General features: G+C 45.3%; 1 protein-coding gene across 1 annotated transcript; it reads right to left on the bottom strand.

Moving 5' to 3' along the window:
* Window positions 1-16444: 16444 nt before the first annotated feature.
* SNTB1 (syntrophin beta 1) lies at window positions 16445-192968 on the bottom strand. Its single transcript, XM_044294710.1, is given in 8 exon segments — window positions 16445-19097; window positions 21257-21447; window positions 26529-26725; window positions 54805-54944; window positions 94646-94853; window positions 118355-118571; window positions 192239-192668; window positions 192670-192968. Coding segments are annotated over 8 exon segments (1551 nt in total). The 5' UTR covers window positions 192745-192968; the 3' UTR covers window positions 16445-19004.
* Between the last annotated feature and the right edge of the window lie 95390 nt (window positions 192969-288358).

A 288358-nucleotide genomic window follows, 5' to 3' on the forward strand; every position in this document is an offset into this window, starting at 1 on the left:
TGGAGAGCCTTACACACGTAGTGGGCCGTCTCGTGGATAGACCGCCTCTCCCGCAGGCTGCCGAAATCCCTGTCGCACCCGCTGGGAATTCCGTTTCTGCCGCCCCCACTGATTCCCTGCCTCCCAGTGAATCTTCCAGGGCCCGGCGTACTCAGAAACGTTCAAGGGTTGAGCGCACATCTTCTCCTCATGTTTCGCTCTCTCCGCCATGCGTGCGAGCTCAGTCAAGCCTATCCTCTCAAAGGGATACGCCTTCTGAGGGAGAACTGGCGGATTCGGATGTGGACATGGACTCAGAGCTCCCGTCAAAATTGTCATCCGCGGTGGGGCATCTTATCACTAGTATCCGCGATACCTTTCAGATACACGATGACCCCCCCCCAGCTCTGAGCAGGCCGGCGTGTCCTTTCTCCGACCCAGACAGGCCTCCAAGGTCTTTCCCATACATGCAGATTTTTCTTCTGTGGTATCCAAGGCTTGGACTCGGCCCAACGTCCGCTTTGTTACACCAAAAAAGCTGGACATTTGTTATCCCTTTCCTGCGGAGTCTGTGACCACCTGGACATCTCCACCCAAGGTTGATCCTCCTGTGGCTCGCCTGTCCAAAAGCACTGCTATTCCTGTACAGGACGGATCTTCCCTCCAGTCCGCTGAGGACCGTCGTACGGAATCCCTCTCCAAGGCAATATTCTCTGCCTCTGGTTCGGCCCTTAGACCGGTTTTTGCCTCCGCCTGGGTTGGCAAAGCGGTCTCTGAATGGGGTTTGCAGCTGGAGCAGGAGTTGGGGTCGGACGTTCCTGTTCAGGACCTCCGTTCCTTAGCCCAGCTAATTATCCAGGCTGGAAAATTTATCTGTGAGGCCTCCCTTGATGCGGGGGCCCTCATTGCCCGTTCCTCTGCCCTGGCGGTTTCTGTCAGGAGGGAACTCTGGCTGAAGGTTTGGGCGGCGGACGCCGCTTCCAAATGCTCCTTGGCCGGCCTACCGTTCACGGGTTCCCGCTTGTTCGGGACCCGCCTGGACGAACTTATATCAGAGGCCACGGGTGGGAAAAGTACTCACCTCCCCCAGTCCAGGCCAAAGGGCGCCCCACGGGGTCGCGCGGGTTCGTCCCGCTTTCGGTCCTTTCGTAAGCCCTCCGGATCTAGTCCCGGGGCCGGTTCTTCTTCCTCTGGCCCAACCCAGGATAGACGCAAGAAGCCGTTTTTTCAACGCAACCTACCTGGCGCAAGACCCAGCCTGCACGGGCTCCCACAGGCCAGCAGCCCTCTGCCTGAAGGTGCGCCCCCACCCGCCCGGGTGGGGGGCCGCCTTCTCCTTTTCAGGAACGTTTGGCGGAACCACATCTCAGACGCATGGGCGCTCGAGATTGTATCTTGCGGGTACAAGATCGAATTTGCGTCCATTCCGCCAGACCGTTTCTTCCGGTCCCGTCCTCCGCGGGACCCCGTACGAGCGGCCTCTTTCTTCGCGGCCGTTCGCTCACTAATGGACAAGGGTGTCATCGCCCCGGTGCCTCCGACGGAAAGGTTCAGGGGGTTCTACTCGAACCTCTTTGTGGTCCCCAAGAAGGAAGGCTCGGTGCGACCGATCTTGGACCTAAAGCGCCTGAACCGCTTCCTCCGCCTGCAGAGATTCCGGATGGAGTCTCTCCGGTCCGCAGTGGCCTCCCTGGAAAAAGGGGATTTCATGGCCTCCATCGACGTTCAGGATGCATACCTCCACGTTCCGGTTGCTCCATGTCATCACCGCTTCCTACGCTTCGCAGTGGGGGACGATCACTTCCAGTTCGTTGCCCTTCCCTTTGGTCTAGCAACGGCTCCTCGGGTGTTCACCAAGGTCCTGGCCCCTGTCTTGGCCCTTCTACGTTCAAGAAGTGTTTTCCAAACACCCCCACAGCGGCACGACAGGAGGATACCCCGCCTCCCCAGGGACAGGAAACAACGTGGAGATCTTTAAATCCTCCCCTTACCTGCTCCAGTTGTTTCCTGTCCCTCTGGGAGCAAGACGTGGAGTTCTCTTCGCTGGTGGGATTTCTTTCGCCCATCAGCGGGATCGCCGGCAGGTCGTTAGGGGAGCAGGATCGCGGGACTGCGGTGCGGTTCTCCCTGTCTCTCAGGCACAAGTCCTCCGGTGGAGGCAGCCCCGGGCAGCGCTTCCTCGCGGATATCGCGAGAAGGAAGCCACAGGATCGCGGGTCACGTGAGCGGGAGCTCACAAGCGTGGGAGTTAGACGTCACTTCCCTGCGCAGATTTCAAAAAAACGGCGGGAATCGGCGGTGTCCTAAGAACAGCCTGCAGCATGTTGGCATCAGGAGAGGACGCAATGCGCAGACCCTCGGATCCTTCCAAGACCGGCAGCCCGGTAAGCTACCCTCCTCTGGAGGGAAATGAGGAATGTATATTACCTGTGATTCACTGTGGGGTTTAGGTTTTCTGACCTTCTGCACTGGATAAGGGACTGTACCTCTCCCTTTCTACAGACTAGGCAGCCCCCCTTTTTCTATTAAACAAATTTTCTGACTTATATCTAATATAGGTCAGGGAAATTCAGAAATCTGAGGCCCAGCGTGTCAAAAAGTGTTCCATTTGCAAAAAGGCCCTACCGTCAGGGTATAAAAAAGCCCTTTGTACCAAGTGTTTGGAAAAGATTGTGGCAGAAGAGTCTCCTTCCTTATTGGATAATATTAGAAATATTATTAAGGATGAAGTAAGCAGCGCTGTGGATCAAAGACTAGCTGCTACGTCCCAGAAGCCTTCTACTTCTATGGCTGAGATGCCTGCGACTTTAGAGGCGGAATATCAGGAAGTGGATCTTGATGAAGGGGAACTTTCAGAGTCTGAACCTCTTTCCTCTGAAGATGAGTCCGGGAAGCCTCTTTGTTCCATTGAGGAGACCGAAGTATTATTAAAGACCATTAGGGCAACTCTAAACCTAGAGGAGTCTAAACAGTCCAAAACTATACAAGATTTAATGTTTAAGGGCTTAGGAGAAAGAAGGAAGAGGGTGTTCCCCCTCCACTCTAATATTACAAAGTTAATTAATAAGGAGTGGACCGATGTGGAAAAGAGACCAAGCGTATCTAGGGTCCTAAAAAGAAAATATCCCTTTGCTGAGGAAGATACGTCCTCTTGGGACAAATGTCCTAAGGTGGATGCCCCCGTAGCAAAGATTACAAAAAAGTCAGCCTTACCCTTTGAGGATTTAGGTCTCTTAAAAGACCCAATGGATAAGAGAAGCGAGGCCCTACTAAAAAAAATCTTGGGAGGCTTCCATGTCCATCCTTAGACCTAGCGTGGCCGCTACATATACAGCCAGGTCCATGTCTATCTGGTAAAACCAGCTGGAGGAGCACCTGGTATCAGGAACCCCTAGAGAGGATATTTTAGCTTCTCTTCCAGTTCTTAAACAGGCGGCAAAATTTTTGGCCGATGCTTCGGTCGACTCTATTAAGTTAGCAGCCAGGTCAGCGGCCCTCTCAAACTCTACCAGAAGGGCAGTATGGCTTAGGTCCTGGTCAGGTGATGCGGCATCCAAAAACAAACTCTGCGGCATCCCCTGCGAAGGTGATGGGGTGTTCGGATCAGTACTGGACGACATCCTGGATAAAGCCACAGACAGGAAGAAGGGGTTTCCTTCGGAACAAAAGAATTTTCGTCAGAGACGGTTTTTTCCCACATCTAGGGGCAGACAGGACCAAAAGAGAAGGGATTTTTTCCCCCCGGTGGCGTTCGGGAAGAGGAAGAGGTCGAGGGTTTTTATTCAACCCCTCTGACTCCTCCCAAAGGTCATCAAAGCAATGACGCCAGATGCAGGGTAGGAGGAAGGCTGAAGTACTTCCTTCCAGCCTGGGAGAATATCTCCAATTCCCCATGGGTTTTGGACGTAGTCTCCTCAGGCCTAAAGTTGGAGTTTTCCACTCTTCCCCAGGAGGTGTTCCACATCACCAAAAAAGCCGGTCCAGTCCAAGCTCTAATACTAGATCAGGTAAAAATCCTTTTACAAAAAGAAGCCATAGCGTCAGTTCCCCTAGCAGAACAGGGAACAGGTTATTATTCCCCCTTATTTTTAGTCAAAAAACCGAACGGCTCATACAGAGCCATTATAAACCTAAAGGGACTGAACCAACATCTACTCTACAAACGGTTCAAGATGGAGAGCATAAAATCCACTATAAGTCTGTTACAGAGAAACACCTTTATGGCAACCCTAGACCTTACCGACGCGTACTACCACATTCCAATCTGCAGAGAGCATCAGAAATTCCTACGATTTTCAGTACAGCGGGGTTCGGTGGTACTCCATTATCAATTCCAGGTCCTCCCCTTCGGCATTACGTCAGCACCAAGAGTCTTCTCCAAAGTGATGGCAGAGGTGATAGCAGATCTTCATCTAAGGGGCATATTAGTGGTGCCGTACTTAGACGACTTCCTTATAGCCGCTGCATCAAAAAGTCTCCTATTAGAACAGATAGAAATAGTGAAGCAGAGCCTAACAGACCTGGGGTGGCTAATAAACATAGAAAAGTCAGACCTCCAGCCCGAAAAAAGGAAGATCTTTTTAGGAATGCTGCTGGATTCAGGCCTCATGAAGACCTTCCTCCCACAGGAAAAAGTCCAGACTATCAAGCAGGAATTTACGCTGTTCCGCAGCAGATCAAGAGTGACAATCAGGTCAATAATGAAAATCTTGGGTCTAATGTCCTCAGCTATCCCAGCAGTAAAGTGGGCTCAGGCTCACTCAAGAACCCTCCAGGCTTTCATGCTCAGGGAATGGGACAAGAGCAAAGCTTCTCTAGAACGGAGAGTAAGAGTCCCTCAATATGTAAAAGACTCCGTAAATTGGTGGTTGATCAACCAAAACCTAAACAGAGGCGTCCCGTGGCAGCAAACAGATGTGATCACTATCACTACAGACGCCAGCAAGAACGGTTGGGGGGCCTTTTCAGACAGGTCCGTAATACAAGGGAGCTGGCAAGAAAATCAGATCCTAGCCTCTTCCAACCTGAAGGAGTTAAGGGCAGTATGGGAGGCCTTGAAGGCCCTTCACTCAGAAGTCCACGGGAAAGAAGTGAGAATACTCTCAGACAACACCACAGCGGTGGCCTATCTGAACAGACAAGGGGGCACAAGAAGCCCATCCTTGGCGAGGGTCTCAAGAGAGATTTTCCAGTGGGCGGAAAGAAACATACTATCAATATCGGCAGTTCACATAAGGGGAGAAGACAATACAGTGGTGGATTTTCTCAGCAGAGATGTCTTGAAAGAAGGGGAATGGTCCTTAAACCCAAGGATATTCCATCGGATAGCACAAACATGGTTCCTTCCAGAAATAGATCTGTTTGCCACGCGTCAAAACAGACAAGTAGAGAAGTTCGGCTCTCTGGCTTATTCAGATCACCCTCTTATAGTGGACTCTCTCTCCCACCCATGGCCAAGAGTAAACCTGTATGCCTTCCCTCCCTTTGCGTTAATCCCCAAGGTGCTGCAAAAGGTACTTCAGGAGAACCACAATCTGATCCTGATTGCTCCTTACTGGCCCAAGAGGTCATGGTTCCCTCTCCTAGTGAGGATGTCAGCAGGAGACGTGTGGCATCTACCAAACATCCCGGATCTCCTTCACCAGGGCCTAGTATGGCATTCCAGGACAACACAACTTCAGTTGACAGCATGGAGACTGAGCGGGAAATATTAAAAGGAAAGGGCCTCTCGGACGCGGTAATTTCCACAATTCTTTTTAGTCGAAAAAAGGTGACTTCGAGGATCTATGACAGGATCTGGCAGTCTTTCAGAAGATTTACAAGGGGGGATACCAGAGGTCCCCTTATAGTCACTAAGGTCCTAGAATTCCTCCAGTCAGGTCTTCAGAAGGGGCTAAGAGTAAGCACTATAAAGGTCCATATATCTGCCTTGAGTGCCTTACTTGATATAAAATTAGCAGACATAGACCTTGTTAAGAGATTTGTGAAAGGAGCTCGGAGAAAACAGCCAATAGTGAGGTCCACTGTCCCTCCTTGGGACTTAAATCTAGTTCTAGCAGCCTTATCAGACAGCCCTTTTGAGCCCTTATCTGAAATATCTCTAAAGATGCTTACCTTTAAAACAGTTTTCTTAATAGCCATCACCTCGGCTAGGAGGGTGGGGGAGATGCAGGCTTTCTCGTGCAGGCCCCCGTACTTGTCCATCAAGGATGATAGGATAGTACTGAGACATTCTCCCTCTTTTTTACCCAAGGTGGTCTCTAAGTTCCACTGTCTTCAGGAAGTGTCCCTCCCTTCCTTTGGATCCCCATCAGGCAGTCAGGAACAAAGACGCTTCCATAACCTGGATGTAAGAAGAGCCGTTCTTACCTACCTAAAGGCTACAGAAGATCTCAGGAAGACGGACAGACTATATTTGTTCAGTTTGCAGGCCCAAATAAGGGAAACGCGGCAAGCAAAGCATCCGTTAGTCGATGGATTAGATCAACAATCTTGGCTTGTTATGACTTAAGGGAGGTTCCTCCCCCGGCAGGCTTAAAAGCCCATTCAACCCGATCTGTAGCAGCCTCTTGGGCTGAATCAGCGGAGGTTCCGTTAGAACAAATTTGCCAGGCAGCCACCTGGTCGTCACCTTCTACTTTCTTTAGACATTATCAGTTAGATGTGTTGAAGAACAGGGAATTATCATTTGCTCGCAGAGTGTTATCTGCTGTTGTCCCCCCCTGATATGGGATTCCTATGTTATTCCTCCTGTCGTGCCGCTGTGGGGGTGTTTGGAAAGATTTCAATTACTTACCGGTAATTGGTTTTTCCTCTAGCCCCCACAGCGGCACGGGGAATTTCCCTCCCAATGATTATTCTAACTTTTATTAAAAAAAAAAAAAAAAAAGATGAAAGAAGGAAAAAGTTGTTTTGTCCTTCTTGGAGAGTATCCTTGTCTAATTCTCAATAATACATAAAGATTAATTTTGTTGCATCCATTCCAGAGTTTTCTCGGTTATTTACTGGAGCAGGTAAGGGGAGGGGAGTATTTAAAGATCTCCACGTTGTTTCCTGTCCCTGGGGAGGCGGGGTATCCTCCTGTCGTGCCGCTGTGGGGGCTAGAGGAAAAACCAATTACCGGTAAGTAATTGAAATCTTTTCTTCTTCCGTACTTGGACGACATCTTGGTCAAGGCACCCTCCTTTTCACAGGCATCCGGCAGTGTGGATCTCACTCTGGAGACCCTGACGCGGTTTGGTTGGATTATCAACCACCCCAAGTCTTCCCTTACCCCCTCCAGACGGCTGATCTTCCTGGGGATGCTCCTGGATACGGAACTGGCAGAGGGCCGCCTTCCGTCGGACAAGCGTCTGGCCCTTCGCGGGTCGGTTCGCAGCCTTCTCCGTCATCACCGACCTTCCCTCAGATCCAGCATGCGGTTGCTGGGGAAGATGGTTGCCTGTTTCGAAGCGGTGCCGTTCGCACAATTCCATTCCCGCACCTTTCAGAGGGCGATTCTGTCGGCCTGGGACAAATCACAGAGGAGTCTGGACAGGGCCTTCCTTCTGCCTCCCCTGGCTCGGGCTTCCCTCAACTGGTGGTTGCATATCCCTCTAAGGGGGAGGTCCTTCCTTCCACTGAACTGGCTGGTGATTACCACCGATGCCAGCTTACGGGGGGGGGGGGGGTTTTCCCTCCCCGATCCGTCCAGGGCGTTTGGTCTCTATCGGAGTCCAGACTTCCGATCAACATTCTGGAGCTGAGGGCGGTTCTTTTGTCCCTCAGACACTGGACCCATCTACTGAGGGGCCACCCTGTTCGGATCCAATCGGACAATGCCACGGCGGTGGCGTACATAAACCATCAGGGAGGCACCCGCAGCGCTGCGGCGATGCAAGAGGTGTCCCTCATTCTCCTCTGGGCGGAGAAGCACGTGCCAGCCTTGTCTGCGATTTACATCCCGGGGGTAGACAACTGGGCGGCAGATTTCCTCAGCCGGTCCACCATCGATCCGGGAGAATGGTCTCTGCACCCAGAGGTGTTCGAGGCCCTTTGTCTTCGCTGGGGTCGCCCCGACGTGGACCTCATGGCCTCCAAATTCAACCGCAAGGTTCCCCTATACCTAGCCAGGGCACGGGACCCGGAGGCATACGGCGCCGACGCGCTTATCCTTCCGTGGCGCCAATTCTCCCTTCTGTACGTCTTTCCTCCTCTTCCCCTCCTGCCACGGGTTCTTCGGAGGATCGCGGCAGAGGGCGTTCCCGCGATTCTGATCGCCCCGGATTGGCCCCGTCGGTCCTGGTACGCCGACCTAATGTTGCTGTTGGCAGACGCTCCGTGGCCACTGCCCTCCAGGGAGGACCTTCTCTCTCAGGGTCCGATCTTCCACGAGCATTTAGGCTCGCTACGTTTGACGGCGTGGCTGTTGAGACCGCCGTCTTAACGCGACGGGGTTTCTCCGCGGACGTAGTCCGCACCATGATCCGTGCTCGTAAACCCGTATCTTCGAGGATCTACTATCAGGTTTGAAGGTCCTATCTGGGGTTCTGTGAGTCCCGGAGCGTCCCACCTCTCCGGTTTTCTCTTCCCACGATCCTGTCCTTCCTCCAGTCGGGCCTGGACCTGGGCCTCAGTTCTCTGAAGGGACAGATTTCGGCGCTGTCTATTCTTCTCCAGCGTCCCCTGGCCCCTCTGGGGCCGATTTTAAGACCTTTTTGCAAGGGGTGGCTCACTCTGTTCCGCCGTACCGCCCTCCGGTTCCTTCCTGGGACCTGAATGTGGTGCTCTCGGCGCTTCAATCTGCCCCCTTCGAGCCCTTGCGGGAGGTCTCCCTTCGCCTTCTGTCCTGCAAGGTCATCTTTCTTGTGGCCATCACGTCTCTCCGGCGGGTGTCGGAGTTAGCGGCTCTTTCTTGCTCCGAACCTTTCCTGATCTTCCACCAGGATAAGGTTGTGCTCCGGCCAGTCCCGGCTTTCCTGCCAAAGGTGTTCTCTGCCTTTCACATCAATGAGGACATCGTCCTTCCGTCGCTCTGTCCCTCTCCTTCCCACTCCAGAGAACGGGAACTGCACCGTCTGGATGTGGTCAGGGCGTTGAGGATTTACTTGGAGGTCACCGGATCCTTCCGGCGCACGGATTCCCTGTTTGTGGTTCCGGAGGGTTCGCGCAAGGGTTTGGCGGTCTCCAAGGTGGCCATTGCCCGTTTCATTAAACTGGCGGTGTCTGAGGCTTATCAAGCCAAGGGCAGGGCTCCGCCTTTCGGCGTCACTGCTCATTCCACCAGAGCAGTCGGGGCTTCCTGGGCGCAGAGGCATCGAGCCTCGGCTGAGCAGTTGTGCAAAGCGGCCACTTGGTCCTCTCTGCACACTTTCACCAGGTTCTATAGAGTGCATACGCACGCGTCAGCGGATGCTGCTTTGGGCCGCCTGGTTTTGCAGGCTGCGGTTTCCTGATGCTCCGGTGGTCCGCCTTGGGTTGTAGTCCCTCCCTTCTTGGACTGCTCTTGAACGTCCCAAGGTCTGTGTCCCCCAAGGGAAATGGGCGAGAAAAGGAGATTTTTGTATAACTTACCAGTTAAATCTCTTTCTCGCTCTTCCTTGGGGGACACAGCACCCACCCTTCTGTGTTTTGGTTCTAGGGTTATGGCTGGCGCCCCGTTGGGTTGTTGGCTGTTGTTTGCATTGTTGGTTGTTATCCTTTCACTACTTGGACACGCAACTGGTAGCCTCTATCTCCAGGCTGAGGGTATAGCTGATGGAGGAGGGGCTTAACAGTTTTACTTAGTGTCACGCCTCCTAGGGAGCTGAGCTATACCCAAGGTCTGTGTCCCCCAAGGAAGAGCGAGAAAGAGATTTAACTGGTAAGTTATACAAAAATCTCCTTTTTTGGACTATAGGACACACCTGACCACAAGACGCCCATCAGGTTTAGACCACAGGAAATTGGAAAATAAATATTTTCTACTCCTTTAAACTTTCCTGATAGGTTAAAGGGGTATATTCTGGTTGGTTAACGTTATCCTCAGATTGGTGGGGGTCCTACTGCTGGGGACCCTTACCGATCAGACAATTGTCGGGAAGGAAGCATTCTTTCCTGACAGTTGCCTGCTCGTCAGAAGATGAGGCGTAGTGATCGCTGAAGCCATCACTCGTCCCCGTACAGAATCATTGTTTCCCATGTTGCAGAATACGCTTTATTTTTTTTTTCTGTGCGGAAAAACCACAGCAGAGTACAGTACCAGCAACGTGTATGAGATGAATACAATTTTAATGCACACTTTGCAGATTGCTTCCTTGCTGAAATTGATTTCCAGATCCGCAGCATGTCATTATGTTTGTTTGTGGTTTTAGCTGCAAATTTCACCCTTCTCCAATGACTGGTGAGATCTGCGGCAAAACCGCATCTAATCCACAACAAAATCTGTAATTAGAAATGCATGGAAACTCGTGCGGATCTTGTGTGATCACCCACATCGTGTGCAGGTGACCTTAGACATGATCTGTTGCCTAAAAATGATGATTTAGGTGTCCACAGACAATCCTATTGCCCAATGAGCAGGCACCAGTACAACGGCAGATTATTGCTGAAGAGCATTCTTACCTAATAATCTGCCCGAACCTCCAGCAGTGTAAAGGGGCCTGGAGTCAGGGCTTTAATGTATTTCACTGCTGCCGGGGGATCTTCAGCCTGCGGGGGAGGTGTTTTTCACAGTCCACTCCATGAGCTGAATGATCGCTCAGCCTCCTCTCCTGCCTGCACTGACCACCCAGACTGGACTTGGTCAGGGCGAGAGTGAAGTGTGCAGGAGCGCAGCTCTCACTGATCCAGCACCTTGACTGTGGACTATAAGACATATAGCCAGCAGTAGTACTTCTGTGGGATAATGCTTGATAGCCTATCCTTCATTTGCTATGCACATCAAGTTCACCTTGAGCACCCATGAATGGTTCTGTCTGACAGAGGCACTCCTTTACTACCTCTGTACCATATGATAACACGTCTGTGTGGTGCATATCCCTGTAAACCTTTTCCTGCGAGACAGGGATTGTGCCTAGGCCTTGTTGTAAAATACACTTTTACTTAGCGTATCTAGTTTTAAAAAAATACACTGCCCCTAACTCGCCACGGCTTGAGGTGCAACAGAATTGTGCTGAAATTTCAGCTCTGTTGCAAAGTTAGAGAAAAGTGCCTGTCCCTGCACCAGATTTACCGGCCAGCCGGAGCCACTGCGATAAATGTGGCCCAGCAATAGACGGTCTAGAGCAGTGATGGCGAATATTTTACAGACTGAGTGCCCAAAGTGTAACCCAAAACCCACATATTTATTGCAAAGTGCCAACACAGCAATTTACTACAGTCCAGTATAGTGTATCTTCCATGTACTTTATAATTTAGCTATAATAGCCTGCCTACATTCAGTGCGCTGCCTGTGCTGTTCATAGTGCGCCCTGCGCTGATGAATGGCGGGAAAAGTCTAAAGCATATTGGCACGCATTAGACTATTTCCAGTGTGCGGGTGCCCACAGAGAGGGCTCTGAGTGCCGCCTCTGGCACCCCTGCCATAGGTTCACCACTACTGGTCTAGAGGATTAGTAAGTCTGCCCCAGAGTTGTGTTGTGTAAGGGGGGGCCGCCTTCATACCTGGCCCATCACAGGGGCCCTGTTATTGCTGGTAGTGTAATCTCAGATATAATAATAGTGGTTTAATTGGAGACCTTAAGTAGTCACTGTACTTTCAATAAACTTTACATAAAGTGAATAGTATAAGCCAAGAATCCCTAACCTGTGGCTCTCCAGATATTGCAAAACTACAACTCCCAGCATGCCCTAATGGCTGATGTAGTTTTGCAACTGCTGGAGGTCCGCAGGTTTGGCATCCCTGGTATAAGCGATTGAAGAAACTTTGTAATATATCTTATCAGGAGTGAGCTCCAATGGGAAAGAGACACATACATGGTTGCAATAAAAGTCTACCGTAGCGGTGAGGGGAGGCATGAGAAGGTACAAGCTGCTAGAACTTGCAGGGCTGGCTAACCTGTGGCTCTCCATCTGTTGTAAAACTACAAATCCCACTATGCCCTGCTGTAGGCAGACTGGACATGCTGGGAGTTGTAGTTTTGCAACAGCTGGAGAGCCGCAGGTTGGCCATCCCTGTGCTAGAGGGAGGAAAAAACATTTTGCTCTAAGATTTGCTACGGAGTGGGCCGGGTGATCAAATTTAATCTGATTCATTTGACCCTTTAGTGGCTGAAGATTTGTTTTTGTTTTTTAAAATCCTGTTTTTGTTTTTTCCTTCCGCTGTGCTGTGTAGTCTCTTCAGTCCCTGCTGCTCTGGCATGGATTGCAGTGACTGAAAAGACCCCTCACAGTTCGAGGGTGCAGAGCTCCGCAATGGAGGGGAGCAGTGGTGGAGGAGTTTTCTCCTCTTCTTCCTCCACTAATATAACAGCCTGGGCATGCTGGGAGTTGTAGTTCTCTCCTCCTATACCTCTTCCCTGTAGTGTCTTCTGAGTCACCTGCCTCCGCTGACATGTTTTGGATCAGGGCTGTGGAGTCGGTAGATTAATGCTCCGACTCCTTAGTTTTTGGTACTTCCGACTCCTCTGTATTTAATATGTGAATGTATTTTATACATTCCTTGAAGGACAGAAAGGCAACATACAAGTCATTACCACAGAACTACTGGCTAGGAAGCTGCTGCCTTCTCCTGTGTGTGCTGATCTTCTGCTGAAGATAGGGCAGGGGGAGGATCCAGGAAGGGGCAGTGGGAGGATCCAGGAAGGGGCAGGGGGAGGATCCAGGAAGGGGCAGGGGGAGGATCCAGGAGAGGGGCAGGGGGAGGATCCAGGAGAGGGGCAGGGGGAGGATCCAGGAGAGGGGCAGGGGGAGGATCCAGGAGAGGGGCAGGGGGAGGATCCAGGAGAGGGGCATTTATTGTAAAACATGATTTCCCTAGTAGAATCCCATAGTCATGTTTAAAGTTTAAGCTAACAATCTGAGTCTACAAGTTTTTATGGCCTTAGCTGAATGACAGCAGTTTTTCAAATGGTTTACAGCTTCAGTCTTGAGCTATTGACCATCCATTCCCGTCACTTATACAAGTCTCTAGTCCTGGAAAAAAACATAGTTACTTAATCAGTTATCAGTGAGAGGCTCGGTTAACCATGGGCAGCGGAACACAACACAATGGAAAGTATAAGTATTGCCGCTCCTTAACTGTGCGTTGCGTGCCATATAGTGAAGCATATGAAAAGCACGCTTCTTCATGGTCACTTAACGTGTTCGTTTTGCGGTAACGCAACGCACTGCATGCATTGGCCTTTATTCTTACAGTAGAGAAGTACTGTATTTTTCGCAAAAGTGGGGGAAAAATAGCAGTGCGTCTTATGGGGCGAATGCTACGACCGTCCGGTGAATAGGCTGAGAGGGAGGAGGGGCTGGGGGCCGGCATCTTTTTCTGTAATGGCAGCGGGGCCCGGTGCAGTCACTGTATTCTACTACACCGGGCCCCGCTCACTGTAGTATACGGTAATCATATCTAACTTGTGGCTATTGTTTAAAGTATTCCAATCATCTTAAATCTAGCGCTGTACTACTTACTACTAACTTCTTGGCAGTCAGGAGGCAGGGTGGGCGCTCGTAGCATAACTCACTACGTCAGGCGCCTGCGCCGCCCACTTTATGAATGAAGCAGGCACCGGGCCCCGCTGCCATTACAGAAACAGATGCCAGCCCCCATTCACTACACAGGGACACTGTTTTATGGGGCGGGGGGGGGGGGGGGGGGTCTGTGGATGACACATAAGATAAGATGCTATATATGTGTCATCCACAGATGCCCCCACAATGATCCCCCATAACAGTGCCATCCACAGATGCCCCCATAATAGTGTCATCCACAGACCACCATTAGTTCAAAACCCACCAAAAGCACACCTTTTGGTTCAAAAATGTTTTTTTCTTATTTTCTGCCTCAAAAACCTAGGTGCGTCTTATAGGGTGAAAAATACGGTAATAAATTATAATTTTTTGTGAATTGGGACATTTAAACTTGCTTTTTTTTTTTTTTTTTTTTTATATTATATATTCCAATTTAAATCTAGTAGGAGTCGGTTCATTTTTTTTGCCGACTCCGACTCCAGGTACCCAAAATTGCCTCAGACTCCACAGCCCTGTTTTGGATATTGATTTGAAGGGCTGTTCAGAGGTGATCAGTCTCCATAATCTGACTGCTGAACTAGGTTTGGATATTATAGGTTTGTAAATTGCTGGTAATCTGAGCTATCATCTTTGCATACTGTACCTTTTTGTATGAGGTCTCGGGATCATTTTTGGGAAGATTTTCTTTTTAATAGTTGAACGGTCTACATTTCAAGGATCCTAGTTTTTTGGCCAGGTTACAAAGAGTATCCCGAAGACCTATCCTGCCCTGCTTTGCACCAACATTCCACTGATTTGAATTGAAATGGTGTAATACTCAGTTTCCCCTGTGATGGCGCTGCAGCACAGTTGATCACTTGCTGCCAACTTTCCCCACAGATCAGAGGTGATCATGGAGAGTCCCAACCTGAGGGCACTTTAGTGTATTGTAAATGGACCTCATAAGGGCGAGTCGCATTGGCGTTATTGAATTCTGTTATAGCTTCATTTATAACAGCGTTATATGGAATATAATGGAATTGGAGGACAGAATGCAAAATGGAAGCCTTTAAGAGGCATTTTGTTTTGCTCCATCCTAATGCATGTCTATGGGGACAAACAACGGTTCCATTATAAATGACTGAGAAAATAGTCCTCTCGACAGGACTAACAGGTAGAGATTGTTGACAGCAGAGAGCCCCTTTAGATACCTCAGGTGCCCAAAATGCTAAAATTCTCCCAGATTTTTCCCCAGTAGGAAAATGTTTTTTTAACATCTGCACATTTTAATAAGCAATTTTTATTTCTCGGTCTGTCGGCAGTAAGTCTATCTGGATTCCTATTCTCCTGTCCTTCTAGAATGGGTCTCCCGTCATCTAGAGGCGTTCCCCCAGCAGCTTTCTTGTTCAGGGCGATACTTAAAGGATCAACATAAATGATTCATCTGGAGATTAGGAGCCACAATGGCCGCGCTCGCAGTCTGTACAATATTCTGCAAATAAGAAGCCACCGGAACATCGGCTCAGTCACGGAGGATCATGCCGAGCTCTGTGCCTCCTATTGTCTTTTCAAGGGATTTTCCATCTTGGGACATATGGAGGTAATAGAAATAGGGGTGGGGTGTGTAATCACCTGAAAATAGCCAGAGACTGTTAGGGCACAGATACCAGTGATCTCAATGGGCATGATGGCAGCCTGTACGCCGCTGTTTCTGTCGATGCCATATACTTGCAATGAAGCAGCAGGATGCAAGCTGGACTTCTAGCTGTCGTCATGCAGCAGAGGGCCCCAGGTGTCCTGAACCGGTGATACAGCCCCAGATGAAATCCTCTGGCTTTAGTACCATTTTAACCTCTCTGCTACCCTAAAACACTAGGAAGCTTGTGTTAACCCCCTCTGTACCCTAGACCACTATGGAGGGTGGCATTGACTACTACACTATCCTTGAAAGTGAAGCTTTCTTTAACATAGTCACTCACCTGCAACACCATGAAAACTGCCATTAACCACTATGCCATTTTATCCTCTGTTACCCTAAAACACCCCCAAAAAAAAGGCATTATCCAGTCTACTACCCAAGACCACCAGGGAACAAATCGGTAAAGGGGTTGTGTCACTTCAGCAAGTGGCATTTATCATGTAGCGAAAGTTAATACAAGGCACTTACTAATGTATTGTGATTGTCCCTATTGCCTCCTTTGCTGGCTGGATTCATTTTTCCATCGCCTTCTACACTGCTCATATCCAAGGGTTACGGCTAGGGATGAGCGAATAGACTTTGGATGAAACGTCACGTGGCCGCTGCAGCGGTGACTTGGCTACTGTGCGTCACGTGACCCAATGACATTAAGCATGGGAGACATGTCACCGCTGCAGCCAGTCATTGACTGCAGCAGCCACATGACCCAAGTGAAACAAGATGTGGTCGCGGGGAAACCTGAGAGTTGCAGCGGCTTTGGTGGTGGTGGTGAAGGAGTCAGAACCCGGTGGCAGGGATCAGGTAAGCCCTTCCACAGGTCCGGTCACACTGGCGGATTTGCCCGAGAGACCCGCAGGGGTGAACAACCCCTTTAAGAGAGTTGCTTTTTCTTTTAATGTGAGAAAAGAACTGTGCTTTCATTCCTAGGACCGGCAAGTGGCCATAAAGACAAGACTTCTTTTTATGTTCTCCATGTTGGCTGCAGCATCTGGACCTCCTGATTATAGAAGCTTTTGTGTAGCGCAGGGAGACCGAGGTTGGGGGAAAAAATCCAAGCTTCTCGTGGCAATAACTGTAATTAAAGTATTTCAGGAGCGTTGTGTGTAAAGTGCAGGAAATGGACGGCCTGGAGAAAACGCACAAATGTTCATTTTTATACTTTTTTTATTTACAATAATTGTCAGCAAAAGTGTTTTATTTATCAATAAATTTACAACCAAGAAATCCAATAAAAGCCTTAGAGCATTAAAATCGACTAGAATAATTCGTTGAATTCATCTTTTATGAAGAAAAGTACCGGCGCGCTGTGTTCTGTGGGCGCAGAGGTCCCTCGGGGCTCCCTCCTTACAGAACACGGCAATTACTGTAAGAAAAGGAATTCTTTTCAGACCACACACGGCTGCTGGATGTTATGTGAGGCCTCCTGCACACCAGCCATACCGACTGCGTCAGGATCTGTACACAAATTCAGGCAGTTCTTTCTGCGATTGCGTTCAGGGTTTCAGTTTTTTCCCGCGCGGGTGCAATCAGTTTTGGATACTTTAACGCGCTTGGAAGAGAAACTGAAGAATAACAATCTGCATCTCCTGGCAACCATCGGTGATGAACGTATTGCATATACGGATGTCTTCCGTTTTTCTCACAAGCCTCATTCATTTCTATGGGGCCAGGGCTGTGTAACAAAACAAAAAAAAACGCAGAATATAGAACGTGCTGCGATTTTTCCTGAAATAAGGTGTGAAAAATTTATTAAATTGTCAGGGTCAGGATTCTATGCATTTGTTTAACGCATCGCACCCGTGTGAGAGAGGCCTAAGGCAAATATGTTGCAACCGACAGTCGGACACTCACCGATCAGATATTGACTACCTATTCTAAAGGTAGGCCATCAATATCTGAATCCTGGAAAACCCCTTTAAAGAGGACCTGCCAGCTCACTTGAAAAATCTTGTATTACCCATTAAATAACAACGTTACAGCATCTTTTCTTAGACATCTGTGTTATTCTGTTCCTCTGTTATTCCTCCCGAAAATGTGTGTATGAAATTAAAATTGAGCATTATTATTCTCCTTGTGGTTGAGCTGTGTCTCTACATAGTCTGTCAGCAATCGTTGGACAGTGTCTTAGGGAAACTCTCCATCAAACAACCAGTTGGCAATGTATTCCTACAGTTCCAGGAGGAATAACAGAGGAATTGCATAACTCACAAATCTAAGAAAAGATGCTTCAGAATTGTTACCTCATGGAGAATAAAACAGGAGAGGTCCTCCGAGTAGGAGATGTCCACCAAGTTCAACCACCTTTCTTGGGCAGCTCCCCCTAAGTTGGGCAGAGGGGGAAGCCACATTTCTTCTAGTATGCAGTAATGTATTGCACCTACTGAGTAGGCGACAATGTAATACGTGGCGGTGCCACGTCCTCCAGAAGACAATACTTAGTGTTAAAAATCCACATTCTGTTCTTCTGGGCAGGTTTTTATTTTATTTTTTGCATGTGAGGGCCCAGTGGGTTTCTTTTCTGTTCAGTATATTATATTGTATGACCCTGTTATGGTGGCACTATGGCTGGCAATGTAATGGTGGCACTGTGACATGAAGAAAAGTTAGTACCGGTAGCCGACATGTCACATGACCATAGAGGAGTTAGCGGTCACGCTCACATGGCAGAGACCCTGATACATCTAGAGAACCAGCAGCAAAGGTGGTGTATGATGACTGAAATCTGTTATGTTCCTCTATTATGCCTATAGGAAATAAAGGGATTTAAATTATCGTAATTTATTGAGCAATTCCCATGGATTGACTATACCGTGTCTAATTGAAGGTCATAGTATTTTCTATAAGAACTCGTTAGTGCTAATGTACTGCAGATATTAATTTTAGTTTCCCAGGCCAGAATCTTAATGGACTTGGTGACAACTTTCATGAGCCAGAACTAGCCTTTGTGCAGTTGTCAGCACCCTGGCTCCCCTTCTCTTGGCCATTTATACAAAGTGCTAGCAGTTGACATCAAAGAGCGGGAAAGCTTCCGCCAGGGTAACGATAATGTGAAACCTTCTCCATCTTGAGGCATCGCAGTAAGGACATGGGTGGTGGATATCTTGAACTTTTACTGCACTTTCTTCCAGAAACAGCGCCACCTCTGGCTATGGGCTGTGTGTGGTATTACAGTATAGCTGAGCTGCAATACAAGGCACAGCCTGGAAACAGGAGCGGCGCTGTTTCTGTAGGAGAGCAGCCATGTTTTTGTCTTGTGGGTCTTCTAGTGTGGTGGCATCACGAGATCCTTCTGATCAGATAGGTCCTTCAGAATAAGGTCTTCCTCTACGTCGCTGTCCTCCCGGTCCAGTAGTTTTTAATTTTTCGCAGGCAGTTTTCTGTAGTCCAACTAAGTAAATCAGAGTATTTATTCCAAAATTCCAGATAGACGCTAATGATTAGGATTATTATAAGGAGCAGTGGCCCTCATCTACACCCAGGACCGTAGAGTTCCTCACCATCCAAGAAATTATTAGAATCTAGATGTATTCTGTGTGTCCGTCTGATTTAGAGGGCCCCAGATCACTCGTATCCTCCTCAGTTTCAGGATTCTCTCAAATCAAGTACCTTTTAAAATCGTGTAGAGTTTCTTCTGATTAGTCTTCCATGAAGCTGTAGTCCACTGGTGAAGGTCTACTTCTGTAGTGAAGTGTTCTCAAAACTGTCCTCAGGCCACTAATCCTAGTCTGGTGATCTTAGCGGAGAGGAAGGAATGAATGATGAAGACGATGGGCTTCGGACAGCACTGAAGATCCAACTGCTGTTGAGAAAAGAGAAATATTGTAAGTCGACCGCTTTATTGTCAGTTCAGGGATGAAGAAGGGGCAGGAAAGGCGGCCACTCCTGTCTCCCCTGCCTCGGAAGCCACATCACAATGAATCCACACAGAGCGCCAGCTGTAGAAGCCGCTGCTAGAGGCCATCGATTAGCCTAAGGAATCAGGTGGCCGTTGTCCTTTCTGGGGACTTTAAAAGGGTTTTCCAGGACTTAACATATTGATGATCTATTCAATATGAGATTCCTGGGGGTCCGACATCCCAGTGGATCGGCATTAAGCATCAGACAGCAGGCGCTAGAATTAAACGTGTTTAAACCTGGAACAGAGCAGCTCGGTATACCGTGTAGTGGCCATTTTTTAGATACTGCACCTCAGCTTCCATTTACTTGAGCATCATCTGCAGTACCTGAGAATGACTGTGTGTGGCGCTGTGGTGTTCCAGTTTTGTACACTGTTTACTTCCGAAACCTAATGGCTGATTCATGGGTGTTCCAGGAGTCGGACCATCGTGACCATCCCATGGATAGGTCATCAATATGTTTGTCCCAAAAAAAAACACTTTAAAGGGTTATTCCCATCGCAGACAATGGGGACATATCGCTAGGATATGTCCCCATTGTTTGATAGGTGCAGGTCCCTCGTTAAAAAGGAGCCTCGAAAGTCACGGAGGGCGCACCGTGCATGCGTGGCCGCCCTCTATTCATTTCAATGGTACCGCCGAAAATAGCCTGGAGCTGGCTCGGTAATTTCTGTCGGCCCCATACAAATGAATGGGAATGCACCGCGCAAGCGCGGGCACAGCTCCCAATTATTTCTCAGCTCAGCAATTTCCGCGGCCCCATAGAAAAGAATGGAGGGGGGCATGCATGCACGCTGCGTGCTCTGTTTACACGATAGAGGTGGGACCCGCACCTATCAGACAATGGGGGCATATCCTAGCGCTATGCCCCCATTGTCTGAGATGGAGATCCCTATGGAAAAGTATTGGGCAAGGCACACTGCAGACATCAGATTATTTTTTTTACATTTTTGATAGGGTTACTTCCAACTTTATTCTCCGTAGAAATCACGGGAGACTCTACTGCTGTCCTTAAAGGGGTTCTCCCTTAAAAAAAACAAAAAACGGCAGCCTTCTGACCTGTTTTGATGGTTTGCTCAGTACTTAGCCCTCCATAGGGTCTCCGCTGCTCTCAGGCTGACTGCGGGCTCTTCAGCTCAGGTCCTGATCGGATGTGTTCCTGAGTCTTCCTGTTCAGCTACATTTACAGTCTAAAAAGGAAGGAATCCGCAACACATCCAGTCGGGACCTGAGCGGAAGAGCTCGCAGCCAGTCTGAGCGCAGCGCAATCAATGGAGGGGTAAGTACTGACCAAACTATCTTCGCACAAGAGATCAGAATGTTGTACGATTAATTTTTTTATTTTTTTTAAAGCCTGGAGCAACAGAAAGAGCGGCTGCCAGTTGACCTCCTCTCCTTGCACTGATCTCTGACAACAAGTGCACATTAGGTGCAGCCTTTACAAAGTGATGGCCTATCCTCAGGATAGTTCGCCATTAACTGATCAGTGGGGGTCCGACACCCCACACTCCTGCTGATCAGCTTTTTCAGTGTAGCTCCATCGCTGGAACTACACAGCACATTAACCTTGTAGTGGAGGGAACTCGTCACTACAGCTCCCATTGACTACAAGGGTGATGGAGCCGACAGGAAGAAACCAATCACAAGCAGGAGTCAGAGAAGACAGGCTGAAGCTGCACCATACAGGACACACTGAGATGTGTTACATAGTGAAACAATGTATAACTTTTGAATATAACTTGCATTAGAATTCCTTTATATTTTTAATGACCTATGCTTGCTCTCAGTGAATGGAAACTTTCTTGTATACATGAAAATGCTGGAAACCTGCTGAGATCCATGTTCATCTCATAAAACTACATATCTTATTGACGAAGGTAGGTTTCCAGCCTCTAGCAATGAATGTTTCCATTCACTTGCAGCAAGAAGAGATCTTGGAAATGTTGATGAATCAAAAAACAAGATATCACTATGGTCACCTATCACCATTTGTGTGGTCTGTGCATGTCCCCGCATCCCACACCAGTTCTGTCTATAATATAACGGTTATTGTCATACTTACTATGTCTCCATCTTTGCCTCCAAATTCTAAAAACAGCATTTTAACTCCGTCATCTGAGGACATTTTTAGTTTTTCATATGGAAATTGTGCTAATATCTTAGTAAAAGTACCATCTGGCGCCTGAGTGGTGATGGAGAATCCGTGCTCGAAATTTATCACCAGCCGACATTCTTGGTTCTTGTAAGTACAAGCTGAAACGGAGAGAAAGCAGTCATTAGGCGTAATACTATATATTCAGTGTAAAACCGCGGCTGATTACTGCTGTCAGCTTAGATCACTCTCCAATGACCACAACTCCATTCATGCGTCTGCCACTTTCTCCGAATTCCAGATTTTCTGGATCAATTGGATGTAAGATGGTTGTCAGAATGTGATGCACACTCTGTAATATAATAATACAATCCTATGCAGTTTAAGTTTAAGGCCCCTTTCACACGAGCGAGTATTCCACGCGAATGCGATGTGTGAGTTGAACGCATTGCACCCGCACTGAATCCTGACCCATTCATTTCTATAGGGCTGTTCACATGAGCGGTGATTTTCACGCATCACTTGTGCGTTGCGTGAAAATCGCAGCAGGCTCTATATTTTCCACGCAACGCAGGCCCCATAGAAGTGAATGGAGCTGCGTGAAAATTGCAAGCATCTGCAAGCAAGTGCGGATGCGGTGCGATTTTCACGCACGGTTGCTAGGAGACGATCGGGATGGAGACCCGATCATTATTATTTTCCCTTATAACATGGTTGTAAGGGAAAATAATAGCATTCTGAATACAGAATGCATAGTACAATAGCGCTGGAGGGGTTAAAAAAAAAAATATATATAAAAATTTAACTCACCTAAAAACACTTGCTTGCGCAGCCGGCATCTCTTCTGTCTTCTTCGCTGTGTGCAGGAAAAGGACCTGTGGTGACATCACTCCGGTCATCACATGATCCATCACCATGGTAAAAGATCATGTGATGGACCATGTGATGACCGGAGTGACGTCACCACAGGTTCTTTTCCTGCACACAGCACAGAAGACAGACAGAAGAGATGCCGGGCTGCGTGAGCAAGTGGATTAAGGTGAGTTAAAATTTTTTTTATTTTTTTTAACCCCTCCAGCGCTATTGTAATATGCATTCTGTATTCAGAATGCTATTATTTTCCCTTATAACCATGTTATAAGGGAAAATAATACAATCTACAGAACACTGATCCCAAGCCCGAACTTCTGTGAAGAAGTTCGGGTTTGGGTACCAAACATGCCGATTTTTCTCACGCGCGTGCAAAACGCATTACAATGTTTTGCACTCGCGCGGAAAACAATCGCGCATGTTCCCGCAACGCCAGTCTGAAAGAGGCCTAACGATACAGAGCACCAAACATAAACTTACATGATCAAATTCTATTTACCTGCAGCCGCCACTAGGGGGAACTTATTACATAATGTGTTACTATTGAAATCAATGTACAGTGAGCAGTAAGCTCCCCCTTGTGGTGGCTACTGGCAGTCATCATTTTGTATTAGCCGTACATGCTGGTTGCCTGGGGCAACACCTAGTCGCAGCATGTATGGGCTTTGCTCTCCTTCTCCTGGTTCCTCCCCTGTCTGGTGCTGTAGGGGTTAACTTCCTGGCTGGGTGTGGCCACTTGGTGTTTATCTTGCCTGTGGTTTCCAGGCTGGAGTCAGTTGTACTCCAGCCTTAGTTGGTGCTGGAGCTTTGCTCCTGCCCTGGGTGTTTTATCTGCCCAGACCTTAAGGGCCACAAAGTGGGACATCGATGTCACCAGATTGTCATCCCTTATGTATCCTCCATGTTCCCTACCTTACCTGTGTTGATGTTTGGTGTGGGTTTATGTTCAGGGTGTGGTGTACATCTTGTTGAAGTTTCATGTCTGGTCTTTTGGTGTTGTTCTCCCAGCATGTATGCAAGGTGTTTCCCTGTGTGTTGTGCCTCCAGTGAGAGGGCTCCTGGGTTCCTCGGAGGAGGAACCACATTGATCACCTGCCTGCGAAGTGGACTCCAGGGTTTCCCGGAGGGGGAACCACTAGTCAGTAGTAGTTGTTGTTTCATCCAGTTGTTGTGGCAGGTAAGTGCTTTTGTTCCAGTGTGTGTTTGCGCTGGGTGCTTACCTGCCAATCTGGTTTATGCTACTGTCTGCTCCTTTCTTGTTGCTAGGCCTGCTGGAGACTCCGGTTCATCCGTGTTGTGGATGAACAGGTCATCTCCGAGCCCTGACATTATTAACAGGGATTAGAGTTAGGCTACTTTCACACCTGTGTTTAGGTGCTGATCCGTCTGGTATCTGCACAGACGGATCCGCACCTATAATGCAAACGCTTAGATCCGTTCAGAACGGATCCGTTTGCATTACCATGAACAAGAAAATAAAATATATATTTTTTTTATTTTTTTTCATGATAGTGCAAACGGATCCGTTTTGACTTTACATTGAAAGTCAATGGGGGACGGATCCGTTTGAAAATTGAGCCATATTGTGTCAACTTCAAACGGATCCGCCCTCATTGACTTACATTGTAAGTCTGGACGGATCCGTTTGCTTCCGCACGGCCAGGCGGACACCCGAACGCTGCAAGCAGCGTTCAGGTGTCCGCCTGCTGAGCGGAGCGGAGGACAAACAGTGCCAGACTGATGCATTCTGAGCGGATCCGCATCCACTTAGAATGCATTAGGGCCGTACGGATCCGTTCGGGGCCGCTTGTGAGAGCCTTCAAACGGAACTCACAAGCGGAGCCCCGAACGCAAGTGTGAAAGTAGCCTTAGCAGGGCCCTAGGTTCCAGGTATGAGCCCTCCCACCATTACGGTTCGCTCATACAGTTAAGAGGTCAGGGCTAGGATTTAGGGATGTGTTAGAAGGTGTCCTGCTCCCTTTATTCTTGTTTCCAGGCCTAGTGGCATATCCCGCTATCCTACATTGTACGGTGTGGAGTTTTCCCCCACTCCCCACAGTGACAATTAATTATCCCACATCAATCTTGAGAATGAAGGGGACACAGCACCACATGTTTGAATAGGGCTGTGCTGCAGCTCCCTGCACGGGGATTGGCCGGGGCATCATTCACAGTTACCTAGAGATTGAGATGTAGGTCTAGAACAGCGCTGTGTTACCTTCATGCTTAAAATGTAACTAACTTTTCAAAAAGTTTTCGATATGTCATAAGTAGTGTTGAGCGAACTTCTGTTTTTAAGTTCGGCGTCTAAAGTTCGGCTTCCGGTTAGCGGAGAATCCCGATATGGATTCCGAATACCGTTGTGGTCCGTGGTAGCGGAATCAATAATGGCCGATTATTGATTCCGCTACCACGGACCACAACGGAATTCGGAATCCATATCGGGATTCTCCGCTAACCGGAAGCCGAACTTTAGACGCCGAACTTAAAAACAGAAGTTCGCTCAACACTAGTCATAAGGACATATCAAAAGTTTAGATTGGTGGGGGTCTGAACGCTGAGGCCCCCACCAATCTCTAGAACACGGGGAGAGAAATACGGACATAGTGTGCCCCCTCTCCTCGCTGCAGAGGATGGAATCGGGACGAGCCTGTAGAATTCTATGTAGCCTGTCTGGTGCAGTGAGTGTGCGATATGCGCAGACTACTCTACCCCAGTTCTAGAGATTGTTTGGGGTCTCAGTAGTCAGATCATCATGTAGGATCATCAGTCAAATGTAGTGATGAGCGAACTTCATGTTTTGAAGTTTGGTTTCGGGTTTTCTGGCGATTCCGTTATCACAGAATATAACTGAATTCTGTGACTGAAAGCACCACGGAAGCCTTTAAGAGGCATTCCGTCATAACAAAAGTCTATGGGCAGCATAATGGATCCATCTGGCTTTCCACTATGGAGGAGTCCAGTCCTGCATAACGGAAACTGTGCGGATCCAAACGAGTGTAGTTTTATGCAAATCGACTTCGGACAAAGCATCCGAAGTTGATTCGCTCATCCCTACTCATCACTAATCATATGGGCTCATGCACACAACCATATTTTTTTGTCCGCATCCGATCCATTTTTTTGCTGATCGGATGAAGACACATTCATTTCAATAGGGGCCGCAAAAAATGCGGACAACAAATCGTGTTGCTGTCAGAATCTGTATGTCCGTTCAGCCTTCCCGCAAAAAGATATAACATGTCCTGTTGTCCATTTTGAGGACAAGAATAGGCTTTGTTTAAACATCGGGTGGGACGCGTGGAATGAGAAAATGCATGACGCACACGGCTGGTATTCATGTTTTGCGACTCTGTGATTTCAGGACCGCAAAACGGATACTGTTGTGTGCATGAGGCCTAAAGCTATGGCATACCCTGGTGATAAATTATTACATTTTAAAGTGGGAATACCCCTTCAACTTTATGTCTGTGCAGGAGATTTGGTGCACTGTATCAGACAAATGGAGCTCTGACCTATATTAAGATTAATTACAAGGGTTCTCCACTTTGGACAATCCCTACTATTTAGAAGTTTCTCCTGACAATCAGCTGATCACATACTGCCTTCCTGCTGGGACCCTCAGCGATCAGCTCTGATCTGGCAGTAAGTGTTCAGTTTCCCTGCAGCGCCGCCACAGGAGAAATTAAGCATTGCACCTTATACATTTGTATCAATGGGTTGTCTGTGCAATACAGGACAGAGAGAGAGACTATAATCACTCTCTACTCTGACCAGGGGATGAGGATCCTGAAGAGAGGACCCCCCCCACCCCACCCCTCTAGTAAATCACAGTTCACTAATAAGGTGTATGAAAATAAATTTTCTAAACTATACAATCCCATTTGTTCAGGGGTGCATGCCGTAACACTCCCCAGATCATGAAAACATGGTTGCTTACTTTCAGACACCTCGCCCTCCTCTTCATGGGTTGCATTTGGAATTGCAGTTCAGCTCCAATGGGTTTTGGATACACATACGGGTTGCATAAATCTAGTCACTACTCCCCTGTCTTAGGGCTCATGCACACAAACGTATTTGATTTCTGCATCTGATACACATTTTGTGCGGGTCAGATGGGGACCCATTCACTTCAATGGGGCTGTCAGCATCCGTATGTCCATTCCGTGGCACTCGCATAAAGATAGACCATGTCCTATTCTTGTCCGTTTTCTGGACAAGAATAAGACAGTTCTATAGAGGCCAAGATGTTCCGTTCCGCAAAATGCGAACACACACAGCTGGTATTTGTGTTTTGCGGACCGCAAAACAAGCTACGGTCTTGTACATGAGGCCTTACTCTGAGGCACTTATGTATAGATCTGGTACTTACGGGTGGTGATCTCCTTAATGAACTCTGCTGCGTTGTGACATCCCTGGACGATCTGTCTTGTCCACAATGAGAGGTCTCTACTGGTTTCCACTCTGAACAAATGAGTTTCAATCCCTTGCCTGGAACCGGTCCTTGTCGCAAAAGAAAATTCTGTTCCTAGTAGTGCAGAACTTTTCCCCGGCCCAGAATGGACTAACCTGCAAGAAACAAGAGCAAATGGATTACCATGGTGAAGTCTGTTCTGCAAAGGTGGAAGGCTTGGGGAAAAAAAAAAATAATAATAATCAGAGAATGGAAATGTGTTCATTCATCGTTGTATCCTGAAGAGCCTGGACCATTATTCAAAATCTGTAGTAGAGCCCCCAGCTTACCATGTGCGGTTTCTTTCTTGTGTATAGAGGAGCCTTTGGGCTCCATCATGCACGGGACCCAAATGTAACTGCTACCTTTGCACCCTCTATAGTGCTTGGGGATACGCCCCCTTCATCACCACAACATGGACACAGCCATATATGGAGTCATCCAGAGTGAAAGCAAGTGACTCCTAGAAGCACTGACTCCATATATGGACACACAGCCATATACGGAGTCATCCAGAGTGAAAGCAAGTGACTCCTAGAAGCACTGACTCTATATATGGACACACAGCCATATATGGAGTCATCCAGAGTGAAAGCAAGTGACTCCTAGAAGCACTGACTCCATATATGGACACACAGCCATATATGGAGTCATCCAGAGTGAAAGCAAGTGACTCCTAGAAGCACTGACTCCATATATGAACACACATCCATATACGGAGTCATCCAGAGTGAAAGCAAGTGACTCCTAGAAGCACTGACTCCATATATGGACACACAACCATATATGGAGTCATCCAGAGTGAAAGCAAGTGACTCCAAGAAGCACTGACTCTATATATGGACACACGGCCATATATGGAGTCATCCAGAGTGAAAGCAAGTGACTCCAAGAAGCACTGACTCTATATATGGACACACAGCCATATATGGAGTCATCCAGAGTGAAATCAAGTGACTCCAAGAAGCACTGACTCTATATATGGACACACAGCCATATATGGAGTCATCCAGAGTGAAAGCAAGTGACTCCTAGAAGCACTGACTCCATATATGGACACACAGCCATATATGGAGTCATCCAGAGTGAAATCAAGTGACTCCAAGAAGCACTGACTCTATATATGGACACACAGCCATATATGGAGTCATCCAGAGTGAAAGCAAGTGACTCCTAGAAGCACTGACTCTATATATGGACACACAGCCATATATGGACTTAAAGTGAAAGCAGGGACTCCTAAGTAGCACAGGGAATTACCGGCACTTCAATAGGCTGGTAAAAATAAAATACCAACTATCACGTCTGATATGGCAGGTAACAGACGTGCGCGCAGAGGGGAGGATAAGGAGGGTACCCTTTCGCTAGGGAAAGGGAGGAGTGGTGACCCCTAACTCGCCTAGCACTGGCACCTGGCTGCCCTGACGTCCCTGCTAACCCGTACGCCGATTTATGTGCATCATCCCTGGCCTACCCTGAAAGAATAGATTAGAAAGTCTGGAAGGAAGGTCTATATCTGACAACAAGGGAAGCAGAAAGGGAGAATATATAGTAGCTGGGAGTGGCTGACAGAGAAGAGCTGAAAAGGAAAAGCTACAGATTCCTAAATGGGACAAAAATGATTGCAAACCAAAGCAGGAAAACCCGGACCAGAATCCATTCCCACCACTAGGTCATTGGAGCGATCCCCTGAAACCGAGCGAGTAGCCACCCGCTGCGACCTTCTGACCCCAGGCACAACAGGGTCAGCGATAGGTCATGACACCCTCGTGACACCAACACAGCTTCCTGCCACAAATACCAGCTGGGCCAATGGGTTACCAGTCAAGTGGCAACCCTAATAGCGCCCCAGGCTTTATTGTTTCTGTGGCATGGAGTGTGGTCAGGTTCTTTTTCTACATGATGGTCTGAAGGGGGGTATGGTTAGGTATGGACACAACCCCTTTAATGTTGTGTTTTTAGCCATCATTCTGTGATTATTAGATGTTTCTGTCCATGCAGATGACTCACATTTCACGCATCGTACCGCTCTGCAGATTATTATAATTAAGCTTGCATCTACTATTGTTTGGCAGGTATTGTGCTCCATGTACGGCTAAAACCTCCACCACCCACAAATGACACGCATTTTCTTCTCTAACAGCCATTACCACGGGAGTGTATCATCTTCACCTGAAGCCTGACATTAAATACACCCAGCGCCGACACAACCTGCAATTATTAATTTGCGCTTGTAATGCAGGATGTTCTTGGCCATGATTAGCCCGAGTCGTGACAGTGTTTGTGGCACGGAGAAAAATAGAAGAGCCCTCGTCAGCTATAGGGTTAATCTCCGTTACATCTACTTCCAACCACTAATTCCTCACAATTCACAAGCAAAGAAAAAAAAAAGAAATGACCGCAAAAGGGAAATATTACAAAAATATACAGACTTGACTTGTTTTACTTAAAAAAAAATTTGCAGAATTTTGCAGCCTTGCAAATTAAGTACAGAGGCATGAAAAAAGGGAATTTCAAAGTATAAAATACCTTTAACCTCTTAAAGACCTGCATGTCTTGGTCATAAATGACCGCACACAGTGGTTCAACCTTTTTATTTGGTTGGTAACCATAATATCTTTTACATTGTTTCTTTTGAAGACAACATATAATGCCACAGTGTTTTCAGACCATTTCTATATTATTTAAATATATAAAGATATAAATACCTTCACATTGGAATAGAGGGATAAAACGGTTCTCCATTTTTTTCGGTTATATACAGTGGCATGCAAAAGTTTAGGCACCCCTGGGTCAAAATTACTGTTACTGTGAACAGTTAAGCAAGTTGAAGTTCAAATGATCTCCAAAAGGCAGAAAGTTAAAGATGAAACACACTTTTCAACATTTTAAGCAATATTATTTTAGTTTTGTACAATTTTAAATTGGAAAAAAAAAGGAAAGGAGTACCTTGCAAAATTTGGGAACCCAAGGAGATTTAAGCATTCAGATAACTTTGACCGAGGTCTCAGACATTAAATAGCCTGGTAGGGATAAGGCTTGCTCACAGTCATCGTTATGATGATCATTTACAGGTGATACAAATTTCAAAGCTTTATAAATACCCAGTCTCAAACTTTTCCCAAAAATCAGCAGCCATGGGTTATTCTAAGCAGCTGCCTAACAGTCTAAAAATGAAAATGGTGGAGGCCTACAAAGCACGAGAAGTAGGCAAAGCATTTTCAGATTGTCATTTCCTCAGTTTGAAATGTAATTAAGAAATGGCAGTTACCAGGAACAATGGAGGTCAAGAGATGGTCTGGAAGACCAAGAAAAATTTCAGAGACAGCTGCTGGTAAGATTGCTAGAATAGCAAACCAGAAACCCAGCTTGACTGCAAAATACCTTCAGGAAGATTTAGCAGACTGGAGTTGTGGTACTATGTTCTACTGTTCATGGACACCTGCATAAATATGGCCATCATGGAAGAGTCATCAGAAGAAAACCTCTCCTGCGTCCTCACCACAAAATTCAGCTTCAGAGGTTTGCAAAAGAACATCTAAACTTTGGGGTTGTGTTGTAGCTAATGGGGCTGGGAATATTTCACGGGTAGGGGAAAGAATGGATTCAATGAAATTCCAGCAAATTCTGGAAGCAAACACAACACCAACTGTAAAAAAGCTGAAGCTGAAAAGAGGATGGCTTCTACAAATAGATAATGAATGATCCTAAACACACCTCAAATCCACAACAGAATACATCAAAAGGTGGAAGCTGAAGGTTTTACCATGGTCCTCACAGTCCTCTGATCTGAACCTCAAAAGAGCAGTGCATACAACACAGCCCAGGAATGTCACAGAACTGGAAGACTTTTGCAAGAAAGAAAGAATGAAAATCCCTCAAACAAAAATTTTTTTGGTCTGGCTTCAAAAAGCATTTTCAAGCTGTGATACTTGCCAAAGGGGGTGTTACTAGGCATTAACCATGCTGGGTGCCCAAAGTTTTGCTTCAGGCCCTGTTCCTTTTTTGTTATTTTGAAAATGTAAAAGATGAAAATAAAATAAGTTTTTTGCTTAAAATACAAAGGAAATGTGTCATCTTAAACTTTATGCCTTTTGGGAATCATTCATCTTCAAGTTACCCATTGTTCACAGTAATCATAATTTTGACCAGGGGTGCCCAAACTGTTGCGTGCCGCTGTAGGGTAAAGTTCTGGTGATTGAATTGGGCTATAGTTTGATTTCATTTGGTGTGTTTTTTTTTTTTTTTTTTTACTAAATTTTGCATACCTATTGCTGCCATATTAAGAGAGGTGATATCAGATTTATTATGGAGTCCATACAAGCCTTAAATACAGGAGACAAAGTGCTCCTGTGGTGACATTAGTGAGATCTGATCTGAGTCTGCTAAAGAGCTCTGTCATGCAGTGGGTCCCCAGCAATCACGCCATCGGTCAAGTGATCGCCATTCACCATTTGCCGATATCAGCTGACGCCTACTGATTCCCATCTGGAATATTTATGGTATGGCACATAAATAGGATATGCCCCAAAAGTCTAATATGTGTGAGTCCCACATCTGGGACCTGCCCCTATCTCAAGAATGGAGAGCAAGTCATGCATGCAAGCTCACCCCTCCATGCACTGTTATGGGACTTCTGAAAATGGCTCGGCTACTTTTGGAAGCACCATTACAGTCGACTGGGCAGTGGGAGTGCATGAGCGGTTTGTTCTCCATTCACTCTATGGGACTTCTGAAAATAGCAAAGCCCACTCACTCAGATATTGTTCCCACAGCTGTGAATGGAGAGGACACTATGCATGTCATCAAACCTAAGATATTCCTGAGAGACCTAGGTCAATAGGCTCCGTCATGCAGCACATCCATCACGCTGCAGTGCTGGAAGTTGTTAGCATTTCATATTAGGAGAAGCATTTTACTTCAATAACTATATACGTGTATTGAGGCCATTGAGATATGCTGTATGAGAATCCCTGAGGTTGGGGGGTTGGATTGGTTCCCATCAAGAGCAAGTGGTATTGGCTCTGCTTAAACTGAGCTGGTTTTGGGTTCCCTGACCTGAAGTGTGGGAACTATGATAGGTCTTGGCCCACGTTATAGGCTTGGCAACAACCTACGCCTTTTCTTGAGACAGAAATATACAGGCATCATCAAGATCTATATATTTGTAACGGCTGAAGATTCTGGCTATGTGTCACACAGTCTCCTCTTCCTGTTTATTAGACACATCGTATCCACTTTCAGGTGTAATCTGGATTCCTCATTCACAGTTTTGACCACACATTGGGAACCAGGACCGAGGAAGTGCAACTGCGTTGTATTCGGTTTCGCTTCAGCGTTTTAAATCTCTTATGATACCAAAAACTCATGATACCAAAACTCTTTATTTTTAGAGCTGAACTCTAGAATATGTAATTACTGCCCAGCATAGTGTACAAATTACAGTAAAAATGAGCAGTCTCTCTGCCCTACCCATTGGTTAAAATTTGATGGCTTATTTCTAGTTTTGATCCTCACAATTTCCAACATTTGCAGATAATTTACATGGACACTATGCTACTGAATGTTACTGTCAACGTGGACCAATGCGCAGTCGCGTACATAGAGAAGTAAGGGCCCCATAGCAAGGATCAGACCAGGCCCCCCACACAGGACAGAAGGGTTTCCACCTAAACCACTTTCAATGACCCTTGGGCCATTTTCCACTGCTTCGTTTGCTAAAAGTTGTTCCTTTAGAGGGTAGAGTCCTGACCAAGTCTTCACCTCCACTAGAAGAGGAGACCATTCCAACTAAGACTGGGCCCCCTCTTGCCCCGGGCCCCATAGCAGTCACATGGTCTGCCGCTATGGTAGTTACGCCCCTGCTAACGCGGTAACATTAAAAGCTATGAAGGCCATTAGTTTGATAAGAATTTAGCTATAATGAGTGTCGGGAGTTCAGAGATGGGGGCTACAGCACCTGACATCAGATGGGACTCTAAAAACAGTCTAGAGTCTAAAACAGAAAGTGACCTGCAGATAGACTGAAACATTATTTTTAGACCAAAAAGAGTAAAATGCAATCGTAAAATCGTTAAATATGGCATAGCCACCAGGTTTCTGCTGTTTTAAGCAGCAGAGACTCAGTGCTAATTTCTGCAAACATTTATCCCCTAAGATGCTGTGGTCAAAAACACGGGAGCATGAGATCAGGGAAGGCGTTCCTTAGTAGTTATAGGCCTGAGCCTGTACAAGGCTTCCAGGCCTATTACTGGTATATTCCAATGCAGTTGGCAGCACTGTATCGGAATATACAGAATTTTCTATTCAGTAATGAATTACATTTTATTATTGAATAGAATTGGCAATCTGAGGACTGCATGTAATGATTTTCTTGGGGGCCTAAAAAAAAGTAAAAAAATGTTTTAACAATATAAAAAATAATGTGTATATATATAAATACGAGTCACCCCCCCATCCCCAAGATTAAAATAAAAATAAACATCATAGGCACTGCGGTATCCAAAAATGCTCGTACTATTAAAATATAAAAATAGTTATCTCATAAGATTAGTGCCGTAACGAAAAAAAACTAAATGGCCAAGTCACCATTTTTTCGTTGTTTCACTTCCCCCAAAAATTTTATAAAAAGTGATTAAAAAGTCATATACATCCCAACATTGTATCAGTAAAAACTACAGATCATCCTGCAAAAAACAAGCCCCCACTAAGCTCCGTAGATGTCAATATAAAAAATTGATGGGGTTCAGAATATGGCAATAAAAAGTTTTTTTCCCCAGTATTAAAACACAAGAAAAACTATACAAATTTGGTATTTTTTCAATTGTACTTATCCTGAGAATGAAGGAAACAGGTCAGTTTTACCACATAGGAAAAGCCTTAAAAAATAAAACCCATAGAATTGTGGTGGAATTGGTTTTTTTTTCCAATTCCACCCCACTTGGAATCTTTTTCCAGCTTTCCACTACATTGTATGCAACAGTAAATGGTGCCATTGGAAAGTACAACAAAAAGAAGCCCTCATACAGTTATGTGAATGGAAAGATAAGAACGTTATGTCTCCAGGAAGGCAGGGAGGAAAAAAGAAAACGGAAAATCACCCAGTCCTCTAAGGGTAAATAATGTTCAGAGACAGAACAATCTTAGGGGAAAAGCATTATATGTGCAGAACAAGAGTGACTTTCCTTGTACATAGAATGAGCACATTTTCAAGGGCACAATTTTAAAACTTAGTAATAGAGTTGAGCGAACACCTGGATGTTCGGGTTCGAGAAGTTCGGCCGAACATCCCGGAAATGTTCGGGTTCGGGATCCGAACCCGATCCGAACTTCGTCCCGAACCCGAACCCCATTGAAGTCAATGGGGACCCGAACTTTTCGGCACTAAAACGGCTGTAAAACAGCCCAGGAAAGGGCTAGAGGGCTGCAAAAGGCAGCAACATGTAGGTAAATCCCCTGCAAACAAATGTGGATAGGGAAATTAATTAAAATAAAAATTAAATAAATAAAAATTAACCAAAATCAATTGGAGAGAGGTTCCATAGCAGAGAATCTGGCTTCCCGTCACCCACCACTGGAACAGTCCATTCTCAGATATTTAGGCCCCGGCACCCAGGCAGAGGAGAGAGGTCCCGTAACAGACAATCTGGCTTCATGTCAGCAGAGAATCAGTCTTCATGTCATAGCAGAGAATCAGGCTTCACGTCACCCACCACTGTAATAGTCCATTTTCATAAATTTAGGCCCAGCACCCAGGCAGAGGAGAGAGGTCCCGTAACAGACAATCTGGCTTCATGTCAGCAGAGAATCAGTCTTCATATCATAGCAGAGAATCTGGCTTCCCGTTACCCACCACTGGAACAGTCCATTCTCAGATATTTAGGCCCCGGCACCCAGGCAGAGGAGAGAGGTCCCGTAACAGACAATCTGGCTTCATGTCAGCAGAGAATCAGTCTTCATATCATAGCAGAGAATCAGGCTTCACGTCACCCACCACTGCAACAGTCCATTGTCATAAATTCAGGCCCAGCACCCAGGCAGAGGAGAGAGGTCCCGTAACAGACAATCTGGCTTCATGTCAGCAGAGAATCAGTCTGCATGTCATAGCAGAGAATGAGGCTTCACGTCACCCACCACTGCAACAGTCCATTTTCATAAATTTAGGCCCAGCACCCAGGCAGAGGAGAGAGGTCCCGTAACAGACAATCTGGCTTCATGTCAGCAGAGAATCAGTCTGCATGTCATAGCAGAGAATGAGGCTTCACGTCACCCACCACTGCAACAGTCCATTTTCATAAATTTAGGCCCAGCACCCAGGCAGAGGAGAGAGGTCCCGTAACAGAGGATCTGGCTTCATGTCACCAGAGAATCAGTCTGCATGTCATAGCAGAGAATCAGGCTTCACGTCACCCACCACTGCAACAGTCCATTTTTCATAAATTTAGGCCCAGCACCCAGGCAGAGGAGAGAGGTCCCGTAACAGAGGATCTGGCTTCATGTCACCAGAGAATCAGTCTGCATGTCATAGCAGAGAATCAGGCTTCACGTCAGCCACCACTGCAACAATCCATTGGCATATATTTAGGCCTAGCACACAGGCAGAGGAGAGAGGTCCCGTAACAGACAATCTGGCTTCATGTCAGCAGAGAATCAGTCTGCATGTCATAGCAGAGAATCAGGCTTCACGTCAGCCACCAATGCAACAGTCCATTGTCAGATATTTAGGCCCAGCACCCAGGCAGAGGAGAGAGGTCCCGTAACAGAGGATCTGGCTTCATGTCAGCAGAGAATCAGTCTGCATGTCATAGCAGAGAATGAGGCTTCACGTCAGCCACCACTGCAACAGTCCATTGGCATATATTTAGGCCTAGCACACAGGCAGAGGAGAGAGGTCCCGTAACAGACAATCTGGCTTCATGTCAGCAGAGAATCAGTCTGCATGTCATAGCAGAGAATGAGGCTTCACGTCACCCACCACTGCAACAGTCCATTGGCATATATTTAGGCCTAGCACACAGGCAGAGCAGAGAGGTCCCGTAACAGACAATCTGGCTTCATGACAGCAGAGAATCAGTCTGCATGTCATAGCAGAGAATGAGGCTTCACGTCACCCACCACTGCAACAGTCCATTGGCATATATTTAGGCCTAGCACACAGGCAGAGCAGAGAGGTCCCGTAACAGACGATCTGGCTTCATGTCAGCAGAGAATCAGTCTGCATGTCATAGCAGAGAATGAGGCTTCACGTCACCCACCACTGCAACAGTCCATTGGCATATATTTAGGCCTAGCACACAGGCAGAGCAGAGAGGTCCCGTAACAGACAATCTGGCTTCATGTCAGCAGAGAATCAGTCTGCATGTCATAGCAGAGAATCAGGCTTCACGTCAGCCACCACTGCAACAGTCCATTGTCATAAATTTAGGCCCAGCACCCAGGCAGAGGAGAGAGGTCCCGTAACAGACAATCTGGCTTCATGTCAGCAGAGAATTAGTCTGCATGTCATAGCAGAGAATCAGGCTTCATGTCAGCCACCACTGCAACAGTCCATTGGCATATATTTAGGCCTAGCACACAGGCAGAGGAGAGGTTCATTCAACTTTGGGTAGCCTCGCAATATAATGGTAAAATGAAAATAAAAATAGGATTGAATGAGGAAGTGCCCTGGAGTCCAATAATATATGGTTATGGGGAGGTAGTTAATGTCTAATCTGGACAAGGGACGGACAGGTCCTGTGGGATCCATGCCTGGTTCATTTTTATGAACGTCAGCTTGTCCACATTGGCTGTAGACAGGCGGCTGCGTTTGTCTGTAATGACGCCCCCTGCCGTGCTGAATACACGTTCAGACAAAACGCTGGCTGCCGGGCAGGCCAGCACCTCCAAGGCATAAAAGGCTAGCTCTGGCCACGTGGACAATTTAGAGACCCAGAAGTTGAATGGGGCCGAACCATCAGTCAGTACGTGGAGGGGTGTGCACACGTACTGTTCCACCATGTTAGTGAAATGTTGCCTCCTGCTAACACGTTGCGTATCAGGTGGTGGTGCAGTTAGCTGTGGCGTGTTGACAAAAGTTTTCCACATCTCTGCCATGCTAACCCTGCCCTCAGAGGAGCTGGCCGTGACACAGCTGCCTTGGCGACCTCTTGCTCCTCCTCTGCCTTGGCCTTGGGCTTCCACTTGTTCCCCTGTGACATTTGGGAATGCTCTCAGTAGCGCGTCTACCAACGTGCGCTTGTACTCGCGCATCTTCCTATCACGCTCCAGTGCAGGAAGTAAGGTGGGCACATTGTCTTTGTAGCGTGGATCCAGCAGGGTGGCAACCCAGTAGTCCGCACAGGTTAAAATGTGGGCAACTCTGCTGTCGTTGCGCAGGCACTGCAGCATGTAGTCGCTCATGTGTGCCAGGCTGCCCAGGGGTAAGGACAAGCTGTCCTCTGTGGGAGGCGTATCGTCATCGTCCTGCCTTTCCCCCCAGCCACGCACCAGTGATGGACCCGAGCTGCGTTGGGTGCCACCCCGCTGTGACCATGCTTCATCCTCATCCTCCTCCACCTCCTCCTCATCCTCGTCCTCCTCGTCCTCCAGTAGTGGGCCCTGGCTGGCCACATTTGTACCTGGCCTCTGCTGTTGCCAAAAACCTCCCTCTGAGTCACTTCGAAGAGACTGGCCTGAAAGTGCTAAAAATGACCCCTCTTCCTCCTCCTCCTCCTCCTCCTGGGCCACCTCCTCTTCCATCATCGCCCTAAGTGTTTTCTCAAGGAGACATAGAAGTGGTATTGTAACGCTGATAACGGTGTCATCGCCACTGGCCATGTTGGTGGAGTACTCGAAACAGCGCAACAGGGCACACAGGTCTCGCATGGAGGCCCAGTCATTGGTGGTGAAGTGGTGCTGTTCTGTAGTGCGACTGACCCGTGCGTGCTGCAGCTGAAACTCCACTATGGCCTGCTGCTGCTCGCACAGTCTGTCCAGCATGTGCAAGGTGGAGTTCCACCTGGTGGGCACGTCGCATATGAGGCGGTGAGCGGGAAGGCCGAAGTTACGCTGTAGCGCAGACAGGCGAGCAGCAGCAGGATGTGAACGCCGGAAGCGCGAACAGACGGCCCGCACTTTATGCAGCAGCTCTGACATGTCGGGGTAGTTGTGAATGAACTTCTGCACCACCAAATTCAGCACATGCGCCAAGCAAGGGATGTGCGTCAAATTGGCTAGTCCCAGACCTGCAACGAGATTTCGCCCATTATCACACACCACCAGGCCGGGCTTGAGGCTCACCGGCAGCAACCACTCGTCGGTCTGTTGTTCAATACCCCGCCACAACTCCTGTGCGGTGTGGGGCCTGTCCCCCAAACATATGAGTTTCAGAATGGCCTGCTGACGTTTACCCCGGGCTCAGTGGCGACTCTAGGAACAATATATAGGGGGGGCACAAAGATACCACAGTCAAAAATGGGGGGGCACAAACAAAATAAGTATATATCAATAAGATTACAAAATACGAGTGAATTGCGATATGCAGGGATACAGTTATAATAAAGCAATTTACTTACAAAAGAAGCTACTCAGTCGTCTGCTGTGCCGTCCTCTGCTTGCATCCACGTATTCTTTCCCCTTCTTTCTGTCTCTCGTCAGTGCACAGGCACACTGTTATGGTGGATCTGTGGAAGACACACTGTTATGGGGGATCTGTGGATGACACATTATGCCTCTCATTAGCCCTCATTATGCCTCTCATATCAGCCCCCATATCAGCCCTTATGCCTCATTAGCTCCCATATCAGCCCTTATGCCTCATTAGCCCCCATATCAGCCCTTATGCCTCATTAGCCCCCATATCAGCCCTTATGCCTCATTAGCCCCCATTATGCCTCTTATTAGCCCCCATATGCCTCCAATTAGCCCCCATATGCCTCCTATTAGCCCCCATATGCCTCCAATTAGCCCCCATATGCCTCCAATTAGCCCCCATATGCCTCCTATTAGCCCCCATATGCCTCCAATTAGCCCCCATATGCCTATTAGCCCCCATATGCCTCCTATTAGCCCCCATATGCCCCATATGCCTCCAATTAGCCCCCATATGCCTCCAATTAGCCCCCATATGCCTCCAATTAGCCCCCATATGCCTCCAATTAGCCCCCATATGCCTCCTATTAGCCCCCATATGCCTCCTATTAGCCCCTATATGCCTCCTATTAGCCCCCATATGCCTCCTATTAGCCCCATATGCCCCCATATGCCTCCAATTAGCCCCGATATGCCTCCAATTAGCCCCCATATGCCACCTATTAGCCCCCATATGCCTCCTATTAGCCCCCATATGCCTCCTATTAGCCCCCATATGCCTCCTATTAGCCCCCATATGCCTCCTATCAGCCCCCATATGCCTCCTATTACCCCATATGCCTCCTATTAGCCCCATATGCCCCCATTTGCCTCCAATTAGCCCCCATATGCCTCCAATTAGCCCCCATATGCCTCCAATTAGCCCCCATATGCCTCCTATTAGCCCCCATATGCCTCCTATTAGCCCCCATATGCCTCCTATCAGCCCCCATATGCCTCCTATTACCCCATATGCCTCCTATTAGCCCCATATGCCCCCATTTGCCTCCAATTAGCCCCCATATGCCTCCAATTAGCCCCCATATGCCTCCTATTAGCCCCCATATGCCTCCTATTAGCCCCCATATGCCCCCATATGCCTCCAATTAGCCCCCATATGCCTCCAATTAGCCCCATATGCCTCCAATTAGCCCCATATGCCCCCATATGCCTCCAATTAGCCCCCATATGCCTCCAATTAGCCCCCATATGCCTCCTATTAGCCCCATAGGCCCCCATATGCCTCCAATTAGCCCCCATATGCCTCCAATTAGCCCCCATATGCCTCCTATCAGCCCCATATGCCTCCTATCAGCCCCATATGCCTCCTATCAGCCCCATATGCCTCCTATTAGCCCCATATGCCTCCTATTAGCCCCAAATATGCCTCCAATTAGCCCCAAATATGCCTCCAATTAGCCCCCATATATGCCTCCAATTAGCCCCCAAATAGCCCCCATATGCCTCCTATTAGCCCCCAAATATGCCTCCAAATGCCCCATATGGCTCCAATTAGCCCTTATATGCCTCCTATTAGCCCCCATAATGCCCCCAGCAGCCACATTTTTTATAAAATAAAAAATAAAAACACTTACCTCTCCTGTTCCTGGACGGACGCCGCCTGCCATTTTCTCCTCAGTCGACTGTGCTCTAAACTGGCGCGCACAGCGTGAGGTCACAGAGCGCCCTCACGCTGTGCGCAGCCCTGCACAGCCGACAGCCGAGGACCAGGAAGTGGTGAGTACAGAGCGTTCACCACTTCCTGGTCCTTCGGTACTAATGAGCGCTTCCATAATGGAAGCGCTCATTAGTATTCACTCTGGGGAATCAGCGGGGGGGCACCCGGGGGGGCAAGGGACAACATAGGGGGGGCAATTGCCCCCCCTCGCCCCCCTCTAGCGACGCCACTACCCGGGCTGTGCTGAAGTTGGTGGTGAAGGTGTGTGGCTGACTGGATGAGCAGGTGGAAGAAGAGGAGGAGGAAGCCGAGAAGGAGGAGGTGGCAACAGGAGGCAAAGAATGTTGCCCTGCGATCCTTGGCGGCGGAAGGACGTGCGCCAAACAGCTCTCCGCCTGGGGCCCAGCTGCCACTACATTTACCCAGTGTGCAGTTAGGGAGATATAGCGTCCCTGGCCGTGCTTACTGGTCCACGTATCTGTGGTTAGGTGGACCTTGCCACAGATGGCGTTGCGCAGTGCACACTTGATTTTATCGGATACTTGGTTGTGCAGGGAAGGCACGGCTCTCTTGGAGAAGTAGTGCCGGCTGGGAACAACATACTGTGGGACAGCAAGCGACATGAGCTGTTTGAAGCTGTCTGTGTCCACCAGCCTAAATGACAGCATTTCATAGGCCAGTAGTTTAGAAATGCTGGCATTCAGGGCCAGGGATCGAGGGTGGCTAGGTGGGAATTTACGCTTTCTATCAAATGTTTGTGAGATGGAGAGCTGAACGCTGGCGTGTGACATGGTTGAGACGCTTGGTGACGGAGGTGGTGGTGGTGGTGTTGGTGGTACATCCCCTGTTTGCTGGGCTGCAGGTGCCAACGTTCCTCCAGAGGCGGAGGAAGAGGCCGAGGCGGCAGCAGCAGAATAGGCCGAGGCGGCAGCAGCAGAAGAGGTAGCAGGGGGAGCCTGAGTGACTTCCTTGGTTTTAAGGTGTTTACTCCACTGCAGTTCATGCTTTGCATGCAGGTGCCTGGTCATGCAGGTTGTGCTCAGGTTCAGAACGTTAATGCCTCGCTTCAGGCTCTGATGGCACAGCGTGCAAACCACTCGGGTCTTGTCGTCAGCACATTGTTTGAAGAAGTGCCATGCCAGGGAACTCCTTGAAGCTGCCTTTGGGGTGCTCGGTCCCAGATGGCGGCGGTCAGTAGCAGGCGGAGTCTCTTGGCGGCGGGTGTTCTGCTTTTGCCCACTGCTCCCTCTTTTGCTACGCTGTTGGCTCGGTCTCACCACTGCCTCTTCCTCCGAACTGTGAAAGTCAGTGGCACGACCTTCATTCCATGTGGGGTCTAGGACCTCATCGTCCCCTGCATCGTCTTCCACCCAGTCTTGATCCCTGACCTCCTGTTCAGTCTGCACACTGCAGAAAGACGCAGCAGTTGGCACCTGTGTTTCGTCATCATCAGAGACATGCTGAGGTGGTATTCCCATGTCCTCATCATCAGGAAACATAAGTGGTTGTGCGTCAGTGCATTCTATGTCTTTCACCGCTGGGGAAGGGCTAGGTGGATGCCCTTGGGAAACCCTGCCAGCGGAGTCTTCAAACAGCATAAGAGACTGCTGCATAACTTGAGGCTGAGACAGTTTCCCTGGTATGCATGGGGGTGATGTGACAGACTGATGGGGTTGGTTTTCAGGCGCCATCTGTGCGCTTTCTGCAGAAGACTGGGTGGGAGATAATGTGAACGTGCTGGATCCACTGTCGGCCACCCAATTGACTAATGCCTGTACCTGCTCAGGCCTTACCATCCTTAGAACGGCATTGGGCCCCACCATATATCGCTGTAAATTCTGGCGGCTACTGGGACCTGAGGTAGTTGGTACACTAGGACGTGTGGATGTGGCAGAACGGCCACGTCCTCTCCCAGCACCAGAGGGTCCACTAACACCACCACGACCATGTCCACGTCCGCGTCCCTTACTAGATGTTTTTCTCATTGTTATGGTTCACCACAACAACAAATATATTATTTGGCCCAATGTATTGTATTCAAATTCAGCGGGATATAAATTTGAGGCCTAGTATTTAGGCGCTGGGTGACCGGTATGGATTTAGTGACAGAATTAGACTTGGAAATGCACAGAAGCGTGTGTGTGAAGTTATTCTGAATGACCCTATGTGCACCTTCAATATGATCTACCCTTTTAGGGATAGATTTCAAATAGCTCTGATATAGCAGAAACGACTAAATTATGAAATTGCTAAATTGGGAATTGTATTTCAACCCAGAACAAAAAATGTGCTTTGACGGACACTAAATAACTTTCCCAGCCACAACAGGACAGCGGTAACGAGAGATTTAGCGGGATATAAATTTGAGGCCTAGTATTTAGGCGCTGGGTGACAGCTATGGGTTTAGTGACAGAATTAGATTTGGAAATGCACAGTAGCGGGTGTGTGAAGTTATTCTGAATGACCCTATGTGCACCTTGAATATTATATACCCTTTTAGGGATAGATTTCAAATAGCTCTGATATAGCAGAAACCACTAAATTATGAAATTGCTAAATTGGGAATTGTATTTCAACCCAGAACAAGAAATGTGCTTGAACGGACACTAAATAACTCGCCCAGCTACAGCACTAGGGACAGATTTAGCGGGATATAAATTTGAGGCCTAGTATTTAGGCGCTGGGTGACAGGTATGGGTTTAGTGCCAGAATTAGACTTGGAAATACACAGTAGCGGGTGTGTGTGAAGTTATTCTGAATGACCCAATGTGCACCTTGAATATTATATACCCTTTTAGGGATAGATTTCAAATAGCTCTGATATAGCAGAAACCACTAAATTATGAAATTGCTAAATTGGGAATTGTACTTCAACCCAGAACAAAAAATGTGCTTTGACGGACACTAAATATCTTTCCAAGCAACAACAGGACAGCGGTAACGAGAGATTTAGCAGGATATAAATTTGAGGCCTAGTATTTAGGCGCTGGGTGACAGGTATGGGTTTAGTGACAGAATTAGACTTGGAAATACACAGTAGCGGGTGTGTGTGAAGTTATTCTGAATGACCCAATGTGCACCTTGAATATTATATACCCTTTTAGGGATAGATTTCAAATAGCTCTGATATAGCAGAAACCACTAAATTATGAAATTGCTAAATTGGGAATTGTACTTCAACCCAGAACAAAAAATGTGCTTTGACGGACACTAAATAACTTTCCCAGCTACAACAGGACAGCGGTAACGAGAGATTTAGCGGGATATAAATTTGAGGCCTAGTATTTAGGCGCTGGGTGACCGGTATGGATTTAGTGACAGAATTAGACTGGGATATGGCCAAAAAATAACCACACTATTGCTGGTTAAATGCACTTAGTGACGGGCGCAGCTTGCCCCTGATGTAGTATATGGCCAAAAAATGAACAGACTATTGCTGGTTAAATGCACTTGGTGTCACAGCTTGACCAACCACACTACTGAGGGTTAAATGCACTTGGTGACAGGCGCAGCTTGCCCCTGATGTAGTATATGGCCAAAAAATAAACAGACTATTGCTGGTTAAATGCACTTGGTGTGACAGCTTCACCCTGATGTAGGCTTTAGCCAGAAAACAACCACACCATTGAGGGTTAAATGCACTTGGTGACAGGCGCAGCTTGCCCCTGATTTTGTATATGGCCAAAAAATGAACAGACTATTGCTGGTTAAATGCACTTGGTGTGACAGCTTCACCCTGATGTAGGCTTTAGCCAAAAAACAACCACACCATTGAGGGTTAAATGCACTTGGTGACAGGCGCAGCTTGCCCCTGATTTTGTATATGGCCAAAAAATGAACAGACTATTGCTGGTTAAATGCACTTGGTGTGACAGCTTCACCCTGATGTAGGCTTTAGCCAAAAAACAACCACACCATTGAGGGTTAAATGCACTTGGTGACAGGCGCAGCTTGCCCCTGATTTTGTATATGGCCAAAAAATGAACAGACTATTGCTGGTTAAATGCACTTGGTGTGACAGCTTCACCCTGATGTAGGCTTTAGCCAAAAAACAACCACACCATTGAGGGTTAAATGCACTTGGTGACAGGCGCAGCTTGCCCCTGATTTTGTATATGGCCAAAAAATGAACAGACTATTGCTGGTTAAATGCACTTGGTGTGACAGCTTCACCCTGATGTAGGCTTTAGCCAAAAAACAACCACACCATTGAGGGTTAAATGCACTTGGTCGCAGCTTGTGCTGGCGCACCACAAGACACAAAATGGCCGCCGATCACCCCAGAAAAATGTGACTGACAAACGGTCTGGGCAGCCTAAAAACAGTGAGCAATTGAGGATCAGCAGCTCAATGATCCACAGCTGCAGATCGATCAGTTAATCAAGTCCTTTGGAGGAGTTAATCTGCCTAATCTCGCCCTACTGTCGCAGCCGCAACCTCTCCCTACGCTAATCAGAGCAGAGTGACGGGCGGCGCTATGTGACTCCAGCTTAAATAGAGGCTGGGTCACATGGTGCTCTGGCCAATCACAGCCATGCCAATAGTAGGCATGGCTGTGATGGCCTCTTGGGGCAAGTAGTATGACGCTTGTTGATTGGCTGCTTTGCAGCCTTTCAAAAAGCGCCAAGAAAGCGTCAGAAAAGCGCCAAGAAAGCGACGAACACCGAACCCGAACCCGGACTTTTACGAAAATGTCCGGGTTCGGGTCCGTGTCACGGACACCCCAAAATTCGGTACGAACCCGAACTATACAGTTCGAGTTCGCTCATCCCTACTTAGTAATAACCTTGAACATAAATGACAGTAAAAACATGTAAAACAGAATAAAGCATACTCTGAACGATGACACATTGTTACATGTTGTCACATTGTCATATTGTTCCTCAATCAAATAAGCACAGTGTTGCACTGGTCCTCCAGAGCGGGGTCTCCAACATGCGGCTCTTCATGCCCTGACAGCCAAAGGTCCAAGATTTGTCGAATTTGATCTTTTCCTGTACAAGTGCCCAGGGCTGATGTTTCCTAGGGCCCCATGAGAAAGGAATCCGTCACCATCAGTGTGGGGGGGGAAAACCACTTCACTCTCCTACACAACCAGGAACTTTACCATCAGCCCTTTCACTATCCTAAACCATTAGGGATGCTAATGTTAACTTTTTTGCTATACCGGGCCACTAGGGCTTTAAAGGGGTCATGCAAAAAGCGCAGCAATTCCGTGCGGCCGCCACTTCCGTGATCATGTCCGTACTTTGGGCACGTGACCTCAGCCTGGGGTTAAAAACTGCAGTGCACTTTGGCAGGTTGTAATCGCCCAATGTATGGCACGATCCCAGAAGTAGTGGTTGCATGGGATCATGGCACATCTCGGATAACCCCTTTAAAGAGAACCTATCACCACTAAATGCAAAGCAACTGGAAAGTAGTGTGTTATAGATCAGGAGGAGCTGAGCAGATTGATGTAAACTTTTATGGGAAAGGATTCAGTAAAACCTGTATTTTCTACGTTTATATCTTAGCTTTTTTCCACCTCCTGTGAAGAGCTATCGGTACAGGAAGGAGGAGTTCTCAGTGACTGACTCTGTATGCACACTGATACACGCAGTGCTATCAATCACTGATTACCTGTCCCTCCTGTACCGATAGCTGTTCACAGGAGGTGGAAAAAAGCTAAGAAATTATTGTACAAAACACAGGTTTTACTGAATCCTTTCCCAAAAAGCTCCTCGTGCTCTATAACATGACACCTGCTTATGACATTGCCTTTTGTGGTGAGAGGACCTCTTTATCTATCAACCTCTTCACCACCCTAGACCCCCAGGGATGTTACAATAAAACCCTTCAAACCAAAAAGGAAGTCTCCATTAAGTCCTTCTCTGCCCTAGACAGCTAAGGATGTTATAATAAATCTCTTCAAAACCTATATAGCCATACCTATACTAAAAGCAGCTAGGTATTAAGTACTGTATGGCGCTATAATTTAGGAATTGAATTGCAGTATTATGTGGCAGCATTATGTGACCTCTTTATAGTAGTATGCGGATACTGCATATTATTTCGGGACTAATGGAGGTCTTATGTTTATCATGACACTATGAAGACCGCACGGCAGTATTTATTATTTGGGCACAGAATGGCATAGGGGGGTGGGCCTCTGTGGAAGTCACTGTTAAGGGGGCGGGGTGCTGTGGATGGTCACTGTTAAAGGGGAGGGGTGCTGTGGGGCATCAATGTTAAGGGGGTGGGCACTGTAGAGGTCTCTATTAAGGGGCCGCACCGCTGTGGAGGTCAATGTTAAGGGGGTGGAGCACTGAAGATGCCACTGTTAAGGGGAACACTGTGGATATCTTTTAATCAACCCGTGCGAAGCCGGGTCATTCTGCTAGTATAATATATAAATGTTACTGAAAGAGTTGAATGAAAGCTTCAGCTCTGCTATATCTGTAGAACAGAATTGGTCAGTACATCGTGCATGGTAAAAACCAATACGCACGTGCACATAGTGCTAATTAAAGGCGAAACAAGCCATGGCACCGCAGCATTCTATAAACATGCGGTATATGATCCGTATATCTACTAGTACCACATCTAACATAAAAATATGAGGTGCTTAGCAAATATATTCTGATCGAACAGTGTCTGTGTCCATGCAGAACAGCAAGGTGACCTCCATATGGATAGGTACCTATCTCCATGCCATTCATGGGCATCTAAAATTCAAGGAGATTGGAACCCACTGTGACTGCTACAATTGTTACCTCTCCATGTCCCGCTCTCCTTGAATCTAGATGCCTATGAACTGCATAGATATAGGTTTACAGTTAGGTTCCTATCCATATTGAGGTCACTTTGCTGTCTCTGAATAGGCAAAATATATTTGCTAAGCACCTCATGTTTTTGTACCATATTATACTAGTGGGATCATATACTGTACATTTATAGAATGCTGCTGTGCCAGGCCTTGTATCTGCTATATCTGTACATCCTTCTGCTTGGCTGGCACGGAGATTGTTGTCTTACATATTAATATATCATCAGCCCGGGAATGACAGATGTGTCACTACTGTGAGTGCAGCTCCTGACCTCACAGGTCTTCTCACGTTGTGCAAATTAATGTACAAAGGACCATGAAATGTGTTAAGTGTCTGGTTCACCTCTGCAGAAAGCAGATCCAGGAACTATTTCCAGCTCTGCCATTATGGAGGTGTTAGGGCCTGTTCACATCTCGTTTTTGCCGTATGTCAAGTGTATACGTTTAGACATATATGCAACTTTGTGGTTATCTATCCCTTTTTCCCTTACGCCCATGACAGCACCCTTAAAGAGACCGCCTTCATCCAGGACAGGAAACAGGAACTTTCGTGGAGAGTTCTTAAGGAGGGGCTCTGCTCCTGTACCACCAGTTCCTGTTTCCTGTCCTATGGATAGGACGTCTATGTGGAGAGCTAGGATCAGGCTGCAGGAGCCCCTGAGGTGCAACATTTATAGCGGTTACCTGGTGCGGCATAAGACTCCACTAGGAGCCGCCTGCTAAGTCTGGGGCCAATCCTTCTGGGTCCTGGATGTGTTTTGTCGGGCTGGTGTTCCTGGGCAGTCCCAGCATTACCGTGAGGTGATGCTGTCACGCTGGATCCTCCTGGCGGTGTTCAGGAGGTCCGGGGCCTTTTCTATGCCTTTCTCCTGGCCTGGAGCAATTTACAGAGGGCAGGGGATAGGCTTAGAGTTTTCTCGGCCTGCTCTGCGTGCGAACCGGAAGTTGTGGGACGCAACTTCTGGTATTTGGAACACATATGAAGGAGCTACAGTGAAGGAGCGATCCGGAAGTAAGGGCCCCTGCTGCAAGGGCCGCATGGGAACGCCGGCAGGGACCCAACCTAGGGTATTTAAACCCTTCAGAGCGCGGTCAGAAGAATCCCAGCCAGCCTGCAAGCATCTGTGGATCCACTTATAGAACATTCTCTATCCCTGTCTGGTACCATGGAGGAAGAGGGTAGTCAGCGCGCTGATGTCCAGGAGGGCCATTACGCCAGACCAGTATTCCTGGTGGGGTAAGGGGGTCAATCCCCACCTTTTTTTTCTTCCTTCAGCGTCTAATAGGGGCTTATTCTCTTATTTTATTTTAGAATATCAAAGAGGGCCCTAGGAAAGCTACCACTAAATCTAAAGGAAGAGAGTGTGCTGTATGCAAGAAAAAAACTCTCTCCTTCCTGGTCTAAGTTGTTATGTCAGCATTGTGTGAACAAGGTGGTAGAGGAGGAATCCCCATCACTACTTCAGAATATCAAAGATATTGTCAAATCTGAAGTCTCAGATTCAATAAAATGTTTAAAAAGTGCCTCCCTTCCTCAGCCTCGGGCAAGCAGGGTTACTCTAATATAGTATCCGATTCAGAGTCTTCAGACGAGAATGAAGAAAAGAGAAATCCTAGAAGATTCAAACTCTTCCTCAGATGAAGAAACCACTGGTAGACCTATATTTTCCCGAGGATATGGATTCTCTGCTCAAGGCTATTAGAGCCACTATGAAGGTGGATGAATGTAGGGAACAAAAATCTATTCAAGATATAATGTTTGGTGACCCGGGGCATAAAAGATCAAGAGTCTTTCCGTTAAAAGAAAATATAAAATATTGAATTCAGAAAGAGTGGAAAAACCTGACAAGAAGTTTTTTATCCCTAGAAATATTTAAAAAAAATATCCTTTTGATGAGGACTGCTGCTGGGAAAGGCCTTCTAAATTGGACGCCCCAATCGCCAAGATTTCTAAAAGGTCTGCTTTGCCTTTTGAGGACCTTGGTGCCTTGAAAGATCCGATGGACAGACGGGCAGAGTTCACCTTAAAAAAGTATGGGAGGCCTCTATACAGGCATTTAAACCAAATATTGCCACTACCTCTACTGCCAGGTTGTTAAAGTTATGGCTACAAGAGTTAGAATGACATATCCAGAATAAAACCTCCAGAGACCAGTTGCTGGGGGTGTTTCCTACCATCTTTAAAGCGGTGGACATCATTTCGGATGCTTCTGCGGATGCATTAAGATTAAATGCCAGGTCAGCAGCTCTATTTATTTCTGCTAGCAGGGCTTTTTGGCTTAAGGGGTGGTCTGGTCAACCGGGTTAAAAAAAAAATACGCTTTTCTCTATTCCGTGCCAGGGAGATTTTCTTTTTGGGTCGGTTTTGGACGACCTTTTAGAAAAGGCCTCTGAAAACAAAAAAGGCTTTCCTGTTTCCAGACCCCCTAAAAGACAACAGAGGTAGAAGGGATATGGGATTCCTCTTTAATACGCAGTCTACTTCAGGGCCCAAGGCTGGTCAACAATGACAGTTACTGTCCCGTAAGGGGAAGACTTTCTCTCTTTTCTCGGGCTTGGGAAAAAATCTTGGCAAGCCCTTGGATTATTGGTATTATAAAAGATGGGGTTTCGTCTAGAGCTTATATCTCCCCCACCGGAAAGATAAAAAATTACAAATCTGGCTCCAAATTCTGTAAGAGACTTAGCACTAAGACGAGAAGTTTTTTGCCTTTTAAAGAAGAAGGTTCTTGTTCCTGTTCCATACTCAGAGAAGGGGAGGGGTTTTTATTTGTCCCTTTTTCTCGTACCCAAGCTAGACGGATCATTCAGAATTGACAGTCTGCAATAAAACATCTCTTCAAAGACTATGTCATGTCTACCATAGACATAAAGGATGCCTATTATCACATGCCAATTCATGCAGATTTTCAAAAATATCTCAGAGTGGCGGTGTCTATGGAAGGACGGGTTCGTCATTTACAATACAGAGCACTTTCGTTTGGAATATCTCAGGCCCCCAGGCTCTTTACGAAACTGATGGCAGAGGTTATGGCCCACATAAGGGAAAGAGACATTCTGGTTATTCCTTATTTGGAGGATCTTCTAGTGGTGGCAGAATCCGAAGACCTTCTAACCTCTCGTCTTCTAGAACTAATAGAAATTCTAGCAAGGCTAGGGTGGTGATAAACTGGGAAAAGTCAAACCTGACCCCTTCCCAAAAGTGTGTGTTTCTAGGACTGATTCTGTATTCTGTGAAGCTACGTTGCATCCTCCCTCAGCGCAAGATACCCCAAATAAGAGAAGACGTGCAGTCCCTGGTAGCCTCAAAAAATCGAACTATCAGGCAAGGGATGGCAGTATTAGGCAGAATGACCTCCACGATACCTGCTGTCAGTTGGACCCTGTTTCACTCCAGGACGTTTCAGTGGCAGATTCTGAAAGAGTGGCAGGGATCATTGTCTCCGTCGATGCCCCACTTCCTCTCACCCCTCAGGTGATACAATCCTTAACCTGGTGGCTGGAAACTTCAAATCTGACTCAGGGCCTCTCTTGGGATCTACAGGAGCAAATAACCATCACCACAGATGCCAGTCCGACTGAGTGAGGGGTCTATTGTCAGTGGGGGGGTTCGGCAGGGGGTGTGGAGTTCAACAGAGAGTCAGGATTCCCAGAATATGAGGGAGTTGAGAGCAGTTCTGTTGGCCTTTAAGAGAATTCCTACCCAAAATATGAGGAAAAGGAGTAAAAAATCTTCTCAGCACCACTGTGGTATCCTACCTAAACAGGCAAGGAGGGACAATGTCAGAAATCTTATGTCCTTAGCCGGAGACATTTTTTCTCTAATCATTCCTTATGTTCCTTTTATCAAGGCAGTACACTTAAAGGGAACAGAAGACAAGGTGGCGGATTATCTAAGCAGAAACCATTTGGATCAGGAGAATTGTGTTTAAACCAAGAAGTCTTCAGTCAGATAGTTCAGCTGTGGGGCCAACCTCAAGTAGACCTTTTTGCAACCATAAAGAATAAAAAATGCAACCTATTCTTTTCTCTAAATCCTAAAGATTTTCCGTCAGGGATAGACGCCTTCTCCCTTCCATGGCCGGATCAGCTTCTGTATGCCTTTCCTCCTCTAAGACTTCTTCCGAGGGTATTACAGAAGCTGAGGCAGGAACAGACAAGGCTTATTCTAAATGTCCCTTTCTGGCCAAGGAGAACGTGGTTCACTTGGTTGAGGAAGCTATCTCTTGCAGATCCCTGGATTCTTCCGGACAGGCAGGATCTGTCGTTTCAGGGTCCTGTCTTCCATCCAGAAGTGAGAAACCTTCATCTAACAGTCTGGTATTTGAAGGGGAAATCCTAGAGCGCAGAGGTCTATCTAAGGAAGTTATATTTTTCAGGGATCCGAGAAAAGTTTAAACTCCCTCTCAAAGCCTGCTCTTCTTGCTCCTCCTCCCCCCAGCCACCATCCTCCTCTGACTCCTCTTCAGACTCCTGCTGACTTGTCTCAGATGGAGTAGCCCCCCCTGGGAATTCATTGAGCATTGCGATTTCCTCATCTTCCAGCTCCTGCTCCTCAACGGCTTTATCAATGACACAACACAATGCACGCTCCAGAAAGAAGGTGTAAGGTATGATGTCACTGATGGTGCCCTGGCTGCGACTAACCAGTTTTGTGATCTCATCAACTGGCCGCAGAAGTCTGCATGCGTCGCGCATGAGCAACCACTAGTGCGGTGAAAAGAAACCAAGCTCCCAAGAACTTGTCCTGCTGCAGAGTTCGTACAGGTAGTGGTTAAGAGCATGTTGCTGCTTGAGCAGCCTATCAAGCATATACAAGGTGGAGTTCCAGTGCGTCGGGCTGTCACAAATCAGACGTCTGATGGGCAAGTGGTGTCGCCGCTGAACGTCAGCAAGGCGAGCCATGGCCGTGTAAGATCTTCTAAAATGACCAATGACCTGCCGCAAGACGTCCTGAACCCCGGGGTATTTGGCAACGAATCACTGCACGACTAAGTTCAGGACGTGTGCCATGCAGTGCAGGACCGGTGTGGCTCTTGGCTTCCAGGCACAACAGCCGCAGCACAGCATGGCAAAGTCTCACCTGATACGTTGAATAGGTTCTGGGGAGCTTGGGAGGCGGTAGCAGTGGAAAAGGAGGAGTCAGCCAAGAAGGAGACAGAGGATGGAGTAGGAGGAGGAGAAGAAAAGGCAGGACTGCATGCAATCCTTGGTGATAACACCAAATCCACACGGGAGCCACAGGTTACATGCTTGACGGTCATCAGAAGGTTCACCCAGTGGGCAGTAAAAGTTATGTATCTTCCCTGCCCATGTTTGCTAGACCACATGTCTGTGGTCAGATGTATGTTGGTACCGACACTGTGTGCCAGAGATATATTCATTTGCCGAACGTGGCCATATAGCTTCGGGATGCCGTTCTGGGAGAAATATTTCCTTACGGGGACCTTCCATTGCGGTGTGCCAATGGGCACTCATTTTCTAAAGGCCTCCAAGTCCACCAGTTTATATGGCTAGAAGTTCTGATCAGCCAGCCGTTGGGCAAGAGAGTTATCCAGCGTCATCAACTTTTTACGCTCAAACATTTGGGCCACGGAAGACTGCCTTCTGCCAGATGAACGCGACAACGGCACGGTGGAAGGTGGAGTGGAAGACAAATGGGAGGAGAGAGGAGAAGGAGAAGAGGCAAGACGTGGAGCATCGGGAGTGTGGCTTTGTGGGTTCTGACGGCGTTGCGCCCACTGGGCTCGGTGATGGGAGGCCAGGTGCCTTCTTAAGGCGGTCGTCACTAGGTGAGTGTTGGGCCTACTGCGACTTATGCGTTGACAGCACAGGCTGCAGATGGTATCACTATTGTCAGCAGCTGACAAGTTAAAAAAAAAAAAAACCACACTTGCGGAGCCATGTGCTGGAGTTCTGGGAGCTCCAGAAGTGACCATGCATGGTGGATGGCTCGCTCCAGATACATTTGCAGTCTGCTTTTTGCCTACTGTGCCCTGCAAGCTCTGCCTCCTTCCCCTCCTTCTCACTCTCTGCTGCTCCGTCTCTCCCTCTGAACTCCCCTCCTCTCCCTCTCTCGTGGAAATCACGGATCTGCCTACTCCAAGATCTCAAATGTCAGTGGTGGTGAAGGTGGCGATGATAACGTGTCGATGGACGTCATGTTATCATCGCCACCTTCACCACCACTGACATTTGAGATCTTGGAGTAGGCAGCAACAGTGGGGACCTCCCTCCTTGGGCTGATCTGGGTACTGTCGTCAGACAGCTGGGTGGCGGCCGTTGGTACCTCCTCTTCCTCATCAGATGTCAACAATGGCTGCGCATCGGTAAGGTCCGGGAATGGATGGAAAAAATATTCCTCTGACTCGAGTGGAGGGGCTATGTAGGTGGTGGTGGTGTATTTGGGGGTGCACACAGCAGAGAGTGAGGAGGGTGCAGATACAAAATATTAGGAGGGTGCAGAAGCGGAAGGCTGAGTGAGCCACTTAACCAACTCTGGTGCACCCTTGAAGTAAACACACGCGCCTTCTCCAACTTCCCACTTAGGCCCTGGCCTAGTGCACCTGCCCGAACCCTACCACCCCTGCGGAACAGCCTGCCTCTTCCTCTCCCTAGAGAAGATCAGAATTTGTGGAAGCAGGTATATCACAGGCCTCAATCAATATTTAGTGGAAGTAGGTATATCAAACCCCTTAATCAGTATTTTGTGGAAGCAGGTATAACGCACCCCTCAATCTATATTTGGTGGAAACAGGTATATCGAACCCCTTAATCGGTATTTTGTGGAAGCAGGTATATCGCACCCCTCAATCAATATTTTGTAGAAACAGGTATATCGAACCCCTTAATCAGTATTTTGTGGAAGCAGGTATAGCGCACCCCTCATTCAACATTTGGTGGAAACAGGTATATCGAACCCCTTAATCTGTATTTTGTGGAAGCAGGTATATCGCAGGCCTCAATCAATATTTGGTAGAAACAGGTATATCGAGCCCCTTAATTAGTATTTCGTGGATGCAGGTATATCGCACCCCTCAATCAGTATTTGGTGGAAACAGGTATATCGAGCCCCTTAATCAGTATTTTGTGGAAGCAGGTGTATCGCACCCATCAATATTTTGTAGAAACAGGTATATCGAGCCCCTTAATCAGTATTTTGTGGAAGCAGGTATATCGCACCCATCAATCAATATTTTGTAGAAACAGGTATATCGAACCCCTTAATCTGTATTTTGTGGAAGCAGGTATATCACACTCCTCAAATTTTTTTTTTGCCACAACAGTTATATTACACCACCCTGTTTATTTGGGGCAACAGGCATATCGCAGCCCTTAATCAGTATTTTGTGGAAGAAGGTATATCACACTCCTCAATCAGTTTTTTTGGGGGCAACAGGTATATCACACCCGTTGCAATTAGTTGTTCCAATAGCGTTTGTCCCTATATGCACTATAATATACTTTCTATGTTAGAAAGTATATTATAAGTATATCAAACCCCTCAGTATATTACACCTATCGATAGCACACCTATACCAGTCCTTAAAAGGACTTTTGTGGCCCTATTAGCTAGCGTTTGGTGTCCGTATTAGCCTGTCTCTGCTCCACAAAGCAACCTCTCCCTACACTGGCAAAACACAGAATGTAAAATGGCTGTCAGATCGGGTTCTTTTATAGGGTGGGGGTATGTCCATGTGCTGAAACATCTCAATTGGCTGTCCTGTCCCACCTGATGTATGTGTCATGGGTCAAAGTTCGGCACAATGCAAAAGAATATTGCGCCGGCGGATATCGCCATATGTTCGCATGCTCGGCGAATCGCGAATGCGCAATATTCACCACAAAACGACCGCCGGGCGAACCACAAGGGCATCTCTACTTATTCTGCACCGATCCTGAGTTACATCCTGTATTATACTCCAGAGCTGCACTCACTATTCTGCTGGTGGAGTCACTTTGTACATACATTACATTACTTCATCGTAATGTAAAGAGGGTTTGCGAATGAACAAGCTCTTCCTCTAATGCTACCAGATGTAATAAAGTGTAATGCCTTGTCTTGCTGGATTGTGACCCTTTTTAGACAACCCCTGTGGTACCTGGTTGCGATGAGGGGGTAGCTGTGCAGAGGGCTGTACCAGGCTTCCTTCATTCGGGGCATGCTGTCATACATTAGGAGATCTTTTTCTGTGATGACAATTAAGACTGGCTTCCAGTGTTTCTCGTTTTCACCTGGTACCTGAAGGAGACAGAAAATAATAATCAGAAGAAGCTGTGGCTGAAACTGTTCTGGTCAATTGGCGTCTTTGCAGCAGCTCATCCTACTGCTCCTGGGGAAGCCGCAGTTTTCCGTATTGCCTTCACAGGGTTACTGGGTGAAACGCCTTAGACGCACCTCTGTTTCTCACTGAAAGTACTGCAGTGCAGGGCAACTTATTCTTCAGGCAATTCTCCACGAGAGCAATAAGTATCGCTGAACTAATGAGGGACAAGAACCCCAAAACAGATGCCTACAGATGGTATCTCTGGTTTTGTTGGTAGGATCTATGTTGCATACTTTTTCCCATGGAGCATTACCTGAAAAATTATACCCTGCTTATATCCAGCGGTTATGACCACCCTGCAATCCAGTATCGGTGGCCGTGATAGCACACCATAGGAAAAAGCACTGGTCTATGCACACACCTGCAGCCCCAGCCACCAGAGAGACCGGCTCTCTCCTATAGTGTGCAAGCACGACCACCACTGCTGGGTTACATGGTGGTGGTAACCCCTGTACATGGGCAGTGTATAATATGATGGAAAAATGAATCCAGCCATCAAAGGAGACAATATGGAGAATCACAATACATCAGTAAGTGCCTTTCTCTACATAATAAATAAAACTTGCCGAAGTGAGACAACCCCTTTAAGATCTCATCTGTAACCCTTTACGGATCTAATGAAGGGGCAAGAGATTGGTGGCGGTCTCAGGACCAGGATCCCCATCGATCATTACTTCTGACATCTCAGTATGACATCAGCGTTTTAAAATGATAGGAACCCTTTCATGCTTGTCTCCTTTTTCTTCGTAATGTCCATAATTCCCATCTTTCCCGTTCCTACACCATGTCCTCCAGGTTATTATTCTGAAGCAACCCGGTTTTATCAGCAAACGCCCCTTCCTTCCCTCTGCCTCAGATAAATTTTACATGAATGTTCTCTTTTGTATGGAAATCACGGATCTGAAAATTTCCGTAATTATGGATCATTTTATATCTGTGTTTTTTTTAGCATCTTGGAATGCAAGAATCAAACAATGTGTATTAGGCCACACAGCACTCGTATCCATTGACTTTAATGTCTGTATTCACACATCAGTGGTTTTGCCCTCACACACATTACAGTCTATGAGTCTGTGAAAACCATGGACACAACGTGGACGTCATCTGTGTTTTCAAGGACCATGGTAGGAGATGCTCCGGAAACTAATTTTCACTCTAGCAGTGTATGTGGAATACACATAACACACAGAGGGCACAAAACGGACACATGGACCAAACACAGATCCTTTACGGACATCTTCATGGATGTCAACGGACATGTGAATGAGACCTTATGGTGAAATTACTGTGATTTTGAATGAAGTGGTTTTTAAAGGGGTTTTGTAATCAGAAATGTTGCGATAAAACTGTCCCATCTTCCTTGGTCCCATCCTTGAGAAAATTGATGTTTTATAACATGCCCCTAGGAGCAACGAGAGCTGTAGCACCTTGTTGCTCCCACTGCTCTTCATGGACGCGCCCCACCACTGACAGGGGTCAGGCAGTGAAGACGTACTCATACCTGGCCCTGAAGTCTCTTTGTAGCTCCTTCAGCGCACACTCTGTACAGGAGTGGAGACACCTAGGAAGTTGGGACCAAGACAATAATGCTCAACTGTCAAGTGCACATGTCTCAGCTGAGACTGTTTTATCGGGACATATCTGATGACTGAACCCAATTCCTATGTAAGACCGCATGCGCACAGGTACGTTAGCCTATGGTGTCTCCATGCGGCACTGTATTCTCCTTCAGAGACAATGCTGTAGATCTAGGGAAGAATATCTCCAAGGTAGGAAAAGATCTCTATATGCCTTTGTATAAAATCGGCCCTATAGGATCCTAGGGGCATTACATTACTGATCCCGACAACACAAATCTACAATACATTGCTGCACATGCGCCTAATAAAAAGTGAGCATAGCAATAAGCACCAGCCTCTCTGGTGACTGGGACCATGCTTTCACACATAGGAGGGCGCTTTTTCCTATAGTTTGCAAGCACAGCCACCACTGATGGATTGCAGGGTGGTCGTAATCATGGATACGAACAGTGTATAATGTGATGGGGAAATAATTCCAGCCAGCATAGGAAACAATATGGACAATCACAATACATTAGTAAGTGCCTGAAGTGAGAGAACCACTTTAAGCCCCATTCTTATCAGTAAGATAAGAACTGAGCTATAATGAGTGTTTAGGAGGTCAGAGAGCAGAGATAAGGAGTCCGTCAGCTCCTGGTCTGACGGAAAAAGTCAGAAAATCCAAAGGGTGCTGCTAGAGCATCTCAGCTATGTACTGAAAAAAGGACTCCATATTTTAAATAAAGACCAATTTTAAAAATAATTTTTAGCTCAAAATGAATACAATGCAATAATAGTAAAAAAAAATTGCCCACAAGGGTGTACATAGCCTTTAAAGTGATCAGAAATATTCCCAAAGTCAAGTTACTCTGACCTGCCCTGGTGTCACAGACAGATCGATGGGACCTGACGATGGGACAAGGCGGCTGGCACAGAGCTCCCTGCGCAGACGCTGCTCCCAGGCACATCCTGATTGCTGTCTGTAACACAGAACAAGATCTTCAGTTTCACTGGTAATTTCCAGGACGGGTACACCCTGTGACTAAATCACCCCGAGAAACTGCCAAATTCTCCCACACAAGATGAAAGTGACTGGGGCTGTGTACAACCACAACCAGAACATGTGACACGTCTGTACCGTACTGCGGTGCTTCATGTACCCAGGACGTATAGAGCTGCTCAAACCCAGGATTTCTAAAAGAGCGGAAGATTCCATCTATATGAGAAATGTATACGTGTCTGTACACGGGCGTGCAGCTATAGGGCAGGGATGGCCAACCTGCGGCTCTCCAGCTGTTGTAAAAACTACAATTCCCACCATGCCCTACTGTAGGCTGATAGCTGTAGGCAGTCTGGGCATGCTGGGAGTTGTAGTTTTGGAACACCTGGAGAGCCGCAGGTTGGCCATCCCTGCTATAGGGGATGCAGAGGGAGCAGTCACACCTGGACCCTGGTTCCTGACAGGGGCCCAAGACTCCACTGCCAAATAAGAGGACATCAGTATAATGAGTGGTATGTGGGGGGCCCTGGTCTTATGCCAATGGGAACCCTTTTAACAAAAATGGATTTTGACACATAGCACCCCTTCAGCTCCTGACCATCTGACTTGCTGTCATCACACAGGTGAAAAGCAGGGGGAGAAATCTTCTAATTATTAAAGGGGTTGTCCCATGTGGGACATTAATGTCATATCATTAGGATATGCCATTAATGTCAGATAGGTCCAGGTCCCACCTCTGGGATCCGCTCCTATCTCCAGAATGGGGCCCCAAAGTGAACAGAGAGAGGCCCCGTATACACAGCTATTCTCCGCTCACCGGGAATTCCGAAAATAGCTGAGCGCCAGCTTGATTATTTCCCATTGGAGAGGTGGTTGCGCTTGCGCAGTGTGCTTTCCATTCACTGCCATGGGACTTCTGAAAAAAGCTAGACACGCTCACTCAGCTATTTTGGGAGCTCTCATAGATATGGACTGAGAGCACGCGGTGCGCTCTCCTTCACTTTGGGGGCCCCGTTCTGGAGATAGGAGTGGGTCTCACAGGTGGACCCTGCACCTATCTGACACTGATGGTATATCCTTGTGTCCCACCCAGATGAGCCAACTCCTTTAAGGGTTCCTTTACAAACAGTTTTGATCCTGGCTACAAAAAAGTGCCCGATCAGTGTTTTTTACTGCAGTTTTTGAGGTGTTTTAGTACTTGGTGTTTTCTGTATGCCTAGGTTTCTGTTTTTTTTTGTTTTTTTTTCTAGAACTGTATGGCCCTTCCTGTGTATTGTCACTTCCTCTGTAGAGCTGTAGTCACAAAAAAAACACACACACAAAAAAAGCCATGCAAAAAACACCATAAAAACACCAAGACATGGCATAGTTAAAAAAGGAGGGGAAAAAATGGAGGTCTAGGTACGAAAAATGCCATGTCTAGGGTATGCTGTGATTTGGAAAAAAAACACCACTGATCCAAAAAATGCATCTTAGGGGTGAAAAAAACGCTGAAAAAATGTTTGTCCTTTGTTTAATATTTCCCATAGACGTCCATGAAAATGTGGAACTTGCCTTTTTATCTATGAAAAAAAAAAACGCCAAACAAAACACCAGCTTAAACGGCTCAGGGGCAGTTTCACAATGACAACCTTTTACATCATCGGGGGGAGTTTCTTTCCCTGCACAAGAGCAGCGTATGATGTCACAAAGGCCACTTCAAGACATGCATGTAACACACATGCCCCAAGCCCAATCCTGATCTAAGAAGCAGAACCATGACAGAACGCAGCACAATCGCACCTCTTAGCGCCTTTTCACACAGTGCCAATGCCCCGGCAATTATCAGGAACAAACCAAGCATCCCCGATAATTACCTAATCATTGAGTGAAAGTGAGAGCTGCATTTGCAGTGATCATCTCCTCCTCTGTTTGGGGGCAAATGATTCCTACTTCGATCATTCATCCCCTTAGAGACTCATTATTTACACAGGGCCGGCAAAAGGAGTGTTTGCTTGATTTGCTTTCCAAGGGGCAATTACTGGGAACCAGCATCCTTATGAACACTCATCCTGATAGCTGCCCTTATCCTTGGCCCCTGTAAGAGGGCCTTTTTTTTTTTGGACAGGCCTTCCATATGCATTAAGTAAGAGAAGTGATAACCAGAACTTAAAACTCCTGGTCCCCAATGCAAAACAGTTTGTGGCAGCCTGCACTCTGTGAACGGAGGCAGCAGAGGGACTGTCGTGGGGGTCATTGTTTATGCCATTAAGATCCCTGTCTTATATACACACTAGAGTCAGTACATGGAGTCTGGGAGGCCCATGATGCCCTTGTCGGATTCAAAACTCTTGCTATCCATCTAATGCAAAATCTTGGCCTTTACATTAGGGCTCATGCACACGGCCGTAGCCGCTTTTACGGTCCGCAAATTGCGGGTTTTCAAAACACGGATACTGGCCGCATGCCTTCCGCATTTTGAGGAATGGAACGTCCGGCCCATAATAGAACAGTCCTATCCTTGGACAAGAATAGGACATGTTCTATATTTTTGCGGATGCCACAGAACGGACATATCTAACACCCCAGAGTGATGTTACCACTCCTGCACCCTGCTACTGTCTTTATTGCGCTAAAAAACCCCGTCATGTTATGTATTTCTACCCAGGTCCTATACACTGTGCATTCCTAATCTGTTTGCAACTGTTATGTTCATGTAATTTGCCTGGTTCACCAGCAGGTGGAAGCAAACAAGGAAGAGCCATAGTTACATAGAGTGGAACCTTCTTTTCCATTATAACCCACCCTCTGTGGTATGGTGGGTGTGTCCCACTTGCTGCAGGAAGGGTGGAGTTCTAGTTAGAGTTGGTTCCAGCTTACCCTTCGCTAAGGGAGATTGTGCGGGGCCACGTCCCTGCTGGACGTGCCCAAGCCAGCTAGAGCACCTTTAGCTCTGCTGGATATGGAGGCCACAGCTTAAAGCCTCAGAAGCCAGGAAGTACAGTTCCCTTGTACTACTTAAGAGACAGACTACCAAGAGAGAAGTTGCAGCATCCAGAGGAAGCTAAGTTATACAGCTACCCTGTTAGTACAGCAGAGCCAGAGAGCAACAGATGTAGTAGTGATGAGTTTGCCTGGCAGAGTTTAAATGCTAAAGCCTGCTGGAACCAAGACAAAGTCTGTAACCCATTTGGAGAAACGTTTATTTTATGCCAAGTAAAGTTGTTATTGAACTTCATCACAAGGTCTGGACCCAATTTATTCTTCAACCCCCTTATTTTCTGCTTCGGAAGACAACGCCTGGGGTCCAATGTATCCAGGTAGGAGCACTGTGACACATACAAAACAGTAAGGGACATTGTAGAGTACCCGGCCATTCCAACACCTGGGTACCACCACCAACACCATTTGTCCCGTTGTTGCTTCACTGCAACTGGCGTCACAAATATTTCTTAAAGGGACCCTTTGCCCCTGTTGGACGTCGCACATACGGATGCTGACAGCACCTGGTGTGCTGTCTGCATCTTTTGCAGCCCCATTGAAGCTAATGGGTCCACACCTGACCCACAAAAAAATGCAGATCGGATGCAGACATAAAATACGTTTGTGTGCATGAGCCCATAATCAGCTGAATCCCCTTCGGTTTTCCACATTCCTTATCTGCTTATTTATATCCTTTGCAGTTCAAACCGAGTTGTCAGGAACTGTAGTTTTTTTTGCCACCAAGCCTTCGGCGCTGCCACTTAAAGTACACCAGTGTCCCTGCTATAATCGCCAGGCAGGTACTAATTATATTTGTTGTATTACACAAGCCAGTGAGTGTAATTGCATGCTTCGGGATGAAAATGAATCAGGCAGGGAAATCACATTCACATTAGCAGCACAAAGAACCCGCGGAATGAAGGGAAGGCAGGCGTGGGGTGTTTTTTTTTTTAGTTAACGGAGAATTTTTCATAAAGCGTTTTTTTTTATTAGCATTTGTGCTGATTATATATTATTCGCAGGTCCTGAGACTGGAGTTGAACCGGCGACTGAAAATGCGTGCTGAGAGGGTTCTTACGCCAACCAGTCAACCCCCCACCTGGACAACCTATCGGTGAGGTTGGAAGCCGAGACATTTCAGGTTCCTGGTTCATTGTCCAATCTGTTTATACCTGAACTCAAGTCCTGCTTTTTAACCCTCAGCAGTGGCGCACATAGAGAGGTAAGGGTCCCATAGCAAGGATCAAACCAGGTCCTCAACACAGGACAGAAGGGTTTCCGCCTAAACCCTTTTCAATGACTTTCATTTGCTAAGAGTTGTTCCTTTAGAGGGTAGTGTCCTGACCAAGGTTTCACCTCCAGTAGAAGAGGAGATAATCCCAACTAAGACTGGCTCTTGCCCTGGGCCCTATAGCAGTCGCATGGTCTGCCGCTATGGTAGTTACGCTCCTGACTCTCGGTATATCAACCTTGGCAGTGAACATGTGCCGGTTAAGTAACTGGTAACTGATGCATGCACACTGCTCGTCATCACTATGCCTCTGCCCACAGTGGGCAGTGTACTGCGATGCCCGGCCCAGAGGCGCCGGATTTTGGCTGCAGGAAAGAATGAGGTCACAAGGATACAGGGCTGGCCAGAGGATACAGAGGGGAGGAGTTAGGCACGAGTAATGGCGGGGGGCCTGGGCACCTGCAGCAAACGTGCCGCCCCTGGGCACTTGCGAACGCTAATTTGCATATCTTTAAAACTTCGTTTTTGGTGCTTTGGAGACGCTTACAAACGAAACAGGGTCATGTACGGTATTTGTGTCCCACAGAGCTATATAATAAGTTTTAAACGTGTCAGGTAGGTGACAGACTCCCTTTATTTCTGTCAAAAAGCAAGTAAAGATATTTTTTGCAAAAATTCTTATTTATTTTTATTTTTTTTCATATCCTGAATTAATGGGGGAAGGGGGAGTGACAACTACTCGTAATACATTTCTTTCTTTGAAAAGTGGTTGTCATTTTGACATAGAAATTAATGGATTTATGGTTAAAAAAAAAATTCAACTATCCTATTCCGCTCTGAGTTTAGAATTGAGGGGTGAGGGGTGTCCCACGTTCAGCTACAAAGAGCATCTCTTTCTCTGGAGGACCTAGTCCATTCATGGATGCACTACAAAGACAATTTTGACAATAATGTTGCAATGAGAATTGTGTAATACTTTTTCCCACCTGTGGGGGCACTGCAGGAAAACTAGACTCTAGCTGCCAAGCTCCTTTTATTATCAGTGAGGCACTGTTCACTAGTCACAGAGTAACAACAGCCTTCACATCCTGTTCCTAATGCAAATATCCGCACAAAGAGTACCCATGCATGGCACGGAGCCCACACAACGTGTAGGCGGCTCATGTTTTCCTCTATGACGAATGTGACACAGTGAAGGGTATGGTCTGGGCGGAAAAGTTTTTTCCTCCCATCGTGTGCTGCTGGGCTGATTTGCAGCCAGATGAGGTCAAACACCGGACTGGATTCTAAGTGCCGATCCTGGTTTTGACAACACCTAACTGTCCTTAAAAGACAGCTGGGCTCAGCAGTAAGTTGTCTCTGTTTTGGGATCTGAGGCATGGCGCCCTGCTAGAGGGCTGAGAGCCGCATGCGGGGAGACAAGCTCCCTAAAGCCTGTTGTGGACCTCTGAAAAAACCTGCTAACAAGGTGATTGTTTTGTTCTTTGGACTTTCCTTTGTGTGAACGGACACCAAGACTGAAACATTTTGCTTTGTTTTTGCCTTGTGTGTGAATAAACACTGAAGTTTAGTTTTACAAACTGTTTTTTTGCCTCTGTTCTGCGTCCGCTTACCCTGCCTACCAGAGCGAATCCTCACACGTCATAAACTGTTTGGTGACCTCCAAGGTGTCGGGCTGACTCGTTCTGGAGAACGGCTGCCTACTCTACGTGTAGGTGACTGGTTCTCCGTCATAAGAGAATGGCTGTACTTTCATGAACTGAAAATAAGCTCCCGCCAAACCGAAAGTTCATCCACACTGCTTTATGAGTCACTTTCCCGTAGCATTGTGGGAAATCCCTGTCACCCATCATCTACCACAACAAAAATGATGGTGACCACATTTTTCCAAGCAGAGCGGTAGAAGATGTGGAATAAACAGTGAGCAGCAGCTAATGGCTACAAGTATCATCTAGTCTCCACTATTTATATCACCGTTCAAAAGAATAAAAAATCCTGGCCCCCGTCCAAGTCCTCCAAATATTAGAAATCCCCTAGAAACTAGACCCTGAGGATGGCAGGAGCTCAGTGAACGCATCTCAGCTATCATAACACAACTACTCCTCCAGATACCATGTGTCGTGTTGTCCGGAGCGGAGGACAGGTGTTTCCTTTAGATGACTGACAAAGCCTGATCATCGAGTCGACTCTCAGGAAGTGACTACAAACCAAAACAATTTCAACTCATCTCGTTTCTAAAATCGGCAACTGAAAACCTTTTGGTCCATTAAATTTTTACATTTTGAAATAATGAATAACCCTTGATATCAATGATCACCTAAGGCCACACTTTCTGTCACACCACTAATGCAGTTTACTTAACCTTCTACAGACCCTGCCAATTGTGGCCTTGGGGACCTGAAAAATTTACAATTTTTTTATTATTATTTTTTATTTGATCAATTTTTAGTTTACAGTCCTTATTTTTTTACTATTATATGCTGGTGTAAAGCTATAGGACTATACTTTGTTATTAGAAAAGGTAATCTATTCAGACAGCCCTGGGGTCCTGTATCAGAACCAGCGCTGTCTGCCCATATATGGTATGAGCGGCTCATGACATCACAAGGATGTCCTTAATGTCATCTACCTTGTAACCATGAAATCCAACTGTCCCTCTCTTTTTTACAGGATTGTCCTAGACCTGAAAGGTTTGCTGCAGAAAGAGGATTTTTAGAGCCTTTGTGGTTAGCGCATGACAGGCCTTAAGAATGTCTCATGAAGTTGGGTGGTATAGTTAAACAGCTTTGATCAGAGAAACCTTAAAGTTGTTTTCAGACATTTTTGAACTGATGACCTATCTGGAGGCTAAGTCATCAGTATCTGATCAGTGGGGGTTCTATACCCAGGACACCCTTCAATCAGCTGTTTGAGAAGGCACCAGCACTCGCAGTAGAGCCTTGGCTTTCTCACAGATTTCCCTAGGCCATGTGACATCACGTTCATCGGTCACATGGCCTAGACGCAAATTGACAGCGCTGTGCTTGTTAAGAGAAGAGCACAGCGGTGTCTTCTCAAACAGTTGATCGGTAGGGATCCCGGGTGTCCGTCCCCTACCAATCAGATACTAATGACCTATCCAGAGGATAGGTCATCAGTTCAAAAATCTGGGAAAACCCTTTTAAAGGCATTGTACAATTTAGGAAGAAACCAGACAACCCTCGGGATCTGCCATGACTAAGGATGCGGTACACGTCGGAAATGCTTAGGAGATTTTTTGTTGGTAGTAATCTTTTTTGACAAGTTCTCAATCTTTTTGAATTCTCATTGCCCATTGAAGCAGAACGGGGTCCATGCTTCCACATCTATCAAGGCTAAATACGCACCAGTGAGCTGACTTGTCTGCTATAAACACTCGGGATCTGCCTGCAATAAGTAACTGGTAGGTACCTGACAGATCCCGCAAGCCTGTCTGGTTTTCTTGGCCAGACTCTATTTACCAGGCTGCAGCAGTAACGTTACATCGCCAACACATGACCACCATAACCAATCACTAGCCTCAATGACGAGGCCAGCGATTGGCTACAGTGTTCAAATGTTGTTGATATGATGTAAATAGAGCCCGGCCGGGACTGCCATGGCCATGGCTACAGGACCTGGCGTGATGATGTTTTCACTGCCTGGCCCCATCAAAGTGGAGAGGGCGTGGCAGTTGCAGACAGAGCAGAGCCTCTAGGGGTAATGGCAACACCCCCGTTGCTCCTAGAGAATCATTTGCATATAATAAAACATAATTTTTCTCAGCAATCCGGGCACATATGAACATGGTACCAAAACAGATGCCTTCAGCTGCCAAGCGCACATGTAACAGGTCAGCCAGTATCATAGGTACAAATCTGCTGACAGATGCCCTTTAAGATATGTTTCGGGGGGTTCGGGGGTAAAGCTGCTATACAGTAAACTGCAACTCCATACTAACACAGGTTTGTTTTAATTCTCCTACTCAGGCACTGTCAGAAGTGTCAAGTTTTCAAGATGTTTAGAGATAAGGCTTTCTTTGGGCTTTCCTGGACAGATTGTATGGAGCTTAAATACAGTTGTGTTCAAAATAATAGCAGTGTGTTTAAAAAAGTGAATAAAGCTCAAAATCCTTCTAATAGCTTTTATTTCCATCCACACAAATGCATTGGGAACACTACATATTCTATTCCAAATCAAAACATGAAGAAAAATATATCAAATTTGTGTTGTTCCTCTAAAAAAGAAAATGAAGAAAAGTGACTATTAGACTGTTCAAAAAAATAGCAGTGTTTGTATTCTTCTTTACAAACTCAAACATTCACTATATAAACTGAAAAATATTTGAAGATTTTGCTTTCCTTTGAATCACTTAACTAATATTTAGTTGTATAACCGCTGTTTCTGAGAACTTCTGTACATCTGTGCTGCTCGGAGTCACCACCTTCTGGCCCGTGTGAGCAGGTATTCCAGCCCAGGATGATTGGACTACATTCCACAGTTCTTCTCTATTTCTTGGTTTTGCCTCAGAAACTGCATTTTTTATGTCACCTCACAAGTTTTCTATTGGATTAAGATCCGGGGATTGGGCTGGCCACTCCATAACGTCAATCTTGTTGGTCTGGAACCAAGATGTTGGCCGTTTACTGGTGTGTTTAGGGTCGTTGTCTTGTTGGAACACCCATTTCAGGGGCATTTCCTCTTCAGTATAAGGCAGCATGACCTCTTCAAGTATTCTGAAGTATTCAGACTGATCCATGGTCCCTGGTCTGCGATAAATAGGCCCAACACCGTAGTATGAGAAACATCCCCCTATCATGATGCTTGCGCCACCACACTTCACTGTCTTCACAGTGCACTGGGGCTTGTATTCAGTGTTTGGGGGTCGTCTGACAAACTGTCTCCGGCCACTAGACCCAAAAAGAACAATCTTACTTTCATCAGTCCACAAAATTTTACGCCATTTCTCTTTAGGCCAGTCAGAACATGTCTTTTTTCAACCCTGGGACTTTGCGGGGGCTTCTTGCAGATAACTTGGCTTCACATAGGCGTCTTCTAATTGTAACAGTACTCACAGGTAACTTTACACCTTCTTTGATCTTCCTGGAGCTGATTGTTGGCTGAGTCCTTGCCATTTTGGCTATTCTTCTTCCCATTCGAATGGTAGTTTTCGCTTTCTTCCACGTCGTTCAGGTTTTGGTTGCCATTTTAAAGCATTTGCGATCATTTTAGCTGAGCAGCCTATAATTTTCCGCACTTCTTCACATGTTTTCCCTTCTCCAATCAACTTTTTAATCAAGGTACGCTGTTCTTCTGAACAATGTCTGGAACGACCCAGTTTCCTCAGAATTTCAGAGAGAAATGCACTGTAACCAGCATGTACAACATTTGCTGCCTTCGTTCCTTAAATAATTTTTTTCAAAGAATGAATGACCTCACTTATTGAAGTCCACACTGCTATTATTTTGAACATGCCCCTTTCAATAAGTGATTGAATTACAGAGAATCAGCAGCATGCATGTCATGACTGTTGGGTTTCTATTACTCTACTACACCTGCTAGTAAATTATTTGCCATGTAGAAAAAAAAAATTCTTCCAAAAATAGTGATTGATCAGGTTAGTGATTTCTGACTGCTATTATTTTGAACACAACTGTATCTGCAAATGGGATTGAAATTTTGGGAGGTACGTATGCTTTTACATGAACAACATTCCCTAAATACTTATTTTAATATGATATTTAGGACCACATTCAAGCTTTTCACAGTTTTTCACCAGGAGAAATATGTTCCACCCTCATGGCTGGTGGGGATGAGAAGTGACAATTGCTATGAGATAAAATCACGGTCACTAAAGTCACTATTTTAGAATAAATTATCTTACCGGTCACCTGGCTACAAAATATAAAAAAAAAATTAAGGGAGATATTATTTTTGGGCAGCACCTTGTTGTTAGAAGGGTTCCCCGGTGACAAGCTGATGGCAGGGTGTCTTGTGGCTGGGATCAGTTTCAGTCTTTAGAGGAAAACCTAGCAGCAAGTCAATCAACTGTCATCATTTCCCTGCAGCACCCCCACTGGGGAAATAAAGCATTACACAGTCCCAACTGAAATCAATCAGCTGATCTGTGTAACACATGGGTGTGATGGGTCCTCCAGAGCAGACCTTGGTGTTTCAATATTTTGGAAGTGATGTTGGGGGGCCTTCATTTTACTTAGTATCAATTGCAGTCAGAGCAACAGGGGAAGTGAGAAAAATAGATGCCTCCATTTTCCTTATTAATATTTCACATTTGAAACTGTAGCAACCCACTTAGAGAATAGTCTAACAAGCGTTATATCTCAGCAGTCATGCTGGAGCTCCCCATCTTTGGCTTTACTGTCCCTATTCATTAGCCCAATCCCTGCTGCTAAATGAAAGATCTGCACATGTAGCGCTGTACGAGACGTCCTCCCGCCACATCAGAGACCCAGGGAACAGCACATATTCATTTTACTTATTCTTCTGCAGAGATTCTTTCATTTCCTTCAATTTACTTTTACAAACAAACACGTTTTATCACCACCACAATGTCCAAATATAGAAAAACTGAAATAGTCACTTTTTCTTCGGCTAACCGCGGCCCTGTTCAAAATAACACACACTTTCTAGCATCCCACTCGCAGGGAGAATTCACGCGCCACATTTCTGTGGTCACTTTGTCTTATTGTTTAAGAATGAGATCTGTACAGCTGGCAGATGCTTTATATTGCGGGAATGCCCTGTGACTCTGGTTACAAGAAGATGTAGCAGAGCTGAGTTTCTCATTAAAATGTTTGGGGGCTGCAACTGCTGTTTGCCGTGATGACATAGTTAGTAGAACAGACCCCAGAGGTAGGTGAGTTCATACACAGGAATACCTAGAGTCCTATCAAGCCCTAAAGGACCCTGGTACTAATAGCAGGGACAAGACTACCTGTTCCATTTAAAAAGAAGGACGAACAGGAGTCTCCTACAGGCCTAATTCAAACAATAGGGAAAAGCAACACACAGGACCCAAACAAAGTACAAAAGAGAAAGGAAAAAGTCTTAACTTCAATGAGGCAAAGGAAGCACCAGGAACTCCGCCGAGATCCACACACCAGCAAACCACAAAATAAGCTGAAGCTGTAAACCGCACTGCAAGGTGGGAGAAGCAGCTATACATAAGGAAGGTTAAATGACCACAAACGCAACACCTGGAGGCAAGGGGTGTTGCCATACCAAGAAACAACACAGACACCAATTGATCCATAGATCCACAAAGAAAACCTGTCAGATCAAACCACGTGTTGCCAGTCTCACCGATCTCCTGTCACGGGAACATCAGAGACAGTTTCAGCTGCACAGCTAGATGCATTTCACTTACAAGCAGGGGTGTCTTCCTTCTGTTGAATGTGCCAGTACTGTATGCAGTGACCGGAGTTCCCTTACTTCCCACTATGTTTGTTTGTTTCTAAGGATCTTGTCTGACAACAGGCAGTGGACTGCATGTTAGGCGAAAGTGAGACCCCTAGTAGCCATGACTTTTCATCTTTTTTTTAAGTGGATGCAGGTATATTTTTTAAATTAAATGATTTAAAAATGTTCTATTTACACCATTCTCTATTACATGAAATGATATTGTATAAAAGTACAGTGTTTCTTTAGAGTAAAAGTATCTATAGGAATAGTGCGAAATTTATCATGTCATTTGCATCATTTTGACAAGTTTTGCACAATTTGCCCCATTCTTGCCATCATGTAAAATGATGCATTTCATAATTATTGATAAATCTCAATTTGTAGAGGAAGACCTATCGACCGCATCCCTTAGATGATCGTCATCCTTAGTTGTTGTTGTTTTTTTTTTTTTTTCTCTCCCTCTCTGGAATAGGGTGGATTGGGTTGGGTAATATATTTTGATATTATTGTTTTGTTTGTGAATCTGATATTTTGTATGTTAATAATGAATAATAAAAATGCTAAAAAATAAAAAAGATGCATTTTATAATTATTGCTAAATCTCCAATTTGTAGAGGAAGACCTTCATATCATCGACCGCATCCCTTACATGATTGTCATTCTTTCAGGAACAGACACACACAAAAGACCAGAGGATATGGAGTTTGCTGTGTTGGGCAGTGCTGCCCCTTTTGTAGCGTCTCTGTCTGGCGGACGGTGAAGAGACTGGATCGCAGTGGGTGGCTGAAAGCACTCCGAGGGTGGTGGGGGGAATAGGTGAAGAAAACAAAAGATTTTCATTTCACAATGTCAGCTTTAATCGACATCAAGCTGGAAAGTGTACATCATCATCTGGAGGAAATGTCTCATCCTCTGGTGTCCTATTTACTTGCAGTGAAGTAATCTGGCCTTCCAACGATGGAATTAAAGGGAACCTGTCACCATGAAAGTGCAGAGCATATAAAGCAGGAGGAGCTGAGCAGATTGATGTGCCAGGTCCAACACCTATCTGCTTTTGAAAGGGACCACAGCACTTGGAAGAGCGTTGTGGCCTCTTCCTCGGCATGTGTCGTCATCTCCATTGGTTACATGGCCCTTGTGTGAATGGGGCTGAGCTGCAATACCAAGCACGGCCCCTTTACAATCTACGTTGCTGAGCTTTGTATACTATTTAGAGGCAGCCGCATTCATCCAAAAGCTCTGGCCAGTTCAAACAGCTGGTCAGCGGTCCTTCTCTCACCGAGCTTATATTTGTGACCTATCCTCAGGATAGGTTATCAATGTTTAATTCCCAAAAACCTCTTTAATATTCTTCTAGCACAGCTTAATACATAACTCTCCAAATTGCAGCAACACAGTTATAAAAGACAGCTGCTCCAAGTGATAACACAAACTGGAGCAGCATAAGCAGGGTAGGGTTCTCTCTTAGACCCCATAGAGTAGGCATGGCCAACCTGCGGCTCTCCAGCTGTTGTAAAACTACAACTCCCATCATGCCCTGCTGTAGGCTGATAGCTGTAGGTAGTTTGGGCATGCTGGGAGTTGTAGTTTTGCAACAGCTGGAGAGCCTCAGGTTGGCCATCCCTGCCATAGAGCTTTCAGACTTCAGTGAAGAGATAAGGATATTTTGGAGTATATCAGGTTTGGCTTTGGATCACCATAGAGGTGGCCTTCTCAAACACTTCTGGTACATCTTAGAAAAATGCCACAGACCGTGTGACTACCAGTAATAAAAGACAATTGCTCCAACTGTGATGACCCAGGTTTCCAAATTGGGCCAGCACAGACAAGGAGGTCGTTTTCTCCTCTAAACTCTACAGGACTTTGAGACTTCAGAGACAATGGTATTTTGAAGTAGATTAAGTCTTGCTTGGGATCCTCATGGAGGTATGCTGATCTTCTCAAACATAAAAGGATCTTTAAGACATTTACTGCCACATATGGTAGGGGTCCTTTGGCACGAGTAGGTTTCTACTTCTTAGTGACAGACGATTGCGAGTATAGGCCCAAATGATCGTTATAATGACAGTTTGTCTCCATACAACTTTGATGTCTTGGCAGCACGTCTATTTACACAGGTCAATGTCTTCCCTACAAACACTGTCTTTTGGTGCTGCATGAAACAAATTGGTTGGGTGTCAGCCAAACACAATGCCATCAATTTTATGGAAGTATCAGCAGCTTGTAATTTTTAGTCTCATGATGAGTGTTAAGTGAATTGAACTGTCCAGAGTGGACTTTGATCTGAATTTCAGAGAAAATTAGATTTACCGCAAAGCCAAACTTCCTTGTGCTTCTTGGAAACAAATCGATTTTCCCTGAAATGGGGTAAAAAAATTAAATAAAATCATACTCACCTCATCCGTTTGAGCGCGCAGAGCCCGCCACCTCCATCTTGATTGAAGATCCCGCATGAAATTTCATGTGCGGTGACGTATGACGTCACCATGCTGGCCGACTTGATGACATCATCATGCCCCGCGTGAGATTTTGCTCTTCAATCGAGATGGCAGCGGCGGGCTCTTCGCGATCAAATGGATGAGGTAAGTATGATTTTATCTTTTGTTTTATTATAGACCTTAATATTAATTTCCGATGCCGTGATCAGCGATGAACGTGGCATCTAAAGGGTTTAATGACGGGGAGCAGCGCAATCGCTAATCCCTGTCATTGCAGCCACTACTTACAAAGAAATGCGCTTCATGACAAAGTACCGTAAATCACAATGCAAATATTTTTGTAAAATTCGGAGAAGCAGCCAAATCAAATTTTCAAGAACTTTGCTCATCTGTACTCATGATAATGATGGAGGGTTTCATCAAAGTCAATCACTGTCTTTTGGTGCCACATATAAACATGTTGGTTGGGTGACAGCCATGGACAACATGGTGTCAACAATTTTGTAGGAGTATCAGCAGCTTATCATTTTTAGGGTCTCTTCCATGATGATGTTTGGAGAGTTTCATCATAGTCTATAAATTTTATATGTATGGCGACTTAAGAACTTTAACTTAGTCAGCCAACTAGGTGGCATACGGAAGGAGAAGCCATAGGTGGAGCTCATCATGACTGAGTATAAGTAGGCACTTTCTCACTATGGCTTATGTGATCAACCAAGTATACTTTTGGATAAAGTGCTGGGTACTGACAGAATATATGTAGCTGGACTGACTCTAAGACCTTCTGGCTTCTCATCTCATGACTGGATGAGGTTCATGTATTTGCCCGATCTAAATCAATTTTTGAGCTGGATATCTTGAGAAGTTTGAGAGTACAGACATCCTGTAGAGAATGTGACAAAATGAAGACGTGACGTACACCCCGAGTGCTTTTCACAATACGCTCTAACTAATTCTATGACAAAACATTTAAATGACCTCAGAAGGGAACGCAGAGAGTACGTAAATAGAATGAGGAGCTCCTTCATGGTTAACTCCTTGGGTTCTGAGCTACGATTTTTTTTCACATTTTTTCAATGTTTGGTGAATGATGCACGTTGGCCGGCATGGGGTTAATTCTGTGTGGCAGATGAGGTGTTTTGTAAGCATGGGTCAGCATCTTGGCTGCAGATCTGTCATCCATCAGGGAAATAATAAGGCATCTAGCACTGGGCCTCATTAAGAAGCGGAAAAGAGTTAAACCCCTTTGAAAGTCTCGGCTATTAATTTTTTCAGGCCGTTATTAAGCTACTCAGACAATGGGGAGTTACTGCCCGAGCACAGAGTTACGAGGCCGTAATTACCTTTCCAGGGTTTTTCTTTCACTCATTAACGCTCCATAATGATGGTAAGACTTCCTGAGCGGAATTAATGCACTGAGGATGGAGGAGAATACAGAAGTGCTCCCACCCACCTGTCAATCCACAGCCATATCCTCCACAGCTGAGTCGCCTCTTACAGGGCTAGATACTCTCTACAAAGCAGTCCTCCAAAACAACATCACCATACTCTCTACAAGGCAGTCCTCCAGAACAACATCACCATACTCTCTACAAGGCAGTCCTCCAGAACAACATCACCATACTCTCTGTAAGAGGTCCTCCAGAGCAATATCACCATACTCTCTGTAAGGGGTCCTCCAGAATGACATCACCAGACTCCATGTAAGGGGTCCTTCAGAATGACATCACCAGACTCTCTGTAAGGGGTCCTCCAGAATGACATCACCAGACTCTTTGTAAGGGGTCCTCCAGAATGACATCACCAGACTCTCTGTAAGGAGTCCTTCAGAAGGACATCACCAGACTCTCTGTAAGGGGTCCTCCAGAATGACATCACCAGACTCTCTGTAAGAGGTCCTCCAGAGCAATATCACCAGACTCTCTGTAAGGGGTCCTCCAGAACAACATCACCATACTCTCTGTAAGAGGTCCTCCAGAGCAATATCACCATACTCTCTGTAAGGGGTCCTCCAGAATGACATCACCAGACTCTCTGTAAGGGGTCCTTCAGAATGACATCACCAGACTCTCTGTAAGGGGTCCTCCAGAATGACATCACCAGACTCTTTGTAAGGGGTCCTCCAGAATGACATCACCAGACTCTCTGTAAGGAGTCCTTCAGAAGGACATCACCAGACTCTCTGTAAGGGGTCCTCCAGAATGACATCACCAGACTCTCTGTAAGGGGTCCTCCAGAATGACATCACCAGACTTTCTGTAAGGGGTCCTCCAGAGCAACATCACCATACTCTCTGTAAGGGGTCCTCCAGAATGACATCACCAGACTCTCTGTAAGGGGTCCTTCAGAATGACATCACCAGACTCTCTGTAAGGGGTCCTCCAGAATGACATCACCAGACTCTCTGTAAGGGGTCCTCCAGAATGACATCACCAGACTCTCTGTAAGGGGTCCTTCAGAATGACATCACCAGACTCTCTGTAAGGGGTCCTACAGAATGACATAACCAGACTCTCTGTAAGGGGTCCTTCAGAATGACATCACCAGACTCTCTGTAAGGGGTCCTCCAGAATGACATCACCAGACTCTCTGTAAGGGGTCCTTCAGAAAAACATCACCAGAATCTCTCTAAAATGATAGACAGTAAATAGCCTCTCTTAAAGGGGTCCTGTAGAATGACATAAATAGACTTTCTTTAAAAAGTTCTCTAAAATGATATAAAAAGATTCACTTGAAGGGGTCTCCTAGAATAATATAAATAAGCTCATTGAAAGGGGTGCTCTAGAATGATATAAAAAGACTCACTTAAAGGGACCCTCTAGAAAGATATAAACATACTCTCTGAAAAGGGTCCCCTAAAATGACATAAAATGCTCACTTAAAGGGGTCCTCTAGAGTGATATGACTAGACTAACTTAAAGGGATCCTCTGGAATGATGTAGACTCGTCCTCTAGAGTGATAGAATTTCTTAAAACAGACCTCTAGAATATGAAAATACTCACTTAAAAGAGTCCTCTAGAAGAAAGGGATCCTCTGGACTTATAAATAATCTCACTATAAGGGGTCTTCTGGAATGATATAGACTTTCTTAAAGCAGTCTTCTAGAATGATATGAAAAGACTCTTTAAAAGGGGTCCTCTAAAATAATATCAAAAGACCCTCTTAACTGGATAATATAGAATGTTATAAATAACTCCACTTAAAGGAGTACTCTAGAATGATACAGGCGTTCTTATAGGAGAATGATATAGATTTTCTTAAAGCAATCCTCTAGAATGATATGAAGACTCTTCTAAAGGGGTCCTCTAGAATTGTGTAAATATAGACAAAATGTCTGAGCACCTCTACAACTATAGTATAGACAAGGGATCAGCAACCTCTGGCACTCCAGCTGTTCTAAGACTACAACTCCCAGAATCCTCCTTTCACTTCTATGGGAGTTAAAAAAAACATCCAAGCAAGTATGCATGCTGGGAGTTGTAGTTTCACAGCAGCTGGAGTGCCGAAGATTGCTGACCACTGGTATAAACTGTGTTGAAGTATAACCATACTCCCTAACTAAAAATAAACCCCCCTTAACTAAAAATAAATGCAGTTAAGGGGGGTTTCTTGGATTTAAAGGGATTGGCCACTTTTACATAAATTTATAAAAAGGCTATAGATAGTAATCTTTCATACATACAGGTATACCTGATTATAGTACTGTACCCCAGCTGTGAAGGTGAAGGCTCCCAGTATCAGTGACATAAACCCAGCAAACTGGAATTGTCCATATCCCTAGGATGTAAACGACTTGGCAAAATGACCACTTCCTTGGGCTGTTCCTTGATTCCTCCTCCACAGTACAGGCACATAATGGAAACTGGGCGCATCTGGCACATTCGCCGATACAGGCAGCAGAATCCCCTGTATCAGCACATGCGCTGGACGCAACAAGTTACTGCGCCATGGTGGAGGAAGCAAGGAACAGCCAAAGGAAAGGTTATGCAAACAAGTAATGTGACCACCGCGATCTTGCAACCTATGGGGGGCCAAAAAGTTCAATCTTGGCTTCATCAGACCAGAGAATCTTGTTTCTCACAGTCTGCGAGTCCTTTTTTTGCAAACTCTAGACGGCTTTCATGTGCCTTTTACTGAGGAGAGGCTTCTTTTTGGCCACTCTGCTATAAAGCCCAGATTGTTAGTATGCTGTAGTGATGGTTGACCTTCTGGAAGTTTTACCTATCTGCACACAGGATCATTGAAGCTCAGCCAGAGTGACCATTGGGTTCTTGGTCACCTCTCTTATGAAAGCTCTTCTCCCTTTGATGACTTAGTTTCATGGGGCAACCAGCCCTAGGAAGAATTCTCGTCGTTCTAGACTTCTTTCATTTAAGAATTATGGAGGCCACTGCATCCTTGGGAACTGTCAGTGCAGCAGACATTTTTTGTACCCTTTTCCAGATCTGTGCCTCCACACAATCCTGTGTCTGAGCTCTACAGGCAGTTCTTTCCTCCTCATGGCTTGGTTTTTGCTCTGATAGGCATGGTCAGCTGTGAGACCTTATATAGACAGGGGTGTGTCTTTCGAAATCAGGTCCAATCAACTAAATTTACCACAGGTGGACTCCAATCAAGGTGTAGAAACAGCTCAAAGATGATCCAGAGGAATGGGAGGCCCCCAGAGCTAAATTTCAAGTGTCATAGCCAAGGATCTGAATAGTTATGTTCAAGCGAAATACACATTTTTCCTTTTTAATAAATTTGTAAAAATGTCAAAAATTTGGTATTAAACTTTGCTGTGATAGGATATTGAGTGCAGATTGATGGGGGGAAACACGTTGTTGTTTTGTTTATTTTTTGTTTTTTAGCACAAGGTCGAAAGATAACAAAATGTGAAAAAAGTGAAAGGATCTGAAGACTTTCCGAATGCACTGTACTTGCTGTTTGGATCATGTGTGAAGGGGGTCGTCGATGACAGATTTCAGCAGTTTAAAAGCCCAGTACCGTTTATTTTCCATCCAAGTTATACGGTCACTTAAATTAATCCATGGCACCAAAATAGAACTTAAACAACTAAACAGAAGTCCTTGCCTGTGTGGGAGCTAACTAAACAGTGGGTTTTCTCTCACCTATGCTCTCAGCAGAAGGGCCCATTCAGACAGCCATATGTGTTTTGCGGTCCACAAATTGCGGGTCCGCAAAACATGGATACCGTCCCGTGTGCGTTCCGCATTTTGCAAAACGCACATGGCCAGTCTTATGATAGAAATGCCTATTCTTGTCCACAATTGCGGACAAGAATAGGACATGCTCTATCTTTTTTGCTGGGCCGCGGAACGGAAGTACAGTGCTGTCCGCATCTTTTTATCCACCTATTGAAATAAAACTGCAGTATGGACCCATAAATATGGTCGTGTGAATGGGCGATAACAAGAAGATTTAGGCTTTATACAGGAAACAGGTCATGAAGCTACAGGCTTCTGATATTGAATTATTTATTCCCCCAGTAGTAACACCTGAATTTGCCTCAGGCTTGGGGAAACTGTTCTACTGGAGTTGGGGGGGGAATGGCACATCCCACTACCAACACCTATGTACTTGCTATTCCATAAAAATCCAGGCCCATAAACACTTAAAAGAAAGGTGCCTCAGCATAGCACACTTTGCTTAAACCACCCCGCTTTCCTGAATTCTTTAACTTCACCAGTCGGAGCATTTTGAGTGAAATATACTCCCCCTTCAGTACTTTACCAGCCACCATGCTACAATGTATGCTCATGGTGATCCCCCAGACTGCAAGTCAATGGTGGATAAGTAACCTGCAGTGGAGCCAGGCATTAAATTCACAGTAATAGAAAGAGTTCTATAAGGACATGACTTCAATAGAGAAATGCAACCTTCCCCGAAGGATCCATCAGAACTGCGATTGTGTAATGTATATTTAGGAACCAAAGTGGATCAGTGACACTGTAGAGCGCTAGAGGAGCAGAGCTGTTTGTGTCACCCCATGTATTTTTTCAAACCGAGTTTTCCAGGGAGGGCAATTATACATCCTGACAATATGCTGACGGCGGTAACGAGATTGTATATCCTAATGAGCATATTATGCAAATGCCTGAGGGAACTGGGCTCATCATCCTGATATTGCCCTATAATTATGGTTTATTTGAGAGGTTCATTTTCAATTTGTAGAAGTTCTCTATTGAGAAACCAGGATTATTCTACAGTTAGCAATATCAAATACAGGTCTGATCACACCCTTTTAACTAGTATCATGTGTAGAAAATTTACCTCCAATGTGTGAAAGTATTAATTGGAAGGGAGGCTGCATTATTTTGGTGGTGGAATCGTTTTTGGATGCCATTTTGAAATTCAGTTTATTTGAGACCCTCTGCCCTCGCTTGGCTAATTAGAGCAGTGGAGCAGGCAGGAAATTGTCAGGGCTGGGCTAAAAGTCTGGCCCATCAATCTAGCAGTGGGTGGGCACTTCTTCACCTGTGGTGGGGCTGGCATATTAGATTCATTCCCTCATCTTTAGTCAGGGCTGGACTGTCCTACCAGAGTACCAGAGCCGGTTGGGCAAGCTCTGGCCGAAAATAGAGCCCCTAAGGTCAAGCAGAAGATAATTTGGAGCTGAGCGGACCTTGGAAACAACAGGCCGTCAATATCCTATTAAACCTTACTGGTGAAAAGTCCTGAATGTGCAAAGATAACAAAAATTACTTAAAAGTGAACGTGCATACGTCTTGTATACAGAGACTAGCCATTAAGCCTGTTACAATAACGGGTGCTAGAACAGTAGTGCATAAACATTAGTAGGAACAGCCTATATTAAATGGCAAGGGAACTTGACCGCACTGACTGGTGGCTGTGGCTGGTGGCCGAGACTGGAGGCTGTGGCTGAGACTGCTGGCACTGGCTGGTGGCTGTGGCTGAGACTGCTGGCACTGACTGGTGGCTGTGGGTGAGACTGCTGTCTGGTGGCTGTGGCTGAGACTGCTGGCTGCGGCTGAGACTGCTGGCCTTGATCGCTTGGTATTAGAGTTGTTGCGATACCAAATTTTTGATTCGGTTTCGATACCATGAAAAAGTATTGCGATACTCAATACCATTCAATACCACGCGAAAAAAAGTAAACCAAAAAAGCCATGGCGATATGTAATATGTTTATTATTTATACATTTTATATGTGAAATTGGGAAAAGGGGGTGATTTATACTTCATATTTTTTTTTTACACTTTTTATTTAATAACTATTTCCCCCCTTGGGGGCTAGAACCTGGGATTTTTTTCATCCCTTGTCCTATTCACCCTGATAGAGATCTATCAGGGTGAATAAGACCTCACACTGTCCCTGTGCTCTGTGCACACAGCATCAGGGATGTTACCATGGCAGCCAGGGCTTCAGTAGCGTCCTGACTGCCATGGTAACCGATCGGAGTCCCAGGATTACACTGCTGGGGCTCCGATCAGAAGCTGCCACTGCACCACCAACGAGGGATTTTAATACTGGGGGTTTTGAGAGGGGCCGGCACACTCTGCCACCAATAATTTTAATGGGATGGGGGGTTGAGGGGGGGGCACACTGCACCACCAATGATAATTACCCCTTAATAGAGGAGGCGGGTACTGGCAGATCAGCGGCAGTTAACCCCTCAGGTGCCGCACCTGAGGGGTTAACTGCCGCTGATCGCAGCTCCCTGTCAGGGGCAGGGTGCCAGCAATGCAATTCTGCTGCCGGCACCCGCCTCCTGTATTATGTGTTAAAGACTGACTGACTACCTTTCCTGGGTCCAGACTAAGTATTAGGCTACACAGAGCGGCGCCCAGCGATGTCCCAGCACTTACTATTAGTCCTGGGTGCCGCTCCGTTCGCCCGCTGTGCCCAATTACTGTCTCCTATCTTGCTCCACATGCTGATTACTATCGGAGCGATGGGGAGGAGACATCAGCTTCACTAGTGGGGGTTCCTTCTCCCTGGCTGTAGCGCTGTCCAATCGCAGTGCAGGGAGAAGGAACACCCACTAGTGAAGCTAATGTCTCCTCCCATCGCTCCGATAGTAATCAGCATGTGGAGAAAGAGAGGAGATGCAGGAGTAATTGGGCACAGGCGCACAGAAGGCGAACGGAGCGGCGCCCAGGAATAATGGTGAGTGCTGAGACATCGCTGGGCGCCGCTCTGTGTGGGAATAGTCCTATCATTGGTGGCGCAGTGCGCCCGCCCCTCCTCCGCCCCTCTCTTCTCATTGGTGGCAGCGGCGACAGCAGCAGCACAGGGGGAGGGAGAGACTGCTTCCTTCTCCCCTGTGCTGCTGAGAGAACATGAGCGCGCTGACAGCAGCACGCTCATGTTCAGAGATACTAGACTGCGCAGCAGCGCAGCCCAGTATAAAAAAACCCGGAAATCCCGGTATCGTATCGATACCGGGACAAAAGTATCGATTGGGTATCGAAATTTCGATACCCGCAACAACCCTTCTTTTTGTGATGTAAGATGATAAAAAATTGCTTTTTTGGCACATATTTTTTTTATTTTTATGGCGTTCACAAGACGGGATGGATCACATACTATTTTTATAGAGCAGGTTGTTATGGACACAGCGATGCTTAATACGTGCATTTTTTTATGTTAGTTTACACAATAAAAGCATTTTTGAAAAAAAAATCATGTTTTTGTGTTTCCATTTTCTGAAAGCCATATTTTTTTATTTTCTGGGCGATTGTCTTAGCTAAGTTCTTATTTCTTGCAGGATGAGATGACGGTTTGATTGGTACCATTATGGGGCACATATGACTTTTTGATTGCTTGGTATTACACATTTTGTGATGTAAGATGATAAAAAATGGCTTTTTTGGCACATATTATTATATTTTTTTATGGTGTTCACCAGATGGGTTGGATCACATACTATTTTTATAGAGCACGTCGTTACGGACATGACGATACCTAATATGTGCAGGTTTTTGAACTTTATTTTATTCAATAAAAACATGTTTGAAAAAATATATAGTTTTTGTGTCTCCATTTTCTGAAAGCCATATTTTTTATTTTATTTCTTGGACGATTGGCTTATGTAGGGGCTCATTTTTTGTGGGATGAGGTCATGGTTAATTTGGTGCTAATTTTGGATACATATGACTTTTTAAATAATTTTTTATACTATTATTTGGGAAGTGTGGTGGCCGAAATTACAATTCCATCATAGTTTTTCATTTTTTTTTATGGTGTTCACCATGCAGTAAAAGTAACATGATCCTTTTATAGATCAGGTCCTTACGGACACGGCAATACCAAACATGTTTAGTGTTTTTTATTATGGATATAGGAAGGTTGTTTTTTATTATAAATTTTTTTTAAACTAATTTAACTTTTTTAAATATTTTTTGGACCCAGACCAACTTGGTTCTTGAAGATCCAGTGGGTCTGATGGCTTACAATACACTGCAGTACACTGCAGTGTATTGAACTCACACTAAGCCTGATCAGGCTCCTGCCTTTAGCAAGAACCTGGTCGGGCTAGATATACGACAGAAAGCCGGATGCCTGTGAAGGCGTCTGGTTGCCATGGTAACCATCGGGATGCTGCCACAGCGCAGAGGCCTGATGGGGGAGGGATCTCCCTCCCTCAGTTTACCCTTTCCCTTTGGGGAAATTGAGTACAACTCTAGTCTTTATTAATTCCAGGCTCTCGTCTTGGATCGGTATTTATTCTAGGGTGTGGTCTGTGGTCTCTATTTGTTTAGGAGCTCTGGTCTGGGGTCTGTATTTGTTTAGGAGCTCTGGTCTGGGGTCTGTATTAATTTAGGAGATCTAGTCTGTATTACTTTACAAGGTCTGGTTTGGGGTCTCTATTAGTTTAGGAGATCTGGTCTGGGGTCTCTATTTGTTTAGGAGGTCTCATCTGGGTTCTGTATTTATTCTGGGGTCTGGGCTGTGATCTCTATTTGTTTAGGAGATCTGGTCTGTGGTCTGTATTAGGATAGGGGGTCTGGTCTGGGGTCTGTGTTAGTTTAAGGGGTCTGGTCTGTGGTCTTAATTTAAGAGATCTGGTCTGGGTTCTGTATTTATTCTGCGGTCTGGGCTGTGGTCTCTCTTTGTTTAGGAGATCTGGCATGTATTAGGTTAGGGGGTCTGATTTGTGGTCTCTTTTTGTTTAAGAGATCTGGTCTGGGGTCTGTATTAGTTTAGGTGCTGTGGTCTGGGGTCTATATTAGTTGATGAGATCTGGTCTGGGGTCTGTATTAGTTTAGGAGGTCTGATCTAGGGTCTGTGTTGGTTTAGGAGATCTGGTCTGGGGTCTCTATTATTTAGGGGGTCTAGTTTGGGGTCTGTATTCATTTTAGGATATGATGCAGTGAGTCATATCCACTATCAGTGATTTAAATGCCTAAGGTTGGGGATGCCCTATATATATGTGGAAAATGTTTGTGTGGCCACTTTATACAGAGTTCCTTTGAGTCTCCCTGATGTCACATATCAAAAGTTAGCAAGTATGGTTTTGATAAATCTCCCTCAGGTGTGTCGAGAACCCAACCATATAACTGATAGTGGTGGCTGAACATGGTTCTATGGACATTCTGTATACTTTGGAGGCTGATATAAAGTGAATGAACATAAATACTGTGGCTCCCCCGTAGCAAACAGCTGATCAGACCAGTGGAGGGCATGACATAGTGACGCCAGCCACCAACTGAGAAGTAATGTGACAAGCCATCAAGACATGTCCCACAGCCTTAACATTGTGCACGCAGTACCCCAGAATAGGGAACTCGCAATTTTCTTTTGTTGTATAATGTTATGATGTACATTATTTTACACAGTCAAGTCAGGTTATTCTGAGCACCAGCTAATCTCCAGAGTAATACCCATGTGCAGCACGGACAGCAGCTAGACAGGCTGGGATTGACTCAATAAGGTCCTGGTAGGTTGTCACAGGTATCTGGAGCCATGCTGACTGCAGTGCATCCCACCGCTGGTGGAGGGGGCACAGGCACATCCATAGAGTAAACACAACCATCAAGGTGGTCCCACACCAGCTTGTGATCTCCAGTAATGATTGCAGGGTGTTTTTCTCTGATGTTTCTTGTCTGACACGTCAATGTCCATCACTTTCATATACAGGATATAGTAGTTATATTTTTGTACATAGGAGCAGTATTATAGTAGTTATATTCTTGTACATAGGAGCAGTATTATAGTAGTTATATTCTTGTACATAGGAGGCAGTATTATAGTAGTTATATTCTTGTACATAGGAGCAGTATTATAGTAGTTATATTCTTGTACATAGGAGCAGTATTATAGAAGTTATATTCTTGCACATAGGGGCAGTATTACAGTATTTATATTCTTGTAAATAGGAGCAGTATTATAGTAGTTATATTTTTGTACATAGGAGACAGTATTATAGTAGTTATATTCTTGTACATAGGAGCAGTATTATAGTAGTTATATTCTTGTACATAGGAGTAGTATTATAGTAGTTATATTCTTGTACATAGGGGCAGTATTATAGTAGTTATATTCTTGTACATAGGAGGCAGTATTATAGTAATTATATTCTTCTACATAGGAGCAGTATTATAGTAGTTATATTCTTCTACATAGGAGCAGTATTATAGTAGTTATATTTTTGTACATAGGAGGCAGTATTATAGTAGTTATATTCTTGTACATAGGAGGTAGTATTATAGTACTTATATTCCTGTGCATAGGAGCAGTATTATAGTAGTTACATTCTTGTACATAGGAGCAGTATTATAGTAGTTATATTCTTGTAAATAGGAGCAGTATTATAGTAGTTATATTTTTGCACATAGGAGGCAGTATTATAGTAGTTATATTCTTGTACATAGGAGCAGTATTATAGTAGTTGTATTCTTGTACATAGGAGCAGTATTAGTTATATTCTTGTACATAGGAGCAGTATTATAGTAGTTATATTCTTGTACATACGGGCAGTATTACAGTATTTATATTCTTGTACATAGGAGCAGTATTATAGCAGTTATATTCTTGTACATAGGAGCAGTATTACAGTATTTATATTCTTGTACATAGGAGCAGTATTATAGTAGTTATATTCTTGTACATAGGAGCAGTATTATAGAAGTTATATTCTTGCACATAGGGGCAGTATTACAGTATTTATATTCTTGTAAATAGGAGCAGTATTATAGTAGTTATATTTTTGTACATAGGAGACAGTATTATAGTAGTTATATTCTTGTACATAGGAGCAGTATTATAGTAGTTATATTCTTGTACATAGGAGTAGTATTATAGTAGTTATATTCTTGTACATAGGGGCAGTATTATAGTAGTTATATTCTTGTACATAGGAGGCAGTATTATAGTAATTATATTCTTCTACATAGGAGCAGTATTATAGTAGTTATATTCTTCTACATAGGAGCAGTATTATAGTAGTTATATTTTTGTACATAGGAGGCAGTATTATAGTAGTTATATTCTTGTACATAGGAGGTAGTATTATAGTACTTATATTCCTGTGCATAGGAGCAGTATTATAGTAGTTACATTCTTGTACATAGGAGCAGTATTATAGTAGTTATATTCTTGTAAATAGGAGCAGTATTATAGTAGTTATATTTTTGCACATAGGAGGCAGTATTATAGTAGTTATATTCTTGTACATAGGAGCAGTATTATAGTAGTTGTATTCTTGTACATAGGAGCAGTATTAGTTATATTCTTGTACATAGGAGCAGTATTATAGTAGTTATATTCTTGTACATACGGGCAGTATTACAGTATTTATATTCTTGTACATAGGAGCAGTATTATAGCAGTTATATTCTTGTACATAGGAGCAGTATTATAGTATTTATATTCTTGTACATAGGAGCAGTATTATAGCAGTTATATTCTTGTACATAGGAGGCAGTATTATAGTAGTTATATTCTTGTAGATAGGAGCAGTATTATAGTAGTTATATTCTTGTACATAGGAGACAGTATTATAGTAGTTATATTCTTGTACATAGGAGCAGTATTATAGTAGTTATATTCTTGTACATAGGAGCAGTATTATAGTAGTTATATTCTTGTACATAGGAGCAGTATTATAGTAGTTATATGTATGTACATAGGAGGCAGTATTATAGTAATTATATGTATGTACATAGGAGGCAGTATTATAGTAGTTATATTCTTGTACATAGGAGCAGTATTATAGTAGTTATATTCTTGTACATAGGAGCAGTATTATAGTAGTTATATTCTTGTACATAGGAGCAGTATTATAGTAGTTATATGTATGTACATGGGAGGCAGTATTATAGTAGTTATATTCTTGTACATAAGAGCAGTATTATAGTAGTTATATTCTTGTACATAGGAGCAGTATTATAGTAGTTATATGTATGTACATAGGAGGCAGTATTATAGTAGTTATTTTCTTGTACATATGAGCAGTATTATAGTAGTTATATTCTTGTACATAAGGGGCAGTATTATTGTAGTTATATTCTTGTATATAGGAGCAGTATTATAGTAGTTATATTCCTGTACATAGGAGGCAGTATTATAGTAGTTATATTCTTGTACATAGGAGCAGTATTATAGTAGTTATTTTCTTGTACATAGGAGCAGTATTATAGTAGTTATTTTCTTGTACATATGAGCAGTATTATAGTAGTTATATTCTTGTACATAAGGGGCAGTATTATTGTAGTAGACCATAGCTAACCATGACTGGATAAACCTGGTACTCTGTGGTAGGAGAATTTCTGTAAAGCGTTGTTTATGTAACCACGGCACACAGAGGTACGTATAACAACTTTTTTGTCTTTCATTATTTATCCATCCATCCAACAACTGTCTGGACCTTGTTCACGGCCTAGAGATCAGGAAAGTTGTGTACATTGTGCTGGTTGGTGGTGTGATCTGCGCATGCCTGAGACACAGGGGCCAACGCTCTGGAGAGGAGTCTGCACTGCCTCTGTGTAAGATTGTAGAAACCACGTGCTTGCAATAAGAATGCTTTTACGTCTGTAATGTGCTTGCGTTTCATTCAAGTAGAGTCTCCATAGTATAGTCAGAACCGCGCTGCTCCAATTTATAGAAAGACTACAATCACTGATTCGTGGAAAATTATTTTTTCATAGGCGTAGTCAATCACTGGTTATACCGATTGCGGTATCCACTGCAATCTGTGCTCTATTCCCAAGAAGTCATATAAACATAGGCACGTAGTATTTAAAATCAATAGTTCATCAAATGCCAAACCCGGGTTGGGCGTGTGATGAACTGTTGAATCTTAATACTACGTGCCTATGTTTATACGATTTCTTGGGAATAGAGCAGAGATTGCAGTGGATCCCGCAATCGGTATAACCAGTGATTGACTACGCCTATGAAAAAATATTCTCCACGAATCAGTGATTGTACTGTCTTTGAACTATATGTGAACGGAACCCACATCACTTGGAACCTCCAGCGCTCACAGTACGTTTACAATCTGGACATTTTTCTTTTTGTTTTTATTTGTTTGGGTTTTTTAAATATTTTTTTTTTTTTTCATTTTATTATTTATAGAGTCACCATAACATGCCTTACGTTTTTGTGAACCGGACCTATGTGCAATAATAAGGTACCCTATAGGTATCTTGCAGCTTTATCTGTGCGGACATTATATGCACTTTGTGTCCCTTTAATTAGTTCCTGGATACTTTTGTCATTCTGGTTTACCTTCCTGTATACAGAATATGATACGTGCTCTGGCTCTGTCACTTGCCAGGGATATACATGTGATATATCCAGACAATATTTTCTTCACCGGTAAATCCTTCCTGTTGTTCAGGAAGTTCAGGGGAGTCAGATAATAGTTAGCATGATGAGGTAAGGGGCTCGCACTCGTCATCCTGTTATTCTGTTGATCCGATGAAAAACACAAACAAACTAAAAAAATATAAAGATCAAAGCAGTAATTGGGTTCTCACCTTGTGTCCCACAGTTCCTCAATGCCTATCTCCATACTATAAACCTAATGAAATATGTCACCCAGGGTGTCTGGGAAAGCTCGCTGACATACTGGCCGCTCTCCTTTCCCGGACTTGCATCATTTCAGTGCTATGCTTACACGTAAAGCTACAGCTAGAGGTCTACTGTACTTGAGTCATTAGCTAGGTCCATTGTTATTTGAGTGATTTTGTACATATATTAGATCATTTATCCTGTACTGATCCTTAGTTACGTGTGGAGTTGCCACCTTTCCTGAGAAAGAATACCAGCCCAAGTTCGCATGGATAAAAGGCGGCGTGGTTTGGGGTGTGGCAGGGCTTAATAGGAGGTACAGAGAATTCCCATTGTATACTATTGTAGCCAGAGTCGGACTGGGGTTCCTTGGGCCCACCAGAGGAAATTATTCTCAGGGCCCAACCCTTATATCATCAACAAAGTCTAATAGGTTTTGTTTCAAAGAAATAGACCCTAGTAGTAAGTGATTGGTTCCAAAGGCAGCTCCAAATAGGATATTTTTTCTCCTGGGGCCCATCATGGTATCAGAGCCTGCGCACACTGAAGGATCCTCTGTTGGGCCAAGTACGAAGCTGACTGCAGCCTATGGGATCAAAAATCGAACAATCACGTGTTTAAGTCCCCTAGGGAGACTAAAAATTAATTTAAAAAGTTTTGCAGCAGTTTTCTGTCCGGTATGGGGACGCAACCAAATGGAATGGAATGCATTTTGGAGCATTCAGTTCCGTTCAGTACAGTTTTGTCCCCATTGACAATGAATGGTGACAAAAACAGAACGTCCTCTGAAAAAGTTAAAATTAAGGCTCTTTTAAGGTGCCAAAGAAAAGATGAGAACGAAGAAATGAAAATGTATCTGATCTGTATCTTATGCTATGGAAAGAACAGCATTTAGGGTACTTTCACACTTGCGTTTTTCTTTTCCGGCATAGAGTTCCGTCACAGGGGCTCTATACCGGAAAATAACTGATCAGGCATATCCCCATGCATTCTGAATGGAGAGCAATCCGTTCAGGATGCATCAGGATGTCTTCAGTTCAGTCGTTTTGACTGATCAGGCAAAAGAGAAAACCGTAGCATGCTATGGTTTTCTCTCCGGCGAAAAAAACTGAAGACATGCCTGAACGCCGGATCCGGCATTTTTTCCCATTTGAATGTATTAGCGCCGGATCCGGCATTCAGAATACCGGAATGCCGGATCCGGCGTTCCGGTATGCGCAAGCGCAGATCGGTAAAAATGAGAAAAATGTACAAGACGGATCCGTCCTTGCAATGCATTTGTGAGACGGATCCGCATCCGGATCCGTCTCACAAATGCTTTCAGTCAGCGGCAGATCGGCGGATCCGGCGGCCAGTTCCGACGACGGAACTGCCCGCCGGATCACATTGCCGCAAGTGTGAAAGTAGCCTAACCCGCCCCTCCCCCAACTATTTACCTACAGGACAAGAGCATAAAAAAATTGAGCCAAAAATATTTGCTAAACACATGGGCTAAAATCTACCCAAAGCCTGGAAATTCTTAATAAAGCGAAACAAAAAACATAATTATACATCAGTCATTTTACCAATGAGATGGGTTTGTGTAATAAACAAATGATGAAGATATCACCCATAGTTAACATTTTTTTTATTTTCCATTAAATATGATAAAATAATAATAATAATATTTAATATTAAAGGGAGTCTGTCACCTAATCTGAGCCTTTTAGACTACTCAGATCAGGTTATAGACTCCTGTGCCCTCATTACAATGGTACCTTTATTTGTTCTGTCCCTCGCCGAGATCTTCAAAAAAATACTTGTTAAACTTATGCTAATGAGGTTCGGCAAGTGCCTAGGAGCGGCATTACTGCAGCAAGTGCCCAGGCCCCTCGGTGATGTGCCCAGAAAACCACACCTCTTTCACCCCTCTGGCCCGCCCTTGTTTCCTATTATTACCTCCTCCTCCTCCACAACCAGGATCTCGTGCATGCGCAGTCCAACTACCTGTTCCTAATGGGCACAGCAGTGCGCAGGTGGCGGACAATGTAGAGCGGCACAGGTGCGAGATCTTGGATGGAGAGGAGGAGGTAATCATAGGAAACAAGGGCGGCCCAGAGGGGCGAAAGAGGTGTGGTTTTCTGGGCACATCGCCGAGGGGAGGGAGGGAGGTCCAATGGGGGAGGGAGGTCCCTCCCTCTGTTAACCCCTCAAGCATCGGGCCTCTGCCACAGCACTGCAGCAACCCGATGGGAGAGAGAGGGAGCTCCCTCCATCTCTTAATGCCTTCCATACAGCGGTCCCTATGGACTGCAGCATGGCAGGGGTTAAACGGAGTGTGAGCTGTATATTATAGCTGACACTCTGCTAACGCTCCGGCCATCCTGAAACAGATCGGGGCGGGAGGGGAGGGAACCGGAAGGGGGATCAGTGGGGGGGGGGGGGTGGATATTATATATATATATATATACACACACACATTTTAGAAGGTTCTGATCCCCACAGTCACGGACTGTGGGGATCAGAACCTTTCAGCCGGCATTAGGATCCTGTGACTGACTAGTCTGTACAGACTAGCCAATCAGAGTGATCGCCCGGTGGCAGACTGGACATGCGCTGCTCTTAGGCAGATTAGCAAAAGCAGCGCATGTGCAGTTACAATAAAGGCATGGACGAACTGGCTGCACGGCAGAGCGTGGCTCAGAGCGCGTGGCTTACTATAAAAAGATTACCAGACAGATTTATTCACAAATAAAGTATATTTGGAAACTCATTTTTACCCTGCCTCCAATAATGTTGTGTAAAGTACTTATATAGTGGCCAACCCCTTTAACTCAAAGCATTATTGATGTTTGCAACAAAATGACCGTTTCTGGCTGCAGATCATCCTGTGTAAACAGGGATCGGTTACCAAACAACAGTGAATCTGTATGGGGACAAGTGGCCGCAGTAGAGACTGCTTCTCCTCATACAGAGGTGATTGCGGCATGTAAAGGCGACTCTCATCTCCTCTGACGAGCAGGCAGTTATCAGGGAAGAAATGTTTGTTCCCAATAATTGTTTGCAAGGTTGGTCTGTGGAAAGAGGCCTTAAAGGGCCTTGCGCGGTGTGCTTCCCATTTATTTCTACTGCATTTCCGAAACAGTCAAGCATGCCGCTGGGGCTATTTTCAGTGCTCCCATAGAAATGAATGGAGGGCAGCTGCGCATACGCAGTCCACTCTCCTTCACTCTGCAGGCTTCCGTTCTGGAGATAGGTGTGGGACCCAGCGATATGCCACCAATCTATGAGATGGGCCAGCTGCCTCGGCTATTTTTGGAACTCCCATTGAGGTGAATGGAGATTAGCTGCGCATGTGCAGCAGTTTTCCTATCACTTCAGGTGCCCCGTTCTGGAGATATGAGTGGGTCTCAGATGTGGGACTTACAGCTATCTGACGTTTGTAGCATATGCTAGTGATATGCCATATATGTTGACAGCTTAGAGATCATAAAAATGCCTATTAATTACTTCAATGGCCTCAAGCAGGCAAAATACTTGCCTTATCTCCACTTTCAGCTGTACCCTAACTTAAAGGGGTTGTCTCATCTGAGACATTGGGGGCATATCGTTAGGATATGTCCCCATTGTCCAGCGGTGGGAACCCGCACCTATCTCCTAAACGGAGCCCTGCAAAGTGGTGGCTGGAGAACTCTGGGTCCGGCCACCACCAAGCACTCTCCCCATAGAAGTGAATGGGAGTGCACAGCGCATGACCGGCCACCGCTCCCATTCACTTCTATAGGCCCAACGGAAATAGCCAAGCCAGCGCTCAGGTGTTTTCAGTGGCCCCATAGAAAATGAAAGGAGGACACCTGTGCATGCGCAGTGCGCCCTCCACCACTTTCAGGGCAAGTCCCAGCGGTGGAACCCGCACCTATCAGACAATGGGGGCATGTTCTAGTGATGTGACAACCCCTTTAAGGGGCAAGGCTATAGGTTGCCTGGTCTCCCTGCAGACAGTGTTAGTGGGAGCTTTCTGCCCAGCTTCCCACAGATATAGCACTATAGGCCCCACCACTTTTTAAAACCTTCATTTTCACTAGCGGTAGTATAAGGCTAAAGTGTGACACCTTCAGTGACAGATGTCTTGATATTTTTTTCTACTTTTTACTTTTTTGGTTGCAATATACTACTGAATATTATGGTATGGGGTAGCATTTCTATTCATAACCCTTTAATCTAATGGTGAAAAAAAAAATGATAAAAAACCTATTCACAGCTCGGATTTATGAAAATGTTAAAGGGGTTCTCTGGGAGTTGAATATTGATGACCTATCCATCAGATCAGATCGTCAGGGATGCGATTCCTGGCTCCACCATCAATCAGCTATTTGAGGATGCCGCAGTGCTCCTGTGATTGCCGCAACCTCCTTACAGCTTACGGAGCACAGCACCGTACATTGTATAGTGGCTGTGCTTGGTATTGCAGCTCAGCCCTCGTCGATCTGATATTGATGACCAATCCTGAGGATCCTATGTTCAGGAACCTCGTCTCACAGTTGCTCTGCAGGATTTGAATGGACATTGCGTAATGCCTCATTTCACCTGTGATGGCGCTGCAGGAAAACTGAACACTTTCTGCCAGGTTTCCCACAAATCACAGCTGATCGCTGGAGGTCGCAGCAGGGGGACACTTTGTGATCACCTTCCTCTTCATCTAGCTTCTAACAAGCTGATGTGAATGAAGTGGAACATTTGAGGTTGTTGTAACCTTAAGTGTGAAACCAGAATTTCAAATAAAACTCAGAATTTTATTTCCCTGATTATACAAGCTTCTGGTGCTCTTCAAACACTGAACACAAATAGACCGGCTGCTTTTGACCTTTTATCGAATAGATACATAATAGTCACCTTTCTGTAGGTGCAAACTGGGAGTTTGCTGTGAGTCGGACCTTGCGCTCCTGTAATTTGCCCACTGGCTCCTGGTATTGCCCATACGGCACAGGTAAGTTTAGCGTTAGGTCCCGAGCTACATGAGAAACCTTGGCGCTGTGCTCGGGCTCCGATATGTCCTCCACAGTAGGATATATTGGCTAAACTCTCAATTTTAAAGGGGTTATCCCATCTTAGACAATGGGGGCATATCGCTAGGATATGCCCCCATTGTCTGATAGGTGCGGGTCCCGCCGCTGGGACCCGCACCTACAAGGAGAACGGAGCGGAGAAAGTGGAGGAGGGCGCACTGCGCATGCGCAGCCGCCCTCCATTCATTTCTATGGAGCCGCCGAAAATAGCCGAGCGCTGGCTCAGCTATTTCCGTCGGCCCCATAGAAAGGAATGGGAGCGGTGGCCGCGCATGCGCGGTGCGCTCCCATTCACTTCAATGGGAGAGGCGGGGAGCTGCGCCTGGTGGTGGACGGACCCTGGGAAACCCGGTGTCCTCCAGCCACAACTCTCCCCGGCTCCGTTCTCGTTGTAGGTGCGGGTCCCAGCGGTGGGACCTGCACCTATCAGACAATGGGGGGCATATCCTAGCGATATGCCCCCATTGTCTAAGATGGGATAACCCCTTTAACATCAGGATGAGGGTCTAGTCCAGTGATCAAACTGCAGCTCTCCAGCTGTTGCAGAACTACAACTCCCAGCATGCAAAGTCTGCCTACAGCTTTCATCCTACAGCAGGGCATGGTGGGAGTTGTAGTCTTGCAACAGCTGGAGAGCCGCAGTTTGCCTATCACTGGTCTAGTCAGACCGCAGAGTGCACCTGTCTTTGTAAATGTTATTGTTATTGTCTTTCTGTAGGTGGCAGAAAAATGAAGACGCCTAAATTATATAGAATGGTTTAAATGCAAATGCCGAGACAATCGAAAAACAAATGTGGTTTGTACTGTTCAAAAAGTCATAATATCTTTGTTTTCATTTTTTTCATTTTTGGAAATATTTTTGACCGGAGACTACTTCTCAGCAAACATAGCTACCAACATTCCTGTTCATTGTGGGACTGTTTCATGAACCACCCTACAAAAAGGGCGTGGCCTCTAAAAATTAGCATAACAAGATAATTTTTCTGTGGTGAGGACATTTTCGGAAATGGAATTCATATGCTTGAAGGTACAGTATGTAGTATATAGGACAAATCTAAAAATGTGTTTTTTGTAGTAAATGACTTAAAGGGATAAAGATACATTTGATTGAATAACTCACTGGCTATACTAAATTTTTAATTACATGCAATTACAAAAGTATTCACATCCAGGTGCTGGTTTGGAAAATGTAGAATATCTTTGATGGGAGACCCCCTTTAAACCCCTCTGTTTGGCAAGGAGAGACAAGCTGCTGTATAGCACATCCGACTCCCCACAAGAAGCTGGTAGACTATCTGAAACAACTGAGAGTGTAGACAGAGCTACACAAAAACTCACCCTATGAGTTGTGTCAATTTCTCATCTATACAAGAAATTCACAAAAATGGTTGTCACAGTCCCACCCCCCAGGTGTCTCTTATTCCATAACCACTCCATACGCTTTCTTTCTTTCATTTATTTATTTTTTGTTCATCAGCACTGTGCACATGGGCGCTGTTCAAAGCCGAATGAGGCTACTTTCACACTTGCGCTGTTAATTCCGGTATTGAGATCTGGCAGAGGACCTCAATCCCCATTTTGATTTTGCACATCAGTAGGCATCCGTTCCGTTAGGATGCGCTTGCATGAAATCAAAACAGAAAAAACTGATCCGTCACTGAATACACTGAAAGTCAATGGGTGACAGATCAGTTTTTTTAGGCTCCTAAAAAAAACTGATTTGTCCCCATTGACTTACATTTGTTTTCAGTTCCGGATCAGTTTTTTTTCCATTTTTATGACCACACACAAAACCGCAGCTTGCACCGGTTTTGTGTCCGGTTACAAAACGGAATGCTGACGGAACGTAAACGTTTATTTTTCTGGTATTGAAATCCTCTGCTGGATCGCAATACCGAAAAACAACAACGCAAGTGTGAAAGTAGCCTAATTCGGATTGTCCAGGATCGGAAAAAGAAGTCTCTTCTGTTTTTTTCCCCAGACACAGCTCCTTCCTTATGCATAGACTATGTCTGCTATTGGCAGTTCAGGCCTAATCACTTGGGTCAGCTGCAATACGAGGCAGGACCTGTGGACATGGTTGGCGCTATTTTCTGGGGGAAAAAAAGCAGGCCCTTGAAACTTCTCCCCAGGACAGAACAATTTTAGACCAGACTGTCTTATGACCTAGGAAAGCTGAATTTCTGCAGGTGTGACCCAACAAGGAGCCATATACTTCCCCATATGCCTGCACCGAAAAATCATGGGTAACAAAAATCTCCACACAATAACTCTCCATATATATCTATAGAACAAAAATGTCCTCTTCATGGCCTCACGTTTGGCCCCGACGATCCATGATGCAATCTGACAGACTATATTCAAGCCTTCCTAGACCTTTCATTTGGCCAAGGAGATCTCCATAACCATTGTCTACGCCACTAAACCCCATGTTCAATGTGAATCTTAAAGGGAGTGTCTAGGATTAGAAAGACATGGCTGCTTTCCTACAAAGAAAACAATGCCACCCCTGCACACAGGTAGCGTGTGGTACTGCAGCTCAACTCCCCTGAAGTCTGTAGACACAACGCATGGACAGGTGTGGCTCGGTTTGTCGAAGAAGGCATGTTCTTCTAATCCTAAACAGCCCCAGTGGAGGAGAATAGTTTCATACAGTGGCCTCAAGGGTGTAAATCCTAACTACAGTATAATAGACCCAGGCGTCCCGAGATGGTAAATCGGTCAAAGCCCTGTGGTACGAAATGTGAACAGCTTCCACCCAGCACATGAAAGTCCCCAATACAACGGAAGATAGTGGTTAAGAGACCACAAAATCTGATATTTTCTTTGTCTTCAAGGTCCTAACGCACAGTTATAAGCCTATCTTCATCTGGTACGTGGTGAAGGTCGGTCACTAACAGCGAGGACCGCTCAGTTCACGGCCAGTCCTGGAGTAATAGTCGCTGCCATCGATACCTTGTGACACACAATAGAAGTATTTACCTTTTCCGCCAACCAGCCCATATGTCGTATTTCTTGGCTCCCAGAGATCCCGTTTTTGCCCAGCTGATCTTTAACTTCTGTAATTGCCTTGGCCACCAGCTCCATCACTGCTCTGTGGATCGCATTGAACCAGGTCTGCACCGTCGCTGGATCTTTGCTTCGTAACACTACTGTATGCTTGGCATCAGGTGAATGCAGCTCCAGATGTCTGCAAAACAAGAACACCATGAACGTATAGGACAGAGAAAAAAGTTCTACACAATGTAATTCCTTCAGCTCTTTTCTTATGTTCTCTTCTGGAAGGGACCTAAAACAAGACTGTGCGGCATGGAGAGGCAGTATACTGTATAGCACTGTACGTCCTACGACCGCTACTGTACGTGATCCTATTTCTTAGGCCTCATGCACATGACCGTGTGCATTCTGCGGTCCACAAACTGCAAAGTACGCCTATTGACCATGTGCATGCTGCATTTTCCTTCTAGAACTGCTATTCTAAGATGTGTTCTCTAACTTGTTGAATGGCTGCGACGCGTAACATCTGTGTGCTTTCCACATTTTTTGCAGACCCATAGAAATGAATAGGTCCATGTGCGATCCGCAAAAAATATTGTGATCAGACGCGGACTCAAACAATGGTCGTGTGCATGAGGCCTTTGCTGAATCAACAGAGGCATGAGCAGTGGATTAAAGGGGTTGTCTCTAGAGACGAGTGAGGTTTCCTCATGCTTCTGGGTAGTGAATCGATTTAACCTGAAATACTGTAACAAATCCCATCTTGCTTGAGGATCTCGCACAAAATCCCGTGCGCGTGCCTGTCGTGAGCAAATGTATTAGGTAAGTATGATTTTTTTGAAATTTTTTAATTTGACACTGTTAGGGCGGGTTCACATCAGCGTTATGGATTCCGTTATGGCTTTCCGTTATAACATGGTTATAACAGAAAATAACGGGATCCTTAAGACGGAAACCTTTAAGAGGCATTCCATTTTGATCCTTCATAATACAAGTCTATTACAGCAGAACGGATCCGTCCTGGTTTCCATTATGCAGGAGTCCAGTACTGCATAACGGTAAACCAGGACAGATCCGTTATGCTGCTCATAGACTTGTATTATGACGGAGTGCAAAACGGAAGCCTTTAAGAGGTATTCCGTTTTGCTTTCCGTCATAATAGAAGTCTATGGGAATGATAACGATCAGTCTGGTTTCCGTTATGCAAAACGGAAAAAAAAAGTCCTGTCGACAGGACTTTGTTTTCCGTCTTGCATAACGGGAACCAAACGGATCCGTTATCATTCCCATAGACTTCTATTATGACGGATCAAAACGGAATGCCTCTCAAAGGTTTCCGTTTTGACTTCCGTCTTATGAATTACGTGATTTTCCGTTATAACGGAAAGCCATAACGGAATACATAACACTGATGTGAACCCACCCTTATTTATATCAGATGACCCGAGGGGTACAATGCCGGGAAGCAACGCAATCGCAGCTCCCTGTCATTGTACCCACTACTTACAAAAAAGTAATTCGTCACAAACCAATTTTTTTTTAGTAAAATTCGGCGAAGCAGCGAATCGGGACTTTTGAATAATTTCACAAAGAAACGCAGTGATTGTGCCCCAAGCAATCCTCTCTCCTCCCCCATTGTTGAACCGTTCAGATGCCGCATTCATCGCTGATCGCGCCATCTGAGATGACCATTGTGACTGTCAGGGGTTAAACTGTAAAATTTTTATTTTTTTTTAAATACTCACCTTATCTGTTTGATTGCGCAGAGTCCCTCGCGGCCATCTCGATAGAAGATCAAGTACGAAATCTTGTGCGGTGCGTGATGACGTCATCATGCTGGCCGGCGTGGTGACATCATACCTCACCGCGCAGGAGATTTCACGTGGGATCTTCAATCAAGATGGCCACTGAGGACTCTTCGTGTGCAAATGGATGACATGTGTTTACATTTTTTTTTTTTACCACCATTTTTGTGAAAATTGATTCGCTACCATGAAGCACAAGGAAATTCGGCTTCGTGGCAAATCAAATTTTCCCTGAAATTCGGATTGGTCTACTTCATCAACTTCGATTCGCTCAACACTAGTTGTCTCACTTCAGCAAATGGCATTTATCATGTAGAGAAAGTTAATACAAGGCACTTCCTAATGTATTGTGATTGTCCATATTGCTTCCTTGCCTGTCTGGTATCATTTTTCCATCACATTATACACTATTTGTTTCCATGGTTACGACCACCCTGCAATCCATCAGTGGTGGTCGTGCTTGTACATTATAGGAAAAAGCTTCGGCGTCTCTGATGGCAGGGACCATGGTAGCGTACATAGGCTGGTTCTTTTTCTTATAGTGTGCAAGCACGTCCACCACTGCTGGATTACCGGGTGTTTGTAACCATGGAAACGAGCAGTGCATAATGTGATGGAAAAATGAATCCAGCCAGAAAAGGAAGCAATATGGATAATAATAATACATTAGTAAGTGCCTTGAATTAACTTTCTCTACATGATAAATGCCATGTGCTGAAGTGAGACGACCCCTTTAAGGCTTCAAACTGAGAAGCCCCCAACCACAAGAAGAAAAAAGATGACAAATATCCTATAATAGTGTGCTGGTCTAATGGACAAGCGTCTAATTCCCAGCATGCACTTCCGAACACCAATCAAAAAGCCTGAGTCTTCTTGAGTCAATATAGCGGTTTAAACTCCTTATCTAGCTGACCATACCCGTACAAACCTGCTCAGATTTCAAATGCCCTATCTCTTTGTTCTTGGGGACATAATCCACTGTGGCTTCCTCCCCATTCCCGACACATACATGTTCATGTATAAATGTGTATGGAGGGGTCAGGAGACATAGCTGTCATTCTAAAGAAAGTATATCTAATGTGTACGGCCAGCCTTGGATTCACGTGCATCCTGGTCTTAGCCAAGCTGTGTTCTCAATAAAGGAGAGCAAAATCATTCCCTGCCAGAAGTCTTTGATGATAGCCTATACTTGTAAGACTTCTTGAGGTCTATACATTTTTCTTTATTCTGGGTCTGAATTGGTTTAGGCTCTGATTTGGGATCTGAATTGAGTTGTGTTGCTATAAAGCGGGGATCAGCAACCTCCGTCACTCCAGCTGTTCTGAAACTACAACTCCCAGAATGCTCCATTCACTTCTACGAGAGTTGCAAGAGCAAATGAGCCTGTGTGTATGCTGGGAGTTGTAGTTTCACAGCAGCTGGCGTGCTGGAGGTTGCTGACCCCTGCGATAGAGGCTGGGGAGAGGTTCAGAAAGTGAGGGGCCAGAGATGTTTGCGGCAAACTCTACAGTCATCAGGAGAAGTCGCCATGGCAGTTCGGGCTGGATGGAAAAGAAAAGGAAAGAGAGTGTCTACAATCAGATACATATGGGATAGACAGAAGAGATAGATAAATCGAGATAGATAGAGAGATACCGTATAAGAAAGATAGATTGATATGAGACAGATAGATAGATCGAGCAAAGCTCTATTTTAATTTAAAATGAAAAAATAAAAAATAAATATCCAATCAATTATACAGTAAGTCCTTGATTTGACCTACATTACAGCACCCAGTTACCACCCAGCTGCCAAGTGGTCACATACATTCATATACTCATTCAGAAAGATATTCTAATTTGCACAGTAAACAGTCTGGAAGGTTTTTTCCTGGAGATATGGCAAGGGGTGAGTGATTTCTTCACAAATGAAGCCTATATCATCAGGTCCCTCTCAATAAGCGGCCCACACCATTAGCTCCTCGCTCGGTGCCCTCTGAATTCCACTGATAAGGTTTTCTTAGGAGACCTATTACGGCAGCTCAGGCTTCTATTCCTGGAGCTCATCAGGAAGACTCGATTCCTCTGCAAGTGCTTGTTCTGTATGAATATCCGAGCTCATCTGGGGCTGGCGGTCGGGGCGGACAGAGGCGTGCAGCCCGGCCTTCTTGGCGTGACTTTAGGAAAACATTATAAAATTGTCTCCATCCATTGCTAGAAAGTTACAATGTATCAGTATTTCTGTTCGTCATCATTGCCTGAGTTATTTCTGGTGTATTTGAGGACAATCACTTGGCAACAAGGAAACACAAGCTCATGTCTTATTCCCGCTCACTCGCTCCGACACATCAGGCGGTAATAGAGTTCAGATGTTTCCCGGAGGGGGAAAGCCAGTCTTACATGGCAAACTGGTAACCGCAAAGAGATGATTGAGAAGCTTGATCATTGAGATGGAGCGCCGGAGGTTGCTGATCCCTGTTGTGGGGAAAGGTTTGTCCAGAGACATTCAGAGTCCAGAGTCAGTGGCATAAAAAGGGTCAGGAGGTGGTGGAATATCTACCACTAGGGGGCACCAACATGCCACTTTACCTTCACTGGGGTATTTACCAATTGGTGGATGAAGGAAAACTATAGGCGTCCTATACATGTTAGTCTATTACATAGTTTGTAGGGATAAAAAAAAAAAAAGCCCTCCATCCATACAATACGGCCTGTTATCCTGCATGTTGACATTTTAACTATCTCCAAGCTATGTGGCTAAGATAGGAAGTCCGATGGAGTATATAAGTTAGGTATCTATGGAAGCCAGATTGATTCCCTTGATGAAGAACAGCACACTGTTCGAAACGCATTGGAAATTTGGCACTCACGACCATCCCTAGCTCTAATAGTGACGTCACTAGTTGCTCCACGTGAGCGTGAGCTTTTGAACTATACGGAGCGGCGCTACCGGCCGGGGCGCGCTCCATGCTATAGAGACCTGACCGATATCCCCTGAATTAAAACCCACAGAGAAGGATAATGAGAATATTAGCCACGGATACAGTATCAACAGCAAGGTAATCTTGGATTTGGATTGACATGTGTTAGTGGCTGCCTGTAGTGGGCGAATCAGTGTATTTATCGGAGAGGAGGTGCGCGGTATCCCATATACTATATACTCCAGAAATACATCCAGGCCCCTTTTGACGTCTTTTAGTGAACTCCCCATCACCACCTCCTCAGGCAGAGAGCTCCATAGTCTCACTGCTCTTACCGTAAAGAATCCTCTTCTATGTTTGTGTACAAACCTTCTTTCCTCCAGACGCAGAGGATGTCCCCTCGTCACAGTCACCGTCCTGGGGATAAATAGATGAAGGGAGAGATCTCTGTACTGACCCCTGATATATTTATACGTAGTAGTTACATCTCCCCTCAGTCGTCTTTTTTCTAAAGTAAATAACCCTAATTTTGATAATGTTTCTAGGACCTGTAGTTCCCTCATTCCAGTTATTGTCAGACAAACCTGCGGGAGCTATCAACAATCTGATGTGTATTGAGAGCTCGAACCAAATTTTTGCAACCAATCCTTTTGTCCTTTTGTTCTCTGGCAGCCCATTGAGTGCGCCCTTTCTCTGGAGGTATGTCCTTTCTGCTCCGCCTTTTCCTTATTATTGCTCAGGGGGTGTCCTTTCTCAGGGAGCATGTCCTTTCAGCTTCAGCTTTCTCCGTGTAACTGTCACAGCTTCTACTAGTAGATATGGCTGGTTAAAGGATGGAACTGAGCATGTGTGACCACCTCAGCAAGGTGGACAGAGAGATGTGGAAAAAAGAACAAACACCAGGTGGCACTGTACAGATACAGTTTATTAAATGACTTGGCGACTGTAAGAAATTTTAATTTACATGCAATTACATAAGCTCAGATGCAGCTGGTTTGAAAAATGTAGAATATTCTTAATTGGACAACTCCTTTAAGGGACAACATCAACCACCAATAGATTGAGGACAACTGATGGTTCAACTAAAGCTGAACAAACACATTAGATTTAGTCAGTGGTGCCTGATGGACTCTGACTTACAATGGGAAAGACTAGACACGGGGACTGGTCATGTTGGATTTCATAAGCACACACAGGTAGGCCCCATACAATTGTATGGGTTCCGAAAAATACAGTAGCTCTGCAGAAGTTGCAGGTTGTCAGGAGCCGGGTCTGTACATGAGAACTTCTGCAGGCTTCAGAGCTGAAATCTCGAAGACAGCACCAATTTTACGCCAACAATTTACATTATGAGTAAGTCCTTTTTACTCCTAATGAGTTAGGAAAACTGCATGTCCCTCTGCTTTATAGGAATTAAGCTAAGTTTTCAGGGGTATGGCTTTCGACAAACTTGTTGACTGTCTCCAATAACAGCCTAGGATCATTGGTGGGCATTGTTACCTAGCGGGCATGAGATGATGGGTTCCAGCTAGAGATGAACGGATCGATTCTTAAGAATCATTTCATCTCATCAAGGAGAGTTGTAAACCTGCGAGGGGATGTTCCCCAAAGCTGAAGACGCCCCCAGCTGCCACTTGACTGACAGCGTTGCAAATCTCGGGCAGCCCTGACAATCTTTCGCCTGTGCGGGCACAGAGGATTTGCTTCCTACCACTGCAGCAGCGACCGTGCGTGCGCGAGTACATTTATTGGTAGAGATGCATGAACATTTGCTGCTCCGCAAGCGGAAGCAGAGCCTTAGGGGCTTGTGCCGCTACTCAGAGCAGTGGTGCAGGTGCAAGAATATCAGGACCGGCTGAGATGTCTGGTCCTGTCAATCAAAAGTGTCTTCAGCTTTAAGGACATCGAGTGCAGAACTCTGATGAGATGAATCCATTCGCTCATCTTACTTCGAACCATCTACATGTAGTTTGTAAGTTCTTGACCCGTTTTCGTGGGTTAACTGACTTCCTATAAAATTGACCCAAACAGTCTGAGATACGGAATTTATTGGCTTCTTGTAAGTACCGGGAAATAAATTCTTGCGAGGCCTGCTGTGCATGATCGGTCTACTTTTCCTACACCTCTCAGTGTAATTATTGCCAGCGTCGGGATGATTACAATAAACATTTCGCGGTGATATTTTGAGCCACGATGAGTTGCCATTAGCCTTTTACAGTTCATACATCACTTAGACTCACGGCTAAACATTACTAAAGATGGAAACCTGCTGCAGCCCCAGGACAGGCGGACATTCCCCGTGTTGTACCACTCTATAAACAGACTTTAAAGTTCAAATGAGAGAGCCCTTAAGAAAATATTCACTTTATATCAGCCATTAAGATTTCACGAGATTAATGCACTTAGTGTGAGTAAGCATAGTGGGTAAACAGTGGGGGCCTCCTGGAGATGCCGCTTATTAAGCTCTGGAGGTTTCGGATTTATCGTCAGGACTTTATTACAAGGTCACACTCATTTATCAACTTTTTTTTATTATCCTTGCAACTTTTTATGTTGTCTACAATGGATCACTGTATTCTATGACCTATCAGAGGATCACAGGTTCTAGTCCGCTACTGGGACTTAAAAAAGTTTTAGAAAGTGTCAAAATACAGTGAGGAACAGAAGTATTTGAACACCCTGCGATCTTGCAAGTTCTCCCACTTAGAAGTCAAGGAGGGGTCTGAAATTCACATTGTAGGTGCATTCCCGCTCTGAGAGACAGAATAAAATAAATAAATCAGGAAATCACATTTTTAAAGAATGTATTTGTCTTGCACTGCTTAACAGAAGTATTTGAACACCTGAGAAAATCAGTGTTAATATTTGGTACAGAAGCCTTTGTTTGCAGTTACAGAGGTCAAACGTTTCCTGTAGTTCTTGACCAGGTTTGCACACACTGCAGCAGGGATGTTGGCCCACTCCTCCACACAGATCTCCTCTAGATCTGTCAGGTTTCGGGGCTGTCGCTGAGCAACACGGAATGTTTAGCTCCAGGGGCGTAGCTATAGGGGGTGCAGAGGTAGCAGTCGCTACCGGGCCCAGGAGCTTGAGGGGGCCCAAAGACCCTTGTGCCACATAAGAAGACACCAGTATTATAGAAAGTGCATGCTGGTCAAGTTACACCTCTGGCTGGAGGAAAGGGGTTAGGTCAAGAATTTGGCATGGGGGGATGCCATTTCAATTTTTGACTCAGGCAGCACAAAGGGTATGTACTTCCTTGCCCCTGGCTACAAAGCACTTAGGGAAGGGGGGCCCAAGCTGAACTCTTGCACAAGGGCCCATGAGCATTTAGCTACGCCCCTGTTTAGCTCCCTTCAAAGATGTTCTATTGGATTTAGGTCTGGAGACTGGCTAGGCCACTCCAGAACCTTGATATGCTTCTTATGGAGCCGCTCCTTGGATATCCTGGCTGTGTGCTTCGGGTCGTTGTCATGTTGGAAGACCCAGCCACGACCCATCTTCAATGCTCTGACTGATAGAAGGAGGTTGTTGCTCAAAGTCTCACAATAAATGGCCCCATTCATCCTCCCCTTAATACAGTGCAGTCGTCCTGTCCCCTTTGCAGAAAAGCACCCCCAAGGCATGATGTTATCACCCCCATGCTTCACAGTAGGGATGGTGTTCTTGGGGATGCAACTCATCCTTCTTTTTCCTCCAAACATGACGAGTCCGAGGGAGACTGACAGTCGTCTTTAGCCTCTTCCATTTTCTAACAATTGCTCCAACAGTTGATCTATTTTCACCAAGCTGCTTGGCAATTGCCCCGTAGCCCTTTCCAGCCTTGTGCAGGTCCACAATTTTGTCTCTGGTGTCTTTTGACAGCTCTTTGGTCTTGCCCATGGTTGAGGTTGGCGTCTGACGGACTGTGGGGTGGACAGGTGTCTTTAAAGAGCTCAGACAGGTGCTGCTGAGTTAGAATAATGAGTGGAGTAGAGGTGGACTTTTTAAGGCACAGTAACAGGTCTTTGAGAGACAGAATTCTTGCTGTTTCCCAGGTGTTCAAATACTTACGTTCAGCAGTGCACAACAAATAAATTCTTTAAAAATCATACAATGTGATTTCCTGAATTCTTATTTATTTATTCTGCCTCTCAGAGTGGGATTCACCTACAATGTGACTGTCAGACCCCTCCGTGATTTCTAAGTGGGAGAACTTGCAAAATCGCAGTGTGTTCCAATACTTCTGTACCTCACTGTATATAAAATCAAATGAAAAAAAAACTAAAATCTTTATTTTTCCTTTAAAACTCCTTTTTTTTAAATAAAAAATAAATAGACATAATTTGTACTTCCTCATCCGTGATGACCTGTACAATACAACAATCACATTATTAATTCTGTACATGCTAAAAAAACATAAAAAAGTGATCAAAAAGTCATATGTACCCTAAAATGGCACCAATGTCTACTACAACTCCAATAATCAAGACCTCACACAACTCCATTGACTGAAAAATAAAAAGTATTCTGGGTCTTTGAATCCAGAGACACAAAAATAATATAAAAAAGGTGAAAAACATAGAAATTTGGTATCTTCGTAGTCGTACTGACCCGCGGAGTAAAGTTATGATGTCACTTCTACTGCATAGTGAACACTAGTGTTGAGCGGAGTTATCACAAATTCTATTCGGCTGCTTTGCCGAATTGCTTTGTATGTAGCGGGCACAATGACGGGGAGCGGCAATTGAGCTGCCCCCGTCACTGAATCGCTCAGATGCCATGTACATCGCTGATCGCGGCATCTGAGATTAACATTGAGGGCTTTCAGGGGGTTAATCCGGTACAAAACAAAACATACATTTGATCGCATAGACGTCCACTGTGACCATCTTGATTGAAGACACTGCGCGAAATGTCGCGCGGTGATGTGATGACATCATCACCCCAGCTCTCGTGGTGACATCATACATCACCGAAAGCGAGATTTTATATCGATCAAGATGTCTGTGACGGCCTCTTTGTGAGCAAATGGATGAGGTGAGTATGTATTTTTTTTCTTCCCGTCATTTCAGGGAAAATTGATTTGTTGCAATGAGGCGCGAGGAAATTCGGTTTCACAGTGAATAGAATTTTTCCTGAAATTCGAATTAAAGTCAATTCGTTTGACTTTGATTTGCTCATCACTAGTGAACACCATAAAAACAAAACCCTAAAAAAGTTGCTGTTTTTTTTTCACACCGCCGCCTCCCAAAAATGTATAAAAGTTCTGCAATACATTAGATAACCCCCAAAAAGAAGGCAGGATCCTGCACAAAAACAAGCCCTCGTATTTCTACGTTGGTGGGAAAATAACAATGTTATCATACATCATTTTTATTATGGCAGATAAGAAGACTCCTCGGTACTACAAAGTGGAAAATAATACATTCATTTTTCCATTATGAAAGAAAAAAAAGACATAGAAAAATACATATTTTCCAGGGCGGAAATTTTGAGCAGATGTTTTATGCTCTCACTAGGAAAATGTCCCTGATGGGTTTACTGTATATACAATGCTGAACATGACTTCAGGGACTACATGAACATTATATAGAATTTCCGATCCAATCCTCCCCCAAAAATATGCAAAAATACAAACGAAAAATAATTTATAAAATGTCGAATTACTACTGACATTGCAGTATACTACATACCAGTTGCGTATGGACTATTCTCCATACATTCACTATATATAATTGACTTATCATTTGTCACCCATCAATAAGCTGCTTGTGGCAGACATGGATGCTGGAAAAAACACGGTGGACAGAGCCGGGTGCCAAAAGTTCTTTCCACTGTGTAATGTCCAAGCTGGGTTAATACAGCTCAGCTCCCATTCACCTGAATAAATGTAACCCAGCATGGGCAATGCACAGTGGATGTAGCTTTCTGCTTCTGGTTCTGACCACTGTGCTTTTTCCTGCGCTGGAGGCTACCATGAACAGCTAATTGATGGGGGTGCTGGATATCGGACTCCCACCAATCGGAGATTGATTACCAAGCGCATAGGTCATCAATATCTAAAGCCCAGACAATCCCTTTTAATTATGTCATTAAAGAGGACCTTTCATCGGTCCAAACATTGTGAACTAAGTATCATGACATATACAGCGGCGCCCAGGGATCTCACTGCACTTACTATTATCCCTGGGCGCCGCTCCGTTCTCCTGTTATGTCCACCGGTATGTTTGGGGACTTGGTTATAGTAGGCGGAGACTTAGGGGACTTGGTTATAGTAGGAGGAGACTGCCCTTGTTCTGCTGGGCGTCTCCTCTCCCAGGCTGTAGCGCTGGCCAATCGCAGCGCAGAGCTCACAGTCTGGGAGGTTTTTTCTCCCAGGCTGTGAGCTCTGCGATGCGATTGGCCAGCGCTACAGCCTAGGAGAAGGAGATGCCCAGCAGAACAAGGGCAGTCTCCTCCTACTATAACCAAGTCCCCGAACATATCGGAGGACATAACGGGAGAAAGGAGCGGCGCCCAGGGATAATAGTAAGTGCAATGAGATCCCTGGGCGCTGATGTACATGTCATGATACTTAGTTCACAATGTTTGGACCGATGAAAGGTCCTCTTTAAATAAGTTTGGAATTGCAGGCCGAAAATTCACCGCGTATTAAAGTACCAGCAAAGTGAATGCAAGTGCACAAAATCTCACCCACGCTCGGGAAAAATCTGCACTGGAAACGGATTTGAAGATTTGAAATCTGCAGCATGTCAAATCATGGTGCGGCGTTCCACTGTCGATTTCATCCCTTGCAATGCATAGGGTAAAATCCACAGCAAATTCCCTGAAAAAATGTAGATGTTGCACCGGCTTCATTGCAATTTTGCCATGGAATTAAATTAGAATTTGTATTGTGGAAAATTCACCCTATGTTGTCGTACCGATATGTTGTTTTACCTGCAGAAATTGTGTGGACAATTTAGCACACTGAAAATTTAGGCGCAAAATCTGCATCAAAATTCCATTGAATTTTCCATGCTAGTTTTTTATGCAGTTTTTTATGCACATTTTTGTGTTGTTTTTCAGTTCTCCCATTAACTTCAGTGACAATTTTCAAGAAAAACATGCCAAACTCCTATGTGAACAGGGCCTAATCTTCAGTTTGAAGGTAGTAGACTGCATAGTGTGTACTGAACTGTGCGAACAGACCTTTAGGCTGGGTTCACACAGCTCTCTATGATACAGTTTGTTCAGGTCATAAAACCCATGATCGGTATGGTTTTATGATCATAAATAATAATTTTCCAGCTCACAATTTTGCGAAAAAATTTATGAGACACAAGGAATTAATTTTGTCACCAGCCATGTGAATCTCATTTTATTTTTGTATATACAATACAGCCTGGTTGACAGGTGACGGCAGTGAGGAGAGGCGTTATTCAGTAGAAACAGATTTATAGTAAATAAAGGCCACAGACCAATGACACATGCAATGGAATGACAGAGCGTCAGCAAAGGGAGGAAAAAACATACATGACTGAGATGAGAGTCATAAAGATGACAGTGCTGTAATGTTACCGCTAGCGCGAGAGGACTGGAAATAGCATGTTTACCAAGCTATGTGTATGAACCTATTTATTCTTGTATACCCCTTATGTGTGGTGGGGTTGCTACCAACAGACTTCACTGAGGACAGCAGGTTAAAAAGTCCAAAATAACCTAAATTTTTCCTCCAACACAAGTGAAACCGTATCCGCATCAAAATTAAACACAAAGCAGCAAAATAAAGTCCTTGCCCATCTGGGCGCTAACTAAGCAAGGATTTCCTCATCTATGCTCAGTATCGGCATTGGATAACAGGATATCAGGCTCACACAGTCAGCCGGTCATCCAGCTTCCCATGCTCTCCGATACAGAAGGAGCATTTCTGCTTGTATTTATTCCCCCAGTACTGAACCCAGTAGCTATACCTCGGATTACCTTAGACCAGGTGAAAAAGTGTTACTGGAGTAAGGTGGAATGGCAGGTCCCCCTGCCAACCTACCGACCATTCTGGAAAAATTCAGCCCAAACATAACATTGAGCAGGAGCAGGTCCTACCTCTGGGGCTTGATTCTATCAAAAGAACAGGACCCCGCCACAAATGTAAATCGAGCAGCTGATGCGGGACTTTCTCTGCTAGGGGACTTCTAAAAATTGTTGAGAACTGTCTCGCTGGTAAGTCCCACAACAGTGAATGTAGAGGACACTGCGCATGTTTGACTCGCTCTCCATTATGGCACGGCCCTGTTCTTGAGATAGCTGAAGGTCCCAGAGATATTCTATCGGTATGCCATAAATGTCCAGATGGAACAACCCCTTTAAGATTTTTTGGACTGTAATAACCAGGCTGTTTTTAGCAATTTTATGCTTTTACTGATATGGCTGGTTTCACACACTGGCCCAGATTTACTAATCCTAAAGATGGCGTGAGCTTAGACCGGGTGTCTACACCGGCACCAGATTCATAACAGGGGCTCAGGCTAGATGATAGATCTGGTGCAGGGGTGCACGAATAGATACTTTTCTCTGACTCTATACTATTGGATGACTTTGAGAATTTGGACACCAGAATTGTGGAAATTCTGATGGCACATCTTAGAACTTGTCCATTTCCCATAAAGCAACACTCCCTTTCCGTTAAGCCATACCCCTTCTCAAGCATGTCCAAAAAAGTGTAGATATGCTAATTTGTGCCACTTTTTTGACAGAGTACAAATCTGGCCCAGTATTTTTGGGAAAAAAATGGCACTGCAGTTTTTGATAAAATTTTGTGAGCCAAATCCAGAAGTAGATCCAGCAGGAAGTAGTAAGTCATTCCTTTATCTTTTTCTTTCTTCTTGAATCTAATTCTGCCTTTGGCTCCAAAAACTGTATAAAAAGCTGCAGAATTTTTCCAAAAATACTTAGCACACAAATTCTCCCTGGCATTTTCTTACCTCTAAAAAAATTAAAAATAAACACTATAGAAACCGCTTCGTTTTTTTCCAATACTACAGCATTGATAAGTATGTAATAGTTGAGTGAACCTGCAGTTTTTGGTTTGCTTTTTATGATTCCTGACTCACTCCAGAAAACAGATGTCGGGGGAATGAAGGATCGGATATGTTAGATTACAACATACCCGATATTTTTGGTACCAAGGGGAATAAGTCCACGGCAAAAGGAGTCTGGCAGGGACTTATTTCCCTCTCCCCAATGGAAAAAAACATGGCTGATCGGCCTAGAGGTCTCCCCAGGCTCATACACTACAGCCGGTTAGTCAGTCCCATGCTACTAGGCCACAAGGGCTGCAAAAATTCTGCTTTTTCCAATACATAAAGCTTCCTGCACATGAGCATATTACAACTCTGAGCTGCATGAAGCCGTAATGCACGGCCTATAGACTTCTATGGGTCCCTATGGTACCTCCATAGATCTAAAATTTCATATGTATTTACTCGGCAACTTGGCTGAAACTGAACATTTTCTTTTCCAGCTTCAACATGATATCCTCATTATTTGCTTTTATATGGTTTATTTAATGGATTTAATATCATCAAACCCGGCAGACACTTAGTGGCCCCATATGATTATCTCATGTTTATTTGCTGAGGCCTAGACAGCAGCGGTTTCACATCCTTCCCTAGGAAGCCACTAGATCTTGTCTCGTCACTGATGGCGGGATTTCAATTACTACCCACTCTGTAACATGTCTGAAGCTCTACTGCAGTACAAATTGACCCGCTGCCACTGCAAAAGGAATTATTATTTAAGCAAGTGGTTTTAAACAGCTTAATTTGGGCTGAGCGCTGGCTCAGCTACTTCCGTGTCGCCTATAGAAGTGAATAGGAGCGGTGGCCGGTCATGCGCGGTACGCTCCCATTCACTTGTATAGGGAGAGCGCTTGGTGGTGGCCGGACCGGAGTCCTCTAGCCACCACTTTGGAGTTTGGACCACTCCGTTCTCTCATAGAAATTAATGGAGGGCAGCTGAGCATGTGCAGTGCGCTCTCCACCACTTTCCGAGCTCCATTTAGGAGATAGGTGCGAGTCCCAGCGGCGGGACCTGCACCTATCAGACAATGGGGCATATCCTAGCGCCCCCATTGTCTCAGATGAGACAACCCCTTTAAGGACGTGTTTCGACATTGGTTTCTTTAGGGGCCCTGAAGAAGCCAATGGCAAAACGAGTTGGCTTCCAGCCGGTCTGCGGTAGGTATTATACTCGTTTACTATGTGACTCTGCTTTACTTGGTATTACTTTTGTTCCCTATGTGACTTGGTTTCAGTGATTTAGTCGTTCACTTGGGTATGAATTTCTTATCTTACATCTTATTTTTTATTAATTTTAATTACATTTTTAGATATTACTTGCCCAATTGTAGACCGTGAGATATCTCATTTTTTTTCCATGTCTTCAATAAAATTTGTATGTTATATTATGTTATGTTATATTATATTTAGTTGGTACATTATTTATAGGAGTTTACATGTCAGGAGAGCGTCACATGTCCTCTTTAAAGGGGTTGTCTCATTCAACCTCTTTCATATTGGACCCAGCACAAATAGCTGATTTTGCCAGCGGAAGACATAACCAGCCAGATACTGCAGTATTTCATTGCAGTCGTAGTATTATTTGGCTCATGACATGGAATACATGGGCCACAGTGTAAGCCACTCTTACAGAGCGGCCCTCTAGTCAGACTAGAGGGGTTCTCGAGAACTTCAAGTTAGGTCAACAATAGCAGACTGGCAGGGTCTGACTCCCGGCACTAGCTTCGGGACAATAGCAGGCACTGGAAGTATGCAGCGCCATCCACTTTGTAGTGGCCACAGCTGGTTACTGCAGTGTTGCTCCTGCTCAAGTAAACAGTGGAGTAACTAGCCGTGAAAACTACAAAGTGGATGGAGCTGTATACTTCCAGTGCTAGCACAGCGAGCCTTGGAGGCACTGGTGAAGAGGATGGGAGTGGCAGTGGCCCTGATAAAGTGTTGTGTCACGGTGTACTCTTTAAGGCCGTTTGTCCTTGGTGATCTGTGTAGTAGAAATTAAGCAGAATTAAATGTAACATATTTTTTTTACTAAGTGCAACAAAGAACTTCCAATACATTCGATAGCAGCAGTTTCCCATGTGCAGTTCTGTGGCACCAGTAAGGATATGGAGGCAGAATAAATGGCTGCAGTTTAGCACTATGTAGTACTGGCCTAGTGGTAGTCTGGTGATGGGTGTCTTAGCCGTAGTCCCTCACCACACAGCAGAGTCTATAGATGCTAAATGTAGCAGTTTACCCTGAGGTCTAGCTTCTCAAGGTTTCACTTGAGGCAGAAGAATGATTGATCTCTCTGGAGAATCCTTTCCAGGAGCAGGAGCCCTGACTTGTGCCTCCTCTCTACATTACGTCCTCACAGGAACTCCCCCTTCGGGCAGGAAGCAGGACCAGCCCACTCCTACCAAGAGAGGAGGAACAGGGTGGTTAGCCCTATTCCTGGTTAACCCTTGCCTTCCATTTCTTAAATGGTAGATATGGCCACATAATACAATACAAAATACATGATATAATATAAAACAATACAAAACTATATACAAAGTTGTAGTACCCACAGGTCTAGGGTACTACACTGGGTTCTGCAAGCAGCTGATTGGTAGACAGATGGTACTTGATCTGATATTGATGATCTATCCTAAAGATATACATAATTAAATATATAATAAATATATAAATTATTAATAATAAGTCCCTCCGACCCTTTTAGGCAGAGCACCCCTTCGATGACCTCAATATCCTCTTATAGAGCATATAGGGTTGTCAGGATGGTGGTGGTGGTTACTAGATACATTTTGGATTATGAAACAAAATCAAGTTTAATTCTGTAACAAGTGTATAAAACATTTCTCTCCAAACCACTGCGTAAATTACAACTAATTTCACTTTGGCACCAGAGGGGTTAAGCCGATCGAAAAGTTTAATTCTGCGCGCCCTACAGCCATCGCAGCTATTTACGGCAGCCTGGATTTCCTTAAATGATCTCCAAGTACACAAGGCTTGTTCTGTTGACTGACAGAAAGGTCAGCGCTCTTTGTGTACCACATCTGGACCGCAGCTGCCTCTCAGGAGATGCTCATCGATCTCACAGCTGCCTGTAACAAGCTCCCCGCTGCCAAAAATAGGAAGACGGCTATGTACAAGCTAACGGCCGCTTCCTGTACTCAGTGAAGGAACAGAATCACTGTTTGTACGTTTTTGCTTCACATAGTTTGGTTTGTCTGTGTCATTGCTAAGTGGAGTATATCTGCGGAGCATTACTGTAGGCCCTTCATTATATTTTATTTGCTTTTTATATAGAGCAAATAGTGCCCACCCCCTTCCTCTCCTTGATGGACAGGTGAGATGACTATGCAGGAACTTGGCACTGGCAATCAGGAAGGAGAGGGAGAGCCTGACAAAGGAAGTAGGAGGAGCAGGGGTGCACCGAGTGGCTTGGGCCCGCCCTCAGTGCACTTTACTTTTAATCCATATGCAGTTGAGCATTTCTTCTTCTCCAGATTGAAGCAACGGATTGCAAAGTGAAAGTTATTGTGGCGAAACCAACCTCGCCACTGGGTTTTGGAGGGGCCTGGCTACTAGCCTCTTGCCCCAGGATTATGGCCCATACTATCTTTGAAGGAGAAGACAGACCGGCCGCACAGCTTAAATCTGTGGAACTGTTTTGGGCAGGAAAGCCATGCTTGCGGCCGGTCAAATGTGACTTCCATGGAATTCGGGAACCCCTGCTCGGATCTGAGTGATTTTGGGATATGTTGTTCACCCAGATCAGAGCTATCCATGGATGTATACATTGTGGGGATATGTGGGGTTTTGGGGTGTTTTCTGTGTTTTGGGGAAAAATGTGTGTTTTCTTTCTGTGAGTGATTAAGTTGTGTATAAATCAATGCTTGTGTGTTCAAAAAAAGAGAGTTCCTGTTTTACCCTTTACCAAGTTCAGGCTGGTGTTTGGGTAACTGATCGACACTGGGGGATTGCTATACGCTGAAGATTTGCTATACTTCCCTGGCATAACTACTAGCTCTTGTAAGAGCTGTTCCTGGCTCCTGTGGTGGTTTTGGTGTAGAGCGGAGTGCTTGGAGTCCTCGGGAAGCACTGGGAGCATCCATCAACGGAGGTACCCGGTCGGGGTGCTAGGAGATCAGTTACAGTTATCATTACATTTTGCTGATCTAGCCCTAAAAGGCATTGTGTCTGGTTTATCTGGGACACACTACCTTTAAGTACCATATTTTCCGTGCCATAAGATACATTTTCCCAAGCAACTAATAGTGTACGCCTCCATTATGCATGTGCTCACTAGTACACTGTAGGACAGGGGAGCGGTGAATACAACATTCCTTAAGCTGGCTGTTACTCACTGATCCCTTTGCTTCTTCCGCCAGCGCCTGTACTGTGACCTGACATCGCACAATGTCAAGTCACAGTGCAGCGAGGCAACGACAGAAGACCAGGGAGCGGTGAGTGCAGGAAGGGTGCGCTGGATCTAGGAGTGGCGGTTCCATCTTGAGAGGTAAGTTCATTTATTTATTTTATGTCTGATCTGAGGTCTGAAGGGGTCTATACTGAGGTCTGATGAGGAATGGCTGTCTGATCTGGGTATGATCTCTGATGGGGCTCTGATCTGAGGTCTGATGAGCCATGGGGGTCTGATCTGAAGTGTCATGAGGAATGAGAGTCTGATTTAGGGGATCTGATATATTTTTTTTTTTTCCTCCTCTAAAAACTAGGTGCATCTTTTGATTTGTTGCATCTTATGGTGCGGGAATTATAGTAATATCCAAATAAACCTGTATTTTTCATGAAGGAGCCTCTACCCGGCTTTATTGACCTCATTTTCTCAAATACTTGGAAAGGACTTAAAGGGAACATGTCACCAAATTACCTATTGATTAAATCAAGCTTTTATTTTAAACATTTTTAAATGAATTTTTGGTGATTGAAAAAAAAAATAAATCCACGTCCCAATCTATTTTAAAAAAAATATTAAACTCCTGTAATTTTGGAACTGGCCACTAGACCTAAAAGTCAAGACTTCCTGTTCTTAGACAGTAGTCACATGGCCCATAGACACAATGGACAGGAAGGGACCTCATTGACATCTATGGGAGAGGTTTTTTTAGGCATGCTCTGTGACTTGTGCAAAGGTCAAGAAGGGAGCAGATAAGCTGTGATATCACCTATTGTGAATGGTGGGTCCTTTGTTATTTATACAGAGGTGTTACCTGTCATTGTAATCCTGCCTGTGATGATAACGAGACGGCTACTGCAAAGTGATCTGTACAGAACAGCATATTATTAAGCCTAGTGGCCAGTGTGAAAACTGCACAATTCTAGTTTTTAGTTTTTTTTTTATATAGATAGTTAAATTGAAAATTAAAACAAAGATCAACAAAAATAACAAAGTTATGTGCAACATAAAAACATGATTAACCCCTTCACTACCAGCACCGCAGCACCGTACACGGGGGTCAGAATATGACCCCCAAGTTATGGAGGTCAGAATATGGTGATGTTAAAAACAATGTTTTTTTGATCAAAGTTTACATTTATTTTTACACTATTTAGACATACAAAACCTACACATATGGGGTATCATTGTAATTGTACTGACCCAGAGAATGAAGGGCAGTTTTGCCGTAAACAAAATGCCGTTGGAACAAAACCAGTAAAACGGTGGAGGAATTAAGTTTTTTTCCAATTCAAACCCATTTGGAATTTTCTTACCGCTTCCCACTACATTTTATGCCACAATTAATGATCGCATTAGAAAGTACAACCTGTCCCACAAAAAATAAGCCCTCATACAGCTATGTGACCAGAAATATCAAAAAGTTATGTACTAAGGAAAATAGGGAAGAAAAATGAAAACACAAAAACTAAAAAAAACCTCAGGTATCCTAAGGGTTAATTAATAACAAGAAGGTTATTTTCTAATGACACATTCCCTTTAATTAAAAACAACATCTTCTTAATGACAGAAAATGACAAATTTCTCATGTAGGTCCCAAACGTAAATTGATATTTTCCTTGATGTTCTGGGCAGATTAACTTTCTTGGTATGATTAGTGTTCCTTCTCGTTACTTGGATTAAAACTAAACTTGTGAAAGAATGCTAAGTAAATCTGAATGGCCTCCGTGGGGCCAGAGACTATTTTATAATTTTTTTTTTAAATGGCCACGTGGAGAGAATCGAATATTTTAGCAATGTTAATATAACTCATGCTGCTTCCTCTCCGGGGCCTCTGGTATTATGAAGTAGGTCAAAGTAATTACTAATGAACAATGTTTACCTCTGCTTTATTATAAAAGTGTCATATGCCAAGGACTGAAGGCAAGAACAGTCCCTGAAAGGTAAAGTAATGGGTAGCATGGCACGGGAGCTACTTCTGTGTGCCAGGAGGGATTGGAAGGTCCTTGCCCTGCTTAGGAATTTTTAATATTAGATGTTGCCAAAAAGATTTATGGGAATAATCTTACTTATAAGATGGTCTGAGCGGTTGGAAGCCTTCATGGCCTGCTGCCAGGAAATTGCATTGAGATGTAGTGGTGGATGTCTTGATGTCCCACATTTAGATTCTGAATAGTTGAACGGCTTATATGGGGTCATTCACCCCAAACGTCATTGTTGTGTTGACTCGCTAGTGTGGAGGAAACCAGCCCCAAGTTTTCCAAAAGGTGCTATGCTGAGACTAGGAACCCAGCTGGCCACGGCATGTCTCAGCTCTCCCGTATCACAGCTCAGGGGGCATGTGTCTCAGCTCTCCGTATCACAGCTCAGGGGGCGTGTCTCAGCTCTCCCTATCACAGCTCAGGCGTGTGTCTCAGCTCTCCCTATCACAGCTCAGGGGGCGTGTCTCAGCTCTCCCCATCACAGCTCAGGGGCGTGTCTCAGCTCTCCCCATCACAGCTCAGGGGGTGTGTCTCAGCTCTCCCTATCACAGCTCAGGGGGCGTGTCTCAGCTCTCCCTATCACAGCTCAGGGGGCGTGTCTCAGCTCTCCCTATCACAGCTCAGGGGGCGTGTCTCAGCTCTCCCTATCACAGCTCATGGGGGCGTGTCTCAGCTCTCCCTATCACAGCTCAGGGTGCGTGTCTCAGCTCTCCCTATCACAGCTCAGGGGGCGTGTCTCAGCTCTCCCTATCACAGCTCAGGAAGGCGTGTCTCAGCTCTCCCTATCACAGCTCAGGGGGCGTGTCCTCAGCTCTCCCTATCACAGCTCCGGAGGCGTGTCTCAGCTCTCCCTATCACAGCTCAGGGGGCGTGTCTCAGCTCTCCCTATCACAGCTCAGGGGGCGTGTCTCAGCTCTCCCTATCACAGCTCAGGGGGCGTGTCTCAGTTCTCCCCATCACAGCTCAGGGGGCGTGTCTCAGCTCTCCCTATCACAGCTCAGGGGGCGTGTCTCAGCTCTCCCTATCACAGCTCAGGGGGCGTGTCTCAGCCTCTCCCCATCACAGCTCAGGGGGCGTGTCTCAGCTCTCCCTATCACAGATCAGGGGGCATGTCTCAGCTCTCCCTATCACAGCTCAGGAGGCGTGTCTCAGCTCTCCCTATCACAGCTCAGGGGGCGTGTCTCAGCTCTCCCTATCACAGCTCAGGGGGCGTGTCTCAGTTCTTCCTATCACAGCTCAGGAGGCAGTTGAAGAATGAAACTGAGCATGTGCGGCCATCTCAGTGAGCAGGAAAAAGAAATAAGAGAAAAAACAAACAGCAGGTGGCGCTATACAGATACATTTTATTGAAAAACTCATTGGGTATTAAACATTTCTGCAGCAGAAAAGACACTCCCCTTGAGCTGTCGGCTTGATATAAATCTAGCAGAGCAATGAATGGGGAGATGTCTGGACCCATGTGAGGTACAGGGCTGGTTCTAGCTTTGTTAGAAATACATTTTTATATATTATATGATGTCTGATTTTCATTTTTTTACATTAGTCATGGGATAAACCCTTTAAGCCATCCAGTCCTACAAGCCATTATGAAATAGGTTGTCTTTTGTTGTCTTTGGGTGTGGCATTATATTTGTGGGTGGGATTTATAAAGAAACAAATTCCACTTCAAGTCCTCCTAAAGATGATTCATTAGGCTGCAAAGCTGGTACGACTTACCAAAAAGAAGCCAGATGAGCATGTAAACAGGCCCACAAAAAAGGTTCCCCAAACAGAGAAACCCTTTAACCTCTTCAGCCGATGAACTGTGTGTCTGTGTAACCGTAATGTCTCATCTCATAATGATTTATTATACATGCTTTCTTTTTAGTCATTAACACAATCATATTTGGCCTTTGGACTCATTGCCGGCCCCTCTTGTCTACAGTGATGTACTGTGTACATTCGATATATTCCTTTGCTGTCCTCATTATCATACAGAAGCATCAAACCTCTGCTGTGCATTGCCTTTTATCATACACAACATATATTTCCTGGATAATAGTGCCCTATACTGACCCTCAGTGTAATATTCATATGCATATAGCCTTCCCAAGCCTCATGACCACATTGCTTTTATTTATTAAAATTAATATTTCCTGTAACACATGATGATGATAGCTCTAAATGTGTACTTAATGTAGCAGAGCCAGAATTGTTATGCCTAAACTGCATATTTTGGGAATTTTTTCCTTCTCTCTCTCTCTCTGTAAATATACATTTTCTTTCTCCATGCATGCTCAGTGGGCAGGCTTAAACTGGTATGATGTCAGATCCATGCAGTGTGCTCTGAACCAATCAAATGAATTTCCCTGCTGCTTCCTCTCCCCTCTCACAGCATGAAGTCTCAGAGATGCAAAGCTGCAGCTTCATTTCCCTTTTCTACTATTAACTGTTGGTTTCCCGTGTCCATCGCTGCTCTGTTTCTCCTTGCAGGCACGGGCACCTCACTGCTCACCCAAACGGTCCCTCTAATTGCGTGGTGGACTGGTTCCACTAGCCTTCCTTCACCTGGTGGTGGTGGTCCTAGCTTCTGGTGTCTTCAGCTTTGGCCTGCATTCCCTCGGGAAGGTCTCCAGGGGGAAGGTGCCTGAGCTTTAGGTTCCTAGTCCTGTATTTAGCCAGTGATGGTGTATTTATTCCATTTGTCTGTCCCTGTATTGAATCTCTGCCTGTTTATCGACCCTGTTATTCTGTTTGCCCTAACCTCGGATATGTCTCTTCAATACACACAATCTCTGCCTGCCCTGACCTCAGCTTGTTTCCTGACTACGAGTGATGGTTGATTCTTTGGTGCTTAGCACCAGTGTCTCTAACCCCGGCGGGTCAGTAGCCAACTATACCAGGACTATTCCAGGAGGCAGTGGCTTGGTTGGTTCCCTACAGCGAAGTCCAAATCACTGTATAGGGGTTAAAGGATGAATACTAGGGCAACACCCTTAGGTTTAGCCCAAAGCCAAACAGGTTAGTTAGCACAGTGGGTAACTGAGGAGGTTTAAAAACATATACAGAGAACCTACAGGCAGGAAAAGGGAAAATGCAAGCTGCTAGGAATAGGATGCCCGCAGTCCCATGTAAACTCCTGGAAATGGAGTGGAAATAAACTTTTGCAGAGCACTTGCTTATAACAAAAGTCTCTGCCTTCAATGAGGCTTCACTTCCATACCAGGCACAGTGACATATATGGATGCATAGCCACACACCCATACATGTGACTGGTAAGGAAGAGGTCTTCAAACCATAGACATGTAAATATCTGATACATGGGGACCCTTCCATTCCTCCAGGCTACTTAATTAAATCCCATAGAGGTAAATGAGCTTGTTCCTCAAATAAGTGGGGTCTTCACCTACCTTGTGGATAAGCCATAAATATCTATGATTGGAAAGACCCTTTAAGAGTGAAAACCAGACAAATAACCATAGCAGTTGTCACATCCTTTTCCCCACCCTTACTGGCAGTTCTTACGAAGTGCATTACTAAGCACCTACTCCAACCTGAGGCCTAATGGGAGTGATCTGCTCCTATTTACCTGCTCTCTGGATCAGGAATGGTCAGGTTCCTTGTCACAAAGCACATCTTGAGTGGAATGGTTTTCCTGTCTCCATAACTGGGCAGGGAAATAGGTGATGGCGGACACTTTGATGAATTACCCAGCCGTGGGGATTCAGGAGGAGGAGTCTCCCATCCAATTTCTGATACTGGAGATCCTTTCTTCACGTAAGGAGTGGCCTCTCGCATGTACTTTACTGCAAAACACATAAAAGACTACAATTACTATACATCCCCCAACAAGTACTGTATATACAGTAGATGCAGCACCCATACAAACTACTATCCCTATTATACAAGCTGCTTCTGGCTTAGTCTGGAAAGGCCTTGTCTTTTTTTTTCCTGTGGTGATTGACTTCAAAGGAGTCTTTTCATCTTCTGTATATTATGTATTCTCCATGTAATAAGTAAGAGTCTAGTAATATGATCAAAAGGAACGAGGAATTAGTGACTATGGTGGTGAGACGCAAAATAAATCAGACACTGCTATTCTGAGAGAGGTTTGCAATGTCAAGTCATTGTCAGTCACACTATTAAGGAATATTTATAGTATCTATCTATCTAAAAATAAAAATTCCATGGCACTTCCAAAAATAAGTAGTGTGTTTATTACACCAGACGGTACCTTTTTCAAATAGATATCCATCCATTATCTATTTAATATCTAGCTAGATAGATAGAGCAGGGACACGTACAAAGTCACCCAGCCAACTACCAAGCGATATTTGTCAGCAGCAGCTCCTCACCCAGCACAATGTCCTCAATAAAAGCCAAGCAGGCTTCATGCCAAACCACGGCACCATGGACCACATCTACACCACAATACAAAGCATTGAAAGACCTTCGACTCAGTGTGGCACCTGGGCTGTTCCTGAAACTTCTGGAGAGCCAAGTAGGGCGAAAAAACATATGATGTCATCAGAAGTTCCTCCACTGATAGCAAATGCAGGGAGGGTAAATGGGAGAACGACTTACAGTATTTCCAGTAGATCTGAACACAGGGCTGCAGCCTCAGTCCAACCCTCTTCAAAATCTACATCAATGAGCTGGTGGTGGCTCTAGAGTCCTCCTCGGCACCAGGTCTCACTCTCCATGACACTGAAGTGAAATGGCCTTCTGCTGCTATCTCCAGCAGAGACAACCTGGAAATCCTGGAGAAATTCAGCACCATGTGGACTCAGCCCATCATTTCAAAGATGAAATGAAAAGCAGGCATCCTAAAGCAATTCACCCAAACACAGCCCAAGCAAGTGACCAACCTGTCCAGCCTGACAAAAGGTGCAATCTAGAAGATACACAAGGGCAAAGTGGAATATTTTAGCGTCTGGAGGAAAGACATAAGAACATTACAGAAGCTGAAAATATATGAGAGCCTACAGATGGTGTACAAACTGGTCCCATATCTGGACAAACTACCCAACCCCAGAGACCAACAGATCCTGAGCCGGTACAGCCTGAGCGCCCACAGTCTGCTCATCGAATGTGGGTGGCACCGACACAGCTAGATAAATAGACAGATACATAGATAAATATGAGATAGCTAAATAGATAAATATGAGATAGATAGATAGATAATGGATGGATAGACAGCTAGATAGGTAATGGATGGATAGATATAGAATGGATAGACAGATAGAGAGATAAATCCAAAAAACGAGGCAGAACTCCAACTTCAGGTGAAAAGGTGATGACCCAATTTATTTCCCAGGCAACGTTTTGGCCCGCTTAATGAGGCCTATGTCAAGCAAAGCAAAGGCCTCATTGAGAGGGCCGAAACATTGCCTGGGAAATAAATTGGGTCATCACCTTTTCACCTGAAGTTGGAGTTCTGCCTCGTTTTGGGGATTTATTATACAGTGGAAAAGACGCCTGCTTTCCCTAAGGATTTGCACCCTATTCATGCTGTCTAACTGTGCCGCTGCTTTATCTGTGTTTGTAGATAGATAGACATAGAATAGATAGATAGATAGATATAGAATGGATGGATAGATAGATAATGGATAAATAGATATCTACATCATTTCTGTACTGTGATACCTTTTTATATATTAACTGCTCGCTCATCTATCTATCTGTATCTCGCCCCGTTCTTCTGTCTCCGTGTGTTAGTATGAAGGTCTAACCAGCCGTGCACTTTCTCAGGAAGCGGCAATTATCAAATTTATTCTTTGCACAAATTATTCATTTCTAATCATGTAAAATCCTCATTTACGGCCAACATCGCTGAACTCAAACAAAGGATATATTTTATCTTTCATCATAGACAAGAGAGACTTGCCAAAAGCTGAGTGCAGAAATATCTCCTGTTCCACAGAACATCCATTGTCCAGTGTGTGGATGACATTTCTGCCGGGACCTGAGAACATGATGCCTACCAAGTGTCCCTCTTTTTGACCCAAGTCCCTCTGCCTCTTTTTGCTCCTTAAATGTCCCTCTTTTTAACCTTAGAAATAAATATACATTAATAAAGTTATGTTAAAGTTATTTAGGCTACTTTCACACTAGCGTTTTAGTTTTCCGGTATTGAGATCCGTCATAGGGGCTCAATACCGGAAAAAAACGCTTCCGTTTTGTCCCCGTTCATTGTCAATGGGGACAAAATGTAACTGAACAGAACGGAATTCCCCAAAATGCATTGAGTTCCGTTTAGTTGCGTTCCCATTCCGGAGAGAAAACCGCAACATGTTGTAGTTTGCTTTCCGTCCTGGGATTCTCTGCCACAATAGAAAACGGATCTGTCCTCCATTGACATTCAATAAAGTTCATGACGGATCCGTCTTGGCAATGTTAAAGATAATACAACTGGATCTGTTCATAACCGATGCAGATTGCTGTATTATCAGTAACGGAAGCGTTTTTGCTGAACCCTGTCGGATCCGGTAAAAATGCTGGTGTGAAAGTCGTCTAAACTGCTCCAGAAACTGTCTGGTTCCCACCTGCATATCCCACCTTGACATATGTTTTCATTATTTGGTACAATTTGGATTATTTAGATTATTTTTGTGCTAATATTTAAAAGAGTGTTCCAGGGCAAGAAAAAAAAAAAACTGTCCCAGAGGCTCCACATGCTGTGAAACAGAACTTATACCCACCTTACAGATCCCCCGCTCCAGTTCCAATGGTACAAAGGCCCAGAAACGTTTTTTTTTTCCGTTCAGGGTCTTTTTTTTGCTTTCCGTATACGGAACCATTCATTTCAATGGATCTGCATAAAAACGGAAGGTACTCCGTATGCCTTCCATTTCCGTATTTCCATTCAAAGATAGAACATGTCCTATTATTGTCCGCATAACGGACAAGAATAGGACTGTTCTATTAGGGGACAGATGTTCCGTTCCGCAAAAAACTGAATTCACACGGATGTCATCCATATTTCTTGCTGATCTATTTTATTGCGGACAGCAAAATACTGAAAAAGACATACGGTCGTGTGCAAGAGGCCTTAGACAGTTAATGGGCCTTTCACATGAGGGGCTCATCATATTGCTTATTAATTAATCAGCCAATGAGTGGCAGCATCGATAATACTATATTCACAGATACCATAAATGGTTTAAAAATGACCACTAAATGGGACATTCCAGGGATATGCATCAGATATAAGTCTCTTATCGTTGGGGGTCAGTGAGGGTCAGTAAGGCTACTTTCACATCTGCACTTTGTATTCCAGTTTCGAGATCTGTCAGAGGATCTCAAAACCAGAGCAAAACGCTTCTGTTTTGTCCCCATGCATTGTCAATGAGGTCAAAACAGATCAGATTCAGGATGTCTTCCGTCCGGTTTGCTCCGTTTTGTGTCCGGTCTGCGAAGCGAAACAAACTGGATCTAAAAACAAATGTGAACATTGTAAGTCAATGAATGCAGAAAGAAGTTGGTCCAGCCTTGCTTCGTGGGGGTCCAAAAAAGCACTTTATTGAAAAGTAATATATACTAAAAACATCCAGATATAGGTTGCAAGCGTCTACGCGTTTCGGGCAGAAAACAGTTTAGCCCTTACTCATGAGTAAGGGCTAAACTGTTTTCTGCCCTAAATGCGTAGACGCATGCAACCTATATCTGCATGTTTTTAGTATATATTACTATTCAATAAAGTGCTTTTTTGGACCCCCACGAAGCAAGGCTGGACCAACTTCTTTCTGCATTCATTCCTATTTCTCCCAAACCGGGTGAGGGAGCGGTTCCGTGCCTCCATAGCTGGAGTTCCAGGCAGGTGAGAGCTGCTTATATACCACGTTTTTTTCTGAATGAATTGTAAGTCAATGCTACCGGATCTGTTTTCTTATCCATTATCCATTGACTTACATTATTTTTGGTGCCAGATTTGGTTTGTTCAGTTTCAATTTAATACAACCGCATCCAAATGGAACGGATACATCATGATGTATTAAATTGAATGGAAGTGTTATGCTCCGGTTTTGAGATCCTATACCAGATCTCAAAACCGGAATACAAAGGGCAGATGTGAAAGTAGACTAACTGACCCCCACTGACCACTAATATCTATTGTATCTATCTACCTATCTAGTATCTACAGTGGCATGCAAAAGTTTGGGCACCCCTGATCAAAATTACTGTTAATAGAAACAGTTAAGCAAGTTGAAGATAAAATGATCTCCAAAAGGCAAAAAGTTAAAGATGAATCACACTTTTCAAAATTTTAAGCAACATCAGTGTATTATTTTAGTTTTGTACAATTTTAGATTGAAAAAAGGAAAGGAGTACCTTGCAAAAGTTTGGGAACCCAAGGAGATTTGAGCGCCCAGATAACTTTGACCAAGGTCTCAGACCTTAAATAGCCGGTTAGGGTAAAGACTTGTTCACAATCATCGTTAGGAAAGGCCAGGTGATGCAAATTTAAAGCTTTATAACTACCCAGACTCAACCTTGTCCCAAAAACAGAAGAAATGGGTTCTTCTAAGCAGCTTCCTAACATTCTGAAAATGAAAATGGTTGAGGTCCACAAGACAGGAGAAGGCTATAAGAAGATAGGAAAGCATTTTCAGGTTGCCATTTCCTCAGTTCAAAATCTAATTAAGAAATGGAGGTTAAGAGAAGGTCTGGGAGACCAGGAAAAAAAGGCCTGGAAGACCAAGAAAAAATTCTGCTTGTTGGATTGCTAGAAAGGCAAATCAGAACCTCCGCTTGACTGCAAAAGACCTTCAGGAAGAACATCTAAACAAGCCTAATTCATTTTGGAAACAAGTCCTGTGGACCAATGAGGTCAAAACAGTACTATTTGGCCACAAAGAGCAAAGGTAGGAAAAAAAAATACCTCACCAACCATTAAGCATGGATCAGTCATGCTTTGGGGTTGTGTGGCAGCCAGTGGCATGGGGAACATATGACGAGTAGAGGGAAGAATGGATTCAATGAAATTCCAGCAAACATAACACCAACTGTAAAAAGCTGAAGCTGAAAAGAGGATGGCTTCTACAAATAGATACTGATCCTAAACAAACCTCAAAATCCACAAAAGATCAAAAGATGCAAGCTGAAGGTTTTACCATGACCCTCACAGTCCTCTGATCTGAACATCAATCTGTGGATAGACCTCAAAAGAGCAGTGCATACAACACAGTGCAGGAATCTCACAAAACTGGAAGACTTTTGCAAGGAAAAATGGGTGGAAATCCCTCAGACAAGCATTGGAAGGCTCTTGTCTGGCTACAAAAGGGGGTGCTACTAGGTACTAACCATGCAGGGTGCCTAAAGTTTTGCTTCAGGTCCTTTTCCTTTTTTGTTATTTTGAAAATGTAAAAGATAAAACATTTAAAAATATATTTTTGCTTAAAATACAAAGGGAATGTGTCCTCTTTAACTTTATGCCTTTTGGAGATCATTTCATCTTCAACTTGCTTAACGGTTCACAGGAACAATAATTTTATCCAGGGGTGTACAAACTTTTGCATGCCAATGTATAGAGTAAATGACAATAAAGCTAGAACCAGCCCTGTACCCCACATGGATCCAGAGATCTCCCCAATCATTGCTCTGCTGGATTTAGTTCAAGCTGGCAGTTCAGGGTGTGTGTTTGTGTGTGTGTTTTCTTTCTTAGGGGGTGTGTCCTTTCTGCTGCAGCTCTTTCCCTATCACAGTTCAGGAGCCGTGTCCTTTCAGCTGTTACTTTCTCCCTGCAACTTTCACAGTGGATTCTAACAGTGGATATAGCTGGTTGCAGTTGGAGGATGGAACTGAGCATGTGCGACCACCTTGGCAATGTTACTGAGGGGGACGGAGAAATAAGGAAAATAACAATCAGTAGGTGGCACTATACTGGTGGCTATGCTAAATTCTTAAATTTACATGCAATTACAAGGTGTTTGAAAAAACTGAATGTTTTTGTGGGTCAACTCATTTAAGTTTTTATCAGTTTCTTCCATGTGTAAAATTTGGCGAGGCCAAGAAATGTGTGCGATCATTTCATCTTCAGCTTGCTTAACTGTTCACAGCAAGGGCTCATTCAGAAAGCCTACAAAAAGGCTTCCAAGTGTTTTCCGTGTCTTCGCACCGCAGACGATAGGACATGGCCGGTGCCTGTGTATTGTGGACCCTAACAATTATCTATCTATCTATCTTCTATCAATCGTCTCATATCTATCTATTATCTATCGATCTCATATCTATCTATCTATCTATCTATCTATCTATCTATCTCTCTATCTAACTTCTATCTATCTATCTATCTAATATGTATCTATCCATCTCATATCTATCTATCTATCTATCTATCTCTCTCATATCTATCTATCTCATATCTATCTATCTATCTATCTATCTATCTATCTATCTAACTCTCTATCTATATTCTTTCTATCTATCTATCTATCGGTCTCATATCTATCTACCATCTATCTCATATCTTATCAATCAGTAGCATATTAGCAGTTGCCCCCTTCCTCATTGCTGTGGCACCCGTTGGCACACTCTGCATATCTCTTGCAATGTAGACAAATCTAGGGAGTTTTCAAGGGGGTGAATACTTTTACAAAGCACTCTAGATATGTGATAAAAAAAATCATATATCTATTTTCCTACCTACAGAGTTAATAAAGGTATTAGATTCTTCAAGTATTGTATCTCACATTCCATTTTTCGTTGAATTCCTCGTTCTCTAAGTTTAGGTCTATCGTTTTGCTTTTGAACTGTTCCTTGTAGACTATTTTTATATTCCCGCTGTCAAAGGAATAGGAAAGGAGGCCATTCGGCTTCTCACACGTTAGGGCAGGCTGTGATGATCTAAGCCGTGCTCCATCTCATGAACCGTATCACCGGAGCAGCGAAAGGCGGTTCTCGCGGCAGACAGTCAGCGTTGCAGGCAGTCAGAGCAGACGTATTACAGGTAGGTCTGTGCCTCACTCCGCTCCTCATTAAAAGCTACAGTAAGTGAGGCCCAGATTTACTAATCCTGTAGATGGCGGAAGCCTAGACCGGCACCGGATTTATCACAGGGCCTCCGGCTGGTGCAGGGACAGGCACTTTTGGTTGACTGACTTTGAGACAGATTTTTACACCGAAATTGTGGCTCAATTTTGTCGCAAAATGGGGAATCCTAGACTCTGCCCACTTTCCGACAAGGCTCCACCCCTCTCTGTGAGACCCCACCCCCCGTGTTCAGCATGTAAGACCGTATACTGAATGATTTTTGGAGCAGACACATTTTTGGGGCAGAACATATTTTCTTTCCGTGTCCGCTCCCTTTTTTCTTCAGACCGTATACGGAACCATTCATTTCAATTTGCAGAGCTGTTTTTTTGCGGACTGCAAAATACATACAGTAGTGTGCATGCCCCCTGAGGGCCCTCACGGCACTTCTGACACATAGAAACGAGACAAGCTAATTAGCGGGCCTCATTACATATTGTGTCCCGGGGCCCAGGAGTATCACGTTTCACCTCTGTAGGCCATATTACCTGTGTCCCAGCTTTTCCAAAAATTTGGTAATGTTCCTTTAAGGCCTCCTGCACACGAACGTGTGAGCCCAGTTGCCGTATTACGGACCGCATTTGCGGATCCGCAATTCACGGGTGCCTTTCCGTGGGCATTCCACATCACGGATGCGGACCCATTTACTTCAATGGGTCCGCAAATCTGGAGATGCAGAATGTTGCGGAACGGAAGCACGGAACGGAACCCTACGGAAGCACTACGGAGTGCTTCTGTGGGGTTTCATCCCGTACTTCCGTTCCGCAAAAAGATAGAACATGTCCTATTTTATTGCAGAACGGCCGGATCGCAGACCCATTAAAGTGAATGGGTCCGCGATCCACTGCGGCTGCCCCACGGACTGTGCTTGTGCATTGCGGCTCGCATTTTGCAGCACGACCACGGGGCGCACACGTTCGTGTGCAAGAGGTCTAAAGGGAATCTTTCACCTGGTTTAGGGGCCACTAAATCACCACCATGCTGTTATACGGCACGGGTACAGGATTCCAAACCAATCTGTCCCTGCAAGGAACAGCAAATGAAACTTAAATATACCTGGAGAAGAGTCCCGGACTCTTCTCCAGTGGCAATGGTTGCATGCACACTGCGCTGATAAAAATGATACACCTGACTTCACTGAGCATGTGCCTGATGTGCAGTGCATGCGCAGTGAAGCACGGTGTACCAGCCTCAGCTTAGTCGGTGTAGAGCGCATGTGACCCATGCTGCTGGGGAAGAGTCCCGGACTCTTCTCCTGGTAAGTTCAAGTTTAACTTACTGTGTTTTGCAGGTACGGATGGGTTTGCCGTGGGCAGGTTTGGGACCCTATACCCCTGCTGTGTAACGACATGCTGGTCACTTTTTGGGTGACAGGTTCCCTCTAAATGGAATTCGCGACAGTCTTGCTTTTCAGCTTTTTACAGCACTTTGCTTTCCCCACTTCTGCAAAAAATGAGACTTTAGCATTCTCCAGCCTCATAAGTAAACTTTGTGTGATTGCGTGGATCTCAACAGCGGGTCACGGAGACACAATCTATGGCACCACTTGGCTGGCACTGAATGTATCTCGGCACAATGGACTCATTCTTCTAGAAGGCAGACAATTAGAAATGGAGGAGAGTTGGCACAACATTACAAAGTCTCCAGAAGAATAAACAAAGCCTCTCAATGTATTACCCCAGGGCATCATGTTAAATGACAGGCTCCTCTGTGAACCTCCGCTATCTGCCACAGTCCTGTCACCATCACTGTGTACTACCGTACGATGCAATCTACCAACTTCATTCCACAGGTAGCTAACATGTAGCTCGCCAGTGGCCGAGGTACCACAGATCCCAGCATACCCAGCCAAAGCCTAGTAAGAAGCAGAGTAGAACACGTCTTGGGTCTGCTGCACCTCAGGACAGTGAAAAGTTCCAAGTGAAAGTTCCCAAATGAGGAGGACATGGAATGACAGCACAATTTATAGAATCAAGGTTCATGGGGTTGGCAGCCTTATGAGAGAAAAGAAAAAGGTTAAAAATTCTCTGCTACACAAAATAAGAGCAAATCTACTGAGGATTCAATATATCAACTTTATTCATTATATACATAGGAGGCAGATTTATAGCAGTTATATTCCTGTACATAGGAGGCAGTGATATAGTAGTTATATTCCTGTACATAGTAGCAGTATTATAGTAGTTATATTCTTGTACATAGGAGCAGTATTATAGTAGTTATAGTCTTGTACATAGGAGCAGTATTATAGTAGTTATATTCCTGTACATAGGAGCAGTATTATAGTAGCTCTATTCCTGTACATAGTAGCAGTATTATAGTAGTTATATTCTTGTACATAGGAGCAGTATTATAGTAGTTATATTCTAGTACATAGGAGCAGTATTATAGTAGTTATAGTCTTGTACATAGGAGCAGTATTATAGTAGTTATATTCTTGTACATAGGAGCAGTAATATAGTAGTTATATTATTGTACATAGGAGCAGTATTATAGTAGTTATATTCTTGTATATAGGAGCCGTATTATAGTAGTTATATTCTTATACATAGGAGGCAGTATTATAGTAGTTATATTCTTGTACATAGGAGCAGTATTATAGTAGTTATATTCTTGTACATAGGAGCAGTATTATAGTAGTTATATTCTTCTACATAGGAGCAGTATTATAGTAGTTATATTCTTGTATATAGGAGCCATATTATAGTAGTTATATTCTTGTACATAGGAGCAGTATTATAGTAGTTATATTCTTGTACATAGGAGGCAGTATTATAGTAGTTATATTCTTGTACACAGGAGGCAGTATTATAGTAGTTATATTCTTGTACATAGGAGGCAGTATTATAGTAGTTATATTCTTGTACATAGGAGCAGTATTATAGTAGTTATATTCTTGTACATAGGAGGCAGTATTATAGTAGTTATATTCTTGTATATAGGAGCCGTATTATAGTAGTTATATTCTTATACATAGGAGCAGTATTATAGTAGTTATATTCTTGTACATAGGAGCAGTATTATAGTAGTTATATTCTTGTACATAGGAGCAGTATTATAGTAGTTATATTCTTGTATATAGGAGCCGTATTATAGTAGTTATATTCTTATACATAGGAGGCAGTATTATAGTAGTTATATTCTTGTACATAGGAGCAGTATTATAGTAGTTATAGTCTTGTACATAAGAGCAGTATTATAGTAGTTATATTCTTGTACATAGGAGCAGTATTATAGTAGTTATATTCTTGTACATAGGAGGCAGTATTATAGTAGTTATATTCTTGTACATAGGAGGCAGTATTATAGTAGTTATATTCTTGTACATAGGAGCAGTATTATAGTAGTTATATTCTTGTACATAGGAGCAGTATTATAGTAGTTATATTCTTGTACATAGGAGGCAGTATTATAGTAGTTATATTCTTGTACATAGGAGGCAGTATTATAGTAGTTATATTCTTGTACATAGGAGCAGTATTATAGTAGTTATATTCTTGTACATAGGAGCAGTATTATAGTAGTTATATTCTTGTACATAGGGGCAGTATTATAGTAGTTATATTCTTGTACATAGGAGCCAGTATTATAATAGTTATATTCTTGTACATAGGAGCCAGTATTATAGTAGTTATATTCTTGTACATAGGAGGCAGTATTATAGTAGTTATATTCTTGTACATAGGAGCAGTATTATAGTAGTTATATTCTTGTACATAGGAGCAGTATTATAGTAGTTATATTCTTGTACATAGGAGGCAGTATTATAGTAGTTATATTCTTGTACATAGGAGGCAGTATTATAGTAGTTATATTCTTCTACATAGGAGCAGTATTATAGTAGTTATTTTCTTGTACATAGAAGGCAGTATTATAGTAGTTATATTCTTGTACATAAGAGCAGTATTATAGTAGTTATATTCTTGTACATAAGAGCAGTATTATAGTAGTTATATTCTTGTACATAGGAGCAGTATTATAGTAGTCATATTCTTCTACATAGGAGCAGTATTATAGTAGTTATATTCTTGTATATAGGAGCAGTATTATAGTAGTTATATTCTTCTACATACGAGGCAGTATTATTTAGCAGTTATTTTCTTGCATATAGGAGATAGTATAATGGTAGGTATAATCTTTTACACAGAAGGCAGTATAGTGGCAGCTATAGTCTTATACTATGTCAAATACATATCTTTTTATTCTGCTTTTCTACCAGAGTTTAATGTTTTGTATCTTGCAGCCCTATGATGGTAGTGTGCTGAAATCCTGTGTTTTCTGCACTGTAAACCACAGGTGCTGCAACCGCTTTGTGGAGAGTTTTATAAATGTTTATTCCCATACAAATAAATATGCCCTGAGGAGTTTTAGTGGTAAATTTAATCAAAATGATCAGCGGGGCTGGAGCTGGAGGAATCAGTGTGGAGCACCGTACCTCGCTGTTCGCAGACTCACTAATAACATGGACGGTGTCATTTACAGTGCAGCAGCTGCGCTCTGTGCTCCATCCAGATACCCTGACTGGCAAAAATTATCTGTAGGAGATTTCCACTATAATATCTGGAGACATAAAAAGTACAAAACTACATTCTGCAGAGCATGTCACATGATATGGACAGATGTAGCAGAGCTGACTATATCATTTGGTTGGATTTACACCTGACTGTGGTTAAGAGTCCATGCGCATTATACTACCGCCTCATACTCCCTCCCAGATATCAGATCTCTAGTAAGGCAGCTGGTAAGACCATACACTACCCACGTTATGAATATCTGTGGCATGAGCGAGTGGATATATCTCCATAATACACTGTCGATCCAGTGGTGCCAAGTGGAAGCACAAGCGCTGCCTACAGTGCCAGAGTGGTTGTCGCTGTACAGGATCAGTGCCAAAGACTCTGCCATATGCACCTACGTCATTATATTAATTCACTGTTGTTGTGTAATAAAGAAAGCACATTCACCTCTGCTACATCTGCATTTAAAATATAAATGAGCTCTACTTCTTCTATCACTTTCTGCTATTTTCTTTCTTTGTCAGCCAGTTACTCTTGGCTCCTGACCTCTTCATTTATGGCAGTGATAGTGATGTCATTTAGTCACAGACTCAGGCCTCGTTCACATTTCCGTTTTTCACTAACGTGTGCTGTCCGCATTTTCTGCTGACAGCACGCGTACCCATTTATTTCAATGTGTCTGTTCACATTTCAGTATTTTTTTACTGACCGTAAGTAAATAAAAAAATCACGGGGACGTGCACTACTTTGATCCGTGATGTGGACCAAGCACGCCCACAGAAATCTAAGGGTCTGTAAAAATCACTGACACAACACGGATGGCATCCATGTTGTGTCTGTGATGCATCCGTTTTTCACTGAAGAATAATAGGAGATTCTTTGGAAATTAATTTTCAGCTGAGCAACGTCCGTCAATTACGGATGACACACGGATGGTAAAAACGGACACACGGACCAACCACGGATCCTTCACGGACAGCTTTACTGATGAAACACGTACACATTTTTTCATGGACGTGACACTGATACGTAAATGTGAGCGAGGCCTCACCCATAGTGTTGAGCGAACCCGAACTGTAAAGTTCAGGTCTGTACCGAACTTACCTGGACCCGAACCTGAACTTTGCCGGAAAAGTTCGGGTTCGAGTTCGGTGTTCGGCCATTTAATAAAGCTTTTGAAAGACTGCAGGGCAGCCAATCAACAAGCTTTTAAGCTGTGGGCACTTAGAAGCCATCACAGCCATGCTTACTAATGGCATGGCTGTGATTGGCCAGCGCATCATGTGACACAGCCTCTGAGTAGTGCAGGAACAGGAAGCTGAAGCGAGGGAGAGTGTTAGGCTGGGTTCACACCTGAGCGTTGCGCAAACGCGCGTTTTACGCGCGTTTTTGTCGCGCATTTTTATGCACGTTTTTTGTAATAGTAAACGCGCGTTTGACGCGCGTTTGTGTGATTGACTACAGTGTCCTATGGCCACAAACGCGCGTCAAAACGCCCCAAAGTCGCTCATGTACTTTTTTGAGCGTCGGGCGTTTTACAGCGCGTTCGTACGCGCTGTAAAACGCCCAGGTGAGAACCATTCCCATAGGGAAGCATTGGTTTCTCCTTGTTGAGCGTTTTACAGCGCGTAGGAACGCGCTGTAAAACGCTCAGGTGTGAACCCAGCCTTAGGGTCCATTCACACGTCCGCAAAATGGGTCCGCATCCGTTCCCAAATTTTGCGGAACGAGTGCAGACCCATTCATTTTCAATGGGGCCGGAATGCGCTGTCCGCATCCGCATTTGCGTATCCGCATCCGCATTTGCGTATCCGCACTTCTGCATCCGTGCTTCCATTTCCGCCAAAAAATAGAACATGTCCTATTCTTGTCCGCAATTGCGGACAAGATTAGGCTTTTTCTATTATAGTGCCGGCAATGTGCGGTCCGTAAATTGCGGAATGTACATTGCCAGTGTCCGTGTTTTTTGCGGATCCGCAGAACACTTACGGACTTTTGAATGGAACCTTAGGAATCTGGCTATTTGTTTTGTGGGTGACCTATAATAATTTTTTGTGGGTGCAATGCACCATCTTTGTACTCCTGACACAAAAATATAATAGTTAATCCATCTGTTAGTTTGATGGGTGACATATGTCCATTTGTGGTTTGCGATACACGTGCACTTTATATGTCACAGGGAAATTAATATAATTAATCTGACTGTTAGTTCGGAAGGTGACATATACCCATTTTTGGTGTGAGATACACCTGACACTGCATATGTGACAGGGACATTAATATAGTTAATCCGTCTGTTAGCTCGGTGGGTGACCGTCTCCTTTATAGTGGACTTCCGGCGGCACTCGTGGACTAGCGTTAGTATGGATTTGGCAGGCTGTTCCCCTGCCAGACCCTGCTAACAGTAATGTGGAAGTATCCTAAGGCCATCCTGCACACGTGGGCCGCAATGCACAAACACAGACCGTGGGGCAGCCACAGCGGATCACGGACCTATTCACTTTAATGGGTCCGCGATCCGCCCGTTCCGCAAAAAGATAGGACATGTTCTATCTTTTTGCAGAATGGAAGTTCTGTTCCGTGCTTCCGTTCCGCACTATTCCGCATCTCTGGATTTGCAGACCCATTGAAGTGAATGGGTCCGCATCCATGATGCAGAATACCCACGGAACGGCGCCCGTGTATTGCGGATCCGCAATACGGCAACGGGCAGCACACGTTCGTGTGCTGGAGGCCTAACAGAGGATATAGAAGGTGCAGTTGGAGGATGGAACTGAGCACGTGCGACCACTTTGGCAATGTTACAGAGAAAATAAAGAAAAGAACAATCAACGGGTGGCGCAGTACTGGTGGCTATACTAAATTCTTAAATTTACGTGCAATTTCAGTGTATTCATATCCAGGTGCTGGTTTGGAAAACAGAATATTTTTGTGGGTCAACTTATTTAAGTTTTTATCAGTGTCTTGGCTAGGGCTACACAGCAACTTTGGTAGCACGGCCAAAAAATGTGCGCGATTTGTGTTGCGGTGTAAGTAGCAATCACGTGTGACTCACTTTGAACTATGTTTTGGAAAAGTCACTTTAGGTTTGTATTGAATTTTTCACCACTGCCATGTCGCAGTTGTATCACATCACGTATGGCATGCCATCCCCGTCGCAATCCGCACTTCCAATGTCGCAGTGCCGCCTTATGACCTTGGTGTCGCACAACCTCCAGCGGCCACGTAGCCTCAGCCTGTACTGGCACACAGCTTACCAGACCCGTCAATGACATTTAGAAGTGACACACACTAATGGAAAGAACAATCGAGCAAATCCTCGACGGCTTTTCATTCGTGACTGTATCGCGGAGACGATAAAGCAACGAGACCATCTTTAATCTCCAGCAGAGAAGCGACGGGACTTGTCCAAAACAAGGAGATATTTTCATAAATTCCTGCAGTAAAACCCTGCTGACAGACGCAAAACGCTGAGGCTGCGCTCAGGACGACTGCTGAGGCCGCGCTCGAGCCGAGTGTGTTCACAGGAAGAAAAAAAGAGAACGCCCTCCCTGCTGCCGTTGTATCAGGGGCGGACTGGGCCGGGGGGCAGGGGGGCAAGCCTCCCTGGCTTGCTGTCCCGGCCGGCCGGGCCGGAATAAACTGCCACTTTAAGCCAGGGAGACGGGGAGCAGGGGAGGCGTGTTGCCGGCAGCCTATCAGACAGGCCGTCGGACCGGCGCAGGCGGCGCGATGACGTCATCGGCGCGATGACGTCATCGCGCCACCTGCGCCGGTCCTGCGGCCTGACTGAGCCGCTGCGCTGCCGTAAAGTGATTACATCTGTGCTGGCTGGAGGCGGGACCGGAGTATTCCAGAGAAGCAGGGAGGTAAGTATAAGTCTGACTGACATTTTATTTATTTTTTCTTTATTTCTGTCCCTATCTGGCTACTGGGCTGGCACTTTATGTGGGGGGTGGGGGGCAGGGGGGCACAATCTGGCTACTCCTGGCACATTATAGGGGGCCCCCTATCTGGCTACTCCTGGCACATTATAGGGGGGCCCCCTATCTGGCTACTCCTGGCACATTATAGGGGGGCCCCTATCTGGCTACTCCTGGCACATTAGTGGGGGGGGCCCTATCTGGCTACTGGCACATTAGTGGGGGCCTATGGCTACTGGCAGATTATAGGGGGGCCTATGGCTACTGGCACATTTATGGGGGGGGGGCTATGGCTACTGGCACATTATGGGGGACCTATGGCTACTGGCACATTATGGGGGACCTATGGCTACTGGCACATTATGGGGGGCCTATGGCTACTGGCACATTATAGGGGGGCCCTATGTGGCTACTGGCACATTATAGGGGGGCCCTATGTGGCTACTGGCACATTATAGGGGGGCTATAGCTACTGGCACATTATAGGGGGGGCCCTATCTGGCTACTGGCACATTATAGTGGGGGGCCTATGGCTACTGGCACATTATATGGGGGGGCTATGGCTACTGGCACATTATAGGGGGGGCTATGGCTACTGGCACATTATAGGGGGGGCTATGGCTACTGGCACATTATAGGGGGGCCTATTGGCTACTGGCAGATTATAGGGGGGCCTATGGCTACTGGCACATTATAGGGGGCACTATGGGGACATTAGCTCAACTGGGGACATTACAAGGGGGTATTTTTTGCACTGTCTATTATAAGGAGAATTATTACTACTGGGGGGGGGGGCATTATGGTGGGCTTTATTACTCCCCCATGGTATGACCCCCTAGTAGCAGCACCATCCTCTCCCTGCTCTGCCGGCCAAAGTGTGGAAGTGGCGTCCGAGATCCCCAAGGGTCAAGCCAAGTAATTGTAAGTTTTCATATGAAATATGTTTATGTTATACACATATAGCATATACCGTGCCCCACAATATACGTTTTCTTCTGCAAAAGTCATCAAGTGTCATGGGGGGGACACAGAGCAGCGCCCAGCGGGGAGGAGAGAATACACGGATGCAACACTGTATCAGCCAGAAAATGACACTTTCGGCATTATACCAAAAATGCCATTTTCGGCTGATTCGTTTCGGCGGCCGATATATCGGAGCATCCCTGGTTTATTTTGTTTTCCTGTGTTGTAATTTACATGGCTGACGAAAGTGGCAAGGGGGGGGGGGGTCAGGAGGAGGCGGGGGAAATGAGAAAGCAGGAGGGGGGCTCAGTGGGCCTCTGGGTGTTACTTGCCCCCTGGGCCAAAAGTTGCCAGTCAGCCCCTGCGTTGTATCGCCAAGTATTTAACGTTGCCACTTGGTAAATAATGTCTTCTTCTTCGTCCTGACGTTTCCCCACTTGTGGAAATATTTATTTATAAGACTGATAGTGAAGAGAGAACAAAAAGGACACAAAGCAGAATAAACTTATTGTGCAGCAAACCATAGTAAACAGGCAAAAAGATCTTCTACCTGTTTTCTGGCAGGTTTACGCAATTTACCGATCCCTCACCGATCCCCTTCCGATGCTTCCCGGGTCCTCTGCCGAATCTCTTCTCAGTGATTGGCTGATTGGACATTTCTTGTGTGTACAGCGGAACTGTACAGCAGCAGAGCAAGGAAGCTGACAACTAGTGTTGGGGAAATATAAGTCCACTGAGATGGACTTTGATCCGAATTTCACGGAAAATTCAGCGAATTTTCTTGTGCTTCGTGGTGGCAATTTTCCTTGAATGGCGGTAAAAAAAATAATAAAAAAAATCACAATTACCTCATCCATTTGATTGAGACGAGCCTGCTGCCACCATCTTGATTAAAGATCTCGCACGAAATCCCATGCATGGTGACATATGACATCATCACGGGCCACGTGAGATTTCGCACTTGATCTTCAATCAAGATGGCGGCCGGCTGATCGTCACGATCAAATGGATGAGGTAAGTATGATTTAATTTAGTTTGGTTTATTTTACACTGTGTTATTACTGTCAGATGCTGTGAGCATGTATGAACGCGGCATCTGAGGGGGTACAATGACGGGGAGCGACGCAATCGCCGCTCCCTGTCATTGTACCCACTACTTAAGTAATCACAAAAGAATTTTTTTTGTAAAATTTTACAATACTTTGCTCATCACTACTGACAACCCCTTTAAATAGAACTAAGGCCTCATGCACACAGCCGTTGCCCGTGGCCCGCAAACAGCAGGTCCGAAATATGCAGGCACTGGCCACGTGCTCACCGCATCACGGATTTGGACCCATTCACTACGGAGTGCTTTCGTGGGGTTCCTCTCCGTGCCTCCGCACCGCAAAAAAATAGAACATCCTTTATCCCCTAATTTTTGCTAATCTACCAAATTTATATGAGGAAGCCGTAGAGGACAGATATAAGGAATGTGACTGCAGGATCAGACTACACAGGGGTTGTTTGTAGTCTGTAACCATGGAGACACACAATTCTATATAGCAGTTGTAGACACAAAACAGTATACCATTCCTAATGTTTAAAAAAATAATAATCATATGCAGTGATGCAAAAAACTATTGCTTGCAAAGGTGGTTCTGTTGCTTAGCAGAAAGGGGCATGGATTAGCATAAAGAGGGGTGACTAAAAATGAGCCACATTGTGCCTAAATTTTTGCGGATTTATTATTCCATTTGTGCAAGACAACCAGCGACAAAATGTTCTTTTTCATTACTTTGCTCACGCCATGCTTGCAAAAAAATTTGGCGACTTTTATCATTTTTACGTCACTCTCGCCATATTGAAAGGTGGACATGGTGAGCAATGTTAATTAAGTATATGGTGCAGTCTGCAACTTCTTAAAAAGTTGCAAAGAAGGTGCACTCTTACTCCAGTATGGGGGGTTGCTTACAAAAACTACAGTAACATCTGTAGACAAAAAGGTTTTGTTTAAAGACACAACTCACTGTTTGAAATTTTGGCGCAAATGGCAATAAGATTAGAAATCTGCCAGAAGGACCTTAATTGCAGACTGCTGGCCATTGAGTCATACATTTCTAGTAGGAATAATAAAGGCACAACACAGAGTCATAAGAATAAATGCTGCCGAATTGCGATTACATGGGGTGCAGTTACATTCAGTTCCATTAGTTGCCCCCCTTCCAGAATCTGCCTTCCTGCTCAGTGGAATTAAAGGTTTTATACCACTGAAAACAGTGACATAACACGGGGTGCTGTCCGCATCTTTTGCGGCCCCATTGAAATAAATGGGTCCGCACCCGTTCCTCTAATTGCGGAACGGATGCGGACCCATTATGCAGACGTGTGAATGGACCCTTAAAGGGGTTCTGCAGTTTGTTTAAACTGGTGATCTATCCTCTAGAGTCTACATAGATCATCAGCATCTGATCGACGGGGGTCCAACACCCGGGACCCCCGCTGATCATCGGTTTGAGAAGGCAGCGGGGCTCCAGGAGCGCCCTGGCCTTCTCACTGTTCACTGCAGGCCCAGTGACGTCAGGACTAGTATCAACTGGCCTGGGCGCGGCTGAGCTCCATTCAAGTGAACCGAGCTTAGCCGCGCCCAGGCCAGTTGATACTAGTCTTGACGTCACTGGGCCTGCGGTAAACATCGAGAAGCCTTCTCAAACAGCTGATCGGTGGGGGTCCCGGGTGTCGGAACCCCTGCCGATCCGATGCTGAGGATCTATCCAGAGGATAGATCATCAGTTTAAACAAACTGCAGAACCCCTTTAAGTGACTGGATCTGAGCTGTAATACCCAGCACAGACACTAGCCAATGGGCGGCGCTGTGCTTGGTAAGCTGCAAGGAGGCCACAACACTCACTTGACTGCCGTGGCCTCTTCAGACTGCCGATTGGTGCCGGTGACAGGAGTCAGATCTCCACCAATCAGATATTGATGACCTATCCTGAGGGAAGACCATCAATATTCTGCTCCTGGAAAACCCCTTTAAATGTACATTATTATATATACAATCCACTGTGTCGCTATTCATAAGCCGTCGCCTACAGTTGACAAAAACTCTTTATTGTACATTTTTTACATTCTATTACAGGGCCACGGTGACATATATATTGCAGTGGCGGATGACCTTTCACCTGGAAGTGATTCCTGACGGAGCCCAGTGATAAATGACATGACGGAGAGGAATGTGTGGCCTGCAGACCTTTAGCCCAGAGTCACGTGGGCTCCTGGGTGTAATGAAATGTAATTCCTTCCTAAACCTGTTCAGTCACAACTAGGTCAATGGCTTCACAGTATATTCCTCTTTTATCTGAGACAAGAAAAGACACAAGGCTTCCTGGGGCCTTCACTGAATATTCTGTATCGTCAGCATCTGGATTATCCTTTATAATCACTCAGGGCACAATGCTATTGCTCGGGGAGCGCTATAACTCAGTTTTGGCCACCATTTTAGGGATTTATTAAACTGTCTAAAAGAAAAACTGCCTTTGTTGCTAGTAGCAACCTGCAACCAATCACAGCGCAGATTTCATTTTTGCAGTGCAGCTTTTCACTGGTGGAGTCCCTGTGTACATACATTACATTACATTACTTATCCTGTACTGATCCTGGGTTACATCTTGTATTATACTCCAGAGCTGCACTCACTATTCTGCTGGTGCAGTCACTGTGTATAAACATTACATTACTTATCCTGTACTGATCCTGGGTTACATCTTGTATTATACTCCAGAGCTGCACTCACTATTCTGCTGGTGGAGTCACTGTGTACATACATTACATTACTTATCCTGTACTGATCCTGGGTTACATCTTGTATTATACTCCAGAGCTGCACTCACTATTCTGCTGGGGGAGTCCCTGTGTACATACAATACTTATAATGTACTGATCCTGAGTTACATCTTGTATTATACTCCAGAGCTGCACTCACTATTCTGCTGGTGCAGTCAATGTGTATATACATTACTTATCCTGTACTGATCCTGGGTTACATCTTGTATTATACTCCAGAGCTGCACTCACTATTCTGCTGGGGGAGTCACTGTGTACATACATTACTTATCCTGTACTGATCCTGAGTTACATCATGTATTATACTCCAGAGCTGCACTCACTATTCTGCTGGTGGAGTCACTGTGTACATACATTACATTACTTATCCTGAACTGATCCTGAGTTACATCATGTATTATACTCCAGAGCTGCACTCACTATTCTGCTGGTGCAGTCACTGTGCACATACAATACATTACTTATCCTGTACTGATCAGGGGCGTAACTAGAAGTGACTGGGCCCCACAGCAAATATTTGTAAGGGCCCCCCTCAGCGCGCTTCGCACCTCCCTCCTCCTGTGTAAACCCCACTCCTTTGGCACAGTGTAGCGGTATACTGTATACTGTGTGGCACAGTGTAGAGGTATACTGTATATTGTGTGGCACAGTGTAGAGGTATACTGTATATTGTGGGGCACAGTGTAGAGGTATACTGTACATTGTGTGGCACAGTGTAGAGGTATACTGTATGATTTGGGGCACAGTGTAGAGGTATACTGTATATTGTGTGGCACAGTGTAGAGGTATACTGTATATTGTGTGGCACAGTGTAGCGGTATACTGTATATTGTGTGGCACAGTATAGAGGTATACTGTATATTGTGTGGCACAGTGTAGCGGTATACTGTATATTGTGTGGCACAGTGTAGAGGTATATTGTGAGGCACAGTGTAGCGGTATACTGTATATTGTGTGGCACAGTGTAGCGGTATATTGTGAGGCACAGTGTAGAGGTATACTGTATATTGTGGGGCACAGTGTAGCGGTATACTGTATATTGTGGGGCACAGTGTAGAGGTATACTGTATATTGTGTGGCACAGTAGCAGTATACTGTATATTGTGAGGCACAGTGTAGAGGTATACTGTATATTGTGGGGCACAGTGTAGCAGTATACTGTACATTGTGGGGCACAGTATAGAGGTATACTGTACATTGTGGGGCACAGTATAGAGGTATACTGTACATTGTGGGGCACAGTATAGAGGTATACTGTACATTGTGGGGCACAGTGTAGCGGTATACTGTATATTGTGGGGCACAGTGTAGGCTATATGTGCATAACATAAACATACTCCACATGAACACTTACAGTTACTTGGCTTGGCCCTTGGGGATCTCGGACGCCACTTCCACACTTTGGCCGGGGGCTCGGCGGAGCTGATGTTGTGTTTTATCCTAATGAGAAAGATTTTATAATAAGGATTTGGAGAAGGGGCAGAGGGATAGCAGAGCAGAGAGAGGCTGGTGCTGCTACTAGGGGGTCATACCATGGGGCAGTAATAAAACCCACCATAATGCCCCCCCCCCCCCAGTAGTAATAATTCTCCTTATAATGTCACAGTGCAAAAATACCCCCTTGTAATGCCCCCAGTTGAGCTAATGTCCCCATAGTGCCTCCATAATGTGCCAGTATAAAATACCCCTATATAGTGGCCCCAGTAAATTCCCCCATAGTGCTCCTCTCCCCCTTCCTGCTAGTGCCCCCCAAAATGTACCAGTATAAAATGCCCCATATATATAGTGCCCCAGTAGATGCCCCTCAGTGTCCGGCCTCTGATAGGCTGCCGGCCTAGTGTCCCCCATAATGCCCCCCAATAATGTGCCAGAAAGTGCCCCCCATCATGTGCCAGTATCAAGTGCCTCTCCCCCCCCCCACATGTCCCAGTATCATAGTGCCATCTCCCCCTATGTGCCAGTATCAAGTGCCTCTCTCCTTCCCACCCCCCATGTGCCAGTATCAAGTGCCTCTCTCTTCCCCCCATGTGCCAGTATCATAGTGCCATCTCCCCCGCAAAAAAGTGCCAGTATTAAGTGCCTCTCCCCCCCCATGTGCCAGTATCATAGTGCCAACTCCCCCACATGCCAGTATCAAGTGCCTCTCTCCTCCCCCCCATGTCCCAGTATCATAGTGCCATCTCCCCCCCCCCCACTAAAAAGTGCCAATATCAAGTGCCTCTCTCCCACCCTCTCCCCATGTGCCAGTATCAGGTGCCTCCCCCCCCCCATGTGCCAGTATCAAGTGCCAACCCCCCCTCTCCCCTCCAGGTGCCAGTATCAGGTGCCCCCCCCTATGTCCCAGTATCATAGTGCCATCTCCACCCCCCCGCCCACCACAAAAAAAGTGCCAGTATCAAGTGCCTCTCTCCCACCCTCTCCCCATGTGCCAGTATCAGGTGCCTCCCCCCCCCCCATGTGCCAGTATCAAGTGCCAACCCCCCCTCTCCCCTCCAGGTGCCAGTATCAGGTGCCCCCCCCTATGTCCCAGTATCATAGTGCCATCTCCACCCCCCCGCCCACCACAAAAAAAGTGCCAGTATCAAGTGCCTCTCTCCCTCCCCCCCCCCCATGCCAGTATCAGGTGCCAACCCCACTCCCCCCCATGTGCCAGTATCAGGTGCCTCTCCCCCCCATGTGCCAGTATCAGGTGCCAACCCCCCTCCCCCCCAGGTGCCAGTATCAGGTGCCAACCCCCTCCCCCCATGTGCCAGTATCAGGTGCCTCCCGCTCCCCAGTAACAGTAACAGTCGGGTATTAAAAAAATAATAATAAACACTTCTACTTACCTCCATGTCAGCGATGCGATGCAGCCTCTTCCTGTGTCCCGCCCTGTATGTCCTTATATGGACTCAGTGCTTGTATTTCAGAAAAGAGTCTGCTGGGATTCGAACCCACGACCTTCTGCTTCAGAGGCAGAGCAGCTAACCACTAGACCATACCAGCTGCCTTGATGCTGGCTGAAAAAATATGAGACTTCTACTGTTATAGCTGGCTAAGTGTACTTCTATACACATGGCAGCTGCTCATATATAGAGATGTAGCAGAGCTGAATGTGCTGAGACAGCTGTCATATACAGATATATCTCTATATGACAGCTGTTCCAGCACACTCAGCTCTGCTATATCTCTATATATGATAGCTGCCCAAGCAAACCCAGCTCTGCTACATCTATGCATATGACAGCTGCCCAAACACACCCAGCACTGCTATATCTCAATATGACAGCTGTCCCAGCACACTCAGCTCTGCTATATCTCTATATATGACAGCTGCCCCAGCAAACCCAGCTCTGCTACATCTATACACATGACAGCTGCCCAAACACACCCAGCACTGCTATATCTCTATATGACAGCTGCCCCAGCACACTCAGCTCTGCTATATCTCTATATATGATAGCTGCTCCAGCACAACCAGCCCTGCTACATCTATATATCTCTAAGTATTGCTATACAGTAGATAGATATATAGAGATATAGCAGAGCTGAGTGTGCTGGGGCAGCTGTCATGTGTATAGATGTAGCAGAGCTGGCTGTGTTTCGGCAGCTGTCATGTGTATAGATGTAGTAGAGCTGGGTTTGCTGGGGCAGTTGTCATATATAGAGATATAGTAGAGCTGAGTGTGCTGGTGCAGCTGTCATGTGTATAGATGTAGCAGAGCTGGGTGTGTTTAGGCATCTGTCATGTGTATAGATGTAGTAGAGCTGGGTTTGCTTGGGCAGCTGTCATATATAGAGATATAGCAGAGCTGAGTGTGCTGGGACAGCTGTCATATAGAGATATAGCAGTGCCTGGTGTGTTGGGGGCAGCTGTCATGTGTATAGATGTAGCAGAGCTGGCTGTGTTTCGGCAGCTGTCATGTGTATAGATGTAGTAGAGCTGGGTTTCCTGGGGCAGCTGTCATATATAGAGATATAGCAGAGCTGAGTGTGCAGGGACAGCTGTCATATACAGATATAGCAGTGCTAGGTGTGTTTGGGCAGCTGTCATGTGTATAGATGTATTTTTATTTTTTTTCCAGTTAGTTGTAATGCAGCCTTTATGGCTGTGAGGGTAAATGCTTTGCCACTGATTCACTGATAGATTGGAGGTTGTGGGTTCGAATCCCAGACCAGGAGACTTTAGCAGACAGTAAGATTAGATCACACTAGCGGCTGCTGTGAAGGGGCCCTGAACACGATATTTAACTAACTTGAAAATAAACTGTCACACACGCTGCTGGGGCCCCGAAGCAGCTGCTTCCCCGGTAGTTACGCCACTGGTACTGATCCTGAGTTACATCCTGTATTATACTCCAGAGCTGCACTCACTATTCTGCTGGTGCAGTCACTGTGTACATACATTACATTACTGATCCTGAATTGCATCCTGTATTATACTCCAGAGCAGCACTCACTATTCTGCTGGTGGAGTCACTGTGTACATACATTACTTATCCTGTACTGATCCTGAATTGCATCCTGTATTATACTCCAGAGCTGCACTCACCATTCTCTGCTTCGTCATTGGAAACTTTAACGAAGAAGAAAAGCTTTTACCACATCGGATTGCTGTATGGTGCCTGCTATAATGGTACAGTTTCATGCAGCTGAAAACTGCGCCAGTGTGCGGGCATTAAAGGGGTATTCTGGCTGGTTATCCCTGAAAAGAATGGAGCAGCTGGTCGCACATGGTAATTCCAGTAATAGCCGAGTACAGCGCTCACCTATCTCTGGAACTCCCATAAATATTACTAGCGCGTATGTCCAGTCTTTTCAGGGGGGCTGCAGAGGGTGTGGGGCCCCCGTTCTCATGATCGGTGGGGGTTCCTAGCGTTTTAGGCATTGTTACAATAGATCCGCAAAAAAAAACAGATGGCATACGTCATCCGTTTTTTTTTTGTGGACCTCAAAACACACGGTCGTGTGGATGTAGCCTTAAAGTGAGGGAGCTGCAGCTGAAAGGACACGCCCCCGAGCTGTCAGGCTGAAGAGAATCTAGCAGAGCATTTGGAGCAATGAATGGGGGAACTCTGGACCCATGTGAGGTGCAGGGCTGGTTCTAGCTTTGTTAGAAAGAGGTTACCATGTACTATATGATGTCTGATTTTCATTTTTTATATCAGTTTTGGCATAACCCATGGGGGGCTGATTTTGGGGAGAATGCAGCCCTCCATGCAGCGCCTGAGAGATTTCCCCGCTCTTCAGGGAGTCCGGGAGGGTTCTCCTTTTTTCTGGGAGCCTCCGAAACATTCCTGGCAAATATGACTATAGCGCAGCAGTCGTAATCAATATCAGCTCTGCTACATCTGCTAAGAAACTAACATTTTTGAAGATGTCATTGAGGTCAATTCTAAAATGTCAAAAATTTCACTGTACAATTTTTTTTGTGTAGTTTCCCCAGTTTATTTCTGTGCACACACACCCCCGCCATCAGGTCGACACACAACAAAGCCAAGGTCGCGCTGTCGGTTACCTGCGCATAGAAGGCAGTGCTATTAATGTAGTAATACATCATGCAACAAGGGACACTCGAGGCCACACCAATCACATGACCAGGCCAAAAATAAAAAATAAACTATTCCTTAAAGAGGACCTGCCACCTCTCCTGTAACGGAATATCAATTCTAGAGCATATAGTATTATGACTGTGTGTCGTGCCATTCCTCTATTGTTCCTACTAGAACTTTACAAATACATAGGCATATAGTCTGGTAGGGCTGATGACGCAGACAAAAACCATACCTTTATTTCTCATGTAGTAGGTCCAGTGTGGCAGAAAAAGCAACTTTTAAAAATATGCAAATGAGGAATTTGAGCACTCGGAGGCGGGCTTATGCCTTCCGAGCACTGCTTCTGCGACGCCCCCGTTCCTTGCTAATGCCGGCCTTCTGCACCTAATCACGCCTCCATTTCCTTTGATTGACAACGCTAGACCTACCGGTCTAGCACTGTGATCCCGCGCCTGTGCACTCGCTTCCATGACGGTGCGTGCGCACTGGACATATACACACAACCTGGGAAGGAAGGAAAAGATCCAGTGTGAATGCGCCGGCATGGAAGCAACTGCGCAGGTGCAGGATCTCAGCGCTAGACCGGCAGTTCTAGCGCTGTCAATCAAAAGACATAAGGGGCGTGATTAGGTGCAGAAGGCCGGCATTAGCAAGGAAAGGGGGATTCGCAGAAGCAGTGCTCGGAAGGCATAAGCCCGCCTCCGAGTGCTCGAATTCCTAATTTGCATATTTTTTAAAGTTGCTTTTTCTGCCACACTGGACCTACAACATGAGAAATAAAGGTATGGTTTTTGTCTGCGTCATCAGCCCTACCAGGCTATATGCCTAGTAGGGTAGGCTTGATCCGGGTGTCAGAACCTCTTTGACCAGCTCAGTGAGATGGACAAAACAAAATAAGGAAAAAACAAACAGCAGGTGGCGCTATACGGATACATTTCATTGAATAACTCTGAGGTTATACTACATTTTTAGTTACGTGCAATTACAGAAGTATTCAGATCCAGGTGCTGGTTTGAAAAATGTAAAATATGTGTAACACCCCAGAGTTATGTTACAAAACTCTTTTACCCTGCTACAATCTGTTAAGAGCATTTACATTGTCATCTAATGTGATTTTACATAACAGCCTCACAAATGTGCATTGAAAGCCTTGTTACATGTATATTGCTGTAATTTCCATGTTCACCAGAAGGTGGCAGCAATGTGTTAGCAGGGACTTAGATTCAGTTTAGTGTTTCTCGGCTGGAATAGTACATTCCAGTTTAGCTCCCCCTCTGTGAGCAGAGTGGATTAGTCCATATCCTGCCTCATGGGGAGGGAAGGAAGTTAGTAGGTAGTGTGTCAGCCACCCCTGCTAGGGGAAGGCTGTGTAGGAGCTCCCAGATATAGGGATCCAAAGCCAGGATTTTGTCTCGGCTGAGACATTGATCATCATCCCCAGCCTGAGCCTTGCAGCCTCAGCTGGAAGAAGCAAGCAGACCACTCCAGAACTCCAGGAAGAACCATACCCTGTGAGGATAGCTGTGAGTACCGTCCAGAGACCCAGGAGAAGCTAAATTCCTCCTCAGCTAGTCAGTCCCAAGCCAGCAGAAGATAGTCAGTGCAGAAGCCAAATTCCTGCCACATTATAGAGCTACAAAGCAGACCTCCTTTTCCTGCAAGCTCCAGGTACATGATAGAGCAGAAGATATATTCCTGCCACACATTGCCAATACCTGCTGGGACCAAAGACTAATGCTGTACCTTTCTTGGATAAAAACTACTACCAGTAAAGACAAGTTTGAACTTTACCCAAGGTCTGGATCTCAATTACTGCTGTAAATTCCTCTATTACTCCTACTAGCACTACACTCATTTTATTGCAAGTGAGCCAGAATCCAGGAGTCCAGCCGTACCCAGGTAGGAGACACCGTTGACACAATTACTACTACCACACAGAGACATTACACCACTCTGGCATTCCTAACCTGGTACGTGAGTTACAACACCTTAAAGGGCCCTGCGACACTACCCTGCGCACGCTGCAATTGGCGTCACGAACAAAACTATAGACTATTATACCCATATCCTGACCCACTGCATAATTTGGCGTCCGTGAAACCGTACCACGGTCCGGCTCATTTCATATGCTTTGTGACACAACCCCTTTAATGGGGTTATCTCATGATTATGGTAAAAAATTAAAGTCCGACATCATATAATACATGACAGGCTCTCGGAGGGACAAGTGGGTCCCTTCTATGTGGCCGGACCTGTAAAGGGAATCTTACTGACCTGCTACCTGGCAAAGGCTCCTTCTCCTCCCGAACTGCAATGCTCTGTTGCGCTCCCTCGCTGAAAACATCTGATTTGACGCTGCCTGCAACCAACCGGTGCCTGCTGTGGTTCCTCTTGCATCATGTGACCATTTGTCATGACGTAAGGGAAGCCAGTCACCACCGCGGCCAATGATTGGCTGCAGGCAGCAGTCAAACCGGATGTTTTCAGCAAGGGAGCGCAATGGAGCATTGCAGTCCGGGAGGAGAAGGAGCGGGGAGCCAGCCCCGGGAAGCAGGTAAGTAGGCTTTCCTTAAGGCCTCCTGCACACTACAGTATGGCTTTACCAGTGTTTTGTGGTCCGTTTTTCACAGATCCGTTGTTCGATTTTTTGTTTCCGTTCCGTTTTTCCGTATGGCATATACCGTATACAGTAATTACATAGAAAAAATTGGGCTGGGCGTAAAATTTCCAGTAGATAGTTCCGCAAAAACGGAAGACATACGGATGCATTTCCGTATGTGTTCTTTTTTTGTTGTGGACCCATTGATTTTAATGGTGCCACGGAACGTGATTTGCGGGCAATAATAGGACGACATGTTCTATCGTTCAATGGAACAGAAAAAAGGAAATACGGAAATGGAATGCATACGGAGTACATTCGTTTTTTTGCGGAACCATTGAATTGAATGGTTCCGTATACGGAACGCAAAAAACTGCCTGTAAACGAAAAAAAAAAAAAAAAAAAACAGTCGTGTGAAAAAGGCCTTACAGGTCTGCCCAAGTAGGGTAACTGCATAGGGGCACTATTTGGCACACATTTGCCGCTACATAATAGCTGCTTATAATAAGGTGCTGTATGGTACGGTTATTTGCATACTTAGTGGGGGGGGGGGGGGGGTTATTAAAACCGCAATTTCATCTGCCAGTCTTAAAGGGGTCATCCAGGGGTTATCCGGGGGTTTAACAAGGGTCGGGCCCCCGCCGATCAGATATTGATGACCTATCCTGACATTAGGTCATCAATAGTAATGACTGGATAACCCCTGTATGACGGTCTTAATAAACCCGCCCCACTGAGTATGAGTATAACCGTACCATACAGCACCTTATTATAAGCCGCTATTATTATGGCGCTTCTTCTTGCAGTTCATGGACCTAAAAAAGCAAATCTACGGCAGCTATGATCCGGCACAGATTTGCGCCACTTTCTGACAAAGTGCCGCAAAGGGCCCACCGAGGCGTGGTACTTGGAAGGCACTCATCTTGAGTGACAAGGACAAGAGTGGAGGAGGGAGGAGATCCCAGTTTTGCTCAGGTTTAGGCTTCATGCACACGACCGTATACGTATTTCCGGTTCGCAAACCGCAGATCCCCAATATACAGATACCGGCCATGTGCAGTCCTCATTTTTCGGCTAGAAATGCGTATTCCTGTCTCCAAAACAGACAAGGATAAGACATTTTCTATATTCTGAGGAACCGCCACATGGGACCCATAGAAATGCAGACCCATGGAAATGAATGGGGCCAAATGCATATCGGGCTTGGGCCCAAACTACGGTCATGTGCACGAGGCCTTAGGAAAACATGTATACTTTCTTTCCAAAATGGCGCCATACCCGAGCATGGGTTCACTGTGATACAGCAGCTCAGTCTCATTCGCTTCAAAGGTGCAAAGCTGCAATACCACACAAAACCTGTGAACAGGTGTGGCGCTATTTGTGGAAGAAAGCAGCCATGTTCTACTAATCCTGGACACCCCAGGCATGTTGGATGAGAAGGAAACTGAGAAACGGAGAAACCAGAACGGAGCCCCATAAGATACCGGTGACAACGCACACCTCGTGATTTGGAATGAACGGACAATTTCCATTTTTGGTTCACTTTAAGATTCCCCGTGACATATTACAAGCTCGGCGTAGTTTTTCAGCTTAGGATGGTCCGTCTAGCCATCACTGGGCGGCTCTGACAAATGAACGCGTCTCATAACACCCAAATATTCCACGCTAACAATGATTCAATGTGTAATTATGTCGCAGATTAAAACAAAGTGCCTGAGCGTTTCCATTAATATTCGTGTTCTACCGCAGCAGAAAACGAGATTCATCATTTAATCTAAGGATGTACGGAAAAAAAGAACCACTGCATGGGAAGTACTTTCTATACCCAGAAGAACGCGTCTTCATAGACAATCATAGCGATCCTGTAGAATGAATGCAGCGCTGTCATAGTGCGGCACTCCAGAAAGTCCTCTTATACGCACTCATACAGACTCCCTCCCTGCATGGAGGACTTTTTTTCCCTTCTAAAAAAAACTGATCTCTGACGGGAATTGCTCAAACGGATGACAACTGATGCAACAGGATCCGTTTTTTTTTTTTACAGGACGGATCAGAAAAACGGAAAGCTAAACGGTGACGTGAACTCAGCCTAAGCGGCGGGCAACATCAGCATAAGACAGCACGCTTTATGGCAACCTATACACTGTAAGTGGTCCACCCACAGAATACAGATTGCCACCAGGGGTGGGATTTGGCAGGTCCTCTCAGGTTCCATCAAAGGAACCCAGTCCCTCAGGATAGACACAGTACTGGTGTTTGGAAGAAATGGGTGTGCAGGGAATCGCATAGGTTGGGTGCCCTCTGACTCCTGGAACGGGTTCAGGAATGGAGTAAGGTAGAGGACAGGACTGGGGGTAGTGGCAATGATGGGGGTAGTTGTACCTACGTTTACAGTCCTCACTATGGCGCTCACTGGGCTGTGCAGTAATAGGAAGGGTACACCTTTTCTTCCCTTCGGGGCACACCTTGATTTTGGGGCTCCTGCGTGGTGGCAGCTGGGGTGCCCTTGGTGGAGGTGAGTTTTGGTAGGTGCATGGCAGGGCTCTCTTACATTTAACAGTGTTTATTATATGCTTTTATATTTTGGATTGTGTGACTATGGAATAAACCGTTGCCTAGCAGTCTGCACTATCCACCGTACTACAGGGTGGGCCATTTATATGGATACACCGCAATAAAATGGGAATGGTTGGTGATATTAACTTCCTGTTTGTGGCACATTAGTATATGTGAGGGGGCAAACTTTTCAAGATGGGTGGTGACCATGGTGGCCATTTTAAAGTCGGCCATTTTGAATCCAACTTTTGTTTTTTCAATAGGAAGAGGGTCATGTGACACATCAAAATTATTGGGAATTTCACAAGAAAAACAATGGTGTGCTTGGTTTTAACGCAACTTTAGTCTTTCATGAGTTATTTACAAGTTTCTGACCACTTATAAAATGTCTACAAAGTGCTGCCCATTGTGTTGGATTGTCAATGCAACCCTCTTCTCCCACTCTTCACACACTGATAGCAACACCGCAGGAGAAATGCTAGCACAGGCTTCCAGTATCCGTAGTTTCAGGTGCTGCACATCTCGTATCTTCACAGCATATGCTACTGGATGCTGGAAGCCCGTGCTAGCACTTCTCCTGCGGTGTTGCTATCAGTGTGTGAAGAGTGGGAGAAGAGGGTTGCATTGACAATACAACACAATGGACAGCACATTGAACACATTTTATAAGTGGTCAGAAACTTGTAAATAACTCATGAAAGAATAAAGTTACGTTAAAACCAAGCACACCATTGTTTTTCTTGTGAAATTCCCAATAAGTTTGATGTGTCACATGACCCTCTTCCTATTGAAAAAACAAAAGTTAGATTCAAAATGGCCAACTTCAAAATGGCCGCCATGGTCACCACCCATCTTGAAAAGTTTCCCCCCTCACATATACTAATATGCCACAAACAGGAAGTTAATATCACCAACCATTCCCATTTTATTAAGGTGCATCCATATAAATGGCCCACCCTGTATATTCTATCTAGTGATCCTTGTCCCTGGAGCGCTTTGGTGCCGCGCAGCCTAAATCTCTCAAGGGAGCAGTCCTTTCCATCTGGGCTCAGCTGGAAGTCGTGCCTTTTCTCAAGAGTGAAGTGCTGTGATTACGGCGAAAGACATCTGCGCTGACGGCTCTTTTTGGATTAAAATTACAAGGAGACACAGGACTGCAAAGGAGATCATTCTATTCTATATTCCTTTGGGTGGTGGGAAGTCCCTGAGGTCTCTGCTCTGTTTTGTGAATGAAACGTTTTTGACCTGGTGATACATGCGTTTTCCTCTCTCACCATTTGTTACTGTGCAATACGGTCGCGGTGCAGGTGTTGGTGCACACAATGATGAGGCCGGTGTGCAATCGGATAGATATGCACTTTTAAACGTAAACAGTCTTTTCAGGTGGTTTAGACAATTTTCCCAAGGGCTGTTAGTATGGAGGGGTAGGCAATATACCAGTCGCATCTGAGCCTCTCTTGAATCAGCTTGTGCAATCTCTCCAGTCGGCCTAAGCTGTGCGCTTTCTCTATCTTTATATTCACTATATCCTCAGCGGGGTGTAGTCTCTCCAAATAGATATTCAGTCAGTACTTTAACATAGTAAGGGACCTGAGGCTTATAGTCCCAAACACAATGCAGTGAAGTCCAAAGCAAGCATAGATGTGTTACCTTTACTGACTTGTACGTTTCAGCACTCTCTCTGTATGGCTGGCAAACTTTTTGTTATATCAGCGGTTCTTTCTCTCAGGGCTGGCACATATACTGTTTCTTTGCTGTTTCAGGGCTTACAGCTCAGCTCCTTCCTGCTCAATTTCTTACAGTCTACACACAACTAACTAGCTTCTCCACTAGAGGAATGGATGGAGCCAGTTTACACCTGGCAACTGTTACTAAGAGGCTGGGCTGGTCACTTAACTCCCTACTCCCCACATACAACCCTTGAGATACAAAATGCAATTTGACATTGCATTAACTCCTTAATAACACTGCATTGGCACTTTAAACTGTTAAATTAGTCATGGGTGAGATCCACTCGTTCTCTACCTTTTCATTGTTCCTGGTTGGTTGTCTCAAATTAGTTCCTCACCCCCATTATTGCTGTCATGGTACAGATTATATAGATTGTTCACTCCCTTAGATGTTCTTCATCTTCGAGAAGTTCTCCACCCTTCTGACCCCTTTTCTAGCAGTTCGGTGCCTTTCTCTGATGCACATTTCCTCAGTTTAAGGTTGGAGTTTTAGGTGTCTTCGAGTTTTCAATGCTAAAGTCAAAGATGGTGGTCACTATAACTGAAAAGTGGAAGGTGTACTTGCTCAATGGGATTGTAGTCGCCAGCATTTTTGTCTTGTCCCACTCTACTGCATCAATGTAGAGGCACATTATCCCCCTACTTGTATGTCTTATCATGGTCAGCACTGTGGTAGACTACAATGGAGTCATGGTCAGCACTGTGGTAGGCTTCAGTGCAGCAATGGTCAGCACAGTGGTAGACTTCAGAAAAGTCATGGTAAGCACTGTGGTATACCTCAGTGGAGTCATGGTCAGCACTGTGGTAGACTTCAGTGGAGCCATGGCAGCACGGCGGTAGACTTTAGTGGAGAAATGGTGAGCACGGTGGTAGAATTCAATGCAGCCAAGGTCATCACTGTTGTAGACTTCAGTGGAGCCATGGTCATCACTGTGGTAGACTTCAGTGGAGCAATGGTCAGCACTGTGGCAGACTTCTGTGCAGCATAGGTCAGCACTGTGGTAGACTTCAGTGGAGCCACTGGTCAGCACTGTGGTAGACTTCAGTGGCAGCAATGGTCAGCACTGTGGTAGACTTCAGTGCAGCAATGGTCAGCACTGTGGTAGACTTCAGGTGCAGCAATGGTCAGCACTGTGGTAGACTTCAGGTGCAGAAATGGTCAGCACTGTGGTAGACTTCTGTGCAGCATTGGTCAGCACTGTGGTAGACTTCAGTGGAGCCACGGTCAGCACTGTGGTAGACTTAAGGTGCAGCAATGGTCAGCACTGTGGTAGACTTCAGTGCAGCAATGGTCAGCACTGTGGTAGACTTCAGGTGGAGCAATGGTCAGCACTGTGGTAGAATTCAGTGGAGCCATGGTCATCACTGTGGTAGAATTCAGTGGAGCCATGGTCATCACTGTGGTAGACTTCAGTGGAGCAACGGTCAGCACTGTGCAGAGTTAAGTTGGACAAAGGCTCTCCTCTTTTTTTTTTTTTTACTGGCTTCCCACTCCCTGAATAAACATTTGAGTGATAGGGTTATGCCTAATGATGCAGCATCCTGGCACCTTATACTTTTACAATACGTGAAGAGAGATCTGCCAGTTCTTCAGGGAATCAAAGAGGTCTCCTTTTTTTTGGAAGCCTCCCAGATGCAATTCAAGTAATTTATTGGTAAAGCAAAAACATTTATTCCTCAGTAGTTATGAAGTACTTAGACCGCATTGATACCACTGTCCATGTTATACTCCCCCCCCCCCCCGCTCCCCACCCCCAGATGATGGCAACAACCTGTGGTAAGCAGGAAAGAGCAAAATCAGCTGTCAGATTGTTTGGCATGCCATCTCTGCAATATAGTCATACCATGTATGGTCAATGCATCCGTAAAATAGCATTGTATTAGGTGTATGAGTTGTATTGACTCTAGATGATATGACGGTATTAGTCAGACATTCCATAGGGGTATTATTTGAGTGTTGCATGAAGAGGATAAGGAACTGTATTTGCACTACCCCTGGGGGGGGGGCTACAGCATGGCTAATTTGCAACATGTCCGTGTTCTTTTTCTGTGTGATGTTTGAATTTCAAGAGCTGAAACGGAACACCGTTTAGTTATGTTGCCCTGCTCAGTAGGAGGAGATGGCCCTTGTCCTCTGGGTCAGGAACTTGAAAGCAGTCTAGGTGAGAGGAAGCATCTGCACGTGCCTGCGCAGAGGTAAGATCTGATCTAAGGAACCTTCATCCTTGCACCCCAACAACTACTACAATCCTCAGAGAAAGAAGTACAGAATACACAGAATGTTGAGGGCCAATTTAAAGCACTAGTGGGGCAAAGGACAGAAAGGACGGCTGATTGGTGGGGGTCCTGGGAGTCAGGCGCCTGCCGATCTGATATTGATAACTGTCACATGCCGGGGGTCAAAGAACCGGTTTACAGGTAAAAAAGGACATGGGAACAGACGTACGAAAAGGCGCACTACAAGGAACAGCAGGTGTGGACCCACTGCGCCACTGACTGGCAATACTCTGGAGGGGCGTAACTAAGCAATACCTGGTATTCACAAGAGCCTCAGATGGTGAGGATAGGCTTGGGCCGAAGGTAGTTGCCAGGGGCTACTCCAGAGCATAAACAGAGTCAGTGGGAGCTGGTCCAGACGGACCAGGAGATACCGGCAGGAAGCATAACATACAAGACAGGAACTAGACATGACACAACGCAAGGTAAAAAGCATGGTTAAGCCATAGCAAGGTACAGGACGTGGATGAGGCATGGAACAAAACAAGAACAAGGCATAGCAAAATACAGGACATGGATGAGGTATGGCATGAAACAAGACATGGACAAGACATAGAGACAGAAAATAGGCATTCCCCCTCCGGGGAACACAGGAACCCTCTTCCAAAGGCAGGACAGAAACAAGGCAAGGCATAGTACAAGACATGGACAAGGCACGGCATAGATCAAAACATGACATAAACACTATACAGGACATGGAACCGGAGCACAGACACTTAAAGGGGTATATTCTAATCTTAATGATCACTGTTAAATCTGTTAATGATTTAACAGTGATCATTTTTCTAAATATATTTAATTAACTAATTCCCACCCCTTAGAAGAAAATAAACATATACTTACCTGACTGTGTTCTTCCGTCTCCCCTGGTTATGGCCACCGCTCTTCTCAGGAATCGCGGTGGCCGCGCTTGCGCAGACGACTTCTTCTCTTCTCCCGGCCGTCCGCGCGCAGTCCTGAAAGCGCAAGCCGAGGCCGCGCATGCGCTATGGTAATTTCTTTCTGGCCAGTACAGTATAATTGCCAGGAAGAAGTCACCAGGGCGCATGCGCGGTCTCGGCGTGCGCGTTCAGTCCAGCGCGCGGCCCGGCCGGGATAAGACTTCAATCAAGATGGAGCCCACCCCCTGCCAAGTGCCGAAACCAGGAAGTGGACAGCGCGCCAGGAGCAGGTAAGTATGAAACGGCGTGTTGATAATACCCCTTTAATGCAAAACCAGGCGACACGACGTAGAAGGATAAATGGCAAACCCCCAGGAACAGAAGCGACCTAGCAGCAAAGCATGGACAAGGCATGGCACGGTACAGGACCGGACCAGGGCATGGCATTGTACAGGACAGCCTGAATGAACAGTACTGACCACACTGCATACAGACTGACCAAGACTCACCCCCAGAACCACAGCTGACAGGACTATATTGCAGACGAGTGTTCCTCCCTCAGTGAGTCCGCAAAGCAGTTCCCGGCCTGACCTCCCAGCGCTGCCGGGGGAGGGGGGGTCACATAGCATTATATTGATTTATGATGCTATGTAACCCTTACAGTTCTGGAATGTATTGGATAACACTGGCATAATGCTGTCAGTGTTAGGCCGAATGAACGGTCCGTGGTAACCCGGCCTGGCATCCAGCTGAGAGCAGGAGCGCACGGCGTCATTGGTTGCTATGACGCCATGCGCTTCATGCCGCCGCTGTACTACAGTAATACACTTGTATAGATCATAAGCATTCGGTCTTATCCAATACATTTCAGAACTGTAAGTGTTACATAGCATCATAAATCAATGTAATGCTATGTGAATCCCGTCAGTGCTGGGAGGTCCGGCCGGGTGCTGCGATGCGGACTCGCTGCGGGAGGAACGCTGGTCTGCAAGTGGCCTAACAAGGCACCTGGAATATCACACCCAGGCACAACAGACAGGGGGAGTTAACCCCATCAGAACCGGCAGGATACTGAACCGGGTGTTGCCCCTGGCAACCGGCACCACAGACAAGCAGAAGCATCATGGGGAAACAACCCTCCAGTTACACCGCAGAGACGGAGAGAGTAACCATACACAGGCGTTTCACAACAGACCCCGCAGCCAGCACGCAGCCCCTAGCAACTGGCCTACACAGGAATTTCGGCCTGCAGCCAGTCCGCTAGGGCGCATGCAGCCAGTACGCAAGGGCGCATGCAGCCAGTACGCAAGGGCGCATGCAGCCAGTACGCAAGGGTGCATGCAGCCAGTACGCAAGGGCGCATGCAGCCAGTACGCAAGGGCGCATGCAGCCAGTACGCAAGGGCGCCGTGAACCGCACTGTAACAATAACCTATCCTGAGGCATAGGTCATCAATATAAATAAAGCAGACAACTTTAAAGGGACAGTTCCCTGAAAATTAATTGATATATTTTGTATAATGAAAACTCACAATACATTTCCCAATATACTTTCTATAGCAGTTCCTCCTTATTTCTCCTGCGAACCTTCAGTTGTTACTAGTTGAATTAGCCCGACTGCCTCCCAAAATCTACAGGAATCTGTAGCTGCTGCTACCTGTGGACCTAAGGGGATGAGATAATTGCTCTGTAAAAAAAAAGCAGTAAACAACTATAAATAAATAAAAAAGTTCTGATATTTCTGCAAATACTGAATAAAAAACATAAAATTCCACCTCTCCCAGCATGTCTGGTATCATGATAATCAATAGGAGCTGCCATACTAATGACTTACAATGAAGCAGAGCCCCTAGTGGCCATATTAGAAGTAGACAGGGTAGACATATACCTGGGATAAAGATGAACCGGATGATATTTTATGCTGTATTTTATGATCAAGACAAGACATCACTCTAGCCCGAGAGATAGACATAACACTCATTATTTGTAGAATAAACGATCACGCCTTTAGGAAAGTTCTCCAGAGTCATAACTGATTGGTAATGTACATCCATACAGCGCATGATGGGAATTATTTCTGTGCAAGCAAAAGCAATGGGGAGCAAAGTAAGTAAAACACGTGCATAAAGTAAGAGTAGTCGGAGTAAAAACCGGGGTCAGGAAAAAGAAGGTTCAGTGTGAAAGGTGAAAAGAAACAGACGTAAAAAAGTAGACGTTTATGCAATCCTCTGGTAGGGCACCATAAAACCGGTGATGGATTCTTTTTGGCCAAGATCAAGTGTGTAGTGTCGACAGAGGAAGATAAAAGTGTAGTGGCAGAAGAAGAAAATAATATGTGATGTTGTAAAGAGACAGATGAGAAGGAGAGGAAAAGAAACACAGGATGAGAAGAAGTAACAACAGGGAAGAAGATGAAAAAGGCACCAAAAAAGTTACAAGAAGAAAAAACTCTGGAGAACATAACAAATATATGAAGGAAATGCAAGATGGGAAAAAAGAAGAAAAGGGTGTGTAGAAGTAGTGAAGTGAATGGAGCAAGAGGAAAAAATAAATAAAAATAGGCGCCGGCCTCTACATAACTTTGGCGCATCCAGCGCCAGTTCTAAATGTAAGACAGCTCCCTTCGGCGTATGTAATGATGAATGAGATGGGCCCGTCCCCTTTCCCGCCCAAGTCACACCCACTTTTTTAGACCTGGCGTAAGTAGGGAAAAGTCGTAGAGTGCGGCGCAACTAACGGCAATCTGCGTCTAAAATAGACCTAATATAGGCGCATTTCAGGTTAATAAATGACCCCCATAGTGTTTGATGACTATGTGAGAAGTATTCTAATACGGTATGTCTGCTACAAATTTTAGGGAATTAGAAAAAATTGTCTGCTTTCTGCCCCCAAAACAGTGCCACTCTTGTCTATGGACGCTGTCTGGTATTGGCGCTGCATTGATTTCAAGGAGAACTGTAATGCTTCATTACTCCTATAGTGGCGCTGCAGGGAAAGTGAACACTCACAGGTAGATCCCACCAGCTTAGCACCTTGTGACCGGCCTATTGTTAGGAGACCCTTTAAGGTCAAAGGGATTTTTAGGTCAACGTCTCTTGTGTCTTGTTTAGCTGAGCTCCCACATTGCATGGGAAAATAGTTTATTTTTTCCTAAATCAGATTACTGTCCAGACCCTGTAGAATGCAAATCCTCAAAGCGCAGATACTGAGCGAACAGGCAATGAAGTGAGATTTCTGCTCTGAAGCCAGCAAAATTGTTAATGTAGCTCAAGATTATAATCTAGACCAGAGGTGGGCAAACTTTTTGACTCGTGAACCACAATGGGTTAATATATTGGACCTGGGGGCCTGACCAAGAGTAGATGGATGGGGCGTCTGTGTGAATTAATATAAATACAATTTTGTAACATTAAAGGTTTAGTTTAATTCAAGGTAGAAAAGCATAAAAAGAGTTATCGTACAAAACATTTATGCAATGTATTTCTTTCATAACATAGTATGTATAACTCACCTTCAATTTTAGTGGGAACAGTGTTGTTGGTCTCCCTTTTTTGCTAAGGCATCAAAGTCTGGAGTTAGCTTTGTTGTTGCAATTCGTAGAATAGATACTGTGCCAGTATATAGGGCCCCCATAGTGCTTCCCCTCTTCTCCATAGTGCCCCCCCATATTGTGCCAGTATATAGGGCCCCCATAGTGCCTACCCTCTACTCCATAGTGCCCCCCATATTGTGCCAGTATATAGGGCCCCCATAGTGCCTCCCCTCTACTCCATAGTGCCCCCCCATATTGTGCCAGTATATAGGGCCCCAATAGTGCTTCCCCTCTTATCCATAGTGCCCCCATATTGTGCCAGTATATAGCCCCCCCATAGTGCTTCCCCTCTTCTCCATAGTGCCCCCCATATTGTACCAGTATATAGGGCCCCCATAGTGCTTCCCCTCTTCTCCATACTGCCCCCCCAATTTGTGCCAGTATATAGGGCCCCCATAGTGCTTCCCCTCTTACCCATAGTGCCCCCCATATTGTGCCAGTATATAGGGCCCCCATAGTGCTTCCCCTCTTCTCCATAGTGCCCCCCCAATTTGTGCCAGTATATAGTGCCCCCAATAGTCTTCCCCTCTTCTCCATAGAGCCCCCCATATTGTGCCAGTATATAGGGCCCCCATAGTGCTTCCCCTCTTATCCATAGTGCCCCCCATATTGTGCCAGTATATAGGCCCCCAATAGTCTTCCCCTCTTCTCCATAGTGGCTCCCATAGTGCTTCCCCCCTTCTCCATAGTGCCCCCGTTATTTTGGCAGTATATAGGGCCCCCATAGTGTTTCCCCTCTTCTCCATAGTGCCCCTCCACATTGTGCCAGTATATAGGGCCCCCATCCCCCTTCTTGCCACAGTATACTATAAATAATAAAAACAATAAACACATATACTTACCTTATGCTGCTGTCCGTGATGCGATTCAGGCCTCTTCCGGCCTGTGTCCCGCTCTGTACTGCTCAGGCAGCGCAATGACGTCATCGCGCCGCCTGCACCGGCCTCTGATAGGCTACAGGCCTAGTGCCTGTAGCCTATCAGAGGAACTGGCAAGGGAGACACCTCTCCCCTGCTCCTCCGCACCATTCATTTGTATCGCTGTCCTGAGGACGGCGATACAGATGAATATGGAGATGAGCGCTTCCACAATGGAAGCGCTCATCTCCACTCCTGCTGCCTCCTGACACCTCAGCGGACCAGATAAAAAGGTCCGCCGGGCCGCATATATGGCCTGCGGGCCGTAGTTTGCCCATCACTGATCTAGACTGTAACAGGAGCTGTGCAATGTCAGTAATATACTATATAGAAAGTTTTACTCTAGTGTTTTAGTTCCAGCAGGTTGTCCTGGCAGATTATAGATGTTACTGCAATGCCTGCCGGCCCCATTGACTATAATGGGTTCTACGGGGGAGAACCAGCCACTATGCGGCAAATATGCCGGGATTCAGCCAGACAAAAAACGCTGCACGTAGTTGGACAACCATACCTGTTGTGGAGCTTATTTTGTCAGGAGTAGTGAGAATATGAAGCTTTATTTTGCCAGGTTCTGCTCCTGCGAGTGCCCTAGGCAGGGCGCTCTGTATTGAGCTACTTTACGGCCCCTCCCCTCTGCTCTGAGTGACAGCTGTAGCGTCCAACCAGGATACCACTACAGCTGTCACTCAGACCAGAAGGGAGGGCTCAATGCAGAGCGCACTTAGAAGTGAATTCATGCCCTGGGCACTTGCAGGAGCAGAACCTGGCAGAATAGTTCAGCAGTTTAGCACGGTCAAAATACAAGCAGACTCTCTTACAAACAGATGCATAGGTAATAAAGTAAGAGATATAATATGCATTTTCAGTCAACACAAAAGGTGGGCATAAAAATCAATCGTAGAATGATACAAAATCATTTTCATTTTTTTGGTGACTAAATATTGGGAAGAAACATCTACCTGAGTGAACACTGAGTTGAATGCACTGGTGGTTATGTAGAGGTCAGGAGGATCTGACACATACGCTGAGTAATCACAAGATCCTGCAATCAGTCACCAGTATAAACAGTATAAACACAAAAGTATAATAAAATATGTTTGCCAAATGCTATAAAAAAACTGGTTTGACTTGCTAAAAGGTTAGCTGGATTTTTAAGCTCAAAGTGAAAGGGGTTGTGTGGTACCTTTTAGGGCTCATGCACGCAACTGTGGTTTTGGTCCGCATTCGCATGTCTGTTCTGCGGCCCTGCAGAAAAAATAGAACATGTCCAATTCTTGTCCATTTTGCGGACAAGAACAGGCAGTTCTAACAGAGGGCAGGACATGCTGATCTGTAAAATGCAGAACGTACATGGCTGTGTTTTGCGGATCTGCAATTTGGGGTCCACAAAAATGGTTACGTCTGTGTGCATGAGCCCTGTACTGTTGACCTATCCTCATGATAGGAATCTGATTGGTGGGGGGGCTGACATCTAGGACCCTTGCCAATCAGTTGTTTGAGAAAGCACCAGCACTCTCAGTAGCGCCGCAGCCTTCTTGCAGATTATCCTAGGCTATGGCCATTGAAGTGAATGGGGCTGAGCTGCAATACCAAGCACAGCCACTATACAATGTACGGCGCTGTGCATGGTGAGCTGCGAGAAAACGGCTGCAGTGCTGCTGCAAGTACCAGTGCCTTCTGAAACAGCTGATTGGCAGGGGTTCCAGGTGTCGGACCCCACCAATCAGATGCTGATGACCTATCCTGATGATAAGTCATCAGTATAAAGGTCTCGGAAAACCCCTTTAAAGAAGAGGTGAAGTTGGTAATGACAACTTGTTCTAATTTTACATCCGTCCATCTATATAAACAGCCGGAAATTTCTTTATTCACTTCTGCCATTTACACGTAGAATCAGTATAATATCCATGTCACACATAAGAGAAGCCGACAACCAATCCCGGACGAACCCCCAAAATCTACCTCTACTTATTCCCCTTTACTTGAATGGCAATGGTGTAGTTTAACATTTTGTCTGTGATGCTGAACCCCGGAACCAGTATTTGTATGCCATAATAAAGCAGGATCAATCTGATTTTGCACTATTAGGCCCCTTGCAGACGAGCGTGTCCAGATAGGGTCCGGATGCATTGCGGCAAACCCGCGCGAGTAGGTACCCAATTGCAGTCAGTTTTGAATGCGATTGCGTTCCGTTGTTCAGTTTTTATTGCGCGGGTGCAATGCGTTTTGCACGCGCGTGATAAAAAACTGAATGTGGTACCCAGACCCGAACTTCTTCACAGAAGTTCAGGTTTGGGTTAGGTGTTGTGTAGATTGTATTATTTCCCCTTATAACATGGTTATAAGGGGAAATAATAGCATTCCTAATACAGAATGCATAGTACAATAGGGCTAGGAGGGGTTCAAAAAAAATTATAATAATTAAACTCACCTTAATCCACTTGTTTGCGCAGCCCGGCTTCTCTTCTGTCTTCTTCTTTGAGGAATAGGACCTTTGATGACATCACTGCGCCCATCACATGATCTTTTACTATGGTGATGGATCATGTGACGGACCATGTGATGATCTCAGTGATGTCGCCACAGGTCCTTTTCCTGTGCACAGCAAAGAAGAAGACAGAAGAGATGCCGGCTGCGCGATCAAGTGGATTAAGGTGAGTTAAATTATTATTATTTTTTTTAACCCCTTAGGACTTATTGTACTATGCCTTCTGTCTTCAGAATGCTATTATTTACCTTATAACCATGTTATAAGGGAAAATAATAATGATCGGGTCCCCATCCCGATCGTCTCCTAGCAACAGTGCGTGAAAATCGCACCGCATCCGCACTTGCTTGCGGATGCTATGCGAATTTCACGCGGCCCCATTCACTTCTATGGGAAAAACGCACAATATAGAGCATGCTGCGATTTTCACGCAACGCACAAGTGATGCGTGAAAATCACCGCTCGTGTGCACAGCCCCATAGAAATGAATGGGTTCGAATTCAGTGCGGGTGCAATGCGTTCACCTCACGCATTGCACCCAAATGGAAATCTCGCTCGTGTGAAAGGGGCCTTACGAGTACACATTTCCCTATGGAGCCACTCACGGACTTGTGGGGAGAGAAAGTTTGCAGAGGTGAAATGTGCCGGGGGTTACAGGATCCTAAAAGGAACAGGAAAACATACTGAAGTCACAAGTTCTCTGTTCCAATATTTACCTTTCCTCCGAGGGTTGTTCTCTCGCGCTCACGGGTTCATGTCAAGCACTTCTTAGGAGTGTCTTGCTCCTGACTTGGTAGCTCATAATGTCAATGCTGATTCCCGGAGAAATCAATATACGACTTGTCCAACAGCTTGTTTTCACTTGCATTTCAAAGAACATTCTGCAGAATTTCCTAAGTAAATTGGTTACAATGAATGAAGTCTAATCACTAAAAGGGACATTCCATAATTTTGAAGGGCATCTGTCAGCAGATTTGCACCTATGAAACTGGCTGACCTGTTGCATGGCAGCTGAAGACATTTCTGTTGGTCTCATGTTTATATGTGCCGGTGTAACGTTACATTTCCCTACCTCGTGAGATTTCCCTACCCTCGTCACTTACGGTCGCAACGGACATGACGTGAGGAGGTGTGCCGCACCGTGCAGGCGCACAACGACGGGGTAGGGAAATTTCACAGCAGAGTGCGTATGCGCCGGGAGCCTCGCCAGCGGTTAGGGTAGGGAAAAATTACGGGCCAGTGCGCAGGAGCGGTGATCGGATGGATGTTCTCAGCTGATCACCGGCCGACACTAACCAGCGGTTAGGTTAGGGAAAAAGCACTGGCCCATAATTTTTCCCTTCCCTAACCGCTGGTGAGGCTCCGGCGCATGCGCAGTGTCGGCCTGTGTCCAGCTGAGAACATACATCTGATCACCGCACCTGCACACTGGCCCGTAATTTTTCCCTATCCTAACCGCCAGCGAGGCTCCTGGCGCATGCGCACTCTGCTGTGAAATTTCCCTACCCCGTCGTTGTGCGCCTGCGCGGCGCGGCCCACCTCCTCACGTCATGTCCGGCTGCGACCGAAAGTGATGAGGGTAGGGAAATCTCACGAGGTAGGGAAATGTAACGGAACACCGGCATTGCTGGAGAAAAATTATGTTTTAATTCGCAAATAAGCCTCTAGAGACCCTGCTCTCTGCAACTGCCATCTCCTCTAGCCATGTCCATCAAAGTGCCGAGGACTGCAGCAGTTGCAGAGAGCAGAGCCTCTGGGTGTAACGACAACGCCCCCATTGCTCCTAGAGTCCTCATTTGCATATAATAAAACATTATTTCTCAGCAATGCCGACACCTATGAACATGGGACCAACACAGATGTCTTCAGCTGCCAAGTGCACATGTAACAGGTCAACCAGTGTCATTGGTACAAAACTGCTGACAGATGCCCTTTAATATTGATGGTCTGTCTACAGGATAGGCCAACAGTATCTAATTGATGGAAGTCTGACACCCCTCACCCCCGTCAGTCAGTTGTTTCGGCTCTAAAACTGTATTGCTCCGTCCATTGTCCAAGCTGTGTCGTTTCGATGCCAGATCTACTCCTGGGCTAGTTTCATACCTGCGGTGTAAATTCTGTCGAGCTCTTCCAGCAGAGAACGCAGAGGATTGGCCGGACACGGTTTGCTGCATGCTGCGGTTTGTGTCGGGCGATTCAGTCTGACGGATTTCACAACAGAGGTGTGAAACTAGCCTTAGGGTACTTTCACATTGCAGTACTTTTAGTCCGGCTGCCTCTCGCCGTGCGCTGCCGTGCTGCCGCCGGAACTCCACCCCCCGCCCCCATTATAGTCAATGGGGCCGGAGCGGCAGTCCGGGGGCACACGTGAACTAGTGGCAGGACGGATCCGACAGGCTGTTCACCCGCCGGAACAGCCTACCGGACTTCCCTGCCGCTAGTGTGAAACTATCCATAAATAGCTGATCGGCATGGGTGCAGGCTGTCGGACCCCTGTCATTCCGATATATAGATGGTCTATCCTGAGGATGGGCGACCAACAGTAAAATCCTGGACAACCAATTTCCATCAACAGCCTCCCGTCTGCCCTACTGTCTTTGAATGGCGCTTGACCACCACTCTATTCTAAAGCCTCTTTAGCCACAGTCATGCAGCGACGAGGAACAAAAATCTTGGGGCCCCCATATCTGGAGTTTTTTGAGGGTCCCGATGGTGGGGCGGCGGGGCCCCTGGCAATGTTACATTTATGGGCTATCCTGAGAATAGAGAATGTTACTTGTCTCATCGCCGACAACCCCTTTAGACCTCCATTTGATGTATACGCTGGGGCGAAGCTACAGACATATACGTTAAACCAATGCCACTGATGGATTCCGTACTGTCCCATTGTAAAAAAACTAAACAAAAAACAAATCAATCTTTTTTTATTGCCTGCCATTGAATGGAACAGCGTAATCTATGTAATCTATGACTGCATTCCGCTCTTTTGACCTCCGTCAGGACTATGTAATCCTATAGACACGTGTAGCGTGCATGTTGGGAGCTTATACGTCGTACATGCTAGATACACAGCACAAGCGTCATGTGAAGATAGACTTTAAGAGCCGCCGCAGTGATCAGCTCAATGCCATGTGTCTGCCCTGTAACTATATTTTACATCAATGTTGTTTTTGCAACTTTTTTTAATGATGTACAGCCAGGGACCTCTCGTAAGGACCATAAATCCAGCTGTAAACTTACCATATATCTCATTTTTCTAGTAATTTAAGGGGTTATCTGACTATTTCTAACTGATGACATAGAAACATAGAATGTGTCGGCAGATAAGAACCATTTGGCCCATCTAGTCTGCCCCAATATACTGAATACTATGGATAGCCCCTGGCCCTATCTTATATGAAGATGGCCTTATGCCTATCCCATGCATGCCTTAAACTCCTTCACTGTATTTGCAGCTACCACTTCTGCAGGAAGGCTATTCCATGCATCCACTACTCTCTCAGTAAAGTAATACTTCCTGATATTACTTTTAAACATTTGACTCACGTGTAGGTATATATGGCATAGCAATGCAAATAGCACAAAAAGCGGGTACAAAACAGAATGAATGCAAATAGCACAAAAAGCGGGTACAAAACAGAATGTCCTTGGCATTTGATAGACCAGAAAGTCTGGAGCAGCTCCTGAGCAGCTCCGTCTGTCCGTGTAATGGTTCGTTCAGATCACACAGGACAGATTCTGTCTTGCCTGCGGGTGAACGACTCCATTTCTACATTCTTATCATACCTGTCCGCCAACACGTGCGGAGACAGTCAGGCCTTCCATGACGCTCTGAATCGACAATTTCAACATTCGGTCAAATTTATAAAATGTGTCATTTTGCCGATGAGTTTCTGTTAGCAAAAATTGCTCCAATTTGCTTCCTCCACAAAAGCTTGTACGGCCCGGACTGACCTGTGCAAGGCAAGCAGTTTTCTTGGCATCTGAAGTCACCATCATGGCGGAAACCCAACAGACTCCATTGTGACTAAAAAGGGTCTGTCTGGAGCGGTTAGGATCCGCTGTTTGACCTCGGTTCAGACCATACATATTAGACAGCTCCTTCTGCTGCCAACTATTCTTCCTGACCACCCCATAGACATGCACACTCGGCTTGGCCGGGCATTCATGCCGTCAGGCAAACATCTGCCACTGGAGGAGAGCAAGCAGGCCCCATCAGATGGCGGGTGGGCCCTTATGAAATAGGCAGTTTCAGCAGACATTTATTCATCTGATGAGTATGGCCAGATTAAGCCCGTTTTCTGTTGCGAATCGATTAAATGGGTTTTCAGATTGTTTTATACTGATGACTAGTGTTGAGCGAAGCGCGCTTCGGGTCATAAATCTGAAGTCGCTTCATTCACAACTTAATTTGAATGCTGTACAGAGACCCGTCTTAAAAATGAGATCCGAAGTCGGCTTTAGTACCGGCTTCTACCTGGGTATCGAGGCCAACTTCGGGTTCCTAGTTTCAAAATGGTTTTCAAGTGGAATAATCGAAGTCTAAGGTTCTCCAACGAAGTCTTGCGAGACTTCGGACATAACGAATTTCACCTCGGTGAAGCTCATACATTGAATGCTGGTCTCCGTACAGCTTTCAACCGAAATTTTGAACGAAGAGATTTCGGATCTATGATCTGAAGCGCGCATCGCTCAACACTACTGATGACCTATCCTCGGCATTGGTCATCAGTCCCGACACCCCTGCGGCACGCCGATACCTCCTGGTAGCTTGCTAAGCACAGTGCCGTCCGTTGTATAGTGGCTGTATTTGGTATTACAACTCAGCCCCCTTGAATGGGACCCAGCTGCGCCTAGGCCACGTGACCGATGAATGCGACGTCAATGGCGTAGAGGAGGCTGAGGAGGCCTAGGATATGCCATAAATGTCTTAACGCTTGAGAATGCGGCCTCGTCTCAAGACTGAGGTGGTGCCTCTCTCCATTCGCTTCAAAAAATAACTGAGCGCTGTGCACGGCTATTTTCAGCGAATGGAGAGACCCACCTATACATGGTCTCCTCTCTAATTACAGCAGCCATGAAATGGGCCCCCTTCACAGGTGGGCCCCGCACCTATCAGAGTTTTATGGCTTATCCTGTGAATATGCCATAACGATCGAGATAGGACAACCCCTTTCATAAGACTGTAAGCTTTAATTCTGTACAGGAGTATACTGGGAGTAGTAGTTTCAGGGCAGTGGCAGTTACAGGTCCTTGGGGTATATGATAGCCTCCTGCAGTGCGGAATGATCGGTATGTGTCCTAGAGCTGATCTCAGGGAACAATAGGCGGTTTGTTCGGGGGGGGGGGGGGGGGGGGTCTCTGCCGGGATGGTGAACACACCTGATGCCTTGTACAACCTTTCGCAACGATATCTGTGATTCTCAAATAATTAACATCCTGGCCAAAAGTACCCGGGATGTCTCATTATTCTGGGTCAACGACAACTGTCCTGGCATAGAGACACAAGACAAGCGCTCTTGAGATCAAACTGGGAATCAAAGCCTCTGTTAATGGTTTACCGCCGGAGACAGATTTACAGGCTGATGCGCTGATCCATATCACTTACAGGTTATACCGGACGCAATATATAATTGTATTCAGAATTAAAGGAAAGTGTGCCCGTTCCATGTAATTAATATTTTTATGCTTTTTTTTTCTTTTAAATGTTTTTTTATTTCCATTTTAGCAGTTTATATAAAGGTGGAATATGTGGCTACAGGTAGTAGGATGGTCATATAATAATAATAATATTTGGTTAGTCAAGGACTCCCATTGTATGAGAACCTGTCAAATTGCTATTCCGAATACCGAAGAACTCTCTCAGAGGGTTGAGATCACTTAAAGGGAATATCCAAAGTCTAAAACATGCCGCTCCTGATTCACGCACAGCCGCCACTGCATCTCCGGGTGAGAGCAGCCAATAGCAGGCCGAGAGCCTCTCTAGCATCGTGGGTAACGCTAGGGGAGATGCAGCAGCAGCCATGCAAGGATCAGGAGCGACGTGGGTGCTGGGGAGCAGGTAAGTATTATCTATATGATGGGCCCGGGCATTGGAGGGCATGTTTAGACTTTGGATAACCCCTTTAAGTGATCTCAACCCTCTGAGAGAGTTCTTCGGTATTTGGAATAGAAATTTGACAGGTTCTCATACAATGGGAGTCCTTGACTAAGCAATTATTATAATTATAACATGTTGAAGAAGCATAATTACACACAGATTTGCTTAAGTCCGTGTACACGTCAGTCTCCAGTCCTACCACATTATCGTCCTTCACTGAGGACTTTTTGGTGTGACATCATGGGGAGGTGTTCCAGTCTAGGCAGGTTTTATAAGCTGTGGAGATTTGTGCTTGGTGGAATCTCCTCCACCCACCACCCAGATAGCCACCAAAAATCAGTTTGAGCAGGGCTGAAGTGAAGATGGGAGGCTAGGGGATGAAGCTGTAGAGGGGCAGACGGTGTAACTGGGCCCTGGAGCCTGAGAGAGCCAAATATGCTCCGTTGGCCCACAAGGAAATCAGTGCTATTAGGGCTCATGCACATGACCGTTGTTTGGGTCCGCATCCAAGCCTCAACTCTGTGTGCTGTTCCCATCCGTTGCTCCGTTCTGTGGCCCTGCAAAAAAAAAAAAAAAAAAAAAAAAAAAACATGTCCTATTCTTGTCCATTTTGCGGACAAGAATAGGCATTTCTATCATGGGCCGCCCGTTCAGTTCTGCAGCTTGTGGACTGCAGAACACAGCGCCTTAAAGGGGTTTTCTGAGACTTATATACTGATGAGCTATCCTCTGGATAGGTCATCAGTACCTGATCGGTGGGGGTTCGACACCCGGGACCTCCACCGATCTAGTTTTTGAGAAGGCACCGATGCACCTGTGAGCGCTGCAACCTTCTCTCAACTCACCTAGTACAGTTTTGTACATTGTACATTGGCTGTGCTTTGTATTGCAGCTCAGCCCCATACACTTTTAAGGGGTTGTCTCACTTCAGCAAATAGCATTTATCACGTAGAGAAAGTTAATACAAGCCACTTACTAATGTATTGTGATTGTCCATATTGCCTCCTTTGCAGGCTGCATTTACAGTACAGACCAAAAGTTTGGACACACCTTCTCATTCAAAGAGTTTTCTTTATTTTCATGACTATGAAAATTGTAGATTCACACTGAAGGCATCAAAACTATGAATTAACACATGTGTGGAATTATATACATAACAAAAAAGTGTGAAACAACTGAAAATATGTCATATTCTAGGTTCTTCAAAGTAGCCACCTTTTGCTTTGATTACTGCTTTGCACACTCTTGGCATTCTCTTGATGAGCTTCAAGAGGTAGTCACCTGAAATGGTTTTCACTTCACAGGTGTGCCCTGTCAGGTTTAATAAGTGGGATTTCTTGCCTTATAAATGGGGTTGGGACCATCAGTTGCATTGAGGAGAAGTCTGGTGGATACACAGCTGATAGTCCTACTGAATATAGACTGTTAGAATTTGTATTATGGCAAGAAAAAAGCAGTTAAGTAATGAAAAACGAGTGGCCATCATTACTTTAAGAAATGAAGGTTAGTCAGTCAGCCGAAAAATTGGGAAAACTTTGAAAGTAAGGGCTATTTGACCATGAAGGAGAGTGATGGGCTGCTGCGCCAGATGACCTGGCCTCCACAGTCACCGGACCTGAACCCAATCGAGATGGTTTGGGGTGAGCCGGACCGCAGAGTAAAGGCAAAAGGGCCAACAAGTGCTAAGCATCTCTGGGAACTGCTTCAAGACTGTTGGAAGACCATTTCAGGTGACTACCTCTTGAAGCTCATCAAGAGAATGCCAAGAGTGTGCAAAGCAGTAATCAAAGCAAAAGGTGGCTACTTTGAAGAACCTAGAATATGACATATTTTCAGTTGTTTCACACTTGTTTATTATGTATATAATTCCACATGTGTTAATTCATAGTTTTGATGCCTTCATAGTCATGAAAATAAAGAAAACTCTTTGAATGAGAAGGCGTGTCCAAACTTTTGGTCTGTACTGTATTTTTCCATCACATTTGCAATGGGCGCCTCCCCCCAAAGCCCCTCTATATCGCGTCCCAGATTTAGTAGGAATGCCGAGTGGTGTAGTGTGGCCTAAATGTCTCTTTAAGTGTTTCACAGTGCTCCTACCTGGATACCGCTGGACCCCAGGCATTAAATAGGGGAAATAATTGAGGGATTTGAAAGAACAACTTAAGTCCAGACCTTGAGATGAAGTTCAATGGCAGCTTTACTTGAATAAACATTTTTCCAAACAGTTTTCAGGCTTTGTCTTGGTTCTAGCAGGCTTTAGCATGAACTGGCAGGCAAACTCAACTCTGCTTTATCTCTTTCTTTCTGCTGTGCTGACAAGATAGCTTAGTAACTTTGATTTCTTATTTATGCTGCACCTTTCTCCTTAGTCAGACTTTGGTTCTGCCAGAGGACTATGCTCTTGGCTTCTGAGGCTTCAAATTTCTGCCTCCATGGCAAGCAGAGCTTAGGGTTCTTTGGCTGGCATGGGCATGTCCAGCAGAGACGTGCCCCTGCACACCCTTCCCCTTGCTGGGGGTAGATTAGACTAACTCTAACTGCTCTCTACCCTTCCTTCAGGAAGAAGGGCAAGTCCACTTCTCTCCAAAGGGGGTTTAGAATGTAATGGAAAGTTCCATTCTATCCAAGTACAGCTCTGCCGTGTTTGCTTCCACCTGCTGGTGAACCAGGCATATTACATGAACATAACAGTTGCAAACAGATTAGGAATACACAGTGTATAGGACCTGGACAACAATACATAAGATGACGTTGTGTTAGCCCATTAAAGACAGTAGCAGGGTGCAGGAGTTGTAACACCACTCTGGGGTGTTACATATTATACACTGCTCATATCCATGGGTTACGTCCACCCTGCAATCCAGCAGTGGTGGTCGTGCTTGCACACTATAGGAAAAAGCTCTGGCCTCTCTGGTGGCCGGGACTGTGGCACCGCACATCGGCTAGTGCTTTTTCCTATAGTGTGCAAGCACGACCACCTCAGCCGGATTGCAGTGCGGACGTAACCCCTGGATATGAGCAGTGTATAATGTGATGGAAAAATGAATCCAGCCAGCAGAGGAGGCAATATGGACAATTACAATACATTAGTAAGTTCCTTGTATTAACTTTCTCTACGTGATAAATGCCATGTGCTGAAGTGACACAACCCCTTTAATGGGGCTGAGCTGCGTCTAGGCCATATGACTGATGAACGTGTCGTCACTCGCGTAAACTGTGAGATGGCCGCGGTGCTACTGTGAGCGTGCATAACCGAAGTGTAACGTCATAGATGTGAGATGAAGCGAGTCTCGCGTTATTTGCAGCAAGATATTCCAAGCTTCAGCGGAGCCCATACATTTTAGCGCACTACGGACGAGATATTGTAAACAAAGTTTTCAAACGAATTGGGTTCAGACAGAGCAAGCCGAACTCAATTCGCTCAATACCTCATCAGCTGAGGATTGAGACATTGCACCTACAACTGGATGTACTGTACGGCTGGTTTCACACTAGCATTCAGAGATCCGGCAGAACACTGCCTGAACTATAATGGAGTCTGGCGGAGGTCCGGACGCAACCCGCCAAATATGCAGAGAATCGGCCGGAATAAAACCGTTGCGCTGTATTCAGGCAAAATATGGCCTTGCCAGATCCAGAGATTTCCTGAACGCTAGTGTGAAACTAGCCTAACTCATCCTTTGCACTCAGTAAAGAAAAACGTCTGATGTTCTTCTACGTCTGCCTGATACCTTCACATCACCTTGTCACTGCACTGAAACCCCAGCGAGCGACCTCCTGAAGGAGAACACCGTGACTAAACATCTTATCAGGGCCACTACCACTCCCATCCTCTGCACCGGCTCCTCAGGCTGCAAATCTATTTGGATCTGACACCCTGAAGTCCTCCCATCCATCAGCAGAAATCAATGGAGGCCAACAAATAATGACCAAACGTGTCCCAGGCGGGGACCTATCTGCTCACTGATAGGCATGTGTCAGACGTATGGCTGAAATGTGATGTGAACAGGTCTTTATGTTATGTAAGAAGAATGCAGAGAGCCCGGGGAGGAATCTGACTTCGAAAGAGGAATTCCAGCTGAGAACGTGCTACGGGCAAAAATGGGTGATGGACAGGTGCGTGTGAACGTAAGGTGAACCCAGGAGCAGGTCCATGAAAGAAGCTCACATGGGCGATACCACCGTCCGTTCGTTCACCTGTAACAGGCGTTGATATCCAGTGGTGTTATCTTTATTGGGTGCGCAGATCAAGGGCAATCCTCTTCGCTCCTGTAAACTGCAGGATTACATTAAGATTACAAATCTCAGCAACCCTGGCTGAAAAAGAGGATGGGCATAAAGGGGTCCACTTTGTAAATGTTCCTGTATGGGACATGGGGTGAGATTTGTTTGGGGACCGCTGTCTTCAATACTACATAATCTGATAGCACTAGACCCAGGGGTGCACCTAGCCTTTCTGCTGCCTGAGGCGAAAACTGAAATGCCGATTTTTTTAACCTAACCCCTTCCCTTCAGCCCATGGCCGTTCGGCTAACCCTCTCTTGCCCCTACCTGGTGCTGCCTGAGGCGATCGCCTCACCTGGCCTCATTGGTGGTGCACCCCTGAGTAGACCACTTGATACGGGTTTTTAACGTCAAATATGTCAATTTTGTCACACACACAAAAAAAAAAATGTCTTCCATAATTTTGGGTGTTGATAGACACTTGATAACTGTGGCAACATTGGGCAACGCAGGACATGGGCGAAGAGGCAAACACTGATACAACTGGTGTCAAAAGAGGCAGCGGACAAAACACCTGTGCCGTGCCCCCTGGTGCCAGCTACTAGCAATGCCATAGTCACAATATAAAATTTCACAACACAATAAAGAAGACAAAAAAAAACATTAAAAAAGTAACATAAACTACATATAGCTCGCAATCTGCAGATACGGTGAAGATTTGTGTGTAAAAAATCCGCAGGAAATCTGCACCAAAACTGCACAAAAAATGCATATAAATCCGCACTATTTATTGTGGTTTTAGTGTCATTTTTTGTGTTTTTTATGCAGATTTTAGGGCAGATTATTTGTTTAACAACCTCATGGAAGTCTATGGGAAAATCCACTCTTCATAAGGTGCGGAATCACACAAACAATTGACATGCTGCAGATTTTAAAATCCACGCGGCAGGTTAATGTCTACACAGAAGAAAAAAGCAAAGTGGACATGAGATTTGTCAAATCTCATGCACTTTGCTGGTACCGGGTTACACTGCGTTTTTTGCACGTAAGCTGCACCGTGTCCAGGTAGCCTTAGGGTGTATGCAGAAAATCTGCATGAAATCCACACCAAAACGCAGAAAAATCTGCACCATTTATCAATGTCTTAGGTGTGTTTTTTGGGGTGTTTTTATGTAGTTTTTGATGCGAATGTTAACAACCCCATTGAAGTCCATGGGGAAAACCTCTATACAGATTTTTAAAAAACTTCAGCTGCAGATTTTAAAATCTGCACAACAGGTCAATTTCTGCACTTAAGAAAGAAAGCAAAGTGTACATGAGATTTGTCTAATCGCGTACACTTTGCTGGTACAGTACTACGCTGCGGTTTTTCTGCATGAAAATACGAATGGAAAAAATGCACGTAATCCGCCAAACCCTTATCAACCAATTAGATGTAGTCATTGGTTTCTAGACCATTAAACATTGCCCTCCTCTGCAAAATTGAAAACATTTTAAAAATAATCTAGATTAAAAATCTCCTACAGTTTGGGTATACAGCCCCTATGCAGAACCATGTATCTCTGTGGACGACAAACACGGCATGATATAACTGCAGAACCAGACTAAAGGTACAGTACCGCAATGCAACAGAGTGTGTTACAGTAGTTACATCCTAAAAAATAGTCATACATTAGCTAAGCCACCAAAATATGCACCTGATATTCTGGTTATACCCTGCATGCAAACACCAGCAGACATCGACAAGGTACAGATTTTTTGCGGATCCGTCATGGATCTGCAAAAATGCTTCTGTTACAATAACACAACCGCATGAATCCGTCATGAACCAATACGGTTGTATTATGTCTTCTATAGCCATGACGGATCCGTCTTGAACGCTATTGAAAGTCAATGGGGGATTGTGTTAGAGAAAACGGATCCGTCCCCATTGACTTACATTGTGCGTCAGGACGGATCCGTTTGGTTCCGCATCCCAGGATGGATAGAAAAACGCTGCAGGCAACATTTTGGTGTCCGCCTCCAGAGCGGAATGGAGACTGGAGGCAAACTGATGCATTCTGAGCGGATCCTTATTCATTCCAAATGCATTAGGGCAAAACTGATCCGTTTTGGACCGCTTCTGAGAGCCCTGAACGGATCTCACAAACGCTAGTGTGAAAGTAGCCTTATTGTCATTTCAGTCATACCAAGTATACATTTCATTTCATGCAACGACAAATACACATAAAAAACTAAAAAAACATTTTACTTGTTATACAATACAGAGAGCACATAATACACAATGTAGAGAACACGCTCTACCGACTGCTATACAGCGCACACATAATCTAATAGTCAGTATACAATACACAGCATGTACTAGTATACAATGTAGAGCAGGTTCTATAGATCAGTATACAATACAGAGAGCATATAATACAAAATGCAGAGAACATGCTCTACCGACCACTATATAATGCACATGGCCCTTTGCCGTTTTTGTGGTCCGCAAAACTTGGATAACGGCAGTATGCATTCAGAATTTTGCAGAACGGAAGCACCAGCCTCTAATAGAACAGTCCTATCCCTGTCTATTATGCAGACAATAATAGGACATGTTCTATGTTTTGGTGGAGCGGCCATGTGGACATAAGGACACGGAATGCACTCTGAGTCATTTATTTTATTATTATTTTTGCAGTCCCATTGCATTGAAAGGTTCTGCATACGGGCCGCAAAAAAAATGGACATGGACACGTGTGCATGTGCCCTAAGTCAGTATACAGTCATGTGAAAAAATTAGGACACCCTTTGAAAGCATGTGGTTTTTTGTAACATTTTTAATAAAAGGTTATTTCATCTCCGTTTCAACAATACAGAGAGATTAAAGTAATCCGACTAAACAAAGAAAACTGAAGAAAAGTCTTTTCAAGATCTTCTGTAAATGTCATTCTACAAAAATGCCTATTCTAACTGAGGAAAAAGATAGGACACCCTTGCCCCTAATAGCGAGTGTTACCTCCTTTGGCTGAAATAACTGCAGTGAGACGGTTCTTGTAGCCATCTACCAGTCTTCGACATCGGTCTGAGGAAATTTTACCCCACTCCTCAATGCAGAACTTTTTCAGCTGTGAGATGTTTGAGGGGTTTCTTGCACGTACAGCCCTTTTCAAGTCACCCCACAGCATCTCAATGGGATTCAAATCTGGACTTTGACTTGGCCATTCCAGGACTCTCCATTTCTTCTTTTTCAGCCAATCTTTGGTTGATTTACTAGTATGTTTTGGGTCATTGTCATGTTGCATGGTCCAGTTCCGCTTCAGCTTTAATTTTCTAACTGATGGTCTCACATGTTCTTCAAGCACCTTCTGATACACAGTAGAATTCATCGTGGATTCTATGATGGTGAGCTGACCAGGTCCTGCTGCAGCAAAGCAGCCCCAAACCATGACACTTCCACCTCCATGCTTCACAGTTGGTATGAGGTTCTTTTCTTGGAATGCTGTGTTTGGTTTACGCCAAACATGTCCTCTGCTGTTGTGTCCAAATAATTCAATTTTGGACTCATCTGTCCAAAGAACATTATTCCAGAAGTCCTGGTCTTTGTCAACTTTATCTCTGGCAAATGTCAGTCTGGCCTCGATGTTTCTCTTGGAAAGCAAAGGTTTCCTCCTTGCACACCTCCCATGCAAGTTAAACTTGTACAGTCTCTTTCTGATTGTAGAGGCATGTACTTCTACATCAACAGTAGCCAGAGCCTGCTGTAGTTCTTGAGATGACACTTTAGGGTTTTTGGAGACCTCTTTTAGCATCTTGCGGTCTGCTCTTGGGGTGAACTTGCTGGGGCGACCAGTCCTGGGCATGTTGGCAGTTGTTTTGAAAGCCCTCCACTTGTAGACTATCTTCCGGACAGTGGAATGGCTGATTTCAAAATCTTTTGAGATCTTTTTAAATCCCTTCCCAGACTCATAGGCTGCTACAATCTTTTTTCTGAAGTCCTCTGACAGCTCTTTTGCTCTCACCATGGTGCTCACTCTCACTTCAACAGTCAGGAGCACACCAAACTAAATGTCTGAGGTTTAAATAGGGCAAGCCTCATTCAACATGCAGAGTAACGATCTACTAATTATGTGCACCTGGTGTGATATACCTGTGTGAGATCTGAGCCAATTTAAGAGGGAATACATGTGAGGGTGTCCTATCTTTTTCCTCAGTTAGAATAGGCATTTTTGTAGAATGACATTTACAGAAGATCTTGAAAAGACTTTTCTTCAGTTTTCTTTGTTTAGTCGGATTACTTTAATCTCTCTGTATTGTTGAAACGGAGATGAAATAACCTTTTATTAAAAATGTTACAAAAAACCACATGCTTTCAAAGGGTGTCCTAATTTTTTCACATGACTGTATACCGTAATACAGTTCTGCTATTATACAATTCAGAGCATGTGCTAGTCACTAGTATACAATTCTGAGCTTGTGCTAGTCACTAGTATAGAATTCAGAGCATGTGCCAGTGACTAGTATACAATTCTGAGCATGTGCTAGTGACTGGTATACAATTCAGAGCATGTGCCAGTGACTAGTATACAATTCAGAGCATGTGCTAGTGACTAGTATACAATTCAGAGCATGTGCTAGTGACTAGTATACAATTCAGAGCATGTGCTAGTGACTAGTATACAATTCAGAGCATGTGCCAGTGACTAGTATACAATTCAGAGCATGTGCTATTGACTAGCATACAATTCAGAGCATGTGCCAGTGACTAGTATACAATTCTGAGCATGTGCCAGTCACTAGTATACAATTCAGAGCATGTGCCAGTCACTAGTATACAATTCAGAGCATGTGCCAGTGACTAGTATACAATTCTGAGCATGTGCCAGTGACTAGTATACAATTCTGAGCATGTGCCAGTGACTAGTAAACAATTAAGAGCATGTGCTAGTGACTAGTATACAATTCAGAGCATGTGCTAGTCACTAGTATACAATTCAGAGCATGTGCCAGTGACTAGTATACAATTCTGAGCATGTGCTAGTGACTGGTATACAATTCAGAGCATGTGCCAGTGACTAGTATACAATTCAGAGCATGTGCTAGTGACTGGTATACAATTCAGAGCATGTGCTAGTCACTAGTATACAATTCAGAGCATGTGCCAGTCACTAGTATACAATTCAGAGCATGTGCTAGTCACTAGTATACAATTCAGAGCATGTGCCAGTGACTAGTATACAATTCAGAGCATGTGCTAGTGACTAGTATACAATTCAGAGCATGTGCTAGTCACTAGTATACAATTCAGAGCATGTGCCAGTGACTAGTATACAATTCAGAGCATGTGCTAGTCACTGGTATACAATTCAGAGCATGTGCCAGTGACTAGTATACAATTCAGAGCATGTGCCAGTGACTAGTATACAATTCAGAGCATGTGCCAGTGACTAGTATACAATTCAGAGCATGTGCCAGTGACTAGTATACAATTCTGAGCATGTGCTAGTGACTGGTATACAATTCAGAGCATGTGCCAGTGACTAGTATACAATTCAGAGCATGTGCTAGTGACTAGTATACAATTCAGAGCATGTGCTAGTGACTAGTATACAATTCAGAGCATGTGCCAGTGACTAGTATACAATTCAGAGCATGTGCTATTGACTAGCATACAATTCAGAGCATGTGCCAGTGACTAGTATACAATTCTGAGCATGTGCCAGTCACTAGTATACAATTCAGAGCATGTGCCAGTGACTAGTATACAATTCAGAGCATGTGCCAGTGACTAGTATACAATTCTGAGCATGTGCCAGTGACTAGTATACAATTCTGAGCATGTGCCAGTGACTAGTAAACAATTAAGAGCATGTGCTAGTGACTAGTATACAATTCAGAGCATGTGCTAGTCACTAGTATACAATTCAGAGCATGTGCCAGTGACTAGTATACAATTCTGAGCATGTGCTAGTGACTGGTATACAATTCAGAGCATGTGCCAGTGACTAGTATACAATTCAGAGCATGTGCTAGTGACTGGTATACAATTCAGAGCATGTGCTAGTCACTAGTATACAATTCAGAGCATGTGCCAGTCACTAGTATACAATTCAGAGCATGTGCTAGTCACTAGTATACAATTCAGAGCATGTGCCAGTGACTAGTATACAATTCAGAGCATGTGCTAGTGACTAGTATACAATTCAGAGCATGTGCTAGTCACTAGTATACAATTCAGAGCATGTGCCAGTGACTAGTATACAATTCAGAGCATGTGCTAGTCACTGGTATACAATTCAGAGCATGTGCCAGTGACTAGTATACAATTCAGAGCATGTGCCAGTGACTAGTATACAATTCAGAGCATGTGCCAGTGACTAGTATACAATTCAGAGCATGTGCCAGTGACTAGTATACAATTCAGAGCATGTGCTAGTGACTAGTATACAATTCAGAGCATGTGTTAGTGACTAGTATACAATTCAGAGCATGTGCCAGTGACTAGTATACAATTCAGAGCATGTGCTAGTCACTAGTATACAATTCAGAGCATGTGCTAGTCACTGGTATACAATTCAGAGCATGTGCCAGTGACTAGTATACAATTCAGAGCATGTGCCAGTGACTAGTATACAATTCTGAGCATGTGCCAGTGACTAGTATACAATTCAGAGCATGTGCTAGTGACTAGTATACAATTCTGAGCATGTGCCAGTGACTAGTATACAATTCAGAGCATGTGCCAGTGACTAGTATACAATTCTGAGCATGTGCCAGTGACTAGTATACAATTCAGAGCATGTGCTAGTGACTAGTATACAATTCTGAGCATGTGCCAGTGACTAGTATACAATTCAGAGCATGTGCTAGTGACTAGTATACAATTCGGAGCATGTGCTACTGACTAGTATACAATTCAGAGCATGTGCCAGTGACTAGTATACAATTCAGAGCATGTGCTAGTGACTAGTATACAATTCAGAGCATGTGCCAGTGACTGGTATACAATTCAGAGCATGTGCCAGTGACTAGTATACAATTCAGAGCATGTGCCAGTGACTAGTATACAATTCAGAGCATGTGCCAGTGACTGGTATACAATTCAGAGCATGTGCCAGTGACTGGTATACAATTCAGAGCATGTGCCAGTGACTAGTATACAATTCAGAGCATGTGCCAGTGACTAGTATACCTTTCAGAGCATGTGCCAGTGACTAGTATACAATTCAGAGCATGTGCTAGTGACTAGTATACAATTCAGAGCATGTGCCAGTGACTAGTATACAATTCAGAGCATGTGCTATTGACTAGTATACAATTCTGAGCATGTGCCAGTGACTAGTATACAATTCTGAGCATGTGCCAGTGACTAGTAAACAATTAAGAGCATGTGCTAGTGACTAGTATACAATTCAGAGCATGTGCTAGTCACTAGTATACAATTCAGAGCATGTTCCAGTGACTAGTATACAATTCTGAGCATGTGCTAGTGACTAGTATACAATTCAGAGCATGTGCCAGTGACTAGTATACAATTCAGAGCATGTGCTAGTCACTAGTATACAATTCAGAGCATGTGCCAGTCACTAGTATACAATTCAGAGCATGTGCTAGTCACTAGTATACAATTCAGAGCATGTGCCAGTGACTAGTATACAATTCAGAGCATGTGCTAGTGACTAGTATACAATTCAGAGCATGTGCTAGTCACTAGTATACAATTCAGAGCATGTGCCAGTGACTAGTATACAATTCAGAGCATGTGCTAGTCACTAGTATACAATTCAGAGCATGTGCCAGTGACTAGTATACAATTCAGAGCATGTGCCAGTGACTAGTATACAATTCAGAGCATGTGCCAGTGACTAGTATACAATTCAGAGCATGTGCCAGTGACTAGTATACAATTCAGAGCATGTGCCAGTGACTGGTATACAATTCAGAGCATGTGCCAGTGACTAGTATACAATTCAGAGCATGTGCCAGTGACTAGTATACAATTCAGAGCATGTGCCAGTGACTAGTATACAATTCAGAGCATGTGCTAGTGACTAGTATACAATTCAGAGCATGTGTTAGTGACTAGTATACAATTCAGAGCATGTGCCAGTGACTAGTATACAATTCAGAGCATGTGCTAGTCACTAGTATACAATTCAGAGCATGTGCTAGTCACTGGTATACAATTCAGAGCATGTGCCAGTGACTAGTATACAATTCAGAGCATGTGCCAGTGACTAGTATACAATTCTGAGCATGTGCCAGTGACTAGTATACAATTCAGAGCATGTGCTAGTGACTAGTATACAATTCTGAGCATGTGCCAGTGACTAGTATACAATTCAGAGCATGTGCTAGTGACTAGTATACAATTCTGAGCATGTGCCAGTGACTAGTATACAATTCAGAGCATGTGCCAGTGACTAGTATACAATTCAGAGCATGTGCTAGTGACTAGTATACAATTCAGAGCATGTGCCAGTGACTGGTATACAATTCAGAGCATGTGCCAGTGACTAGTATACAATTCAGAGCATGTGGCAGTGACTAGTATACAATTCAGAGCATGTGCTAGTGACTGGTATACAATTCAGAGCATGTGCTAGTGACTGGTATACAATTCAGAGCATGTGCCAGTGACTAGTATACAATTCAGAGCATGTGCTAGTGACTAGTATACAATTCAGAGCATGTGCCAGTGACTGGTATACAATTCAGAGCATGTGCCAGTGACTAGTATACAATTCAGAGCATGTGCCAGTGACTAGTATACAATTCAGAGCATGTGCCAGTGACTAGTATACAATTCAGAGCATGTGCCAGTGACTAGTATACAATTCAGAGCATGCGCTAGTGACTAGTATACAATTCAGAGCATGTGCCAGTGACTAGTATACAATTCTGAGCATGTGCCAGTGACTAGTATACAATTCAGAGCATGTGCTAGTGACTAGTATACAATTCTGAGCATGTGCCAGTGACTAGTATACAATTCAGAGCATGTGCTAGTGCATGCGCAGAGCAAGCGCACAAAGCTTCACTGCCAAGCACAGGGACGATGCAGAACAGTGAACCTGTCAGTCAAGGCCATGTGGGAAGGGGGGTGTTAGGGGTGATGGGCTGTTTACTCAAAAGAGTAGGAGCACCTGCCCAGCTTGGGGCCGCCCTCAGGGCACTTGCATAATCAAAGTTGTTCCTGCAATGATGAGTCAATCAGAGGCTACAAAGCAACGTTTGCATGTGTTTAAAGGGGTTGTCCCATCTCAGACATGAATGGCATGTCTCTAGGATAAGGATATGCCATCAATGTCAGATAGAGGCAAGTCCCACATCAGGGGCCCGCTAATATATCCAGGTGGCCCTGAAGTGAAGAAAGAGTCTCTGTGCATACACAGTCGCCCTCTGTTCACCACTATGGGAGTCCAGAGAACAACCAAGCTTTGGCTTGGCTACTTCCGGCAGTCGGTGGCGGTGAGTGGAGAGGTGGCCCCACTTGCGCAGTGTGTTCTCCATTCACATCTATGAGACTTCCCTTGGCTATTTTTCAGAAGTCCCATAGCTGTGACTGGAAAGAAAGCCGCCCATGAGAGCTGTACGTCTTTCGCTTCCGGACCTGCACTGATCTGACATGGATGTCAAGTCCTAGTGATATGCCATCAATGTCCCCGAAGGGAACGCTTCTTTAAGTCCCCTATCCAGCAATGGTATTCATTTAGTGGCCATGAAATCCTTCACTGACGTAAGTTGTAGCACCAGGGCCTATTGCAAAACATGTACGAGGGCCCCTACCTACCATGTGCCATTGTGTCTGCTTATGCTGCAGAGGGTCCCTCCGTACATGAGGACCCAGGTGCAACTGCTTCCTCTGCACCCCCTATAGCTGCGCTCCTGTATCCGACTGATGGGGTTCCCGGTACATAATCCGGCGTCCAACCATAACCAGATCCTGAATCCATCACACTAACTGAACAGTGCAAATCCATGATGCAGAGCAGAGCTGTTATCCTGACGGGGGGCTCCCCGCTGACGCCATGATGCTCCGCTGAACCCCCACACTGGCAGCACAATGCAGAATCCATGAGGTACAGAGCGCGGACTGCCTGGCAGGCGATGACATGATATAAAAAGACAGTGTGACTGCATACAATGTGCCGCTTCACAATGCGGAGGCACAAGCAGATGCTCGGCATACCATTCCTTTCATTACTGACCAGCGCCGCAGATTAAACTGCATTGTGCAGGCACAGACACGCCACCGGCTTCGGATCTGCGCGGCGCACACTGTCCTCGCTGCGCTGAAAACGGACTCTAATTAGCGATGATCTCATGCATAAAACAGCAATTTATGCAGTGTCTTGCTCCGCATCCCAGGACGGAAAGCAAACCGCAGCATTCTGCTCTCCGGTATGAGAACGGAGCGGAATGCATTTTGGAGCCCTCCGTTCTGTTCAGTTACGTTTTTTTCCTATGACGGATCTCAATACCGGAAAATATTAGCGCTAGTGTGAAAGTAGCCTGACACGGCGTCCTGATGCAAATGAATGAACGAACCCTGCAATAATAGCCGGAGGTAGCAGGGCTGGAGTAAGTTTACCTGCGGACCCACAGTATGTAACACATCGGACAGAGGGGTCAGCCAACAGACAAATTCAGCTCTACTATACTACATTAGCTCAGGTCTGTTACATCTGGAAAAATGTGACACTTATAATATTCTAATGAATACTTTTATTAAAAGGCATCTGTCAGCAGTTTTGTCCCTATGACAGTGGCTGACCTGTTACATGTGCACTTGGCAGCTGAAGACATCTGTGTTAGTCCCATGTGCATATATATCCGCATTGCTGAGAAATATAAAATTTGAATATATGCAAATGAGCCTCCAGGAGCAACGAGGGCGTTACCGTTACACCTAGAGGCTCTGCTCTCTCTGTAACTGCCGCGCCCTCTGCACTTTGATTGACACGGCCAGGCAGCGTAAACGTCATCAGGCCTGGTCCTGTCAATGAAAGTGCAGAGGTGCGCAGCAGTTGCAGAGAGAGCAAAGTCTTTAAGTGTAACAGCAACACCCCCGTTGCTCCTGGAGGCTCATTTGCATATATTACAACATAATTTTTCTCAGCAATGCAGACACATATGAACATGGGACCAACACAGATGCCTTCAGCTGCCAAGTGCACATGTAACAGGTCAGCCAGTGTCATAGGGACAAAACTGCTGACAGATGCCCTTTAAGGACTGCAATGTCTCATGAAACTAAGGCTACATGCACACGACCGTATGTGTTTTGTGGTCTGCAAATTGCGGATCCGCAAAAAAAAAAACCTGATAATCCCTATGCCAACCCTTTTTTTTTGCGGATCCATTGTAACAATGCCTAAAACGGACAAGAATAGGACATGTTCTATTTTTTTTTGCGGGGCTACGGAACGGACATACTGATGCGGACAACACATTGAAATGAATGGGTCCGCATCCTATCCGCAAAAAAACCTGAACGGACACGGAATGTAGCCAAATTCAATATCACAACATGACATTAAAGGCCTCGACAGACTGCATTCACAAGACAACCACTGGGTGGCCACATAGAGGCATATATGGGATAGACATCTCGTGACAAAGTATCTAGGGATGAGCGAATCGACTTCGGATGAAACATCTAAAGTCGATTTGCATAAAACCTCGTTCCGATACTGTACGGAGCAGAAGCTCTGTACTGAACTAGAATGTATTGGCTCCAATGAGCTGAAGTTATTGCTTTGCGAGACTTCGGGTAATAACTTCATAAATTGATTTCTATTGTAAAAAAAACAAGGGGCGTTATCAAGGGGCGTGTCCTTTCTGCTGAGGCTGGTGGCAGTTGAAGGATGGAACTGAGCGTGTGCGTCCATTTCTGAGATGGACAGAGAAATTAGAAAAAGAGTAAACAGCAGGTGGCGCTATACAGATAGATTTCATTGAATAGCTCACTGGCTATGCTAAATTTTTAATCACATGCAATTACAAAAGTATTCAGATCCAGGGGCTGGTTTGAAAACGGTAGAATATTTTTGGTGGTAAAACTCCTTTAAGGGTCTATTACACCGTACATATTAATGATTAGAGAAATAAAATAGCACAGAAATCAGCAAGAAGTAAAGCAATGCTTTTAGTAATTTTTACGACTTTAATGCAGATGCAGAAAACCTATTAAAGTTCATAAATAATTGAGCAGAAAATCATAAAGTTCTACGAAAGGAGAATGGCCCCCCCCCTCCCCCGCACAGGTGATAATTGTCCCGATGTTCACGTAAGAATCTCGTGCTCGGCAGAAAAGGAAATTGTCTGGGAATTGATGAAATTCCTCAGTGACTTCTGGGCAGAGGAAAAGGTCTTCATATCACAGTGAATTTAAGACCCTGCGGTATTTTTTGCAAAGTAGCCGAAATGATTGCAAGAGGGACAATAACGAAGGTTCAGCAGAAGATCACGGTTTCTTCCAAGCCATTGCGAACATGCTTAAAGGGGTTGTACATGGTTAGAAAAACATGACTACTTTAATTCAAAAATAGCGCCACACCGGCCTACAGGTTGTGTGGGGACTGCAGCTCGGCTCTATCCACTTCAGTGGAGACACTAGCCATGGACGGGCGTGGTGCTGCCACTGACGAAAAGAAGCCAAGTTCTTCTCTTCCCGTTCAGCCTCTTTAAGATGGGGGTTTAGCAATAAAAACTCAGAACGTGATTGTTTATAACTTAAAGGGATAGGACGCAGAATGTATATTCACCGAGTAGTCCTGAATGATTTTCCTGGCCACGAATCCAACCTCCTGTACACATGCACACTCAGCTCAGCCGAGCATGCATGTGTTCTCAGTGCGGACTTGGGAGTAAACCACTGCCAGAGGTGTCTGTACCTCCCTTAGAGCTCATGCACACGAACATACTAAAAATAGAAATGACGTGTGCATTCCGTATTCGTATGTCTGCAAGTCCGTTCTGCCGAAAAATTTCCTATTATTGTCCATTTTGCAGACAACGGCAGGTATTGTTACAATGGATCCGCAAAAAAAAATGTAACACAGACGTCACACGGATATCATCCATATTTTTTGTGGATCCATGTTTCGCGGACCGCAAAATAGATACGGTCATGTGTATAAGCCCTCGTACAAATTTTCATGCCATTTTTTTCAAGTCGGCGGAAAAAGTGTTCATGTTTCATCCATGATGATATCCGTGAAGGATCCGTGTTTGGTCCATGTGTCAGTTTATTCCCTCCGAGTGTCATCTGTAATCCACGGACGCTGCTCAGCTTAAAATTCATTTCCAGAGCATCTCTTATCAGTCTTCAGTGAAAAACGGATACAACATGGATGTCCTCCGTGTTGTGTCCGTGATCTTCACGGACTCACAGACTTCTATGGGCGCGTTTGGTCCACATCACGGACCGCAGTTGTGCAGGTCTCCGTGATTTTATTACTGGTCAGTAAAAAATACTGATGATGTGAACAAACGGAATGTGTGCTGTCCGCAGAAAATGAAAAACGGAAATGTGGCCGAGACCCTAAGAGCAAAAGGATCGGGCATGTTGAAATCCAGTACACTTCCACTGGAGGAGAGCTGGGACGCCCCCCTACACAGTAGGTGGACAGCTGGTCCTATCAAAATGTTTGGGTTTTTACAACATTCTTCCAATGTGTATGGCGACCATTAGACCCAGTCGGGCCAGTACTTGCAGCTGCTTTACAGAGGGAAAAATCTGCCCACAGTATGCTCTTTAGGCATCTTGCACACAAACTCAGGGCCACAATTTGTGGTCCCCAATGCAAGGGCAACATCCGTGCAGCAGCTGGGACGGATCGACTTGAATTGGTCCGTGATCCATCCGCACCGCAAAACAAAAAGAACGGAGGCACGGACAGAAACACCACGGAAGCACTTCCGATCTGTGATTCCGTTCTGCATCTCCGTGATTGCAAATGGGTTTGCATCCGTGAAGCGGAGTGCACACGGGCCGGTGCCCCTGTATTGCGGACCCGCCGTATGCGCGCCACAATACGGCCACGGGCGCACAACGTTCGTGTGCAAGAGGCCTAATGCTCACATTACACAAAGGAATTGTTATTCAAGCAATTTCTTCTCACCAACATGACTAACACTCACACATGTGTTTGCATCTCACACCAGATCTGGTATCAGTCCTAGTCTGGCATCACCTCCAATATGAAGACTCATGTCTGGTGTCAAGCAACACCCAGAATCACATCGATCGAATTAGACAGGATAGTATTCTGGTGGAGTCCTACATAGTGGCAGGGGCGTACAAAGATCATATAGGGCCCCATAGCAAAACCTAGTATGGGCTCCCCCTGCCCAACCCAGCTTCTGAGTACATGTGTCAATCACTCCCAAGCAACGCAGAATAAATGCGCAATGCCCCAGATGTCGGATGAATTTATGTTTTTCTCTTATTAGACGGAAAATTTTAATTAAAAAAATTGTAATCAGAAAGTCACGCCTGGCCTCACCCACTTTATCCAATTACTATGTCACTAAAGTGGTACCACCAATCAGCAAAAATATATTGATAAATCTCCTGCTTCCCATCTATTACAAAGCTGTCTGCCTGCAGCCACCACTAGGAGGAGCTCAATGCATAGGAATTTATACAGTCACTGAAATCATACACTGAGTTTCCCCCAGTGGTGTCTCCATGAAAATGCTGTGTTTTTACAGTACATGGGGGACAGAAAGGGGTTCCGCGCTGGACCCCATAGCACTGGTGTGGTCAGCCTCCTTTGAAGGTACGCCATTAGTGGCAAATACCACAATATCTGCTGCCAAGATTTCTTACTTTGCAGATCTTTATATTTGGTAAATAAAGAATTGAATGAAAGGCTGCTGGGACAAATAGTGATAAGAATGATAAAAGAGAAAGTTTCCAAAAGTGTTTGGTTGAGGCGTAGCTAGCAGTGGCCCACTTGCATGGATAGACCCACCAAGGGAAGACTCCGGTGACTGCAACTTACAACACTAGGTTCCCCGCCCTGCCACTTTTCATCTTGTAGGCTGGAAGCCACTTTAGGCTTCCAGCTTACAGAACGTCAAGACCACACAGAAGACGTCAGCGCCTCGGCAGTGCAATGATCTCACTGCATTGTGCCACCAGGACCCTAACTATGCAGCAGGAAGATGTCTCGATGCACTGACTGGGGGATCAGGGTGAGTACTGTATGTTTTATATTTTTTTCCTGAGACACAAAGGTGGCACTTATAGTAGTGGGTGGCAACTAGGGAGCAGCATCACTTTTTGAAGTGGCCACATGGGGCATTATTTTTTATTAAAGGGGTTTTCCAGGATCCTGACATTGATATCTTCATAATACGTCATATCTGAACGGGGAGGATCTGACACCCCCGTGCTCCTGTGCTCCTACTGATCAGCTGTTCGCTGCATCTTGTGGCGGTGGAACTAGCTCTTTAAATGGAACAGGAAGCACAGCTCCGTTCAAAGTGTAGTGGCCATACTGGGGTACTGCATCTCAGCTACCAGTGAAGTAAAAGGAGCTGAGATGCAGTAACCCAGCACGGCCACTACACTTAGAATGGAGCTGTGCTTCCTGTTCCATTTAAAGGGCTAGTTCGAGAGCAAGAGGCTGCAGGGAACAGCTGATTAGCAGCGTCAGACCCTCACAGACCCACACGGATATTAATGAACTATCCTGAGGATAGGTCGTCGATATAAGGAGCCTGGAAAGCGCCTTTAAGGGGCCATTATCACTTTTCAAGGGGGCAGTCAGGGTATTATCTCTTTTAAGGGAGGCAGTCATGGGGCATTATTTCTTTTTAGGGGGGTACCCTGGGGACATTATTACTTTTTTAGAGGGCACTCAAGGAACTATTACCTTGAAAGGCAAATTATTACAGTCTATGGGACAAAAGGGAACGCTATTACTTTCTGGGGGTACACCAGAGCCAGTGTCACTTTCTAGGGGGTATCAGCAAGATGGGAGGATGTGGGTTGAGAAAAAGTAGGGAGAAAGTGAGGAGACAAAAATTTCTCTGTTGCAAACTCTGCAACACAAGTCATGGATGGAAGAAGTTGTCATGGTGGTCAGGGCCAGATGGAAAAGACAGAAAAAGGGAATAAATCCAATGAAAGAACATGTAAGTCTTTGGATTTTTACTGTACTGCACTCACTTATGAGGCCTGCAGAGCACCTGTGAATCAGGGATATCTACCACCGTATGGTCACTGTGCCAGCAATGTCTGGTTGTACGTTATAAGACATCAGCTATGGTGTCATGTTTGGCCAGATTTCAGCTCCTTGGTTGTGAAACTACAAGAGTCAGCTATTGAGAAACTCCACACACAACATACTCATGATGACATGGAAGGGTTAGTTGCATCATACAAATGTCTCCTGTATTGATTTTACTATAGATGTTGCTTTGTAGATGAGAAATAATAGGTTAATAATTTATTTTAATATTGTAGCTATTTATTTTATCTCCTCTGGGGACGGCCATATTGAAGGCATACTCCCTTACTGTATTTGCCTAGACAGAGCAGCAGAGTGTGGGTGCTTTATGGCAGTGAAGGGAGAAATGTGATCAATTAATACATAATGGCACATAATATTACATAATGGAGTGCAGCCTCTCCCCAAGAAACCAAAACGTGATGGGGGAGCCTAACCCGTGTGCATGTGTACGGTGTTACTATGCTGTCTTTTATCTAGGCCTTGATCAGTACAACAGACGTTTGGTTAAATTCCTCATCCTCTGCTGACTCTGTCCCAGTCTGTACGGCAAAGCAGAGAAATGAGCTGCAGGAAGCAGTGACAACCTACTGTGAGTGCTCAAGTGGCCAGTATGAAAACTGCGTCTGTTTTATATGGGAAGGCACGTAAACATATGGGGAAAAAAACAAGTATTAAAAAAAAATATTTATAATAAAACAGTGATTTAAATATGTAATATTCTCATGATACATTCTTTTTAAAATGTTCACCGAGAGATTAGTCACCACAAGAGCTTGAGCCTGGAACATTCTGTCAGTGTGGGAAAGTAGATGTCAAGGAGAGAACAGCCACCGACTGCTACAGTGTAGAAACTATCCTGCAACAAGGTGAACGGGGATCGGGGGGATCACAATGTGCGGGTAAGCAACACAGTGTTCAAGCGAAGCCCCAGAGTTACTTTGCCTCCTACTACATGTGAGTAATCTGGCTGGCAGAACATGCTACAAGAATGCTACAACGGCTGGGAATCAACAAGCTGCGGCCTGCCCCACACTACATCAACTCTGCTCAATCCATGGAAAACATTCATCTAAAAATGCCAAGACTAAAATAAGAACAGTCAAAGAAAGAGACATTTTCTGAGAAGGTCATGGTCATATTTTCTACACGGAATAGACGGCCTCTGATCCCATTCTTCTGAATAAATCAAAAAGCAGCCTAAATAGCAATTCTCTAACATACGGGAACCTAGGCAACAAGCAAAGAAGGCCTCCTGCTTTCCTCGTAATTTCAGCACACCGCCATACAGTGCTAAGATAATACTGCCATATACAGCCCACAGACTACCATCATACAGTGCCCATATGCCATATCCCAATGACACCACTTTAAAAAGTTCACATGATACCGCCATATATAATTCCCACATAATACTACAATTCAGTTCCCAAATAATGCCGCTATATGCCGCTAAATAATAATAGTTTCTTTTTGAGGTTCTCATCCTTAAGCCTCCTAAGAGATGGGGTCCTGGGGCACTGCTTGGTTGGCAATCCCCTAAAAGTGGTTAGAATATTAGCCATATGACACTGACAAACTGAAATAGGTGCTCCTGCTTTTACTCTGCCTGCCGGCCCGGACCTGCCTTACCACTATCTGCTTCCCGGGGAATCTGGACACTGGGTCTGCTCTGTCCCTCCACGAAGTCTGCGGGCGCGAGCTTCCACCGGCTCTTAAAGGACCAGCGTGTACCCTAATCTTCACCTGCCAGTGGCTGGCAACCCTGGGGTACATTAAGTGGGAGGGTGCCTGAGCAATAGATTCCTATTGTATTAGTATTCTGCTAGGATGTCTGCTAGTGGACAAGCTTTCTGTCCATTTACTATGGTCCGTATTGACCCTTTGCTGCCTGTCTTGACCTTGGACCAGTTCCTGTATTGCATGTACTCTGCCTGCCCTGACCCTGGCCTGTCCCTGACTATGATTTTGCCTGACCCCTCGATGCCCTGCACCTGTGTTTCTGACTAGTGGTTCCCCTGCACCGAAGTCCAGATCCCTTTATAGGGGTTAAAGGGTGAAAACACAGTGGTTCCACACCCACTGCCGTAACTTTAAAAACTCTACGCACTTCTCAACATTTATATTCCAAATCGGTGTTTAGCTCGGGAACACCCCAAAACATCCTAGAAATGGTCACATGCACCACATATAGGCCTCATGCACACGACCGTTGTTTGGGTCCGCATCCGAGCCGCAGTTTTTGCAGCTCGGATGCGGATCCATTCACTTCAATGGGGCCGCAAAAGATGCGGACAGCACTCCGTGTGCTGTCCGCATCCTTTGCTCCGTTCCGTGGCCCCGCAAAAAAAAAATATAATCTGTCCTATTCTTGTCCGTTTTGCGGACAAGAATAGGCAGTTATATCAATGTCTGTCCGTGCCGTTCCGCAAAACGCACAACGGTCGTGTACACGAGGCCTAAGCAACAGATTTTACTAGTGGAGGATTGAAAATGTTTTGGCTGGGCCAAGTCTGTTCTTGACACGGGTGGAGGTCCCGCTTCCATTTAATTTGTGATAGGAGGGGAGCCCACTGCCCCAGAATAAGGCGATACTGACTAAAGGGCTGAGAACATCCCTGGACTCTGCATCAGGCCGACAATCCACTGCACACTCTGCGCCCCATGCGTACCTGAGGGGCATCTTAATGAGGAGAGGACAGCGGCACTTCAACTCCCTGTCAGCAAAGGGACAGATAACCGAGCTGTGAGGACCCCAGCAAACAGCTCCTCCAAGCTCAGCTTCCTGGACATAAAGGTGGAGGATACTTTATTAAGTGCAGTCACAGCTGAATTTTTACACTTTGACATAAGAGCAGGTAAACTGCTTGCACGCCCCTCATCCAATACAAAGTAGCAGCTGCTGCAGAACATCTTTGAAAGCATGATCCCTAGACAGCTGACCATACAGCAAACTGTCAGAATCCATATTCCCTATTGTTATACAGTATACAACATGGAGCGATACAAGTTCAACCAATGCCCGATAAATGTGCCGCAGCTGCTGCAGAACATCTCTGAGTAGGGAAGCGGCATACAACTCTCAGTTTTGAAATCTAAAGTAGTTTCTACGAAGTAACAATGTAAGTCATCCAAGACCTACTGCATGTAGCAGCTGCTGCTGCAGAACATCTTAGAATGGAATAAGTGTCCATTACCATCCAGCTCTGTTATCGTCAGTGTACACAACTTGTCATCACGTAAGCTTGTGCAACTACGAAAACCGAGATCTATCATTCCTGTGAAGCAGCTGCTGCGGAACATCTTTGAATGGAAGTGTCAATTACCGTCCAGTATGGTTACACTGCCATCGTTTGCAGAAATTAATGTAATTAAGTGTCCTTATGTAAACTCAGAAAAGTGCATGCTCTCGTCATGAAGCCAGTAACATCTATCAGCTCTGAGACGCAGCTGCTGCGGAACATCTTTGAAGGCAGGAAGCGTCTATTACTAACAGCATGGGTAAAGCAATCACAGGCTGCCATCGTGTAAGCACATGTTCCAGGTCTTAACATTCAATCTGATGAATCATATCTGTAAAACAGCTGCTGCAGAACATCTTTGAAAGGAGAACCAACAGAATTCAGCATGAACGTGGCCTAGGCGGCCAGGAATGGTGACATAGACAGACATACGGCATATCACCTAGCTGCACATAGGCTAGCAAAACGGTCAGTGCTCTGAAGCAGCTGCTGCAGAACTTCTTCGAGAGCAGAATTGACAGAATCCAGCATGGCTATAGTCTATGCAGCCAGTAATGGTGACTTATCTACACGCATGACCTAGTTGCACATAGGCTAGCAAAACGGTCAGTGCTCTGAAGCAGCTGCTGCAGAACATCTTAGAAAGCAGAACACATAGAATCCAGCATGAACGCAACCTGCGCGGCCAGTAATGGTGACTTATCTACACACATGACCTAGCTGCACATATGTTAGAGAAAAAAAAAGATCAGCTGCTGCAGAACATCTTTGAATGCAAAGTTGTCAGGGTAAGTTTACAGTGCCCATACCACCTGTCAGTGCCCACCTCCAGCATGCAACACTCACCCTCCAGAATCACCTCCCTGCCAGCCTTCTTCAGAGCCTGCACAGCCTCATCATGTGTGGCATCCCTCAAGTCCACCTCATTGACAGATAAGATGGCATCTCCAACATAAAGGGACTGTGTCTGGTCCGCTGCCAGCCCCTTAAAGATCTTACTGATGAGGATGGGCATCTTGTTCTCCTTGCCCCCCTTGATACTGATGCCCAGCCCCCCCAACTCCTGCTTCACCACCTTGACTGCCCTCTTCTTGTTGGCAATGGCCTCTGGCACTTGTTCTGGCAGTTCTGTGAGTGCAGTCCTGACCCCCTTGGGGCTGCCAGGCTCCTGGTCTTGGGGACTTCTGTAGGAACCATTGGTGATGCCATTGGAGCTGATGTCCTCACTGCTGAGCACCAGGGACTCCTCATATAAGTTCACCCCAACTTTGTGCCAGCCGCTCCCTGACCAGGACTTCCAGCCAGCCGCTCCTCTGCACCCTGGTGCCCGCTGCTGCCGCCGCTACAGCCATGCTGGGTGCATTGTCCACCTCCAGGACTTTACTCCGAGTTCACACACTGGGAAATAGTTTTAGTGCCAACTAATGGCTTTCTGTCTCCTGATCCCCAGTGGGGTGGAGCAAAAGAGCTGGGAAACCCGAGGAGAGCTGAGCAAACAAAGCAGAACAAATAATGCACCGAATCATCTGCTCGGTGCAGTGGGCAGGAGAGGTGGGTGCCAAGCCTTGCACAAGGCGGACAGCCCGGGCAGCGCAGGGTTAATGGGGGGACGCGCGTCCTGATGCAACACTGTATCCATTGAAAAAACACAGCTTGGAAAGAGAGGCGGCCGAGAGCGGGGAGCAGCGACACCTAGCGCACCCTCTGAGTACTGCAGCTCTGCTAATTACTGCTAAACTTTTGTTTGTAAATATTTTTTCTTGTTACTTGATACAATGTATCCAGGGAAGTTATACACAAACAGTATAAGCAACAAGAGGTACACACTATTACAGTGACCTATGGTGAACTGTGAGCCTGCTATCTATCTGTCAGATCTATCTATCTATCTATCTATCTATCTATCTATCTATCTATCTATCTATCTATCTATCTATCTATCTATCTATCCACCTATCTATGTATGTGTCTATCCACCTATCTAAAACTTTATCTATTGATCTATCTAATCTAACAATATCTATCTATCTAAGGCCCCTTGCACACATTTTTTCCCCGTTTCCGTTCCGTTTTTTGCGTTCCATATACGGAACTATTCCTTTCAATGGATCCGCAAAAAAAACAAAAAAAAAAAACGGAAGGTACTTCGTATGCCTTCCGTTTCCGTATTTCCATATTTCCTATTATTGTCCGCATAACGGACAAGGATAGGAGTGTTCTATCAGGGGCCATTCTGTTCCACAAAAAACAGAATGCACGCGGACGTCATCCGTATTTTTTGCAGATCCGTTTTTTGCACACCGCAAAATACTGAAAAAGACATACGGCCGTGTGCAAGAGGCCTAAGATAAAGCAATTTCGCAGCACTCCTACAGATGTAGTTCAAAAGTAGTGTTCTTTAATCACCGAAGCAACGTTTCAGTCCTCTTTGGCTACATGCACACGACCGTGCAGTTTTTTTGCGGTCCGCAAACCGCGGATCCGCAAAAAACGGAAGCCGCCCGTGTGCCTTCTGCAATTTGCGGAACGGAACGGGCGGGCCATTGTAGACATGTCTATTCTTGTCTGCAAAACGGACAAGAAAAGAACATGCTATTTTTTTTTTGCGGGGCCACAGAACGGTGCAATGGATGTGGACAGCACTTGGAGTGCCGTCGGCATCTTTTGCGGCCCCATTGAAGTGAATGGGTCCGCATCCGAGCCGCAAAAACGGCGGCTCGGATGCGGACCAAAACAACGGTCGTGTGCATGAGGCCTTACTGGGACTTTTCTCAAGCAGTGAGCCCCAGTAAGGGCTTGTTCACACAACAGTATGTATTTTGTGGTACGCAAAAAACGGATCTGCTAAAAATATGGAACGACACAGAAAGAAAATACGTTCGTGTGCATGAGCCCTAAGAGAACTGAAATGTCGCTTTGGTGATTAAAGAACTCTACATTTGGGCTACATCTCTGGGAGCGATGTGGAATTGCTTTATCTTATTTATATTCAGCTTCTTGTGGAGTAAAAAATAGTTCTTTATTGGCTCATCATATAAAATCCACCAAAATCACAGGAAAAAGGTGTAGAAACTTGTTTCGGGCTACAGAATCCAGCCCTTCATCAAGACATAACACACATAATAAAACCATTCCTTTTTATGTAGCACAAGGTCCAACCCTTCTAATCAGCAAAGTGTCCGCACCTGGAGCCTGGATTGGGAACCATTGAGCGGTCCAGGGGAGGAGATCCAGTATCACAGGTGATGCATACATACACATAATGAACATATCTTATGCCACTTTCACACCGGCGTTAGGTGCGGATCCGTCTGCCATCTGCACAGACGGATCCTGCACCTATAAATGCAAACAATGGCATCCGTTCCCAGAGCGGATCCGTCCGCATTCTATGTAAAAAAGTTTAAGTCCAATTGTTAGTCAGACGGATCTGTCCCGACCCCACACTAAAAGTCAACAGGGGACGGATCCGCCCGCAATTGCACCACATTGTGTCAACGTCAAACGGATCCGTCCCCACCGACCCACACTGCGAGTCAGGACGGACACTTTGCTGATTAGAGGGGGTCGGACCTTGTGCTACATAAAAAGGAATGGTTTTATTATGTGTGTTATGTCTTGATGAAGGGCTGGATTCTGTAGCCCGAAACATGTTACTACACCTTTTTCCTGTGATTTTGGTGGATTTTATATGATGAGCCAATAAAGAACTATTTTTTACTCCACAAGAAGCTGGATTCTCTCTTTCTGTTGGATATTCTATTGGGCCCAGTTCTGACCTTTTTTCCGTGCTTCGTGGATTAAAGTCAGAGGTGAGAACTGCAACCATTTCTATCATTGTTTGCTGGATCACGTCCGTAGCCGCTGGCACAACAAGTGAGTCATTTTTGGACTGATGTGCTGCTTTCATTACACTTCGGATATCAATCTATCTATCTATCTATCTATCTATCTATCTATCTATCTATCTATCTATCACATCTATATCTATCTATCTATCACATCTATATCTATCTATCTATTATTATTATCTCATATCGATCTAATATATATATCTATTCATTATTATTATTATTATTATTATATATCTATTTATTATTATTATTATTAATTATTATTAAAGTGCCATTCATTCCATAGCGCTGTACATATGATAAGCGGTGCACATACATAATACAGACAATTGCACTAATCATGAACAGAACGAGTTACAGACGGGTACAGAAGGAGAGAGGGCCCTGCCCGCGAGGACTTACAGTCCATCCATCCATTTTACTGTATGTATATATATCCTGTATATGCAGTATCTATGCCTGCATATCTTCTACATGTAATTTTTTAATATAGGTCCCCCTATGTGGGTTATTTGGCCCCAGGGACGTAGCTATAGGGGGAGCAGCTGCTTTGGGGCCCAAACGCAGCCTGGATGAGAACTAAAAGATTTTATTGTCAGAGCCCCCTCAACAGCATTATACTATGATGAGATATATATATATATATATGGGCCTGTTCAAAAATTTGCTGTGGGGCCCATACATTTCTAGTTTTACACCACTGTTGGGCCCCCTCATACAGCAGGGTCCAGGTATGACTGCTACCCCTGCCCCCACCTATAGCTACACCCTCGTATCTGTATTACCCTGCTTTCACACCTGAGCGTTTCTCAAACGCGCGTTTTACGCGCGTTTTTGTCGTGCGTTTTTTGTAATAGTAAACGCGCGTTTGACGCGCGTTTGTGTGATTGACTGCAGTGTCCTATGGCCACAAACGTGCGTCAAAACGCCCCAAAGAAGCTCAAGTACTTGATTATGCGTCGGGCGTTTTACAGCGCGATCGTACGCGCTGTAAAACGCCCAGGTGAGAACCATTCCCATAGGGAAGCATTGGTTTTCATGTGTTGAGCGTTTTACAGCGCGTTTGAACGCGCTGTAAAACGCTCAGGTGTGAACTTAGGGTTAGTGTTGATCGCGAATATCGTCACTTCGAGAATTCCCAAAGATGTAGAATATAGTGCTATATATTCGTAATAGCGAATATTCTAGATTTTTTTTTCATCAGTAACCTCCCTTCTTGCTTGTCGGCCAATGAGAAGGCTGCAATGTCTTTGTCTGAGCTTAGCAACATCCCTAGCAACCAATAGGAAAGCTGCCTACCCCTTACTATATAAGAACCTCCCCAGCAGCCATTTCTGCAGTTCTGAGAGAGAGAGCAGTGACATTGCTGTGCTCTGTGCTTTCATCTGCATCCTATTCCTTATCCAATTACATTAGTTAGCTCATATATGTAAGGCATCCTGCACGCAAACGTAATATACGGACGCCGTTACGTGTGCATTCCACATCACGGACACGGACCCATTCACTTTAATGGGTCCGCAAATCCAGAGATATGAATGGTGCGGAACGGAAGCACGGAACGGAACCCTACGGAAGCACTACGGAGTGCTTTCGTGGGGTTTCGTCCCGTACTTCCGTTCCGCAAAAAGATAGAACATGTCCTATCTTTTTGCAGAACGGCCGGATCGCGGACCCAATAAAGCGCTGCGGCTGCCCCACGGTCGGTGTTCGTGCATTGTGGCCTGCATTTTGCGGGCCGCAGCACGGCCACGGGGCGCACGCGTTCGTGTGCAGGAGGCCTAATACAGATAGTTAGTGGGAGATAGTCAGTGTAGGTTATATGCTGATATAGTGTAGCTGATAGGTTCCAGTGCAGGGTGTTAGGTGGTGTGATAGGGATTAGTGTTTCTCTGCTGTCCATACATACATGCTACAGACATAGTGCTGTGATGTCACAACAATACTTAGTGCACCAATCAGTAATATCTACTCAGACCTGATAAAATGTATTGCGCAAAAAATATGCGCATCATTAGTGCCGATTTGTGCAATTGCGAAAATAATGACCGGAGATCACGAATTCTAGAATTCGCTAATTTATTGCGAATATTATGTGACAAATGTGTAACATATCGCAAAACGAATATTGCCTATGCCGCTCATCACTAATCCGTATGTGTGTTATGTATGTGGATATAATGTACACATACTGTATATATGAGTTTCTGTGTACAGTATGTGTGTATAATCACAGCGGAGGGCAGGACAGAAGCCGAGAAAATATAGCTTCGGGGCCGGGTGGCTACTCGTTAGGTCTCTGGACATAGTAGACTATCATTAAGTCTCCTGTGATGTTTAGTAATGAGGGAACTTGTGTCTATTTCCTTGTTCTTTTGCTGTGAATGAAACATTTACAACCCTTCATCAATACTTGAAAAAGGTCAAAACCCTCTTCATGTCAGCGAGCGGCGGGTCGTAATGACTAACCGCTGCACTTTGATTTGTGCCACTTGGCCAGATGTTTGCTAGACGCGGTGAATAAAGCTGGTTGATGGGTCATTCATTTATTTACTCCTTGAACTTCTGTGTAATATATTGATATTAGTAGATTGATGACCCCAGAGAAGTGCGCTGCCCATGGAGTTTAAGGGGTTAACCAATGATTGATGGCAAAAAAAAAATGAAAATCATACATCATAGGCCTCTTTCACATGAGCGTGACGGATTAGGTCCGGATGCGTTCAGTGAAACTCGCACCATTTTGCAAGCAAGTTCAGTCAGTTTTGTCGGCCATTGCGTTCAGTTGTTCCGTTTTTTCCGCGCGGGTGCAATGCGTTTTGATGCGTTTTTCACGTGCGGGATAACAAAACATGAAGGTTTACAAACAACATCTCTTACCAACCATCAGTGAAAAACGCATCGCATCCGCACTTGCTTGCGGATGCAATGCGTTTTTTCACTAAAGCCCCATTCACTTCTATGGAGCCAGGGCTGCGTGAAAAAGGCCGAATATAGAACATGCTGCGATTTTAACGCAACGCAGAACTGATGCGTGAAAAAAACCGCTCCTGTACACAGACCCATTGAAATGAACGGGTCAGGATTCGGTGCGGGTGCTGTGTGTTCACGTCACGCATTGCACCCGCGCGGAAAAACTTGCTTGTGTGAAAGGGGCCATATAGCACATGACAATCTCTTTCTAACAAAGCTAGAACCAGCCCTGCACCTCACATGGATCCAGAGATCTCCACATTCATTGCTCCATTTTTATGCTAGATTTATCTTAGGCTGGCAGTTCGGGGAGTGTGTTTGTGAGGGGCAATCACCCCGAAACAGCTGTCTGCAGATGAGATGCTGGCTTATTTATTATCTGGGACATGTCTCTAAGGCATGTTTAAAGGGTCAAACATTGACTTATAGGATAGCTGCCGTTACATCTGGTGGCATCAGAGGCAGAACTTGCTAAGAGCTCATTTGCATCCCTTTCCCCAGAAATCCAGAGGAGCATGTATGTCCTATAAGTCTCCTCACGCCGATTAGGCGTTCTCCCAAAGGAGAGAAAGTACCCCCTAAACGGAACTCTTTTAAACCCTGGTGAGAAGGGGGTTACATTTCTTGTTTCCAGAACTTGGTATGGGGTAGCCATTGCATTTGGAGGTGCATAACTTATTTAGAAAAAATGTCAACAAGACCCCAATGGACTTCTGGATATTACAAGACCTCTGGACCACCAGGGATCAGTCTACTGAATTTATTACTGACCCCTATGTACGAAATGAATAAAACACTGACCACCAGCCATCTCTGTTAAACAGCAGAAGTGTAAAAGCACATCCCATTTTTAAGGGCCATTCACAGTCTAAAGATTCTGTATGTGGCCTGTACATAATGCAAAGCTAAAATGCAATGCACACAATGACCACTGCATTATTCCTCCTGGAAATGTCTGAAACCAGTGACAACTAAGTGGTGCCATTCCCCTTGTGAATGCTGAGTGTTCTACAAAGTTTGGCCCCTTCCAATCAATGAACCCAGTATCCAATTGTGTACAGGCCTATCCTTTTGATAAAGGAAATAGTAACAACCACTGGGCAATGTTTTCATAAAATCATGGAGGAATAATTAAGGAAAATATACTGTAGAATGTTTATTTTATAGGTGAATAAGAGTATTTATCATGACCAGTATATCACATGAACTACCACACAGGAAAGCCGACAGATCCTCTATACTACACCACACAGGAGAGCTGACAGATCCTCTATACTACACCACACAGGAGAGCTGACAGATCCTCTATACTACACCACACAGGAGAGCTGACAGATCCTCTATACTACACCACACAGGAGAGCTGACAGATCCTCTATACTACACCACACAGGAGAGCCGACAGATCCTCTATACTACACCACACAGGAGAGCTGACAGATCCTCTATACTACACCACACAGGAGAGCTGACAGATCCTCTATACTACACCACACAGGAGAGCCGACAGATCCTCTATACTACACCACACAGGAGAGCCGACAGATCCTCTATACTACACCACACAGGAGAGCTGACAGATCCTCTATACTACACCGCACAGGAGAGCCGACAGATCCTCTATTCTACACCACACAGGAGAGCTGACAGATCCTCTATACTGCACCACACAGGAGAGCTGACAGATCCTCTATACTACACCACACAGGAGAGCTGACAGATCCTCTATACTACACCGCACAGGAGAGCTGACAGATCCTCTATACTACACCACACAGGAGAGCTGACAGATCCTCCGTACTAAACCTCACAGGAGAGATGACAGATCCTCTATACTACACCTCACAGGAGAGCTAACAGATCCTCTATAATACACCACACAGGAGAGCCAGCAGATCCTCTATACTACACCACACAGGAGAGCTGACAGATCCTCTATACTACACCACACAGGAGAGCTGACATCCTCTATACTACACCACACAGAAGAGCTGACAGATCCTCTATACTACACCACACAGGAGAGCTGACAGATCCTCTATACTACATCACACTGGAGAGATGACAGATCCTCTATACTACACCACACAGGAGAGCTGACAGATCCTCTATACTACACCACACAGGAGAGCCAGACAGATCCTCTATACTACACCACACAGGAGAGCTGACAGATCCTCTATACTACACCACACAGGAGAGCTGACAGATCCTCTATACTACACCACACAGGAGAGCCGACAGATCCTCTATACTACACCACACAGGAGAGCCGACAGATCCTCTATACTACACCACACAGGAGAGCTGACAGATCCTCTATACTACACCACACAGGAGAGCTGACAGATCCTCTATACTACACCACACAGGAGAGCTGACAGATCCTCTATACTACACCACACAGGAGAGCCGACAGATCCTCTATACTACACCACACAGGAGAGCTGACAGATCCTCTATACTACACCACACAGGAGAGCTGACAGATCCTCTATACTACACCACACAGGAGAGCTGACAGATCCTCTATACTACACCACACAGGAGAGCTGACAGATCCTCTATACTACACCACACAGGAGAGCTGACAGATCCTCTATACTACACCACACAGGAGAGCTGACAGATCCTCTATACTACACCACACAGGAGAGCTGACAGATCCTCTATACTACACCACACAGGAGAGCTGACGACCTACTACACCACAGGAGAGCTGACAGATCCTCTATACTACACCGCACAGGAGAGCTGACAGATCCTCTATACTACACCACACAGGAGAGCCGACAGATCCTCTATACTACACCACACAGGAGAGCTGACAGATCCTCTATACTACACCACACAGGAGAGCTGACAGATCCTCTATACTACACCACACAGGAGAGCTGACAGATCCTCTATACTACACCGCACAGGAGAGCTGACAGATCCTCTATACTACACCAGCACAGGAGAGCCGACAGATCCTCTATACTACACCACACAGGAGAGCCGACAGATCCTCTATACTACACCACACAGGAGAGCTGACAGATCCTCTATACTACACCACACAGGAGAGCCGACAGATCCTCTATACTACACACACAGGAGAGCTGACAGATCCTCTATACTACACCACACAGGAGAGCTGACAGATCCTCTATACTACACCACACAGGAGAGCCGACAGATCCTCTATACTACACCACACAGGAGAGCTGACAGATCCTCTATACTACACCACACAGGAGAGCTGACAGATCCTCTATACTACACCACACAGGAGAGCTGACAGATCCTCTATACTACACCACACAGGAGAGCTGACAGATCCTCTATACTACACCACACAGGAGAGCTGACAGATCCTCTATACTACACCACACAGGAGAGCTGACAGATCCTCTATACTACACCACACAGGAGAGCTGACAGATCCTCTATACTACACCGCACAGGAGAGCCTGACAGATCCTCTATACTACACCACACAGGAGAGCTGACAGATCCTCTATACTACACCACACAGGAGAGCCGACAGATCCTCTATACTACACCACACAGGAGAGCTGACAGATCCTCTATACTACACCACACAGGAGAGCCGACAGATCCTCTATACTACACCACACAGGAGAGCTGACAGATCCTCTATACTACACCACACAGGAGAGCTGACAGATCCTCTATACTACACCACACAGGAGAGCTGACAGATCCTCTATACTACACCACACAGGAGAGCTGACAGATCCTCTATACTACACCACACAGGAGAGCTGACAGATCCTCTATACTACACCACACAGGAGAGCTGACAGATCCTCTATACTACACCACACAGGAGAGCTGACAGATCCTCTATACTACACCACACAGGAGAGCCGACAGATCCTCTATACTACACCACACAGGAGAGCTGACAGATCCTCTATACTACACCACACAGGAGAGCTGACAGATCCTCTATACTACACCACACAGGAGAGCCTGACAGATCCTCTATACTACACCACACAGGAGAGCTGACAGATCCTCTATACTACACCACACAGGAGAGCCGACAGATCCTCTATACTACACCACACAGGAGAGCTGACAGATCCTCTATACTACACCACACAGGAGAGCTGACAGATCCTCTATACTACACCACACAGGAGAGCTGACAGATCCTCTATACTACACCACACAGGAGAGCCGACAGATCCTCTATACTACACCACACAGGAGAGCTGACAGATCCTCTATACTACACCACACAGGAGAGCTGACAGATCCTCTATACTACACCACACAGGAGAGCCGACAGATCCTCTATACTACACCACACACGAGAGCCGACAGATCCTCTATTCTAAGAGGCCCAATAGATAATATATACTACACCACAGATTTGACCTAGCCAGCAGGTCCTGTTTAATATATGAATTTTAGAGGATTTGCCTGGAAACCCTTACATTTACTGTGCATTTAAAATGGCTTTAAATGTGTATTTGTGATGGATAATTCCCAGGAAATATTTCACTGACACAGGACATCTTTTAGGACTCTGAGTCTATTTCTTGTGTTCTGATAGCTTTACAGCCTGACTCCCTTGGTGTAGTAACCACAAGATGACTCTTGTAGAAGCCTCAGTCATCTCCACTCACCAGTGTGGAATGACAAATAATTCTGAAATAAAGTCAACATTTATTTTATGTGCCTCTTTCCATCTGGAATTTCCTCTCTCTGCAGCGTTACATTTTATTTGGTTTCTTTGGGAATTTGTATTTTCGTATCTAAGTATTTTTTGTATTAAAGGGAAACTGTCAGCTTTAAAACATCCCATAAAAACTAGAGTAAGGAGTGTATAGTTTAAGTGATGCTAAGTTCAGTTATGTAATTTTTATCTTCATACTTTCAGTCCTGCTCTGTGCTCCCATAAAATAGCAAAATACATGTTCGATGAGCCCCTGCCAGTACAATCTAATGTTCCTTCTCCCATATTGCTCCATGGCCTTATTGCAGAGAAAACAGCTTTTGTGAATTAGTGTCTGGTTGTAACAAGGCGTTGCTGTTGCACCTCTTTGCACCACTTACTCTCTGCATGCCAGACCCCCACCTCTTTAACTGATAAGGTGCGTAGACTTATTCACGCCTGGGCCTGAAGTCTCTTGGCAGGTCAATCGTCACTGTGTTCAGCACAGTACAGGGGTTGAGGTTTATCAGGCGTCTGGCGAGCTTCAACCCTGTACTGCGCGTGCGCCAAACACAGTTTCGATTGTGCTGCGGTAACACTTCAGGGCCAGACCTGAATACGTCTGCACACTTTTTCTTGCAGTGTGAAAGCATGGATTGGTCACCGCTGCTGGGTTTCAGCGTGGTCGTAACGTCAGAAACGTGTAGAGTATAATGTGATGGAAAAAATTTCAAGCCAGGAAAAGAGGCAATATGGAGAACCAATGCGATTTGCTGAAGTGAGACAACCCCTTTAAGTTTCTTTAAGATCAGTTTAAGCTTACAATAGAAGTGTAACATCTTGTAGCATCTCGTGGGAGTAATTTTGAGATAAAAAGTATTTTTACAGGAAAAAAGAAAACAAATCCAAATTATTTTTGAATAATTTCCATCATGCCTCGGGAAGGAGCATTTTCTCTCTTTCTTATTTATAAAATTTCTTGCAAATTTATGCAGAGTTTTAACACGGCAGATACCTTTGCTTTTCCCTGCATTGTGATGCTTGGTGGGCATGTAATTGGTATGGAGATAAGAACAATCAGCAGATGATCTTTGCCTTTCTTTTCCTGCTGGACCTTTTCAGTCCCTTTTCCTGCTCAAAACCGTCTCCAGCTGTAGCCCCACCAGGCTGCCTGCCATGTGACCAATGGTCATGATGGACTACCATGACCCACTGTTGGTAAACATATGCACAGTGTATATCTTTCCACATGACAAAACCCCATAAAAGTTAAGGGCTGCCCCAGGAGCGTAGCTAAAAGCTCATGGGCCCTGGTGCAAGAGTTTAGCTTGGGCCCCCGTCCCTCAGTGCTTGTTGGCAAGGGGCAGGGGAGCACATGGCCTTCCTGCTGCCTGAGGCAAACATTGAAAGGGCACCCCCTAATGCCAAATTCTTAACCTAACCCCTTCCCTCCAGCCAGAGGTGTAAATTGACCAGTATGCACTTTCTATAATGCCAGTGTCTTATGTGGCACAAGGGTCTTTGGGCCCCTACAGGCTCCTGGGCCCGGTAGCGACTACTACCTCTGCACCCCCTATAGCTATGCCCCTGGGCTGCCCCCTGACACAAAAAAACAGCTGTCCCTTTTGCAAGGTGGGTGCAAGACCTGCATGGGTTGGGCATGGTGTTTAGAGCAGGGAGGGGCTTGTTTTTCACCATTTGGGTAATGGGACAGTGCAGCAGTGCATACGGCTAGGCTGACCCTGTACAACCCGATGTTAGAGCAGCTTCAGCTAAGTGGAGCTAGGTCTAACTGAATAAGGGGAAGAGTAGCTACACAGGTTTTCCTGAGATAGACTGCTCTCGTGGTTGAATAGTTTGTTGCCTGTAGAAACCTGCTACAACCACATTTGCTCCGCTCTGCGCCACTCAGTTGGTTTGAGAATTGTTCTTGCAGTTGTGTTGAATTTTGCTCAAAGTCCTCTTAAAGAAAGTAAAGTTTTCTTTCAGTAGAGAGCTCCTGTATATCTTCCATCTTTACGGTACCTTTACCTAAAGAATCTGACCCTTATGCCTTCACCAATATCTTTGTTCCTTCCAAAAAGCTAATTAGAATTTAGTCCTCTTTATATACCCTTTCACTGTAACCCCATCTCACTACTTTAAACTGACCATACACACTAGATAAAAGTTGGCGAACCTAACAGAATTGACCTGAGCCATATTATATGTTCATGGCGAAATATGAAATTGTTGGCCAAATTGCAATTGGCCAGACTGCTATGTCTTGTGTACGACCTGTTTATATATCTGACCAACAGTGCCTCAAGCCTTGATCTTAGCCCTACTCTTCCCAACACATTTTAGATAGGCTAAAGCTGGAAACTCCCCAACCACCTGTCTCCAGCCTTTGTAACCTCTAAGGGACACAGGGCGTACAGGTACGCCCTGATGTCCGAGTCCTTAAGTGTATTTCGGATCACCGTCGCGCGGCGGGCGGTGATCAGAACAGAGTGCCTGCTGAAATCATTCAGCAGGCACCCTGTGACAATGCCGAAGGGGGTCCTGTGGCCCCCCGTATCGGCGATCGCTGCAAACTGCAGGTCAATTCACCCTTACTTGGGCATCGGGGCTGCCTTCCGGTGAAGAGCCTGTGAGATCCAGCCCTCTGGATCTTACAGGCAGGAAGCTGTATGAGTAATACACACTGTATTACTCATACAGCCAATGCATTCCAATACAGAAGTATTGGAATGCATTTTATTGGAATGCATTGTAAAGGGGATCAGACCCCCAACAGTTTAAGTGGGACAAAAAATAAAGTGAAAAAAAAGTTGGAAAAATAAAGTTTCCCCCCCAAAAAGTAAAAGTTTCAAGTAAAAAAACAAACAAACGTAATTTTCCCTAAATAAAGTAAAAAAAAAAAAATAGGGAAAAAATAGGGAAAAAAAGAAAAGTAGACATATTAGGTATAGCTGCGTCCGTATCGACCAGCTCTATAAACATATCACATGACCTAACCCCTCAGATGAATACCGCAAAAAAAAAAAACTGTACTAAAGAAACCATTTTTTTGTCACTTAAAGTACAACAGCAAGCGATCAAAAAGGTGTATGCCCGCCAAAATAGTATTAATCTAACAGTCACCTCATCCTGCAAAAAATGAGCCCCTACCGAAAAAATAAAAAAACTATGGCTCAGAATATGGAGACACTAAAACATAATTTTTTTTTGTCTTAAAAAAGCTGTTAAACATAAGTAATTTAAAAAAAAGTATACATATTAGGTATCACTGCATCCGTAAGAACCTGCTCTATAAAAATATCACATGACCTAACCCCTCAGGTGAATACCTAAATTAAGTAAAAACTGTGTAAAAAAAGCAATTTTTGGTCACCTTACATCACAAAAAGTGTAATAGTAAGCTATCAAAAAGTAATACGCACCCCAAAATAGTCATCTCATCCCGCAAAAATCATATCATACCCAAGATAATCGCCCAAAAACTGAAAAAACTATGGCTCTCAAACTATAGAGACACTAAAACATGATTTTTTTTGTTTCAAAAATGAAATCATTGTGTAAAACTATGGAGACACTAAAGAATCATTTTTATTTTAAAAATGCTTTGTTATATAAAACTGAAACAAGCAACCCAAAAAAGTAGTCATATTTAGTATTGTCGCGTCCGTGACAACCTGCTCTATAAAAATACCACATGATCTAACCTGTCAGATGAATGTTGTAAATAACAAAAAATAAAACAGCTATTTATTGTTACCTTGCCTCATAAAAAGTGTAATATAGAGCAACCAAAAATCTGAGAGGGGCGAAAATCCTGCTGTTCGGGGACTATTCTGTGGAAGTTTCTAAGAGGCGCAAAGCTTTTTCCCCGATCTGTACCCAATTGCACAACAAGAATATCAGGTTTGCCTTGATTTATCCGGCTTCATTGCGAATTTACCGCACAGATGGCTCCTCCATGTTATATCACTCCCCTGATGAGGCGTCCAGATCCCTGGATAGAAATGCGTCACCTCCTCGGGAACTGCAGTGATCGCCGGGACGCAATGATAGAGGCGAGGGATCTAGGACACTAGCAGATGACCCGCCGTTGCAGGGATCGCAGGAACGTTCATATGCAGGCCGTGCCGGTTCCAGCCAACAGCGTGAGATAAGATGAGTTGGCGCCTAGGTCCGGCATTGCATTATATTGTACAAGTCCAGGATAGAACGTGGACTGAAAAGCGTTAACACCGGTATATTTGTTTGGGGGGTCGGCCTTCTATATGAGAGAAGCCGGGGGCGATTTTGCTCTTGAGGGGTTGTTCGCAACTCATTTAATCCCTTAGGCCCGGTTTCTGTGATGTGGAGGGTGGATGCACCATGCCAATGTATTGGGCTATTATATCAGGAAGAAGATTTAATCATCTGATGTCTTGCCTGTAGCCATATGACTGTATTTCACTGCATAGAGTCATGAGAAAATTGGGATGCAGTGTGATTGATAACATTCTATGCAATGTAATTGTTGTTGTGACCTGCCTGGTTTGATAGCTTGCTGGAATTAAGGTATGGTTGGGTCAGAAGATGGAAGTACGTGTATAGTCACAAGGTGGTTTGGGGAGTGGAGCGTTCATGCTAATTTAATGCTTTGGTCGCTCGCTTACACATGGGGAAAAAAGTGAAGGCTCGCAACAATGAAAAATTGCCTTTTGGGTCATATCTAGGGCCTAGAGCTCTTAAGTTTATTACCTGTTATGTTGTTTTTCGTTATTGCTTTCAGGGGGGTTTTTGGGTGCAGTTGTTTGCTCTTGGAAAATGGATGTCTACCTCTCCCTGCTTCTGTACGCAAGCTAACGTTCGGTGGAGACCTCCATGAGAATAGTCTCCTGGAACGTTAAGGGGCTGCGCTCCCCTCAAAAGCGCAATAAGATATTAAGGCACTTGAAAAACCTCCGAGCAGATATAGCCCTCTTGCAGGAGTCTCATCTGGTAGAGGAGGACTATGACAGAATGAAGAAGACATGGGTGGGAACTGTGCTGGGTTCTGCAGCGGTCAACCGCAAAGCGGGGGTCTTAATATTATTACACAAAAATCTGTCCTCAGTTGTTTTGGATCGGTCGTGTGATGATGAGGGGAGATGGTGCATGGCAAGAATCTCGGTGGGAGTGGACGAACTTACGATTTACAATGTTTATGCTCCTAATGGAGATAACAGGCCTTTCTTATCTGATTTGGCGGGAATCATTATCAATGACGCGTCTGCCACTAAGGTAGTGGGGGGGGACCTAAATGCTGTACACTCCTTGAAGGAAGATAGGAAATCCCCAAAGATAGCTAGGGAAAAGCTGTCCTTAATGGAGGGAGCTTTGGTTAACTTTCTGGAGGATACGGCGTTGATTGACTCCTGGCGGCTTTTAAATCCTGACAGCAGGGAATTTACTTTCTACTCTAGTCCTCACGATTCGTGGTCGAGAATCGACTACCTTCTCACCTCAGGTAATCTTTCTAATAGAATTACAGGAACCAAGATCCATGACCTAATCATATCTGACCATGCCCCCATCTCTATAAATATAGCAGAACAGCAGCCTAGAGGTTCAGACATTTTATGGAGATTCCCGTCATTTTTATACCATGATGAGAATTTTCAGGATCTACTTAGGGGTTGGTATTGGGAATATAAGGGAGATAATAGTTCCTATCAGGATTCGCCGTCCATCTACTGGGACGCGGCCAAGGCAGTGTTAAGAGGGCGTATCATGGCATATACACAGGGACTCAAAAAGAAAGTAGCTCAGGAATTGATAAAGTATAGTAAATTGCTCCGATCAGCATACACTGAACATATGTCCAATCCTTCTGATCAGAATAGAGCGAAATGGAAAACAGCTAGGGAAAATTACGAGTTGTGGTATGAAAGAAAAGCAAAAACTGACATGTCAATCTTCACGGCCAAGTTTTTTAGAGAGGGGAACAAGTCAGGTAGATTGTTAGCGTCACTAGTGAAAAATGCTAAGCGACAACACCACATAACGACTATCGCTGACCCTAGGGGCGAGATACATCAAAAACCGGAGAAAATAATCTCTGTGTTACGTGACTTTTATGCCAAGCTATATGAAGACCCGGGACCGATTGACCCAATGTCCGAGTTTTTTCTGAAGTGCACCAATCTCCCTTCGCCATCGCAGACCCAGCTAGAGGCTTTAAATTCCCCTATTACTGAGTCAGAAGTTACGAGGGCTATTAAATACTCGAAATTACATAAGGCGCCAGGTCCTGATGGGTACTCAGTAGAATTCTACAAGATGATGGCAAGAGAAATAGTAGAACCTCTCACAAAAGTTTTCAACGGTTTCCTCACAGGCTCATCTCTGTCTTCCTCTGATAATGTAGCATATATCAAATTAATTCCCAAGCCCGGAAGGGATGTTTTGCTTCCATCGTCGTTCCGTCCCATCTCACTTATCAATGTCGATCTAAAACTAGCCGCCAAAATAATGGCTGACAGACTTTCGCTTATAATGCCTGACTTGGTATCCCCGTCGCAATCGGGATTTATTAGAAACAGAGCAGCGGTTTCCAATATTCGCAAAGTCCTCACAGTGCTAGACGCAGTTAGAGGGAAATCTGATAAATCAACTATGCCTTCATTAGTTGCATTTGATGCAGAAAAGGCATTTGATAATGTGAGATGGGATTGGTTAGGCAAAGTGATGGACAGAATGCAGATTCTTGGTCCATTCAGAACCTTTATTTCGGCGTTATATAGCGACCCTAAGGCTAGAATCTCGACTCCTGGATTTTTGTCATCAACTTTTGATTTGGCTAGAGGAACACGTCAGGGATGTCCCCTCTCGCCTTTGTTGTTTAATATTGCCCTGGAGCCCCTGATCAGACTATTAGAGGAAGGAGAGATCTTTCAAGGTATAAAAGTAGGGAAGTGTGAAGTGCGTACATCGCTATTTGCGGATGACTTACTCATTTTCCTTGCTGACCCGTTGATGGACCTTGAAAAGGTGCTACAATTGTTATCCTCATTTGGACCGGTGTCTGGCTTTAAAATAAACTTGGACAAGTGTGTATTACTCACATTGAGACCTCCCTCAGCAGATTTTAGGCTACCAGAGTCATGTAGCCAGATAGTAGTAGCTAATACATATATTAAATACTTGGGTATTAAAATAGGGAGAACCCCTGAATCACTTTACGCTTTAAACTACATACCATTGTTTAAAGCAGATAAAAAACGATTTAGAAAGGTGGAAGCACTTGCCACTGTCTATAACGGGCAGAAGCCACCTAATTAAGATGGTATGTTTCCCTAAACTCTTGTACCCCATGCAAACATTGCCGTTACTTTTGAAGCATTCTGATATCAAGGGTGTACAATCCATGTTTACATCCTTTATATGGGCGGGAAAGAAGTCTAGAGTGTCCCTACCTAAGTTGATGTTGCCTAGACACCAAGGGGGCTTGAACATCCCAAATATAAGATTGTATAATCTAGCTTGTTTGTTCAGACACTGCCTAGATTGGATGCACAGATCTCACCATTACTCAAACACCTCTCTAGAACAGCAACTGGCTGGTGATTGGCCATTGTCTAATCTGTTACACACGAGGAGACGGATACTTCCGCCCCCTCTAAGGCACTCACTGATATTTAAAGACACCATGGTAACATGGAAAGAGGTACGTAAGATAGCTAAGAAATCATTCCTGGCTTCTAGATACCTGGAATTATGGACCCATCCAGAGTTCCCCTTAGGGGCTCAAAATAAAATGTTCAAAACTTGGAATTCCAAAGGAATACACAGACTTTTGGATGTTCTTCATGTGTCTGAGAAAAGATACCTGACATTTCCAGAGCTGTGTGACAGATTTGGCCTTGAAAAATCCCAGTTCTTGGCGTACCAACAACTTATGTACTTCTGCAAACAGAGATTACTGGATGTCTCTAGTGAATGTACAAGTCAGTCCCTAGCATTTTCACTAACGCACGGGGAAAGTAGACACTCTATTTCCCACATATATAGCAATATCAGAGAGTCTGCCGATAAAAAAGTAGTTGCTGGTCTCTTTAAGAAATGGGAGAGGAAACTTAAAAAATCCTTGCCAGTGGAAGAGGTGCTGACAAGATGGATGAGAGTTTGTAAGGCAGTGCCCTGTGAAAAATGGAGAGAATCACACTTTTGCCTTATACACTCAGCGATCTATGCATTCAATATTGTGAGAAAAGGTCCTAAGTCAGATTACCTGACTAAATGCCCGAAATGCGACACAGACCGAGCAGATCTGCTACATTGTGTGTGGGAGTGTTCATGTGTTCACATTTTCTGGAGAGAGGTGACTGATTGGATTAAGAAAACGTGGGGGGGAAACTTTGTCTTATAATCCTGAGACACTCCTTTTCCATATATTCGATGACACCTCTAAACCTAGGTTGATAGTGGAGGTTGCCCTTCTGACATCTCTCCGAGGCCTCTTGCACAACTGGCTGAAACCAAGTGTCCCTCAAGTTGGTGAACTGATTTCCCAGATGTCCCATTTTATGTATATCGACAAATTGGATACGGAACACCAAAAAGAGAAAAAGACGGGGGGTTTCTTTCGTAAATGGCAAACCTTTATTGAAAAACACCTCTCACGGGGGGATGTCGGAGAGCTAATGGCATCCTTTAAATATACGGAGTGGTATTCAAAGGCGGTATTGAATGGGAGCATAGGGAGATTATATATAAGACACTAGGGAAGGTATAACTCAACATCATATTTTGTGTATTATGTTGTAATGACAGTACAGCAAGAAAAGGAGGTCGAAGGATCAGACATCCTTGAGCATGGGGTGGGAGGGCTAGGGAGGGAGGGGGGGTGTTAAAGGTTATATTTTTACTTATGATTTTCTTTTTCTATGCAAGACAAGTATCTTACTGATTATACTACTGTGCTGTTTTCACAGTATGACTGATATCTATCATTGTAAACAGTATTTTGCTTTATCCAATGATCTGTGACATGCAATGAAGATGCTATGTAAGACATTTTATTTTGAATAAAATAAAGAAAAAATTTGTTTAAAAAAAAAAAAAACAGTCCAGCAAAATTTGCCTTCCAAAAACCGTATAGCATTCCTTTCCTTCTGCGCCCTGCCGTGTGCCCGCACAGCAGTTTACGACCACAAATTAGGGAGTTTCTGTAAACTACAGAATCAGGGCCATAAATATTAAATTTGGTTTGGCTGTTAACCCTTGCTTTGTAACTGGAAAAATTTATTAAAATGGAAAATCTGCCAAAAAAGTGAAATTCTGAACTTTCATCTCTATTTTCCATTAATTCTTGTGGAGCACCTAAAGGGTTAACAAAGTTTGTAAAATCAGTTTTTTATACCTTGAGGGGTGTAGTTTCTAAAATGGGTTCACTTTTTTGGAGTTTCTACTCTAGGGGTGCATCAGGGGGGGTTCAAATGGGACATGGTGTGAAACAACCAGTCCAGCAAAATCTGCCTTCCAAAAACCGTATGGCGTTCCTTTCCTTCTGCGCCCTGCCGTGTGCCCTTACAGCGGTCTACAACCACATATGGGGTGTTTCTGTAAACTACAGAATCAGGGCCATATTGAGGGAAAACTGCAGGGGACACAGCGGGGCGTAGGAGCGATATTTTAAAAAACAAACAGGCAGAGTGGCAGCATCAGCAAGTAAAGGTATTTATCTAGAATAAAAAAAAACATGAAAGGTCCTCTTTAAGTCAACCAGCACCAACACCCTTTTTTACTCCTTGTGAAGACCATGTTTTTTCTCTTCATCACAATGAAAACCTGAAGACCCTGGATCCCAATGCACGATCTATAGGTGCCCCCATCTTCCCTCAGTTCCTATCAAGCATCCTGGTGAACAAACAACTGATATCTTTGTACCAAGTATAGCTATTGCATGCTCCTTTAATATAAAGCTTCACAAAACTGGAATTTTTCTTTAAGATAAAATGAAGCTTCTTGTAAGGACATATAATGTACGGTATTTGGAAAGTCTTCAGACTATTTCACTTCTTCCACATTTTGCTTTGTTTTGTTAAGTTTTCTTCCATCATTCTGCACTCAGTACCCCATAATGAGTAAGTGAAAACAGAATTTTAGAAATGTTTGCAAATTTATTAAAAAAGGGAAAACTAAAATTTTGCATGGGCATAAGTATTCAGAGCCTTTGCTATGGCCATTAAAATTTAGCTTTGGGGCCTCCCATTTCTCTTGATCATCTTTGAGATGGTTCTACACCTTGATCGGAGTCCATCTGTCGTAAATTCAGTTGATCGGACATGATTTGGAAAGACATCCCCCAGTCTATATAAGGTCTCACCGCTGACAATACATAAATTCTGGAGTCCAAAAAAATGAAAAATCTGCAGAGCACTCTGGTCTCAATAATTGTTTTATAAGGGAAATTTGGAACAACCAGTAGAGTTGAGCGGACACCTGGATGTTCGGTTTCAACGGGTTCGGCCGAACTTCACAAAAAAGTTTGAGTTCGGGACCCGAACCCGAACCCCATTGAAGTCAATGGGGACCTGAACTTTTGAGCACTAAAATGGATGTAAGGCCTCATGCACACGACCATTGTTTTATTCCGTGTCCGTTGTTCCGTTTTTCGTGATTTTCTGCGGACCCATTGACTTTCAATGGGTCCGTTGAAAACTCGGCTAATGCACCGTTTGTCATCCGCGTCCGTGGTTCCAGTCCGTCAAGAAAATATAACCTGTCCTATTATTTTCGCGGAACACGGTTTGCGGCCCCATTCAAGTCAATGGGAGCACAAAAAAACGTGGAGGCACACAAGATTGTCATCCGCGTCCGTGCGTCCGCGTCCGTTTTTTTCCTATAATTTGCATGGCAAACCTAACTTAGACTTTTTTTTACTTTCCTTTATGTCTGGTGGTCCTCCAAAAATAAAGGAAGACCCACAGAAACAAAAACGGAAATGGATCACGGAACAACGGAACCCCATTTTGCGGAATGGAACACAACAACGGTCGTGTGCATGAGGCCTAAAAATGTAATGGAAAGGGCTAGAGGGCTGCAAATGTCTCAAAATGTGTTTAAGAGCATGGCAAGTGCTCTGCAAACAAATGTCGATAGGGAAATGACTTTAAATAACATAAAATACGTAAAAATAAAAAGTAATAATCTTGATCTAGGAGGACCAGTTCCATATGGAGTAGGAGGTTGAGGAGGCAGTGGATGTGGCGGTGTAGGTGGAAGTGGCGGTGGAGGAGGTAGCCTACACTGCTTTTTGGTTTAAAATGTATTTTTATTTTTTTAAATTAGGGTACACCCCAAAACATTGGAAAATATAACCCTCCAGTCGTGCTAAACGCACGTTTAGACAATACACTGGCTGCAGGGCAGGCCAGCACCTCCAAGGCGTAAAGGGCAAGCTCAGGCCATGTGCCCTTGGAGACCCAGAAGTTGCAGGGGCTGACCCCTGTCAGTCAGTTCGTGTAGGCGTGTGCATACTTACTGCCCCACCATGTCGCACGTCCCCATGATGTTCACGATCCAATTTGATATCTGCTCTATAAACTTTCGATGTTCTTTTATGCGCCTACCATGGTGATCACAGGTGGCGGGGAATCAGGGTTCCAGGCCGGAGAGGGAGCGTGAGAAAAAGAGACCAAATTTAAGGGAGATAAATTTATCAAAAATTTTGGGAATCGAGCAGAAATGTGGGAAAAGCTATTGAGGCGCAAATGTGGGACAAATTACAGAAGCACAAAAATATCGTGGCAAATATGGAGGAACTGTTCAAACCCCGAACACTGTAGCGTGTTTTACATTGGGGGAGCAGTCCCACCGCATGTGGACCGCAGCAGACGACTATCCCCAGCAAAAAATGCATACAATGGAGGATGTCGGTGCGGTCCACATGCACCACTAAGGCATCCCATACACAACAAGGCATTGTGCGGATGAAAATACAATCATATATCACAAAAACATTGCACCAAACAGATATACCACTGACTATACTGGCTAGTCATACAAGTAGATATTAAAAGCTGAGACTTTTGCCAATATATTCCTGTCAGGAAGATATCGGAGCCCACATGCACCACGTCACGGTCCTCAGCATGGCAAGGGGTCCTACCACTAAGCTACCTTTGGTGTGAACACGGTCTGAAGGTGATGTAATCCAGCTCACAGCCAAGCTTCCACACAACCGCCTAGCAGGACAACTAGTGCAATGTGAACAAAGCCAGACTGTAAGCCACACCCATATCAGACCATGTGATGGAGGCTACCAGGTGCAAAAGTGCTTAAGTGCCAAGTAAAGGCACATACACTGCATATCAAACAAAAAAACACAAAAATATCGTGGCAAATCTGGAGGAACTGTTCAAACCCCGAACACAGCAAAAGTCTCAGCTTTTAATATCTACTTGTATGACTAGCCAGTATAGTCAGTGGTATATCCGTTTGGTGCAATGTTTTTGTGATATATTATTGTATTTTCATCCGCACAATGCCTTGTTGTGTATGGGATGCCTTAGTGGTGCATGTGGACCGCACCGACATCCTCCATTGTATGCATTTTTTGCTGGGGATAGTCGTCTGCTGCGGTCCACATGCGGTGGGACTGCTCCCCCAATGTAAAACACGCTACAGTGTTCGGGGTTTGAACAGTTCCTCCATATTTGCCACGATATTTTTGTGTTTTTGTTTGATATGCAGTGTATGTGCCTTTACTTGGCACTTAAGCACTTTTTGCACCTGGTAGCCTCCATCACATGATCTGATATGGGTGTGGCTAACAGTCTTGCTTTGTTCACATTGCATTAGTTGTCCTGCTATGCGGTTGTGTGGAAGCTTGGCTCTGAGCTGGATTACAAATTACAGAAGCCCAAATGTTGGCCAAAAGAGTATAGCGGAAATGTGGGACAAATTATTGAAGTGCAAATGTGGTACAACTTGTTTAAATTGAATCACCTATGCAGAGCAGGGGTTTATTCACGTCTAAAATTGTATAATGTCAACCCAAGAATGTAACAGAAAAATTACAGAAATGTATTAACCTGTCTATGACAGAAAACAATTGTTTATTGTCACTCGAAAATTTTAAATAAAAATTATTGAAATTTATTAAGCTGTCAACTAGGTATAGCAGTGGTACATCACACCTAAAAATTGCTGAATTTCACCATAAAATATAACTGCCAATTTTTTTATTTATTTTTTACCGGTCTACTAAGTATAGCAGTGGTACTTCACACCCAAAAATTGGTGAATTTCCGCCGAAAATGTAAATGACAATTTTTTTTTTTTTACCTGTCTACTAGGTATAGCAATGGTACTATACACCCAAAAATTTGTGAATTTCACCCGAAAATGTAAATTACAATTTATTATCTTTTTTTAACTGGCCTACTAGGTATAGTAGTGGTACATCACACCCAAAAATTGGTGAATTTGACCCAAAAATGTAAATGCCAATTTTTTTTTTAACCTGTCTACTAGGTATAGCAGTGGTAATATACACCCAAAAATTTGTGAATTTAACCCGAAAATTTAACTGACAAATTAGTTAAATGATATAAAAATGATATAAAATACGTACAAATAAATAAATAAAAATTGATTTATGAGATGGAGTTCCATATGGAGTAGGAGTTTGAAGAGGCGGTGGACGTAGCGGTGTAGGTGGAAGTGGCGGTGGAGGAGGACGAGGTAGCCAACACAGGTTTTTGGTTTTAATTTTATTTTTTTAAATTAGGGTACACTCTAAAAGAGTGTGAAATATCCAAATTATAAGAATGAGCAATTGCGCTGCAGTATAACAATGGCTGGTTAGTGCCGGTATACATGTCTATTCTGCACAAGGTACGGACAAGTCTTGAGGGATCCATGCCTGGTTCATTTTAATGAACCTGAGCTTGTCCACATTGGCTGTGGACAGACGGCTGTGCTTGTCTGTGATAACCCCCTCCAGTCATGCTAAACACACGTTCAGATAATACACTGGCTGCAGGGCAGGCCAGCACCTCCAAGGTGTAAAGGGCAAGCTCAGGCCATGTGCCCAATTTGGAGACCCAGAAGTTGAAGGGGGCAGACCCGTCATCCAGTACATGTAGGCATGTGCACACATACTGCTCCACCATGTTAGTGAAATGCTGCCTCCTGCTAAGACGTTCCATATCAGCTGGTGGTGCTGGTTGTTGTGGCGTGCTGACAAAGCTTTTCCACATTTCGGCCATGCTAACCCTGCCTTCTGAGGTGCTGGCGGTGCCCCAGCTGCGTTGGCGACCTCTTTCTTGTCCTCTGCCTTTGCCTTGTGCTTCCACTGTGCCCCCGCTGTCAGGTGGGAATGCCACCAGCATTGCGTCTACCAGTGTGTGCTTGTACTCAAGCATCTTACGATCACGCTCCAGTGAGAGAATTAAGGACGGTATGTTGTCCTTGTAACGGGGATCCAGCAGTGTGGCCACCCAGTAATCAGCACAAGTTAGAATGTGGGCAACTCTGCGGTCGTTGCGGAGACACTGCAGCATGTAATTGCTCATGTGTGCCAGGCTGCCCAGAGGCAACGAAAAGCTGTCCTCTGTGGGAGGTGTATCGTCTGTGTCCTCTGTATCCCCCCATCCACGCACCAGGGATGGCCATGAGCTGGTCTGTGTGTAGTGTACAGGAGCGAGATGCCCGTCACTACTGAAGGGTCACTTGGGTATTGTCGTTCCCCCTGTATTTAAGGGGAAGTTGGTATAGAAAATCTATAATGTCATGCTATGTATTTCCTGTTACTGTGAAACGTGCATTGCAGGCCGGCTAGGGTGTAGTTCCAGCTCTGAGTCACTAGAGGGAGCTAGAGAACCCTAGGTTATATAAGGCCCAGTCAGGAAGTAATAGCAGGCTGAGGAGACAGACAGTGGGAAGCAGAGGTCAGAAATGATCCTGTGTCTGAGAGAAGGCCAGGCTATGGGCCTGTGAGAGCATAGCAGGCCTGAAGCCTGCCGGCTAGGAGAGGGTAGTAAAGGCCCTGTAACCGGGTTCCGGATCCAAGGAAAAGGTTCCCCTCCTGAGTCACCATCCGTTCAGCTGAAGCAGCATAAGTGAGCCACAAGCCAAGACACAGATTACCACAGAGGCCGATCAGATAAAGCGAGAGGTACTCAAGATAACAGAGGAGGTACGAGATAAGGACAGCTTCAAGGGTACGCCAGATAAAGGGCATTAGACCTTGGAGAAATTCACATATAGCGGGACCAGACAGGAATAGTGTGCAAGCCGCCTGTACTGCATCTCCTGTAACCAACACTCTGTATAATTCATCGCTAAGACCGGCCTTTCTGTAATGTCAAGAACCATCTGTATTCTTCTACAACCAACCGTCTTTTATGGAACTGTGCACTACCAGTGTCCATGTATTATTATCGCTGATATTCAGTAAAGTTCCAGTTTTTGTTGGCTATCCCGTGCTTGCTTCATTTGTCCACCATACTTTACACGGCGTGTCACCGTTTAATTGACACTGGCGTCACGAACTCTTTAACTACCTGCCTGTTCCGGTGTTTGCCCCAATTAAAGACGACAGTGGATCCCAGGTTAGTGGTCAATCTGCACTACAATGCCCAGCATACACTACTGACCCCCTGGGACACTGCATCGCTCTTTTTGGCGTCACGAACAGGATACGCATACTTCTACAGTGCAGAGAAGTGTGAACTGTGTGCTTTAATTACTCCACCACCGTATTACAAAGACTGTAACCTTTATTTCTGAAATCTGTGGATTACAATTGCGCCTGGGAGGAATCAAAGACGCTATACTGTGTTGCGCTACCCCCAGAGAGAAAATCGCATTTGTGGACTGTGTTTTACTGGACTTTTCATTATCCTGCTTGCTGTCAGTGAATTGCAACATCAGGAAACCTAAAATGGCCGCCGGCGCCATGAGGCTTTTTACTGCGCCATCAGGATGTGCAGAGGCGCGAAAACTTGGCGCCGAAACCTTCCAAGAAGAAGGAGGAGACGATTGCCCTGGAGCGCCACCCACCTTGAGGAGGGACGACGCGGCTGACTACTTTGAAGAATTACGCCTGGGAGGCGGGGCTCAGATGGAGACAGACCGGCCCAGTGTGTGGGAGGAGTCAGAGTCGTCTCTGCACCCAGTGAGACGAGAGGAGGAGAAGGAGCGACAGGACAGCTGCCGGAGAGCAGAGGAATGGGCTGAGGCCCGGCGCCAAACCGCAGTTGCCATTGTTACCCCAGCGGCCGGACCCCCTGGACCTCCGGTAGATCCGACCACCTGCACTAAAGCGGAACTAGAGGCCCTGCGCAAGCGGGTGTACTGGGTGGCGGACCTTGGCTGCGCTGGAGGAGAGCAGTGGTTTCCATTCCCGAGGACGGAGGCCGAGATGGAGGCCGTGAGAGACAAACCCCCCCCTCTAAAAATTGTCAGGGGAGACGGGTTTCAAATGTGGCCGTCCTTGCCGGAACAACTACTGCAGTTGCCATATGTCGACTCGTCGTCGGAAGAGGAACATGATACCCGGCTGTGAGTACTTTTGCCCTCTTGTTCCTTTCCTTAAAGGCCGTTTGTCCCTCCATTTGGCAGAGCTGGTGAAGCTCGCTGCCAGTTACCCACGGCCGGTGGCCTCCTAGTTGAATGATGTGCCACTGTGTATCAATGCTTCCAGCTGCCTCTGTTTTGTTTGGGACATCCGGTTTGCTGCTGAATTCCCGGTTGTGCCTTGAAGTTTTGCACAAATTTAACCCCTTTTCACCCCCATTTCAGGTTGAAAAGACATTTTTATGTCAGCACTATTTTAAAGGGTAAGCAGGACTTGCCAGGATAACATGGCCCTGGTATTGTCAGAGTCCTGTATTGTCATTTTATATATGTGCTGCTGACAGTATTTAATAACCGGTTTTCTATTCAAGTATATGTGCCCAGAGATGGACTTCCTATGTGCAAGCCTCTGAGATGTTAATTTATTATGGACTTATTTATTGTCATGGACTGTCCTGGTTCTTTCAACATCCGCTGTGCCAGGTCAGCGCCCCCGTTCCACTCACTATCCTGTGAAGAAAGAGAACGACGCCCCTTGTCACCGCACTTCGCCATTTCCAATTGGGTCTGATTAGAGTGTAAATGACATATCTGTATGCATGCATGTGTCTTCCTCTATTGCAGGTCATGATTCCAGTTGGACGGGCCCTGATGGAGTACGAGGTCGTACTCAGCTTAAAGCAGCGGGGTATGTAGTGTACAGGAGCGAGATGCCCGTCACTACTGAAGGGTCACTTGGGTATTGTCGTTCCCCCTGTATTTAAGGGGAAGTTGGTATAGAAAATCTATAATGTCATGCTATGTATTTCCTGTTACTGTGAAACGTGCATTGCAGGCCGGCTAGGGTGTAGTTCCAGCTCTGAGTCACTAGAGGGAGCTAGAGAACCCTAGGTTATATAAGGCCCAGTCAGGAAGTAATAGCAGGCTGAGGAGACAGACAGTGGGAAGCAGAGGTCAGAAATGATCCTGTGTCTGAGAGAAGGCCAGGCTATGGGCCTGTGAGAGCATAGCAGGCCTGAAGCCTGCCGGCTAGGAGAGGGTAGTAAAGGCCCTGTAACCGGGTTCCGGATCCAAGGAAAAGGTTCCCCTCCTGAGTCACCATCCGTTCAGCTGAAGCAGCATAAGTGAGCCACAAGCCAAGACACAGATTACCACAGAGGCCGATCAGATAAAGCGAGAGGTACTCAAGATAACAGAGGAGGTACGAGATAAGGACAGCTTCAAGGGTACGCCAGATAAAGGGCATTAGACCTTGGAGAAATTCACATATAGCGGGACCAGACAGGAATAGTGTGCAAGCCGCCTGTACTGCATCTCCTGTAACCAACACTCTGTATAATTCATCGCTAAGACCGGCCTTTCTGTAATGTCAAGAACCATCTGTATTCTTCTACAACCAACCGTCTTTTATGGAACTGTGCACTACCAGTGTCCATGTATTATTATCGCTGATATTCAGTAAAGTTCCAGTTTTTGTTGGCTATCCCGTGCTTGCTTCATTTGTCCACCATACTTTACACGGCGTGTCACCGTTTAATTGACACTGGCGTCACGAACTCTTTAACTACCTGCCTGTTCCGGTGTTTGCCCCAATTGAAGACGACAGTGGATCCCAGGTTAGTGGTCAATCTGCACTACAATGCCCAGCATACACTACTGACCCCCTGGGACACTGCATGTGTGCCACCCTGCTGTGAACATGGTTCTTCCTCCTCTTCCTCATCCTCCAGAACTGTGCCCTGGCTGGACAATTGTGTACCTTGGGTTTGTGGCTTCAGGAACCCACCCTCGGAGCCACTTGTGAATGACTGGCCGGAAACATTACGAAATGATCCCTGTTCCTCCTCCTGTGCCACATCCTCTTCCATCATCGCCAACAGCGTTTTTTCAAGGAGACATAGAAGTGGGATAGTAACGCTGCGAACAACGTTATTGGCACTGGCCATGTTGGTGGAGTACTCGAAACAGCGCAACAGGGCACACAGGTTTCGCATGGAGGCCCAGTCATTGGTGCTGAAGTGGTGCTGTTCCGCCGAGCGACTCACCCGTGCGTGCTGCAGCTGAAACTCCACTGCTGCTCGCACAGTCTGGCCAGCATGTGCAAGGTGGAGTTCCACCTTGTGGGCACGTCGCATATGAGGCGGTGAGCGGGAAGGCCGAAGTTACGCTGCAGTGCTGACAGGCGAGCAGCAGCAGGATGAGAACGCCGAAAGCGCGCACAGACGGCCCACACTTTATGCAGCAGCTCTGACATATCGGGGTAATTTTTAAGTAATCTCCGCACCACCAAATTCAGCACATGCGCTAGGCAAGGGATGTGCGTCACACCGGCTAGTCCTAGAGCTGCTACGAGATTTCGCCCATTATCACACACCACCAGGCCGGGCTTGAGGCTCACTGGCACAAACCACTCATAGGTCTGTTGTTCAAGGCCCGTCCACAGCTCCTGCACGGCGTGGGGTTTGTCCCCCAAACAGATACGTTTTAAAACTGCCTACTGTCGTTTACCCCTGGCTGTGCTGAAGTTGGTGGTGAAGGTGTTACGCTGACCGGATGAGGAGCTGGTAGAGGATGAGGAAGCAGAGTAGGAGAAGGAAGCAACAGGTGGTGGTATGAAATGCGCCAAACTGCTATCCGCCTCAGGCCCAGCCGCCACTGCATTTACCCAGTGTGCTGTTATGGAGATATAACGTCCCTGACCATGCTTACTGGTCCACGTATCCGTAGTGAGGTGCACCTTGCCACAGATGACGTTGCGCAGTGTCCTCTACTTGGTTGTGCAGGGAAGGGATGGCTCTCCAACAGACGGAATGACAGCATTTTAAAGGCCAGTAATTTAGAAATGCTGGAATTCAGGGCTAGGGATCGTGGGTGGGTAGGGGGATACTTCCTCTTCCTCTCCAGCGTTTGGGAGATAGAGAGCTTTGGGACATTGTGGAGATACTTGGTGACCCAGGTGTTGGTGTTGCTGGCAGATCCTCTGTTTGCGGGGTGCCAGGTGGCACTGTCACTCCAGAGGTGGATGAAGAGGCCGAGACTGCAGCAGAAGAGGAAGCAGGAGGAGCCAGAGACCTTTCTTGGTTTTTGAGGTGTCTACTCCACTGCAGCTCGTGCTTTGCACTTAGATGCCTGGTCATGCAGGTTGTGCTCAGGTTGAGAACGTTTATGCCTCGCTTCAGGCTCTGATTGCACAGCGTGCAAACTACTCGTGTCTTGTCGTCAGCACATTGTCTAAAGAACTGCCACTCCAGGGAACTCCTTGGAGCCGCTCCGCTTTTGCACCCTGCTCCCTCTTCTGCTGTGCTGGTGGCTCTGTGCGACCACTGCCTCTTCCTCCGAACTACATAGGTCACTCGCATGACCTTGATTTCATGTGGGGTCAAGGACCTCATCGTCCTCCACATCATCTTCCACCCAGTCTTCACCCCTGCCTTCCTTGTCGGTCTGCACACTTTCGAAAGCCCCAGCAGTTGGCACCTGTGTTTCGTCATCATCCGAGACGTGCTGTGATGGTCCTCCCTTGTACTCATCTGGAAAGATAAGTGGTTGGGCATCGGTGCGCTCAATCTCTTCCACTTCTGGGGCAGGGCTAGGTGGATGGCCCTGGAAAACCCTGCTAGCAGAGTCATCAAAAAGCAGAAGAGGCTGCTGCATGACTTGGGGCTCAGAATGCATGGCGGACTTGCAAGGGGGTGAGGTGAAAGACTGATGGACATCGGCTGCAGGTGCCAACTGTGGTCTTTCAGCAGGAGACTGGGTGGGAGACAATGTGAAGGAACTGGATCCACTGTCAGCAACCCAATCTACTATCGCCTGTACTTGTTCAGGCCTCACCATTCATAGAGCCGCATTAGGCCCGACCAAATACTGCTGCAGGTTCTGTCGCCTACTCGCACCTAAGGAAGGGTTTTCACTTGTGCGTATAGCTGGCACAGATTGACCACGTCCTCTCCCTGCAACAGGCGTTCCACCAGCAGCACCATGACCTGGTCCACGTCCCTTATTTAACGCTCTCCTCATCTTTCTAGAATTTAGGATCTTGCCCTAAATGGGTGTTTAATTAATAGTAGAATAGAACGACAGTATGTAAAGGGTGTATCTCACACGGCCTGACCCACAGTAGGCCTGAATTAAAGATTTCTTTGCTCAAAATGGCTGTATTTCAAATACCTGAATCAAACCCCTGTATGTAAAGGGTGTATCTCACATGGCCTGACTCACAGTAGGCCCCAATTAAAGATTTTTCGCACAGAATGGCTGTATTTCAAATACCTGAATCAAACCTCTGTATTTAAAGGGTGTATCTCACACGGCCTGACCCACAGTAGGCCTCAAATAAACATTTGTTTGCCCAAAATGGCTGTATTTCAAATACCTGAATCAAACCCCTGTATTTAAAGGGTGTATTTCACACGGCCTAACCCACAGTAGGCCTGAATTAAAGATTTCTTTGCCCAAAATGGCTGTATTTCAAATACCCGAATCAAACCCCTGTATTTAAAGGGTGTATTTCACACGGCCTAACCCACAATAGGCCTCAATTAAAGATTTCTTTGCCCAAAATGGCTGTATTTCAAATACCTGAATCAAACCCCTGTATTTAAAGGGTGTATCTCACACGGCCTGACCCACAGTAGTCCTAAATTAAGAATTTCTTTGACCAAAATGGGTGTATTTCAAATACCTGAATCAAACCCCTGTATGTAAAGGGTGTATCTCACATGGCCTGACCCACAATAGGCCTGAATTAAAGATTTCTTTGCCCAAAATGGCTGTATTTCAAATAATTGAATCAAACCCCTGTATTTAAAGGGTGTATCTCACACGGCCTGACCCACATTAGGCATCAATTAAAGATTTATTTGCCCAAAATGGCTGTATTTTAAATACCTGAATCAAACCCCTGTATTTAAAGGGTGTATCTCACACAGCCTGACTCACAGTAGGCCTGAATTAAAGATTTCTTTGCCCAAAATGGCTGTATTTCAAATACCTGAATCAAACCCCTGTATGTAAAGGGTGTATCTCACACAGCCTGACCCACAGTAGGCCTCAATTAAAGATTTATTTGCCCAAAATGGCTGATTTCAAATACCTGAATCAAAACCCAGTAGGTAAAGGGTGTATCTCACATGGCCTGACCCACAGTAGGCCTCATTTAAACATTTGTTTGCCCAAAATAGCTGTATTTTAAAATACTTAAATCAAACCCCTGTATGTAAAGGGTGTATCTCACACGGCCTGACCCACAGTAGGCCTCAATTAAAGATTTCTCTGCCCAAAATGGCTGTATTTCACATACCTGAATGAAACCCCTGTATTTAAAGAGTGTATCTGTCACGGCTAAGGATGGGGGAAACCCTCAGCCGTGCGATGCCAGAAGATGGTTGGTAGCTGCTAGGCCAGGACCACAGGATCAGGGAGCAGGTCACCTCCTATTGCGTCCCTAATGCTGACCCTGACTCCTATCCATATGAGCCAACCCGGATGGTAGGAGGGCTCATACTCCGGAACCTAGGGTCCCTACTAGCCCTAAGGAAATCCCTGGACTTAGGAGCAGGGTAAGACAACCTGTTCCTCCAAGACACGGACGATCAGGAGTCTCACTGGCCAAGCTGCAGGGAAGGGGGAACATATACAGACATATGCATATGGCAGGTGAACTACACCAGTTCCAAACCTACCTGCCACAGCCTCGCTGACTAGAACCCATGCAACAGTACTGCTGTCCACACAAACACTAAGGACACAGCACACCACAAAACACACAGGTAACCAGGACATCCATAGCTGCAAAAACATAGAAAGGATAACAACATCAACTTAACATCATGCATAAACTTTTTTATGACCACAAGGGTGGCCCCCACTGGACAGATGGTAAATGAACCAGGAGGATGACTCCAGCATAAACATGGCAGGAGTACTCCTCAGACTTCTGGCTTCCAGCAGGAGCTAAATAGCCCAAGCAGCCACACCCCCACACACACACCAGGAAAGGAGTTAACCCTTTCATCACCAGAGAAGGTAAGTGTCACTTAAAGGAGAAGTGTACACAGAACAAACTCCCTAACACCAAACATAGAAAGGGAACACTAAAACTCACACGTTGCCAGAGGCAACCCCATGCCGTGACAGCGAGCCGCCTAGCCAGCAGCTCCAGCTGCTACACTGCCAACAACCATATGTTGCCAACGGCAACCACACGTGAGGCAACAAACCCAGAGCCCTCACCTGTGGTTGACAACATAGAACAAACCACTGACAACTGCATGCGGGTCAAGGAGTCACGACCATAACCATGGTCGTGACAGTATCTCACACGGCCTGACCCACAGTAGGCCTGAATTAAAGATTTGTGCACCAAATGGCGGTATTTCAAATATCTGAATATAACCAAAATGTATAAAGGGTGTATTTCACAATGATATATGCAGCAAAGACTGCCAAATAAACTTTTTTTGCCCAAATGGGTGTTTGTTTAATAACTCAATATGGCAGCAGTATATAACCCAGGAATTTCAAACGTCAAGATGCTGAAAGGCCTGAAATATTGTGTATTTTGCCCCAAAAAGGGTGTTTTATTAAATAAAGAATATAAGCCCTGTATATACATAGTGTACTGTGACCCACAGTAGGCCTGAATTAAAGATTTTTTCAGCAAATGGCGGTATTTCAAATATCTGAATATAACCCAAATGTATAAAGGGTGTATCTCACAATGACATCTGCATCAAAGGCTGCCAACAAATTATTTTTTTGCCGAAACGGGCGTTTGTTTAATAACTGAATTTGACAGCAGTATATGAGCCTGTAATTTCACACGTGGTGATGCTGCAAGGCCTGAAAATTGTGTTTTTTTGGCAAAAAAGTGTTTTTAAAACCCCAGAAAATGATGGCTGTATTTCTAGCTTAAATTGCACACTGACTAATCCAAATGTTGTATATTGCCAAAAAAGTGTTTTTTTTGGTAACAGAATATGAAAGCTGTATATATTAAACTTGAATTTAACACTTGCAGATCAGGAAAATTGTGTTTTTTTGCAAAAAAGTGTGTTTTTAAAACCCCAGAAAATGATGGCTGTATTTCTAGCTTAAATTGCACACTGATTAAGCCTGCATATGCATCAGATGTTGTAAATTGCCCAAAAAAATTGGATTTTCAATGTCCCAAAAGCTCAGATGCAGTGCTGGTGCACTGAGCTTGCATAAAATGGCCACCGCCGCCGCCCACCTAACTGACTTATTAAAGTAATTTTTTTTTCGGTCACTGGGCTCAGGGCAGGATAAAAAAATTGTGCCCTGCACCCACAAAACACAATGTATGTAGATCGCTGAGTTAGATTCAGATTTTGAGCAAAGATTCTCTCCTATTCTCTCCCTGAAATCACCAGCAGCATCCTCTCCCTACACTAGTGACAGCAGAGTGACATGCAGCGCTACGTGACTCCAGCTTATATAGAGGCTGGGTCACATGCTACACTGGCCAATCACAGCCATGCCATTAGTAGGCATGGCTGTGATGGCTTCTAAGGTCAGACAGTAAACCGCTTGTTGATTGGCTGCTCTGCAGCCTTTCAAAAAGCGCCAAGAAAGCGCCGAACACCAAACCCGAACCCTGAACTTTTACTGAAATGTTCGGGTCCGGGGTCCAAAAATCCTAAAGTTCGCTCAACCTTAACAACCGGGACTCTTCCTAGAGCTCGCCACCCCACTAAACTAAGTAATTGGGGGGAAAGGGCCTTGGTAAGAAAGGTGACCAAGAACCCAATAGTGACTCTGACTGAGTTTGAAAGATCCTGTGTGCCAGTGGGAGAAACTTCCAGAAGGTCATCAATCACTGTAGCAATCCACCAATCTGGGCTTTATGGCATCAAGAGGAGTCTCTGGTCTGAAAACAAGAACTAGCTTTTTAGTCTAAATTTTTAGCCTCATGTCTGGAGGAAACCAGGCACTGCCCAATACCATCACTACAGTAATGCATGGTGGTGGCAGCATCATGCTGTAGTGGTGTTTTTCAGGGGCTGGTACAGGGACACTGGTAAGAGTTGAAGGAAAGATAAAAAAAAGCAGTTCTGAGATATTTTATTGAAAACCCGATCCAGAGTGCTAAGGACCTCAGACTGGGTGTAAGGTGCTGCAAACCTTTCAACAAGACAATGACCTCAACACAACACAGGAGCAGCTTAGAAACAACTCTGTGAATGTTCTTGAGTGGTCCAGCCAGAGCCCTGACTTGAACCCAATCAAACATCTCTGGAGAGACCTGAAAATGGCTGTCCACCGACTGTAGAAGCTCTACAGAGAAAACTAGCAGGATATCCCCAAATTCAGGGGTGTAAATCTTGTGCCATCATACCCAGGAAGACTAAAGGCTGGAAACACTACCAAAGGTGCTTCAACTAAGTCCAAAGTAAAGGGTGTGAATATTTATCGTATATCAACCCAAGATTTTAGTTTTTCTCTTTCAATAGATTAGCAAAGATTTTGAACATTCTGTTTTCATTTTCTTACTATGGTTTATTAGGTGCAGAATAATGGGGAAAAACTGGACTTTTTTTTCTTTAATTTGGAAAAAATGAAATGATCTGAATATTTTCTGAATGCGCTGCATTTGTTTTACCTTTAAATAAAACATGGCAAAACACTTGGGGCTTTGTTTTTTGTAGATGGAATGTGGATTTCAGATCCATTCTTATAAATGTAAACCCTGATGTCCTAGAGCCTCCTGTAATTACATTCTTGGCATAACTATCTCCATAGTGATATCTGTTATTATCCACAGGAAGTGACATCAAACAAAGGGACAGTGGACTGCAGGCACCCAAATAACATTTTTTACATATCAATCACGATGGCAGCAGACCCAAACTCATACTCAAGACAAAGCTCATTTATAAGACAAACAGACAGGGTTATAGCTGCTGATTTTGAAGTAATCTTGTAGTAATTGTTGGGTTTACCCCAACTGAAAACAACTGTGCCCCCCATAATGCCATCTACAGTGGTCGTTCTTCTACCTGTAAATCCTTATTTATATGTACAATCTCTCTACAAGCATATTGGAATTTAATTCAAATTAGAGTAACTCTACCTATAGCAATATTATACTAGTTATATGCTTGTACATAGCAGTATCATAGCAGTTGTACATAGGAGGCAGTATTATAGTAGTTATATTGTTTTACATAGGAGCAGTATTATAGTAGTTATAGTCTTGTACATAGAGGCAGTATTATAGTAGTTATATGCTTGTACATAGGAGCAGTATTATAGTAGTTAAATTCTTGTACATAGGAGGCAGTATTATAGTAGTTATATCCTTGTACATGGGGGCAGTATTATAGTAGTTATATTCTTGTACATAGGAGCAGTATTATAGTACTTATATTCTTGTACATAGGAGCAGTATTATAGTAGTTATATTCTTGTACATAGGATGCAGTATTATAGTAGTTATATTCTTGTACATAGGAGAAGTATTATAGTAGTTATAGTCTTGTACATACAAGCAGTATTATAGTAGTTATATTAATTTACATAGGAACAGTATTATAGTAGTTGTATTCTTGTACATAGGAGGCAGTATTATAGTAGGTATGTATATTCTTGTACATAGGGGGCAGTATTACAGTAGTTATATTCTTATACAAAGGAAGCAGTATTATAGTAGTTATATTATTGTACACAGGGGCAGTATTATAGAAGTTATATTTTTGTACATAGAAGGCAGTATTATAGTAGTTATATTCTTGTACATAGGAGGCAATTTTTATTTGTATAAAACAAACATAAATACAGAAATACTTTTTCATCATAATAAATCAAAGATCATTCACTATATATCATACATGTTCATAAGAAAGTAAAATGTATATTAACTGTAACTTAAAAGTACATTTTAACTGAAGCAGAAAAATAAAAAATAAATAAAAAAAAGTAAAATAAAACAAGAAAATAAACACAGTCACATCATACAATTGAACCATCAGTCTAGATGGACGTTCCTCCATAGTTTAATATTTTCCCCTTTTTTCCTGACCTTTAATGACCGGAGTTCTCACATGATGAGGGTTATAGCTGTGGTATGATGGAATGGCTCGCTATGAATGGACACTCGGGTTCTGGTTTGCCAGTGGTAATCTTGATGATGGTGATTATCAGATACATGGTCCCCCGGTCGATGTTATTCACATGAGATGTGACCCCATAAAGGATTTCTGGGTATTTTAAGGACTGTAATGATGGGATTTTTAGCTTGGCGGCTATGTCATGCCAGATTTTTTGTCTGCAGCAACCAGGCCACAGGGGACAGTGAGTGTTACGGTGGTGTGCCGAATGGGCGTAGTAGTTGGACTCACCGTTAGCAGAGCCTCCCTGGGCCGGCGTGCAGTGAAGGGAAGACAGCACTAAACCCACTGGGGCACTCTCTATTGCAGGGAACACCAGCCAGATGGAAGTTGAGGTGCCCTTGATGGTAATGGGTGTAAGGTGCTTTTGCGACTGGGCCCCTGTGTTCGTGACGCCAGCACCGTTAGGTGCGAATGTTGAAAGTAGTAGAAAGTATGAGGAGTCAGTTGTAATAAACAGTTGAACGTTTACTGAATGAATTGTCTTCAGGTAGTCAGTACAGATACAGTTCATTTGCATGGCATGAGTGGTGATTCAGAAATAGATTTGGAAGTATTTCTTTTATCAGGTTTAGGCAATTCTCAGTTTGGGAGTTCTCTAGTACTTTAGCTTTACAGGCGAAGAATAATTAGATTTACTTTAAGTCCACTTTCTATAGCACTCAGGTACTAAATATACTGTTTTCTACTTATCTTGAGCTATCCAATAAGGGTGTTTCTCCCTCGTGGCAGGCAAACTCTCTGCAACATTTTTTGCAGGATGCTCTCCTGAAGTATTCAGGGTCACTATATCTAGTGAAATAGGATAATTATGGCCTTTAATCATCCAGTCATGTCCAGGAACTTGGAAAGTTACTGTTGGTCACTTGTGTTTGTGAAGTCCATATGCCAGACGCAGCTCTAAACTTCTCTAGGCTTGCTTTATATTTAGACGTAGACTTACTGTCCAGTGCTAAGCTGCTGTAACTACTCTTAGTTTATCCTCTCCAGGATTGATCAGGTCCCGGAGGAAAGATATTGCAGCTACATAGTGGATAAAGCCTGTTTTTCTCCTCCATTAACTTCCTTCTTCTCTCTCTGACTCTCACACACTGACTAACTACTTATTTTCTGTTCTGTCTAAGTAATGACAGCACCACCTAGGGGTGAATAGATGTAATGACAATGCCAGCCTGATAAATAGGAAATACCATACATTGTAAATACATTAACTACCGTATTTTTCGCTTTATAAGACGCACCTGATTATAAGACGCACCTAGGTTTTTGAGGAGGAAAATAAGAAAAAAATTATTTTGAACCAAAAGGTGTGCTTTTGGTGGATTTTGAACTAATGGTCTGGGGATGACACTGTTATGGGGCTCTGTGGATGACGCACTGTTATGGGGGATCTGTGGATGATGCACTGTTATGGGGGGATCTATGGATGATGCACTGTTATGGGGGATGTGTGCTGTGAAACATAGGGCCATGAGGGGGGCCAGCATAAGATGCTATATGTGTGGGTGACACATGGCCCTATGTTTCACAGCATTACAGTACTTTATTCTTTGTATGTAAAATAGAATCAATCGCTCTTCTTTTGATAAACTAGCTGACACTGATATATCGCCGGCCGCTATGCTGCACAGCGCGGCCGGCGATACATCAGTCACAGTGCGGGGAGGGAGGAGGGGCTGGAGGCAAGTCACAGCGGGGCCCGGTGCAGTCACTGTATTACACCGGGCCCCGCGCACAGAAGTCTCTTTGTATGTAAAATCTTTCATTATTCCTGAATCCATCGCTCTCCTATTGATAAACTAGCCTAATCGCCTGCATCAGTACTCACTATGAATGTAGCGTGCGGTCCCTCCGGCGCATGACTTCATCCTGCTCCTGCTTCATTAATGAAGTGGGAGGAGCGTGACGTCAGTGACACACGCCGGCCGGACCGCACGCTGTATTCATAGTGAGTACTGATGCAGGCGATTAGGCTAGTAAAGTTTATCAAAAGGAGAGCGATTTATGGTATAAAGGAATAATGAAAGACTTTACATACAAAGAGACTTCTGTGCACGGGGCCCGGTGTAATACAGTGACTGCACCGGGCCCTGCTGTGACTTGCCTCCAGCCCCTCCTCACTCCCCGCACTGTGACTGATGTATCGCTGGCCACACTGTGCAGCATAGCGGCCGGCGATATATCAGTGTCAGCCCTGTAAAAAAAGTCAACCATCGTTTTATAAGACGCACTGTCATTTCCCCCCCTGTTTTGGGGGGGAAAAAGTGCGTCTTATAAAGCGAAAAATACGGTAAATAGGCAGATGTTTAAAGTGTCCCTTTTACCCAGATATGTTGGACGCTGCACGTCCACCCCAGCACTCTGAGATAAAATGAAGCATAGTCTCCTCCTGCTGACAACCTAAGGGACACATGTGATCTGACACACTGAGAAATTTTAGATTCCCCCTGACAAACAGTTTTCCCTGCAATGAGAGCCAGGTGATATCACAGAACTTGCAGCCTTGGTCCATTGAGAAACCTCAGACTTTCCTGTAAGGTTGTGGTTGGACAGTCTGTAAGTGCTAGTTATAAACAGTAGAAAGTCCTACATACTCTGGAGTATAGATCTTTCATGGTTTTACTCTCAATGAAAGACTTGTCTATGCCCCATCTCTTCAGACATCTTATGCCATAGTCCAGATACTGGGGGAGGTAGCCACGAGATTGCCGCCTCGCATCGAAGATTCTGTAAAAGGCAATATCCAATCCCTGATACTATTCACCCACAGGGGACTGTTGTTTGAGTCCAGGTCAACAAAATTAACTTTAAGAAACATGGAGTCAAATAAATCCCTTGGATTTAATATATCCAGCCCACCCTAATGGGGTCAACCTGCTCCCCATAACAGCCGGAAGAACAGGCTAAAGAGCCTAGCCGACAAAGATTCTGGCAAAGGAAAGACGACAGATATGTACAAGAAGACAGGGACCAAGTAAGTCTTCAACCTAGTAACCCTTTCTCTATAGGTCAGCCTCCAGTTCTTCCATCGCTGAACCTTTACATTTCCTGCATCCAACTTTTCCCCCCAATTTAGTTTGGCATTATATTTCCTACCAAAATTAACCCCAAGAATTTTAATATGGGCGGAGTCCTTCGCAAACTGTGGCAGATCAAAATTAGGGTCAATATCCAATGTCCAGAAAGCTTGACTCTTCTCAAGGTTGACCAGAGACCCTGAGGCCTCAGAGTAACTTCTGATGGCAGCATATAACATCTCCCCCTCACAAGGTTCAGATCCCCACCGCCACATCATCAGCGTAGGCAACAACATCCAGGGGCAAGCAATGGGGGACCGGCACCCCCTGAAAATCACACCGCTGCAGTGATCTCAGGAACGGGTCTAGGGCAAACACATACAGCAGTGGACTCAACAGGCAACCCTGTCTCACCCCTGCTTCAACCCTGAACATGTCACCCTGTCAACCATTGACCAAAGGAAAGCTCTTCTGCCTATCTATACAAAGTTTTCAGCCAATCTACAAATTGTCCCCGAATACTGTACTTTGATAAAGTGGCCCATAGATACTCGCACTTGACTTTATCTGCATATAAAGCTATTGTAATGTTCTTCCGTGCCAACCATTTTCTCCAGTCTCAGGAGAAACTCATGAAACCTCTAGCAGCTTGAAACATGTAGCCAAAGTGACCCATGCCTGTATTGACTGCATTGCCGATTTTTCGCATTCAATAAAATAATCTCGAATTTGCGAAATTTGCAAATATATGATGAATATTCTACAAAATATTAGTGAAATATCACAAATTTGAATATAGCCCCTGATGCCCATCAGTAATCGAGATGACTGCTCCAGAGATGTTCCAGCCTTTAACTGTGCCGAACTGACAGCCTGCCAACAGTGTCCGGGACAAACAAACTAACCTAGAGAACAGGATTTTTGCCAGAATCTTCCTGTCGACATTCAAGAGGGCACTCGGCCTCCAGTTCTTGATGTCACTAGGCTCTTTCCCTTTAGACAGCAGAATTAACGAGGACACCCTCGTGGACGGAGGCATCAGGTAATTTTCTAGACAATTTCTGTACACATCCACAAGGATTGGAGCTAACAGGTCTCTGAACTTCTTATAAAATTCTGCAGTAATACCGTCTGGACCTGGTGCCTTCTTCAGATGTCATTTATCAATCACCTCTTTTATCTCCTCCACCGTTATTTCTGCTGTTAAAGGAGAAAAGTCCAAATCTATAGTATCAGGCCCTGGAGTTGCCTCCAAGAATTGGGTCATTTTTTCCTTATCCAAAACCTTCCTCTGAAACAAGCCAGTATAGTACGATCTCACCACCCCCAGGATACCCTCCCGAGATTCTTGTAAAACACCCTGGGAATCAGTGAGATCTGCGATCAGTTTTTTAGCCACGTGCTCCCGGCAATTCTCAAAGGGATCAGGAGCCTCTAAGGACCCATAATCCCCTTCAGCTACCAGGGAGGCGTAACTGCTGTACTGATACTTCCTTTTCTCAGATTTCATCCGGTCAATCTTTTGTTGGTCATCCCCACCCACCGAATAGAGTAACTCCAATTCTTTGCGCAGTCTTAGATACTGGCTATACTTTCTCTTCCCCTTCTTAATTGACAGTCTCTGTAAGAGGGACCGGATCTCCTCCTTGACATCCTCCCACCAGTCAGCCATGTTATCATATAAATCCACTCTGTCAAGTTGGTTCTGAAAGAAAGAATGAATGTATTCCTGGACAGAGCTATCATCTAAATGACTCTTGATCTTGATCTTGATGCTTAGTGGCACCCAAACAAAAGTACAAGGCCAAATGATCAGAATAAAGGACTGTGTTTTCCCTTCTATCACTAATGGCTTTAGTAGGAATCACCAGAGCCAGATCTATCCTACTACTGCATCCTGCACAGGTGTAAGTGAATTTTGGACTCCTACCACCCTGTACAAAAACATCAGACAGGCCGGCCTGCAGAATAATATTATTTAGGACCTTACAGTCCCTAGTAAGGGGTCTACCATTAGGCCTGTCACTGGTTGTAGTGGTGGCATTAAAGTCTCCAGCCATGATAACAGGAATAGATGTGAATAAGTATGGCTTAACATAATTAAAAACTGAGTCCTTTCGCTCGCTGTCTTTTGCCCATAGATGTTAATAAGTCAGAGTCTTCTACCTCAGATGGTAATCTCTAGCAGCAGGCACCTTCCCATCGAGACCTCCGTTAGTCTATGTACAATTACATAACGGGTATTAAACAAGATAGTAACCCCGGCATAAGGCTCCACAGACATCGACCAAAAGGACGGACCAGACTGCCATTTTCGCTCTGCCTCTTGTATGAGACCTAAGGTGTTTAAGCGTGTCTCCTGCAAGAAAAACACATTGGCCTTGAGTTATCTCAGGTGTTCGTAGATGGCATGTCTGGTCCTTCTAGCTCTAATGCTATTCACATTGCTGGTGACCACTTTTAGATGGAAGTCTGCAATCAGGAGAAGAAGAAGAAATATAACCCCCATCATCATAAATCAGAGTCAGAGTTGACTTGCTGACTACCAGTTTCCATATCCCATACAGACTGTGACTCGGCATGAAGAGGTCTCCTTTTTGTGGGAGAATCCCCTCCTGGGTCGTCATCATATTCCGCCATCATACACTTAAGCTCTCTCTCTATTTCTGCCTCTCCATCAGACTCGGACAGCACACTGTATCTGTTGGTTGTTACAGTTACATCAGCCTGTCTGTCCACTCTCATTTTAGTAGGTTTTTGGACGGTGGTCCATGCACCCTCAGGCCTGTGGCTGGACTTATCTTTTTTCCATTTTTTAAGGATTTTATTTTCCCCAGTGCTGGGTGCTGGGGCAGGGGAAGAGACAGACACTGGATGCTCTACAGGCTGCTCCACAACCTCCATGTCCCCCTCAGTGTTACCTGCCTGTGGGTGGTCCGGCACAGTACTACTCATGTGTGGGGTCTCTGGTACTGTGTACAATGACCCTGACAATAGCGCTTCCTCTTCCTGCTTTTCATCTGGGACATCTGCCACTTCCACCAAGTCCTCATCAGGGAGAACTCTACAGATTTTATGCCACGCTTCAGGACAGTCTCTATGGGGGTGACCGATCTTACCACGCAGGTTACACAGGTTATGTTCTGGCAGGTGGCGCTCACATGGTCGATGTCCCTGCACAGGCTGCACTTCATCATGGTGCAAACACTCGCCACGTGACACGATTTCCCACACTTAAAGTATAGCCTGGGCTAGAAACAAACACCTTTCTCCCGGCCAATGAAGGAATTAGGAAGGTGATGGGTGATGTTCTGGTGTTGGTGTAATGTAACCAGGACCCTCCACCCACGGTCTAGATTCAATCCTCATCCCTGGTCTCGGTCAGGTTTGACTTGAGGTCACAATGCCTCCTAAGCCAGATAATAATATCTTGAGGGGGACAGACTTGTTCCAGAAAAAGATAGTAACATTTACAGTGTCAGGCTTAGTGATGGGAATAAAGCGGAACTTATTCCACCCCTCAATATCTCTGACCTGGGTGAAGAGAGCCCAGAACCGGTCCAGATCAGACATGAGCTTGAAGCTAATATCATAGCCCTGTCTGTCTAAGAGGTTTATTACTGCCAGGATGTTGATTAGCAGGAAGCCAATCTGGGTACAGAACATGTCTCTGACCACACACCTTCGGTCAGGTAGATCTTATTTTGCCCCTTTATGTCTAAACCTGACAGAGGTCCTTCTCTTAAAGGCCTGACCTGTGTATCTGGTGTTAGAGGGAAATGATGGAGAACCCCGACTTCAAGCATTCCCAGATGTCTGACCAGTACTGGTATCCTGCAGGGGGCGACGTGTGGGCTGCTGACCGCCCATACAATGGGGGCTCTACTGCCTGTTTTGTAACTAAAGGGGAAAACTCCTCAGCCTGAGACTGCACTGCTCCCTCCCCACCATCAATACCAGGGTTTTCTATGTTACCAGCTGCCATAGATGACCCCTCAACTGGGATATTATCACTCACAGAGACATCAGCAACATCCGACATCTCAGCAGCATTGCAGTCCTCAGTATTAACCCACTGCACATCACAGTCCTGAGTGTCCTGCTCATATACAAACTGAGGTGCGGCTACAGTGTTACCTGTAGGTGTCAGTCCACAGTCCTCCTGCAGTGCAATGCCTCCTGTGACTTGTGGTGCCTGCACTGCCACTTCACTGCTATCATCAGGTAAGAGTCCACAGTTTTCATTTTGTGCAGTACCTACTGCTGGGATCTGTAGTACCTCACCGGGGGCTGATGCAGGACTTTGCTGTTGTTGCTCAGATGTTTTTTTTTTTTTTTGTACAACTCTCTTTCCTTAAAAGGAAGAGTTGCTGGCTGAAACGTGGGTCTTAAGTGGGACTGCAGGGTTTTAGACCTAGATGTTGATGTAGTCTCAGAGTTCTTGTCTTTCTAAAACCTCTGCTAGTTCCATGTCTCTCCCACTAGTCCAATTTTCTCCAAGACAGAGTCAATCTCCTGCACATTGTTAGCAAGTTCCTTGGCCAGTGAGTCCAGCTTCTTGTCCAGTATGGCCTGCTTCCCTGGGTTTGCACCCTTCAGTTTGTATGTACAGTTTATCTGTTTTTACAGGTAAAGTTTATGTTTCTTCAGTGTCTCCATTCTTCTCACCAGTGCTGGGATCTGATCAGCCAGGTGGTGCTCAGGTGATTGCTCTGGAGGACTTTTATTGCTGCTGGGGAGTTTTGCAGGCTGTTTGCTTGCAGTACAGGTTTCTGAAGGTACATTCTCTCCATTCTTTCCTGGCACAAGACTCTGCATTTTTGGTGCAGAACCTTGCGGTCCCTGGAGTTTTGCGGCTGCTGTCGCTGCTCTTGGGTCACAATCTCCTGATGGGCGACTGGATCCCGGATGTGTAGCAGAGACGGCACTGGTAGCACCTTGAGGTCTTCCTCCATTACTGCCTTTGATTTCCTTCACAGCTTGCATGCTCCCAGACCTTCTGAGCTCAGATTCTATCACCACATTCTCATGGATGGTTTGCTTTTCCAGAGATGTCCTCCTCTGCCTTTCTGGGGTTGAGGTGGATTGTCCACCTGAGGCCGGCCATGGAGATTGTCTCACCTCCTGCACACTCTGCATGGTTCTTCCTTCTGGACTCTCCAATAGGGATGAGCGAACTCGAACTGTATAGTTCGGGTTCGTACCGAATTTTGGGGTGTCCGTGACACGGACCCGAACCCGGACATTTTCGTAAAAGTCCGGGTTCGGGTTCGGTGTTCGTCGCTTTCTTGGCGCTTTTGTGACGCTTTCTTGGCGCTTTTTGAAAGGCTGCAAAGCAGCCAATCAACAAGCGTCATACTACTTGCCCCAAGAGGCCATCACAGCCATGCCTACTATTGGCATGGCTGTGATTGGCCAGAGCACCATGTGACCCAGCCTCTATTTAAGCTGGAGTCACATAGCGCCGCCCGTCACTCTGCTCTGATTAGCGTAGGGAGAGGTTGCGGCTGCGACAGTAGGGCGAGATTAGGCAGATTAACTCCTCCAAAGGACTTGATTATTGATCGATCTGCAGCTGTGGGTCATTGAGCTGCTGATCCTCAATTGCTCACTGTTTTTAGGCTGCCCAGACCGTTTGTCAGTCACATTTTTCTGGGGTGATCGGTGGCCATTTTGTGTCTTGTGGTGCGCCAGCACAAGCTGCGACCAAGTGCATTTAACCCTCAATGGTGTGGTTGTTTTTTGGCTAAAGCCTACATCAGGGTGAAGCTGTCACACCAAGTGCATTTAACCAGCAATAGTCTGTTTATTTTTTGGCCATATACTACATCAGGGGCAAGCTGCGCCTGTCACCAAGTGCATTTAACCCTCAATGGTGTGGTTGTTTTTTGGCTAAAGCCTACATCAGGGTGAAGCTGTCACACCAAGTGCATTTAACCAGCAATAGTCTGTTTATTTTTTGGCCATATACTACATCAGGGGCAAGCTGCGCCCGTCACCAAGTGCATTTAACCCTCAGTAGTGTGGTTGGTCAAGCTATCACACCAAGTGCATTTAACCAGCAATAGTCTGTTCATTTTTTGGCCATATACTAAATCAGGGGCAAGCTGCGCCCGTCACCAAGTGCATTTAACCAGCAATAGTCTGTTAATTTTTTGGCCATATACTACATCAGGGGCAAGCTGCGCCCGTCACCAAGTGCATTTAACCAGCAATAGTGTGGTTATTTTTTGGCCATATCCCAGTCTAATTCTGTCACTAAATCCATACCGGTCACCCAGCGCCTAAATACTAGGCCTCAAATTTATATCCCGCTAAATCTGTCGTTACCGCTGTACTGTTGTGGCTGGGCAAGTTATTTAGTGTCCGTCAAAGCACATTTTTTGTTCAGGGTTGAAATACAATTCCCAATTTAGCAATTTCATAATTTAGTGGTTTCTGCTATATCAGAGCTATTTGAAATCTATCCCTAAAAGGGTATATAATATTCAAGGTGCACATAGGGTCATTCAGAATAACTTCACACACACCCGCTACTGTGCATTTCCAAGTCTAATTCTGTCACTAAATCCATACCTGTCACCCAGCGCCTAAATACTAGGCCTCAAATTTATATCCCGCTGAATTTGAATACAATACATTGGGCCAAATAATATTTTTGTTGTTGTGGTGAACCATAACAATGAGGAAAACATCTAGTAAGGGACGCGGACGTGGACATGGTCGTGGTGGTGTTAGTGGACCCTCTGGTGCTGGGAGAGGACGTGGCCGTTCTGCCACATCCACACGTCCTAGTGTACCAACTACCTCAGGTCCCAGTAGCCGCCAGAATTTACAGCGATATATGGTGGGGCCCAATGCCGTTCTAAGGATGGTAAGGCCTGAGCAGGTACAGGCATTAGTCAATTGGGTGGCCGACAGTGGATCCAGCACGTTCACATTATCTCCCACCCAGTCTTCTGCAGAAAGCGCACAGATGGCGCCTGAAAACCAACCCCATCAGTCTGTCACATCACCCCCATGCATACCAGGGAAACTGTCTCAGCCTCAAGTTATGCAGCAGTCTCTTATGCTGTTTGAAGACTCCGCTGGCAGGGTTTCCCAAGGGCATCCACCTAGCCCTTCCCCAGTGGTGGAAGACATAGACTGCACTGACGCACAACCACTTATGTTTCCTGATGATGAGGACATGGGAATACCACCTCAGCATGTCTCTGATGATGACGAAACACAGGTGCCAACTGCTGCGTCTTTCTGCAGTGTGCAGACTGAACAGGAGGTCAGGGATCAAGACTGGGTAGAAGACGATGCAGGGGACGATGAGGTCCTAGACCCCACATGGAATGAAGGTCGTGCCACTGACTTTCACAGTTCGGAGGAAGAGGCAGTGGTGAGACCGAGCCAACAGCGTAGCAAAAGAGGGAGCAGTGGGCAAAAGCAGAACACCCGCCGCCAAGAGACTCCGCCTGCTACTGACCGCCGCCATCTGGGACCGAGCACCCCAAAGGCAGCTTCAAGGAGTTCCCTGGCATGGCACTTCTTCAAACAATGTGCTGACGACAAGACCCGAGTGGTTTGCACGCTGTGCCATCAGAGCCTGAAGCGAGGCATTAACGTTCTGAACCTGAGCACAACCTGCATGACCAGGCACCTGCATGCAAAGCATGAACTGCAGTGGAGTAAACACCTTAAAACCAAGGAAGTCACTCAGGCTCCCCCCGCTACCTCTTCTGCTGCTGCCGCCTCGGCCTCTTCCTCCGCCTCTGGAGGAACGTTGGCACCTGCCGCCCAGCAAACAGGGGATGTACCACCAACACCACCACCTCCGTCACCAAGCGTCTCAACCATGTCACACGGCAGCGTTCAGCTCTCCATCTCACAAACATTTGAGAGAAAGCGTAAATTCCCACCTAGCCACCCTCGATCCCTGGCCCTGAATGCCAGCATTTCTAAACTACTGGCCTATGAAATGCTGTCATTTAGGCTGGTGGACACAGACAGCTTCAAACAGCTCATGTCGCTTGCTGTCCCACAGTATGTTGTTCCCAGCCGCCACTACTTCTCCAAGAGAGCCGTGCCTTCCCTGCACAACCAAGTATCCGATAAAATCAAGTGTGCACTGCGCAACGCCATCTGTAGCAAGGTCCACCTAACCACAGATACGTGGACCAGTAAGCACGGCCAGGGACGCTATATCTCCCTAACTGCACACTGGGTAAATGTAGTGGCAGCTGGGCCCCAGGCGGAGAGCTGTTTGGCGCACGTCCTTCCGCCGCCAAGGATCGCAGGGCAACATTCTTTGCCTCCTGTTGCCACCTCCACCTTCTCGGCTTCCTCCTCCTCTTCTTCCACCTGCTCATCCAGTCAGCCACACACCTTCACCACCAACTTCAGCACAGCCCGGGGTAAACGTCAGCAGGCCATTCTGAAACTCATATGTTTGGGGGACAGGCCCCACACCGCACAGGAGTTGTGGCGGGGTATAGAACAACAGACCGACGAGTGGTTGCTGCCGGTGAGCCTCAAGCCCGGCCTGGTGGTGTGTGATAATGGGCGAAATCTCATTGCAGCTCTGGGACTAGCCAATTTGACGCACATCCCTTGCTTGGCGCATGTGCTGAATTTGGTGGTGCAGAAGTTCATTCACAACTACCCCGACATGTCAGAGCTGCTGCATAAAGTGCGGGCCGTCTGTTCGCGCTTCCGGCGTTCACATCCTGCTGCTGCTCGCCTGTCTGCGCTACAGCGTAACTTCGGCCTTCCCGCTCACCGCCTCATATGCGACGTGCCCACCAGGTGGAACTCCACCTTGCACATGCTGGACAGACTGTGCGAGCAGCAGCAGGCCATAGTGGAGTTTCAGCTGCAGCACGCACGGGTCAGTCGCACTACAGAACAGCACCACTTCACCACCAATGACTGGGCCTCCATGCGAGACCTGTGTGCCCTGTTGCGCTGTTTCGAGTACTCCCCCAACATGGCCAGTGGCGATGACGCCGTTATCAGCGTTACAATACCACTTCTATGTCTCCTTGAGAAAACACTTAGGGCGATGATGCAAGAGGAGGTGGCCCAGGAGGAGGAGGAGGAGGAGGAGGAGGAAGAGGGGTCATTTTTAGCACTTTCAGGCCAGTCTCTTCGAAGTGACTCAGAGGGAGGTTTTTTGCAACAGCAGAGGCCAGGTACAAATGTGGCCAGCCAGGGCCCACTACTGGAGGACGAGGAGGACGAGGATGAGGAGGAGGTGGAGGAGGATGAGGATGAAGCATGGTCACAGCGGGGTGGCACCCAACGCAGCTCGGGTCCATCACTGGTGCGTGGCTGGGGGGAAAGGCAGGACGATGACGATACGCCTCCCACAGAGGACAGCTTGTCCTTACCCCTGGGCAGCCTGGCACACATGAGCGACTACATGCTGCAGTGCCTGCGCAACGACAGCAGAGTTGCCCACATTTTAACCTGTGCGGACTACTGGGTTGCCACCCTGCTGGATCCACGCTACAAAGACAATGTGCCCACCTTACTTCCTGCACTGGAGCGTGATAGGAAGATGCGCGAGTACAAGCGCACGTTGGTAGACGCGCTACTGAGAGCATTCCCAAATGTCACAGGGGAACAAGTGGAAGCCCAAGGCCAAGGCAGAGGAGGAGCAAGAGGTCGCCAAGGCAGCTGTGTCACGGCCAGCTCCTCTGAGGGCAGGGTTAGCATGGCAGAGATGTGGAAAACTTTTGTCAACACGCCACAGCTAACTGCACCACCACCTGATACGCAACGTCAGGAGGCAACATTTCACTAACATGGTGGAACAGTACGTGTGCACACCCCTCCACGTACTGACTGATGGTTCGGCCCCATTCAACTTCTGGGTCTCTAAATTGTCCACGTGGCCAGAGCTAGCCTTTTATGCCTTGGAGGTGCTGGCCTGCCCGGCGGCCAGCGTTTTGTCTGAACGTGTATTCAGCACGGCAGGGGGCGTCATTACAGACAAACGCAGCCGCCTGTCTACAGCCAATGTGGACAAGCTGACGTTCATAAAAATTAACCAGGCATGGATCCCACAGGATCTGTCCGTCCCTTGTCCAGATTAGACATTAACTACCTCCCCTTAACCATATATTATTGGACTCCAGGGCACTTCCTCATTCAATCCTATTTTTATTTTCATTTTACCATTATATTGCGAGGCTACCCAAAGTTGAATGAACCTCTCCTCTGTCTGGGTGCCGGGGCCTAAATATATGCCAATGGACTGTTCCAATGTTGGGTGACGTGAAGCCTGATTCTCTGCTATGACATGCAGACTAATTCTCTGCTGACATGAAGACAGATCCTCTGTTGCGGGACCTCTCTCCTCTGCCTGTGTGCTGGGCCTAAATATCTGACAATGGACTGTTGCAGTGGTGGCTGACGTGAAACCTGATTTTCTGCTATGACATGCAGACTGATTCCCTGCTGACATGAAGCCAGATTCTCTGTTACGGGACCTCTCTCCTCTGCCTGTGTGCTGGGCCTAAATATATGCCAATGGACTGTTGCAGTGGTGGCTGACGTGAAGCCTCATTCTCTGCTATGACATGCAGACTGATTCTCTGCTGACATGAAGCCAGATTCTCTGTTACGGGACCTCTCTCCTCTGCCTGTGTGCTGGGCCTAAATATATGCCAATGGACTGTTGCAGTGGTGGCTGACGTGAAGCCTCATTCTCTGCTATGACATGCAGACTAATTCTCTGCTGACATGAAGCCAGATTCTCTGTTACGGGACCTCTCTCCTCTGCCTGTGTGCTGGGCCTAAATATATGCCAATGGACTGTTGCAGTGGTGGCTGACGTGAAGCCTCATTCTCTGCTATGACATGCAGACTGATTCTCTGCTGACATGAAGCCAGATTCTCTGTTACGGGACCTCTCTCCTCTGCCTGTGTGCTGGGCCTAAATATATGCCAATGGACTGTTGCAGTGGTGGCTGACGTGAAGCCTCATTCTCTGCTATGACATGCAGACTAATTCTCTGCTGACATGAAGCCAGATTGTCTGTTACGGGACCTCTCTCCTCTGCCTGGGTGCTGGGCCTAAATTTATGAAAATGGACTCTTACAGTGCTGGGTGACGTGAAGCCTGATTTTCTGCTATGACATGCAGACTGATTCTCTGCTGACATGAAGCCAGATCCTTTGTTGCGGGACCTCTCTCCTCTGCCTGTGTGCTGGGCCTAAATATATGCCAATGGACTGTTGCAGTGGTGGCTGACGTGAAGCCTGATTCTCTGCTATGACATGCAGACTAATTCTCTGCTGACATGAAGCCAGATTGTCTGTTACGGGACCTCTCTCCTCTGCCTGGGTGCTGGGCCTAAATTTATGCCAATGGACTGTTGCAGTGGTGGCTGACGTGAAGCCTCATTCTCTGCTATGACATGCAGACTGATTCTCTGCTGACGTGAAGCCAGATTGTCTGTTACGGGACCTCTCTCCTCTGCCTGTGTGTGTGCTGGGCCTAAATATATGCCAATGGACTGTTGCAGTGGTGGCTGACGTGAAGCCTCATTCTCTGCTATGACATGCAGCCTAATTCTCTGCTGACATGAAGCCAGATTGTCTGTTACGGGACCTCTCTCCTCTGCCTGGGTGCTGGGCCTAAATATATGCCAATGGACTGTTGCAGTGGTGGCTGACGTGAAGCCTCATTCTCTGCTATGACATGCAGACTAATTCTCTGCTGACATGAAGCCAGATTGTCTGTTACGGGACCTCTCTCCTCTGCCTGTGTGCTGGGCCTAAATATATGCCAATGGACTGTTGCACTGGTGGCTGACATGAAGCCTGATTCTCTGCTTTGATATGAAGACTGATTCTCTGCTGACATGAAGCCAGATTCTCTGTTACGGGACCTCTCTCCTCTGCCTGGGTGCCGGGGCCTAAATATCTGAGAATGGACTGTTCCAGTGGTGGGTGACGGGAAGCCAGATTCTCTGCTATGGGACCTCTCTCCAATTGATTTTGGTTAATTTTTATTTATTAAATTTTTATTTTTATTCATTTCCCTATCCACATTTGTTTGCAGGGGATTTACCTACATGTTGCTGCCTTTTGCAGCCCTCTAGCCCTTTCCTGGGCTGTTTTACAGCCGTTTTAGTGCCGAAAAGTTCGGGTCCCCATTGACTTCAATGGGGTTCGGGTTCAGGACGAAGTTCGGATCGGGTTCGGATCCCGAACCCGAACATTTCCGGGAAGTTCGGCCGAACTTCTCGAACCCGAACATCCAGGTGTTCGCTCAACTCTACTCTCCAACACTCCTTGAACACAGGTGATCCTTCATTCACACTGGCAGGTGGTTTCACCAGGCACTTACTTGTTGCTTCTTCTGGTCTTATACTGGAACTGGAACTGCCGACATACTTTCTATCCATAGAAACTTTTGGATTTGCATTACCTGACTGAGTTGTCTGGGTAGTGTTTCCCAGATTTGGCCTAGAAGCCTGGAGCTTGCTTGGGGAGCTTTCCCTCCCAGGGTGTCCCCTCCCTGGGCTTTCTCCAGACATCCAAAGACTCAGGAGAGCTACTGACACACAACCTCTCAGCAAGGAGGCAGTATTATAGTAGTTATATTCTTGTACATAGGAGCAGTATTATAGTAGTTATATTCTTGTACATAGTAGGCAGTATTATAGTAGTTATATTCTTGTACATAGGAGCAGTATTATAGTAGTTATATTCTTGTACATAGTAGGCAGTATTATAGTAGTTATATTCTTTGTCAAATTTCTTTTTATTGAATAAAGATGACAACAAAGGAAAGGATCCGACCCCTCTCCACAGTGCACAATCATTACATATACAATAAAGCATACATAGACATGCAACACATTTAATTACATCAGGCAATACATTCGAGTTTACAATCATGGCACACGTGATGCGAAGTGCCAGACAAGCGTCCTGTGCTAACAGTCTCGTACGTATAAAGTGCCATACCTATCAGGGTGCCATATGCAAATATGGGTCATCCTTTAATCAAGTGCATACAGGTTGGGTACAGCAAATACATGTTTAATTTTGTCTCCTGGTGACTAAGCGAACCTAGACCATTTCGACTCAGACGTATGCAAAGGCTATGAACAGGACCAGGATTCAGGTGTGGCAGGGAGAGAAAAGGAGGGGGGGGGGGAGATCGCAATCTTGCAACTGGGGGTGGGGGGGGGAAACAGAACAAGTAGGCCCTGTGTAGGGGGCCCTCCTGGACTCGCATGTCTCAATTGTTCGCTATTGGAACAATGCCTTAGGAATACTCTAATAGGCGGTACCACTGTCTAGCGGACTAAAATGAGCTCAGAGGCGGATGACAAGTATTGTACAGACACATTATCTCTAACCCACGTCTCTCTATCCTCGACTCCTAAATGTCAGCCAAGGGGTCCAAATTTTCAGATAATTCTCATGCCGTCTGGCTTCCCACCCAGCCAGCTCCTCCAGTCTGCACAACTGGTCCACCTTCACCTCCCAGTGCGATAGAGATGGCGGATCTTCACTAAGCCATTTCTGTGGTATAAGTAGCCTCGCTGCCTGTATCAAGTGCGTAGGTAGATTCCGTTTAGATGGGAACAAGGCCGGCGTGGGGAGCCAGAGAAGTACTAGCTCTGGTGTCAGCTGGATGTGAGTGTTCATAACTTTGTCTATCGTAGCTGAGACCCCATCTCAATACGGGCGAAGTTTTGGGCAAGCCCAGAATATGTGGGATTGCGTTCCAGTCGCCTCCCTGCACCTCCAGCACAGGTCAGAAGCACTGAGGCCCTTGGTGAAAAGTTGCTTAGGTGTCTGGTACCACTGGGTCAGCGTCTTGTATGAGTGTTCCTGCACCCTCACGCATCTCGAAAAGCCGTGTGAGTGTGCGTGAATGCGCAGCATATCTGTTTCAGAGAAATCCAGATCTAATTCAGTGGCCCAAGTCTTTAAGTAGTATGGGATCCCTGTAGGGGCTTGCACATTAAGTGCTAAGTACAACTTTGAGATCACTTTACTAGGGGGAGAGTCCAGCTGCAGTAGCTTCTCAAACCAAGTAGTATCTGCTGCGCTCTGTCTACTATCCAGCAATGGTTTACCAACCGAGTTAAGTTCAATAGTATCTAGAAAGTTACTAGAAGACAGAACGCGGAGAATGGGGTGCTGTTCCTGAAGGGTGCCAGAAGCCCCGTCCAAGAATTCAGTGATGGTGTATTTGTGTAGTTTACTCCACACTGGCGATATATTGTCTGCGGTGGGTCTAGCAATGAAAGGGGCCAGGTCAGCTGGCATCAGTGGTGACGGTGATATGAAGCAAGCTTCCATCCTTATTCAATTGTTTGATGACGGCCACCGTACCTTTAAGTAGAACATGTGAGTGCAGCGAAGAGGAGTTCAAGCCCCACAACCCTGCTCTCTGCTTTCTATCAAGCTGGGAGATTTCAAGCTCTCTACCCAAAACGTGTGACCAGGGGGCGTGTAAGTGTAACCATCTCTTCAGGTGTATGGCCTTATAATATAGTTGGGCATCAGGCAGAGCCATACCTCCCTGGGCTTTCCTTAGTATCAGCATGCGATGTGCCAGTCTCGCCCCCCTCCCCCCCCCCAAAGAAATATGCTAAAAAGCCTTCTGATTTGTGTGAAGAAGGAAGAGGGGAGAAAGACAGGCAGCATCTGCATGGCGTACAGTAACTTAGGCATAATGAATGCCTTCAGCAAATTCTTCCGGCCCATCCATGAGACATATGGGATCCGCAATGTGTGCAACTGTTGCTGAATATCTTTCAGTAACGAAGTGTAGTTTTAATGGGAATATTTTATCTAATTTGCAAGGGATCTTGGTACCCAGGTAGGACAGGTGAGAGGTTTGCCATAAGAAAGGCGTTTTGGATTTGAGTAAGTGGATCTGCTTGGCAGGTGTAGACACATTCATGGCCTCTGATTTAGTATAATTTACTTTGAAGTTGGACACCTGCCCATATTGCTCGAACAAGGACAACAGATGCGGGAAGGCCTCGACCGGGTTGGAAACCATAAGTAGAAGGTCATCAGCGTAAGCTGCGTTAAGATATTCAATGGGGCTATTCTCCAACCTAAGACCTCTAATACCGGGGTGTTCCCTAATAGCCTGAAGCAAGGTTTCCATTACAAGAATGTACAAGGCAGGTGACAAGGGACAACCCTGCCTCGTCCCATTCCGTATAGGGAAGGAAGGTGAGAGGGTACCATTGACTCTAATCCTAGCGCTTGGGTCACCATATAGTGACATGATAGCCCTTTGAAACTGTTGGGGGAAGCCAAATTTTTGCAGGGTACTCGTCATATAGGCCCAGTTCACCCGGTCAAAGGCCTTCTCCGCATCTATACCGAGCAGGACCATAGGGAGGCGTTTGTTTACTGCTAGCTGTATAGTGGATAGAATTCTACAGGAGTTATGACTGCCTTCCCTACCAGGTACAAAACCCGCCTGTTCGGGGTTAATGAGTTTCGGTAAGAGAACACTTAACCTAGTTGCCAGGAGTTTCGCCCAGACCTTGACGTCTACATTTAAGAGCGAGATTGGCCTATAACTGCCACATAGCTTTGGGTCCTTTCCGGGCTTAGGGAGTATAGTGACTGTGGCCTCGAGGGATTGCTTAGGCAGGCTAGACCCATTCATGAGCTCATTGCACCAGGCAGCCATGTAAGGAGTAAGGGTACTTGCAAATTTTTAAAATATCCCACTGGGAAGCCGTCGGGACCCGGGCTCTTCCCTATTGGCATAGATCCTAGAATGCTAGTGATCTCTTTTTCTGTTACAGGGGAGAGTAGCGCTTGGCCTTCCTCCTTTGTCAAGGATGGGAGGTGAGAGGTGCTGTAGAAAGTTATCTATCAGCGTGTTCCTATCCGCAGTAGACCCAGGTACCTCATCAGGGAGACCATAGAGGTCACGGTAGAATTTCTGAAATTCGTCTGCTATATCTGATGTTTTATGCACGGTAGTGCCATCAGTCGTGTTAATTCCCGCTATATACATCGACTCCTTTTTTTGCTTAAGAAGGGAGGACATGAGTTTCGTGCCTTTGTCCCCATGGGAGTAAAAGCGAAATTGCGAATATTGGTATGTTTTAGCATACCCAACGTTCAGGTGGTCTGTCAGTTGCTTACGCAACATGGTCAGCTGCTCTTGGGCCGTCAGGGCTCTAGAACGTTTGTGCACTGACTCAATAGCGGCAATCTTTTTAAGTAAAGAATTTAAATACTCCTGTCTGTCCTTTTTAACTTTACTGCCTAGTGCAATGAGCTCACCCCTCATGACCTGTTTGTGCGTCTCCCAGACAGTTGTGAGTGGCATACCTTCTGTACAGTTCTCTTGAAAGAACCATGTCATTTTCTGGTTGAGATTGTCTAGATCTGCTTTTTTGTCCAAAAGTGTCTCATTTAACCGCCATTGTCTGGCATGCGTTGGCAGAGTTGGGAACTGAAGGGAGGCAGTCACTGGTGCATGGTCGGAGACCACTATGGGTTCAATGGTAGATCTCTCCACCCTGTCAGCACAGCTACCCGAGATCAGGACATAATCCAGCCTCTTATGGGTGTTATGCGGGGCTGAAAAGAAAGTATAGTCTTTTTCGGCAGGGTGGAGCAACCTCCATGCGTCCACTAAGTTGGCATCGGTCAAGTATGCGTTGACCCGTCCCAAGGCCGCCTGAGTCAATTGAGACGTACCATCAGACGCGTCTATCAAGGGGTTAAGAGTCATATTAAGATCGCCTCCTATTAACCTGATACCTTCTGCAAAGGATGCGAATGTCTTCAGTGTATTAATGAGCCATTTTGTCTGGCCACGGTTAGGGGCATATAGACTGGCAAGGGTCACTACCTGGGTACCAATTGTGCCCTTAACAAATACATACCGCCCGTCCGGATCGGTTTGTGTGCAATTTAATTGGAAAGGGACTCTCCTCGATATAGCAATACCCACCCCCCTTGCTGCTCTACAGTACTCGCTAGTAAACCAGTGCTGGAAGTAATTTTTGGGAAGGGCGGGAACACGCGCCGACTTAAAGTGCAATTCTTGCAGGAAACAGACATCTGTGTGCAATCTCCTCATCATGCGAATTACCTGTGACCTCTTCTGCGGGGTGTTGAACCCCCTAACATTAAATGAGGTACATTTAATTAATGCCATAGTACAAACTAGATGGGTACCATAGAGTTACCAGCAGTACGGGTACATGCGTGCGACCAGGGAAACATGGTAAAACAGTAACCATTAACAACAACCAGATAATGGAGTAAATCTCCAACATATGGATCGGATGACTTGTGCCCAACGCGCAGCCCGTCAGAAGTAGGCAAAGCGCGAATGGCCCAAGCCAGCCGTATTGAAGGCGCTCGCACCAGGATTGCGCCAGGAAATCCCTGGTGGTCGTTATCTGACGGTGGGGAGGAGGGAGCCGTTTAGTCTCCCACGCCATAGCAAACATATTCATATATAATACGAATAGCTTAATAACCTAGCTATCAATCTAATGGTCAAGCTAACCCTAAGGCTCTTTAGCGGCCCAGACAGACCATTACCACTTTACCCTCAGCAATAAGTAGTGCGACAAGTCATATGAACCGCTACCACCTACTATAATAGGAAAACGTGGTCCACATAAAGCTACCTGTGGTGCAGTTGCGCACCATATCCATGGTACAAGGGATGGCACTGCATGGGAATGTACCGTGGACCACCCAGCCGGGTCGGACCACCCAGGAGCTGCACTACCCACCCAGCATTCAGTTGCATCCCATTCTGGGATCCGCAACTCGGGGTAACGGCCGGGCACCTCCCTATAGGTAGCAAACAAACAGGCATATAACGTGCAGAGTATACTTGCATAACCAAACGTTGAAAGTGTCTATGACACGAGTTGGCCCGAGTTCTCTGGATCAGGCAGCCGCCCTCAGCCAGCAAGATGAACGCTGTAAACCAGGTATACTAATCAGGGCCTGTTGTTAAATCTTCTCTTCGCCGCCGCTTTGATCCACCTCTGCTCCGATGGCAATTCAGGCAGTGGGACTCCCGTATCTGCAGACGGGAGCCATGACGGGATGTCCAGGGGGGTTGTCTGCAGCAGAGTCCATGCCGCTGGTAGGTCCGCCGGGGTGCGGATTGTGCACCTTTTACCCTCAGATGAGAAGGTCAATCCAAATGGGAAGAGCCACTTGTAGGGAAGCTTGATAGCCCTCAGATGGTCCGTGAGCGGCCTCAGGACTCTCCGCTTGGCTAATGTCGACGGTGCTAAGTCCTGAAACAGGAGAACTTTGGCTCCTTCATAGAGCGGTTCTTTCTGCTCCCTGGCGGCCTTAAGGATCGCCGCTGTGTCGGTGTACCGCAGGAGACCACAGACTACGTCTCTCGGCGGGTCAGTGTCCTTCGGCTTCGGCCGCAATGCTCTGTGAATGCGTTCCACGCAGACTTCTGCGGCCCTGTCGGCACCCAATAGGTTGGAGAATATGGCGGCCGCCGCTTCCGGAAGTGCTTCATGCGGTACTAGCTCTGGGAGACCCCGCAGCCTGATATTTTTCCTCCGACTGCGGTTCTCCTGGTCTTCTATCAGAGCAAACGCAGTGTCCAAAGAGGAGGCAAGCGCCGTGCTGTTGTCACCCAGCGTCTGGGCAAAAGTTAGTATGGCCTCTTGTGTGTGCTCCAACTTCTCCACACGGTGCCCAATGTGCTTCACGTCGCTCTTGATTTCGTTCAAATCTTGAATCACCGGAGCTAACGCTGAGGTCAGGGCTTGCTGTATGAATTGGCGCGAGATGGGTGCCGAGGAATAATCACGGGACCCAGCGTCTACAACTGAGGAGACGCCGGCCGCTCCCTCTGCGTCCTGTAGCCGGGCCTCATGCTCCGGCGGCGCCATCTTGGCAGCACTCGCGGCTGGAGGCTTCTTATTCAGAAATTTGTCCATTTCTTGTGGACCGCGGTCCGATCTGTGGGGTTCAGGCGTGCCACTGGGTATATATCGACCCACTTTGCCCATTCTTTCAGAGCTAGATAGCAATATTAACTAGTTTGCTGGCTCACATGGAGAGGAGCTCTCTCACATGCGTCTGGCTTGGCCGGAAGTCAAGCTCCGCCCCCCATAGTAGTTATATTCTTGTACATAGGAGCAGTATTATAGTAGTTATATTCTTGTACATAGGAGGCAGTATTATAGTAGTTATATTCTTGTACATAGGAGGCAGTATTATAGTAGTTATATTCTTGTACATAGAGGCAGTATTATAGTAGTTATATTCTTGTACATAGGAGGCAGTATTATAGTAGTTATATTCTTGTACATAGGAGGCAGTATTATAGTAGTTATATTCTTGTACATAGGAGCAGTATTATAGTAGTTATATTCTTGTACATAGGAGGCAGTATTATAGTAGTTATATTCTTGTACATAGGAGGCAGTATTATAGTAGTTATATTCTTGTACATAGGAGCAGTATTATAGTAGTTATATTCTTGTACATAGGAGCAGTATTATAGTAGTTATATTCTTGTACATAGGAGGCAGTATTATAGTAGTTATATTCTTGTACATAGGAGGCAGTATTATAGTAGTTATATTCTTGTACATAGGAGGCAGTATTATAGTAGTTATATTCTTGTACATAGGAGCAGTATTATAGTAGTTATATTCTTGTACATAGGAGCAGTATTATAGTAGTTATATTCTTGTACATAGGAGCAGTATTATAGTAGTTATATTCTTGTACATAGGAGCAGTATTATAGTAGTTATATTCTTGTACATAGGAGCAGTATTATAGTAGTATATTTCTTGTACATAGGAGCAGTATTATAGTAGTTATATTCTTGTACATAGGAGCAGTATTATAGTAGTTATATTCTTGTACATAGGAGCAGTATTATAGTAGTTATATTCTTGTACATAGGAGCAGTATTATAGTAGTTATATTCTTGTACATAGGAGCAGTATTATAGTAGTTATATTCTTGTACATAGGAGGCAGTATTATAGTAGTTATATTCTTGTACATAGGAGGCAGTATTATAGTAGTTATATTCTTGTACATAGGAGCAGTATTATAGTAGTTATATTCTTGTACATAGGAGCAGTATTATAGTAGTTATATTCTTGTACATAGGAGGCAGTATTATAGTAGTTATATTCTTGTACATAGGAGGCAGTATTATAGTAGTTATATTCTTGTACATAGGAGCAGTATTATAGTAGTTATATTCTGTACATAGGAGCAGTATTATAGTAGTTATATTCTTGTACATAGGAGCAGTATTATAGTAGTTATATTCTTGTACATAGGAGGCAGTATTATAGTAGTTATATTCTTGTACATAGGAGGCAGTATTATAGTAGTTATATTCTTGTACATAGGAGCAGTATTATAGTAGTTATATTCTTGTACATAGGAGCAGTATTATAGTAGTTATATTCTTGTACATAGGAGGCAGTATTATAGTAGTTATATTCTTGTACATAGGAGCAGTATTATAGTAGTTATATTCTTGTACATAGGAGGCAGTATTATAGTAGTTATATTCTTGTACATAGGAGCAGTATTATAGTAGTTATATTCTTGTACATAGGAGCAGTATTATAGTAGTTATATTCTTGTACATAGGAGCAGTATTATAGTAGTTATATTCTTGTACATAGGAGGCAGTATTATAGTAGTTATATTCTTGTACATAGGAGCAGTATTATAGTAGTTATATTCTTGTACATAGGAGCAGTATTATAGTAGTTATATTCTTGTACATAGGAGCAGTATTATAGTAGTTATATTCTTGTACATAGGAGCAGTATTATAGTAGTTATATTCTTGTACATAGGAGCAGTATTATAGTAGTTATATTCTTGTACATAGGAGCAGTATTATAGTAGTTATATTCTTGTACATAGGAGCAGTATTATAGTAGTTATATTCTTGTACATAGGAGCAGTATTATAGTAGTTATATTCTTGTACATAGGAGCAGTATTATAGTAGTTATATTCTTGTACATAGGAGCAGTATTATAGTAGTTATATTCTTGTACATAGGAGCAGTATTATAGTAGTTATATTCTTGTACATAGGAGGCAGTATTATAGTAGTTATATTCTTGTACATAGGAGCAGTATTATAGTAGTTATATTCTTGTACATAGGAGCAGTATTATAGTAGTTATATTCTTGTACATAGGAGGCAGTATTATAGTAGTTATATTCTTGTACATAGGAGCAGTATTATAGTAGTTATATTCTTGTACATAGGAGGCAGTATTATAGTAGTTATATTCTTGTACATAGGAGCAGTATTATAGTAGTTATATTCTTGTACATAGGAGGCAGTATTATAGTAGTTATATTCTTGTACATAGGAGCAGTATTATAGTAGTTATATTCTTGTACATAGGAGCAGTATTATAGTAGTTATATTCTTGTACCTAGGAGGCAGTATTATAGTAGTTATATTCTTGTACATTGGAGGCAGTATTATAGTAGTTATATCTTTCACATAGGAGGCAGTATTATGTAGTTATATTCTTGTACATAGGAGGCAGTATTATAGTAGTTATATTCTTTAACATAGGAGCAGTATTATAGTAGTTATATTCTTGTACATAGGAGGCATTATTATAGTAGTTATATTCTTGTACATGGGAGGCAGTATTATAGTAGTTATATTCTTGTACATAGGAGCAGTATTATAGTAGTTATATTCTTTTACATAGGAGCCGTATTATAGTAGTTATATTCTTAACCATATTTATTTTTATTGAAAGAAAGCAAAAGATCAAGGCCAAGGCCCACACATGACATTACAATGGTGACAATAAATCTTCACATGGTCATCAAGCATACATGTCATGTATAGTCATTACAAGCAATCTTCGCTATTAGTCAGTAACAAATATCAAGGAAAAAGGGAAAAAAAAAAAATAATGGAAAGGGACAGTCAGGAGGGGGGAGGAAGGAGGGGGGGGGGGAAACGAGGAAATGAGATAACTTCTGCTCTATCATATAAAATTTCTATGGGCTTTCCATGGGGACCACAATTTTAAGAAGCGAGCACGTGAGTTATTCTCCCAATGCGCAAGCTCCTCGAAGCGGTAAATCTGGTCCACCTTGTCAGTCCACATATGGAGAGTCGGTGGGGAGTCATTCTTCCACAGAAAGGGGATGAGTAATTTAGCCGCTGTAAGCAGCATCGTTGGAAGATCATGTTTAGAGGGAGTAAGAGAACTGTTAGGGCACCATAATAGTACGAGCTTAGCATCTAGTGATATCTTAGTGTTGCATATTTGGTTAACTAATGCCTCAATTGATTTCCAAAACGGTTGAATCTTATGACAAAGCCACCAAATATGCGACAAAGACCCAGTACCTGTGCCACATCTCCAACACACTTCAGGGACCTCCGGGTTTAGTTTATGCAAGAACTCAGGTGTCTTATACCACCTACTGAGAAGCTTAAAGGAATTTTCCTGGATCCTCACACAACGACTGAAGCCGTGTGAATGGGACAGGATGAACGCCTTCTCCGGCTCCGTAAGAGACAGGGAAAGCTCCCGTTCCCAGGAGATCACATAATGTAGCTCCGGGGGTAATTATAGTAGTTATATTCTTGTACATAGGAGCAGTATTATAGTAGTTATATTCTTGTACATAGGAGGCAGTATTATAGTAGTTATATTCTTGTACATAGGAGGCAGTATTTTAGTAGTTATATTCTTTTACAAAGGAGGCAGTATTATAGTAGTTATATTCTTGTACATAGGAGCAGTATTATAATAGTTATATTCTTGTACATAGGAGCAGTATTATAGTAGTTATATGCTTGTACATAGGAGCAGTATTATAGTAGTTATATTCTTGTACATAGGAGGAAGTATTATAGTAGTTATATTCTTGTACATAGGAGCAGTATTATAATAGTTATATTCTTGTACATAGGAGCAGTATTATAGTAGTTATATGCTTGTACATAGGAGCAGTATTATAGTAGTTATATTCTTGTACATAGGAGGAAGTATTATAGTAGTTATATTCTTGTACATAGGAGGCAGTATTATAGTAGTTATATTCTTGTACATAGGAGCAGTATTATAATAGTTATATTCTTGTACATAGGAGCAGTATTATAGTAGTTATATGCTTGTACATAGGAGCAGTATTATAGTAGTTATATTCTTGTACATAGGAGGAAGTATTATAGTAGTTATATTCTTGTACATAGGAGGCAGTAATATAGTAGTTATATTCTTGTACATGGGAGCAGTATTATAGTAGTTATATTCTTGTACATCGGAGGCAGTATTATAGTAGTTATATCCTTGTACATAGGAGGCAGTATTATAGTAGTTATATTCTTGTAAATATGGGCCAGTATTATAGCAGCTATATTCTTGTACATAGGAGCAGTATTATAGTAGTTATATTCTTGTACATAGGAGGAAGTATTATAGTAGTTATATTCTTGTACATAGGAGCAGTATTATAGTAGTGATATTCTTGTACATAGGAGCGGTATTATAGTAGTTATATTCTTGTACATAGGAGCAGTATTATAGTAGTTATATTCTTGTACATAGGAGCAGTATTATAGTAGTTATATTCTTGTACAAAGGAAGCAGTTTTGTAGTAGTTATATTCCTTACATGATCCTTTCATTTTTTCTTTTAGGACATAAGCAAAGAGTATACATGATGTAATTTGCAGTAAATGTTTACCGAGTATTAATCTTAATTCTGGTGTAATTTCCATTCCTTCTGTTCGCTGCCATCATTTCGATTAGCATCAGTAACATTTAATATGCTTTCAATTTATTCTGAAAGGTGGGTAAAATAAGAATCTGCAAATAAAAATAAAATAAATGATGAAGTTCCAAGACTGCATTATAATAAAGAAAAGTAAACGGTAATAAATCTCCATTACTATCCAAACTACTTGCTTGTGAAAGTGCACTCAGATATAAAGAATTATACAGTCACTGCCCTGTTGACACCTTTTCTGGTTCAATAGTTTGCAAGGTCCTTTGGTTTTGAGAGCTGATTTGGATACTTGACTCTGAAAGGGACCCCTTATCATATGTAAATTGACAATAAAAAGACACATGAAATTTTTTACAACTCATTGAAACCAAATGATACCAATCTGTTTCAATAGATCAATGAAGGGCATTTGTACAATTTTGAAATATCTTAAAGAGTAACTAAACATTTGTATCCAATTTAATAAAATGTCCCTAATGCCCTAATAAAACTTTTTCTAATATACTTTATTAATTAATTTTGTATTTTTATTAGACTTTTCCCTCCCTAAGGCCCCTTTCACACGAGCGAGTTTTCCGCGCGGGTGCAATGCATGACGTGAACGCATTGCACCCGCACTGAATCCTGACCCATTCATTTCAATGGGTCTGTGTACATGAGCGTTGTTTTTCACGCATCAGTTCTGCGTTGCGTGAAAATCGCAGCATGTTCTATATTCTGCGTTTTTCACGCAGCCCTGGCCCTATAGAAGTGAATGGGGCTGCTTGAAAAACGCATTGCATCCGCAAGCAAGTGCGGATGGGATGCGTTTTTCACTGATGGTTGCTAGGAGATGTTGTTTGTAAACCTTCAGTTTTTATCACGCGCGGAAAAAAACGCATCAAAACGCATTGCACCCGCGCGGAAAAAACTGAACAACTGAACGCAATTACAGACAAAACTGACTGAACTTGCTTGCAAAATAGTGCGAGTTTCACTGAACGCATCCGGACCTAATCCATCACGCTCGTGTGAAAGGGGCCTTAGGCTGGTTTCACACGGGCGTGACGGATTTGATCCGGATGCGTTCAGGGTGCGTTCAGTGAAAATGCTGCGATTTTGGCACTAAAACAAGTCCGTTTTGTCTGCGATTGCGTTTAGTTGTTCAGTTTTTTCTGCGCGGGTGCAATGCGTTTTGATGCGTTTTTCACGCGCGTGATGAAAAACTGAATGTTTACAAACAACGTCTCTTAGCAACCATCAGTGAAAAACGCATTGTATCCGCACTTGCTTGCGGATGCAATGCGTTTTTCACGCAGCCCCATTCACTTCTATGGGGCCTGTCCTGCGTTACAAACGCAGAATATAGAACATGCTGCGATTTCAAAGCATTGCAGAACTGATGCGTGAAAAAAAACGCTCATGTACACAGACCCATTGAAATGAATGGGTCAGGATTCAGTGCGGGTGCTGTGTGTTCACGTCACGCACTGCACCCGCGCGGAAATCACGCTCGTGTGAAAGGGACCTAATGCCTCTTTCACATGAACAATACAGATATTGGCTCCGGATGCGTTTAGTGAAACTCGCACCATTTTGCAAACAAGTTCAGTCAGTTTTGTCTGCGATTGCGTTCAGTTTTTTCTGCGCGAGTGCAATGCATTTTGATGCGTTTTTCACGCGCGTGTTGAAAAACGGAAGGTTTACAAACAACATCTCTTAGCCACCATCAGTGAAATGTTTTTAACTAAAGCCCCATTCACTTCTATGGGGCCAGGGCTGCATGAAAAACGCTGAATATAGAACATGCTGCGTTTTTCACGCAACGCAGAACTGATGCGTTAAAAAAAGCTCATGGACGCAGACCCATTGAAATGGATGGGTCAGGATTCAGTGCGGGTGCTAAGCATTCACATCACGCATTGCACCCACGTGGAAAACTTGCTAGTGTGAAAGGGGCGTAAAGCGCCACATTCACTGTGCGCTTAAAACTCAGTTCTCTGTACATTTCTGACAGCTCAGCGGTGTACGGAGTGCCCGTGCCCCCGGGAGGTTTAGGCTGGTTTCACACGGGCATTGCGGATTGGGGCCGGATGCGTTCAGTGAAACTCGCACTATTTTGCAAGCAAGTTCAGTCAGTTTTGTTTGCGATTGCGTTTAGTTGTTCAGTTTTTTCCACGCGGGTGCAATGCGTTTTGATAAAAAGCTGAATGTTTACAAACAACATCTCTTAGCAACCATCAGTGAAAAACGCATTGCATCCGGACTTGCTTGAGGATACAATGCGTTTTTCACGCAACGCAGAACTGATGCGTGAAAAACAGCGCTCCTGTACACAGACCCATTGAAATGAATGGGTCAGGATTCAGTGCGGGTGCCATGCGTTCATGTCATGCATTGCACCCGCGTGGAAAACTCGCTCGTGTGAAAGGGACCTTACTAACTCCTGGCATAGCACATTGGTACCCTGTACCCATATACTATGCCAGGATTAGCTTCTGCCTGCTCCGCTAAGCTAAGTGATGACATGACGTTCTCTTAGCTTAGCAAAGGAAGCAGAAGCAGGAGCCACGGCCTGGGGGAGTACACTGTGACACATCACATCAGGGCCACTACAACTCCCATCTTCTGCACTGGCACCTCAGTGGCTTCCGGCATGAACGGGGTCCTATTTGACGCTGCAGAGGTGGCGTGTCCCCAAGCAGCATTGTGGCCTTTGTGGTCACATGCCCTTTTGGGGACTCATCAGCTCTGAGGCTAGTCATTGGCTTCAGCTGCGCACCTGACCCCCATCCATGCTGGAAATGTACTCTTTGAGTCCAGAGGGGAAACAAACCAGGCTAGTGTAGTGAGCTGCATCTATATTTATTTATATAAAGAGATATATAACGCGAGTTTGACCGCGACGCGTGGTTGCGTAAGTGTGTGACTTAAGATTAAGTGACTTTAGATTCAGGGACTTCAGTGGGGGACTGTAATTAGCCAGTTTCTTAGTACTAGATTATATTGTATTTTTTGCTTTGCTGGTGTAATCCCCATTTAGTATGTGTTGCACAATTGACAACGCAGTTCAGTGCACATCTTGCATGATGTATGCAGTCCTGGAACAGGAGTTCAAGGGTGCATATCTTTGTTCAAGATGTGAGCAAATTACCCGTTTGGAATCGCTAATCGAGTCTCTAAATGGGCAAGTTGCAACACTGAGAGGCGTTGACAATTTGCAAAAGAGTTTGCTTCTCACCGAGCAAGCACTCTTTGGGGTAGATGAGGGGGAGGGTGACACAGGAGGCTGAGGAAAGTGAGGTAGCTAGCTGGTTGAGGAAAGTGAGGTAGCTAGCTGGGTAACAGTTAGAAAGCGGGGTAGAGGGAAGAGTGCCAGGGAGGCTAGCCCTGATCTGTCAAACCCTAACAAGTTTGCACGTTTGGCAGATGAGGGGGATGTCAGTCCAGGGATGACACTGCCGCAGCCAGACACTTCCTCTGCCAGTCAGGGGAATGCCAGCTCCGGTAAGCAGGGGACTAGGAGAGCAGGGCAGGCCAGACAGGTGCTGGTAGTGGGAGACTCAATTATTAGGGGAACAGATAGGGAAATCTGTCACAAAGACCGTGATCGCCGAACAGTGTGCTGTCTTCCTGGCGCTAGAGTTCGACACATCACGGATCAGGGTGACAGATTACTGGGAGGGGCTGGAGAAGATCCTGCGGTCATGGTCCATATCGGAACCAATGACAAAGTTAGAGGTAGGTGGAGAGTCCTTAAAAATGATTTCAGGGATTTAGGTCAAAAGCTGAGGGCAAGGACCTCAAAGGTAGTATTTTCCGAAATACTGCCTGTACCACGAGCCACACAAGAAAGGCAGCGGGAGATTAGGGAAATTAAAAAGTGGCTCAAGAACTGGTGCAGGAAGGAGGGGTTTGGGTTCCTGGAGAACTGGGCCGACTTCTCTGTTGGCTACAGGCTCTATCGTAGGGACGGGCTGCACCTCAATGGGGAAGGGGCAGCTGTGTTGGGGAAGAAGATGGCTAGAAGGTTGGAGGAGTGTTTAAACTAGGGACTGGTGATGAGGGTAATTACATTATAGGAGGGGAAGATAGTGCAGATAGAGACCTGGGGTGTGGTAATGGAACTGGGGAAGGAATGGAAGGAGGGACTAGAACAGTTCAGAAGGAAAGGTGTAGGGTAAAAAAATATACATAAACCTTAGGGATGAGCGAACTCGAACTGTATAGTTCGGGTTCGTACCGAATTTTGGGGTGTCCGTGATACGGACCCGAACCCGGACATTTTCGTAAAAGTCCGGGTTCGGGTTCGGTGTTCGTCGCTTTCTTGGCGCTTTTGTGACGCTTTCTTGGCGCTTTTTGAAAGGCTGCAAAGCAGCCAATCAACAAGCGTCATACTACTTGCCCCAAGAGGCCGTCACAGCCATGCCTACTATTGGCATGGCTGTGATTGGCCAGAGCACCATGTGACCCAGCCTCTATTTAAGCTGGAGTCACATAGCGCCGCCCGTCACTCTGCTCTGATTAGCGTAGGGAGAGGTTGCGGCTGCGACAGTAGGGCGAGATTAGGCAGATTAACTCCTCCAAAGGACTTGATTAACTGATCGATCTGCAGCTGTGGATCATTGAGCTGCTGATCCTCAATTGCTCACTGTTTTTAGGCTGCCCAGACCGTTTGTCAGTCACATTTTTCTGGGGTGATCGGCGGCCATTTTGTGTCTTGTGGTGCGCCAGCACAAGCTGCGACCAAGTGCATTTAACCCTCAATGGTGTGGTTGTTTTTTGGCTAAAGCCTACATCAGGGTGAAGCTGTCACACCAAGTGCATTTAACCAGCAATAGTCTGTTCATTTTTTGGCCATATACTAAATCAGGGGCAAGCTGCGCCCGTCACCAAGTGCATTTAACCAGCAATAGTCTGTTCATTTTTTGGCCATATACTACATCAGGGGCAAGCTGCGCCCGTCACCAAGTGCATTTAACCCTCAGTAGTGTGGTTGGTCAAGCTATCACACCAAGTGCATTTAACCAGCAATAGTCTGTTCATTTTTTGGCCATATACTAAATCAGGGGCAAGCTGCGCCCATCACCAAGTGCATTTAACCAGCAATAGTCTGTTCATTTTTTGGCCATATACTACATCAGGGGCAAGCTGCGCCCGTCACCAAGTGCATTTAACCCTCAATGGTGCGTTTGTTTTTTGGCTAAAGCCTACATCAGGGTGAAGCTGTCACACCAAGTGCATTTAACCAGCAATAGTCTGTTCATTTTTTGACCATATACTAAATCAGGGGCAAGCTGCGCCCGTCACCAAGTGCATTTAACCAGCAATAGTCTGTTAATTTTTTGGCCATATACTACATCAGGGGCAAGCTGCGCCCGTCACAAAGTGCATTTAACCCTCAGTAGTGTGGTTGGTCAAGCTATCACACCAAGTGCATTTAACCAGCAATAGTCTGTTCATTTTTTGGCCATATACTAAATCAGGGGCAAGCTGCGCCCGTCACCAAGTGCATTTAACCAGCAATAGTCTGTTCATTTTTTGGCCATATACTACATCAGGGGCAAGCTGCGCCCGTCACAAAGTGCATTTAACCCTCAGTAGTGTGGTTGGTCAAGCTATCACACCAAGTGCATTTAACCAGCAATAGTCTGTTCATTTTTTGGCCATATACTACATCAGGGGCAAGCTGCGCCTGTCACCAAGTGCATTTAACCAGCAATAGTGTGGTTATTTTTTGGCCATATCCCAGTCTAATTCTGTCACTAAATCCATACCGGTCACCCAGCGCCTAAATACTAGGCCTCAAATTTATATCCTGCTAAATCTGTCGTTACTGCTGTACTGTTCTGGCTGGGCAAGTTATTTAGTGTCCGTCAAAGCACATTTTTTGTTCTGGGTTGAAATACAATTCCCAATTTAGCAATTTCATAATTTAGTGGTTCCTGCTGTATCAGAGCTATTTGAAATCTATCCCTAAAAGGGTATATAATATTCAAGGTGCACATAGGGTCATTCAGAATAACTTCACACACCCGCTACTGTGCATTTCCAAGTCTAATTCTGTTAGTAAATCCATACCGGTCACCCAGCGCCTAAATACTAGGCCTCAAATTTATATCCAGCTGAATTTGAATACAATACATTGGGCCAAATAATATTTTTGTTGTTGTGGTGAACGATAACAATGAGGAAAACATCTAGTAAAGGACGCGGACATGGTCGTGGTGGTGTTAGTGGACCCTCTGGTGCTGGGAGAGGACGTGGCCGTTCTGCCACAGCCACACGTCCTAGTGTACCAACTACCTCAGGTCCCAGTAGCCGCCAGAATTTACAGCGATATATGGTGGGGCCCAATGCCGTTCTAAGGATGGTAAGGCCTGAGCAGGTACAGGCATTAGTCAATTGGGTGGCCGACAGTGGATCCAGCACGTTCACATTATCTCCCACCCAGTCTTCTGCAGAAAGCGCACAGATGGCGCCTGAAAACCAAGCCCATCAGTCTGTCACATCACCCCCATGCATACCAGGGAAACTGTCTCAGCCTCAAGTTATGCAGCAGTCTCTTATGCTGTTTGAAGATTCCGCTGGCAGGGTTTCCCAAGGGCATCCACCTAGCCCTTCCCCAGCGGTGGAAGACATAGAATGCACTGACGCACAACCACTTATGTTTCCTGATGATGAGGACATGGGAATACCACCTCAGCATGTCTCTGATGATGACGAAACACAGGTGCCAACTGCTGCGTCTTTCTGCAGTGTGCAGACTGAACAGGAGGTCAGGGATCAAGACTGGGTGGAAGACGATGCAGGGGACGATGAGGTCCTAGACCCCACATGGAATGAAGGTCGTGCCACTGACTTTCACAGTTCGGAGGAAGAGGCAGTGGTGAGACCGAGCCAACAGCGTAGCAAAAGAGGGAGCAGTGGGCAAAAGCAGAACACCCGCCGCCAAGAGACTCCGCCTGCTACTGACCGCCGCCATCTGGGACTGAGCACCCCAAAGGCAGCTTCAAGGAGTTCCCTGGCATGGCACTTCTTCAAACAATGTGCTGACGACAAGACCCGAGTGGTTTGCACGCTGTGCCATCAGAGCCTGAAGCGAGGCATTAACGTTCTGAACCTTAGCACAACCTGCATGACCAGGCACCTGCATGCAAAGCATGAACTGCAGTGGAGTAAACACCTTAAAAACAAGGAAGTCACTCGGGCTCCCCCTGCTACCTCTTCTGCTGCTGCCGCCTCGGCCTCTTCTGCTGCTGCCGCCTCGGCCTCTTCCTCCGCCTCTGGAGGAACGTTGGCACCTGCCGCCCAGCAAACAGGGGATGCACCACCAACACCACCACCACCACCTCCGTCACCAAGCGTCTCAACCATGTCACACGCCAGCGTTCAGCTCTCCATCTCACAAACATTTGAGAGAAAGCGTAAATTCCCACCTAGCCACCCTCGATCCCTGGCCCTGAATGCCAGCATTTCTAAACTACTGGCCTATGAAATGCTGTCATTTAGGCTGGTGGACACAGACAGCTTCAAACAGCTCATGTCGCTTGCTGTCCCACAGTATGTTGTTCCCAGCCGCCACTACTTCTCCAAGAGAGCCGTGCCTTCCCTGCACAACCAAGTATCCGATAAAATCAAGTGTGCACTGCGCAACGCCATCTGTAGCAAGGTCCACCTAACCACAGATACGTGGACCAGTAAGCACGGCCAGGGACGCTATATCTCCCTAACTGCACACTGGGTAAATGTAGTGGCAGCTGGGCCCCAGGCAGAGAGCTGTTTGGCGCACGTCCTTCCACCGCCAAGGATCGCAGGGCAACATTCTTTGCCTCCTGTTGCCACCTCCTCCTTCTCGGCTTCCTCCTCCTCTTCTTCCACCTGCTCATCCAGTCAGCCACACACCTTCACCACCAACTTCAGCACAGCCCGGGGTAAACGTCAGCAGGCCATTCTGAAACTCATATGTTTGGGGGACAGGCCCCACACCGCACAGGAGTTGTGGCGGGGTATAGAACAACAGACCGACGAGTGGTTGCTGCCGGTGAGCCTCAAGCCCGGCCTGGTGGTGTGTGATAATGGGCGAAATCTCGTTGCAGCTCTGGGACTAGCCAATTTGACGCACATCCCTTGCTTGGCGCATGTGCTGAATTTGGTGGTGCAGAAATTCATTCACAACTACCCCGACATGTCAGAGCTGCTGCATAAAGTGCGGGCCGTCTGTTTGCGCTTCCGGCGTTCACATCCTGCTGCTGCTCGCCTGTCTGCGCTACAGCGTAACTTCGGCCTTCCCGCTCACCGCCTCATATGCGACGTGCCCACCAGGTGGAACTCCACCTTGCACATGCTGGACAGACTGTGCGAGCAGCAGCAGGCCATAGTGGAGTTTCAGCTGCAGCACGCACGGGTCAGTCGCACTGCGGAACAGCACCACTTCACCACCAATGACTGGGCCTCCATGCGAGACCTGTGTGCCCTGTTGCGCTGTTTCGAGTACTCCACCAACATGGCCAGTGGCGATGACGCCGTTATCAGCGTTACAATACCACTTCTATGTCTCCTTGAGAAAACACTTAGGGCGATGATGCAAGAGGAGGTGGCCCAGGAGGAGGAGGAGGAGGAGGAGGAGGAGGAGGAAGAGGGGTCATTTTTAGCACTTTCAGGCCAGTCTCTTCGAAGTGACTCAGAGGGAGGTTTTTGGCAACAGCAGAGGCCAGGTACAAATGTGGCCAGACAGGGCCCACTACTGGAGGACGAGGAGGACGAGGATGAGGAGGAGGTGGAGGAGGATGAGGATGAAGCATGGTCACAGCGGGGTGGCACCCAACGCAGCTCGGGTCCATCACTGGTGCGTGGCTGGGGGGAAAGGCAGGAAGATGAAGATACGCCTCCCACAGAGGACAGCTTGTCCTTACCCCTGGGCAGCCTGGCACACATGAGCGACTACATGCTGCAGTGCCTGCGCAACGACAGCAGAGTTGCCCACATTTTAACCTGTGCGGACTACTGGGTTGCCACCCTGCTGGATCCACGCTACAAAGACAATGTGCCCACCTTACTTCCTGCACTGGAGCGTGATAGGAAGATGCGCGAGTACAAGCGCACGTTGGTAGACGCGCTACTGAGAGCATTCCCAAATGTCACAGGGGAACAAGTGGAAGCCCAAGGCCAAGGCAGAGGAGGAGCAAGAGGTCGCCAAGGCAGCTGTGTCAATGCCAGCTCCTTTGAGGGCAGGGTTAGCATGGCAGAGATGTGGAAAACTTTTGTCAACACGCCACAGCTAACTGCACCACCACCTGATACGCAACGTGTTAGCAGGAGGCAACATTTCACTAACATGGTGGAACAGTACATGTGCACACCCCTCCACGTACTGACTGATGGTTCGGCCCCATTCAACTTCTGGGTCTCTAAATTGTCCACGTGGCCAGAGCTAGCCTTTTATGCCTTGGAGGTGCTGGCCTGCCCGGCGGCCAGCGTTTTGTCTGAACGTGTATTCAGCACGCAGGGGGCGTCATTACAGACAAACGCAGCCGCCTGTCTACAGCCAATGTGGACAAGCTGACGTTCATAAAAATTAACCAGGCATGGATCCCACAGGATCTGTCCGTCCCTTGTCCAGATTAGACATTAACTACCTCCCCTTAACCATATATTATTGGACTCCAGGGCACTTCCTCATTCAATCCTATTTTTATTTTCATTTTACCATTATATTGCGAGGCTACCCAAAGTTGAATGAACCTCTCCTCTGTCTGGGTGCCGGGGCCTAAATATATGCCAATGGACTGTTCCAATGTTGGGTGACGTGAAGCCTGATTCTCTGCTATGACATGCAGACTGATTCTCTGCTGACATGAAGCCAGATTGTCTGTTATGGGACCTCTCTCCTCTGCCTGGGTGCTGGGCCTAAATATCTGACAATGGACTGTTGCAGTGGTGGGTGACGTGAAGCCTGATTCTCTGCTATGACATGCAGACTGATTCTCTGCTGACATGAAGACAGATTCTCTGTTACGGGACCTCTCTCCTCTGCCTGGGTGCTGGGCCTAAATATCTGACAATGGACTGTTGCAGTGGTGGGTGACGTGAAGCCTGATTCTCTGCTATGACATGCAGACTGATTCTCTGCTGACATGAAGACAGATTCTCTGTTACGGGACCTCCCTCCTCTGCCTGGGTGCTGGGCCTAAATATATGCCAATGGACTGTTGCAGTGGTGGCTGACGTGAAGCCTGATTCTCTGCTATGATATGCAGACTGATTCTCTACTGACATGAAGCCAGATTGTCTGTTACGGGACCTCTCTCCTCTGCCTGTGTGTGTGCTGGGCCTAAATATATGCCAATGAACTGTTGCAGTGGTGGCTGACGTGAAGCCTCATTCTCTGCTATGACATGCAGACTGATTCTCTGCTGACATGAAGCCAGATTCTCTGTTACGGGACCTCTCTCCTCTGCCTGGGTGCCGGGGCCTAAATATCTGAGAATGGACTGTTCCAGTGGTGGGTGACGGGAAGCCAGATTCTCTGCTATGGGACCTCTCTCCAATTGATTTTGGTTAATTTTTATTTATTTAATTTTTATTTTAATTCATTTCCCTATCCACATTTGTTTGCAGGGGATTTACCTACATGTTGCTGCCTTTTGCAGCCCTCTAGCCCTTTCCTGGGCTGTTTTACAGCCGTTTTAGTGCCGAAAAGTTCGGGTCCCCATTGACTTCAATGGGGTTCGGGTTCGGGACGAAGTTCGGATCGGGTTCGGATCCCGAACCCGAACATTTCCGGGAAGTTCGGCCGAACTTCTCGAACCCGAACATCCAGGTGTTCGCTCAACTCTAATAAACCTCTCAATTGTATGTATCCTAATGCCAGAAGCCTGACTAATAAAACTGGTGAACTGGAATTAGTGATGTGTGAGGATGACTATGACATAGTGGGAATAACTGAGACATGGCTGGATGATAGCTATGACTGGGCGGTTAATGTACAAGGTTACAGCCTGTTTAGAAAGGATCGTCAAAACCGGAGAGGGGAGGGGTCTGCCTTTATGTAAAGTCCTGTCTAAAACCGACAGTCCGTGAAGATATAAGTGAGGGACATTAACATGTGGAGTCACTGTGGGTAGAGATACATGGAGGCAAAAATAATAATAATTTACTAATAGGAGTTTACTATAAACCACCTAATATACCAGAGTCCACAGAAAATCTACTACTAAACGAGATAGACGAGGCGGCAAATCATAATGAGGTGGTTATTATGGGGGACTTCAACTACCCAGATATAGACTGGGAAACTGAAACTTGTATATCTCATAAGGGAAACAGGTTCTTGGCAATAACCAAAGACAATTACCTCTCCCAACTGGTTCAGGACCCGACTAGAGGGACGGCCATACTAGACCTGACCGAACAACAGATGTGCAGGTTGGGGGACACCTGGGAAATAGTGATTACAAAGTAATAACCTTCCAATTATCATTCAAAAGAGCGTTTCTACAGGGAGGAACAAAAATACCAAACTTCAAAAAAGCTAAATTTAGCCAACTAAGAGAGGCCATAGGCCTAACTAAATGGGATAAAGTCCTCACAAATAAAAATACAGCCACAAAATGGGATATCTTTAAAAGCATCCTAAAATCTCATTGTGAGAGGTACATACCGTATGGGAATAAAAGGTTAAGGAACAAAAAGAAACCAATGTGGATAAACAGAACTGTAAAGAAAGCAATAAATGACAAAAAGAAAGCATATAAAACACTAAAACAGGAAGTTAGCGAGGAAGCACTGAAAAACTATAAGGAAAAAAATAGAACATGTAAAAAACTAATAAAAGCGGCCAAACTAGAGACCGAGAGATTAATTGCCAAAGAGAGTAAAACTAACCCTAAAATGTTCTTCAATTATATAAATGTTAAAAAGTATAAATCCGAAGGTGTCGGCCCGCAGAGAGCGACGAGGAGAAAGCAAAGCTGTTAAATATTTTTTTCTCCAATGTATTCACTGAGGAAAATAAACTGTCAGATGACATGCAGAATGCAAAAATAAATTCCCCATTAAGGCCCCCTGCACACGATCAGGATTGCGTGCGGATTTTGCGTGCGGATTTGCGTGCGGAAAATCCGCACCGTAGGTCATGTACATTGTATTCTATGAGAATTTGAAATTCTCAATGCACACGATGCAGATTTTTTCCGCGCGGATTTTGACCTGCGGTGCGGATTTTAAAATCCGCGACATGTCAATTAATATTTTTTTCCTGACCGGATTTTCTTCATTCACTTAGTGAAATCCGCATGCGGAAAATCCGCACCAAATCCGCACCAAATCCGCACCAAATCCGCATCAATTAATGCGGATTGACCGCACGGATTTGCCTGTGAACACCTGCGGATTTCAGTGCGGATTCTCCGCACATGAATCCTGAACGTGTGCATGTAGCCTTAAAGTGTCCTGTCTGACCCAGGAAGAAGTGCAACAGCGACTTAAAAAGATTAAAATAGACAAATCGCAGGACCGGAAGACATACACCCCTGTATCCTAAGGGAATTAAGTAATGTCATAGCCAGACCCTTATTTCTGATATTTGCAGACTCTATACTGACAGGGAATGTCCCACAGGATTGGCGCATGGCAAATGTGGTGCCAATATTCAAAAAGGGTCCAAAAACAGAGCCTGGAAACTATAGGCCGGTAAGTTTAACATCTGTTGTGGGTAAACTGTTTGAAGGTTTTCTGAGAGATGCTATGTTAGAGCATCTTAACGGAAATAAGCAAATACCGCCATATCAGCATGGCTTCGTGAGGGATCGATCATGTCAGACTAATTTAATCAGTTTCTATGGGGAGGTAAGTTCTAGACTTGACAGCGGCGAATCAATGGATGTCGTATATCTGGACTTCTCCAAAGCATTTCACACTGTACCACATAAAAGGTTAGTATATAAAATGAGAAGCTCGGACTGGGAGAAAACGTCTGTATGCGGGTAAGTAACTGGCTGAGTGATAGAAAACAGAGGGTGGTTATTAACGGTACACACTCAGATTGGGTCACTGTCACTAGTGGGGTACCTCAGGGGTCAGTATTGGGCCCTATTCTCTTCAATATATTTATTAATGATCTTGTAGAAGGCTTGCATAGTAATGTATCAATTTTCGCAGATGACACTAAACTGTGTAAAGTAATTTACACTACAGAGGACAGTATACTGTGTATATACTGCAGGAGACAATATACTGTATATATACTACAGAGGACAGTATACAGCTACAGATGGATCTGGATAGATTGGAGGCTTGGGCAGATAAGTGGCAGATGAGGTTTAACACTGATAAATGTAAAGTTATGCACATGGGAAGGAATAATGCAAGTCACCCGTACATACTAAATGGTAAAACACTCTGTAACACTGACATGGAAAAGGATCTAGGAATTTTATCAAACAGCAAACTAAGCTGCAAAAACCAGTGTCAGGCAGCTGCTGCCGAGGCCAAAAAGATAATGGGTTGCATCAAAAGGGGCATAGATGCCCGTGATGAGAACATAGTCCTACCACTTTACAAATCACTGGTCAGACCACACATGGAGTACTGTGTACAGTTCTGGGCTCCTGTGGACAAGGCAGACATAGCAGAGCTGGAGAGGGTCCAGAGGAGGGCAACTAAAGTAATAACTGGAATGGGGCAACTACAGTATATGATCAAAATTAGGGTTATTCACTTTAGAAAAAAGACGACTGAGAGGAGATCTAATTACTATGTATAAATATATCAGGGGTCAGTACAGAGATCTATCCCATCATCTATTTATCCCCAGGACTGTGACGAGGGGACATCCTCTGCGTCTGGAGGAAAGAAGGTTTGTACACAAACATAGAAGAGGATTCTTTACGGTAAGAGCAGTGAGAATATGGAACTCTCTGCCTGAGGAGGTGCTGATGGTGAGTACAATAAAGGAATTCAAGAGGGGCCTGGATGTATTTCTGGAGTGTAATAATATTACAGGCTATAGCTACTAGAGAGGGGTCGTTGATCCAGGGATTTATTCTGATTGCCTGATTAGAGTCGGGAAGGAATTTTTTATTCCCCTAAAGTGAGGAAAATTGGCTTCTACCTCACAGTTTTTTTTTTGCCTTCCTCTGGATCAACTTGCAGGATAACAGGCCGAACTGGATGGACAAATGTCTTTTTTCGGCCTTATGTACTATGTTACTATGTTATGTGGGATCCAAAGTGCAGTGGACCTTGGACAATCCCTTTACTTTCACACAAGTGCCATTCTTTCTCTTCCATTCTAGGAACAGAAAACTGAAAAACAAACCAAAACCAGTACCAGATCCAGAAAAAGATGAAAACTAATGGTGCCCGATGGACCTCATTGATTATAATGTAATTATAAAATTAAATAAAACATGTTTCTGTCAGGAGGCCCAGCATGTTAGCCTAATAAATACTGCAGCATTTTGCATTATTTTGTCCTGGTGTTTAATAGATTCTGTGATGAGTCTCCAGTGCAAATGTGAACCCACCTTTAGGACCACGATACTCTGCCACAGGACACTGCCTTTAAGGGATTTTTCCTGCATCGACCCCTTTTTTTAACTTTTATAACCTGTTAACCAGAGGTTGGTCTTTAAAGGGGTCGTCTCACTTTAGTAAATAGCATTTATTAAGTAGAGAAAGTTAATACAAGGCACTTACTAATGTATTGTGATTGCCCATATTCCCTCCTTTGCTGGCTGGATTCATTTTTCCATCCCATTATACACTGCTTGTTTTCATGCTTACGACCACCTTGCAATTCATCAGTGGTGGTCGTGCATGCACACTATAGGAAAAAGCGCCGGTCTATTTGGTGGCTGGGACTGTGGGAGCTCACATAGGCTGGTGCTTTTTCCTATAGTGTGCAAGCATGACGACCGCTGCTGGATTGAAATATGGTCATAACCATGGAAACGAGAAGTGTATACTGTGATGGAAAAATGAATCCAGCCAGCAAAGGAGGCAATATGGATAATAACAATACATTAGTAAGTGCTTTGTATTAAATTCCTCTATGTAATAAATGTTACTTGCTGAAGTGAGACAACCCCTTAAGAACTTGATAATCGGCCTCCTACCTCTTAGAATGAAAACGTATCCTTCATATAACCCTGATGCTATGGCAATACCGCCTGAGCTGTTGTACTGTTTTGGACATGTGTGCGCTGATATAATGTGTTTATGCATCTCCCAACACTTGGACCAATGTCCTATACAATGATGCAATGTATATAAATTGTATACTGTATTGTATTAATATATTCGATGTGTAACATTTAGGTTGTGCTGCCATCATATTGAGCAATATCAGTTCAATAATACATACGATTCTGCAATACCTACTGAGGAGCTGACCTAAGGTCTTGGTGCTGTAAATAGCTGTTAGAGAGATCGCCCCCTGGAAGGTCCTTCATTTGTAGTCAAAACACATATATGAAAGCATAAATAAGATTGCTATGCATGCCTCATGGGCAGTGTGAGACAGGAAATGGAAGAGTAAGCTGGTGGCTGCTGCTGATCCAGTGAAAATTCCTGCATGTAACTAGTGGAGGTGGTTGATACTGGAAAGAAGGATACAAACCGATTACTGCAAAGGGTTTGGAGCTGGTGTCAGGGGGTGAAGAGTTGCCGTTTAGTCTGTACACCCTGAAAGTAGCCATGTAAAGCTACTTTCATACTTGCGGCAGCAGGCTGTTCCGGCGGGGGAACAGCCTGCTGGATCCATGCTAACGCTAGCCCACCGTGCCGCCGTGAGTCCGTTCACTATAATGGGAGAGAGCCGGAGGTCCAGGCACAGCATGGCAAACAATCCCAGAGGCAGCCGGACAAAATTATAGGGAATAGGTCCGTAGCGGACTTCCGGTGGAACGGTGCTCTAGCGTTAGCACTGATCCGGCAGGCTGTTCCCCCGCCAGAACAGCCTGCCAGACCTTTCTGCTGCAAGTGTGAAAGTAGCCTTAAAAAGACAGGCCTGTACATGAGACCAGCCAGACTGTAGGCCATATTGTGTGCAATATGCAATATTGTGCGTCTTGAGGCAGATACAGTATATGGTGACAGATAAGTGTATGTGCGGTGGTGGTGAGCGCCTGTTAGAGCCGGAGCAGATTGTGTGATGCTTCACTACATAGGAAAGTATCTGTGGTGATAAGAGCAGATAAAGCCATCTACGTTGCTGCGACTCTGAGGAGACCAGAGCGGGAGTGTTAAAGGGATAGCGTCATATTTGACTGTTGTCACCGTTATTGGTTACAGGCAAGTTGTCGCCTGTGCTGTAACTAAGCCTGTGCCCTCATTAAGAGACTGTGACCACTAAGCCTACTGCCTGACTGTTGTAACCGTAAGATTGTTACCCTTTGTGAGTCAAGTAAACACCGGTTTGATTCCTTACGCCACCCTAGGGTGGAGAGCCATGTATACCACTCAGGGCCAAAAATATAACCCATTTTCTCTAAGAGGAGCAGGCTCTGGTCCTGCAGCGTCCCACTAGTGTATGTGGGCACTGCAAGAGGTTGTTATGTCATATGTATTATGTTGTATTTCATTCTTTTGTAGAATCCCTGTTACCAGGCTGTTAGGTGCACTACACACATTCCACCACTAGATGGGGATAGCACCACAGTATATATAGCTCAGTTCAGGCCTAGTGGTGGTAGAGGAGGAGTAGGAGTTGAAGGAGTGAGAGGGCAGTTGCTAGCTGTGTTAGTGAAAGTCAGTTCAAGTGAGAAGGAGTGGATAAAGTCACAAAGGACAATAGCCATTTTACCAGGCTTAAGGACCTCTGGATTCAAGGTGAAGGATTTATTAGCTTCCGGCAGCCTCACCATTGATAAGCTGGGAAACCAGGACCAGATCCAGGACTAAATACCAGTGAGTACACAACCTCCTACTATAGCCTGAGATAAAGCCACATATACAGCCTGTTACCTGGATTTACCACATTTAACCTACATGTTCATAAAAGACTGTTTTATAACTGGATGTAAAATTGCTGTCAAGATCCTGGTTACAGTAAAGTTCTTAGTTGGATTCAAACCTGCCTCATTCTTCTATCTCCATACTACAAACACTCTCATCATTTTGCACCACCAAGGTGCTGGGGTCACGACATTACCTTAATTCAGGGGCCCAGCCGCACAAGCACCTAGAAAAGCTAATCACCATCAAGGGCACCTCGATCACCACCTGGCCGGTGTCCCCTGTAACCGAGTGTGCCCCGGAGAATCCAGTGCTCTTCTCCCCTTCACTGCACTGCCGGCCCAGGGAGGCATCTGCTAACCGTGAGTACCCGATGAACTATTGTACCCTTCGGCCCACCGTGAACCTCACGTGTTCTCCCCTGCGGACCGGCACATTGCAATCCCCTTACAGGACCCTAGCCATTGTTGAAAATGAGGGGTGCTTACTCCAGTACTCGTCCAGATAGCAGGATGAATTTTGTGTCCCTCTCTATAGACTACAATGGGGGATATTGGGTCGAACAGCTGCCTGTTTTTGGAAGCCCCTTTCACTATTCAAGAAGTTCAGATGGACAATCACATTATCAGCAGCTTGGACATGACATACAATTTGTAGTAAAAAGAAATGTAAAGGGAGAGAAACTTTTTTTACATGTGGGCAAATACATGTGGGCACTACACAAGGGTCAATTGGGCCACGTTGTTCTCCTACTCCTGAGGAACAGTGGCATTGTATTTTACAGTCCATTTTAATGTATATTGCTATGTTTTTATGTATATTTCCCCTGTATTTTGGGTGTCAGGCCTGTTAGGGTGTAGTTCCTCCTCCTAGACAGTAGAGGGAGCTAGGGAACCCCTAATATAAATAGTCAGGTCCTGTGCAGGGAAGGGTTGTGTAGTCAGGAGTCTGTGTAGAGACAGAAGAGAGTGTGCACTTTAGCCAGAGAGGAGCTGAGGGCCACCTCCTGACATGCAGCTAGACAGCCCAGGCTTCTAGCTTGCCACCAGGGGTAGAAGCTACCTCCTGAGAACCTGAAGTTCCCATAACCAGAGCAAAGCAGAGCCAAGGTGTTTCCAGCCAACCTGAGGGCTGAAAGATTTTACTGAAAGCAAGGATATAAATACCTGAGGAAGTTTCCCCTAACCAAGGATAAAGCCAGCATTAGGGCATACGGGTCTTGGGATAAAGACAGACAGGATTCTGAGGAAAAGTGCAGCCTGGTCTGTAAGTGTTTTAACCCTCTGAGTATCTTGCAAGAACATTGTGCCTGCCATTTGTGAATGCCTGCCTGTAACAACCTGATTGCATGTGGAACTGAACCCAGACTGTAAATAGTTGACTGTTTCCAGTAAAAGGAAGTTTTGGTTCACCACAACATCGTGTTCCTCAATTATTCCTATCATAAATCGGTGTGCCACCGTTACCGGCACTGGCGTCACGAATCTTAAAGGGAGCTTTCCCCCGGCACATTAAACACCTGCAACATCCAGGGCACCTCATCTACCATCAGGCCTGGTCCCTATACACTGAGAGTGCCCCAGAGGTCTCCTGTGCCAGCCTCTCCATCACTGCTGTACGTCTGCCCAGGGTCTTTCAAGAAACTGTGAGTAAGCCAGAGCAAACCTCGCAATACCCTGCAGGGCTGCGTACTGCACAAGCATTTATGGGCACCCTTAACCATCAGTAATGACATCTGCAACTCCAGGACTGCCAGAAGGTAATTAAAGAGCAGATGATGAAACGGGCATAATCACTGTGCCCGTGTGATCACCGATATGGTACGGCACAGTGCGTCAAAGCAATTCTGCTTGAATCTTGCATTCACTTACACTTCTTGAAGGATGTCTCTCCCTGGAAAGTCAGCATGACTCCATTACAGATATTCAGTGGGAAAACAAAAAACGAATTTCCTGGGAAACTGGGCCACGTGGGATATATACTGTATATAGAAAATTCTTGAAAGCGGGCACTAATAATAGAGCAGATAAATATGACACCATTATCACCCTCGATGGCCACGTGTGAAAAGTCATAGTCATAAAGCCTGGGAAGATGAAGAGAAACTCTGTATAAAGCGACTTCCTTGCACTTCTGCATCATGTAAGCTTTTACCAGCTCCTTCACTCGTACAAAATAATAATGGAAAGAATGATTAATCCCTGTAGACCTCGGATATGAGCAGTAACAGGAATAATAAGGAACAATAAGTGAGTCAAAATTTAAGAACCACTTCACTCGGGTCAAAAATACAGAACAGATGCAGTTTTTCCACTATACCTGATCTCTGAGTAGCAAAAGAGGGAAAAAAAGACAAGAGGCAGCGCCTCACGTGTGGTGCTGTCTGGTATTACGATAGTGACATCCAAAATGGTTACGCTTACCTTCTGCTGTTGTGAGGAGTCACAACAGTTATATCTCGCTTCGCTGGTATTATCCGACGGTGCCGGGGATGCGGCCATCGGGGTGAAGCGATCAGTGAAGAAATATTGGCGCTGTCAGCAGGGATGGACCGGGTACTGCTGTCCTGCTGACAGCGCCGATACAGAGATTCCAATCTTTCTTCTATTTCTTCACTGATCTCTGTGGAGGCTTCACTACTGGTTTTGGCTCACAATAACTGATGGAGATAACTGACCAAATAACTGAAGTGTGAACTCGTCCTTACTTTTTACGTCTTTTTTGCACCATTTTTTTTAATGGTAGCACTGCGTTTTATTTTGGTATTTTTCAACTTATATGGGCCCATGGGGAAAAACAACAGTAAAAGCTGCATGCCTAGAATAAGCTGCATTTTTAAAACAATTATGCCCAAAATGGTAAAAACACAACACAAAAAAAACAAACCTGGGGGGCGTGGCCTGACCGTTGATGGCGTCGGCTGTTTGAAGCGGGAGCTCCGTCTGAGGAACCTAACTTAAGCGGTGACTATTCTGACTGGAATCAGTGCTGGTTACAGGCCCAATCACGATGCCTCGTGGTAAAGTGGTTAAGCACGGCCCCCTTCCAAACTCACCGAGTTTTTTGCCGAAGGGCCTTCTACTGCTCCAGACCTGGGACGCCTGTCACCATGTGTGCAGGCCTCTTCCTCTCCATCTTCATGCGGAGACCGCGCAGAGCAATTCCCTAAGACACCGGTGGGTGAGTTGCCGAAGTGCTCCCTCACTAGACAAACTATGCAATCTATGTTAAACTCCCTTCGTGCCTCCCTGTTAGTGGACTGTAAATCCATGCTTAACGATCTCAAACAGGAGATATCAGATCTTGGGGACAGCACCACTCCCATAGAATCTAAGATGGCGGAGTACACTGCATCACATAACGCCCTGATAGATGCGCATTATAAGTTGACAGAAGATGTCTCCCGCATGAAAAACAAGCTATACGACCTGGACGATAGGTCTAGAAGGAATAACGTACACATAAGGGGGATCCCAGAGAATATTCAGGACTCTCAATTAAGATACTTTTTCACTGGGTTCCTTAAAGCTGTTCTGCCTGATCTTTTCCGAAATGGACTTTCTAGTAGATAGAATCCACCGGGTGCCAAGGCCCAAGAAACTTAACCCCGCTCTGCTGCGAGACACTTTGGCCAGGCTCCACTTCTTTAAAATCAAAGAGGCCTTCCTTCTCCAGCTACGCCATAAACCGGCTTTACCAGACTTGTATAAGGAACCGGATCTGTTTGCAGCCACCCTGGCTAAGAGGAGGGAGTTTGCCTCCGTCACCCAAATAATGAGAAACAACGCTATTCCTTACAAGTGGGGATTCCCCATGAAGCTGGTGATTACCAAAGATGGCTCCACACGGACCTGCTTCACTCCGACCCAAGAAAAGGCTTTGCTGCGAAAGTGGTGACTCCTGTCTAACGATCCGGACCCTCTACAGTCAATTCGACCACCGGAGAAGATCACACAAGATTGGACTGTGGCCTGACTCCAGTCGGTTTCTCAGGTTCCTCATGATGTTACATAGTTACATAGTTGATATGGTTGAAAAAATACATAGGTCCATCAGGTTCAACCAAGGCAAAAGCAGGGATGCGAATCCCAGAAAATGTCTCACCAGGGCAATAGTTTGAGCTCTTCCAATGCTCGCAGTGGCTTCCATGTTGCTAGTGGTCTTACTAGCAATTTTTTTTTTTTTTCAGTTTTTTCCTTTAACTTGACCATGTCATTGCATCACAGTTCTAGGTACATTTGTGGGTCCTATCTCACCCTTACTGGATCAATATCTGTAATCCCCTCTGTACACAATGCTTCAATAGAGTACTCTATGCATCGCAATGGTGGTGGAAATCATATCTCTCAATGTCAGGGGCCTAAACTGTCAGTTTAGGAGGTCTATGTTATGGAGAGAATTGGCTAAGTCTCGTGTGATATTGCTTGCCTTCAGGAAACCAATTTACTTTCGGTGGATTGCTCGCGATTGTCACACATGGACTTTCCATACTTGCGACATGTTACTGCTGCGACCAAGAAAGCCGAAGTTATCATTTTAATTAAAAACTCGCTGGCTTTGTCTATTATCTCTGAACATATAGACCCAGGAGGGAATTTATTATTTTAGTTTGTACCATTAATGGCTTTCTGTTTACATTGGTTACTCTATATGCACCGAATCGCTCACCATGTGCGTTTGTTTGTTCTGTCTTGCAGAAAGCAAGCTCGATGGCCAAGGGGGAAATGTTGGTGTGTGGGGACTTTATTATTCCTGTTTCCAAGGTAATGGACTGCTCCTCGGAGGCTGCACTGCATAGAGATGACCTACACACTTTACTGTTAGAGGAGGATCTTCATGACATATGGAGGTATCAGCATGCTAATGAGAAAGATTTTTCTTATTTTTCTCCCAGATTCCGATCTTATTTCTGCATTGATTATTTCCTAGCTGATAACCTTCTCTTACCCTCCTGCATGCAGTCCTCCATTGTTCTTACAACATGGTCGGACCATGCTCCGGTTACCCTTTTGTTGGATGATCGGAGTCCTCTCGCCCCACACTACTCCTGGCGCCTCAACCCCTTCTTGCTGAAATACCAAGAGGTGGTTGACAAGATCTCTGATGCTCTTCAGGGCTATTTTTCAATTAATGATAATATGGAGGTATCGGATGCTACCCTGTGGGATGCACACAAGCCATTTGTTAGAGGTCTTCCAAATTGCATCTATAACTAAGAGCAAGAGGGAAAAAGAGGTGAAGGAGACTATGGATTGCATCAGGGACTTGGAGGCCACCAACAAAACACACCCAACTCCCCTACTTTCCTCCAAGCTTCTCCAGGCAAGGAACCATCTCTGCACACTTTTGCTCTACAAGTATGAGCGTAACATGAAACGATGCAAGGCTAAAGATTATGCTATGGGAGACAGGGCAAGTGCTATGCTGGCCCACAGAATCAAACAGATGGCTGCTAAATCTAAGATTGCATATTTAGAAGGGGGTTTAGGTGACCAGATTAAAGATCCTAGGACCTTTACTGAGGCCTTTGTGCAGCGGGCGCCTCCCCCCAGGGCCCTTTAAGAGGAAAAAGTGTTTGTTTCGTGACGTCAGTTGCAATGAAGTAACAAGGACACAGGGCCCCTTATAGTGATACTGTGGATGGTACCTAGGTGTAGGAATGCCAGAGTGGTGTAGCGTGTCCTAAATGTCCCTTAATGTTGGTGCACGTGTCACAGTGCTCCTACCTGGATACGCTGGACCCCAGGCGTTGGCTCCGAAGCAATGAAAAGGGGGGTTGTTGATGAAGGGGAGAAATAAATTGAGTCCAAACCTTGTGATAAAGTTTAATAACAGCTTTACTCTGCATAAACATCTCTCCAAATGGTTTACAGACTTTATTTTGGTTCCCAGCAGGCTTTAGCATCAACTCTGACAGGGAAACAAACTCAACTCTGCTACATCGGTTGCTCTCTGGCTCTGCTGTGTTGACAGGCTGACTGAAAAACTTTGCTTTAGCTGTCTGCTGCAACTTCTCTCTGTAGTCTGACTCTAGATTTGTCCAGGGAAAACTCCTACTGGCTTCACAGGATCCAAGCTGTGGCATCCACATCCAGCAGAGCTGAAGGTGCCCTAGCTGGCTTAGGCATAGCACGTCCAACAGGGACATGGCCCTGCTTCCTTCCCCTAGCAGGGGTTAAGCTAAACTGACTTCTAACTAACTAAGAACCTCTCCTCCTTAGAGGGAGAATTAGAATGAAAAGAAGGTTCCATCCTCTGCAAATGTAGCTCTGCCATGCTTGCTGCCACCTTTCGGTGAACCAGGTACATTACACTTAAACATTAACAGTTACATAGGAATGGCAATGCATATTGTATAGGACCTGCAATAAATGCACAAGATGACACTGTGTTAGCCCATAGGAGACAGTAGCGGGGTGCGGAGTGGTAATGCCACTCCGGGGCATTACATCTTCTGCTTACTACTTTAAACTATACAACAATACTGAAGTGATTCAGCCCACAAATGACTCTATTGCTTCTTTTCTAGCTACTGTAAATCTGCCCACACTATCTGAGGAGAAACTATCCACCTTAAATGCCCCGTTCACTCGACAAGAAATTATTCAGGTTATTAAAACTTGCCCCCCCACACACATAAAACCCCTGGACCTGATGGTCTCCGCAGTGACTATTACAAAGTATTCTCTACTCAACTAACTACATACTTGTTGTATCTCTTTCAGGCCTGGCAGGTGGCAGGTACTATTGCCCCGAACCATCTGTCCGCGACAATAACTACCTTACCCAAATCGGGCAAACCCCCTACCAAACCTGAAAACTAAATTGTGACCTCAAGCTATACGTCAAGTTGATAGCCTCTCGCCTTCAACAAGTTGTACCAGATTTGGTGAACGCAGATCAAGTAGGCTTTATAGCCAGTAGGCAGACTAGAGATGGCACGAGACGGATGGTGAATTTACTGCAGGTAATGCAGCATTCTAGGACCCCTGGTGCATTTCTCTCCTTAGATGCTGAAAAAGCCTTTGACAGGGAGCACTGCATCTGGAGGCCATTCTTAATAAATATGGATTCACTGGCTCTATACTGCAATCTATCCTGGCTTTATATTCCAACCCTACGGCCAGGGTGCTAGCCTCAGGGTCTTTGTCTTCTCCATTCCAAATTAGCAATGGGACAAGACAGGGCTGCCCTCTATCACCGGTCATCTTTGCTCTGGTAATGGAGCCTCTGGCGGAAGCCATAAGATCTCACTCTAATATTACGGGGATTCAGGTAGGAGACACTAGTCATACTATTGGCTTATACGCAGATGATGTTATTGTCACATGCATGAAACCTGATACCTCCTTCCCTGCCTTTATGAATGTCCTTACTTACTTTTCCCAAGTGTCCTACTATAAGCTCCACTCCACCAAGTCTATGGTGCTTCCAATACTATTCGACTCATCCTCTATCCAACGCCTGTCCACCAAGTACCTATTTGTGTGGTCGCCAGACTGTATTCCTTATTTAGGCATCACATTATGTTTTCCGGTCGCAGCGGTGGTGTCTCATAACGTCCGACTCTTGCTCAGTATCCTTAAACCTGAACTTAGCAGGATCTCACACCTAGAGCTTTCTTGGGTGGCTCGTATCCATATATGCAAAATTATATTTTTGCCGAAGATATTGTATATACTCCGATGTATACCCCTTCCAGTGGGTAAGCCTCTGCTTACTGAAATGCAGAACCTTTTGCTGCAATTTATTTATTTGGGGGGATAATTGTCCTAGGGTAGCCAAAACGTGTTACACTACTCTTTTTTAGATGGAGGCATGAGTGTAACCAATATCTTCATATATTACAAAACGGCCATTCTTGACGCCATGAGAAGAATGGTTTAAACCATCTTCGACTCGCAAATGGGCTCAGATTGAGGCTGCTTTAACTAGGGGAGCCTCTCTTAGATTGCTAGCAGAGGCTATGTATCTCCGCCCCCGGGGCAGATCCCATGCCCTTTAGCCACAGTCTCTCACTCTTTTAACATCTGGAACATTAGATGCCTGGAACCTCATATACCAGGTCGATCTCTGGTGGGGTGGGAAGATAAAGGATTAAAAACGTTGCATTTACTTTATGAGGGGGGATCACTCTTGACCAATGAATAACTTAGATCTTTATTTAACCTCCCTCACTCCCTTTTTTTACCAATATTTACAGATTAGACACTTTTTAACCAAAATAACTGGCCGTCTCAGACCAGACTCTATACAAAGCCTTATACACCACAGAATGAGCTCTCCAAGGCCTTTCCCCAATATATCTCTTCATTAATCAGCTAAATTGGGAGGAAAAACTCCTCTTTATGCTCAAACGGGAGCAAGATCTTCGGGCTGGATTTACAACAATGGAAGCAGGCCCTTAAATGGTCCACTTGTACCTCTCTGTGTGTTAACCATATTGAGCAAATTAAGAAGGTCCAATTACGATGGTATCTCACCCAGATAGATTGGCTCACTGTATATCGAGCTGGCACCCAATTGCATACCTGGTGGTCGTGCCCTAATGTTCTTCTCTTCTGGAGGGAAATCTTCCAACTAATCTCAGATCCAGCTTTGGCTTTACTACATGTAGGATCATCTGGTATCCCTCACCAGTTTAGATGGACACTAGCACATATCCTCACTGCCGCAAGATGTGCATAGCTTTGAGGTGGAAGTCCACTGACCCCCCCTACACTGGGAGATGTTACCACTAGGGTGGATCTGCATCGGCAATATGAAATCACTGTGGCGCAATCTGCTAAACATCGAAATGCCCTACCTGACAGGTGGCTCCCCTGGACATTGTATAGAGGTGCCTCTGCCCGCACTCTTCTAAATAATGGCAGTTAACATGTCTGCATGTTTTTTAGGTCACCATTGTTATCCAAATCTGAGGTGTACTTGAGGGGATATTGTCTGCTGAGTACGTATTTAATGACTGACACTAGGATGTACCATGATTGAAGTTTTTTTTATGACCTGCGTGTCAGATTTCTGTTATAAAATGGATACAAAAGTATGAAAATAGCGGCTCAACACTAATTCAACCCAAAAATGGATCGGTGCGCACCCCACGACTCACCCTATGTCGTGTTTAAAAGGCTATTGAGTAAAGAATAGGTAGGGGGGCACTCAGATATCCATTCCTACATGGACCATTAGAACACCATTTAGCTCTGAATATGAGCTAAATTTATTATTAAAAAAATGATATATAGTTCAAAATAGGTTTCGGAGCCTCAATGCTCCTTCATCAGTGGATTGAGGCACCGAATCGCGTTTGGTGACCCCAACAGTGACATTTACAAGTCGGACGAACCATCTTAATATCTGCCTTTTTGAAAACCATTGATCCTACTACTCCTGTAAAGACCTGATAAGCGGCAAAAAGCCAACTCTTATAATTCAAGTGAACCCGCTCGTAAGGATCCAATAATCCTCTATTACCGACATCACGTGGGATGCCACGTCTGACATCAGACACACATGGGACGCCACGTGGGACATACAGTACGTACTCAGAATCCAGCTACTAAACGCTAGAGTCGGCCTTCAGAAGTGGTAAATACAACTTGGTCATAAGGCACATATACAATCGCATGGCACATGAGAGATATCTTGTTGGCAATGGCTTATTCTGGTTTTCTCCCGTATCGGATTTAATTGTTTGCTATGAACTAAAATCTACCAACGCAATCAAGTGTGTTACCTACTAATATCCGTACATGCGAAGGACTATTGGTTGGTTGGACGACTAATAAGTTAGGTTTTACTAACAGACGCTATCTCTTTTTTCTGGATGAAACCTAAAGGACTAATACTCCAGACCGGACAGGTCCCTTTCTGACATATTCTATGATTGGTGTCCACCGCATCTAGAATTGCGCTTTTTTACACAGTTCATTTTTATTCCATTCCATGTTGTATGTTTTAGTTTTATGGTGTATGTATCTGTGACACTATCAGATCCTGGTTGTCTAAACCCCCATTTATTCATATTGTACCTGCCTGGTATTTTATTTTAATTTTATTTTTAATAATATATTCGCCTCATATTCTGAACTAAATGGTGTTCTAATGGTCCATGTAGGAACGGATATCTGAGTGCCCCCCTAGCTATTCTTTATGTTATAAAATATTGGTTATTCATTTTAACTGACAATAAAAATCTAATAAAAAAAAAAACGAAAAACTGCTATACTGCTATGCACTGGCTTGGTTACTTCCAATAGTCCCCATAGCAATGAATGGAGAGGTGGCTGTGCTAGCGCGGTGTGCTCTCTATTCACCTCTAGGGGACCTCCAAGAGCAGCCAAGCATGCTCGCTCAGCTATTTTCTAAACTCCCATAGCGATGAATGGAGAGTGTGGTGTGTTCTCCTTCACGCACTACGTCCTCACGCTGGACGCTGTCAGGGCACAGCACGGCGCGGCACCTGGAGCAGAAGACCAGGGAGCGGTGAGTAATAACAGCCCTAGCAGGACTACACTCACCGCTCCTCGGGCTTCTGTACAAAGTCAATAACAGTAAAAAAAAACGCAGACATTAAGATTACTCCTTGGCACCTGACGTAGGAAACACTGCGCAGCGGTGAAAGATGAACCTCATGGAGCGAAAAGGTTTTCTTGTTTTCGTTCTATTTCTAGTGATGCAAATGCCTCAGAAATCCCCATCCATGCCTCATTTGGCTTGGAGATCCTATTATTAATACCAGATGCTTGACATTTCTGTATTTGGGGCCATTTGGTGGTAAGTGAAACTATGGGGGCTATTTAGACTGCTGCCAAGTGTGGAGGTTTCACTGTGTCAATCATAAAGCAGCATCAGAAGCGAAACCTCATAAGAAGTCGCAGTCTTCATTTCTCAGGGACTGGAGGGAAATTATAGGTTGACAGCTTTAAGCATCAGATGGCCGACTTCATGGCTGGACACGGGCGTACCATAGAGCCAGTGCAGCGGACATGTGGCCCATGAGAAGGGTCGGCTCAGTATCATTTAGACTTTTAGCACTGTTATTAGATTACTTTGTGTAATATGTTTCACTGTATGGTGGTATTATTTAAGCTTTGTATAGCGGCATCATTTCAGCACTGTATGTTGGTATTTGAGCTCTGGTATTTTTTAGAATTCTGCGGTGGCAATTTTTGAGCACTGTATGGTGGTATTATTTGAGCAATGCATGGTGGTTTTATGTCAGCACTTGATGGTGTATAATGAAAAGTGCTGTAACATTCCTACATAGTTTGTTTTACATTGCTGTCATTTTCACATATCTTTCCTAATGGTTCGCTACAATGTATCAGTGCAGGTAAAATGTATCAGCCTGGAGCAGGGGCGTAGCTAGAAATGACTGGGCCCCATAGCAAAAAAAATTTATGGGCCCCCCCTCCCGGATCTCTCACCCCCACATACCTCTCGGACCTCGCCGCCACATCCGCAGCTCCTCATGCACTTGCGACGGTTACGCGTAGGACTGAGCACAGACAGTTGGTCACTGGCAACGCATTTGTGCCAGTGTAGGAAATGTATGAATCTAAATGTCTGTGTTTTAAAGAAGATTGTTAAATTGTACAGGGGTCTGTAACACAGGAAGGTGAAAGTACATATCGTGGGGTGTGTATGTGTATTAGACAGAAGGTAGGGATATGTATCTTTTGTAGTTTGGGTATTAGGGAGAGTAAGGGGTATATATCTAGTGCTGATACACGTGTAGGCGAAGAGCCGCTCTGACATAATTTGTCTCTTTCATGTTATAAGCTCCCCTTATATATAATTTACTTACAGTTCTGAAGACTCAGGGGTGCTGGCTGGCTTGGCCCCAGGGGTGCTGGCAGGCTTGGCCTCAGGGGTGCTGGCTGGCTTGGCCTCAGGGGTGCTGGCTGGCTTGGCCTCAGGGGTGCTGGCTGGCTTGGCCTCAGGGGTGCTGGCTGGCTTGGCCTCAGGGGTGCTGGCTGGCTTGGCCTCAGGAGTGCTGGCTGGCTTGGCCTCAGGGGTGCTGACAGGCTTGGCCTCAGGGGTGCTGGCAGACTTGACCTCAGGGGAGCTGGCAGGCTTGGCCTCAGGGGTGCTGGCTCGCTTGGCCGAGACGAAGGAGTGTGGGAGACTGTGAGGCCTTTTTTCTCCAAGCTGCTCCGGAAACAAATTTTCATTACACCTCAGGTCAGACCACCAATCAGACCCGCTATGTTAATCAGACCTCAGCTAACAGCCCCAATAAGTGTTAATAAGACCCCAATAAGACCTCAGATCACACCTCAGCTCAGACCCCAATATGAATGACCCGCAATCAGACCTCAGATAAGAGCCCCATGCCTCATAGCAGCCCCCAGTAGCCTCATAGCAACCCCCAGTAGCCTCATAGCAACCCCCAGTAGCCTCATAGCAGCCCCCAGTGCCTCTCACCAGCCCCCAGTGCCTCTCACCAGCCCCCAGTGCCTCTCCATCAGCCCCCAGTGCTCTCTCACCAACCCCCAGTGCCTCTCCATCAGCCCCCAGTGCTTCTCACCAGCCCCCAGTGCTTCTCACCAGCCCCCAGTGCCTCTCCATCAGCCCCCAGTGCCTCTCACAAGTCACCAGTGCCACTCCATCAGCCCCAGTGCCTCTCCATCAGCCCCCAGTGCCTCTCCATCAGCCCCCAGTGCCTTTCACAAGCCCTCAGTGCCTCTCCATCAGCCCCAGTGCCTCTCCATCAGCCCCCAGTGCCTCTCCATCAGCCCCCAGTGCCTTTCACAAGCCCTGAGTGCCTCTCCATCAGCCCCAGTGCCTCTCCATCAGCCCCCAGTGCCTCTCACCAGCCCTCAGTGCCTCTCCATCAGTCCCCAGTGCCTCTCATCAGCCCCCAGTCCCTCTCATCAGCCCCCAGTCCCTCTCATCAGCCCCCAGTGCCTCTCCATCAGCCCCCAGTGCCCCTCCCCGGTATTAAAATCATTGGTGGGCAGGGCAGTGCTAGTACCCCCCCAGAATAAAATCATTGGTGGGCAATGCACCCTCCCCCCCTGTATTAAAATCATTGGTGGGAAGTGTGCCCCCCCTCCCCTGTATTAAAATCATTGGTGGGCAGTGCGCCCTCCCCCTCCTCCCCATCATTGGTGGCAGCTGCAGTTTCGATCGAAGTCCCAGCAGTGTAATGCTGGGGCTCCGATAGGTTACCATGGCAGCCAGGACACTACTGAAGTCCTGGCTGCCATGGTCAGTTACTCTGCAGCATACTTACGTGCGCTGTGGCCGCCCGACGCTCCTTCTTCTTGTAACTCACAGTCTGTGCGGCGCATTGCTTATGCTTATAGCAATGTGCCGCACAGACCTGTGACGAGTTACAAGAAGGAGGAGAGCCCGACGACCACAGCGCACGTAAGTATGCTGCAGAGTAACTGGCCATGGCAGCCAGGACTTCAGTAGCATCCTAGCTGCCATGGTAACGGATCGGAGTCCCCGCATTACACTGCTGGGACTCCGATCAGAACTGCCGCTGCCACCAATGAAGGGGGGTGGCCCTATCGCACCGCCACTCGCCAATTTAATATATATATATTTTTTTAATCCTCATGCGGCAGGCCGGGCCCGCAGTGGCGTAGGGCCCCATAGCCATTGCTATGGCTGCTATGGCGATCCCTACGCCACTGGCCTGGAGTCCACACTACTTGCTCATCTATGAAAAATGTTTGGGCGACATGGTTTCAGCCCCTGAATACATATAAGAACATTTTCTTTCATTGACTGCAAGAAGAGATATTGAAACTTGGCAGTAAACAAAACACAAAGTATATTGGAAAAGCTATTTCAGCTTCAGGCTATGGACACCTTGTGGGGCAATTTTTTCTTTTTACTCATTTTTGGCTAAAAATCTTTTTTTCAATTGGTCTTTATCAATCTGTTTGCAAGCAGTCAGTTTCTGTTTTCTTTGAACAGGCTCTCCTGGTCAGAAGATCAGAGATAAGACATGACATAACATGAGCAGTCAGATGATGGGATTTAAACAAAACAGACTGTGACAGCTTGCAAAAAGAATGCATTTTTCACCCTTGTATCTCAGAAATGGCTAAACATTTTTAATAAAGACCAATTGAAAAAATGATTTTAGTAAGATGCAATCATCAAAAAATGCCCTCGAAGTAAATAAATCTGTGTAGTTGAGCAGCCATCTTCTTTGAAAAGTATGCGTGTGAATTGCCAGTGTATTTTACCTGTTCTTTCTCTATGGCATCCAGCAGATGACTAAGAGCCGATACATAAACCACATATCACCGGGGTGTAGCTATGGGAGTCCAGTTTAGCAGTCACTACTACAAAACTAGACCCAGGACATACGTGCAGGCACTTTATACCATTATTTACAAATAGTCTTTTGGACTAATAATTGCCTTATTTTCACATATGCCTCTTATTGTTATTGTTAAAACGTAACTTTGAATGCATTATGTAAAAAAAAATATTTTTAAGACCTAATAAATCTATTTAAAACTATCAGTTGTGCTGCATTCTTTTCTTTCAATAATTAGATATATGGCACTGTTGCCTTCACAGCTGCTCGCTGCTATCAGCCTCCTCTATATCTCTGTCCTTTGCTACTATTATATTAACCACTTCCCGACCGCCCATAGGATATAAACGTCCTATGGGCGGTTGTTTATCTCTAAATGGACGTTCTAAAACGTTCATTCAGAGATGGCAGCTGCACGCTAATCGTACAGCTGTTGATCGGGGGGCCCGCTGTGAGTGACACCAGGGCAACCCAAAGGGAGGGCAGGGACAGTTCCCAGGTGTCCCTGCCTTCTAGATCGCAGCAAGCACTGTGTATACAGATCAGGAATTCCTGTCCCGGCCCCTACATAAGAAAATCGCTAAAAGAAAACAAAAAAACTGTAGCTCTCAGAACATTAAAGACATTAAAACATAATTTTTTGTTTAAAAAATGCTATTATTGTGTTAAAGTTAAATAAATAAAAAAAAGTATACATACAGTATTAGGCTACGTCTACACGACGATATTTGTCGCGCGACAATAAGACACAACTACACTGCAACATTTGTAGCGCAACATTTTGTTGCACTAA

This window comes from Bufo gargarizans, chromosome 5, assembly GCF_014858855.1.
Source record: "Bufo gargarizans isolate SCDJY-AF-19 chromosome 5, ASM1485885v1, whole genome shotgun sequence".
Taxonomy (NCBI): Eukaryota; Metazoa; Chordata; class Amphibia; order Anura; family Bufonidae; genus Bufo; species Bufo gargarizans.